This window comes from Anser anser (genome assembly GCF_964211835.1).
Source record: "Anser anser genome assembly, chromosome: 2".
NCBI lineage: Eukaryota > Metazoa > Chordata > Aves > Anseriformes > Anatidae > Anser > Anser anser.
The window spans coordinates 131,597,310-131,874,699 of NC_139721.1; the positions used below are offsets into that span (position 1 = coordinate 131,597,310).

General features: G+C 37.7%; 4 protein-coding genes and 2 long non-coding RNA genes across 21 annotated transcripts; 3 read left to right on the top strand and 3 right to left on the bottom strand.

Moving 5' to 3' along the window:
* Window positions 1-359: 359 nt before the first annotated feature.
* LRRC72 (leucine rich repeat containing 72) lies at window positions 360-37,822 on the bottom strand. 7 transcript variants are annotated; one of them, XM_083822875.1, is made up of 10 exons: window positions 25,506-26,015; window positions 24,676-24,725; window positions 18,390-18,463; window positions 15,050-15,119; window positions 12,665-12,746; window positions 11,081-11,194; window positions 6,690-6,779; window positions 4,398-4,562; window positions 3,361-3,388; window positions 365-1,352 (listed from the first exon to the last, which is right to left on the bottom strand). In XM_083822875.1, exons 1-10 carry the CDS (start codon window positions 25,702-25,704, stop codon window positions 1,187-1,189), a joined length of 1,038 nt encoding a protein of 345 aa, XP_083679001.1. In that variant the 5' UTR covers window positions 25,705-26,015; the 3' UTR covers window positions 365-1,186. The 7 variants fall into 7 exon arrangements, with proteins under 7 accessions (XP_083679003.1, XP_083679001.1, XP_083679002.1 ...); XM_083822879.1 differs by lacking the exon at window positions 24,676-24,725 and adding an exon at window positions 37,236-37,822 and having other exon boundaries at window positions 369-1,352; window positions 25,506-25,602; XM_083822877.1 differs by lacking the exon at window positions 11,081-11,194 and having other exon boundaries at window positions 360-1,352; window positions 25,506-26,019.
* A 14,313-nt stretch (window positions 37,823-52,135) lies between these two features.
* SOSTDC1 (sclerostin domain containing 1) lies at window positions 52,136-56,714 on the top strand. The gene is made up of 2 exons (XM_083822884.1): window positions 52,136-53,439; window positions 55,368-56,714. Exons 1-2 carry the CDS (start codon window positions 53,235-53,237, stop codon window positions 55,781-55,783), a joined length of 621 nt encoding a protein of 206 aa, XP_083679010.1. The 5' UTR covers window positions 52,136-53,234; the 3' UTR covers window positions 55,784-56,714.
* Window positions 56,715-69,782: 13,068 nt separating this feature from the next.
* CRPPA (CDP-L-ribitol pyrophosphorylase A) lies at window positions 69,783-196,555 on the top strand (the record flags this gene model as incomplete). Of its 10 annotated transcripts, none has more annotated exons than XM_083822865.1 (10): window positions 69,783-70,171; window positions 76,937-77,216; window positions 97,224-97,373; window positions 113,847-113,951; window positions 119,059-119,104; window positions 131,408-131,505; window positions 137,487-137,576; window positions 138,202-138,294; window positions 141,203-141,331; window positions 148,090-148,440. In XM_083822865.1, 10 exons carry the CDS (start codon window positions 70,032-70,034, stop codon window positions 148,222-148,224), a joined length of 1,266 nt encoding a protein of 421 aa, XP_083678991.1. In that variant the 3' UTR covers window positions 148,225-148,440. The 10 variants fall into 10 exon arrangements, with proteins under 10 accessions (XP_083678991.1, XP_083678996.1, XP_083678994.1 ...); XM_083822870.1 differs by lacking the exon at window positions 148,090-148,440 and adding an exon at window positions 168,871-169,017 and having other exon boundaries at window positions 69,784-70,171; XM_083822868.1 differs by lacking the exon at window positions 148,090-148,440 and adding an exon at window positions 160,611-168,856 and having other exon boundaries at window positions 69,784-70,171.
* LOC310893635 lies at window positions 131,514-143,223 on the bottom strand. Its single transcript, XR_014579172.1, has 3 exons — window positions 143,156-143,223; window positions 140,472-140,604; window positions 131,514-135,107 (listed from the first exon to the last, which is right to left on the bottom strand). It is a non-coding gene; the product is annotated as an uncharacterized lncRNA (long non-coding RNA).
* Window positions 196,556-224,153: 27,598 nt separating the features above from the next.
* On the bottom strand, window positions 224,154-230,912 carry LOC310893448 (uncharacterized protein). Its single transcript, XM_083822450.1, has 2 exons — window positions 228,715-230,912; window positions 224,154-225,384 (listed from the first exon to the last, which is right to left on the bottom strand). The coding sequence occupies exon 1, from the start codon at window positions 229,403-229,405 to the stop codon at window positions 228,872-228,874; it is 534 nt and encodes a 177-aa protein (XP_083678576.1). The 5' UTR covers window positions 229,406-230,912; the 3' UTR covers window positions 224,154-225,384; window positions 228,715-228,871.
* Window positions 226,569-243,324, top strand: LOC310893449. Its single transcript, XR_014578991.1, has 3 exons — window positions 226,569-227,052; window positions 238,813-238,930; window positions 242,783-243,324. It is a non-coding gene; the product is annotated as an uncharacterized lncRNA (long non-coding RNA).
* Window positions 243,325-277,390: the final 34,066 nt, after the last annotated feature.

Genomic DNA, 277,390 nt, shown 5'->3' on the forward strand with positions numbered 1-277,390 from the left:
TTTACAACACCTAGAGGTAGCTACAGAGATGATGAACTGTCTTGATGGGGATGCACGATGACAGGACAAGAGCCAACAGGCCCACGTTGTTGCAGGCAGAATTCCATCTGGATATGAGAAAGTTGCTTGGGAGCGCAATTAAACACTGCCAGAGGTTGCCAAGAAGTGGTGGTCTCTCCCTCCCTGGAAATACTCGACTTGCCTTGACAGGGTGCTGATAACCTAATGTCAGGCCCTGCTTTCAACAGGGGTTGGACCCACAGATCCCTGCCAACCTAGACTGCTCTGTGACTCAGTGCTAGCTGAGGACAAAAAGAAGCAACTCAGAAGAGAAGCCCTGGGCTGAAGAAGGGCTTTGATATGTCAGATAGCATTGACTGAAACTAAGCCTTTGGCAGAACGGAGAGGGAAAGATGTGAGGAAATGTATTACTTTACATCTACATACACATCGCCTGCTAGCTCCCTTTGTGGTAACTGCCTTGAGAAGCCAAAAGCATCAGGTGTATTGCTACAGCACTGTCAGCAGGCTGGGACCAGTGCTTCATATGATATGCCCCGTCTCCACAAGGACTGGTAAACAGAGGCCTGCATCCTGGGGAAATATGAGCAGACAGAGAGAAGAGCCAGATTTCAGCACTTAAGAGCTCCTGGCTCCACAGCAGTGAGACCCAACACAGCATCCTCATACAGCTAAGAACTTTCAGTGAATTCATGCAGCACAAAAATCAGCAAATTGGAATTTTAACTCCTCTAAGAAATTAGAAAAGCTCAATGAGGTTTATCTGATATCTTTATTTTGACGGAGGAACCCAAATTACTAGTAGTGAACTAATTATACAGTAGAAACTGTAAAGAATAAAATAATTCATCCTTAATTTCTTAAAAAATTAACTTCCATTTTGGCTCTAATAATTTGTAATAACAGAAGCATGGTAAGAATTGCATTTCAAACATCTTTTCTTGTAACATTGCTACTATTTATCATTTGATTTCTTAATTTCTTGATTCTCCACATAATATATTTGATGATAAAAGGAATGTTACACAAATACTTTTTGTTGCTGGAAGTTGATTTAATTGGATGTGGGGTTTAGTGTACTTCTGTTATAGAGATATTAACTTACGTAAGAAGTTTATATGCACTCTCGACAGAGCAGTAATTTTTTTCTTAAGGAAGAAAGCAGTCATCTAAATTGGATTGTAAGCTTCTCAGGGGAATCTTCTGCTTTGTTTTCAAGACGTCTTTCTCGACAGGTGGGTACTTTGTTCCAGTCAAGAGAGGAAAATTCCATTACAGATCTTGTCATTGCCCGTAGTAAAACAGCATCTTCAGGGTTCTCAAATGGAACTCTGCAAAAAGAACAAAGCCAGTGTAAATTATCTGAATGTTTCCAAACTCATTTGGAGCTAACTTACTACGCACACTTTGTGTAGAAAATGAAGTTAGAAATCATGATGATAATAACAGCGAGGATTTGAAAATTTTAATTTTGAAAGGTTTCCTTCTGTTACCAAATTTAAAAAAGCAAAACAAAACTAGAAGAGTTCAGAATCATAGGACTCTAAGGGAAAAAATCCTGCAATAAATTATTTAAAATGCATTTAAAGCAGACTTGAACTTGCTATTTTGTTTTCACTGCTTCTTTTTCATGAAAAGTATAATTGTTGTACATTTTCATGTTTGGATTCTTTAAAGTGGAAATCATAAAACTTTGTGTACTTTATGATTTCATAATGATATGAATCCATTAATGTAAATGCAACATTTATTTCAGCATGGGTCTTTTAAATAGTCACCATGCAAATGAATCCAGAACACTGAATGCAGAACACCGTGAACCTGTGTTGTTCAGGCATCCTGCCACAGCTGCAGTTTGGGAGAGAGAAGTAGCAGACTTGCAACATCAGTTCAGAATTGACAAGGACTTCGAGTTAGACCAAAAACTTTAGACTCGGATACAGTATTAAAAACTGAATTTGTAAGAACTTATTTCACAAATGTGTAGCTGTAGTAACACATACCTATTCCCACTGAGTATAGCTCTTTGTCAAATGCTCAGGTACCTCGTAAAGCCTAAGCATCTACGTAAGTAAGATGGAGAGGAAACTGTACGCTGTATCCATGAGGACAACTAACTCTACTGAAAGAAGGAAACAATTTCTGAACATAAATTAGGCTGATTGTAAAGAGCTGTACTCAAAGTAAATGGTTATATAATATCAAATTGTTAAAGGAAATCATCATACTGTCTAAAGAAGGGAAATCATGTCCAAAGAAGGGCAACAAAGTTGTCGAAGGCTCTAGAAGCTACAAGGCTTATGAAAAGCGGCTGAGGGAACTGGGGTTGTTTAGCCTGCAGAAAAGGAGGCTCAGGGGAAACTTTATCATGCTCTACAATTACCTTAAAGGAGGCTATAGCGAGGTGAGGATTGGGCTCTTCTCCCATGCACCAACTGTTAAGACGAGGGGAAATGGCCTTAAGTTGCACCAGGGGACGTTTAGGTTGGCTATTAAGAGAAATTTCTTCACTGAAAGGGAAGGCTGCCCATGGAAGTAGTTGAGTCACCATCCCTGGAGGTCTTCAAAAAATGCGTAGATGTGGTGGACTTGGCAGTGCTAGGTTAAATGTTGGACTAGACGATCTTAGAGGTCTTTTCCAACCTAAACGATTCTATGAATGCATAAATCTATAAATTCTATGTGTAGGCTTTGTTATTTCCTTTAATACATCTTACAAATATTTTGATGTGTGAAACCAGAAAGTATAAACAAACCTGATATCTTAAGATTGTAAATACGCTGTATAAAGATAGCATCTAAAAATGTCATCGCATTAAAATGCAGCCATTATACTGCCTCAGTCTAGGCGCAGAGATAACAGAAGTGAATTTTACATTTATTTCTATAATGTTGAAATATAATATCAACTATAGACTGAAAAAAAAAAATCCTTCTACAGGTAAATAATATTTTCCAGACAGTGTGTATTACTGAACAGCCAGCCAGGAGAAAGCTGTTAATGTCACAATACAGAACAGCTATTCTGATGCAGTAATGCTTCAAGCATGCTCTTTCTAGCAATCAGTATTTGATCTTATAAAATAAATAGCATTTTTATATACCTGGAATACCTTTCAATATTAAATTTAAAACAGCAGTGAGTAGGTTTCCTTAGCAGAATAATGCAGAGTTACAACTACATTAAACACAAAAGATCAGAAAATTTTTCAAAAGATTATTTCTACTGTTTTTTTCCTCTTGTTAGCATTTATTTTATGTACAGGAAGAAGAAATTAATTAAATGTTTCTGAAATACAAAAGAAAAAGAAACAAAAAAGTACAGAAAAAAATACGTACTTATTTGTGTGATTTCCAAATTCATGATCTGTAAGAAAAAGTTCACATTAAGACATTAATGTCTATACGGCATTTCGATTACCTGAGGATTACCATCCTGATCCTAAAATCCTTTTTAGTTCACATGAACTAAAGTTCAAATGCACTAAAAACCAGCGAAAGACTTGAAATGTGTAATACCATTTTTTATTCTATTACTGTGGAAACAAATACCTAGTTCTTTTTAAGCTTATGTAGTTGTCATATTTTATTTTCCCTAGATAAACATTTCCATGCATTTATTTCTTCTTTCACAGAAGGCAGACAGTATTGTGTGGAAATCCAGGGTTTGTTCTGAATGGTCCCATGATACAAGTCACAAGGTTATGGATGGTACTCTCCTGCTTTCTTGTGCCAGGACCTTACACAGTCTTGCAGCTGTGAATGTTTTCAGGACTCTTTAAAAATTACTTTATATGCTATTACAAGACATCATTAAAATAGTCTTAGCTTGGAAAGCATAAAAAGGATTCTGCTTACAAAACTAGGCAAGATATGCAAAATTTACTTCACTAGGAGGAAGCATGTTCTTCAAGAGATTATTTTATAAAAGCACTAGAGGGCATCAAAACTCTATGATGCTGATCACCAAGACAGCACAGTAGTATACTGAAATGTTTTAACTAAACAAAAGTAAAAAACAAAAGCAAAACCAAAAACAAACAAAAAAGCAACAAAACAAAAGATACATATTGAAAAAACAATGCTGTTTGTTCAGCTATCTTAAAAACAATTTTGTAACGACAGGGAGTGGCAAAAACGTATTTGTCATAATATACACAGGCGAAGGGATCATTCGTTGGCTGTTGCCACCAGTGCTCCTGACTTGAAGCAGTTTGGCTGAGATCCTGATGCATTTATATTTTACTACTAAAGACAACAACTTTTTATCAGATGAATGTAAAGAACTTTAAAGTTGTAAAGAATGAAAATAACTTGTTTTCTTCTAATTCAAATCACTCAAAAGTATATGCTGTCATTTGTGTTATTATAAATACCTGGGGCTATCATCCATCTTCTGGCTGGTTGGGCGCCTCTGCTGCATCCCATGGCAGTCCCTAGTGGTGTGTTTACTCTCTTTCCAAAAGCTATTGACTCCATAACACAAGACCGCTCATGGCTATACAGATGAAATGCTGACTCCCTTTCTCTTTGTGTAACTGCTGTTAAAAGTGATATTAAAAAAAATATTATTTCTATCAACTTAAAAGTCTGGTATCAACTATCTGCATGCAGAAGGCGATTCCCGTTATTTTGTACAGAGTTTTACAACAATTGTGCTGTAACTGCATAATTTCACCATGATTCAGAATGGCACCATGGAGTGATACTTCCTATGGCTTTGCAGTGAAGCCCTGTCAAATAAAATCAAGTATTTTTTTTGGATGCAGTAGGATCAGGAGTTTTAAACCAAGAAACTAGAAGGCAAGTCTCTCATTACCATTTAAATGAGACCTACTGTAGAAGTCAGTAAGGACTTGGAAGTTTCTGTATGAATAGTGAAAACAAATCCTGCTTCAAGATCAGTTCAATTCTCATTGCTCAATTACAGAGAAAACTGTAGGACTGCAACCAAAAGAAAAGCTTCACATTTTCCTGTTTTGCACTTTACTTCAAAAGTAACTTTACATTTTAAAGAAAAAGTTTGAGACTCTAAGTCAAATAGGGGATTTTAACTTCCATGATTTGAACTGCATACTAATCCAGCACTTCAGATAGGAAATAGAAGTGAGCTGAAGGTTTAGAACATAACTCTGGCAGAAGCATTTTGAATTCAGGGGAGTTTTTAAGTCATGGTGTCTGGGGGACTAATTAGAAAGGAACTGCAGTAGCCGTGCCTGGAGGTAACAGAAGTGTCAGCACGTGTCCTGAGTAAAGCAGACAGCCAGGACAGCGCTGTGGGAATGTTCCACGGCCAGAACATTTTCCATTTAACACAAAAAAGGGAACATTTCATTTAACAGTACAGTCTCTGTAACGTTAAAGAAATAGTTCGCTAAATAGAAAGTCCAGGGTACAGTTTGATACAAATTAATGCCTCAAGTCCTGATCCAAGACTAATTACAGTATGGGTGTATTGAAGAGAGAAGTCCGTGAAGTTTTATGGAAATGTTTCTAGAACTGTAAATGCCACATGTATTTTCCAGCAGGTTTCGCTTTAGTCACCCCTCCCTAGCCAAAAATGATCATTAGTAAAATAGTCTGATGGAAGTGCTAAGCACAGGTGTAACACCAGACCAAATATTGAAGAGACTGGAGGTAACGCTTGCCAAAATGAATGTAGGCAAATGGCTGCATGGTCAAATCCAGCAGCCCACTAACCCCTAACAGTGTCCCATCCGCCAGCTATCCTTTATGACGGAGCTATGCAACCTGCCAGCCCATGCAGACATCTTGTGGTTGCCATCTCAAGTCCTGCATCCTGTTTCTCCTAGAGACTGGGAGCAGGTTTTCAAGATGATGTTGTTGTTTCACCTCATTGTTTTTTATGAGGAAGAAGCGGGGTATGAATCAACACCTCTCACAGCGCTTCCCAGTGAATCACACGGCCATCCCAACACCAAAGACAAAATCACAAAGCTAAGTTCCTGGCTCCACTGTCATGTTTATTGATTTATCATCTGGCTATTCTCAAGATCATTATTTTTTCAGTAGCATTTACAGCTGTGAAAGATCTCCTGATTCATGAAGATTTATATTTGACAGCTTGGTCAGCATGGATCTTATCAGGAAATGTGCACATATGCATTTAAACTGTACAGAAACACTTAGACACCTCAGAATATTATCCCCATCTAAGTACACAGTATCATTTGTAAATATATTGGTCTGAATGCACACAGAATTCATATAGAATTATAGAATATCCGGAGTGGGAAGGGACCCACAAGGATCACTGAGTCCAACTCCTGGTAGGTAGGTGTATGTAGGTATACTCATGTACACATACATACACATACAAAATGTAGGTAGATGAGTCTTAACACTGGGTTTTATCTCTTACCCCAAAATATACAGACCAACTACAGGATGAACATACACAATTCAAATAGAAAAAAAGACAGGAATTGAAAATGTTTGACAAAGTAAACTGTTTATGCCATACAACTATTTATGCCAAATGTCTATTTGCATGACAAACCTTGCACAAAATAGGTACCAGTTCATTAGATCTTTTGCTGTATCAACAAGCGCATGTAAAAAACTTGATGAGATTAATTCACCTATTTTTCCAAACGGATTAAAATCAAAAGCAACCATCTCTGTGAAAAGAGAAAAGCAATTCTTACATTTCCTGTCAAGGAGCTGTACCGAAGGAAGGAAGTGTATCACGTAAAGCCGGTAGTCTGGATCATGTGCCAGAGGGTTATGGAATAAGTCTGCAAAATATATACAAAATAAACAACACCAATACCACCAACAAAAGAACAAAAGAAAAACAACAAACTTAGCAAGACAGGAAAATTAAAGAACAATAGTAGCCAAAGAATTTGCACAAAATTCAAATTATTTTTATGCTAGGTAAATAAAGCAGTTTCTTTACACAGACAAAATTACTCAGCTGAGCACAGACTGCAAGAACTGGCTTATTGCACAGGATTCAAAATACCACAGCCAACAACTAAGTAAAGGTGCCATCACGCACTATGAGCCTTTGAAGCTTTTTTTGTGTTTTTTACGACATACAGACAAAACCACTAAGTGCTTGCCTTTGATTTTATTGTGTATTGTTAGGTGATGCCTATTTTAAATTGTAGTAGTCTTTTAGGTGTGATGGCTTAAAGATAAGACCAAATTTGTAAGGGGAAGAGAGTTAATTGCAAAAAGATGAGCTTTCGGACTCCAAAGGTTTTATCAGAGCTGATATAAAGTTTTTAACCCACAGATGCAATATGAAATGTAAATACTCAGTTTTCTGATGTTCCAATGGAAGATGAGTCTTTGAAAACTCAGAAACCTAAAGACTAAAATGTTTAAAAGGGCCTAAGCTCCTGGAACCTGGATGCCACTAACTTTCATTAAGAGGTGAGGCAGTAAGCTTCAAAAGCCCATTGGCAACTTGACTAAGACTCCAACACAGAGGCAGGTATCAGTCCCATGCTGCTGCTTTTTACAGATGTGGAAAATTTGCCTAGCTTACATGCCAGATTTGGTTTGGTTCATGCAAATGATATCTGAGGTTGATTAAAACAGAAATTGGCTCATTCCCAAATCAGAAAACAAAGTTGTGTTTTGTTTTTTTTTTTGTTCAAAATTAAAAACATAATAATGCTGTCTTCTCCTTACACAAATACTGTTCATCTTTGACAGTAAAGTAAAAATAATCAGAAGGTTGCTACCTTAAGATCAGAAAAGGCAAAAAAAAATCTTTTAAAGTTAATAACTTTGACAACTTCTACACTGCTCTGTTTGAGGAGAGGCTGTGGCTAATATTCACTCTAGGGCAAAAAAATCCTCTCGTTTATGTAATCTCTGCACGTAGGGAAAGGTGGTATTACAGACACAAATAAGGGCTCTGATATTTCAGGGATACTAAAAGAAGAAAGAAATTTGGAAATATTCTACACAGATTTGTGAACCGGTTGTCATTTTTTATTCTTCAGGCTGGCTCGATTGCCAAAGAAGGCTCAGTGTTTGATGGTACTGCCCGACTGTTTTGAGGGCTCAGTAAGTCTGGAAAGGGCAAATGACAGCTTTTGTGTCTGTTCATGTATAGAGAGAAGAACTGAAAATTTTTAATTCTTTAATGACTTTTCAACAAAATCACTGTATTCAGAAGTAGTAAGAGAGCCACAAGGTGGCAGCAATAGAAAGTTCCATTTTCATTGAACGCAGTAGTGTACAGCCATTTTTTCTAGGTGGTGTTAATCTGAAATAACATTATGTATATGTCTGATAAGCCTGTTTTTGAGTCAAGACAATATGTGATAGTATTACAGACAAAAATTCAGAAATTTCAGAATTTTCAGAAATTTCTCTAAAAGCTGATAAGTTTTGGTGGTTTTTTTTTTCAAGCAGTACTGGAATGCAATGGCAATTCAAGAGAGATTTTTCCAAGACAAAAAGAGGGGTTGATACTAAGTCCTTCTGAATCTGGATGCTACTTGGAGCACACCCCTCCTCCCCAGTACTGACTGGTGGGGTTTTTTTTAGAGTATACAAATTTTTCTGCTGCTTGTTCTTAAAATAAATCCAGCCATTGTATGGATCAAGATGGTATTATTTTACAAAACATCTGGGATCAATTTTGGGCTGTGCTATCTACTTTCTAGTCAAAGTCATGTAATTTTCATTCTACAAATTGGGGATAATACTTTCTTCCTCCACAGTTTTGTCTGTTTTCTCAATTGAGACTGTAGGAAAACAGTGTGCCTATCCCACATGAGACAGAAAGGAACTATTGTGGTAGAAACACAGTGAAGAACAAAACAAATTTTCTGAGGACTGGCAGCAAGATGTTATCAGTTGTGGATAATAAATCAGCTGAGGCAATTTACAGAGTACATAACAAAAATCTTGGATTCCAAAGGAGAGATGGGAGCACAAGGTGAGCCCATAAAGAATCCCTCTGTATCTCCCAAAAGGCTGCAGTTTTGAAAAACCCATCCAGTAAATCTTTAGAAGCTGACTGTCTTCCCAAACTGTGTTGATGAAGAATGCTGTTATGCTTCAATTCCATTGCAGTGCAGTGGCTAAAAATCATGAGAGCCTTAAGAAAGAGAAATGCAAAATTTTGGTAGCTGAACATTGCTTCTGAAGTGAGCAATAATAGCGTATTAGACTGTCCCATTTTAATAATTCTAATGTCCAACAGTGCTACACAATAATAAAGTATTATTTTTCCAGAAGTTCTATTGAAGGTTTGCAAGCTGTTTTATTTATTTTTTTAATCAGTTTGCCCAGCTAATAACTAACTAACTAAATAAATCTAAAAGATCTACCTCACAACAGTGAGAACCTTCCAATTTCCAAAACAGTTTTTATTGTATAAAGATAAATTATGGGCACAAGCCTTTTGAAAGATACACAGCCCAAATGCGGCACCCATTTCACATTTCTGAACACTGCAGGCAGGCAGATAAATGCTACAGTAATAGGATATGTAGGATATCACTTTTAAAATGTATTTTGTTCATTTATTGCTGTCATTTACTTCAAATATGATAATTTATTTTATTAAACTAATAGAGTACTGTTAATCTGAGAACTCAGTACTATCTAATTTCTTTGAAGCAAAGGCACTGACAAATTTTTGAAAGCTTACCAAGGAATGACTGTAAAGCAGATTATTAAGTTTCTTCCAATGATTTGCATTTACTCTCATATCTTTGAACTGAAGAATTTTTAATCAGGGCAGACCGGCTTACTCTGTGTATTCTGTTTGATAGTACTTTTAAATAATTGCTTTCCTGTAGCAGTGACCAGTCCAATATCCATCCAGTTTTCATGGTGTCTTTGTGACTGCCACTCACAATAACTCAGCAGCACTTTAACTATTTCTCTTTATTTCCCATAGACAACTGCAAAAAGCACAACAAACTTGCTGTGCTTTTTGAAGCACCATATTAATTGGCAGGACTATAACATTAAATTCAACTGACAGCACCATTCATACATAGGATGTCTGTCCAGACTTTGCCTAATCACTTCAAACAACTGCATTCTTACATGGACTATTTTTCAGTCTTGCCCATAACGAAAAAATTATAATGATTTTGCTGGCATGTTGTCTTCCTAAACACTTGATTTCTTTGTGAATTTTAGCCCAACAGCAAGTCCAATTAAAAGTATACTTTTCAAGCCATTTTTTCCTTTCCTGCAGTCAGAAATTCCATTTTTGAATGCATAAAGAGGTATGGTTTGATGACGCTCACCTCCATTAACTGTGATAGTTAAGACATGAAACTAATTTCCTGTTTCCTCAAAGTACTGAGAGTTTGGCATGTCCAATGACAACACTTGTTTAGGAACCATGCAAAAAAACCCTGTTTATATTCACATTTTCAACAGGTTAATAGCATATAATCCTACTTCCCTGAAGGCTACTCCTTACACTGTAACTCAGGAGTGACAGCACTGTCTTGTATAATTTAATTTCAAATTTCAGATCCTATGCGACTTTCATTTCCAATCAGCATACCAAAAATTATACCACTTAGATACTGTTATACTTAATATCTAAAGACTAATATCTTAATCTTAGACTCCAGAAATCCATAGATTCTGTGAAAAATAGGCAAAAAGACAAAAAAGTTATTCAAGCAATGTAATTAACGAGACAGGAATTTGGGTTCTATAACCTTCCTCACACTCTCAACAGCAGTAACATCAGTTTCTCATCTCCTTTCACCTCTGTGAGTAGTGTACTCCCATGTTCCCTTACGAACAGGTAGTAGCAAACTGCTTTGACTGCCTCCACACTACTCATCCCAGAGACTGGCTAGCCAGCAGCCAAAAGCAGTTAACTTTTGAACTCACTGACCAGTTTTTTCCTCAGTAGCAGTACTCTCTGTGGAATTGTCATGCCTTACAGATCACTTTCTTCAGTCACATTTGGTTGAAATTGATAATTAGCTTCAAAAGCTATTGGCAAATGATGTGGAAACAGACAAGAAACATCCTGGGAAGATACACTAAAAAAACACTGCTCGTGTTCTGCAAAATAGAAATAAGGTATTACTTAGGGTCTGCAAGCTTATTATTCCTTTTAATTCCTTCACTGTTTTGCCAAGTTGTTTTAACTGGTTGTTGTGAAGCAACAGAATCTGTAGTGCACACAAGTGTTTCAGAGCACCTGAAATGAAATGAAATGAAATGAAATGAAATGAAATGAAATGAAAAATAAATAAATGATTATTTTCATCATATCTCATTGTATTTATTAAATCATTATTTTATCTTGCACACTAAATTTGACATTCTAGTTGTCCACCTAGGTCTCTATATTTATAACACCTTGCATGAGAATAGTAAAAAGAAAAAAAAACACTATCAGAGATCTCAATATCTCTTTTGTCTTTCTAGTCACATCATTTAAACATGTGCCTCGCTGTTTTTTTGACTCCAGTTCTTTCCATTTGTCTCCATCACTCTTGCCTCAACAAATCAACATCAACTGCCTTCTTCCTCCCTTCCTGTATCCCTTCCTTCCTCCTATGTCCCAGTGATCTTTGATTAATTCATCTTCACTTCCTTTTATCCTTAGCTAATACTGCCTTTGCCTTACAAGCAATGCATAGCATATGCCTTAGAAAATAGTTCAAGTTATTATAAATGAGTTAAATAAGTTATTCCAAACACTGTTGTGGCTGACCCAGACTATGTATTCACATCGTCACACCACAGGTTTAGACACCTCATTTTCCAATTTCTACACAGTTTTTCTCATCCACATTTCTTTGCTGACGACACCTGCCCTTCTGATAACACATATGTTGGTATCTACTTTAATGTCTCTTGTGTCTGAAAGTTTCTTTCAAACATTCACTTTTCTCAAAATCTCACAAGAACTAATCGACATCATTTATCATCTGAACAGTTTATAGGGACTGAGAAGAGTAAAATATTAGCATTTAAAACATCTAAAATACACAGATTTATTAATGTGTTTTGGGCTTTTCATTCAGAAATACACTGGTCTGAAATAGATACTTTAATCTACAAGAGCAAGCAAAATTTAAATGGATGTATAAGATAAAGATTGAATTCTGCAATAAAATGGTTTTGCAGTAACTTTGCAAAACGCTTCTGATCATAAACATAACTGCATCATAAAGAAACTGCAAAACCTTAACAATTACATTAGAAGTGGGACAACTTATTAATTTATTGCTCTTTAATTTTCATGCTAAGTCCGTTAGCACTGCAGTTTTCCATCACGTAAACATAAACGGCTCCCAGAAGGTTCTATCAGCTTATGCAGTGCCTGGTCAGCAAGAGGACTACAAATCACCAGATGTAAAAAGAACTTTGCATATCCATCTTGAATATAAAATATGGTCATGCTAGATCAAAAATATTTTACAGTTGTCTGACATTAAAGTGAATGATATTTCATTCCCTTAGACCAGCATAAACTTGATATTGGCTATCAGTTTACTGCCACTCAAGTACATTGGAAGAAAATAATTAACGTTTACTCATACATGGGAGCTTTCAACCATTAAGTTACTGGCGGTATTCCACTGTTACAAATTTGAATGCCAATACATAGAACTGAAAGTATAGGTTTCTGTCCAATAATTTTACAAGGGAAGATTTGTACCTGATATATCTGTGATCTCATTGTCGTTGAGATATAGTTCAGTCAAACAGTAGTTTTTCTTCAAGAAAGTTAAATCTTGGATCTGAAATTAGAGTTAGGAAAACTGCTATACATCATTCTGATATTAACTTTGGAGAAGTATAAACACGGCTTATTTTAAAACCGGTTTACTATAAGAAATTTTTAATAATCAGTCTTGACTTGACTGCAAGGGAAAGTATATGCAATGGAGTAGCAAGCTGACCATTGTAACAGCTGAGAACTTGGAGCACTACTAATGGTACTCTAGTTTTTTGGGCTTTGTTTTGAAAGACAAGAACAAGAAATAGAATTCTATTCCTGACACTATTTTAATTTCTGTAATGCAAAGTGATTCGTTAGTACAGGAATTATTTCAGTCCTTGAATTGTGCCACTGACTTTACAACAAATGCGCTTTGCTGTGTGTATCAACATTATCTGAAGTTGGAAGGAGGGCAGTAAGACAGAGGTTCTCACATTCCTAAAGCTCTCTTGGAATCCTCTAAGAAAAAATACTTTGAAGTTAAAAGACACTTAAGATACTTTAAGGTTCAGAAAAACCTGGTTGGGTGAAGACAGTAGTAATCTGAAACTAAAATCACATTCTTCACAATGATTATTGTACCTTGTATAGTGTAGGGCCTACACATACCTATCGTATATAGCGGCATTTCTCTATCTTTGAGAAGTTTGTTTTAAGATCATCTTAAGTTTACTTTTTGTGATAAAATTATTGTAATGTGTTCTTAAAGGAAAGAAAAAAGTGTTTAGCTCTTCCAACTTCAGAAAAATACGTTTCCCCTATTAGCTGAAGTCTTCTAAGAACAGCCACTTAGTGGCTTCTCCACACAGTTTATACAGAAAATGATTTTTTTTCCACAAGTTACGTAGAATATTGGATGAATGATTTTTGTTACTGCATAAGTAGGATCTATGCAAAAATCAGATTTATTTATCTTTTACTGATCAACCAGTTCAGCTCTGCTTAGTCATCAGGCCATTTCTCCTTATTCTTTACTGCCCTTTAGAAGTAAAAGGGAAAGCCTTGTACCTGTGGGTTTAGTTCAACCTTTTCACATATCCGTATTTTTGCTTTTTTTGAAAACAGTTGGATAACCACAGGTCTTTCAACCAAGTCTACATAACATGCTATATAATTGATGTTAGCCTGGGGCAGCAGATATACATACACTCCTAAATTACATGGAATGCTTTTTTTTTTCTTTTTTCTTCCTGCTGCTCACAGAGCTGTTTATTTACCTGAGCGAGCACTTCTGGTGTTTTAAGAACTTGCACCCTTTGTAAAAATCATGTAAACTACTGTAAAATAAGAAATTTAAAAGCAGGTTCCAGCCTGTTTTTTCTTTTTGTTGTTGTGTTTGTTTGTTGTTTTTGTTTGTTTGTTTGTTTAAGTACCAGTGGCTAATGGGGAAGGTTGGATTGGATATGTATTTGGAGATTTCTAAAACAGATAATTCTAGACTTGGCTGAAAAATGTAGTGCCTGGAGATTTTTACAGAGCATTATCTTAGAACTCATACAGGATATAGTAAGTGCTATGATCTAGATATGTACAGATGGAGAAAGTATGGCTCATGGTTTGTATAACTGTCTTAGGACCATATAACAATTTACAGTGGTTCATTGTCAAACTCTAGTCATTTGCCTGGAAAAGTCTCTTAATTCAAACATGTTTAGATGACATTATAGCCTGCATAATGACAGAAGATATTGCATCCATCCTAGCATGGCAGTGCTACTCGTGTGCAGACGGGAGCAAACTTGAAAGGGTTTTATGTCACTTGTGTGCGTGACAGCAGAAAGGAGTCTCACCTCAGCTGCCAGCCTGCAATGAAACAACTAGGCATGTCTGGAAGGGCACAATGAAGGAACTATGCATTTCCTGCAGTCCACACCTTTCCTGAAGAACTAGGAAAATCGTAAGTTTCTGTAAGCATACGTTAAAGTCAATCTGTTCCAAAAGCTGCCCACTCTGGTGGTCAGAGTACACTGGCTATGAGCTACACTGGAAAATGCTCTCCTAGGCCTCACGTATCAGTATGGCATCAGGCATTTTTTCCAATAACTTAGTTCTAAGTGTACTTAATCTGTCTTTTTATTGCTAAAACATTAGTACAAAAACTCAGCTCCTTAATTTCACAGAATTTATAAATGAGATCTGTAAAAAAAGTAAACAAAATCAGCTTGTACTCTAATGTAAAACAGTTGTTTCTTCAAAACTGTCATATATAAATCAGTTAAATTTGCTAGAAACTACAGTCATATTTTATGTTAGAAAAATCGTGATGCAATAAACAGGGAGTGTTAATGCATTGTTCTGCTTTTTAAAGGTATACCTTATTACCTTATTGTTGTTAATCCACAAATACCTCAACCTATGAAAGCGTGATAGACTTGGAATGCTTCTTAGTCCTCTGGTGGAACAGAAAACAAATTTGTTAATATTCATGGTGCTTACTGACTTAAAAAACAGATAATTTTTTTAATAAAAAATAGACACACAGAACAAAAGGGAGAGACAATATATGCATTATAAACACCTGAAAGCATAACAAAGCAGCAGGCGGTAAAGAAATTGGAACAAACTCAGTTATAAATTATTTTTCCATAACAGCATTTATTTTCCAGGGAGCATGAGTCTCATCTACTTTGGAGCTTGTTAAAATTCTGCTCAAAACACAGGAGAATTTTTGCATCCTAGAGGGCAAAACGTAAAAAGAGAGCTGTTTTCAGTACAACGCAGATTCTCCAGCCACAGTGCCAGAGATGCAAGAAAGACACTTAGCACATCACTGTACATTTCTTATTTTTCGTATTAATGCACACTGTGAAATCTTTTATCTTTTTTCACCCCTTTCCTCTCCTGTCCTCATACAAACTTTCGTATTTACTCATACTCATTAGCAGTCTTGTTTTACATGAAACTGTACATTCACTGAAGCTGGTACTCTCTGCTTGTAGGGGGTTTTGTTTAATTGTATGTAGCACGTTGAAGCTGAGCTTGCTAGTGTACTATAAGTAATAAATTACCTACTAACCAGAGAATATGGGTGAGCTGCTGAGTAATTTCACTAATTGTTGCTGGGTTTTGTTGTTTTAAATAAATATTCTTGATTTCCTCTCAAATAATTATAGATGACATTTACAATTTTAATTGACATAATAAAACTTTCTGTGTTGATTTGAATATCTTGCAGCACCAGGGCCAGTGTTTCAGAAAGAATTAATAGCATTGGTAAGAATTAACCTTACATTATCAGCCTAACTCAATCTGCTCATGTTCCAGCTATGAAGCCTAGTCTCTTTTCCCATGTTTTTTTTTTCCAGCAAACCCACCAGATACAAAGGAGGAGTGGACACTTTTTCTGATCTTGTTCTTGAAAAAAAAAAGTCAAGAGCGAACCCCACAAAGTCCATGTGCTGTAATTTTATTCTCCTGTATTTCTGAAAATCAGATTACCCCATGCTGCTCCTGTATTTATGTGTTTATTTTATTGTCACAAGTAAATACATTATTGCAAGTACTAAAGATAATCACTTGATGCTGACAGGACATACAGAGCTCTTACAGAACTATTTTCTATTTTCTTCTTTATAGCTTTACCTGTACACCCCTGAACTACTTTTCAGATAGCAAAGCCCAAATCTCCTCATATTCTTTGTCATTGCCATTCTACACTTAGTTTACAGGTTTACATTTTCATAGGCTTTACTCCCTCTCTTTTAACAGTCTCATGTCTACTGTATCCAAGCCTTGATCTGTGTTTCTTTTTCTTTTTTTTTTTTTCCTGGTATTAAGGCATTTAATTTGCCCCAAGTAGAGTTTAATTCCTCCAAAGGAGCCTGTCCCGTTCTGTATGCCTTCCAGACTTTGCATGTCTCTTACAAACTGATACTTTTTGGCCTCCAGCCCTCTACTCCTACCTACTGCTAAGTTAATCAGTTTTCCTAGGATGACAGCTTTCAGTGTTGAAAAGTAAATTTTTTCATGTCCCTTTAATAGCAGTAGTTTAAAAACATAATTTTGTCCCCTCTAATTTGATTGACTTTCATTATTATTTTTTCATTTTCTTCTTACTTTAGCCAACAGAAATATATGTCAAATCAACAGTTAAGGAGGCATGATCTGATACTGAGATTGGCTGAGGTTCAAGGTTTATATAAATTGGTATAGAATAAAAGGAAATAGGTTCTCTCCAATCATCAAAGAAGCCAGCTTGCATCATCTTTCTCAAAATGGTTTAATGGGAAGACAGATCACTTCTGTATCTGCCATCTGGTAATTTCTTTTTATTCATTTTTTTATTCCACACACAAAAAAGTATTTCAAAGCCAGTCAGGGCATATATTTAAGTATTTAATATCAGAAAATGTGCTTCTTAAGATTGTATATATATACAGTCTTAATATTTTACACATATGCATTAGAATATTTTTATCATATTGTTTAAATAATATATAGATGCATCTTGTAACTTTCTATTTAAATTTGTTCCTTACTTGGATTTTCTGTGTTTTATTCTTTCTAAAATAAAGTTAATAAAGCTTATAATAATTTAACAGTAACTATATTCTTCATATTTTCTTTTCACAGAGCATCAAATTCTTTCTTGGTGTAAATCGGGAGATGCGCTAAGGAATTTAGACATACCAGTGGACACATGGAGACTTTCAAGAGCACCTAATTTCCACTAAAATCACTGAAATCCTGTAATACATTTTTTTTTTCATTCATAAAACCTAGAGACTTTTAAAACGTTGTCCCTGAATTATTGAACTACATTAGTTCTTTACATATGATATCAACAGTACAAACACTAGACACAGTTGTGAGGCTGCAGACAGGTATGTAACAGTTGGAATTGTGCCCTGGCCAGAAATTCAAAGTATGCTTTTCAAAAACTTTGAAGTATGTCCTGTCATGTATCCATCTCTCTACAGTAGCCTCTCAGCATGTTCATCCTACAGCATATCACTCTATCAAACTAGATCACCCACAGGTTCATGAAAGCTTTGCCTTCCTTCACTTTGCATGGTTTATTCTCCTCACCTGCCCTATCTCTTAAGCTGCTTCATAAAGCTCACAGAGGAGATCACTTCTCTGATCAGTGCTGTCAGCTCCAAACAAGTGTTCTCGTGCTCACTTCGTGTTGCCCTGCCCTCCCTTCAATTCTTAATGGTAGCAATGCAGGTAATTTCAAAGGTGCTACCAATGAGTTTTGCTATTGCAACAACAGATTTCTTCAGGGAGGTCAGAAATTTGGCAGTTCTCAGACTGGGCAGGTCCCGTGTTTTTGCTTTTGCTTTCTTGATAGTCTTTCATCCAGCCTTACAAGCCAGTTAGAACAGGTAGAGATCAGCCCATTAAGCTTCACGTCTCTGTACCCTGTGGTAGAAGTTCACGCAAACTATGAACTTACCGACTCTCAAGCAATTCTGGGTTGCTAGAGGACTGTGTGTCTAGGGCTGAGGCATTTAACTACTTCATCAGGAGTGCAGTTCTGCAGTCTACATCCATATATATCTCCACCATTTCTTCTTGCACAACATGTATAGACTAGGTATAAATACGATTTACCAAGAATTCACATATAAATGATGTTCAGGGATGGAAAGAGTTATGAAAAGTTACCATTTACCATGTGATTCATTTTTAGTAAAAGCCGAAGAAACATGTTACTTACTGTCCAGCCAGATACAATACTAAGACATCGATATTCCGCTTAAAGCCACAGATCTTCAGCTGTTTTTCTACTGCCTGACAGTACACAGTACATTTGTCAGCAAAAGATACTGCATAATTCATTACATTATAACATATACATATTCAGTGTCTAAATTAATACACATGCCAAAATTAATGTATGAATCACAGCACCTTGCAAACTATAGCATAGTCTAAGACAGATAAAGAGATATCAAATTGGCAGTTCCTATTTTAAATTGATAAAAAATACATCAACAGTTATGTTACTCCAGTTTTCTATAGAGACCCACAGCTCACAGATATATGAAAACAGATTGGCTGGAGAACGGGCTTCTCAGCTCATGTCAGGCAAATCAGTACAGGTGATCAGCATGAAAACGGCTTACCTTGCAATAAGTTTGCAAATTTATTTTACACACATGACTTTTTAAAATTATCTGGGGGGGTTGGAACTAGGTGATCTTTAAGGTCCCTTCCAACCTGAGCCATTATATGATTCTATGCATCCAGAAAACTCTGCATGTATATTTAATTTTGAAGAATGTAGAGACAAATATCATTTTCAGAATATAGTGCTTATGTGCCATAATTTGTAAAAGCAATCCTAGTAACATGAGTATTATGGATCTCAACTTCTAGCAGCTGATAGAAAACAAAACGTCTCATCAGTAAAACAGTAATGGCTTTAGTAAATGCCCCATGCCCTTTAAGATCACTCTTGCTTACAACATGAAACTGCAAATACAAAACTTTGCAAGCTTGGAAGTATTGATGGGTATGCTTAGAGCAGCCTGTATAAGGCACGCAATGAGTTTGTGAAACATGCTCTGGGGTCATTGGGCCGACATAAGGTAACTTTGGGCACACTTGGAAATGGGCTGGAGCTGTGGTGCTTTCCCAGTGGGGCAAGCACAGAGCTAGTGGGGCCCATAGGGCGCTCCAGCCATTTACTCAGCACAGCTGGTGGCTGGACAGTGGCCACTTGTCCAGGAACTTGATACAGCTCCCAGATGCCAGGTGGGGGAAAATCCCGGCCAAATGGCCCACAAAATCCGCAGGCGGAAAAAGAAAAGCTGTCGGGAGAACAGCAGCTGTACGACATCCCCACAGAGTAACGCCTGTCCCTGAGGATTTGCAGCTGGGGCCAGCTGCCAGGCACTGACAGGCACGCAGCCGGGAACCGCGCACCTACTTCAGACCAGAAACCCCAGGTGCTGCCTTCAACCCCCCGCGCACGGAGAAAAAAGGGCAGCGCCCCGCGACTGCCATTCCTCCGGGCCCGGCACTTGCCATTTCCCCACCTCCTCCCCGCCCCGACCTCCCCGTCAGGCGGCCCCGCTGAGGGCGGACAGGGGCTCACCTGCCCGCCGGCGGCCGCCGCCATTTTAGAGCGGCGCTCGTTCCTAGGCGGCCGGGGCGCGGCGGGGCCGGGCGGCCGCGGGGCTGTGAGGCCTGGGGGGCCCTGCTGGAGGCCTCGGGGCCGCGAAGGCTGAGGGGGATCGCGGAGTGCTGCTCTGCCTCCGGGAGATCTCCTCCAGGAGATTTCCTGGGCAGTATTCTCTTATAATCCTGGAAAAAACGGGCTCTTTTCCTAACTCTATTCCTATTTATTTTAAGTGCAGACCCTACATACATATATGTATGTCACCAGGAAAACATTTGTGAGCTTACAACTAATACGCACCGTATGTGTTACCCGTTTGCAACTTTCAAATCACCTTCGTGTCTAAGAAAATGCATTCCATATCCACTCCCATGCCCGCTGCTGCTAAAATGCATTTGATTGAGCTGGATTGTAACGTAACACAAAATGTTTATGACATCCACATGTGCAAGCAACTGTTGCCATGTTATTTTTAAAACCATTTTACTACATAGCACAGGCTGAAGAATAGAAAAAGTCCTTTCCAGGGTGTGTGCATGCACTTATGTGCATATAGGACAATAGAAAATGTTTGATGGATCTACAAGAAAAATAAGTCTGAAAACTTGGAGCTTTATTTAGAATTTAATTTACAGAGTACTCAAGTTAGCAGAAATAGCCATTGTAAATTATGTGCAACTGATATACAAAGAGCAAGAGTTGTGTGTGCGAGTATATGAATAAGCTGTCCCTCATGGAATTAATTATGTGCATGCCTTTGCTTGTTCAGACCACTGAAACTAAATGTAGTGTGTATGATGGAGGAATGGAACTGCAGTACAAGTATTATGTTGCAAATATCTCATTTTCATAGCAAAATTGTGTGGGTGGCTTCCATTTCAGCTAGTTAGCTTTAAACAAGTAGAAACCTCAAATAAGAAAGCCTAGGCATCTTAAAAGTATAAAACTGACAACAGAAGTGTCTTTAATCACTTATTTTAGCTTCTAAAAATACCTCTAGGGTATTAAAAACATAAAAAGAGGAAATGTACTTGAGAAGAAGATCGCAGAAGGTACGCAGATCCGTATTTTTTATTTTATGTTGGAATACTGCATTTTCAATAAACAAGATGAAGGTGCCACTTTAGAATTTCGGAAGGTGAGATGGTTATTAAAGAAAAAGCATTCATAATAAAATCATATTATCAAGTAGTTGGGTCTGAATTTGCTTGTCATATCATGTTTACATGTATGAAGAGAAAGGGAGCCTCTAGAAGGTATTTTGTTTCATTCCATTAGACGTTTGACATACATTGGCTGAGGTGCTGAGGTTTGTTTTGATTTGTTTTGTTGAGATACATCTCTCTCTTAATAATTAATCTATATCTATTGATTTAGTCTAAGTGCCTAAATATATAAAACTAATATGCCTAAATGTATAAAATTGTTTAAAATTAAAGTTAACTTTCTTTTTTTTTTTTAAACTTCTCTTTCTGCAAGTTGACTCCTAAAATCCCCACTAAGGTTAAAGGAAGCTGGGTGGAAAATGAGTATTTCTGTATTCAAACTGCACTATCAGCATACTTTATGTTGCATGTGTGTTGTCCTTTTCCAAAACACATGACGTCTAACATATTTAAACATATTCCTGGATTGCTGTGCATAAATGAATTCTTGCCCTTCAGGATATTCAGAGTAATGACTTAATTACTGTATACATTTTTCCAAAAAGTCCTCATTATATTTCTGTGTTGAAAATGCTATATTTGCTTATATTACGGGTGCACAGTTGTAACAAGACAATGTGATCTTAAATATGTGATAACAGGATATGAAAATAGGGGAAGCACACATCTTACGTTTTTTCTGGCAAATGTTGTAGGCCAGCTCGGGAGATTTTCCATTGTGTAAACCACCAGAATCACAGGTACCTGGAAGAGTTCATGTGATCCACAGTGTTACACCGTTTATTCCCTGAGGTATTTCAGAAGCATTCTTGGGTGTTTGAGTATGTACACTCTTCATCCCCACACCATGGGTAAGGGGGATTATCATTGCATCTCTTTAGAGACCTCATTACAGAAAAATATATTTGCTTTGGATAATAAAGTTCAGGTTAAACCTGGTTTAAAACAAACCCCGTCTCTTTCCACATTGCTGAACCCCTGTATATGGGCTTGGGTGTCCCCTAATCCAGTCCCCCACATTATCAATTGTATCTTGGGAAAATGTGGTGGGGAGAGTTTTATTACAACTTATTAACCGTGTTAAATGATAAAAGGCGTTCGTCCCACGAGCTGGGGAGGAAAAAGAGTTCTTCACAGAGCTGCTCAGCCAGTTTCCAAGCCTACTTCCTTCCTACAGATGCAAACGAGAGCAAGAATTACTTGGAGATCTGTCCCTCCTCTTGAGACAGGCTCCCAAGGCTGCTGAGCTGCTGACAGCGCTGCCGATCAGCTGATAGCCTGGCTCTGGAGTACAGAGAGGGGAGGAGAGGTCTGTACTCAAATTTCAGCCCCAGCTGCAAGTAGATGCTTCTGATTTCCAGTTGAAACCGTTGACTGGCTGTGTATGCACCAGTAATTTCAGTGGGCTTGGGGATGGTCTTGCTGTAACAAAACACAGCCACTTAGCCTAATTAGCCTGCATGACTTACTCTTTTTTGGCCTTATGCTACCTCCCTGGGACACTTACAGTCCAGTGAAAAGTGTTAATATGAACAGCAAAAAATGACAGCCTCTTGTACCAGACACTGATCCTTATTGTCTCTTCTAGAAATAAAATAACAGTCTCTCATTCATGTTGTCATTATGTATTTACTATCATTTCTGTCTCCCATATCCTAAACATTCTTCTTCAGGGTATGATATGCACAGCATAGATGTAAGTTTTTGTCAAGCTTAAGTGTTACCTAAAATCTAGCCAATTACTGTTTTGTGGTGATAGACATTACTTGGATCAAAGAAAGAGTCCTTATGTCTCTGCTTGAGCTTAATTATTCCTCCAAAGTTATGCTGCCATCCTTTTTTCCCCCCCTAAATAATTTGTTTTAATATGCTGTAGTCACTAGAATGGCCTTGTCATATATTTCAGATTTAATTCTTCATGAGGTTAGTCTAGCAAGTGACACTCAACACAATTATTAGGTGATGGGCTAGGTCATTCAACCGTTCGACCATTTTTTATTTAGTTTTTGACTTCCCAGTCAAAATCTAGTACAGTAGGTTTTGAAAGTGTACTGAAAAATTGAAAGCACAATGGATCTTTGTAATTTAAGCTATTATTCAATGGCTGTGAAAGATGCAAAATGCTAAAAACAGTGTAATAAATCATATTTTTAGTTGCCAAAGTTTTAAATCTTCAAAATTCTTTTTTTTTTTTTTCTGTCTACGATATTATTGGAATGATGTTCTGTATTTTTGAGGGCTTATTTTCAATTTCTGTATAATTTCTCAAAGTTACTATTGTCAAGGTCTCCATTTCTATACATTTTATAATAGTAAGATTTTTTACACAATGTTCCAAATATTTTAAATAAAATTTACTTTCATTTTCATACAGATAATTTAAATGATTTGCATGTTAGTCTCAGCTTTGTAGTCTTATTGACCTCTGATTTAATGTTGTGTTTCAATGCATCTCCTTGACGAGGCCTACATTTTTACAACATATTTATCATAAAAATAAAATATTTAACAATGAAAAATAAAATAGTAAGATTGCACTCACTACTTTTTAAAAGAGATCAATAGAATATACATCATATAATACTGTGCTTTCACAATTATTTCCTTTGCTATGTTCTGCAATCAAATCCTTATTATCAAAGGTACTGTCCTGCACGGGATTTTCACAAAAGGTATTTTTAAAAACTGCATCTGCATTTTATAGAATCAGCTAATTTATGTTGGAAGGCATCTTTGGAGTTCATCTTGTCCAACTCCCCAGCCAAAGCAAATCCTACTGCAGAATTATTTTCAATCCCACATTTGTACGGTTCTGCATATTTACAGAACATCCACCAAAAAATAAGAAAATTTTCTGCTATTTAGTAACTGGGACAAATTTTAAATTGCCTGTGTTACGCCAATGCTACACAGAAATTAGTACAATTCACATGCTTTTGAGGTTGTAAATAAATTTGACTGAGAAAGCTGTGAAGTAGATGCAATATATTGTGGATAAATGCATATTTCCTTTTTTTCTTCATGCTACCGGAAATATTTTATCAGTGTTTATCAGGTGAAACCTAGAAGCCTGAGGAAAGATCACTAGGATATCCCACCTGCATTCCAGCTATTGCTCCAGAAGAGCGCAGGTCTGCTGTAGGTCCAGTAGCTGCAAGCCCTGTGCAGATGTTTCAAATACTCCACACTATCTAAACTGCTCAGGCATTTGTGTGATTTGAATCACTTCTCTTGCTCACACTATTAATCTTGCTGATAGTACTGACGACACATCTCAGTGACACTAACAAGTTCAGGAGAAGAATTGTGGGAGGACATTTATTTTTCAATAATCATTACAAACTTGACCCTGTATTTAAAAAGTTCAGGCTATTTTCAGTTTGAAACTAGTGATTAATTTGAATGGTTAAAGCAGTGCCTGTGAAACAAGAAATCCGAATTCTTTATTTTTTTTTTTTCTGGTATTATGTGTAATATAAATTGATACATCTTGCACATTGGTAAGCGTATGGCAAAGTAGTCCCAGTAGACTGCATGGTATGGATGAACTAGCTCACTCAAAGCCAGCTTTAATCTGACTTGACATCTGAATACTACCCCGGAGAATAAAGACCACCACCACAAGTGTGACAGGTCTGATGGAGAAATGTTTGAACAGATATAGTGGCTCAGTATTACTTCTCACCATGTATCACTCATTTCAACATACTCACTTTTAACTTCGTTCTCTGAAAATTTTGCACGTGGAGCTTCCAAGTCTGATCTACAGTCAGAAGTAAAACTCTTGTCTGCTGCAGTTCTTTTATGGATGTGTAAATAACATTATGTCAAAAAATCCTATTCCTCTAGTCTCAGAAGTCTGCATTCTAATATTTCAAAACTTTGTATATACACCCCCACGATGGTTTGTATCTATCCTAACATTTAAAAACAAATCTCTGTTGCTGTGATCACATATGCTTTCCAGAACATGATAGTTAGATTTTTTGGTCCTCTATAATGTACATGCCTGTAATGCTTAAGGCTTCTTGGGAAGATAATCCAACAGAGAAGTAATTATAAAAGTATTGCTGTTAGTCATGTAAGTAAAAATTTCTATACTCACTATGTGAAATCATGTTACTTACTAACATGGTTGGTATTTGTCTTAAAAACATATGCATTTTAAAAACTTTTAATACTACTTCCTAACAAAACTGACCACCTCATCCTTTTAAATAAAAACTGTTTCTTAAAGGATGATATCTTCAGAGCTCTCTAGATGTAGAAGTCAATAGTGTTCTTACTGATGTCAAATAGCAGTTTGCCTATTGATTTAGAGAAATCTTTGTTACTGGAGATCATTTTTTTTGTTTCATTACCTACAAATATTGAAACATCCCCTAACTTCTCATTTTCAAATAAAATCCTAATCATGATGGCTGTAAAAGTAATTTTCAGATATAAAATTCAGGTATTCTGTCTTAGTTTGGCAATCAGACTATTTACATGGTGCAAGACTGTGCCTTGCAGGGATACACCAAAGCAGCTCTAAATGAATTACCTTGGGTATTGCAAGCTCTGTAACCATTGGTGGCCCCTAAATGCTTCCTGAGGAACAACAAGGATTCAGGAAACCTGATCAGACAACATAGGCATTCCTGTAAAATAATAAGAGTAATTTTAAAAGTGTAATAACTTAATTGTGCAATTAATGCTGTGGAGATATAACATGGAAAATGCATGGTCTGTAGTGAATTCATATTGTAATATATGAAATATCTGCAAACGAAACTATGCTGATATTAAATAAAACTGAAGTCTGAAGAAGAGTTTGAGCATATACATATAAAAACTTGAAATGTACATTGACTCAGGGGCGAAGGAGTGCAGTCACAATACCAGAACTCTTAAAATTATTATCTTAATCATATATGAAGACTTAATTTGTATAAATTATGTTTATTGGCTACCTGGCACATTTCTTTGTGCCTTCTGCCCTGGGAAAAACCCTGACTCATCTGTCTCACGTTTTGGGATCCTATAACATCTGTATAGTTTGCCAAATCTATTCTAACCCAAGCTGTGAAAATGAATTACTGATACACTACGTTATTATTTTTATATTCTATTTTATTCTATTCTCTATTCTTATTCTCTGACAATTACCACATACTCAGAACTGTAGCTAAGCTAAAGGCACTAGAGTAGCTAAGGATACTAAAAGAGGATCAAATGACATCTCACCACTGTAGTGCATATCAGAAGTAATGAATGTATTAATTCTCAGTTGTCTCTTGAATCCGTGTACATGGAAAAGGCCACCATTACAATACTGTCCTGCATAGAAAGGACTGGAAGAGACTTTCTAAATCAAGTCCACTATTTTCCTCTTTCACGACTGTTTCTATTTTTAATTTCTTGCCTTCATGCTTGAGAAAAAGGGAGCAGGTAGTGTTGAATGATGAAGTATTCAAGAAGGTGCTTGAAGAACACCTTCGTAAACTGAGACATTTTCACAGACTATATAGCTGTGATTTACTTTAGAGGGTTTTCTACAGCTGGTAGGCATGGTGATTTAACTTATGTAGGAATGGCTTAATAAATTCAAATTAAAGATTTCTTATGATCGTGATGCCATTTCTCATATTATTATCTTGCACTGATATGTAGGGGCATTGTATGTAGAGACAATGTATATAGAGAGGCATTGTATGTAGAGGCATGACATGTATAGTGATATCTACTGGAATTATGTGGGCCCAAGACTAACACGGATATGTGTTCAAGTTCATAAAACTGTTTGAGGGCGAAAAATACTGGAGAATATGTTTGTAAAAGCTGTAGGGAACTCTAACAAGTAACAGTCATTGTAGCAAAGCACAATTTGAATCCAATGTGGATGCTTTGGACTGTTAAGCACAGAGGAAATTCTAACACCACATGAACTATAAAGAGCTTTATGTAACTGCTTGGACGTATAGGCACACTAGTATGCTTGAGAAATTGTCTCTCAGTCTGAGTTTGTGATTTGTCATCTCAGAGAGCTTTTCTTCTACCTTCTTACAGTTTGGTATATAAACACTATTTTCATCCATAATGCATCTTTGTCCTCTTCTAAATATATTTGATAATTGTTCCAACACCACAGTAAGCTAACTTCTGGTGAGTTCTAGGGGGTTTTATTAGCAAAAAGTAGCACTTCATGACTGGACAATTTCTAAGCACCAGCTGAAGTATTTGCAATCCATTTACCGTATTTATATTTCCCCAGGCTCCCACTAGTTTGATTCCTTCTTAGACAAATGTTTCCAGTAGCTGCAGGTGTTAGTGCTACCTGATTGTTTGCCTTGAGGAAACAGAAGATTTGATGTTAGTTAAAGGTTATTGATAGAAGGAAGCTCCCTCTTTTGTGTGTCTGATTATTGATGAGAAGGAAAAGCTTTTTATTAAAAGCTGTATATCAGATGTGATGAAAAAAAAATGCCACACATACATACAAAGGACTGGCTTTTGTTATTTTATCTCATTCAAGGTGATAAGAAGATTTTCACCTAGAAAATACTACTTAAATATATTGTTTTGTTAAAACTAAAACTTTTGGGGGAAGTTCTAGTGATCTGAGAAACTTACATCACTTCAGAATGGAAAGGATAATTGTAAGATCTGAACTTTTTGGTAAAAAATACTACTTTGAAACAAACCATTTAACACAAATATTTTAAAGGTTATGTTCAACAAGGATGTATTTCAGAATTTTGAAGGACTTTCGTGAAATGGAGTGGATGTTTTCTAGTTATTTATGTCTTCACCATCAGTAATAACTAAAGTCTGATCCTGCTTGTCATAATTCTGTTTTCCAAGGCCTCTAGCATTTTGTCAGACAGTTCAGAATACAGTTTGGGTTTATTTACCTTCTAATTATTGTATCTCAAAATTCTCTTTCCTGGTTACAACAAAAATCATAGATTAAATTTAAAGTAGAATGCTGTAAAAATTAGCATTGGTTCAGTTTAACTGGGTAATTTTATATATATATATAAACCCTGGTTAAACTAGTCTGCATAATCAAGAAGAAAGGAATTTATCTAGAAGGATACTCAATTTAATCAATTTTTCCATTTTTTCATCTAAGCAAAGAATATATATTCCATAAAATTCATGTCAAACTATCTGTTCCTATATTTACAAAATTTTGGTTCTCAATCTGATGCATTTTTACTTTTCAGATTCTGGGGAAGTAACAAACATCCATTCTTTGAAAATCCTCTGGCCCATGTTACTTCCTAGTTCATTCTATATATCAAGGAATTTAGTTTTTGCACTATGTTCCAGACTCCTCTATTTGAACTGTGAATATACCTAAGGGTATACCAAGAACCCAGCTCTCCTGACACAGCTGGTGAGCGAGCCAACTAGGGACGGTCACCCACTCGACCGCTTGTTTGTAAATACAGAAGGACTTGTGGGTGATGTGAAGGTTGGAGGCCATCTTGAGCACACTGATCACGAATTAATAGAGTTTTTGATTATTGGAACAGTAAGGAGGGAGGTTAGAAGAACTGCCACCCTGGACTTCCAGAGGGCAGACTTCGGCCTGTTAGACTGGTTGGAGGAGTCCCTTGGGAGGCAGTTCTGAAGGGCAAAGGAGTCCAGGAAGGCTGGGTGCTCTTCAAGAGGGAAATCCTAAAGGCTCAGGAGCAGGCCATCCCCACATGCTGAAAGATAAGCTGGTGTGGAAGAAGACTGGCCTGGCTGAACAGAGCGCTGTAGCTAGAACTCAGGAAGAAAAAGAGGGTTTGTGACCTTAGGAAGAAGGGGGCAGGCCACTCAGGAGGACTACTAAGATGTCATGAGGCTGTGCAGGGGCAAAATTAGAAGAGCCAAAGCCCAACTTGAGCTCAATCTGGTTATTACTCTTAAAGACAATATTTATTTTTATTTTTTTTATAAGTACATAAATAAGAAAAAGAGGACTAAAGAGAATCTCCACCCTTTATTGGATGTAGGGGGAAACAGTGACAAGAGATGAGGAAAAGGCTGAGGTACTTAATGCCTTCTTTGCCTCAGTTTTTAGCAGCAAGACCAGTTGTCCTCCAGGTACTCAGGGCCCTGAGCTGGTAGATAGGGACAGGGAGCAGAAAGAAGCCCTCATAATCCACAAGGAAATGGTTAGTGACCTGCTAAACCACTTAGATGTATGCAAGTCTATGGGGCCAGATATTATCCACCCGAGGGTACTGAGGGAGCTGGCTCAAGTGCTTGCCAAGACACTTTTCATCATTTATCATCAGACCTGGCTATCAGCAGAGGTCCCAGTTGACTGGCAACTAGCAAATGTGATGGCCATCCAAAGGAAGGACCGCAAGGAGGATCCAGGAAACCACAGGCCTGTCAGTCTGACCTTGGCGCCAGGGAAGTGCATGGAGTAGATTATCCTGAGTGCCATCACGTAGCACCTACAGGGCAACCAGGTGATCAGGCCCAGTCAGCATGGGTTTATCAAAGGCAGGTCCTGCTTGACAAACCTGATCTCCTATGACAAGGCGTCGCGCTTAGTGGATGAGGGAAGGGCTGTGGATGTGGTCTCTCTAGAATTCAGTAAAGCTTTTGACCCAGTAAGGCTTCCCACAGCATTCTTCTGAAGAAGCTGGCTGTTCAAGGCCTGTATGGGCATACGCTTCACTGGGCAAAAAACTGTCTGGGTGGCCGGGCCCAAAGAGTCGTGGTGAATGGAGTTAAACCCAGCTGGAGGCAGGTCAGTAGTGGTGTCCCTCAGGGCTTAGTACTGGGGCCAGTTCTCTTCCATATCTTTCCAATGATCTGGACAAGGGGATTGAGCACACCCTCAGTAAGTTTGCAGATGACACCAAGTTGGGTGTGGGTGTTGATCTGCTCAAGTGTAGGAGGGCTCTGCAGAGGGATCTGGATAGGCTGGACCGATGGGCTGAGGCCAATTGTATGAGGTTCAACAAGGCTGAGTACTGGGTTTTGTACTTGGGGCACAACAACCTCACGCAATGCTACAGGCTGGTGAAGAGTGGCTGGAAAGCTGCCTGGCACAAAGGGACCTGGGGGTGTTGGTCCATAGCTGGCTGAATGTGAGCCAGCAGCGTGCTCGGGTGGCCAAGAAGGCCAACAGCATCCTGGCTTGTGTCAGAAATAGTGTGGCTAGCAGGACTAGAGAAGTGATTGTCTCCCTGTACTTTGCTCTGGTGAGACCAAACCTCAAATACTGTGTTCAGTTTTGGGCCCCTCGCTGCAAGGACATTGAGGTGCCAGAGCCAGACCTTACCACTCTCTACAACTACCCCAACAGAGGTCGTAGTGGGATGGAGGTTGATCTCCCAAGCAAGAAGTGATAGGACAAGGGGAAATGGCCTTAAGTTGTGCCAGGGGAGGTTTAGGTTGGATATTAGGAGAAATTTCTTTACTGAAAGGGTTGTGCAGCATTGGAACAGGCTGTCCATAGAAGTGGTTGAGTCACCATCCATGGAGGTCTTCAAGAAACGTGTAGATTTAGAACTTAGCAGGATGGCTTGCTTAGTGGTGGACTTTGGTACTAGGTTAAAGGTTGGACTAGATGATCTTAGAGGTCTTTTCCAACCTGAATGGTCCTATGATTCAACGGACTGTATTAATTCTTTAGCCTCAGTTACTGACATCCCCAAGCTAATACATTTGGGATGAAATTAGGGATCTCTAAGAAAATTCTCCACTATTGCAGTTTACCCTTGGTTCTTTGGGTCATATGCAGTTCCAGCAAATTTTTAAAAATTAATGTTTAGCAATCTAATTGCCTGAGAAAGCTGATTTAACTCTAGACCTATGGATAGCTTTTAAATCTATTTCTTGGTTTCAGCTTGAAAGACAACAAAAAAAATGTACCGTTTCTGAAACTACACTTAATATACATAAATGCCTTAATTACAATATTCTGTATGGTCAGGAATACAATATTGCCCAGTCTGCACTGGGGTAGTTGTCTACAAATTTCCCTGTGTCTGACAGTGCATTGCTCAGAATTTACTGGGGGTGAATCTTCATCTGCAAGGTGTTTATACAGAACCAGCTTATCCTTCAGAATGTTCTAAAACATGTTTTATTTGAACAGTAACAACTACTAGATCTTGTGTTTTAAAATGCTAATGTGAGGTCACTAGTAGGCAATGCTGTAACTCCAGAATGGATGGGCTTGTAGTTAAATACTATTTTCTCCCAAAAAATCACTACTAAAAACAAAACAAACAAACAAGAAAACAATGAAACCACACAAACAATCTAAACTGCTATTCATTGCAAATGGTTTTCTGGTTTTCCTTTGTTTTTTACTCTATTATTGTGCAAACCACATAAAGAGTTTTGGCATAGTATGCGAGGACAAAGAATTAAATAGCACACACTGCACCATTTTCTCTGACCATCTTCCACGCTGCCCAAAAGAAATAGCTGCAACAAACGTAGGAAGCAGTTCTGCAGAATTCTCACAGATCTTCAGAAATAACTCAAATGGCTATTTGGAGCTGGTACCAGAGAGATTCCCCAGTGAATGTCAGAAATTTTGATGCCATTTTGTGTCACAAGAATAGTGGAGGAATGGTAGACAAGAAGGAAGAAAAAATTAAGATGTAGAATCACAGAGATGTAAAGGTAAGAAAAATAATTAGAAATAAATGCCCCCATCTTAACAATCCCATTATGAAATTTAACTGCGTGAAAATGAGAGGGAAGCAATGCTGTGCTTCAGTGGCACCTTCACCCAGGAAAGATTCACTCCTTTTTAGATTCATAGAATCATAAAGCGGTTTGGGTTGGAAGGGCCCTTAAGGATCATCCAGTACCAACCCCCATCTGTGGGCTGGGACACTTTGTGCTAGATCAGGTTGCTCAAAGCCCCATCCAGCCTGACCTTGAGCACTTACAGGGATGGGACATCCACCACTTCTCTGCCCACAGCTTCCAGTAGTTCCTCACCACCCTCATAGTAAAGAATTTCCTCCTTATGTTTAATCTATATCTCCCCATTTTTAGCTTAAAGTCATTACCCTTGCCCTATCCCTACACCCCCGGACAACGAGTCCCTCCCCACCTTTCCTGCAGGCCCCCTTTAGGCACTGGAAGGCCGCTGTAAGGTCTCCCCAGAGCCTTCTCTTCTCCAGGCTGAACAACCCCAACTCTCTCAGCCTGTCTGCATAGGAGAGGTGCTCCAGCCCTCTGATCATCCTTGTGGCCCTCCTCTGGACTTGTTCTAATACTTCCATGTACTTCTTGTGCTGAGGGCCCCAGATCTAGCACTCACAAGTAAAAGACCTTGGGCTAGATTTGAAAGGGAGACATATGAGTCTAAATGGGAGACATGAGTCTGAGACTAAAACTCAGTAATGCTATACCCGACTCCTGGAAACCACTCTCATTTAGAGAAATTCAGAATTTCAAGTGAGTCTGTCATACACAAAGCTTTGGAAAAGTTAGGTATCTAGGAGGTGATTAACTAAAATCAGTTTGCAGGGCATGGTGTAAACTAAGATAGTCAACAGAAAACGCAGTCTGCAGCTGTGACTTCTGTGGGAGTTAGGTGCCCAAACCATCCCAGTGCCTATAAGGAATGAAGGAGAGAATATTTGGAGGTAATACTTGGGCAGGAGCACTGTACTCAGTGGGACTTTTTCTGTCCCGGACACAGCATCAGCACAATGTACCAGTCACATCAATCTTTTTGTCTGCATCTTCTCCTGAGAAGGTCTTCTGTGTCCCAAATCCAATGTGCAGAGGGCTCCAGATAACTCCCCTACCAGATTTGCTGCAAGAATTTCAATCTAAGCCTTGTGTGAGCATAATGTAACTGCAGTGTACTGTACTATAATCTACTGCAATGGTGAGGCTATTCCACTTAACATTTTTTTTTTCCCGGTTTTGTTGACAACAAAACTATTCCCTTGAAAGAGAATTGTGTGTGGCTGGTGGTACCTTTGCCTTGGCCTGGGATAGCCTCTTTGCCTTTCATACAGGTAAAAGCTTGTTACACAGTTCCCTTAAAGAAAGATCAACCATTTTAGGAGAGTAAGTCTCAAAACTGTTCTGGGATATCTAGATACATTGCAGTTGTTTGTTTGTTTGTTTGTTCGTATTGTTGGTGGTGGTGTGTTTTTATTTTTTTATTTTTTTTTTGGTAATCCCAGCAACCAAAATTAATCTCATTACTTCGTTTGAAAAGATAGTTTCATCAATAGATACTGAAGTTTTATATAAATGAAATTATTTTTATCCCTGTTTTATAAAAGCACAGAATTCTAAAAGCACAGAATGGCAGTGACAGAAATAAAATTTAGATCTACTGGCTCTCAAATCTATGCCCAAATAACAAATCTCCTTGCAATTAGAAATAAATAATAATAATAATAATAAAAAGTTGATGTAAAGATATATTAATAATCTGCTTTTAGAAACTTTTAAAAAACTTAACGGCACTCAGTGAAATTTGAGAAGAATTTTTTGAAGAAAATTTTCAGTGCCTGAAAAACGGTCTGTTAAAAGTGATCCTACATTCTTGCTTGACTGGGACACTCACAGAATATATCAACTGTTTCCATGTTCCATAAGAAATTTTAAAAGGCCTTTTTATTCCAAATTTTGGTTCACTGGTTTTCAGAGAGAGAACATACTCTCCCTCAGCTTGTTCTTTGTCAAAGTGAATCTGGTCATTCTTCTTGAAAGATGTCTCTAGGTTTAATACTACCTTTTGAGACAATTTCTAAATGGGAACAGTTCTGTATTTTCTCAGCCTCATAAACTAAAAAGACATTTTTCTTTATTTCCTTTATATCTCATTTTGAGAGGGCAGATAGCTTGCTATAAGAAAATACAAGAAAGTCTTGAAGTTGAATTGAATCCAAGTCCATACTGTAAGAATATATTTTCATATTTATATGACAAAGACACAACTTAGACAAATAAGCAATTTTAATTGAAAAATGCTGACAAGATCCTAACTATTTGGACTGTGCAATCTGTTTTTGATTTTGGACATAAAAGGGTCTTAATTTTATAGAAAAGACATGATGTGACTGTATTATTCAAAGTTCTCAATTGTCAATATAAATATTATGATCTTGTTCAACAGTGAGGGGATTGTATTCGTTTTGGCAATACTCAAAATGCAATCAACCATAGATTATGAGTGCCTTTAGACACTGTGCAATGATGCATAAAACCAATCAATTATCCTTTTTGGCTAGGTTGATCTGGCACTGAGACTGGAAACCTGTTCTATTGTGAATTGTATGCACCTCAAAAATACATACAAACTATTTTGTTGTTTCTGTTTGCTTAATTAATATGCATGACATTCCTAGTTATGCTGGGCATGGGAATCTTTATCACCCAATTTTCACATGTCCTACTTCTATGAAATTTATCTAGGAATGAAATAAACCCAGTTTATTTATCACTCCTTAGAACCTTGTTGTATGTATCCGCTTGTCTCAGCCTCATGTGGTACTACACCAAGTGAATGTGTGCAGCACAGAGCTCACAACTGTACAGCATACCATGAGATTTTTGCAGTGTTTTGAACTCCACATGAAAGTAAAGGACTAAATGTGTTTGTGGTCAGATTCCCTGAAGAATTACTTGAATTATTTTGTCAGTATAGGTCAGTTTGGATCTTTGCCACTGCTGCTATTTGTAATCCTCATCAGAAAAAAAGACAACTGTGCCAAACTCTGCATCCTGTCAATCTGCTTATATGAAATTCAGCAGCATCAAGAAATTTTTTCTATGCTATAGAGTGGCCTCCCACAGAGGAACAAAGGAGTCAGAGAAAGATATCATATTCTTTGAGCTTCCTACACATCACTCTGCTTTATATGAAATGGTCAAAATCCCTCTCTTCTTAGCTAAATTAGCAGGTTCATTTAATTCTTGATTCCAATCAGCAATCCAGTTCATCATTACATTAAAAATGGCACATGCCATTTTATCACAACAGTAGGTCTTAGAAGTTTTCTCCACATTCCTTAGTATGTGTTGCATTTAGAGGATGCTCCCTTCAGTCATACTATTACTATCCTGACAGTCTAGTCATTGTTATTCAGGAGGACTTCTTGATGCTTATCTGCAAGTTGTTCGAACTTGTCAAGAAGATCACATAGCGATGACCTTGAAATCAGAATGAATGAGGCCTTTGTGTTCTATAAATCAAAAACAATCAACACAATGCTTGCATTTTTCTCCTGGGAGAAAAGAAGTTAGCTACCTGTGGCCGTAAGCTTCTGCACTAGTAGATAATATTTGTAATTAATGCAGAACTAAACCCTTAACATATGAGGTGGAAAACACGTGCCTCAAATGAAGGAAAATTTTCAAAACTAGTGTTCAGCAGAAGTTGTTAGAGTGGGAGAAATACTGAGTGTCAGAGAAGGTAGTGAATATATATGATTCAAAGTCTTTGAGGAAAACTTTAAAGACATTCCAGAAGAGCCTAACATAATTTAAAGTTCTGTAGATAGATACATGCATTAAAGGAATAACCAAGTAGCACATTAGAGAAAAGTGCAAGTATTATTGAAACACAGCAAAATATATTTATGCTTAGCTTGTTATAGCAAAAAATATGGTACTTCTCAAAATTTTAAATTTGGAGTTAATGAATAGCATTACATATAAAATAGTAGCTGGAAATTAGAAAGGAAAAAATCAAACTATATTCCCCAGGTATGAATTCTTGTGAACCCTTAGGAATAAGAACGAAAATTATCACCTTGATAATATGGAAACCTTCAGTATTCTTTTCAGCAGTATAACAGTTTGATCCCAGAATACACTGAGAAAAAAAAAAAAAATGTCTTGGCATTCTGCATAACAACATAAAGCTCTATGGGCAACTGAAATGAATTAGGGACTGAGCAGCTACCTTCTGAGGAGAAACTGAAAAAGCTGGGACTCCAGCAGTGAAAGGAGAAGGCTGGGGAGAAAAGTGATGAAAATAGTGGTTAAAGCAGAACCACTAGTTCACTGCATCCCATAATACGAGAAGTTGTTGAAAATAATAGGACAGCAGCTTAAAACATATCAAACGAAGCATTTCTTTAAACACAAGGTAGTGGGCTTCTGGAATTTATTGTCACATGAGACTGTAGAAGCAAACACTGACAGCAGGTTCAAAAAGGGATTAGACAAATAAGGGATATCTCCATAGGGTAGGGATGTGTTTCTCATGTCCATAATACAATAATGGTGTGTCAAGTGAAAGAGGAATGGACCTCTGAAAATGATGGGGCTCTTTACTCACCATGGATAGACTCTCCTATTGCCACTGCTGAAGGCCAAAAACTGAGCTGGAGGGACCTTTGTTTTGACCTAGTCAGGCCTTTCTTACGTTCTTAATGTGAAACTAAGAGCTCTGTTTAAATGCAAGCGTCAATCTGATAGGCATTACTAATCCTAAAAGTGACTATAAAGCTTGAATAGTTAAATTTGTTCTTAATAAATCAGTGTCGCTTATCTTGACCTCATAAATGTCTAAACTGGGTATTCCTAGTAAAAACAATTCCAGTAAATGATGTCCTCTCTTTACAGGAATGTTGCTGCTTTCTGAATTTTAAGAATTTATGTTTATCTTAAATATATGGCTTGTTTATTTTAAGATTCTATATCGTATCACACAAAGTGAAAGTACTACGTGGTTGTATGCATTTACAAATTTACAGCCAGCCTTAACCTATAAACTATCATACATGTATTACAGATCATTAGAACTATAGTTGGTGCCAATAATATTTCCCATCAATAACACTCTGCTTTATTTTTACATTTATGATGTAGAAAGGTCCAGGCTATAAAATTTGTGGGTTATTTGGCATAAAAAAGAGCTGATCGTGTGAGGTTTTGCTGAGGATGAACTTACAAAAGAGCAGTAGATTTTCAGCACATCAGCTATAATTATACACAGATGCAATTCTTTCTCCCTCTGTTATTTTAACTTTTAGAAAAGACACCCTATCTTTTTGTCTGGTTGCTTCAAGAGAAATATAAAAGTAGCAGACAAAATATGTTTTTCAAGCACATGTGTAACATGACTATCAGTAATCTTGTCTTCCAAATACTAAAGAAATTGAGTAAAATAACCCTGCTTCTAGAGAAATCCCTCAAAACATTCATCCTGCCACACCAAGAGAAAACAAAACAAAACAAAACAAAAAAGACAAATGTTCTAAAATGAATCGTTCTGGACTCTGTTTGACTAAAGAGAAAAGGTTTGGTTCAGGACTTTTTACTCAATGACTAAATCACATACCTTTGAGCCATGTAATGAATCTTCAGGTGCAGAGAAGCCTGCCTGATCTCTGTTTCCATTTTGAAGTTCACTTTGTGATGGACTGGTTTCCAGTAAGATTCACAAAGCCCACCTAGGCTGTGCTCTGCAGCGAGGTCCAAGCGAGTCACATGAAGTCTACATTCATAAGTAGTGCAGGCTAATAAGAAAGGATTTGAAGTGTTTGTGTTGAGAGCTCAACATCCACAACACATATATCAGGCAAGTTTAGTATTTCTAACCTGGTCCTGTAGATGGAGAGCGTTAGGTGTGCTTTTGGAGCGTATCTTCTGGTTTAATCTCACCCAAAAAGAATCTCATCCCTGTGCTTTGAGACTGCTTTATGATGTGAATGAAAGCATGGTAAGTTCCACAGAAGCACATGCTAAAATGCTAATGCTGAAATGCACCCATGGGAATCATCAACATTCAACATGAGTTAGAATTCAGTACTTTCGGCACAAAGGTCTTACATGGTATGCGTTACTTTCTAAAGAGTAAGTAGGTCATGTTGGGGAGGGATTTGCATCTGAATAGTTCTTTAACCTTCCCTTATTACAAGACCGGTTAAGGCTAGGGAAACTGTTGGGTATCTGAGCAAATATGAACTTCAAGGAACAAAAAAAAACTTGTTTGCAAATATAAATATTTGCTTTAACTACAGTTATCCACCAGATGGTGTCCCACAACATACCGTTCAGGAACTGCCTGAAAGAATGAGGAATGGTTCTACATCTATATTTCACAGTTACCAACACTGGAGTTTTGAAACTCATAAATATTTTTCAATACTTGAACATTCAAGGGCAAATATAAAATTTTATCAAAATGCCATATCTGGAAAAATCATGGTGAAAGGTGCTTTTTATTGGTGCAGTACCTTGTGCCCATTTTTTTGTCTTTCAATGAGCCATGGAGGCAGGAAGCTGTCAAGTGTCCATATTTTTTTTAAGTGTAGGAAAACTACGTGGTGTAGAGATTATTGACACTAAGCTAATCTATTCAAGCTGATTTAGTAGGAGAAGGTCGGGCATATATAAATAATAAATAAATAATCAACAGTCTAGTCAATGACAGAATTTTGAAAAAGGGTGAAATAGATCCTTTTGATTACTGACTCAGCAGTTGAAAAATGTTGCCCATACCCATCCGTGTTCCAGACAAACTGAAAGAAATGGTTTATCTCTTTTCAGGACAAAAGTCAGCACAAAAGAAAGATCTTACAATGGAGAACTCTGGTGTATTTTCACTTATAGTATCCCACTGAATCTGTAGTAACAACAGGGAAAAGAAATGTGACAGACTAAGAAAAATCTCATGGAAAGGCACAAAATGAAAACTATATGTATCCTTAGGTGGCTTAAAATGTCATCATTTTACTGCTTTTGTTCATTGGTATGCACCTGGACCATAGCATTTTGCTGGCTTGTGGGACATCCACGTAATTGCTAAGGCCTTCTGGAGATTCAAGAGTTCGCCCTGATGGAATACAGAAGGAATATACCCCTAGAATATGGAAATTTTGGTCTGTACCTGCAGTACTCTCCCAAACATGTAACCTTGCCCCCAGTTCATGTCAAATGACACCAGCCTTCAAGGAACACATTAGTTGCATGTCCATGAAAGCACCAACCTCCTGATTTATGTCTAGTTTTAGACTCATTTTTTTAAAGATTCCTAAGAATCAAAGACAACATCATTATTAGTTATTCATAAACCAGCACCTTCCAATGAAATCAATGCAATGATTCTGGAATTTCTACTGTAAGATGTTTCTAGAGAGAATGCATAAATGGATTACGTGGAGATAAAAATGGCCAGCATCCAATGAAAAATCATCAAACAACCTGAAAAGGGCACATTTCTTGTTATATATTCGTTATTGTAGATAAAAACAGAAAAAAAAAGAAAAGACGATAAAAACATGTCAAAAAACAGGAGTGAAGGAGGTGGGGTGCCTCTCTCCCTCTCCCCCGATAAGTAATTTTCTAGCAGAAGCTATTTGCATTATAAAAGAAACCTTGTAAAAGGTGTGAGCACATACAACTGTTTTTATCAAGGAATTATTCACTTTATTCACTTTGATACTGCTGAGAATTTGACAGCACTATTCTTAAATTAGATTTTTGTCATGAATACCTCGATGTTTTGTACTCTGTGTACAGTAGGCCTCATACCATATTCTAAAAGACAAAAATAATTCTTTTGTTTTCAGCTGAGTAGCTTGGTAGGACTTTGATAGACTGAATAGTGATGAGGGAGACATAAATAAATAAATAAATAAATAAAGACTTAGAGATTACTAAAATCTAGCATGCCTGTACCTTACAAGGGAAAATACGGGGTGGTAGTATAGGGAAGAAATCTTTCTGGGACCAAATGAAAGCTCCATACAAAAGTACCTGCTTGTGTTTCATATAATTGTCTAACAATCTTCTCTGACCTTCAAATATTTAAAAAATCATAGGGAAATACAATAAAATTGGATCCATGTTCTGTTTATTCTTCTATTAAAAAAAGAGTAACAAATAACATTTAAAATACTTCTAGCGTGTACATAGTTTTGCTACACCTGTAGCCTTCAGAATGAATAACTTGCATATTTTTGTGTGGCTTACATAGCCTTACTGGGATCTAACGAGGAATAGTGTCTTGCTTTAGTGGCTGTCATTTTCAGACAAATGTAAGGCTGGTAGAAATGAAATCCTCTTGGTGAACCAACTTGTGTGGTCAGATGACTTCCTTTAGCTGTTTTAAAGACTTAGCCAAAATCAGTTTTTCATTTTTTATGCTTCTCCTCCAATATAACCCCAGGAACAAGAAAAGTTTGCATTCTATCCACATAAAAAGAAATAGAGTGCTTTCCTTCTGTTCTTCTAAACACTTATGCTTGAGACAAAGAAATGCTATATAAAAAATTGTACAGCCTGTGGCACAGAACAATACACAGCTTGGCCAGTAGGCCTTGTGTGGAAGAGAAAAAAAAAAAAAAATCATGAACAACAGATCCCAAGAAAGAACATCAGATGTTATTATGACTTTCTTTTAAAATTAAAATGGTCCTGTTTTAAGAGAATTCTTCCAAAACTTCATACATGAAAACAAAAAAAAAAAAGGGGGAAAGATTGTGGATTATAGTTGACTATTAGAAAGAAAAATGGAAAATGTACATTTAAAAATGATTTATATTATTTTTATGTATAAATTATCTGTACCATATGAGTTGTGTTTCATACATAAATGTTCTATTGATAATTTATTTTAAATATTTGGATAAGGATTTACCCTTTGTCAAGAGTGAGGCAGCATGGAGAACATAAACCAAGAATCAGTGTAATCTATTTCTTCTAGTGAAAAATATTTTTATTTGTTGAGATTTCTTTCTCAATGTACTAAATGCAGTTTTGATTAGATTTAATATTTCTAATTCCACATACTAAGTCCATTCTTTTCCAGACTTAAATAACTGCTTTTCAATGAATGGTGCAGCTACTCTTCAGCATGCTAGATCCTGCCTCACTTATGCACAGTTTCAGCTGAACTCTGTGAGAGCTCTTTCTTCTAAAGAAGTAGACATCTGAGTTCTAACTTGTATGGAGCATTTTTGGATTTTTCAACATGCTTGATGCCAAAACATAATGCTGTATGACAGTATTGTAAGCTAACAAAATGAGCATTCACTGTATCCTCCATTTTCTTTCCACTGCAATGGAAAAGCCCATGATGTTAACCATTTGCCGAATACTATTGCTTGCATTAATTCCTTACATGCAGTACGTCTTTTCTTTCTAAATTACTGCTATGTGCAGTATTTTCTATTTTAAAGGAGCATGGCAGCCTGGCAAACAGTTGCTAGTAATGTTCAGTTTGACACCCTCTTGCAGGGAAGTGCTTTTACTCATCTGCAGCCTCACTGAGGCTTTGTGCCCAACAACTGTCTTATCCGTGTGCAACAACGTACAGAGCTGGATATCCAGATCTATCTCGCAGGTAACCTTAATACTCTAAGCATTAGTGGTAAGACACCTTGGCTATAATTATTCCAGTCCCAACCAAACCATTTCAACACTTCTACCTACCCAAGTGTTTAGTGGACTGGTAAAATTTACAACTAAGTGATTTGAAAAAGCCAGGGTCCTGCCCATTTTAAGCAGATGAAAAGGTGTAATTCTTTCAACAGTGACAGGATTTTAGTTCAGTGTTTTCATCCAAAACTTCCATGGCCCCAGGTATGTGATGTACCTCCGTGTCTGCTTGTTGCTCCCGACGCAGTTCAGTCACATTTAGGTGACTGTGAATGAGTGCAGTCTGCAAAGCCTGTTGGGGTTTTTCAGGCTGAAAACCGCTTTATAAATGTAAAATATTGTATTATTACAGCTGCCTCCAAGAGAGAAGTTGTGTTTAGCAGAACATTCAGAAAGAAAATTTACAGAAATTTATTACAAGCTTAATTTTGTTTCCAAACCACAGTCACTAGAGATTCAGACTGTTTATCTTGAATGGTACCTGCCAAATTTTGATGAGATGAAATTCCCCCCTCCCCATTTAAAAGAGCAGGATTGACCACAGTCATACTTCAGACTTTAAAGTAACCTGCATTATTCGGTTTTCTTCACATTCCAACCCATCTGCCTTAGGGTATTAAACCTTACTTTCATCTCTTTGAGGTTCAGCATTTCCAAATCCAAGCCATAAGGCCATGTCTAGACTACAAACTGAAAAGTGGGTTTGAGTGCAGACATGCGCACACTCAGCCACATGTCCCACAATTTTCCATCTATACTTTTGTACGTAGCCCGCTTACAGCTTGGTTTTAAATAATCTATGCTGTTGTAAGGAAAAACAACCTCCCAGTACTTGCTGATGAACCATTACTGTGATTGATTTTGCCTGGGTGCAGTCCAGGCAGCTTGCCTGAACAAAAGCTTGGCCCACACAAAACCACCGAGTATAATCAGTGTTTCTGAGTATAGTAAGTGTTTTTCCACCTCCTGGCACTTATGCTAAAATAATGCCTTGCTATTAGTTTAAGGGTTTGTGGTGTGAATTATGGGAGAGTTAGGTCTTGAGAATATTCTGAGATCCACACATGCTTGACAGTACAGATGCAAATCCTAGACCTTGTAATGGCCCCAAAGTCACAAGATTAGATTAATGAGATATTTTCAAGTACACCGCCAACTTTTGATGCTGGAGCCCAAACCAATTAGGGTTCGGGATACGGCCTGAACTTTTACCATGCAAAGATTATGTGTGCCACAAAGCTGAAGGCTAGATTTGGAAAGCAAACAGTGCTGCTGCTTCTCAGATGTTTTGCTGAAGGTAATAAGGCAAACAATGAGTGACTTCAATCCTCTGCAAAATCCCTAGCCAAAAAGGACTTTAATAACCAAGAGTAATCCTGAAATATGATTACCTTTAGCAGCCTCTGTATTTCTGGGACTGTCTTCCTTCCTTTAATCTTTGTGTGTGGGATAATTAAGATATTTTGAAGTTCTTTCAGGTATTGTAGTTTCACAAAGTGGTGTTTAGTCTTATGTGGTGATGTGGTATTAAGTCGCTGCTACACTATCTATTGTATCAAAACGAAGAATGGTTAGTGATACAAAGAGGAGTCAAATAGAACTGGAGGATTCCCAAGACTGCCTTTCAAGGAAGACCCCAGATTTTTTACACTGGTATAACTGCATGTGGCATGAGTATGAAGCCAGAGACTCGGTGTGGAATGCCCTTAGGAAGCAGTGTGTGTTGGAGGGGAAGGGGACTTCGAGGGAATGAGGGACTGCATTCGCTAATGACTTCTAAGCAGACTAACCTTTTAGTCAGGAGGAATGAGAAAAAGTCATGAATAGAATAGAATAGAATAGAATAGAATAGAATAGAATAGAATAGAATAGAATAGAATAGAATAGAATAGAATAGAATAGAATAGAATAGAATAGAATAGAATAGAATGAATATTCCAAGTTGGAAGGGACCCACAAAGATCATCGAGTCCAAGTCCTGGCTCCACAACAGGACCACCCAAAAATCAGACCACATGTCTGAGAGTGTTGTCCAAACGCTTCTTGAACTCTGACAAGCTCGGTGCCGTGACCACTGCCTTGGAGAGCCTGTCTCAGTCCTCCCTCAGATGTTTGGAAAAAGGTCTGGGAAGGACCGCCACCATATTATAAGCATAAGTGTGCTGACATGAGTGATAAACATTAAGTAATGGAGAAACTGAAAAATACAGACTATTTGTAACAAGATGGATAAATCAAGTATTTTATAACTGCTATTCAATGAATATGAGTTCTGTTTAACATGGAAATGTGAATCTAATAATACAAATTAAATAAAAGTGAATAAAAAGACCACATTGGTTTCTGCGTGTAGACTCTTATAGTTCATATTGGCCTTTTAGATGTATCTGATGAAATACCATTTTCCTGTGTTGGTGATGACATGCCATTGCTTTGTTACGTTTCAGACTATGAGATCTCACATGCCACCTACTGGACAGATGTTTTAAATTAATTTAACGTGCACACTGAACACAGATTATAGGCACACTGCCAATAAATCTCTTTGTGATTTTACTGCATGGAGACTCAAAACACAATTCCTTTTAAGACAATTGAAAGATTTCCATTGACTTCAATGAGGTTTGAATTGGACCCTTAGAAAAACTTAATGCTGTAGCAAAAGCATGCATTGTTCTTCCTTACTATTTATAAAAAAGATCTATCTTAAGCAGTTTATTGCCAAACACATAACATTCTTGACAGCACGTGTTTCCTAGAATGAAAAATGAAACAAAGTGTTTGATGGCCATATATACCACTGCCCTTTGTAACATCATATTCATTCATTTTTGTTTATACTTGTTGACTAAATGAATAGTAATAAAATAACCACTTTCCTCACTTCATTTAAAAACAGAGAAAGTCATTAAAGTCTTACTGAGTAAATTAGTTCCAGTAGTTCAGTTTTAGTGCTTTTTTAAAAGACCTTATAATGATACCGAGTGTTGACAAAAATTATGTTTTGGGCTGCCCAGAACAAGTATCTTGTTCTGAGTAAGATACCCTTCTTTAATGTTGTCCATATTATTTTTTAGAAGGAGCACAAAATATGTATTCTTTGCAAAATATGTAACATGCTACATATGTAAATGCTGTACAGTTCAGGTAGGAAGCAGGTGTAAAACTGGATAACTGGATGTAGGACAGAGTGGACTCAACCTTAAAGTTCACATAAGCATTTAAGATAAGCATTTCAGCATTTACTGACATTTTCTACAACTATAAAACAGGAATTATGCTAGAACTTCTTGAATTCCTAGAAGTAGAAATAATTTAAGTATTCTTTAAAAGAAGAAAACTCTCAGATATGGTTCCGTAGTATTTTAAGGAGTTTTACAGCAACACCTAATTTGCATGTCATAGAAACCAGTAAAATTCTTTTCCACTCATTTTTTACATAAATGGATGCAAAATGCATTGCTACCTACTAGTTACCAGAATCTGAGAATGCTAATCTTATGAAATCTGTCCCCAAATTGCCTCCTGGACCTGCCTGACTTACTAGCTCCTTATAGCATTGTGCAAGTTCATGGCCTTGGTAAGAACCTCAAACACTTTTCCTCTCTTGAAATAACATCCTGTTGCAAGCTGAAAAAAAAAAAAATATATATATATATATATACACATATATATATATAGAAAGATACCTTCACAACCCCATATCTCCTCTGTTTGTTGCTAAAGGTGCTTCTTGTGCAGAGGAGCCAGGTGGATAGAAATGGAAACGCCAGGCAGTCGTCACACCTCTGGCACTCGATAGCTTGCCAGAGTTTGCTATGGAGAAAGGAGGGAGTCAGTATGGGATACTATACAACAGGTGGGTGGAAGTGAGCACCTGGGATGCGAAAGTCTGAAGGGAAGCTGGAAGGTAGGATTTTGTGATGCTACCCACCCAGCCACACGCAGCAGGTATAAAGTCAAGAGGAAAATAAAGATTGTGCAGGTCGGAGGCAGATACCAAAGCACCGTCTCTTCCTGGCTGTTCAATACAAAGCCGGCTTGCTACATCCAGCCTTCAGGAGGAAACGTGCATCTCCTGGACTTAAAGGGGGCAAAGCTGGTACCCACCAAGGAAGAATCACGCCAGGGATTTCCACCTGTAGGATTTTCCATCTACAGCAAAAACTGTTGTGTTGGCCTGATCAAGCAGGCATGAGTGTGTGAGATGAGAGCTACATATTAGATGAAAACTACCAGAAGGGAGGATGCTACTCTGTTTTTCCTCAGAGTGAAAATTTACTGGAAATATTCCTCCTGGAAAACAAATTCAGATGTTGACAGTTATGAAAGCTTTATTTGTACAATGTCTCCATGCGAGGATACATTTTAGAAAAGCAACCCTGTGAAAAGCTTTGAAGAATTGCAGAAAGGCCGAGCGAACAAACAGACCGTTGTGACATTTCCCTGCTTGACTAATGGCAGCACGTCGCTTACACCAGTTTCTAACTCCAAATGGACTTAAGACTGAAATCCCCAAACAAATCTCCCTCACAACAACCGTGCTTTGCATTGGAAAATTAATGTCTTCGTTGCCTTAAGATTACAGATGTGAAGAGTGATGAGATTTTGGGTAGGGGGTAAGAGGCCTAACACATGGTGAGGAGCCCGCTCAGTTTCCTGCCACTGCTGGCGCGGATGCATCGTCCTGCTGGTCAGTATGGACAGAGCTGAATCTCCGGAGAAGTAGTCATTTTAAGTTCATCATCGCTGATCATCTCTGCTGACAGCAACCTCATTGTTAAGTTGTTTTGTAACCATATCGCTTTAACTACATTTTAATTCAAAATGCTAATCTGTTGTGATCATACAGATACGTAGAGCACCAGCTGAAGACTGAACCCCCAGTGCACTTCAGGCTAGAGGACAGTTTTGCTTAAAACTCTGTGATTAAGCAAGCACAGCTAATATCTGTTTATTACTGTAAAGATATACCAAGAGACTTCTAGGCTCAGATAAGATAAGATAAATAATCCTTTAAAACCTGATGTCATGCTTAAGGCAGGGATTATCTTGCTGCTGTTAAACCGCCATTATGTTAAAATCAAAAAGTCAAGATTAATCAAAGGAAAAATCAAAACTGAGCAATAACATCTGGTAATATTTTATTGTTTGACTAAAATTTCTTCAGCAAGGAAGCACAGAAAGATAAGGTTATTATTATTTTAGTTTTTTTCTGGCTTGGATCGAAAAAAAGATTTTGAAATCTTGACACCTACTGCTGCAAAGAATTTCCATTCTTTGTTCTTCCCTGAAGTGTTTTGATACTAAGTTTTATCTGCAACATAGAGAATGGGTGGAATGTATTGAATATTCATTCCCATCTCTCAACCTCATGGCAATAGCATTTTTTAGACTCCTATCCAAATTGAGTGCGCATGTGTTCCTGTACATTATATATGTGTACACGAGTCAACAGCAACAACAAAATGTTCTTGCTGTAAAAAAGCCTAAAAACTGTTAAGGACTTAGCCCTAAGATTTTGGAAACTTGACTCTCAGTGAGAATTTTGCCAATTCCTTAGCTAGGGCTGTAGGGTGGTCATATTTCTGTTCAGTAGAAATGTAATTTTGTTGCTTTAAGACAGATTCTAGAGCATTTCAGTGACCGGACCTTCCTCTGGCAGGGTGCTATTAGCTACTTCTGTTACATTTTCTTTTACTTGTGAATTCAAGGCAAATAAAATTGCTGGAAAGGAAATCTGGAATGGGTTGTAGTGTCTGCGTAGGCAGGTGGTACTCAGTTCTGTATCTTATTTTCATTTAACCTGACTCACTCACTCATTGCACGAAACAGTTTGGGACTTAAAAAGAACAAGGTGGCTAAAACTAACTTCAGGTAGGAGGAAAGTATTAATAATTGAGACTAAAAACCAATGTGTTGAAATGATATTCCTATGGATCCTTTGAGAGAGGGACACAGCTAAGCCCTTAGTTAAGTCCACTTTAACTGAGGTTCCCAATGTTTGAAACTGTTTGGGGTGATAACAGGGAAACATTCCCTGGACTGTAGAAGTTCCTATATGTGCAATGAATAGAGATTTTCAATACTGCATAAATGCACTGTAATACTTTATGTGTTTGTTTTAACAAAGTAAGCTGTATATGCTTTGTTCAATTATGTTCTGGTTTGTGTGTTATGAATGAAACCCAGATACCAAATGCATGGTAAGTCTGTGAATTCGTTGTGCAAGATGGGCCATTTCTGTCTCTTGGCAGGGAAGGGATTACACAATATTACAATTATTAAAATTCTAATTTGGGGCCAGGTTTTACCCTCAGGTACTTCCTTAATTTCAGTAGGAGTTGTGCATATTTATCTGATTGAAGAATTTGGACATTAACATTCTTGGTGAAGGTAACTTTTTTCTTTAACAAGAACGTGCACCAGCCAAATCTAGGATCTGAATATAGCAGGGATAGGTTTCTTACCAGGAGACAAATGTCAGTAACTGTTCTGTTTTGATAAGGGAAAGTGATTTCCTTGTAAGGGAGTGGGAGATGGAGAAGAAGGAAGGAAAGAAGGATCTTCTTCCAGATACCTTGTAGGCTTGTTTTTAAATTATGACTTCGGATCTAACAACAGGTTTGGCAAGTGTTTGCTTAGTAAATCCTGAACCTATGCCAGATTTTCTTAGCTGGTTTGTTGTAGAGTGTGCATTTTTTAAATACACTGTAATCATTTCAGACCACGTAATTAGAAACACAAAGCAGTTTACTGAAACATAGTGATATATTAAGAGTTCAGTTAATTACATGTAAAGAAACAGGACAGACTTCAAAACCCTTACTCAGTTGCTATTTTATTTGCAACTGGGGCATGTTGATGGGACTTTGCCTGCTTAACATTGAGTAGGAGTTTCAGAATTTTAACCTGAGGGTAAAATTTTCAAAAGCATTTAAGTGACTGACTCACTGAAAATCAATAGGACTTTTACTCCTTAGGGCAACATTTTAGAAAGTATGTAGATACTGAAGTCCAGTTGACTTCTGTGTCTATGCATATTAAAAAATCCTGCTTTATTGCCTCAAATCCCTTAAAAAAAAAAAAAGAAAAAAGTGTTACATTTCACTGCCACCTAAGAGCTTCCCAGAAATGTTACCCCAAATAGACAAGCCGTTGTCCCTATAGTTTTATGCTTCTAAAACCCTGTTTTATTTCTTCTGTTTTCAGAAAATCATAAAACATACTTTGGGTGATAGTAAGCCACATTGTCTTCAGTCAGGTCTTAAAATCTTACTACAAATGCTCAAGAAGAGGTGGCGATGATAATTAGTGCAGGCAGTTCTTCACTCTGCTGTAAATTTGCCTTGAATTTCAAAATAAACTTAAATATTTTCCTTTTTTTCAGTCTATATTTAAAGTCTTTTTTTTTTTTGATAGAAGTGATGAATTGCTTCCTTTGAAGGCAAAGCCTGACCTAAATTATTCTGTCTACATTATGTATAAGAGAAAGTAGAAAAAAAAATAAAACTGCAGTACAAAATCTTAGGGAGAGGAAGAAGACATAAATCAGACCTAATTAACCGTGCCCATTAATGAGAATATATGTTGTGTCTTCTGTTGGATCACTCAAGTGTAATTTAATGAGAAAATTTAAAATGGACACTTAATTTAAAAAAAAAACACAAAACGGTATTTAAAAACTTTGGTTTGGGAATTTGCGGGTGGGGGTATCTCGCTAAGGTTTTCTGTGTGAGTTTTAGAAGTATGCTAACTTGTTGCACAACAGCTTACAAGTTCTCAACAGTTACATTTATTACAATTTTACCTCACTTTCAGACAAGTTCTCTTATCATGCTCCAAATCACATTTTATGCTGCTTTGAAGTACATTACTAATATGCTTATTGCTTAACAGAAAATAGCCTGACAGTCATTTCTGTTTTAAGGTGCAAAGTAATAAACGTCAGTCTCTTTTTTTTGCAGTCATTTATCTGAGCCTGTACTTTGGAAACAAGTCAGAAGTGCAGTGCTCTAATGGTCTTCTCTTTGGGTCTAACAATAAAATACAAAAATTAATTTTACTCCTTTCTTTCCACGTAGCCATCGTTCTCATCCAGGCCCTTTCCTGTCATTATTTAAAATGGGCAGGTCCATATATAGGAAAAATTGGAAAATCCTTCTTATTTTGTGCGTGTTCAGCAATCACATGGATTGCAAGGACGAGGCTCTCTGGCAGTCATTTGTACTTGTCCATGCATACCCTTCTGTTCCCTGTGGCTGTTCTGTGCTGCTCGACAGGTGTGTGCACTCTGCACAAAACCTTGCCCTTCGGACATCATTATAGTGCTTCAGAAACAAGGAGGGTGGGATCCTGACAGGCTTAAGAATGACCATGGAGTCACCTATGAAGAAGGGAATTCTCTTTTGGGACCTTTACAGAGCATACGTATTGCACGCAATGTATTCTGCATACAGGGAGAGAAGTGTGTGTTTCTGCATCACAGAACATGACAAAAGCACAACTGAAGGTGCGGATACCTCTGGATACCATTCCCTGTGAAGAGTGATGGATGGCTTTACCACTATATCTAGGTCCATCAGAAGCAAGGCTGTTAAGATACAAGAAGCAGTTAAGCAGAAAAAAACAAAACAAAACAAAACAAAACAGAACAAACAAACAAAAAAAACGTAGTTAAAATGTACCACCTCATCCCTGGGTACATGCACAAACATTCAAATGAATCTGGTTAACAGGTTTCTCCCCTGAGCTTTCCTGACAGCCATTTTTCAAGGATCTGAATACACGGGGGGCTGTGGGCAGCCACACCAAGCAGCAGGACGGGCTCAGGGATCTCTCAGGGATCTCTCAGGGATCGTTGAGAGCAGTGAAATCCAGCCACTGTGCCCTCCACTCTGAGCACTCAACCGTCCTGACGCAGATACAGTCAGTGTGTCCTGGCTGATCTTAAGTGTCATAATGGCAGATAAAGGAAAGAGAATTTATTGCCTACGACTCAAAGCATATAGGGTTTTATAGATCAATAAGAACATCCTGAGTTATGCCCAGAGGCAAAAAGGAAGCCAGTACAGACTTCAAAGACCTTGTGTAATATATTCCTTATGGCCAATATTACAGATTAAGCACAGAGCAATGTTCCACACAATCCATTGAATCTGACTAGAATAAGGACTGACTATGCATTCATTGTATTAGTCTGTTTTTGAGGCCATGAAAGCATAGGCAACTTACAGCCTTCACCTCTGAGAACTCATCATAACCATCTGAGTAAAGGTAGCAGAAATCACTTTAAATCTAGGAACCCGTTCTGAGCTGAGCTTTAGGAATCACCTTTTGATTGTGAGGTTTTCTCAGGAAGAATAACAAAATCTGATCAACCAGCATCCCTTTCCCTCATGTGACTCCTAATCTCTTTCAAGAAAACTCAGCCAAAGTGAAAGACTGCAAACGTTTGGCAAGAGAAAGGATAAAGTCAATTGACTGAGAAACTCCTCAGAAGCCTGCTTACCTCTCAAAGCAAGGAGGCTGACAGCGCTGCCAGAGGTACTGAAATCATGAGATTTTCATACAATATTTGTAATAAGTGGAAATTGCAAATGAAATTAAAATGTCTACAACCTACTAGTGCACAGAAAAACAAGGTAACAAGGTGTTATCTGTGTTAACTTTCTTATGAAAAATTCAGGACTAAATTTTTCTTTTACAAAGCCTTTAAGAGGATTGTCCTGAGGTCTTCCTTCTCTGAGTGATGAGACCAAGAGAAGCATGTGACAAACTTAATGGTTTCCTATAGCCCAAATTTGAAAGGATGAATTTTAGCTTTCACTGAAAACTGAGAAGGTTAAGGCTTAGCAAGCTCCTTGCAGGCTCAGTCCTACAAGCAATCCAAGTTCCCATACATTTTTCTTGTGAGAAGGTTGTGTGCCATTTTTCAAAGGAAACACCTCCCAAGGAAATCTCTGACTTTCCCAAGTCTTGTGTAATGTGGGAAAATCTAACTAGGAAGAGGTCCCCTGACTAATATCCACAGGTACTGTGGAGAACTGGAAAATGAGTTCCAGGTTTTTAATTATATTGAACCAGTTCAGCTCAGAGACTATCCTACAGGGAAGGTGAGATGTGTGAAGCTCTGTGAATATGAGAAAAAATGAGGTAGAACTTGAACACAGGCAAAGTAGACCTTCGGTTAGCTGCTGCTGAAGGAGAATAATGGTCAAATATTAATGGTTCTGTAACGTACATATCTTCTTTGACAATTTGCTTAAAGAAACTTTCATTTTCTACTTTATTTTACAGGGAAGGTAAAATGTACACCCTCACTTCTGTGGTTAAATAAGACGTTCCACGAGAGTGGAGCTCGGAGCTTTGTCAGGGGTTAGCGCTGATCCCACTCCTCCGTGCACTGCCCCGCTGAAAGATCTCACTCTGCCTTGCAACATTCTTGTTATTCCAGAACTGGGTTGGGCTACTCATAATAGATGCAGACAATCAACTCACTTCCCCACACACAGCTCCACCAGAAAAACTCACTTCACCTTGCACCACTCCTGTTTTTCCTGTGTCTTTTAAGCAGAGGCTATCAGTTTGGTACTGGCTGCGGATCTGTCCTTCCTCCAGCTGAAGCCCACAGTAACTTGCTCAGCGGCACAGGAGGGAAACGGTGCTGATACAGACGAATGTCTGCTTGTGACTAGGATGAAACAAACCTGCCTTCTCTCAATTTCTGGGGTTTTGACCTTGTCAGCAGAGGTAACTGATCTGTATTCCAGCTTTGCTTTCATTACAGCAAATAAAATCCAGCGTGACTCTATAGATATCAACTCAGTTACAAAGGCTGTGGGACTAGAGGCTAATCTTTACATGATGTCACCTCCTGCGTGGCTGTACTTTCTCCCGAGGAAAACGTTTCCTTTTAATCGGAACACTATAGCTTTCAGTGTTGATCACAGTTGTTTTATTTATAATGAAAATCTACAGAGCGTTCACCGCCGATGCAAACAAGCATTGGCCTACTGACAGCATCTCAATTTACACTAGTGTTTGGATTTGGGCCATGTAATTTTATGGAAAATCAAGTAAGTGTGTGACACAATAAAAGCACATGCCAAAATAAGGACTATTCTTCCCTCTTTGTTTTCTTTATTACATGAAATAATACATTTAAAATACAAAAATGCTCTAGGCAATGTGCAAAACTAAAAAAGACGAGTTTGGTGAATGAGCATAGTGAGAGGCTATGAATATGGACATTTTGTGCTAAGGAGCCTAGAGGAGATGCTTTTATGCATGGTGATCCAGAAATACATACTTGTAGCTGTGCACACCAGGGAGAGAATATTCCCCTAAAACAAGTAGTTTCTCCAGCAGTGCTCCACACAGTTGATCAAAGCTGCATAATTTAAAACATCTAGAGGCAACTTTAAATTATTCACTATAATTTTTTTTAAGCCATCTTGGCATATAGCAGACAGCCTTTGTGTTACTAGGGGTTTCCTGCAAGATCCGCAAACTTCTGCATCCTCACGGAACGGGCAAGTTTTTCTGAGGGGCGCCCTGGCAAGGAGGGGAAGGGACTTCGCGTGGCAGGAGCCACAGAGGCTCCTTCTGCCCCTTAGTGCCAGGGACACGAGGCCGAAGTGCCCATCGTGGTTCCCGGGCTTTGGGATGCCCTCAGAGCCCGAGGAGGGCTCCCAGCACCCAGCACCCAGCACCCAGCATCCAGCCCCTCCTCTGCTCGCTGCCCGCTCCCATTGGGAAGAGGTCTTCGCAGGCTGCTGTAGGGATCCCGCCCCTTTTGTGGCTTTTCATTCTGAAGCTCTCCACAACTTTACACCTGAACGGATGCCAAGCCTCTCTGAATATATAAGGGAAACGTCCAAGAGCGACTGCAGAGTTGCCGAGAAGCAGCAGCAGAGAAACCTTTCACCGGGCTCCCTCGGAGACCGCCCCAGCCATGCTGCTCCCTGCCGTTCACTTCTCCGCCTTGCTCCTCGCTTGCATCTTCGCCAAAAGCTTCTCGGCTTTCAAGAACGATGCCACCGAGATCCTTTACTCGCACGTCGTCAAACCCGCTCCGGCGAGCCCCGGCAGCAACAGCACGCTGAACCAGGCCCGGAACGGCGGCCGGCACTACGCGGGCACGGCGCCCGAGCGCGGCAGTGAGTATCCGTCCGTCCGTCCGTCCGTCCGCCCGCCCGCCGACCCCTCTCCTGCGGGGTGCTGCCGGGGGGAGAGGTGCCGGGGGTGAAGGACGGTGCCGGGGGGACGCTGCCGGCTGTCCCCCGGGGGTTGCTGCCGGCTCTCCTCCTCCCCCCGGCTGTCCCGGGGGAAGGAGGGGATGGGAAGCGCCCCCCGGCCCGGCTCGCCCTCCCTCAGCGGGCTGTCGGGGCTGCTCTCAGGCGCAGGACGGCCAAACCTCCCGTTTCTCTTCCCGCTCTTTGGTTTTGCTTCCTGCTGGAGCGCCTACCTGCTTTACACCTCCAGCGGGAGTAAACAAATGAGCTCGGCATTTACCTGGGAGCCCTGCTCCGACTTGCCTCCCGTAGTTTCCTCCTGGGTTTTATGTACGTGTGTCAGATGCGCGGGGAGCTGGGAACCTCCCGCTGACTTTATCTGCTCCTTCCCTGACCGCCTCCCTAAAATGAAAGAAATCCAAACAGACACCCGACCCACCCACAGCGAGACGATAAAAATAGAGCCGGCCCTGGAAAGGGAGGGCACGAAGCGGCCCCCACAGCGCGGAGCCGCGCCAGGTGCCGAGGGAAGGGCCCCACGCGTCCCCTCACGGCCAGGGGGCCGGGGCGGCCAGCAGCTATTCCCCGTCACCGAGCTGTCACTGGAGAAAAGCTGAGCCAGGAAAGACGTAAAAACAGGGGAGACAAACTCGGATCCGCCACCGGCTGCTCCCAGGTACATTCCTGAGCGCAGCTGCAGGAAGGGAAACTTGAATTTCATCCGCAAGTCAGGCGGGACCAGCCCCTCAGGTCGCCCCGCAGATCTGCCCACCCCGAGGCGCAGGGGACAGGCGAGTGGCCTTAACTCCATGTCCCCGTTCCCAACTGGCTTCCCAAAAGTCAACAGAAGCAGCCCGCAGCTGTGATATGTAGATGGACCTTCAAAGCCTCTCATGATTCACTCTGAAATGTTTCTGGTAATTACTTGTATTTTAAAGGCGTTAGTTAATTGCATTGTGTGTAGAATCTGCGTCGTAATTGTCCTGCAGAAAGAGGGAGAGCATAGCCAGTAAAGATTGCTTATTAAAATTAAGCGCGCTGTGGGCGTTTATTTCAAAGTGTAATTACTGAAATAAACAGTTGTGTTTATTGCAGGGTGCAGAGCTGCACATACAGACGGGTACAAACATGCCTGTATTAGAAGCTCTGCATTTTCATTCTATGTCAGTTGCCCGAGAGAATTTGCAGGATCCTCTATGTTACACATAGCGTAGAGATTACTACAACCAGACAGATGCCTTCTGCTCTGAAGGCACAACAGCCACTCAGAAATTGCTACTGCTGGTCATTCAAACTGTATGCAGAACACCATTCCCTGGCAACTTGAGCTGTTATCACTTCCACGGTGTCTGTGTTCAGAGCATCAGTGATCATGGGAGACTCAGTCCGCTGTAACCGCGGAAGGACAAGAAACATACTATTTAAAATTAATTTAAAGGCATATAAACAGTTTCCAAAGCACTGTTTTCCCCCTTGCTAATGATCCAACGTAATTGTTGTAAACATCACAGAGCAAGTTCCCTAGACTGAGAACAAGCAGGAAACATTTCTTCCCTTGGGGCATTTTTTCTCTTCTGAAAGGTATGTCCTTGTGAAGAAGGATAGAGAATAAAAGTGCCTCTTCTCCCACAACTGCTGAAGCGCGTATCCTTACGATTCCTTTATGCTGTACCCAGAGATACCATCAGTGCTTGAGGCCCTTGTGTTGGGGGACACAACAGTAAAAAGATGTCCCGTAAAGATTACAGCCTCCTTTAACTCCTGCAAAATGCAGCTTGTTAATGTGAAAATGTCTGGTTAAGGAGATGTTTGCATTCCGAATCTCAGTGTCTGTTATTCTGTGCACTCTGCAGATCGGGTTCAAGTTGGCTGCCGGGAGCTGAGATCCACCAAGTACATTTCAGACGGCCAGTGCACCAGCATCAACCCCCTGAAGGAGCTGGTGTGTGCTGGTGAATGCCTCCCTTTGCCGCTGCTCCCCAACTGGATTGGAGGAGGGTACGGAACCAAGTACTGGAGCAGGCGGAGCTCACAGGAGTGGAGATGCGTCAACGACAAAACTCGCACCCAGAGGATCCAGCTGCAGTGCCAGGATGGAAGTATAAGAACCTACAAAATAACTGTGGTCACGGCCTGCAAGTGCAAGCGCTACACCAGGCAGCACAATGAGTCCAGCCACAACTTTGAGGGAACCTCTCAAGCAAAGCCCATCCAGCATCACAAAGAGAGAAAAAGAGCCAGTAAATCCAGCAAACACAGTACAAGTTAGAAGTCAGACATTCTCTCCTTTCTCATCTCCTGCTCCTCCTGCCAAAACTGAACTCACCTGTAACCATTTGCTTTACAGTTCTGACTGCTTAAAGACAAGTCTGCCATTGCTGTGCTCTCAGCTGACGCTGCACGCTTATTGCTTTGACCAAAACCAAAAGGGGCATTCTCAGTATATGGACGATTTGGGTGATTTTCCAAGTGCTCAAGATGGGGAATAATACAAGCCTTCCAAACCCACACTTTAAACTTTGACATTTTCTCCCGCCATGGAGGCAAAGAAAAGTTGCCACGAATATTCACTGAAGTCTATTTTGTAAAAAGATGCTTTGTTGTGTGTTTTCATGAGAACAGTTCATTATCACGTCTGTTGCCTTCTCTATCATGTTTTATGAACTTCTGACAACAGCTTAAAATACAACACCTAGTATCTGCTTTCAGATTCATTCTAAAAAAAATGCCTTGCATGCTCATCTTTCTTTTATCTCAGTATACCAAAAATTAAAATATGCATGGCAGCAATCAAAAAGTAAAGCTGAACAAACTATTTATTTGTTGTTGTAATTATTTAATGAGCTTTTATGTGTGTTATTTCCTTCCAAAATGTTCCTATGTTTATAGCTTTTCTCATGTATCAAAGTATTTTCCTATGATTTGTGGCTGGATTAGAACATACATTTTGTAGATAATGTAAAATAGACGTTTTAGCATTCTTGGTTTATATATTTTCATTTTGAACATTCATAGACTTAGATGTTATTTTGAAATAGCAAATTAAAAATTGTTTGTTTTTGTTTGTTTTTTTTTCATTCTCCACTCTGTATTATTTTTGTTTAAAAGTGTGCAATCAAAAGACAGATATGACTTCCTTTCAAATTAATTGGTTTCTTTTTTTTTTTTTGTACAAAAATAAATACTGCTAAGAAACTGTATTGTCTGGCTGTATGTATGAAAATATACACATTTTAATCAGTCACAACATTTAATCTTAAAAAGTGGGAGAACATCTGCTCAAAAAAAATCTATTCATGACATTTAATATAAAAATAATATTTCTGTAGATTCTTTTTGGATGTAAAAATCGTTCACAACTGAACAGATGGTGCTTATTAACAGTCCAAACTAGGTTCATATTTAACAATTCTCAAGTTGTACACTGCAGAAGAAATGTGTATTTGGGAAGTTTTACAAGCTAGTAAAACACCACATTTTTTTACACTAAGGATGATGATCAAGTCAAAGACAAATGGTAAAAATAACAGTCAGAAAAAAATCTTTCCCATGCAGCCAATACAGTCTTGCACATTGTCCACAGATCATTACAGGACATGTCAGGAAATATATAGAAAACAACCTACTTTTCAACACATAGTCCGTGAATCATCTGGTCTTAATCTTTCAAACTATATTGAGGTAATACGGGCAAGATTTCATCACAGGACACTGCTGTTCATAAATGATTAACTTTTACACCCTGTTTGCACCCAAAGATAAGACGACAACAGAGAGTAATGAAAAGTCTTGCCTAATAATAAGGTGTCACATGAGCTCCCTTTAACCTTCTCGTTGTTTTCTCATTCAGTCTTGCATTTTAATTTCAAAGGATTCATCATGAAGTTCTTAGCTCAGATCTTCCTTGGTTGTAAATAGAAACTGTTTGAAAATCATTGCTGCTGCTTGACTTATTGGATCCTGACTTTTAACGACAAAATTTAATGACTTTTCCTCAAAGCTACTTTAAAGAATTCTCTTAAAAATCTGCTACTTGTGCAAAGATACAAACTTTTTTTCATTTAAAGGTATATACAGGGTGGTACGATTAAAAAAATGCATCAATGACCTAGTTGATTCAAGTTTTGTTCTATGATCGTGAAACTATAAGAGCGATGAGATCAGAGACCATTTATAAATAAAATCTCTGATCTTAAAGGATTCTTCTTTTAAGCCTAAGATGATAGAAGATGAATAAATGAATTAGCAGGGAGAGAGGTGATGTGACATTGCAAATTAAGCCAGCAGACCTACAGAGTCCAAAGCTTTTGATTTTAACAGACATTATAGTCTCATTCAATCTCTTTTACAAGGGAAGGACTATTCCCAAATACCAAAAATTACATCAATTTTTAAATCCTCTGGCTAATTCTTCAAGATGATATAGCAAAAAAGACTGAGATAATAGACCAAAAATTTACCATAATTCTTTTAAAAGACAATGAATGGTCACTGCATCAGTAAGGTTGCCCTGCCTGTTTTGTGTTTGACTGCTAGAAGAATAGTGAAAACAGGCACACATCTTGCTCATGACCCTTCTATAGTCAGTGAAGTTTGACCGTAGGAACAACGTGCATATTTAATAAGAGATTGCACTTAGCAATAGAGATAGTAACTCTTTCCTAGTTTGTCTTTGCACACAGGAACACCTGAAGGGGAATAAACTGACACACTTCCATTAAGATGACTTCATGGAAATTTGCTGAAGATGCAACAGAAAGACCATAGGGCCCATCTCAAGACTGTTATATTTGAATAAACAAGAGAAGCCAGTAGAAGCTTTATCCATCAGCAGTGACTTAACTTTGAAGTGCCACCTGAGGTAGCTAGGGTCTCGTCTTTGGGCAGGACTTCAGCTTTTTGCAAGAGAGATCGGCAGGAAAGCAGTGTTAGAAAGAGGCTCATCCTGACGAATTTTCATAAGGTATCTTGCCATTCATATCCTAGCTCTGAATGCTTCCACCTGGCCTATACAACCTGCTTTCTATTTCACCCTGTTACTTGCAAGACTCACAGGGGTCTGTCCAAGGATCCAGACAAAAGGCCTTATACAAGTACATCCAGCTAGCTTTTTCTATATGGAGAGTCCCCGAACGTAAAGTTGTTGTGGGTAGGATATGGGCCATCGTTCTTGTATCTACAGCAAAGGATACTGACAAAGCTTTAATGAAAAAAATAGTACTGTTTAAACTGAAATAATTTAACATATGGTACATCTAATGCTTGTTTCAGTGTTAACAAGGAAAGACATATATGCTATAATTTTCTTAGTTTTCACCTGAAATATTAAGCCAAATAGCTGCAATAAGCATGTGAATATTTTGAAAAAGTACAACGTAGAGGCTGATAAGTAGTTTTTACAGATATTAGATCACCAAATAGTCTAGATTTATTACAATAAGAGTATAGAGACTTTCTCAGTAATATCCTAACTTATAAACAGACACTAAGTCCAGGGGATTCTTAAAAAAGCATTTCCTTATAGTCGCAGATTGAGCTCAATTTCATTGCCTCATTTTCAACAAGGAAATAAATACCTGTGTCACCCTTCTTGGTAGCTGGACAATCAGTCAAAATGAAGGAAGATAATCGCCACTTGCACAAAATGTCACTTTTCTGCAATTCAAGATTTGAGAAAAGAAACAGATTTTTTATATATTTAAACATCTTAAAAAGAACCTAATAATTTTATAAGTTGTTGCACTTGCTTCAGAAAACTACAAGTGAATAAATTAGAAATAATTTGTTAATCTGCCATCATTATTTCATTACTTTCCAGTTGATGAAAACTGCCCCCAGCTAAAGGGTAAATTGTTTCATAATGAATGGAAGTCAATTTTCCTTAGACACCACTAGATAGAAACTTGGCCAGATGCTGATTGTTTTGATAGCATGGTAGCATTCAGAGGCACACTGCATGGAGGCAGTCAGTAGTAGATAGCACGAGTCATTAAGGCTTTATCAACTGCGGAAGTCAGAAGGGCCTGACACTAGCAGTCTAGACAAGAAAGGCCCTTTGAGAAGTTTATTTATTCATTTTTTTTTAGCAACAGTAACAAATCTGTTGCTCCCTCCTTTCTAGCAGCCTTGGAATCGAAAATGCCCAGTCCAAGTTCAGTCATTTGGACATAAAGCAGACATTTGAATAACATCTTTCAAAACACCCAACAGATTTCTGCTAGTAAATCACTGCAGTCCTCCTAACCTTGACCTTTATATCCTTCCTGGAGAAGTCTAGCATTAATCAAGAATGGGCTGTTCAACACATTCCACTGTGGGAGTCTTGTTGCTACAGTATTAACCTGGAGGTGTTCAGTGGAAAATTATAAGGAATCCTTAGTGTTGGAAGGTATCCTATTCTCATGATGCGTTTCCTTTCCCTTAGGCCAGGCAAGGGGCTTTGATTTTAACTTCATTGACACACATATAAACATATCTCTGGGCTAAAACTGAAATTTCTCTAGAGATTTATGAGTTAAGCAGACATTCTGTCACTGGATTTGTTAATTTTGCCTGAACGCTTCCCCCACCCCAACAGAAAGCCTGTCCATGCATCTTTCTGAAAGGCACCCAGACTTTCAGCTCACTTGTCAAATGAGTTATGTGGACTGAAACACCAGAAAAATGTGATTTACGGGTAACTTGCCTACCACCCAGTTAATATTCAAACACCCACCTTCCTCAGTACTTCAGCGACACGTAAATACTCTTAACTCTTAATGCTACTCAAACTAGATGCCATAACAATAACTAGTCTCTACTCATCAGTGAAAAAATATTTACAAACATTGGATTATAACTCCATTTTGGGGGTTGTTTTTTCCTAACTCGCTTAGGTTTGACGACATATTACAGTGAACGAGGTAATACTACGTTACTTAGCTGGGATTCAGGCTGTCTTAATGCCTCTACAGAAAACAAAGAAATACAGAGGACCTCTTAATATAAATGGAAACCAGGGCTTTACTATAGCTAGTTGTGGAATAGGGTACTTCATGAACATAAAGGAAAACAAACAAAAAAAATCAGATCTCTGGAAAAAAGGCCTAAATCAGAATATACTGTAAAAATAATATGGTTCTGTTTACTAGACCTCAAAGATGACACTTGTTGAAAAGTGGTATTTGTTACCATCTACTTAATATTAAGTAAAAAAATAATAAATCACTTAAAAATGTTTTGTTGAATATTTTATTTCTTGTCCCCTGCTCTGTTTTAGGAGTTGTATAATAATGTAGTAATGTCTTGTTGTTTAAATCCATAGCTGTTTTGAACTACATTTGTCACAACACACTTGTATTTTGATATAGAAATATTTTAAATCTCATTTTGGAATGACTGGATGCATTATTTTTTAATTTTGACTACTCAGAGGAAAAGTCATGCTACGACTTGACCTAGGAGTTCCACACTTGATTTGTTTTGTTAGCCTTGGTGAGAAGTTACTTAGTAAGGAAAAGAAACATAGTAAAAGCATAATCCAGCCTGTGAAATGTGATGCTTTAGTGGGCTAAGGAAGAGCCAACCAGGCACATTCATTACAGTTCTTTTATATAAAATAGTGGAGAGTTGAGGGAGGGCCTAAGGAGAAATGGAAGTACAAGTCTAGCCCTACCACATGAACGGGCACTGAGAAGTGGTGGGGCTATGTAGAGCTTTAACACAGACTCTGTAGCACAAAGACTGTTTTAATTGCAGCTGAAGCAAGTTTAAACATCTGTTGCTTGTTAGATTATTACTTTATTTATTTACTTATTTATTTATTCATTTATTTTTGGGATGGGTTGAAGAAAGCTCTTTTAGACTCCCTATGGCCATTAAGCTGGGATGAAGAACAGAGGTCTGACTGTTTCTAAAATGTAAAGCTGCAAAAAAATTTGCCTGCTGAAGCCTTTGCTTTTGTACATCTTTATTGCAGTTTTTAGGATGGTAGCCAGGGCAGATTGTATGGAACAGGCTGTGCCCCTGCACTGCAAATTTTGTTTTCAGATACTGAAATGTCTGAATCTGGGTGTGTTTAGAAGAGGTGAAAGGAGAGAAAATGGTTCAAAGATGGAACAAAATTATGTGGAGGACAATATGTGTTGCATGTCTTTCCTTTTCTTCTGCTCATTGCAACTTTTCAGGAGACTACAAAAGAATTTTGTCTGCAGATTGCCAAGCTCAACATTAGCCAATGCACAACCTACTGTTGGGATTTAATAGACTGCCAAGCCTAAATTCACATGACTGTCCCTGTGTCTTCTCCTATCATGCAAAGGAAAGACACCTCACTGCATTGGTCATACCTTCTAGAGTGTGACTACAGCCTCCTCTTTCTACTGCCTAAATTACCTACTTTATACTTCTTAGAAAGTTATCAGTCTGCCACACAACTGAACTCCTTGCTGAGAAATTTTGATCAAAATCCTGTTCACAACATAGATAAAGTCTACCAGTAAAAGCATTTTCTCTTGGTGTTACCATGATACTGTTACAGGAACCTGATTTTATGAATAAGACTGTCCCTGCCCATGGCAGCAGGGGAGTGGAATTAGATGATCTTTAAGGTCCCTTCCAGCCCAAGACGTTCTGTGATTCTAAGATTAAAGGTAGTGAGTTACCCCTTAAACCTCTTTTAGGTGTTCTGAAACTAATGTCCCCTTACTTGCTCTTGAGCTTTTTGTAATCAGTTATGAATCTTGAAACTTCTGCAAAAGGAAAATGTTTGCAATATCCTTTAACAAGAATAAAGTAAATATTAATATAGGTTTTCATTTTTTACTTCCTTAATTAAATACTTTTCTGTATACTTTTATATAGACGTCTTCATCAGACAGACCACTCAAGGTGCTGTCTGAATCTTAACTTAAGAATGTAGTACATTGTGGTACTCTTTATTCAAATACTGGAGCCCCTTACAAATCTTCCTGCTACTGCCCTCTACTTTGAAATTTCTAGCTATAGTAAAAATCTAAGTTCTCTTTCTCATGTAGTCTCAATGACCAAACTACTCTTTCCAGTAGTTAGGTTACCTATTCCACAATTCTACTCTGATAAAGGAAAAAAAAAAAAAAAAGAAAAAAAGGATTAATTAGGACCACCTTTTCTATCTTTTTGGCTCAGTGGCCATCCTATTAATGTGTAGATATACCTGAAGGAAGGTTGCAAAGAGCCAGGCTCATTTCAGTGGTGCCCAGTGCCAGAACAAGAGGCAATGGGCACAAACTGAAACACAGGAGGTTTTCTCTGAGTATCAGGAAGTGCTTCTTTATTGTGAGATTGACTGAGTGTTCTGGTTTTGACTGGAATAACTTTCTTCACAGTAGCTGGTATGATGCCGTGTTCTCGATTTTTGGACTTTTATCTTTTCCCCCCTTTCTTATAAAACTGTCTTTATCTTGTTCTTGCACTTTCATCCTTTTCAATCCACTTCCCCCTCTCACTGGGGAGCAGTGAGTGGCTGTGTGGTACATAGCTGCCTGCTGGGTTAAACCACAACACTGAGCACTGGCACAAGCTGCCCTGAGAGGTTGTGGAGTTTCCCTCTTTGGGATATTCAAAAGCCACCTGGACGTGGTCCTGGGCAGCCTGCTGTGGGTGGCCCTGCTTGAGCAGGGGCTTGGACAAGGTGACCTCAGGAGGTCCCTTCCAACCTCAACCATTCTGTGATTCTGTGATCTAAGCAACCGTTCTGCAGTGACTTAGTCCATTTCCTTAAGTTTTCATTGTTGAAGAGAAGTGAATGCATGTGGAAACAATTGTACAGGTACAGGTAACTGTCAAGAAGAATTTTTAAAAGTAAAATGAGTAGGACTGGATTACTCAGAAAAGCTGACAGTATACATAGCATTCTTCATTAAATAACTGGTTTGCACCCAGCTAGATTAGCATGCTGGAAAATGGTTAACCTTTGATGGTTGCTCAGCGGTGTATGTTAAACAGGTTCAGTCTATGTAACTGCTGGATGACAGATAGACACATTGCTGCAGCTGGGAAAATTCTGAAACCTTGATCTTTCTAAAAAAACGGCAAGGATCTAAGTGTTGCCCCTTTCCAATCTGCCATTTTCGTGCTAGAACTGGACAAGCCAGCAAAGGATGAGGAAAAGGATTAGGACAGGACTACTGTTAATACTGCATTTTTCAGTTCTTAGGGACTACCATCCTGCAGTTTTTGCTCACTATAAAATAACTGTTTAAAAGGAGAAAAATGATTCACTCACCTTTCCACAAGGCAGGCTGTAATTTAAGGCACTTCCCTTAAAACATGCCAAAGAGGTTGGAACATAACCCTAAAAAGTCAAAAGGAGAAAAATGAAAAAGCTCCACATGACTGCTTTGCCTAACGTGTACAATACAAACCCACTACCAGGGCAAAGTCCGTTTTTTGTGTTATGTAGTATCTTGTCTTTCCTGCTGGAATTTCAGTCCCTGACAGTACAGCTAGGACCAAACACTCCATGGAGATAACATAGAACACTGTAAAGCAATAAAATGCAGCGTGACACACCGAAATTCAAACAAAGACTTAGAGCAATGAAAATCCCAGCTCTCAAGTATTCTCTAATGTTCCTCTACATCATCCTTGATCACTGGCATTTGTGGCGTAATACCACGTACTTAACCAGGTACATAGACTCTCTCTGCTGTGAATTGATTTGGGAAAAGGAAACTGCCATTTGTGTTTGCTCAGAGGTAACTGTTTCTCTACTCATGACTGAAAGAAAGACTGTCAAAAAAAAAACAAAAACAAAAAAGCCACGACTGGTTTTAGTGAGATGATAAGGCACTGTCCTAATAACTTGTGCCTGTTCTTGAATCAAAGTGACAGTGGAAAACAATTTGAGGGATTTCTGTCCCTCAACTTGCACATCTTCACCTTTTTTAGGGTCACCATACAATGCACTCAGACAGTCTAATGCCCTAATACATAATTCCTATAAATTATTACAAGAAATGCTAACTTTGAAGCTGAGCAGATAGGCCTCCCCAACCTTGGTATTATTTGACATCTGACCAAAGTACCTGGAAGCCATGGAGATGCTCCTGGAGCAAACATTTCTAACGAAAAATTATGAGGCTTCACCTCATCATCTGCTTGCCACAGCACTCCCCAAAGCAGTAGACTTTCTTGAAGTCCTTTAATTGTTCTGAATTTCACAAAAACTGTTGCAGTCAGAGACTCTCACTCTCACGAATTATTGGATTAGATACTATGGGGGTAATTCGCTTCTGTTTAAATTTTTTTACTTTGCATACACAAAGTACTTATTAGCTCTTGAACTGACTTGCCATATCCCAAAGAAATAGCCTAAAGGATTACTGAGTAGAGAAGGGATAAACACTCTGGTGAAAATATAAAATTTTATGCTGAAGCTTTAAAATGTGTCTAACATCAAATAAAATTTATGCCTTTTTTTTTCTAGCACAAGTAATACAAAGGTGGAACTCGATATATGCTTTTCAACAGTTACCTACAATGAAATGCAAATATGGAAACACTCTGTTGTGTGCAGAGATCACGTTTTCTTTACATTTATAACATTTATGTTTTCTATTTATGCTTCAGTGATTAATAAACTCAAAATCATGGAGCACTTCTACCTCATCAACTAAAATTTAGAGCTCGTTACACCATTTTGTCAAAAATCAAAAGCATGTATCAAAAATACTTTGCAAACTGGGGTATGAAAGCAACAACATTTATAACTCCCGTTAGGGATCTGGCCTATAGGTGATTCTATGTACACTACATATTAGGCCTGTAAGCACGCTTTGATATTTGATAGTCAACTATTTGCATCATCTAAGTAACACACGTGCATAACTCCCTTGCTGAATAGATGATGTTTTGATCTCAATTCCACATAGCAATAGGAGCAAATCAAAAGAACTACAGTTTATGTAAATATTCTGTCTATCTACAGTTTCCTTCGTCAAAGAATCTCAAAGCAAGAAATAACCCTTTAAAATCATATTTTGCAATCATATTTATAAAAACACATACGTAGGAATATGCTAATAAGGTAAGATTTCCCCAAAGCTGTTAATTATGATTTGTAGGGAAAATAGTTTTGTTTTTTTCAACATTTGACTGTCTATTGTACTGCCCAAAGCTGTATGTTCCCATATGACATTTTACAGACTTGGGAACCACTGTCACCACAGAGCAAGTATTCAGACAGCTGCTGTGAAACGAAGACTGGAACAGTGAAGGAGCAAGTCAATCCAAATGTACTACCTGGAAGGTTGACTGCAACAATCAAAAGATTGCGAAGAGCATAAAAGACAACTTTTACCTTGTTTTTTTATTTTTTCTAGTGATCAATCAGAACTGAAATGAAATATCTGGAAACAAAACGACTGTCCAGACTCTCTACTTTCCTTTTTTTTTTCTTTTTTTCATATACAGATGTAGAAATGATGATGAAGCCACAACCCTTTAAGATCTAGTGTAAAGTGCTACAGATAGCAATAGACATGCATGATAAAACCAGACACACTGTCATTTCTTTCTAATCTCTCTCTAATCTCTTCAGATATGCAAAGTACATGTGTTTTTCTCTGTCAACAGTGTACACAGTCACGGACAGTTACTGGTAACTTAAAGAAAGCTAAGACTGCTATCTTATTTGAACAGAAGAGCTCTCCAGAGAGAACTGACGTTCCACTTGCTTACAGTTCTGAATTTGAATTTTATGGCACGCCACCACTAAGGTAATAACTGTTACATATCTGGATAAAATCAGTGAAATACAATTGGGCAAACACAAAGTTCTGGCTAAAATCCTGCATCACTCACTGCTCAGAATGCTGCAGATATCACATTAGCTGCAAGAATGGGTCTCAGAATTTAAGTATTTTTAGTTTTATGATGTCTTTTATAAATATTGCACTTCCATAGTAGTTTTATGATTTTGTATTTTTTTAATAATTTTGCCTTTACAATTCACTTTAATCTGCCAAACATCCCATGACTGCATGCCCTTCCCTTGAAACACAGAATAGTGAACCTTGGTGCAACTGAAAGTGAGTTCATCTTAGCTTGCCTGTGTTAAAAACAAAATACTTCAAGAGCTTAGAAATGACTTTGAAAAAGAGAGAGATGATTTCTCAGTTAATTTATACCACATCTACAGAGGACTCAACTGCAATTTTTATTTAAGAACTTGAACTCCTTTACTCATTTTTTACAAAAAGCCCTTTCAGTATGAATCATAGAATCATAGAATGGCCTGGCTTAAAAGGGACCTCAAAGATGATCTACTTCCAATGCCCCTGCCATAGGAAGAGATGCCACCTGCTAGATCAGGTTGCCCAGGACCTCATCTTACTTGGTCTCGAACACCTCCAGGGACGGGGCATTCACAACTTCTCTGGGCAACCTGTTTCAGTGCCTCACCAGCCCCTGAGTGAAATGTTTCCCCCTAAATCATTTCTATCACTTCAGTAACTGAACTTAATTAATTCCCCAACATTTATGTTTTCAAGTGAACTTGACTTCTGTAATTAGATTGCTTCTTCTTTCTTCAATAAAAAGGGGGGAAAAAAAACTTTTATTTTTAAGTACATGATTGGCATATTTACTGCATAATTGCAAACTACCACTGTGTTTTCAGATGTTATACCCCTGCATAGAAATGATGGATTAACTTGCTCTTTACTTGCTTTGAGGCAAAAATGTTGCCTTCATTCCTCTTTATCCAATAAAAGACACGTAAAATTGTTCTCTCAATATCCATGAATTTACTTTTTATCCCACTTCAAATACTTATATATGAGCCTGCATTGGACACAGTAACCAAATGATTAGAATAATTCAACAAAAATGTAAAATGGAATGGAACAGAAGCAAATTATGTAATCACAAAATGCCTTTGTGTTCCACAGCATGTTACTATCAAACGAATATTAAAAAGATGTAAAAACTAAAATCCTAATTTTCTTAACTCGTGCTAAGATACAGCATGAATTGATAAGAATATTAAACGAACTCTTCCTTCTTAGTCACTGCCTACGAGAACAGAAAATTAAAGGTGAAATAGCAGTAACCAAGACCACGGGAATCTACACTGAAGGGCTTCTTGAAGAACTGATAGGTGCTGCCAGCTCAAGACTACAGATATCTCAAGAGTACAGATATCTGATCACAAACTGATCTGGGGTACCTTTCAGACCAAAACTTGCAAACCATCATCCAATCCACTAGTATATTTAGCACTTCATTCTCCTTCACTTTACACATTACACCTAATGGACCCCAAATATCTGTCACAACTATTCCTGAGCCACCGCAGATAAATAAGGGTGGCTTGTTACTATTAGACTAGTTCCATTGTGTGAAAATTTGAAAAGTAGAAGCAGAGGGGTTTCAAACTTAACAAGCTACCTAAGAAAATAGTTTAAAAATATACGTTTAAAAATGCACACATAAACCCTTGCCCTGTGCGAAATTCCTGTATAATGTCAGGCAAATCAGCTATTCACGGACCTACAGGAGTAGATTTCCTGCCCTTCTATAACTATATAGGAGTTCAGTACTTAAAAGCCATAGAAAATTTCACTTAGCATTTCTAGGCTCTTCTTTACACCTCACAGAGAGGTACAAACAAACGTTTTTTGACTTCATAAGGACTTTGAAAAGCATGAAAACTTCTGAAGCATCTGAAGCCCACGTACATCCAAAAGCAGCTTCAAAGTGCTGCTTGGCTGGATCACCAAATCTTTTTCTTTAATATACAACATATTTGATGGCAATGAGGTGTGTGACTATCAAAGTTATTATCAAATATAGTTTCTTCAGGACAGATCAAGCCTCATCCACTTAACATAATAAGAAAAATGGGCTTCAGAACAAAAACAGAACCATTTTTTCCATGTGATCCTCTTTCCTGAATTTCTCTTAACTTTTTAACCTTCATAGAAGAAATTAATATGCATGAAAGAAACAAAGTGGGGAAACACTACGTGGGCAAGGGAAGGTACAACAGACTGTTGGAATAGAGGAAGAAATGCAAAATCATGTCAAGAAGGGAAGTTTTTCTGAAGGGACTCTGTGTTTGGGAAAGCCTTACTCCTCACAGTGGGAGGAGTCACAGGAAAAAAACAGACCATATTTTGCTGCTTATAATAATGCAAACAAGAAGAAAAGTCTGGAAAATGGGCTAGGCTTGACTAGATTAATGACTGTGCTCTTCATGAATTGAATTATGAAGACCTGAATCAGGAATTCAGAATATCTATCTAATGAAAAAAAGGAAAAAGTGAATTTTGCAGAACAACCTGCCATGGATGTATTTGTATGGAACAGCTGCAAGGAAATAAGTCAAAATAATATAACGTATGTGATCCAAGATCAGCATAAATGCTGGAGGAGCCTACCTTAAGAAGAAAATTTCATTTTGGGCATCTGATAACAAAGAAGTGACAGTGAATGCACAGCAATCTGCACAGAGGAAAGAGTCAAGGCAAATTTGGAAGTCCTGGAAAGAGACGACAGACAAACCTTATGTCATCACTCAGGAATTAGCTGTAGAGAATGACACTTTCAAAGAAGGGAAAATGTAAGACTCACTGAAAACGAAAAGAAACAGGTGAACATGTTCCTTAGCCAACAGATCTTCTAAAAAAAAATCCCATGATTAGCAGTCCCGAAGACAACGAGACCAAAACTCGTCAGGAAGGCAGTTCAACCGCCAGCTAGCACTTTTAGTGATGAAGGGGCTCTTCATCCATTCCAGTTCTCCAGCCATCTGCATGGCTTCTGTCCTTTCCCTGCTTTACACACCCATTTCCCTTCCCACCAGCCCGTCTCCAGTCCCACTGCGTGGTACTAGCTGGTGCGATTTCAGCCCCCTGCATGCAACGTGTGCGTGTCTCCACCGCACTGTGCAGTATTTCAGTACGGAAGGTCTGTGAGTTCTGCTTTTGGCAGGAGGATCGCCTCGCTTCCATCGAGTAACTGCTAACTATGGTGCCTCTGTGCTCCCACATGGTCGTTTCACGCCCTAACACTGGCATAAACTTCCTTCTGTGCTGCTTTTGGGGTCCGACTGACTTCTCAGAGAAGTCTCCGTGTGGGTTCTACTCCGTTTATTCTTAACAGGACTAGGAGACACCCGCGGGCTGTCTCCCCACGCACTGACAGGGGCCCTGCAGGGGGAGAAGAACGGGCCCCTCTCCACATCCCCCGCCTCAGCCCCTGCCCCGCTCCCCCCCGCCCGCCGCAGGTGGGAACAGCCCTGCCGCGACTGCGCATGCGCCGGGCGCTTAAAGGGCCCGCAGTGGCCTCCCGCTGCCCCAGGGCCCGCGCGCCCCTCCCGCCCCGCCCCCGGGGGCTGCCCGGTCCGCGCGTCTCTGCCGGTGGGGGGGGAGAGGGCGGGCGCGCGCAGTGGATTCTTTGGTTTGCGGACGCAGCGGGCGATTAAGTCAGGCGGGCGGGCGGCTGCGCGGTGCCGGCCGGGCCGTGGAGCGGTGCCGTGTCCGGGCCCCGCAGCGATGGAGCCGGTGTCGGCGGCGGTGTCGGCCGTGCTGCCGGCGGGCGGCAGCGGGGAGCGGCTGGGCGGCGCCACCCCCAAGCAATTCTGCGGCCTGCAGGGGCGGCCGCTCGTCAGCTACGCGGTGCGGGCGATGGAGAGGTAACGAGGCCGCGCCGCCACGCTCCCCCCGGCCCCGCTCCCCCCGGCCCCGCCGCGGCCTTCTTGTGGTGACAGGGGAGCGAGGGATTCCAGCGAGGCGGTGTCTGAGCAGCCAGGGATCTTATAGGGCTGTTGGAAGTCACAAAAAGGCTGTTCTGGGCGTGTGAGGGACCCTTAATGCAGTGTTGTCAAGTGTTAACGTAAGCCGTGTACCCGGTGTCACCTCAGGTAGGAGCGGGGTGTCAGCTGCACCGGCATGGCTGCAGTGACTTTCAGGAAAAAAACATCAAACTTTAGGGTTTCAGGGAGGATAAATGGGGAGGAGAGCAAGGTGGTGAAAAGAAACGGTGTTGCCAACGTCTCCCAAAGATCTTAACTCGTGGAAACTTGCAGAACATCAAAAAGTGGGCCTCTTTTTTTTATTTTTTTTTTCCATTCCCACCCAGAGAGGCTTCCCTCAGGTCACTTGTGACTTTGTGAAAGAAATAGTGCTTATTTTCTTCATTTAATTTTTCAACAGCAGCCAGTCACAAAGCTGAGCGCATCAGAAAGCAAAGCTTCCAATCCAGAGCTTGTCAAAGCAGTAGCTTCTGCCAAAATGTCATGGAAATCTACAGAGAAGGAGAATAATATCCTCGCTCAGCGTATTGGAGACCTGGAAAAGAGAACAGTGAGGTTTGGGAAGGAAATGATATTCGTAGGAAAATAAAACATTCATTAAAAACCTCATTTTTTTGCTGCCACTAAGCTCTGGGAAAATAGCAGTTCTTTGAGCAACGCTATTATATTTATGTCCTAAAGCTGCAAAAAATTAAAAGGTTGAATTCAAACTGTACAGGCCAATCAGACGCGTGATCCAAACTTCATTGCGAGAGTAACAACCTAGTGCTTTCTCCTGGCTTGAGAAGTGTCATAACCAGTCCAGTTAATGACTGGAGCGTGATAACCAGTGCCAGTCCTCTCACAGGCAGAGCTTTCCACCATCTCTGTCCTGATTTAGTGTTGACTGGGATGTATGTGTATGGGGAGCTGTGAACAGATGTAATCTAACGCCTGGAGTGACTCATTTTCAACTTAAATCCTCAGACTCTGAAACTGCAAAGGAGGTACCTTTTCCTTACTCTGGGAACATGAGCACAGGAGCTGCACTTTGTCACCCATCTGTTACCCAGAAGTGACATTTTCCGCGCTTAGCTTGATACCTACTATCTTACGTCTGTTGTCTACCGGCTGTAATTTAATAAATCATTGACTTGTTAACCTGTAACAACTCCTATTGAGCTTCTGGTTATCTCAGCTATTGCAGCTATTTTTATTGTTTTGTTTTTTTTTAATCTGAAAAAACATAGCAATGTACGGACAAATACATGAGCAAATCAAGAATTTGTAGCTGATTTTCATGTGTCTTTTAAAAACAGGAAAATATTTTTACACTGTTCTGCTGAAAGGAGAAAGAACCTTAAATATTGGTGTAGAAAAAAGTGGTAGACAAGACAAGAGCAGACATGAATGAATAAGCATTGCATCCTGTTGCATAGGATGACAGAATGTAAAAGGTTGGCCTGCCAATAATAATCAAAGACAATGCCCTTAGGAAGAGAAGGTGAGAAAAAATAGCGTAAGGAAGAAGGATTGTTTTTTACTACCACTACAATGGCACTGATAGGAAGGTCAGGTCCTACCCTGGGGATAAAAATAAAGTGTATTAGTGAACTTAGATATTTGTCTTTTCCATTGGTTTTGTTTCTGCTGTTGTTGAACTATGTGAGGCTTTTGTGTCAATTCCAGCAGATCTACAATGGCATTCCTCTTTTTTGCTTTTGCATAGACTAGTGGGATTCTTCCTTCATTTTAATTCTCTTGTGTATGTTTATTTAAAGTAGAACATTTCTGGTTCCTTTCCTGAGGCAGGCAGGAATCAGCTGTATGTGTGCAGCATTGAATAATTTTGCTAACACTATAGAGAGGAGAAAGGGCTAAGGTAAAGGTTGATTTAAAATTGTGGGACAATAGTAATTAAGCTGCTCTTATGCTTGTGGTACTCATATTTCACCAGTCACTGAAAGTACAGTGAGATGTTATGAAAGAGGAAAGCAGAGTTAACGTGTTTACTGGCAGAATAGAATTTTTCCATGAGGGTTTCAGACAGCTTTGTTTATTGTAATGTAGTCTCATAAAACAGGTGGCCTGGTGTCAAAAAAAACATTACCTGGGGGAAGCTTCCAAATAATCGCCTCTTCAGAACTGTCTTCTATGGTTTATTTGCCAAGTATTTTTTCCTCTTTGGCTGATACATGCTCTCCAGGTCACACAATTACATTTTTGTAAGTGTATCTATCATGATAACTCTGTTTGTCCAACTTACTCTTTAAATTGCTTATGAGCTAAAGATATGATAGCAAATAATCCAGTTGTCTTAACTTTATGAAGGTATCTTCATTATTTTTTGTGACTAATAAGGAATGCCAGTTTAGTCTTTCAGGAAGAATGGATATCATCTGTACATCGGATGCTCAGGACTTCCTTCATGTACCTGTGAAACTTCTCAGTTTTAAAAGCTCCTGCTTCCATATTTGTACTGTAAAAACACGTACATATTCACATATTTTTCATATATCAGCAAAGTTATAATGTTATAGGGTTATAAAGTTATGAACTGTTATAGGGCAGAAAAAAAGGGAGGGAGCAAAAGAAGTAATGTTTGCATTCTGTATCTGCATTTTTTTTGAAAGTTCTTTTTCTCATTTGGTGCTTGAATAGTAAAATCAGGAAAAATAATGTAATGATTCTTCTTGTGCTTCTGAAGAGTTTCTGTGATGGTGAAAGACCATATCTTACGCTAACTGCTAAACCCATCTCAGCAGTGACTGCCAGGTTCTGGCCTGCTTTGCTAACACAACTGCCGATGTCAGTGGGTTATGTATAAGTGGGTTGCTACTATCTGGGTAAGAGCAGCAGAAACTAGTTTTGAGGATTTAAGGCCCAGTTTTGATTTACATGTGAGTAAACTAATAGGGGGTTAAACCTGAAAGTCACATTTGTACCTGAGCCTCCTGTTTGCAGAGTTAACTCATTGGTTATTTCTATTGCAGATTGTATTGTGAAGCTATGTAATGGCTGTTGCTGAGTTAATGAGCTCCTTTACTTTGAGTTCTAGGTCAGCTAATATAAATGCATGTTCTTTTCTTTGAAGTTTAATGCAACAATACTGTTTTCCACTAGGCAGCTGGTCTGGCTGGTCTTTTAGATGTCAGTAAGTGGTGACCAGAAGGACAGTCTCAGGAAACAAACATAAATCCTTGTTTGCTCCACTGTTGTTTTTATTTTTTCTTGTAATGTCGATGGAGGCACTAGAGTTCTGTATTTATTACTTGTTAAAGCACATCAGGGTACCTTACTCTGTTCTCATCCATGCCTTGTGCTGATTCTTTTCAAAGCTTGCATTATTAAGCTGCAGATTTTTTCTTGCTCTTATATTACAGTTATAAAACAGAAAAGGTATTTACTAACTTTTTAAACTTTTTTTTTTTTCCAGCAGGTCCTGAGCTTGTTATCTTAGTATGAAATCTTTCTAAGGAAAATGACTTGACAAATTGAGGGGAAGAAAATTTTTTGCTGTCAGATTGACCGTGTAATGTTGTCTTTCTACTTCATTAAACATTTGCAACATTTCCATAAGCATATTATTAAAAATATAAACTCCTGTGGTGATACACAGTTCTCATTCATGTGAAATTTGTAGGATATTTTACTGAATTAGTATGTTGCATGGATTTTGTAAATTGATTTTGATGGGATACTTTATGCTTTAAAGCATAAACTGTTCTTCTGCCTAGTCAATCAAGAGAGTACCTTATAGGAATAGGTTGCATCTCTAAATCCCAGCTCTAAATATAGAACATCAGTCCGGAATGAATTTAAGGCCATACTTAGGTTTATAAATGTGTTTATCCAGACACAGGGTGGAGCTGTGACCGCATCCTGTCACTTCTCAGTGTATTGTACCACTGGAGGCCTTGAGCCATTCCAGCCCCTCTGTGCACAGATTTATCGTAGGCTGGCCAATACTTCCCTGGTTCTCAGAAGATGCTGTGTGTACGACGCTGTTGCATCATGATCTGTTTTATTTGGCTCCGGAATGGGAAATATCAGTGCTCTTCTTACACAGTCACTAGTGAATGTGTAGACTGCCTGCTCTGAGAACTGTGCAGCTCTACAGCCCTTCTGCAAAGAGCAGTGCAGAGCTCTTGGTTTTGGTTAGCGTTACATAGCTCTTCTTGAGTTTTGCTTTATTTTAATGCCTGATTCTCAATATTCAAAAGAAGAACTGAGATGAATCCAATTAGTTTGCCCTAGTTCCGAGTTGAAGTCATGCAGAAGTGTTAAGTTTTGTGGCTAAGTGTAGGATTGTGCCAGGACTCATTTAAGAGATTTGCAAACCTTTTGATGAACCTGTGATGAGTGACAAGTTGAAATGAAACTTGAAACCATATGACTTCATATTGTACATTTGCACAACTTCAGTACTTAAGAAATGCTGAGAATATGTTGGTTTGGCTGTATTTTCTGCCTTTGTTAATAATAAAATGAACATAAGTGTGTTTTTTTTTATTTTTTTTTAATGCTAATAGCACTTCCATTTATTTTATTTTTGGTAGTTATTTAAAATTCATTAAAATATTTTTCCATGGCGTTCTATTAGTCACTAAACAAACAAAACGTAAAGAAGGTAGAAGATGCTCTGTAGTTTCACATTGTTCTAGGGAAATGGTTTGCATTACAGATGACTTTGCTTTTTGGGTAAGGATAGTTCCTAGGCAATTTCTTCCTGTGTGTTATTGAAGAGGACAATAGCTTGAGCATTTCACAGAATCACAGAATTGTAGAGGTTGGAAGGGACCTCGAGAGATCATCAGGTCCAACCCCCCTGCTAAAGCAGGTTCCCTAGAGCAAATTGCACAGGTAGGCATCCAGAGTCTTTTTCAGGTATTGCATTTATGCTTAAATTTGTATTTGGAATATGAAACTTTTTATGCATTCAGAGTGTTTTATATAAATGCAGCAGGTCTTGATATTTTTCCAAGTGTGATTTCAAAGGGACTTTGTAAATGTTACAAACACTTAATTGGAAGATCAAGCAATAGGGTGATTTTGTCTAGATCATAAGTATTTTTATTCTAAGAAATATACAACTGTAAACACATTCTTGTCAGGAAAAAAAAATACAAAATAGATAAAGCAAAATAACCTAAATATCAAAGGCAGTAGACTTTCATAGCCTCTGCCACAAAATACTGAAATTGACAACTGAATGTAAAGAATCGTGCAGAAAAGAATCATTTGATTCTTGCATTCTTTTGGCTCATCAGCTACTGCAATTTAGAGAAGCAAATTACAGGCCCTTGCAAGATGAGGGCTTCTAAAGTGCTCAGTGACTCAGGAACCAATTTGTTGCTCCTCTTTGATAAGAGTTGGCCATCTGACTCTGCCAGATGATGACCAAGAGTCAGACTAACTGCTTAAGTATGAACTGCTCCTGGAACCGTAAGTTTTTCACTGTTGTTTTTTAACTGCAAGTATTTAGTACTTTGGTCCATCTTGTGTCTGCAAAATTAGTTTCAATAGCTTTGCTAGCTTTAGTTGTAAGAATATGCCATAGCTGTTTCTCTTCCTTCATAGCTATATGTGTAGGCTCCACATGAGTATAGTAAGTAGTAAACTGGTTTTGAAATCATTCTTAACCTGATGAGTTTCTTGTCAGTCATGTTAAAACAACAAACAAACATCCTTTTGTCTGTGGAGACACAGAAAAGGAATAATTATAAATCCATTTTTGATGCTCCATACATAGTATTTAGGATATGTAACAGCTGCATTTGAATGGTGATACTTGCATTATTTTGATGTACAGTTGATGCATGTGACTATAGTATGTTTTCTTAGGTACTTTGATGCAAGTATAGTTTCAACCTCACTTCAGTTATGGCTGTTTTTAATCTTGTGGGTTCTCCTCCCCTCACCCCTTTTTAGAGCTAGGCTGATACTGTCATTAAAGGCTTGAAGTTCTTTAAAACATGCTTTTCATATTATGGTAGTAGTATCTAACATAACTGTGTTTTCACATTTTGCTAGCTTCCTAGAGCAGAAACCTGCACAAAATGTATGTTTTTTCCAAACTACCAGTATGTTTTCTGCTGATACTCAAGTGTCATAGTTTTGACACTGCATCTGTCAGTTCCTGGTCATACCTGACTTGATAGCAATCTTTATTTCAGGTTATTCCTTGATCCTCTTGTGGCCTTCCTCTTATTTAATTGTACCTTGCGTGCTCCACAGTAGAACTCAGAATATTCCACGTGCCAGGATTTACCAATTGATTGGAGACTCCGTTTTAGAGGAAACTAAAATAATAGACTGTAGGTGATTGATTTAGAAGTTACACTTGAAGATGTGAATGAGGTTTGAGTAAGAACTGTTTCAAAGGGTTATCCGAAGCTTTTATTTCTGCAAACTGCTTGTTAGGAGCAAGTCCCTTACCAGAATTCCAGTTACTATGGTTGACATCCATGTATCAGTAGAGATCCTGTCATGTAGCTCTCTCTTTAGGGGTAGTGGGCTAATATACAGAAAATACATAAGAATATTGAGAGATGCTTTATTTAGCCAGCTTCAGTTTTTGAAATAAATTTCTTTGTATTGTGGATATGTTTGTAGCTTTATTTAGTCATTCATGTTTACTCTCTGTTTTTGTACTGTTTCTTCTAGGGTAAGCTGGATATCTGACATTATTGTGGTGGTCTCCCCTGAAAATATTGAAACAATGAAGTCTATCGTTGAAAAATACGGCCACAAAAGAGTTACGGTAGTGAAAGGTGGAATAACGCGTCACCGATCAATTTTCAATGGACTGAAAGTGTTTGCAGAGAATCAATCTTCCAACCGTCTGCTGCAGAAACCAGAAGTAGTGATTATCCACGATGCTGTGAGGCCATTTATTGAAGAAGATATTCTTTTAAAAGTGGTTATGGCTGCTAAAGAGCATGGGGTATGTACTAGCTATGTCTGTGCTATTCTGCAAGGCTCTTATGTACTGTACAGCATAAAATCATGATAACGAGGATTTTTCTAGGAATTGCATTAATGTATTATGTTGTTTTGTTTTTTTTTTTAATAACAGATTCAGAATCCTTGTTATGCAGAAAAGTGAGAGGGGAGATGTCTTTTAAATGCCACAGGCATTACTTGTTACAGAAAAATAATGATTGCCGTAGAGACTGTCAGTAAGATACTGAATTAATCAGCAATTTGTTAGTTGAAAGGTGGATTACATAATTCTAGTCTACCTTCTTTTCCATGCAGAATTCTCACCTAATGCTAGAGTAGTTCAGTGAACAATTACTAATAATATCCAAAGAAGATAATATTTTATTAGTTGACTCACAAACATTGTGTTTTCATTTATATGCAAATCCTGAATAAATATGTGGCAAGACAACTCCGTTAACCGCTAAACATGGTTTAGTGGGTGACATTAGTAGTAGGGGGATGGCTGGACCAGATGATTTTGGAGGTCTTTACAGCCTTAATGATTCTATGATTAATGCTAGATTTTTCTAAAATCTGTAGGTGGTGCAGACTGCTAGTAAACATGGGAAGTCAGAAGCCTCCAACTGTAGATTGGAGATCCTCCTGGTCTTCATTGCATTTGAGGGCTGTGTACTTTCTTAGGAATATTCACAGGAACCAAAAAGATGTCCAGGAAAGTAAGTGCTATGTGAAGAGGAGTTGGTACAAGTAGTTACGCAAGTAGAATGGTGAAGTTGTTAAAGGCATTACCAAGCTAAAGGCACTACCAAACAAGAGGAGGTGGTGGAGGACTGGAAGATTAGAATAGATAGATAAAAGAACTAATGACTTACCAAATTGTACAAACAATCCTGTGGGTATTTTTACCTTGTACTTCAGTTCATCGTTAATAACATAGCTGAATGCTTTCCTACTTCAAGGAGATGATTTGAGGTAAAAATTATTAATGACAGCAGATTGTTTGGATATTAGAAAGGTAGGAAAATCCACCATTGCTTGCCTCTTTGAGGAAATGAGGTAAAAGATAAACTAGTTGACAGATGATTTGCAACATTGACAGTGAAGTTTTTTGAAAGCTCATAGTGTAGAAGGGGAATGTACCACTTGTTAAAATATTTATTATGAAAATTAAATTATGTAAGCTCTCTCAGAACTTTGTTAGAAATCTGAATATATTGAGCTTGTTACCAGTTGGTCTGTACTCTGGTAAGTTGGCTTCATTAGAAATGACAATAAAATTGAAACTCCACTTCATAGTTTTCAGTGGCATAGAACATAAGTTTCCAGTCATTAAAACTTTAAGTCTGTTAGAATCTTAATGAGGTTTTTGACCTTTCTCATTTAGCACAAAGTATCTTTCCAGAATTAATTCTGTCAAAGACTTTTAAATGGATCCCCCTTGTAAATCTGTTTTAAATGAGATTATTTGAGAGTAGTAGAAGAATGGGGTTAATTTTACTCATGTTGAGTTGAAATGAGTAACTATTTTCTGAACGTGTATGTGTTTATGTGTCTTTATGTATGTGTGGTATATCGTATCTCTTTCAGCTTTGTGTTTTTTGTTTTCAGTGGGAGCCATGAAAATGTACTTGTTCACTTTCTCTTGAACCTGCTGTGATTTTAATGTAATACTTTTTCCCTATTTTTAATTGGGTATAAAATGTTTTCAGTAAAAAAGTAGAGAACTGAGGCAATCTCCACTTGACCTTCTCAAGGCAATGTACTTTAGTTCATCTGAACTTCTGACTAGTAAATATTTTTTCACCTAGATTGCCAAAATATCATTTGATCTTTTAGAGATGATCTTACACATCTGTTATAGTCTTTTCCACTGTATATTGTCTGTTTGAAATGTGTGTGGTATTTATTGGCCCTACCATGGCTTCCTGTGTTGGTTTAGGGCCACTGAATTCAGTGAAGCTAGGCCATCAGAGAACTGGACTACAAAATCTGTTAGCTGCTGATGCTACCCAACAGAGTAATTGAATTGAGGACAGGAGGAGAACTTCATCATATGTAACAAACTGGCAGATCGTCCCGCCAGAGAGTGCTGTGGTTATCTTCACTTGACAACTACAGAATTTTGAAGAACTAAATGACCAGAAGACTCTTACTCAGAACTGCCACGCAGGGTTTTGAATATCAGAAAGATTTTGATGAAGAGAAGCAATCATCTTTAGTTCTTCCTATAGTCAAATTCTTTGCATGTCTAGAAGAGGGTCAGTTCTTCAATCTTTCAGTACAAAAAGTAATTACTTCCTTTTGCATTATGTAGAAAGGTACAAAACCTGGCAGAAACATCATATTAAATCACTAATGTAATAGGGATAATGCTGTATTGTTGTTCATCTGCATACCATATAGATAACATAATTATGAGAAGCTTTAATGTTCTTTAAAATGGCAATTGATCAAATAAATTATTGCACTTCTAGCTGCCAATTGTCAGACAAATAAATTGCTTTATTGCACTTACTAATCAGTTTGTTATTTGCCTGTAGGAATTAAAATGTGCAACCTATCCAGAACTAATAAATTATGCCTTAAATCCCTTAAACAATCCCTTGATTATGTGAAAATATTACTTTGTAACCAATTAAATTCCATTTATGTTTTTGGGGTAATTTTGTAATTAAAACTACATGTTTCTAGAAACAAATTCTTTATTGCTAGTAAAAGTTGGGAAAAGTGGAAGCTGCAGAAGGCATCAGTCCAAAGCCTCCAGCAATATCTTATTGCCAACATTGCATTTTAAACAACATAACTAAAAAAAGTGCTTACAAGGAAAAAAAAATCAGGAAGGCAGGGGGGAACTTGTCAGTTCTGCTATTGAGAGTTTTTTTAAAAAAAAAAGAAGAAAGGCACATTACAGTCAAAGACTGTATTTAAGAAACTAGATTTGAAGGTATAGTTTGATTCTTTGAGTAAAGAGAATGAATCAAAACTGCATTCTTAAAAGCTGGATTCTGGAAACTGTTGAACATCATTACTTTATTCTCGGATTTAGCAGGGACCTGAACAAAGCATAATGCCCATACAAGTGTACAGTGTTGATCAGTCTCCTTGGCTGTCATTCACATACACAATCAGGTAAAATAACATCACCAGACAGAAAACACCACACATTGTGTTCAATCTCTTCTCGTCTCTGAGTTTGCTCACAATCAGTTCTGTACTTGTCACTTGTGATGTATTGGGAAGCTGGAGCAGAAAATGTACATGCATACGCATGCTGTTCTTTTACCCACTTAGCAAAATAAAATGCATTACGTATGATTATTGAATTGGGTTAGCAAAATATGGTGAAAGGCAAACCAAAAAATGCTGTTTTTTTCCACTGAAGATGGAGGAGGACGTGGATGGAAAAGTAGTGAGGCAGATCTGGTCTGGTATACGTATGTGGGGAAGGCAATGTTGGAGCAGTTCTGCTCTCTGTTTTTTTTATCATTCTTTTAAAAGCAATGATTTTTTTTTATTATATCCTCAGTTTTTACCGTATATGGAATATTTTACACATGATCTTTGTCCTGTCTTCTTGTAATCAAAGACTACTTTTAGCCAGCTGTAAAGGCTACATCAATAACAGACTCTATTTGAATCATACACTGGGTCATCTGAAGTCATCGTGTGCCTGTGTTCTCAGGGTTTCTGCTTTCATTGTATGCTTTGTACTTTTGGGGGCTCATGTTGTCCTGACAGACATTTGTGCAAAAGCAGGATCAAGATCTGATGACTTCATACTACCATCTTGAGGTGGTGGAGTGAGTTCTGTAGTTTAGGAATCACTGACTTATGTAAATGCAAAAATATGTATTAATGAGTTTTAGGTGTGTTATATAGCTATTTTAGAAGAAAATATTTGAAGAGCTAGTTTATTTTAAAGACCAAGGTATGTTCAGTAGCCCTGAAACTTTTCTGAATGTATGAAGAAATCAAGGCTTAGTCTACTGACACTTGTAAAGTTGTTAGGCTTGACAGATTCAGTTGCTTTCATCTGTCTTTATTTCTCTCAGTTCAGTGAGTTTTGGAAATCCCTTAGTGGAGGGAATTGTGATTTTTTTTTAATACATTTGAGACACATGAATTAACACCGTGCAATAAAGGTCTTGTATTCAGTCTTCTGCACTGGTGGCCTTGTATCTTACTCGTCATACAGTTCAACCGTCCCAGATGATCCAAAGTACTGCATAATTTTCAATATATTTTTATACTATAAATTATTGTTCTCAATACACATTTTTCCTTTCCTGTCTGGTTTTGTTAGTGGTTGAGAGCAGTTTAGTAAGTTTATCTCCTCATCCTTGGACATACTCAGAAATCATCTGGACATGGTCCTGGGCAACCTGCTGTAGGGAGTCCTGCTACAACGAGGGAGTTGGACCAGGTGATCTCCAGAGGTCCCTTCCAACATCAACCATTCTGTGTTTCTGCTCAGTATAGTTATACTTTGTGGTGCCAAGAAACTAGCATTGGAACCTGATTCCTCTGCACAGACAGAAAAAAGGGACAACCACATTGATTAATTGTCAAGACCTTTAAGGTAATACAAGGACATGGGGCAGACGCTGTTTTTAAAGATGTAAATTTCTGCCATGTCAGATGTATAATTAAGTTGTTAGAAGCTGCAGTTTATCATCTGAAAAGGTACTTTATTTAAATATACTTTATTTGTTGGTAATCTGTGCTTTCGAAATAAATTCATAGTATTCTCTGTACATAAAGACTTGAAGTTGTTCTCCAAATCAGGTGTGTAGCAGGTCTCTTGAATATATCCAAGTCTGTTTATTCAAGAACTTTCCTGCTGAGAGATTAGTAGATATAATCAATATGATTAAAATCAATGCGTTCTAAGCAGTTGAATAAGTATTTGATTATAAAATAAATGGCTTTTTCCAAATATAAGACTCTTAAGTATGTACTGAATCTGTGTGCAAAGTTCCCTCATACAAATAATCACAAAACATGCCTGAACAGATATCCCTGTCTGTTGAAATCAAAATGGGTAGTCAGGTGTTTGAGAGCATCTCTATAATACTGAATAAAATTCTATTTTTTCCCCCTATTTTTTTTTTATATTAGAGCTACTAGTGTGACCACATAATTAGTCATAAATTCTTTGTAGCTTACTTATCAGTTTCAAACTTTAGCATATACAGGATCAGAATAGTCTAGTTTTAAGACAATGTAGTTGAAGAAAAGTAAGTAAGACAAGCTAACAAACAAACAACCCCTTTGGTATAGGTAAAATGTTTTTCAAAGTACTTCCAGCATATGTGAAAAGAATAGAATTAGTCTTGAATACTTGCAACTTTTTCAAAACAGGACAATTGAAACAGCATCTTCAACTTAAAAATAGCATGGCAATTCTCATTTATTGTACAAAAATAATAAAAGATATTGAGATACAACTGCAGAGTATGAAGGAAGCCCTTCAGAGGAGACACACCTAATTATTTTATCAAAAAAACTTTCTTTGAACGTGAACCTCAAGATTAACTAATGACATTTATCACATTTTTCTGTATCGTGTAGTGAATGAGCTCAACAGCTATTTGGAAACCCATGTGTTCTTTAAGAATTAACGGAAAAGGAGAATGAAATATTTCTTACGGTTTAAAGGGATGAATATTAGGAGTCAGAAGTGTTTCTGGGATTGGGTGGCTTATTTTAGGTTAGTGTTTATACATACTTAACTGCACAATGCTGTACTGAGGGAGGAGGGGCAGGCGGGTACGTCTAGCTGGCGGAAATCAATTGGTTCTGAGTTTTCTGCCCTTTTGAATCTTTAATCCTGACACCACACACCAGAGTTTCTGGCTTGTACTGGTTATAGATATGTTCTGACACATAGGAAACCTAGTTCAGTTATTAAAATATATGCCGGGATTTTTCATATGTCATTTTTGTCAATTCATATGTGACGTACATGTCCGTTCTTTCCTGTTTTTGCTGGCTGCAACATTGTCTTAATCGATTAGCAGTTTAATTTCAATTAGTTACTGTGGTTCATCAGTCAAGTCATTGACAAACTAGTGTCTTTGCATACTTGTGGTGGTACTTTGGTCATGGTGACTACACAGTTTTGAGCCTGTTTTTGTGTAGGAAAATTACATGAGGCCAGTGTCGGTTGCATGCAAATTTTTCATGGAATCACAGAATGGTGGAGGTTTTAAGGGAGCTCTGGAGGTTATTCTGCTCGATCCCCTGCTGAAGCAGTGTCTCCCAGAGCAGGTTGCACAGGCCCATGTAGACACAGTTTTTGAAGATCTTTAAGGGGGGAGACTCCACAACTACTCTGGGCAACTTGTGCCAGTGCTCAGTCACACTGACAATAAAGAAGTGCTTCCTGATGGATGTTCAGGGGGAACCTCCTGATGTTCGTCCTGATGTTTCAGTTTGTGCCCGTTGCCTCTTCTCCTGGTACTGGGCACCACTGAAAAGAGCCTGGCTTCGTCTTCTTTATATCCACCATTCTGGTATTTATTTACATTAATAAGATCTCCCTTGAGCCTTCTCTTCTCTAGGCAGGTGCAGCTCTTTCAGCTTTTCCTCATAGGAGAGATGCTCCAGTCCCTCGATCATCACGGTGGCTCTTCCCTGGACTCTTCCCATAATGTCCAGGTCTCTCTGGTGCTGGAGCCCAGAGCTGGACTCAGCCCCCCAGGTGTGGACTTACCCATGCTGAATAGAGGGGAAGGATCACCTCCCTTGACCTGTGGGCAGTACTCCTCCTAATGCAGCCCAGGATCCATTAGCCTTCTTTGCTGTAAGGGCATGCTACTGGTGTATGTCCAACTTGGTGTCCACCAGGACCCTCAGGTCCTTTTCTGCAGAGCTGCTTTTGTGCTGGGTGGCCCTCAGCTCATCACGGTACATGGGCTTGTTTCTCCCCAGGTGCAGGACTTTTCCCCTTATTGAACTGGAGTGTTTCCTCAGCAAGTGTGCAGGTGGCACAAATTTAACTTTGTTAAAAGACAAAACACATAGATCCCAGTATCCTGCATGGAAATGATGCAGTGCTCTGGAGCCACAAGCTTGCAGGTAGCCTTTGTAAACTCACAGCAGTCTCATGAAGTTAATGTCTTCTTCTTTTGCTTCGAACCATGACAGAGTGTTTAACCATTTGGATTATTTCTTATTTTTTTTCAGCTATTCTTAATGTGGTTTTGCTGCTGTATGGAAAATGGTTTTACAATGGATTCTTTATTTTTAAGCCTGTAGTAATGGATACCTATCAGAAACATACTGATGTTTCCCATTGCTTATGGCATTATTGGTCCCATAGAAAGTTATAATCTTCTCAGCCAAGTCTTTATTTGTTTTCTCTGTTGAACGGAGAGCTAATGTTTTGTTAGCAAATACTTGAAGTCTTTGTCCTAACGAGCTGTAGTGTTTGGTGGTGGGAAAGCACTGGTAAAGAGAGAAGCAACCCTGTTATTTTCTGGTCTCAATCTCAGTGACTTAGTTGAGTCATTGCATTCATTAGGAGGGATGCAACTCAATCGACTGAAATACATAAATCTCAGAAACATAAATTATAATCTCCCTTTCTTTGCAGCCAGAATAACTGTGGCTAATATTTAATCCTTTTTAAAAGGTGGTTTAATCCCCCATTTTTTAGCTTCTGGAAGGCTACAGTAATTTTAACCTGACTTCCTTTTAGGTAGGATTAATTTAGCCTGGAAATAAATTTCAAGTGTGGCTTCCTCTGCATGGATGGTTGCTGAGATCACTGTCATGTAACATCTACAAGATGCACCCCCTTTATATTTAGAAACACTGTGTATGACAATGGCGTTGATCTGAGACGAATGAAAAGCCCTGAGAGGAGAATGGGCCACAGGTATGTATAGAGCCGGAGGGGCGAAGCTCAGCTGGTCAGATATGTGTGAGGAGCTGAATGAAGGCCTCCTCTGTGCCCCACTCCCCTCCTTTAGTGGTGCTGTGCACCCAAGGAGGAGGGATGCAGGGGCTGTATTTTTGGTTAGTGAGCTGGCATATGAGAAGGGAGCCAGGATGTTTTGTGGTTGCAGAAAAAAATCAAGACTGGAGCATATGACAATTAATTGTAGTTAATTGTAGATTAGTTGATATTTCTCTTTCTTAGTAGCTTTTATAATTTTTCTGTTCAATTGACTGTAATATATTACAAAAATCTGCTAGTGGTGAGTTGCAGTTACAGCTTCGAATCCCTTTATGGTTCACTTCAAAATGCAAAGTGCATTTCTGTAAAACTGAACAGAGCAGAAGTTGGAACGTACGCTACCTGTTTTCTTCACGAAAAGCAGCGTAGTCTGATTGAGGTATATATATAAGATGAAATGGGGGAGGAGAAAGTGAAAAAGTAATAAATGTTTCTGTATTCTTGCTTATTGCTTTTGATGAAACAGTTGCAGGAGGAATTGATTATGTAGAACCTTACTCCTTGTTGAGGAGACTGGGGTGTCCTCGGTGCAGGGGAAAATAATCTGAAATCTAGGGATCTGTATAGTGGAATCTTTAACTACGGGTTTGCCATTCAGGTGCAAGATGAAAATTATGATAACTTAGAAGGCATAAGCTTCTTAATCTACCAATGTAGTTTTCAGTAAAAATATCCAATGGTGCCCATGCCAACTTGTTTGCTTCAAGAGCCATCTCATTTAAGAAGTTGGTAGAAGATTAAAAACTGGAAGAAAAAAAAAAAAAAAACCAACAACTAACAAATTTTAATTGTCCAACAATGGATAAAGAGTAAATAGCAAAGGATTACATCTGTTTTCATCAGAATCTTTGAGTTTAGGTTAAGTGGAAATAATAATTTCATACTTTTGTTTAGGTCTTTTTAAATGCAAGATGATTTCATAAAGGTATCTAGTTTATTTTACATCATTTTTCTTTTATAACTTGTAAATATTGGTTCATTTTTACTGAAACAGCTTGAGACAACTCTATCTTTCAATTTTAAAGTTGTATATATTTTATATATGTATTATGTGTATTTATGTATAAATTGCTTTCACCAATATTGAAAATGGAGAATGTGAGTATATCTTGTGGCAGGATTATTTAAATACATAGTTGTCATATCCTTCTGATTAGCAAAAGGAAATGCCAGTTTTAGTGTAAAACTAGCAAACTCCTTATAAAATGTCAGTCTTAAAACAGATAGTTAAATAATGCTGCTATTATTTGAGGTGTTTCTGTTGATATATATAGTAATTAAAATTAGTGCTCTAAATCATTTTTACTTTTATCATTCATTCTGCATAAACCAGATTAATGGGTAGGATGTTGTCAGGTATTTATTTTACAATGTTTTTGGGGTGTTGTGAAAGATTTTAATTGGAGCTTCTTTTTTATCAGCATACCAACTTACCAATCTCTTTGCATCTGTCTTGCCTAAATGATCTGTAATTGCCCTCTTTATGTCATAAAAATACACACTTGAAACTGGATCATTCTAGCCACTTGTACATGGCAGAATATGGAAAAGATCCTCAGCCTTATTTCTCTTGCTGAGTATTATGTATATACACATCTCCATCTTTTTCCCTTTTTCACCAAATACCGCACTAAAAAGAAATCTGAATTTTTATCCGAGTGCACAACACCTGCCCTGTAGGTTAAGTGAAGCTTCTCAAAGTCAAGTTGACCTGCCTAATGTGTTGTAATAGTTTGCTGGGATCATTCTGTGCTTATCCTCCTCTTGCCAAGAAGGTAAGTGGATTGCATTACAGATAAAACCAAAACTGCCTTAAAGAGCATTGGAGCATGTGGGAGTGAATTCAGGAGGTATCACGTTCATACATGGAAGTATTAGCGCCGCTATTTGAACCAAATTGGTGTGATGAATAAGAATCTATTTTACAAGGCCCTTGATAACAGAGAAGGTCTAAGATGAAACTTGCAAAAGAGGCAACTTGAAATTTTGAATTTAATGTGTTGTAGAAAAAAGAAGTGTGGGTGCAAGACTTCCTGCAAGGAGAGGACCAGGCAGGTCTGAGGGAAACAGTCGAGTGAATTCAGAAGGCAAAAGCACTTGATAAACAGGCCCAGAGTTGCTTAGGGAACTGCATGACCACAGAGCATAGTGCCTGTGTTTTTGATTGCTCAGGACTCTGTGTGTAAGGTGGAGAGTTATTAATTAAAAACTGTTGCTTTGCCTTTGGTTGATGGTGCACTAGTCCTATAAGCCCTCCAGATTTTTTCTTCTTCATAGTATGTAAATCCAGCATTTTACAGTGTGCAGTGGATCAGTATCTATTGCATCATGATATTGTTGATTTTATAATGGTGCTGACTTTTTGGAAGTAAAATATATCTTAACTGTAATTGTAACTGCTTTGGCAGTAGCTTCAAGATTTCTACTGTGCTGAACACAAGTATTAACTCCTCTTTATATTGATTTACAATTTGCAAAGTCCTTTTTGGGACACTGTGGACAGTTGCTGCCTGTGATATGCTTATTTTGCTTTCTTTCTCCACCCCATACATATAATTTCAGTTGCATATTCCCATCATTCTGTCTTTTTGAAGGGAATCTTTTTGATTTTCTTTGAGAAATCTTACTTTTTCCACAGAATAATATTTAGAATTTGGTATGTTGTTGATTGGATCAAAGCAATATTTACTGATATTTGTAGAGGTAAATGTTTTAAATACAAAAGAACAGAAATTATGTAAAGTAAATATATATATATATATATATATGCAGTCTTAATTTTTGAGGAAGTTTCAGCTATCAGTAACCTTGAGTTTGCCATAGCTAATTGAGGCTCTGACATGTCGTGATGTACATGTACTATCCCCAGTTACTCAGATAATATGTTCTGATAAAGGTGACCTCATTAGAAGAAATGTTTTCTTTTTCTTAAACAGTGTCATAAATATACATTACATTTGTTTAAGGAATCTTGTCTCTTTGAAGTTGGTTCAACGTACAACATAGCGTCAGCTCATTAACATTGGATCAAAGTGTATATTAAATTTCTGATTAAACATCCCGTCTTTTGCAGCTAGGAATAAACACAATTATAATTTCTTCCTTCCTGGTGTTGGTTTAAGATTAACATGTGTCCAATTTTAGTGAGTTCTGCTGTTGTTCCTAGCCAGCTGGGTAAACAGACTTTAAGGAAATTAGGTGAAGTTTAGCATACAAGCCTATTTCGTAGTGTTCAACACACATGTTCTAATTAACCTTCTTTTTGTCTGAGTGATGATTAAGTTTCGTATCTGTGTTACACCAAGCTTGTTTAACATTTCAACCAATACTGTCCTTGAGCAATTAGAGGCTGCCAGTACAAATATATCAAGACAACTGGAATTGGACGGGTTGTTGATGCTACCTACACTGAAGGAACTTCAGCACATCTCTCACCAAGAAGAATTACCAAGATGGTGTGCCCACAGAGATTATTAATTTTAATATTTTTTTCAACAAAATTCTAAGTAAGGTAATTAAGATGTTTAGAAAAACAGCAAGACTTGATCTGTAATGGGTATGCAGCCCAGGTTAGGTATTGTGCTTGTTGGTAGAAGCAATCCTGTCCCCCCCCAAGAACTGCCACTCAAGTTATGTCTGTGCTACACAGTGAAGTCTGGGTTATGAGCATTCGTATAAGTACTGGACTCGTATACTGGATTCGTATAATGCTCTGGACTCGAAGTTGTGTTTCTTAACACAGTAATGAGATTACTTCTATGTTTATTGTGGCCTCTCACTCTTTACTGAGTCATCCTGGTTGTCCTATAGTCTTGTCTTCTTGCCACATCTAGCACTTCAAGGGAAAAGCGTGCAGCTGAGGCAATGCTTTGCAGGGGCCTTTTGAATGTGGCATTAACAGAAGGAGTTTTGAGGGCAGGGGGTGACAGGTTTGAGTCTAATCAACGTAACCAGGCTGCTGCCTTGCCTTGCAGCACAGCAAGTAGGTGGCTGCTGGGTGCAGAATGAGGTTCAGAGAGCTGTACTGGTTCACTCTGAAAGTTGGGCTAGCTTGGGCTTGAACGTGGGTTCACACCCAAGTTTAGAAAACTGTACAGGTATAGCCAAACCATCGTTAGCAGCTACTCCTCTGTATAGGAGTGGTAGCTTATAGTCTGTGTTGTTACTTTGTCCAGTCTTTTCCATCCAGATACAATTGTTGTGCCAGGTAATTGTTTTCCATAAGTTGGCGAGGTGGGACTGATTTGAGGAGACACTTGGTCTTCCATCCCTGCAGTGGAATCAAAAGATTGCTCATAGATTACAGCTTTCAGTTATAGAGAAGCTAAAGTGTAGTCCTATGCAGTAGCTGTATGCCAAATGCAGAAAAGGAAAAGAAAAAAGAAACATAAGAAACATTTTGAAATTCTGTCAACTGCCTTGAATGGACCTTGAAAAAGTTTAGACGTTTGCATGACTGTTTTATTAGATATTCTTTGCTTTACAATATTAGATATTATTTTTATTAGATTAGATATTTTTAGATATTCTAAAGATAGATATCTTAGATTTAGATATCTATATAGATATAATTAGATATTCTTTGATTTACAATACAAAAAATGGGAAAAGAACATTCTCTTAAAAATGTGAAATATTTTGATCTTATAACTGAGTTTTTTGAAATTTTCTTTGAAGGTTTTGGTTGAGAAATTTGAAATAAGAAATCTTTCAGTAAAGATAGTTCTGCTAACTTCAATGGTAATTACTGAGGGTGGCTCATGTTCACTGCTATAGGTACAATTAGCTCGACTGCAGATGTCTGAATAGGAACGCATGTTTCTACCTGTTTCATGCATCACAGGTACTGTGTTTATTTCTGAATCTTTCATTCTGTAGAGGGCTGTGAATGCCCTTCATGGCAAGTAGTTAGATTTGTGTAAAAGAATACTTACCCTGTAGTAACATGTGGAAACGGTTTGACGGAATAAAATGAGAGGAAATTAATCATGGTTATTCTGAGCTTCTTTTGCTGGTTCATAGCCAGACCTAATTTAAACTGAAATTCTTAGGAGATGGTAGTGTTTGGTAACATATAAATAATCTTTCACCTAATAAAAAACATTCCAGGACATATTTGTAAACTATTAAATACCTAGCTTGTCTAAATTAACATACATTGTTCTTCATGGTTGTTATTATGTAGTTGAACAGTGTCCTAATGTAATCCTCGTCTTCATGGAAGAGCAAGATAAAATTGTTTGTGTATTTACCAAATTCACCTCTACAAAATTGACTTTAATTGAGTTCCAGAAAAGATGTATTTGTCTTGCAAAGTGTGACTGACCCCACAATCTCCAGCATACAGTTTCAAAGAAATCAGCTGCTTTGAAGTGATGAACATGTATTTCTAAGTCCAGTGTATCTATGCAAGACACGTTTATTTTTAGTAAGGCAGGGTGACTAAATCATTTGAGAGTTTGGTTCAGTGCTATTTTGTTTGTAAGAGCGGAAAACAAGTCTGATTAAAGAATTAGAATTAATAAATATGAATGTTGAGAAAACATGTAAAAACATCAGAATTGGGCTATTCTTCTGAAGATGACACTCAAAAGCTTTGGATGTGTTTGACATCAGACCTATTTCTAAGTAATTTTAAAACATTGACTGTAATGCTATTAGGATGTTTGAAATATAAAATATACAATTGCTTTACATTACTAGACAGCTGAGGAGGTAGAAAGCATAGGTAAAATGAACTTCAGTGGAGATGAAAGCTCTGAATGGAGAATAAAAGTCTTTCTGGCATAATTCAATAGTAGAAGGGAATCATACTAGAGGAGTGGGAGAGTCTGATCATTTAGGATTAGCTTCTGTAAAGTTTTAGGCTGTGATTCCTCCTTACTTAAAGTTCAGGGTTGCAAATTGGCCATCGAAGTGAACTTTGTGGGTCTGCATTAATACTTGGGGGTCTACTGGGGCAAGGGTGTCCCAACGTGTGTGTGTGTATATATATAAATATAAATATATATATAGATGTATATATATTAGTATATCAGCCTGCAGGACCTCTGGTTACCTGACATTGTTACCCCCTTGCTACTGTTGTAAAATGAACTGAATTCCAGTTGTGGTATTTTTTTGTACAGATTTTGTGCCACTGTTTTTTTTTTTTTTTTTTTTTTTTTTTTAACCTTCCTGGTCCATATCATTCACCTTGCTGAGCGTTGCAGTTACTTGATTGTGTTCTGTTTCGTCCCTGGCTACCAAAAAGAAACATAACGGTGACGCAGGTGTGTTGTTTTCCATGCTGTTTTGGAGCTTCTGGCTGTTCTCGTTCTTGGCAAGTTGTATTCTGGACGTGGAGCGTTGGTCTCAGCTGAATGCACTGTGTGTCAGGGATATTTGTTACCTGGGTAATTCCTTGCTTGTCATATAAGCTTCACCTGCCCCACCCCACACAGATTATTGTGAAGTTTTAGTGAGTTCTGATTTTTTTTTAAGCAACATGAGAATTTTTGATTATTAAATAAAAATAAATCACGCTGCATTGCATTACCCAAATTTGTATTTTTGTATTTGTATTCATTGAATACATCCCTCTAAATCACTTCTGTTCAGAATAAAAGTATGATAAAATAAGAAAAATAAGGTGTTACTGTTAAATGGAAAGGTAGACTAGTATTATGCATATGCCTTGGGTGGTGAGGCACTGGCACAGGTTGCCCAGAGAAGCTGTGGATGCCCCATCCCTGGAGGTGTTCAAGGTCAGGTTGGATGGGGCTTTGGGCAACCTGATCTAGTGGGAGGTGTCCCTGCCTATGGCAGGGGGGTTGGAACTGGGTGATCTTTAAGGTCCCTTCCAACCCAAGTCATTCTATAATCACAGAATTGAATCTATGAATCTATTGAAAATATTTATTACCTCTGTGAGGCCCCTCATTCTATACCTCTTTTCCAGTCACCATCTTTAAATCTTGACTGTATGCTGTGCTGTACGCAGTTATGCAAAAAGCTGAATAGAAAACTGAGAACCTGTTAGTAAATGTTTTTTATTTGTGCTGTTCATGGGTTATAAGAGACCTACTGTATCTAAAGGCTGGTTCAGTGTTCAGCATATGCATTGAAGGAGCTTGCTTCTGTGAGATATTAGTCTATCATTTTCACTGAAGTTGATAGAATTGTATGTTCTTGTGACACTTTAAGATTGTTTTGAGGAAATTATTGATAGAGATTAAATGGATGTGGATTTGTTTTTTTCCCCAGTATTTTGTCTACAAGAAAATTAACCAGTAGCAGTATATGTCTGTTATGCTCAGAAAACCCAACCCCAACCAAAAAAAAACAACTTTAAGAGCTTGCCCACAGTTATTTTACTGCTTTAACGAATCTATTTATCAAAATATATAAAAACAGGGGAAGGAAGAACTATATGCATTTCCTGTTCATGCCAGATGAATCGAAACTAGTGCTTGACTGTCTTTGAAGTGGAGTGGCTTGAAGGTCGTAAAGTGGACATTTAAAGAAAATGTTTAACAGTCCACTATCGGCATAACATTGAGGAACTGTGTATGATACATTTTGTGTGTGATTTTGAAAAAGAATCCACTTGAGATCTGGGTCAAAATGATTAGGAATTGGAAAATGGGAACTCTGTATCGGGTAAGGTTAGTATAAGACATAAACACTTCCTTTAGGCTCCTAAGAGTTTGTGGTAGGCTAATTCAAAGTATAAAAAAGATCTGTAAAACTATCCTGTCATGTTAACCAGTACTTATAATTTTAAACAAGGATACATTTTCTTTGTTTCATTCATTTTTTAAAAATTCATGTCTTAACCTCTTACCCGAGAGCTGGGCCAAGTACCTGTACATTCCTGACATAGATAGCAAGTCAAAGCTTCTCCAATTAGAACAAACAGAACTCACATACCTAAGATTCAGTGTAAATACTCTCTTTACCAAAAAAGAGAGAGGTCTGTTGTTACGGATCTATAACCGAAAAACCAACATGGAAAATCCTCATAAAGAATAAAATATTTGGTGTTGTAACTGAATGGGCATAGGCTGGCTGGATGATTGTGTTCTTCACTTGCACCCCACAGCCATAAGGGGCGTGAGGTTTAGATTTCTGAACTGAAAAATGTTTTCTATAGGCCTGTCTTCAGTACCTAAATCCTCTGTTTCATTCATTTTAAGACTGCTATGAGTGGAAACCAGGAAAGGCTTTGTGCTGAGTAGGGCGGATACCTGAGCTGACCGGAAGGAAATACACCATATATCTTAGACCGTGTCCCTCTTTGGCCTGTGTGTAAGAACAAAATTCACAACTCAATTCTTCTGCTTTTACATGCCAAATATTATGTTTGCACCATGAATGAAGATACCCATGGGCCAATTTTGGAACCAGAAGCATGTGGGGTGAGCTCTGTGTAAGCCATTGTGGGTTTGGCAGCTGTGTCAGCATATGCCAACTAGCAAATATTGCCAGAAGTCTTGCAGATGCAGGATTTCCTGTGCTAGGGGCTCAACCCTCTTGTCCCATACGAAAATAATGCAGAGCATACACAGGCCAAGTTTTCCTTTACTTGATATCTGTTTCTCGCAGTCTGACAGTGGCCTTAGGACCATGCACGGTTCTTGTTTCACCAAGATGGTGAGCTCGGCCCTGCCTAGGGTCACAGCATCTGGTTGAGATGTGTGCATATGTGCCAAGACAGAAAGGACCCGCAGGTAGGTGAGCCAGTACTGAGGAAAACAAACAGACCAGCTGCTGTGTCTTGTCTCTTAGGATTTTCAACTCAATGCTGCACCGTAGCAAGTATGCTCTAGCTCATGACTTCACAGCTTTTGGACCTCAGCTGCTCATTTTCTGTAAGTAGAAACTTAACTGGCATTAAATACAACAGTTTTTAGAGTATGTTCTGCTTTTATGGCATAGAGCAGTTATGGATTGAGTTGTCCTTTTTTGGAATAAAAATTGATTTTTTTAATCAAATGACTGCTTATTATCCTGTTGCTGAATACATAGTTAGAATTTCAGTTGCATGATCTAGGCTGAAGTCATGAAATCTTATTCTTTGTATTAAACTTGATGTTTTCAGTCAGTGTCAAGTATAGTTTGAGAAGCACATCTTACTGTGCTCAGGTTGTGATTTCTCATTGAAACTGGTGGAAAGCAGGTGAAAAACCCTCAGCCTGCCACAATGGACTCAGTTCTGAAGTGATGTAAAGCAAAATTGTAATTGTTAAAAAATGCCATTTGTTAAAATTTAGGCGCCATGAAATTCTCAGGTACTCGAGAAGTTAATTGGGGGCTTTAAAAATGACATGTTTGAATTTATAAGAAATCAGATCTTCCTGAATTTTCTGGAAGAGCTAGGCCTAAGCAAAGCAGGAGACGTGGTTCATTGTTGTCACAAAGATACAGATACAGACATTCATGAATTTTTATTGTGCAATAAACCAGATGTCAAGAAAACAATGTGTTTCAGAGCTCTTTTAAGAATGTCGTTTTGAGTATTTCAATTTTATTTAGAATTGAAGTTTGTTTTTTTGTTTCTCAGAGTGCATGTTTCACTTGTGAGATCTGGTTACGCAAGTCACATTGTATTCCGTTGGCCTGTTTTATGCTTAAAATGTAACATGACATGATTGTTAAAAACTGCAATAAAATATTGGATCAGCCTAAGAAATCCTCCTTTTCTAACTGGTTTTCTGGAATGGTAACTGTTCCAGAAAAAAAAAAAAAGTTAAATAGACTTAACTAATTACAGAAAAACTGTGGCTAGCAGGCTGCTCTGTCTCTTTTCCCATGACCTTCTAATTTTATAACTTTTTTGTGTGTGTGACCAATTAAAATATGACGGCAGAGCAAAATAACATAATCCAAATGCCCAGCAGCTGTGATGTGGAGGTAATAATCCATGTCCTGGAATCACAGAAAATAGAGAGGGTACAAGTTGCAGATAATTTAGTTTTTCTACTTGTGCTTGTGCACAGATTTTCCTTAAAGTACATCTGTTAAGTTTTATTCCTCATTCAAAATGTTGATGTATTACTAAAATTGTAATGGTATTTATTTATTTTGTCAGTTTGCTTCTTCTATGACAGAAGTAAAAATGATCTTGCCTAGGTCAGAAGGATGGACTAGATGACCTTTAGAGATCCATTAGAGACAGCTTTTCTGAATTTCATAATTCTTGCTGATCTTTCTGTACCATGTTTTGCCGCTGGATTACAGAAGATAGTATTTTGCTCCATACAGTGTCTATACAGATATCTACTAATGTTTATTAGAAAGAAAAAGTACTTTAAAATTTCGAGATTGGTTCAGGTACAAACTGACACACAGGAAATTCCATCAGAATGTGAGGAAGAACGTCTTTGCTGTGAGGGTGACCGAGCACTGGCACAGGCTGCCCAGAGAGGCTGTGGAGTCTCCTTCTCTGGAGATACTCAAAACCCACCTGGATGTGATCCTGTGCAACGTGCTGTGGGTGACCTTTCTTGAGCAAGCAGAGTTGGACTAGATGATCTCCAGAGCTCCCCCCCAACCACAACCATTCTGTGATTCTGTGATTCAGGTATCTCTGTCATATGAATCTTTTGAATCTTTTCTATTGCTTCTCCCTGCCCCATGCCCAGGTAGCTCATGCATACCACAGCTCTTTGGGCATGGGATGTTGATTAACATCTCTGTCCTCATTATGTAAAACAATGAACTAAGAAGCTGTATTTTAGACCTCATAAAGTGCTCAACACACTGACTGCAGTCCCCTGTTTTATTGTTCAGTAGTGCGAAAGGGGGAGGGAAGACAACTGTAGTTCTTAGCAGAGGAAGAACACTTAGGGCTCTTTTTGCCACTGTATGGTTATTTGAGGTCAAAAAAATACTGTAAAAAAGGACAAGACTCACATGTCCAAGACTCTCATTGGCACGATTTGCCAATAAAAAAAAAATATGAAATCAGTGACTGTGCTCTTATTTTCTGTCATGAGGTACCCAATGCATTCTGTAGCAAAGTTCTCTAGAAGATCTTTGGTGGCTGCAGTTGAAAGTGTCAGAATTCACCACTGGAAGTTGTTTTCTAGGCATACTCCTTTAAGATGCTGGGTAATTCCAAGTATTTTGGAACAAAAACATTTTTAAAAATTATTACTCAAAATAATGAACAGTATAGTATGTGCGCATCATTCTCAATGATTAGCATTGTTAAAGAGCATGCTTTTCTCTCTGTGGCTTGATAAGCAGTGTTCTCCAGCTGCATCCTTCTCTTGTTGAACAAATTGTATGGATGCCTCATGTTCCAATTATGTAAGTGACTGATGAAGCATAGGTAGATTTTTGGTTACAGAACTGCAAGGAGAGCTCTGTTTCAGAAATGCTATCGATCTTTAATACTCTATTGATAAAAAGATCAAGGAAGTGTGTGTGCTTAATTGCTTTCAGATCTAAGCAAGACCAAAACTGAAATATAATCCTATCAATATCTGTTCTGGGGCACAGTGCTGCTGGATACTGAGTACTTTCTGAGTATACTGTATTCCCAGTGACAGGTAAGTGTGGATGCTCAGTATTTCACAGGATGAATTCAGCAAGGAGGAACAAGCTCAATTTTAAATTTTTGTTCTTGTTGCTTATTTCTGAGCAGTTTAGCCAAATGGAAATCCATGAAAGCAATAGGTGCTGTGGATTGTCAAGACCTACCAGCTGTGTCTCCTGCAGTTTTATATCTAAACAGGTCTATGCTCACAGAAACCACCTAATATGTATGTAGAAGGAAGTCTGATAATGAACATTTCAGGTCTGTATGTGTGTTTACAGTAGATGTTTATAAAGGACTTAGAATTTTTTTTGTGCATCTAAATTGGCTCTCAGTGTGTACTTGTACGGTCTTCTATGGCTATATTGATATGAAAAGTGTCATATGGAGAGATATATAAAAGAGAAATAGACAACTTATTTTAAAGCCCTGATTTTTTTTTTATTTTTTTTTGACTGCAGCTATCTGATATACATTTGTATTAACATTTAGGCCTCTTTTTATGTTTTGTTTCACAGGCAGCAGGAGCAATTCGTCCTTTAGTTTCTACTGTTATTGCCTCTGGTGAAGATGGCTGTTTAGACCACTCATTGGAACGTGCCAGGTACAGAGCAAGTGAAATGCCTCAGGCTTTCTTATTTGATATAATCTATCAAGCATACCAACAGGTAAGACTTTGAGTTTTCTTATAGGACTGTTTTGCCTTTAGTGTGTAAAAACAAACAAACAAACAAAAAACCTCTCATAAATAGGGGTTCAGATCACATCAAATTGGACATCTCATTTCTCTGTGATATTTTGATGACAGTGCTTTATCATTCTCATCTATTCAAATATTTCTGGTATCAAATTGCCAAATACAAGGTGTGTCTGGGGGTAAGGGGTCTAAACTATTGGAAACTATTGATTTGCTTTGAGTTTTATTGTATATGAAATAGATTATTTATATGAGTGGGCTAATGTGCTTAAAGTTAGGTATGTATTCTGTATGTGTTGTTGATAGAGTATCAAACAGAGTTCTGCATACACAGTGTAGTAATGGCATTATATAATAATATGATGAGATCCAGGCTGTTTTAAAACACTTGGATAATATTACCTTGATACATCTAGAGAAATGTTTAAAGTGTTTCATACTGCATGTGTTATAATAAATGATCATATTGTACAGACTTTGATTACTGGCTGAAAATATTCTACATAGTGTCTTGTAATTATTTTTTTTCTAATGCATCATGTTAACTTCATCTTTATTTAAGAAAAACAAAAACTGTGGGTAGTATAATAAACCCTGACTTTTTTGCCTTTATCCCTCTTGAAGATTGCTTTCATTTGCCCCACCCTGCATTCACAGTTTACTGGAAACACTCCAGGCTTTCGTCTCGGCATTCTACTTCCTTTTCATTCATCACCTTGTGGAAATTGCCTGTCCTCCAGGTATCTTCTAGATTGACTGGAAGCAGAGCATTTCTTCATTTGTCACTTGGAAAGAATTATTTTTCACTCCACTAATGCTGACAGTCATGCTTCCCATCAGTCTTTCATTTCTAGAGTAAACAAGACAAAATTACTGATAGTGCAGAGCTTTGAAGTCACCAACAACAGAACAAATGCGTGGACAGGCAATGAAGAGTACTTTGAAATGCTGGCAAAAATTCCATACCCTTTATGCATGATACCTGAAGCTATTCCTAGGTGCTGAAGATGAAGGGTTGTCCAAGATGAAGAACTACTACAGTGACTGTACTAGCTCCAGCCATTTTACTTCTGATGGTAGGCAGGTGGAAGTTCTTGATGTATACAGCTGATATGTCAAAATGAAAGTCTCTAGCTTGAATGTAGTGGGCATACCTGTGATAAAGGCAGTGTATACATGCACGGAACACATCTCAAGAGACAACAGCTACTGTTGCAACCATTTCTTTCTTGTTGGTGTGTATCTGTTTTGGCAAATTGCATGTTTATGTGTTTTCTCAAAAACAAAACAAAACCCCTCTATTTTTTCCTACTGTTTGCTCTTATTTTGCAGATACAGTAGGGCTGGCAAATACATAAAAAAAGTTTTTGCCCCTTATTGCCTTGCTCAAAAGGCAACTATATTTGCAATCCCTATGTTCCTCTGAATAGTGTTGTCTTCTCACATATGCATTCCATCAGTTTTCTTTTTTATATCCCTGCTCTTTCAAGAACAAGCCACCAAAGTTGTTAGCAAACAACCAAGGCTATGGTTCCTTGTCCCCAGTTCCCTTTGCATTGGCTAAATTCTGGTCATTTAAATGCTCTGTGCCTTGGAGCTCTGAGAAGGATAACACTTCTCTAAATCTCTCAACTCATATTGTTTGCTAATTATTTATGTTTCAATGGTGCCTAGCTGTCCAAGTCAAGGATTAAGACCCTATTGTTCTGGGAACTGTACAAACAAATAAAAAAAGATAGATAATCACTGTCCTGAAGTTAGAATTTAGTAAAGCTACTGTAGGGCAGATTTTTGTAGGAATAGATGCAGCTTATGGTACTTCACAGATGCCCATCAGTGGTCCCCACAACACGGTAAAGTAGGTAAGTATCATTGTACAGGTGAACAAACAGATAAAAATCATGTTGTTATTCATGTTGGAAGACACTTGCAGTTCTGGGAGTTGAACAATTCAGTTCAGCTGACTTGGCTTGTGATTATGATCCCACTTTTGTGCGGTTTATGCAGTTGTGACCTTTATGCAAAAACAGTGTGGGGAAAAACAGCAGTCAAACATGCATTCCTTAGAAAGAAGTAGCCCATTTGAAATTTGCTTCAAATAACATTGGGTAATGTGGAATACTGCTCTTAAACTCTTTCTATTTAAATGCATCATCTGCTGTGAGTAGGTAGAGAGTTATCTTCCAGATTTGTTCTTTTCCATAAATGTATGATCTCTGGGTATCTTAACTACTAAGTTACACCTTTCAATTAAATATCAGTTCTCTTATTCTTACAAGCTACACATCAACAGCCCTTTTTGCTTTTCTTGCCTGGCACAGGTTTGAGCAGAGCAAACTAGTTTTCTCATTTACTTTTGTATGCTCTTTTTCTTTCTCAAATTAAAAAGCATTTCTTCAGAAACCTTTTTCTATTTCTTGCTTGATTAAAAAAGGACAATGGTAGTTTGGGGAACAATACATGCCTTGTACATAAAATTATTGAAGTAGATATAAACAATGTCAGATTGATTTGCAATATTATCTTAAAATATATGTATATTACAGTGAATCCCTTTGCCAGTGGTGCCAAAAATCAATGTATTTGAGGACATTCAGACAGATTATTTGCATGCATTTCTTTGTGTTGCATCTCAGTTTTTATGCTGGATCTCAGCATAGTTTTCACTCTTATCTCTTGTCTGTGACCTTAAAACATACGTTTTCCGAACAGGTATTTTGTGTTCAGGTCCTAATGTAAGTCTGACCATGTCAAGACTTCTGTCATCATAAATAGTAACTTCTCAGCTTATAGTAGTGCTGTTGGAACCTTTTAACTTTTGTTGCTCAAAAATTGCATGTACTTCCATTGTCCTTTAATGACTGAGAGGAATGTAAAACATACATTCCTCATTGCTCACATATCTGATATTTAAGTGGTGCACTAAAAACATTTAAAGTCTGTATTGAAATTAAGCAGAACCCACAATAGAGAGCAGAGCTAAAATGATGTCTTGATCTTAAAAGGCCTCATTACTCTGGCTTGTGTGTCATTAGATAGAGTACTTAGAATAAATTGCTGTGGTTTAATGTGGCAGGCAGCTATTTATTTACTCCCCTCCAGTGAGGTGGGGGAGAGAATCAAATTGGGGAAAAAAGGTAAAACTCTTAGGTTGAGATGAAGACAGTTTAATAGGACAAAAAAGGAAGGGATGTTAATAACAATCTATATAGAAAACAAGTGATGCACGATGCAGTTGCTCACCACCTGTCAACTAATGCCCAGCCAGTACCCGAGCAGCAGCCAACTCCCTCAGTTTTACTGTTCAGCATGACACCACGTGGTGTGGAATATCCCTTTAGCCAGTTTGGTCACCTGTGCTGGCCGTGTCCCCTCCCAGCCTCTTGTGCACCCCCAATTTACTTGCTGGCAGGGCAGCTTGAAAAGCCAAAAGTCCTTGACTCACTGTAAGCACTGCTCAGCAACAACTAAAGCATGGGTGTGTTACCAACACTATTTTTCTCCTAAATCCAACACACGGCAACATGCCAGCCACTATGAAGAAAACTAACTCTATCTCAGCTGAAACCAGGGCATAAAAGAATAGGCGTGAGTTTTGGCAGATATGGGCACCTACTCCTATATTTAATGCTGCCTACCGCTTTCTGTTGCATATCTTTGTTCTGTTGGTTATACGATGCATGGGAAAACAGCTGTTTATAATACTTCACTTCTGGTACAGTGAAGTATTCTGATGCCCCTGCTTTGTAATAGGACTTTAGACTTGGGCATTGGAATCACTCTGAAGAGAGAAATGGATGAATTCTGCAGGCCTCCTTACATGCCTCTGAGTGTTACCATGTCACATATAACGTATATGCTTCCTCACCTCATATCCCTATAAAATACAGCACTACTTATGTGCTCTTCAGTTTAAGTACAGGTTTTATTTGGTATGATAAGTACTTGACGCAAGGTGGGCAAGTGACAGACACAAAGAACTGCAAGAGGAGTGAGAACTTTATTTAAAATGTATCTTGTATCTCATAGGCAGGAATATGAGGCTTTACTTTAACCAGGGTTTTTTTTCCTGGTGACGTTGGGTAAATGGCCATGTAAATGTGTTAAGGGGAAAAACCTGTTGTTATAGCAGTGGTCCTAGTTCTGGTATATCCCAGTTAATGAATTCGTTTCACGCAAAATGTAATGAACTGTACCAAAACCTGTAAATATTAGCAGTGAATTAGTTAAACTATTTTAAATCAAAAATGCAAATCTCTAACGACTAGTGAAACCTGTGGAAAGGTTGTACAATCACAGAGCTCATTACTTGCTTCTATTCTAACCTACCTGGGACAAATACAGCCAACAATTATTACTATTTTTTTAAATAAGAAATTAATTCCTGATCTTTGGAAACACTTTTTTTCCTCCTATTCTTATCAGCCCCTAGGAAAATCAGAAAAGTTTAAGTGCTAACTGAAAATCCACACTTTCCAAAGACAGCAAATAAAGGATGAATTCCTTAGAACAGACTTGTTCATTTTTGCTTAAGGTAGTTTCATATTTCTGTTCAGCCTTTTATATTAAATAGGAACAAATGCAAAGTATGATCCTGTAAGCCTGGGAGGAGGGTGTGGGGGTGAAACTTCACTTACTAGAAGTCAAGTGTTCCCCTGGAGCAGTATCTTATAAGGAATTAGAGTATCAGGAAGTCAGGTAGACTACTTTTTTTCTTTAATCAGAGTAGGCTAAGACTGGTTTCTCTGATACCTCGTTATGACATATTGTGGAATGCACAGAGATCCGTTGTCTTTTATACAAAACATCTTGTTATGTCATGTCACAGTGACAATACAGAATGGCTGAAGTACTCAACAAATCATTATGTATTTTAAATCTATCTACCAAAGTAAGGAAGGTAGCAGGAACAATTAAACAACTTTGCCTTTCCTGATCTGTCAGAGAAACAACTGAAAATGCAAGCAGGAGAGTGGTATGCAGAAGATCCTCAATAGCTTCTGTGTTGGAGATGTAAACCAAAAGCCTAGGGAGGAGGGTATGATTGTTAAAGAAACGTCAGATTATGCCATGGATGGAATAGAGTTGCTCACCATTTCAACCAGTGTGGTGAAGTTAAGGGCATGGCAAGAGCTACGCATAGCTGAAGAAGAGGCGGGACATTTTAGAAGGCTATTAGGCAGGATTTTGTCACATATAGATGACACTGCAAAGTCTGATCACTATTTAAAGACAGTGATAGCTTTATACCAATCTTTTGTACATTGTTTTAGAGGTAGATCTTCTGTACCTGGGATAATTTACCACAAAAGCTGTAAGATATTTTTCGGTGTTTGTATTGCATTTTTGTTCATCTGTTGATAGTAGACCTTTTGTAGGTTCTGGAAGTTTATATTTAGCTAATCAGAACAATGAAGCTGAAAAAAAAAAAAGGTACAGGAAGCAGGAATATCCATTAAAGGAGGCTAAACTTCAGCATGTTTAGAGATGCTTCTCTGCTGCCTACCTTACAAAGACCCCCAAGAAACAGACAAACCTTAGGGGATCTATCTCATCTGTAAAGACTAGGTAGAGGCTAGTATTTTGGGGGGCTACACTACATTAGTGCGTCTGTTCATAGCCAACATTACCCACTTTTTGGATAATAAGCAATCACATTTGCTTATGGGAGGCTCCAGCATCTGCCTGCATAGGAGAGAGCTGCTATATATATGCATAGTAATGACAAGACACAAAATAATAGTGTGTCAGGGAGAATCATGCAAATACTTTGATGCTAAATTCTGGGAGACAGATGTTCTTCCACTCCCAAAAAATCATTACAAGATGTCCCCAGATGAAGTTGAGATGGGGAGAAGAGAGATTCTGCAAACTGTGCAACCAGATCCTCAGCAGAAGAAAAGGAAGAATTTTTTAAAGTCATGAAATCCCAAATTTTTTCTTGTCTACCAAACCCCTGAGAACGTTCAAGGAAGATTTTTTCAGAGTAAGAAAGGAAGTTGGCTATTGTTAGGCCCATTGTAGAAGTATTTGCTCAAAGTATTGTCTTTTCTGTATGTAAATAATAGGGAGTGTATTCCATGTGGATTTTGTAAACTTCTAAAGTGCTTTTTGAAAGGGCACATTACTGGGATTCTTCTTCAAACATGTGTGAAACATTTTAGTATCCTCTGTAGCAGGGGAAGTGGAGTCAGCTGTAGCAGTTTAGTAATATTTTGGCATAGGTCAGGCAAGTCCTTCGAGGCAAAATGTCTAGACTGATTTGGGGATTTTCCTGTGGGTTAGTTCTTTGTTAAAGAAATCAATGTCTGTCAAATTAACATTGCCAGAAGCACCAGGCGATTAAATGAACAGTAGCGGACAAATTGTTGACTAAAACCTTGGTAACTTTGGGAGCAAGGGTCAGACTCAGAAACAGGACCAAAGGGTCAAAATGCAAATGAGGCAGAATTTGGACACTTCAGTCCAACACTGGAATCCTTAAAAGAACAATAAAACAGACAACACTGTTCACCTCCCTCCTAAGGCTAAAGGTACCTGAATCTTCAAGGCACCTGAACTTTTAAAACATTCAATATACATTAAACTTTGTTTATGCCAAGGCATCAAAGTTGTGGCTGGGCTGAACAGCTTAATATTCACTAGAGGAAAAAAAAAGGATATGTAAATCTTTGCCTGATGCCGTTCAATCACAAATTGATGCTATGGGTCAGAGCCATTTTGGTTTTGTAGTATAAAGACATTGAAAATGTTATCACCACTATTTTTAACAGATGTCAAAAAGTAGGTAAGACAAGTAGATTTTATCATAACCTGTAATGTATTGTTTCTTGGCCTTCATCTTTTTTTTGAAAAAGAGGCAGCTATCTTTTATTAAGTGTATTTTGTTGTGAAGATAAGTTTACCTCATTCTTCAAATGCATCTTGTGATTTATATATATAGTTTGTGTGTGTGCATGGACATCCACTTCATTTTCTCCCACCCCCCAGCTTTGATCACCCACAGTGCTTAACTCTATTTTGTTTTTTAATTATATGGACAGGTCTTCTACATACATGCCCTATAGCATTGTATTGTTCTGTTCTTCCTAACTCTGCATTTCAGTTTGTTTCTATAGGTTTTCTTCTTTCTGATCAACTGCATTCTGAAATACTGAAGCAAAAAGTGATACATGAAGTAGATGAGCTAGCTAAAATAAGCAATAGTACTCTACTACCTGTGAGTTGTATGAGGACAATATTACAAGCAAAAGCCCTTCTTCATATGGAGTCCTGAAAATAACATACTTGCATCTACCTATAAAATGAAATAGTAGTTTTAATATAATTGCTTACTTGGTTGGTCCTAGGCAACGTACTTGGCTGAAGTAGCATGGATTATTTCAGCTTGTTAAAATTCCCATTCCAGTTCCTTTGATGGTATAATAATATAGATTTTAATGAGCTATATAGTAATATCAAGATGGGGAGTATCTACATTTTTCATTGTGCTTGTGAAATAACTAAAGGAGCCTTTCTGCTGATTTGTCCATGGATCATTAAGGTTTTAGATCCAATTGTTTGACAAGAAAATATGCGTAGGTCCTAAATGACTAATGATAACTTAGTATCTCATTTCTCCTTACATAAGAATTTTTGACTTTGTTAACAGCTTCCCCTGCTGTGTGGTCCATTTCTGCTTGGATTTTGTCTCTGGTTTTAGTCCCATTTGAAAAAAAGACTTTGAACTTCAGCAGAACCTGAGTTCTGTTCCATTTAATTCCTGCTGAAAACCGGTACTTTTTTGGTTTTGATGCAAAATTATAATGCAGTTAATTTGTAATAATTTAGTTTTGCAGAAAATTTTGATTTGTTTTTCTCCATTCGGGCTGATGCACACAGACTATTGCTTAAGTAGATGGTTGTCATCCTCATCTAAATGAGCATTAGGTTGTAGTTCTGAGTATTTTTCCAACATTATATAGTTACTTCATCTGGCATATTCTTACCCCAATAGCTTGGTTGTAAAATTTATAGGATTGAGTATTTTCTTTTTTCCCCCTTCCCTATGCTTAAAAACTACCCAATTTTACAGACTTATTTTCAGGTTAAATATATTTAATGAATTTTGTTCAGCAGGGCTCCTTTTGTTCTGTTTATTCAGAACCTGCAGCTAGATTGGTGGTCTGTTGAGAAAACTATGCTAGCTTAGATAGCTCTGTACTTGATTAGTTCTTTGGCACAATGGTAGAGCCAGGATATTGTATGAATCCCCACCTTGCCCTAATTAATTTCCGCCACAAGAATGTTTGGAGAAATTCTAATGCCTTGCATAAGAAAAAAATAAAAGTTTTTTTTTGCTAATGGGATAATTACTTCCATTTTATTGCACTCCTCATCCTGTAGGATCTCAGAGCACTTTGTGAATTTACATATAAACTCTTGGAACTGTTTGATGCAGCAGTGCAAAGCTACCACACCCTGGGTGAAATCAGGCATCTCTGTGGTAGTGAAAGATATAATTTGGTGGGGATACCTTAGGGAGATGTACTGCCATTATTAAAGCTGGAAATTAGACTGGATTATGAGTGTTCTTGCACGTGTTACTGGATTTACCCTGATAAAAGTAAGGTATCCACAAGGATAACCCATTTGGCGCAGACTCAAAAAGTGCTAAATACTGAGTGAGAATCACTGTATCCAGCTGACAGAAGACCACCCATCTAAACTGTAGTCTGCTCCATATTTTGAGAGAGCTAAGAATAACACAAGGTAGTGGTGCTAGAGATTTTCACCTCAGTTACCTACAGTTTAGTGCATCCAAAGGAAAAGAAAAAGACCACTTATGATCTTGCATAATTTCAAGAAGTGGTCCTCTACATAAGTTCCAAGCGTGAATAATGTCAGTTAAAAAAAAAATAAATTACAAAATGGAACATTCACTTTAGCTTAGCCTGAGTTGGACTCACATTGGCTTCTAAGCCTGATCAAATTGTGTTGTTGATGGCTTGATTTTAGAGCTTGGTATATTTAGAAATCTCCTTACTTGAAAGGTAGTGAATCATAACTTATTTACATTTTCTTCAAATAACCTAAGTAATCTGTAGCTTTCTACACTGAGAAAAAGTTTTTCATTTTGTCTTTGTCTTGTTCATGTAACTCTTCTCCAAATATTTTTACAATTTAAAGGATATTTTTTGAAGTGTAAACAATGAATCCTAATACACTATTTTGACTACTACTGTTGCTACATAGAATATTAACATTAGTTCTTTCTTCTTGCTGTTGTAAGTGGAACATGACCTTTTAAAAAGCTGAAATTGCATATGTGGTCTGAAATTCCATGTTCAGCTGGTTGCTCAAAATGACTCCTGTGTCCTTTTCTGATACCAGAAAAGTCAATACTGCCTTATAGTTACTCTGGACCTTGTTTTATGAGGTCAATCTGATTAATAACTAGCTCTTAGTTGCATAAGGTATTTCATCGTCATGTTAATATCTACTGTTCATTCTCACCTAGTTTGTATTCTCACTTTTATTGTGCTAGTTTGTGTGGGCTTTGTTGCAGTGACATTGGGAATATATCCACTGGTGTGGCGCAAAGAAAGGCTGAGGTTTGATTTTTGGTGATTTGTTATTGTTTCATGATTGTATGTCACCGTGGGGACATTACTAACAATGAAATTTGTCCCAGTTGTCAATCATGTGCACACAATGCATGCCTAGAGTACTGTCTGCTGTCACAGCAAATAATGTGCTTTAGCTAGTGCTCTTTCGTGTGTCTTTCACCTTGATTCCAGCGGAAGGGAAATGACTTTAAGCTCTCCAGCTGCACTGTTGGGTGCATTCTGTATGAATCTAAGTACAGAGGCAGGAAATTCTTGCACCAAAAAGAAACGCCTCTTGTGCACTAAACCGGTAATGTACCTACAACCCTTAACTTCCTGTCTGTGCTTACGGGTACCCTTGTTTCGTTGGTAAAGCACCTCCAGTTATTCTGTATTAATTTATTTTTTTTAATAGCAAAGTTGCACTTTTTGCCCTCTTTCTACAGGTTGATTGTGATTTGTTTAGCAGAACACAGCAGACCTCTTTCTCTGGACGGATTCAGTCATGAGTTACTCTGGGTCTGTGGGCATTAGGGCTCTCCATCTAGTCAACAAAAGAACTAGGGATTTTCAAAATAATACTACTAGTGTTTTTATGATTTGGGGGTAAAGTCGAGCCCATGTACTTTCTCTCTATGGGATGATTGCTTTGTTTGGACTTCCATGTGTGCCTACCACTCCTACTGTCTAGCAGCTAGTTGTGTACAGTTAATAGCAATCATCAGTCCCAACAGAGAGAGATTACAAACTGCTTTCAAAGAGGACTAATAGGAAGAAATGGCATAACTGGCTTTACTTGGGAGCTGATATGCCCACCTACAGCAGCAGTATGGAATGTGGCTGCAGGTGATGGCAGTGTGGGCTGCATTCATTAACCTGGGAAGTTTATTCCAGAAAAAGAAGAAAAAAACTACTCTTTCATGGAAGTGTTACTTGTTTTTAACCCTTGTCTCTAATTTTAATCAAAATTGACAGAGGCGTAGTTTTTGAAACTATGGGTTTTGAAAAATCAGTGAGTGTGAGGAGGATGTAAACCAACTTCACTGATAGGAGCCTAAATTAGAGCCCTCAGCTCTGTGGCTGGAATGTGAAGCCAGCAGTTATGTTCTGTTTTTCTTTGTCACAAACCTTTTAGCATACGGGATCTGGGAACCAACCAATGCATAGGTTCTTGAACAGGTATTCAGTGGACTTAGAAGCAAACTGAGTACTGAAATGTTGCAATGGGTGGTATTCAGGAGATGTAAAGGTAGAGTGCACGGAAATCATGGTGTGTTTTGATAGGGTACTTGTGGTTACTGCAGTGAGAGGCATTGGGATATAGGTTGCAGATCTGCAGGAAAACAATCTTGCGTAATTCTGTTATGGAGTTAATTACTGTATCTTTATTCTTGTCACTGTGAACCACTGCTGCATCTGGATGTGTGTAGCAGCAATTTTAATAATTAACTTCAGTAGAAAATGTTTCAGTGATGAGTTTGTTTGAACTTGCGTTTGTCTCACTTCTTTTTCTCATTTACCTGTTTCATCCTTTTGTTTGCTGCTTCCATTACTTCTTATTTAGTTGTTGTGAACTGTATATGTAGACTGAGTATACGCATATGCAGGCTGAATGCTTGCAGCAGATCCACGGTTACAGCTGTCTTAAATTCAGCACTTTCTGGATTCAATGGTAGTGAACATGGCAAAAAATAAAAATAAAAAAAAAATCCTTAAATATATGATGACAAAAAAGACATTTAGATTCAGCAAGTGTGTCTACTTATTCAACTTAGTAAAACGTTCTTGATGCTGCATAATGGTCTGTTTATGATGTACTCTGGCACTTCAGCAGCGGAAACTTTTGAGTGGAGAGGAACTGGAAAAAATCATAAAGATCTGCGATTGTTAATTAGTTATGCATTTTAATTGCAAGTCTTCTGGTATTGTTGTAGAATGGGTTTACATGGGAGAGTAAAACTGGGGTGCTAACTGCTGGTAACAAGGGAAAAAGTGCTAAAGATGACATAGCCAGTACTTAGAGAAGTAAGACCAATTCTACACAGGCTTTAAAAATTCATATGTAAAGGAGCAAGTGTGAAGACTTTCTTTCAATTAATAAGTAAAGATTATTATTTTTGTTCCCTTATTTTGTAAGCATAACAATTCAGGAATGATGAAACAATAAGAAAATGTCAGTACTTTAATGAAAATTCATATTGTATCTGTATTAGTTCTGCTTTTATCAGATCCTGGAAATCAGATCAGGTAATGAGATCCCACGTATCTGTTCAAGGTTTTTTTATCAATTAAAGATGCAGTAAAATGATGCATATCAAGAGTTAAATCATTTTTTATTGTTAAATGCTACTACTTTAATACTTCAAACAGTTGAAATGCTATATTGGAAACAAGTTAGCTTATGGACTTCTGGTAAGTCCCATGAGATGCTGTCTGCATTGCTGCTCTTTTCTCTAAGCCTTTGTTCTATGCCAACCATAGGATAGCTTGCTTCTTAGGAAGTAATACTGTTTATCGAAATATTTTGGAACTACTCCGGGGGGTGGAAGAAGAAAAATCGGTGTAATGCTAAAATCTGGATCTCACTCCACCCATAGTACTTTACTCAAACATCCACTCTTGGAAAACAAGCAAAAAAAAGTACCCACAAAAAAAACAATCCCCAAAACTACCTATTAGAATGCCTTTGAATATTCAACAGATCAAAAGCATTTTTAAATAATGTGTTTCCTTCTGTGTCATTTAAAGAGCTAAACAAATCTGTGGTTTTTTTTTTGTTTGTTTTTTTGTTTTTTTTCCTTTTGTGGATATGTTTTGTGCCAATATTTCCAGCTGTTTCCACCATTTCAAATCTGTGGTCTGAAGCTTAAACTATGTCTATTGTTTCACAGAGCTGTGTGTGCATGACAAGGATGGTTAACTGCATTGTGTCAAACTTTGTTAAAAAGTTTTTCAGTCAAAAAGAGAATTTAGAAATAGTAAGATTTTGAAAGAGATGGTCGTAATGTAAATTAGCTCTGAATGTACAATGAAGTAAATGTAGAAGATTTAGGATAGGATGCTAATTTTTACATGCCTGGGTCAGTAAGAATTTTCCTCTATTCCTCTGTTCTACCATTTTTTATTATAGGCACTCCCTGACAATGCTTGAATTCAGTAACAGAATTTCTTAGAGCAGTGCAGAAGCTTTCAAATTGTACATCTTAAATACAGATTTAAATTTCATGTGTGGAGCTGTTTAGTTTGTGAATAATATATAAACTTAACTGGTCTTGAGCTGATGCTTCCATTTCATTGTTCTCTGACATGAGTATATTAGACGTGCAGGAGAGTACACTGTGACAATATGTTTAGGTTTAAACAATTACAGATAATTAGAGTGGTAAATGTCATGATGTACAAGTGTTAGTGAAATATGTTTTTAATTATTACTTTGCTTTGTGTCTTATTTCTGCCCTTGAAGTCAGCAATACCCTCAAGATGCTTTATCCCATTTATGGAACTGCTCCACTCGCTACTAATTATGTATAATTAATACCTTGCTAAAAAGTTGGAATTGCTTAGTCTTGTCCTAATATCATTTGTTACTCATATATTTTAAAAAAAGCTTAAATTTAATTAACACTAAATTATTTCAGAGAGAAACTTTTCCGAAAGTCTCTTCAATTCTGAGGCAAAAGAAAAATAAATGCTCTTCAATCTGTATGTTGTGCACGTTAGTAGATAATATTTTGCATACTACCTTAAAATTTTCCTTAAAACAAAACAAAACAAAAAACATTTTGGTAATAAATATTTGGAATCCGAAGTTAATGGGTAATTTATCTCTGGACTTCTGTATGCAAGAGAACACTCAGTTTTACCTATTTTGGAGCTTGCGTTCCCTATTCCTTTACATTTTATGTTGACCTTTTTTATTTCTTGAATATTTAAAGAATAGAAATCATTTCTGCATTATTTAAAAATATTCCAAAGTGTCTTTTTGTTGCCCTTTTTTTCTTTACTATCCTGAAAGTGGTTTCCTTTCTTTTCAAGTTACTTTATCTTCTTGTTTTTTCTCTTTCTTTTTTTTTTTTGGTACTCAAATCTGTTAAAAACTGCTATAGAGAAGTAGAACAGTTAAATAACTTTTATTTCTAAGTGGAATTTAGAAAATGATCCTCTTTTGATTGCAGTCATGATAATGATCTAAAACGACAGAAATTACTAACTTAATATAAAAGTGACAACTGTTTGACTGTCTGACTTCTCTGTATATTAGTAATATGATTCACACGTGTAATGCTGATTATTTCCTTGAAAATCACTGATGCATTATAAAACAAGAGTAGAAACTAAAAATTTCCATCCTGCTTTTTAATGAAATTTCTTGAGCAAATAATAAAAAAAGTGAGTTGTCTTTCAGCACTCTCCTTTGGATCTTCCTTAACCCACTTTAGCATTCTTGACGATCTTGAATGCTGGAGGAGACTATGAATTATTGAGCACATTTGGACTGCCACATTCTATTCTAAACACTGGAATTGTTTTCATACGTGGTTAAATTCACACACTGGAAGGGTTATTTCAGCTCTTGTAAAGGAAAACTTGTGCATTGCAGAGTTAATTGTTGGTCTTTCTGGAGTCAACCAGCACGTTGTTTGAGGTTGCTGAAGCTGACAACAGCCTGCTTTTTTATTAGGATGTTTTACCAAGGGCTTGCTAAGGAAACTGAACAGATTTGGAATAAGAGGGAAGACTTAGTGTAATTCTTAGTTAAAAGATAAGAAAGAAGAGTACATAGGTTTTCATAGCAAGAAATCACCAGTATAGTTTTGTGAACATGTGCTGGGATCTGTGCATTTCATTTATAAAAAATTTGGAACAGGAAGTGATGATACCCATTTTTTCCTAGGTAGTAGAGATGTGAAGAGTTGAGAACTAAGAAGAGTTATAGACTGTGCATTTAAAAGGAAAGATAAGATTAATAGGCAAATGTAGATAAAGTTGTATACACAGAGAGGGATAATTGTCATGCAGCTCATGAAATGGTTAAGGAAGGAATGGAAACTGGCAGGAGAACCATTATCATAGAATCACAGAATGGCTCAGGTTGGAAGAGACCTTAAAGATCACCCAATTCCAACCCCCCTGCCATGGGCAAGGACACCTCCCACTGGACGAGGTTGCTCAAAGCCCCATGCAGCCTGGCCTTGAACACCTCCAGGATGGGGCATCCACAGCTTCTCTGGGCAACCTGTTCCAGTGCCTCACCACCCTCTGAGTGAATTTCATCCTAACATCTAATATAAATTTCCCCTAAATCATGCCATTTTAAGTCTTGTTTCTCAGATGTTACATACAGTTCTAATGTTTCTACCACAGGAGGGTTGTATTAGAGCTGGGATTGTTTTACAGAAGGGCAAAAGCATTGATCAGAGTTGTGAAGTAGCTTCCATACATGGAGTGACTGAATTAACATCAAACTCTCTATCCATGGAAAGAGATAACTGCGAAGAGATGTGATGGAGCACTTTGGAGGGCATGGAAGGTGGTTTGGCACTTCCTGTTCTGCCAAAACAACAGAGCATGAGATGAAAAGAGCTGAAACAAAGACAAGAACAGATGTCTTGTATTGCAGTGTGTGGCTTAAAGTGTGATGCTCCCTGATGCAGGTGCTAAAAGCACACTGCTGTTCAAAAATAATTGGGTAAATTCAGGATTTGTTTAACTCAATGAGGACTGTTAAGGCAGTTGCTTCTGGTTCAACATATCCCTCAGGGACTTTTTTTTTTTTTTTTAGTTTAGGAATTTCCTAAGCCAAGGTAGTAGATTTATATGAGGCCAACAAAGTATACTGTAAACGTAACAAGATAGGATTGTCTTATTTCTATATGATGGTCAGCCTCTATTAGATGCTGGATACTGTCTGGGCTAGCTAGCCTGTGGCTAACTTAACAAATACATCCATTCTTGTGGAAGACCATCTTAAATGGTCCTTCATCTTAAATTGGTCTTTGTTATATGTACTTCATCTTTCTCGATGGACTGATAATTTAGCAATATGAAAGTAGATTAGAACTTGATTTATCTTAATCAGTCCAAAGTGTCTTGAAGTAGTCATCTCAGATAAGCCCACGGGTCCTGCTTTTGGTACTGTTTTGGCTTAAGTGAGATTCTGTTCCCCACTGAGTTTTCTGGTAATAAAATTCATATAACCACTAACTATAGGAAGCCGAACTGCTTGGGGTATGTGTGTTTTTTAAGAGAGCAATGAGTTCTCTAGGTGGCTAAAGAGTGGACAAATGTGTGTTTTGGAAAGCTAACGGAACAGTTGTTTTGTGTGAAAATAACTGTAGAAAAATACAGAAGAGAACATGTAAGGAATATGGAGGTTCTTGGTTACTACAGTGCTTTTTTGATCTTAGACAAAAACAGAACACACTTCGCATTTGAAGAAAATCCCATCCTTATTTAGCTTTTGTACTTGTTCTTATACCTCAAAGTACCTTGTTCTTATACCTCACTACAAGGTTGATGATTTCTTTTGGTGAGGCCTCAACTCCATCAAGTTTTTATACATGTAACTTATTGATTTAGCCAATTATATAAAGATGTAGCAAGATATTTGCAGCACCTGATTAAATTCTTTTGTGGTTATAAAGTGTTTATGTAATTCTGTAGCGATTGGCTGAATATCTAGAATTAGGCATAAGCTTGGAAAGGTTTTACTTCTAATCCATCCTAAACATATAGCACATGTTACTGTGGACTGGACTATTGAAATGAAAGGTCTAATTACCAAAAGAAAACATTTTATTACTTAAAAGTATGATTTTGTTAAGACTAATAAAAATGTTCTTTTTTAATTTCAACAGTGTACAGACCATGACCTGGATTACGGAACTGAATGTTTGCATCTGGCTCTGAAATACTGTAAAACAAATGCGAAACTTGTTGAAGGAACAGCTGACCTCTGGAAGGTAAATACAGTAATAATTTCTATTTTGTTATACATCTGTTTATGTTACAAAAATCAACATTTCAGCAAAATTTCATATAACTGTAAAAGTTCAAATGTGTTTTAAAGTGTAATAGTTAGGCTTATCTCTTCCAAATTTCAGAATTATAGAAATATGCAAATGTCATGTAACAATTAAGAGGCCAACTTTCTTTGTCTAAATACTCAAAGAAATAAAACTTGTACTTTCAGGAGCTTGAGAAAGTGAAGGTTCTTCCCATACCACCCACTGATCATCATTCTTCATGCAGATCGGTAGTAGCCCTTATGTCTTGAAGTAGGAAAATCATTGAAAAAGATCAGAGCGTGGGTTAAGGTTCTCAACCTTTGCAGCATTCATATTGCTAGACAAGGTAATAAGAAAGATAACAGGGTCTATGATAATAGTAGCTACTTTTTGGAAAGCTATTTTCAAGTAGAAATAGGGAGCTTAGTCTGAAATTTAATTTAAATTGAGAGAGTAACTGATTTGGTAATGGCTGTGGAATTAATATTCACTTAAATCCATCATTGTGGTTGGAGACCATGTCACAAGTGTAAATTGCTAAAAGCATGGATTAAGTTTCTGATAACTGTTCTGCATGTTTACTTGGGTTTGAGAAAGCAAAATGCAAAACAAAGGACATTTGTCCTAAACTCTAATACTGTATTCTGGCTTCTGGAAAGAAAAACAGCCAGCTTTACAAAACATTTTACAAAAATGAACTCTATTGCTTTACTTAGTCCTCTGACCTTGAGTTGGATTATGTTACTGCCTCTACCATTACCTATTAGATGAATTTGGTTGGGTTGTTTTACCTCTTTAACCTCCCATTGTCTCTTTAGTCATAAAATAATCACCATAAAATAATCACCACTAAGTTACACTTCAATGAAAAAAGTAAGCATTAGTAGGTATTAATATTATTAAAATTTCTGATACTTGTCAATAAAATATTATTATTCATGTTAATTGTCATATCTCCTATTTTTGTATAACATAGGCTTCCAGTGTTTGCTAAAATTCAACAAATATTGCATATTTTATAGTTAAGGTTGTGCTAATGATAACTTTGAAATTCCTAAGTTCATTTTCTTTTTGGATTATTATGAGCTGTTTTGAGCTCATTGTTATAGACTTGAGCAGATGTTACATGAGATAATAGTCTGAGAATCTGTAAAACTGTGTATGTATATCTATAAAACTAAGAATATTCTTTTATGAAATTAGCTTTCTCCTGCTTCCTCTAAATCCTTTGCTTTTTTTCATCTACTTTTTCTGTGAAGGCATCACATTTTCTCTGATGACAAATACCATTCTAGCAACACTTTTAGTACAGTTCATTACACTCAGTAAGACTGGAAATTTTAGATCTCATCAAACAAGCTTTTAAATTTTTTGTTAACATCATTGTCTGATAATCGATAGGTTCCTAACAACTGACAAAACAGGTATGTATTCAGGTGGCAAATGACATGTCCCTGCTGTTTTAAAATATCTCACTTCATTGTTTTGGATTGTGGAACATTATTCTTTCCCAGTAGCTGTTGTGTCATGCGATTTTTAAGTATTCCCTTTTTTTTGTATTCATAAGTTGAAGGATCTGGAAGCAACTCAAATCACTCCATCTGTCTCTGACAGTGAATTTCCTCCAATGGGACATGATTTCTAATAATATGACAATAAATCTTACACAGAAAAGTAATTTCCTGAATCTGCAGTGCAAATTTCCTGTGCAATTTAGCAGCAAAATTTAGTTACGCATTGGTTGCACAGTACTTCTTTCAGTATCTTTTTGGAGAGATAATATTTCTGAAACAGATTATTGTCTGCTTTCCTGTTTGGTCTTCTAAGGGACATATTTTGTTATGCATATTTGTATTAAATTTTTGGAGGGTTTTTGTATTACTTTTTGAAGGGTTGCATTGTTTTTGTTGCAGAACATTGTGCTTACCTGAAAGATGACAAAATACACCTATAATGTTCAGTTTGTTTTTTATGTTTATATAGTTCTTTGCTATCTGTAAATACTACTGGTGCCCATCAGGTAGTCCTTTATCTTAGAATGACAAAATAATTCAGATTGAAAGGAACAACTGGATGCCCTCTGGTCCAACATGGTACTAAAAGTGGGGCCAGGTTAGTTAGATTAGGCTGTGCATGGCTTTGTCCAGCTGGGTTTCTAGTTCATTCAAAAATGGAAATTCCATATAGTCTCTAGGAAAACAATTCCAATGCTTATCCAAACTTATAAGATACGCTTTTTAAATATAAGATCTGATCAGCATCTCCCTTGCTGCCTCTTGCATTGGGAAAGGATGAGAGGCCGGCAGCAAATGCCTGAAAGAAAAGTCTAGTTTACTCTTCTCTATAACAAGTAATATGACCTGTTCCCACCCTTAGTCTTCTATTATTCGGGCTGAACAAGCCAAGTTCTCTCACACCATCTTAACAGTCCTCTGCTGGACTTAACTCTAGTTTGCCAATTTGCCAGTGCTTTATACTGGAGAGCCCCAAACTGGAAGCAGTACTCAGGTGTGTTCTCAAAAGTGACAAGTACAGGGGAATAACCACTTCTATAGACTTGCTGTCTCCTTTCTTATAGCCCAGTTGGTTGGACTCTTCACCAAGGCTCCACACAGTTATCAGGCAGAGAAGTTTGTTATCTGGTGACATCCTGGAGAATATTTTGCCTAATGCAGCCAAGAATACCATTAGCCTTCTTAGCAGCAGGGGCACATTGCTGACTCTTGCAGACTAGAGTCTACTAATAGTGCATAGAAAATTAGTATTTCCAAGTCATTTATTGTTCGAAGTAAAGAACACAAGAGATAGTTTGTTTACTTTCTGGTAACAAATTACAAAATTAAAATAATTTTTGGTAGTGACCACAACCAAGCAGGAACAGTTTAATGTATTCAGTGTTATAAATATTTATAAGTTCTATTATAAATGTAGTTACATGATTGTAACTATGCATAACATATTTAGGATCAGGATGGAAAAAAAAAAAGAAAAAAGAATGACACCATCAGCACAAAATTTTCAGTTTGTCTGCACTTGACACCTTTGAAACAAAATGCCCTTAAATATTCTGGGGCAATATTGACTTAAAGTTTGAAATCATGTAATAGAATGTAATTGTTGGAGCCACGTGTGTGTAAAATGCAGATGAAAATATAATTGTAACAACACTTTAAAAAGATCCATATACATATAAAGTTTTATGCTGATGGTGTGAAAATCATCACCATTTCTAGAAAGATTATTTTCTAATCCTACAAAAATATCCCATACAAGGCAGATCTGTGTGATACCTTAGTATAACAGAAGGAAATACATCACTAAACTAAAATGCAGCACATTTTGTATGTGTGATCATACCTTCACTATATTTGTTTGGTAAAGAATTATGTATTGCATTTAAAATACTGTTTTGTAAGCCCAAAACACTTATCCAACTAAGTCAGTTTGAGGAAGACTTTTAAACATTAAGAGAGAACAGTTTTGGGGAATTTTTAAAGAACATCTTCCTAGCTAGTCAAAAGTTGCAGCCTGACAATTGAGAATGAAGGTCACACTGCAAAATAAAACAACAAAATCCCCAAATCAACAAAACAAACAAAACTTGGCCAACAATTTTGATTTTTTTCTAATATAGAATGTATTGACGGATTCCCTATAACATAATACCTTTACAAGATAGATACAGTATAGTTTGTTTATAATACAGAAAAGCAGAGAGATGTTTACTAATTTAGACTATTCTGCCTTTGGGGAATAAGCAGCTGATGGTTTCATATTCTTCAATAGTAAGGTATTTGTGTTTATATAACATGTGACACAGCAATTTTCTGGATTAATGTTCAATAATGTTCAAAAAGTCTTGGAACACTGGATGCTCAAGAGGACCAAATGAAAATTAATGTTATCACAAATAATGTAAAATCTGAGTAATTAGAGATTTGAATGAATTAGACTGTGAGTTTGATACTGGTCAACAAAATAAGGGGTACACTGCAGAACTTGATTATTAAAGAGTTAATGGACTAATGTAATTAATGTCAACCAACTTTACTTATTTTGTGAAATTTATTCCAAACCTGTCTTACAAGATTATAGTCTTGGCTCATAAAGATGGTAGTGCTAATGTAATGCTCAGTTGGCAGAAGTTCGACTTGTTGCTACATGGCATCTTAATTAAAAATAGGATGACTGTAATTGTTCTAGTCATTAAATAGATTTAAAATTGGATAACTGATACATTTCAAAAGATAATTCTTACCATTTGCATTTCCACATTAGCTGCTATAGTCTCTGTTTAACATAGGTCTGATACACTTTTACTGATAAAGCTTGGAGAGGACACAAAGTTTTAAGGAGATATAAGTAAAAAGATAATTGATAAAAAGTAAACTAAGGATTGCTTGGTAAACTAATATACGAAAAAGGTATGTTTACCATTGCAGCCAAATATAAAGAAGTATGATTAAAAGCAAAAAACACATAGGCCTTATCTGGAGAATTGTTCTAGTCAGGCAGTGCCTTTGGAAAGTGCGGTAGGGATAACAGAGTATAGCAAGTTTGCACTGCGAGCAAAATACCTTGTGTCAGCCATGGATATGGAAACAAGACTCTTGTTAACCATAATAGTCTTACACTACTGAGAAATAACTAGGCTTCTCCCTGGCTGTTTTTTATGATCACAAGTCCTTTCAAAATGAATCTGTTTCATGATAAAATTGTAGAATAGAAATACAGTTTTTTAAGGGATTGTGGAAAAGGATACATGAAAATAGGTGCCATATCATAATGTCATGATTCTTTAGAGGTTAAAACATAGGTGTAGGTTTTGAGTGAATTCTAAGCAGATCTAATTATTTTAAAAAATGTTTCTCTCAAGTCTCCAATAATTTCTGCAACTACTATTCTTATGACTTGCTAGTGATATTTTACCATAATTAAGAAATTGACAATATCATTTCTTTATGGTATTTCAAATTTAAAGTATTGCCTTCAGGGCATTGTTTTATTGGTTTTACATTCCTTCCTGCTGTGTTAAATCTAATGAGGCTTGTCTGTCCTTTAGGTGACCTACAAGCGGGATCTGTATGCAGCTGAATCGATTATTAAGGGTATGTGTTTGTCCTTGTGGCTGTCAGTTTGCATATTCCTGGGTTTAATTTAGAATTTCGTATGCTGTTGTTTTAAATGTCCTTAAGAAAAGTTTTATGATGAATAAAATGTGCTTAGGCAAGTTGTTTTAGCTAGTTCTCTGGGATACTTATTTTATATTATGCATTATTTACCTTGATTCTTTACTTTACTACTCTTAGAATAGAGAACCATATGAAAAGCTGTGTACATAGCAGAGTCAAATAAAGATTAATTTTGAATGGCTTATAAGCAATAAACAAATATGTTTGGTTTTGAGTTCCATTTCAATTCTGAATATGTTCCATCTTTCTAATCTAAGTAGTAGACTGAAAACATACATTAACTCTTTAGGGCTCTTCACTCTCTTCCATACAATGACTTATTATATAAATTGATATAACAATGATATGATATTGAAAGAGGTAAATTAATGGAGTATAGTTTGTTGGACTGGATTTTAACCTTTTCCTGTGCTGATACAGTGGTTTAATAGTGCAAAGGCTACGTTTAATAGCAGTCTAAGGACTAGATTTAACACAATCTAGAAAGGAAGTCTTAAGCACTTCATAGTGAACACACTGATGGTTATTGTAGACTGATAGATGCTGATCCAGGTGACTCTGCTTGAGTCCTTGTTGAAAACTGAGGGATAAAAGCGCAGAAATTGATTAAGAGAGAGGGACTTCAGATTAAAAGTGTCTTTCTAGAGAACAGATTGTGGTTACTGTTGAAGAAAAGAGGGCAAAACCTGTTAGGTCATGGCGAGTCACTCCGGTGGCTCGTGTTGTTACAAGAGCCACTATAAGTTTAGCTTCTGGGTTGAGTAAATTAGTCCATTCTGAGTGCAACTCTGTCACTGTAGATGAGCTAGAAAGCTTAAACGTAGCTCAGATGTTGCTATGATGTTCTGCACGCTGCTTCTCTTGACCTCCAAGAATGCAACAAATTTGAAATTTCTGGTTATTATGGTAAACAAATGCTGCATATTCTAATAAATGCATTGCTAGAACTACTGTACTGATTTTTTCAGGAATGTGTCATGGAGACAGGATCCTGAAAACCTCAGTTCTGGTTTTGACAGGGACTTGGCTCATGTCTTCGTAGCTGCCAGCCTGGAATTTTGGAAAAACCTTACTTTGAGTAGGATTCTCAGAGGTTCCAGACTATTCTAGCTTTCAAGTTTAAGATTTCCAAGCATATTAAAGACAAGAAGGTGACTGGAGTTGTCAGCATGAATTTACAAAGGGAAAATTATGCCTAACTGATAGTCATTTCATCATAGAAGGCTATATTTGTTGATGAGAGGAGAGCAGTGACTGCTGTTTATCTTGTTTTCAGCAAGAATTTTGATACTCTCTCTAATGTCCTCATTGTCAAACTGGTGAAGTACAGACCAGAAAAGTAGACAACAACTTGGGGTTCCCAGAGAACAACAAATTGAACAGCAGCCAGCAATGCACCTTTGTAGCAAAGACAGTCTGACAGCCCCCTGGAGTGCATTGGGCAGGGTATTGCCAGCAGGACAAGGGAGGTGATTATTCCCCTCTCCTCAGCCTTGGTGAGACACGTTTGGAGTGTTGGGTCCAGTTTTGAGCTCCCCAGTGCAGGAAAGATATAGACATACTGGAACAAGGCCATGAAGGCGATGAAGGTAGTGGAGCATCTTTCATGCCATTTTCATCAGCTGTTCTTGAGTTACTGAAATTGCTTGAGCTAATATTTTCAAAACAGTATTTTTAAACATTTTGAGCTTACGGGAAGTTTTGAAAATGCAGATGTGGTCTGATTTAAACTGGAAAAACATTTTCCAAATATGCATTTTCTCCAATTTGTCCACTTATTTTGATATAGCTACAGACCTTATTAGACATTTACAAACTTTATGTGAACAGAATTCTTTCTGCCAATAAGAGGTTTTTGCAAATAAAATCTAGGTAAGTTCTTGAGTTGACCAAGTGATTTTCAAAGCATTTTTTAATGTTCTGAAATTAGTGTGCTCTTTGAAAATTAGTAGTAGTTTTCACTTAATTTTAAGTGATCTTTCCTTGGATAAAACAATTCAATTTGAATATAAATTTTAAAAGCTCGCATACTGTTACTGTGCTTATCATGTAAGTGAAATGACTCACAAGAGAACAACAGGTAATAGAACAAAACAGTGTGCAAAGCAAGGATTTTAGGGTAGAGTACGATACAAAATCAAGCAATGATTTTTATCTCTATGAATAGGGATCAGAAGTAATAATTTACCTTTAATGACAGTTTAATGGAACCAAGGGAGGCTCCCAATCTTTGAAGAGTGCAAAAGTAATTATATTTTTAAAATTATTTTTTTCCCAGTCTAAATATAGATCCCATTCCACTAGTCATTATGCTTGTCCATAACTAACTAATGATCTGACTTGTCCCAGTGAGCTAACTTCAGTTAAATCATAAGTTTTTGTAGAGTCAGTACCAAACTAGAATAGTAGTTAAACATGAAGGAAAAAAAATAATTTCCAAGACTCTATTTGCACCACTGGCATCCAGGTTATTTAATCTAGTAAGGTGCAAATTTCTCTACACCTGCATGATAGTTTTTGATGAGTTTCTAATTCAGATATTTTGTGCATGCTTTTGTAGTACAGACTTCTTTTAAATTCGAAATATTACCTGTATTTGTAAGTATTATCTATGGAGAAGAGAGTTGCAAAGAACAATTCTCTCTGATTGCAATGTTAATAAGGAAATGTAGAATCTGGTGCAGTTGCTTAGATGTGCTGTTTTGTTACAATGTTGGGAAATATTTGCTGTAGAGAGAATTATACTTCCGTGCTTCAAGCATGTTGAAGCCAGTCGTGTCAGCATAAAATGCTGTAAATACAATGAATCAGCTGAATGCATGTAATAAGTTGATCATGTCTTGGCAAAAGGTTCAATATTCAACTTGGAAAAAATCTCCAAATTTCACAGCAAATTCATAGTTTTATGTTAATCTCATTTTTCTTTTTCCTGCATATTTTCATATGTACTTAGCATGAATATCCTCAATATTCAATGGCAATTTATCAGTTATTACTGGATCAGGTAGATCCATCTTCATTTCTGCTTTCCTCAAACTTAACTGTAATACAAAAGGCAATTTATTGAGTGGTATCATTCATCATTATTTGAATATTTAAGAGCTATTTAGTTGAGAGGACCTTCAGGATGTCCTGAGGATGTATAAACTTGAAAAGAAAATCAAAATCTGCGCTGACATATTTTTTAAAAGTTCTTGTTCATCATCTTGCAGTTTATTTGATCCTTTACTAGATACATTCTTTTGTAGTGGGCAAGGAGAAAACCAGATGGGCACCTTATGTAAAGTGTTGCTTTATGTAGCTGGAGGGGAAGAGAGCACCCTGCTCCCTTCCTTCTGCTGTTCAGTTTGGTTGTGCCTCCATCTGTGCATAATCCCCTTTGCAATGCCCTTCACAGGGCAGCTCCTGTGAAGGTGGAACTGAATCATCATGCTTCTTCTAGAGAAACTAGAGACAAGTGTAATATGAAAAAATGGCTTCTGCGATCTCCCTTTGATGTCCTCTCATCCGCATGATGGTGGCTGCATGTAGTCTTTGCACTGCTTCGCAGAGTATTTTGAAGTGCCAGTATGTTTATAATCTTTTTAAACATTGTCCTTAAAGATGTTTTAATAATATTTTGTTTGTTTTTACTGTTAATTTTATGTAACATGTACACACTGTATTATTTCACACATAAAAATGTTGCTACTGCAACCTTCAGGTAAATTAATTTCCATGTATATAGGGACTTCATTAATCTCATCAGAGAAGATGTGTTTCAATTTTAAAATAAAGTCCCTACAAAACAGCTTTCTCTGAACTTGCCAGCCCAGAAATTAAGGGTGTAGTTTATTCAAGTGAAAGGCACATTTGCAAAGTTTAACTATTCTATTTCTGTTCTCTTCTACTTATCACTGGAACACAAATGCTGTAAGTGACCACTCATTCTCTTCATGTTGTTCATAGATACATATTTTACACGTGTGTTTCATTATGTTATCACAGTTGGTACAATCTTTTCCAGCTGTTGGTTGTGACAAAAGATTTACGTAGCTTAAAGTAGAAATGAAGACCTGCGTGGTGGTAAATCAGGCTAATCCCTTACTTGATCTTTACTTATATAGTGTTTTGTTACTGTGGAAGCATGCAATAAATCTGGTTAAGTAACCACAATAGTCTTTTATTATACCTGTATGGAAAAAGTAAGTTCCTTGAAGTTTAAATATGCTTTTTGCTGTGCTGCATGAGTTCAGGAAGGGGAAACCTTACATGTTCTTTACTCTTTATGCAAAAAAGCATAATAAGAGTCCTCCTTAGCTAATGAGGACACTCCACAACAGATTTATCTTACATAAAACCTCATTAAAGATAATTGAGTAGACAGTTAGCACCTGAGTCTGCAGTTTGACAGTTGTGCCTTATCTTTTCTGTTCCATCAAAAGGCTTCAAATACCAGATCTTCAGCTGATATGACTTATTTTTATAGGAGACAGTTGAGCCGTGTAGATTAAAATTAGGTATGTATTTTATTGACTATTCATGCAAAACTTTAAGCATATTTAAGGAGAGATTTTATATTTTGACATAGTGAGCAGCATCCTATTGTTCCTCCATGTTGCATCATTCAGTCATGTGTTAACAACAATCATGAGTTTAATGAAGAAGCCTTAGTTTTATGGAAGAAATGTTTTTAGCTATGTTTTACTATGTTGTACTGCACCTGTGGGAAACCCATCCTGTAGGAACGGCAGCCATCCTATAAGCCAAGGCGTGCTATTAGGCCTTTCCTACTAGCTGAATAGTTGATTTTATAACTGTGTCTGCTTTTCACAGGACTGCAGAACCCACTACTTCATACTACTGTATGAAGCGCTCTGACTTCTTGTTTCCCCTCTGCATTTTCTCCCACAACTTTCTGCTGTGTGGTAGCTACTCAGTGCTGTTCGAGCCTCAGTGTTAGAGACCTGCTAGTGTCATGGAAGCGTCACGGAGACTGGTGGAGAAGTGACCACAGCAAGAAAGTGGCAGTTACTGTGCAGTGTTTTTTCTGAGGGTTTCAATACGGTCCCTGGAGAGAGGGAGGAATTCCTGATTGCTGATTTTGATTGAACTAGAGATATAAGCTTGGCTAGTAGGAGTCCCCGATATACTAGTGGTCCAGCAAGAGACCCACGTGCTTGTGGTTTTCAGATACTGTTCCCCCTTAGAGATATCCTCAGGGCTGGGTTTTCTGGATATGTTCTTCCTCTTTTCCCTTTTCCCTTCTTTGGGATGATGAGGAAATGTTAGTAACTTCCAGGAAGAATATTTATGGCAGGAACATCCACCTTCCCATGTGGAGTTTATTATCTTTTGCCTTGCTAAAAGCCCTTTTGTTGACATTGGCCACTAGTGTGTCTGTAACCTTGCTGCGCAGAGGTGCCAGCAATCTTTGTACAGGTGCGCGGTGTGGCAGGCCTCAGCAATGCTGTACTGCTGGGACTTTCCTACCTGGATGGAGAAGAGGGTGCCAGTTCCTGACACTATATATGACTTTGGGTGTAGTCTGTGTTACCTGTAGGATGGTGGTCTACATGACGGGGATTCTTTGTGTCGTTTTTGAAGATGACACAGGACTGAGATGCAGCGTTGTACACTATAAAGTACAGTCCTGTATCACATACTTGGGTGAATTCAGACTCCAGGTTCAAGCCTTGCAGAATGCCTGAAGGCACAGTCCTGTATGATGCTGTGAGGCTGGGTTGCAAGGGATCAGCTCTCAGCGTGCCACCTGGCATGCTGTCAGGGTCCTCTGGAGGAGTCCCAAGAGCTAAATGTGTGGGCTAGCAGGGTGCTACGGACTAAGCACTGGCTCCCCATTACCAGGGAGTCTTCTTTATTTATTAATAAGTGATCCAGCTTACTGGATGCACATTGTATCACTGGATGAATTTAGGAATGGAGAGTGTTTGTGTATACACATTTAATTTTGTGGTTAGTGTTCTGAATTTCATAATCATCTACATTTGTGTATATTTGTGGGATGATACATTTCGTATCATCTACTAGTGACTGAAAGTTTGGTTTCCTTCACCTTCAGAGAATGCCAATTATCTTTTCTGTTAACCTGTTTTTTTTTATTTAGAAAATCCATTTAAGCTCTGTTAACAGTACTTGTTTAAATGAGAATTATTCAGCCAACTGTTCACTTTCTGGTTTTCAGTAGTGACTTGGTTGCGAATTATGAGCTTAGTTCAAATGATCTTTAAATGCTTAAGTTTTTATGCTAGAATATTAAGGTTACTTTAGTGCCTGTGGACAGTTTTGCTAAGAAACATGTTCCTCGTGCTTCCATGTGACATGTTATTTTGCTATCCTGTTTACTTTTGAGGTACTCTTGCATTTCTTCGTCCATATATAAAATTATAATTATGTAACTATGCAAACAAACAAAAATGATTATGGTAATAAATGCCTGGCAATTAGATGTCTGAAGAAAATACAATTAATCATTTGATTATAATTATGAGACTGTTTCTTTAGTCAGCTGTATTATAAATGTAATTCTACCTAAGCAACAAGACCCAAATGTTTCATAGAAGCACAGTTAGATTTTTAACTGCTGGCCTAAGGAGATGTAATAATAATGGACAAATTTCAGCTTTCTAAACTTGACTCAGGTAGAGATAAGAAAAACATACATGCATCCACACATTCTTGTACTTCATAAATTTATAGGTACGTACATCATTCATATTCAAGGCAATACAAAGAAAGACTTTACTAATGCAAATAGATTGTTATTTATCTTCTGAGACTTTTCTTAAAATGTCTTATTAATTTTCCTTATTTCCTCAAGTTTCTTTTACAACTGCATTATGAAAATCTAAAAGTCCTACCATTTGTTTTATAAACATTAAATTTAGCACTTTTCTTTAGTTAAGCAGGTATGAACTTGTAGAGAATGCAGACAAGGTGGCACACGCCTGTTTTTAATAGTCTTAAAGTAAGAAAACATCGTCTTACAATAAGGGTGACTCATCTAGAAATGTAGTTAAGATCAGGCTAATACAAAACATCCTAAAAAAATTTCCATTAGGACTACTGCCCTCAGGGTAAGTATCTTTGAACTCTAGTTCCAACATGTAAACTTTAAATGTTGCTTCTAATTTGGAGTTTGACTCTCTCCTCCTTGTTTTTCTTTTCTTAAGGGCCCTTCTTCTGCAATGACTTTTTCACAGATGTGTGCTTGCAGATTGGGTATTTCACCCTCATATTTGGTTGTATAAATATCTGCTCGTATGAATGTATGCACAATTAAGTTTTGCAATTACAAAGAAAAATATCAAAATATATGTGAACTTTTTTAAGCTGCTGGGAATTACTTAGTATATCTTGTGTTATATGAAGAACCCACATGATTTTTTTTTTTTTTAATCAAAGAACTGATCTTGCTAGAGTTAGGCTGCTGTTTCATGGGCACACTGTAGTGTCCATTAACTGGTGGCTGTTCTTCACTGTGAGACAAAAAATAAACTGGCAGGTGGGGAGGTACTTCTCGGAACAGTTACTGTTGGATGAAAACAACCCTCTTCCTTGTCTTCTACCACAAAATATTCCTCTTTTTTTGTATGTTAATAGTGGTAGAGGCAGTGCCAAGTTTGGCTTTTGTTTTTTTTTTTTGTGGCTACAAAGAAATGTGAAATGGGTAAACAAAAATCATTAGATATTTTTGGTTACCTGTGTTGTACGAATAACAGTTTCAACTCATGCTGTTAAGCATGAATGAACTAGATACTTGGCAATACTTATTTCATTTTTCTTATGATTACAGTAGTAGAAACAACTCCATTATGAGATACTGGAAATGCCAGGGGGAACCATACTGAATTTCCAGAGCAGTCAAGCCATTGCTGTGTAGAAAATGAAAATGGGGTTCTGATAAACTGATTTCTTATTTTGAGTTCACTGCAAAGTTTAAAACTATTTGATGAATAGGGTATGCTTCCAAAACAGTAGGAACTGTAATGACAGACCAAGAATGGGATGATATGTAAATATAGTGTATGTATACACATATATGTGCAATTAAAAGAAAAAAAATATGTCTGTAGGCCAAAACCTACCCATTTGCCATTCAGATGTATTTTTATTCTTATGGTATTAATTCTGTAGGATGCGATATTTATGATCTGTATTCAAACAGCGGTATTATAATTGCTTGTTGTTTGTGCCGTGCTTTTCAGGGTAAAACTTTAAGTAGTTTGTGAAAGCACACAATATATTTTCAAACTAAGGTAGTTCTGTTAACCTGTACACTTTTTAATTTTATAATTTTGGGTGAGATCCTAGGATAAAGACTATAACAGGTGTTACTGAATAATAATGTGACCTAAAACAGTTTTGTGTTGTAATGTTTTCAGGATACCAAAGCAGGGCATAGAACAATTGAAAATTAATTTCAGTTTTAACCTAGATTCTTTTTGGTTTAAGATATTTTTGTCTTGAAAGTTAAAATACACATTTAAGCTAAAGGTGTATTTTCTCCATTTTAATTTCCAAGAGCTTCAAATATTTACATCTCAGCTGAAATTCTCATATTTATTATGAAATTCTGAATATTTTAGAAAACACTTTTTCAAGGTATATTGTTTATAGTTTTGCTGTTAGCAAAAATAGAGATTATATAGATATTTTTATGACACTTTAAAAATGAATCTGCTGAAATCTACCATAACTTATTGGGCTGGAATAATCTTAAATGCCTAACATGCTGTATTATGTAGTCTTCTACTACAGATTTTCTTAGTGCAGTGTATCTGTGGCAGAGAAACCAGGAGGGCTGTATCTCAGCTGAATATTTAGGTAATACAAGCAAAACCCCTGATTAATGAATGACCTTTTAATAGCATTTTTGCAGGGTTGTTATAAAAGGGTTATTTTTAATATATGTATGTAAATAATTTAATTATGTATCAGTATATTGAGTATTATTTAAATAGTTAATGTTGCTATATAAATACAGATGTATGCATATGAATTCTTGTTTTTCTGTCAGTGGGAATTGAAAAGTGGGAATTGAATGGGCATTTTTTGCATGGTAATGACAATTTTACTAAAGTAATGACCACCAAATTCAATTAATTTATAAATTCATTCAGGTGTATTATAATGTTACAAAAATAGCTTAATGTGAAAATACATCAATACATGATAATGTTCTAGAAGCTAATGTCAGGAAATCTTTCATTATAGCCAGGTATGCGTTGTCCAAGAAAAAATACCAGAAAGTTGTTTTTTTGTGTTTTTTTTTTTTTTTAATGGAAGAAATTCACATGTACCAATATGGAGAGGAGGGGAATGACACGTGTAGAAGGTGCTCAGTGAGGTATAAGGGATAAAGAACAGTAACATTGGCATGTAACTGCCAAAAGTCTGCAGACAGAAAATATTAAGGGAAGATTTTGTGAAGTTGGGATTCATGTAACTAAATGTAGTTATTTTTGACATCAAGTATTCATATCTTAAATTAGTAACCGATAACTGCCATTACAGCTGGTGGTGATCTAGTCTGTGTCATCTAGGGAACGATTAATCTTATTTGAAAGTGAACAACTGAAACGTGGCAGATAAATTGCTTCCTAGAAGTACCTCTTTGTTGCGAGTACAAGGTGCTCGGTGTGAGTAGTTTAGGTGCAGGTGTCTGCACCAGGGATGCCTGAAGTAGGGAAGGAAAAATACCACTAAAAAACCTTTGCTTTGTTGCCTGATGCAACATTAAGGATTTCACTGTAGAGAAAGAGACATTTAATGGAATGAATTCCAAAATTCTGATTTATCTTTAATGAAAATCCTACCACTTCCTGATGGAAAAATTTAATGTTTAATTGATCAGAATTTGGCAGCGTAAAGGAGTTTTAACTATTTTTAATTTCATGCCAAAATATGCTCTGAATTCATGTTAAATGTGTTGTGGTGTTGGGAGGATTACTGCTTAATCAGGTGCAGCTGGGAAGAAGTCAAGAGTAAATGGGAGTCAGGTGTTGGGAAGAGGAGGTTTCCAGGGAAATAAGTTTAAGATAAGTAGAGGAAGAGGAAGCCAAAGCAAGAGAGATTTTGATTAGGTAATATAATAAGAGGGGGGAGGGGAAGAATTAAAAAAATAATACTTGGGTAGATGAGAAGGAAGGTAGATCATGAAAGAGGAGAAGAGAAATAGAACGGTGGTGTATGGTGAGAGGGAAAGAAGTAACGAAAAAAATTGGAACAAGGGAGGTTACAGCTCACTAAAAGGCAAAACTTTCACCATGAGAACAATGGAGCATTGAACATGTTCCCTTGAAAGGTTGTGCAGGCTCCATCCTCAAAGGTTTTCAAGATCTAGGGGGTTAGGGAGCTGAGCAACCAGGCCTGGCCTCATAAGTGATGCTGCTTTGAGCAGGAGTTTGGAGAGCTACTCAGGTCCCTTCCAGTCTGAATTATCAAGTGGTCTGATGAAAAACAAAATCTTGTTAGCTGATAATTAATATGGTTCATGACGTGGCTGTGACATGGCTTTCCAGACTGTCTGTTTGATTCACCCAGACACAGACTCCTGAAAACCAGGAGTGTAATGCTGCATGTAGCCAGCAGACTTGAGGAAGTCAGAAGGAGCTGGGAGCCAGCATCCAGCTGCCTTCTCTGCATTCCTGGTGGCTATGCTGAGTGACAGCTCGATGGATCAGCTTCTCAGAGGTGGGACACAGGCAGTCTTGAAGAGGGAGGCTATACTTAGCTTTCCTTCCCATAATACAGCAAAGGAGTAGACCATCTAAACTAACGTAAGGATTTTATCGGCCCTTGATAGTGTTGATATTTAAATTGGAAGTGAGTTTTAAACCTCAGCTAGAGCAGAACTATTGCTTTGTTATAATGATTTTATAAACAATGATTTCCCAGATTTCCTTTGTACATTTTTCTTGATCATTTAAAAGCATGCAGTATTTTTCCAATGTGTACGTTATCAGTACTTTCATTTTTTCATATTTCAGCATTGCATTACTCCTCCAATGTTTTCACTTTTCATCACTTTCTTATTAAATTCATCCTGCAACTCTTAGTCACCTTTTTTGGAGTCTTCTCTCCTTTCTTGTGTACATTACAGGAAGTCAGAGGTTTAAGGAGAATGGGAGAGGAGTGAGGTGGGTTTCTATAGTTAGAATCTTTCAGCAGCCTCTTGTGAGGTTACATTTGACACTGCTTGTTGAAAACTGACTTATTTTTAAAAAGAACTGTTGAAGTTGTGGTGCCCTTTTGGATTCCACAGCCTTCCACATGTAGATTTTTGTAATAGCTCCAATCTGACCTTCTTAGCTAAATTACCTAGTTCCACAGAATCTGAGTTCTTGAAATCAGATACGCCAGTCTATTTTATTATGTACATCTATCTTGTATCAGTAGGGTATCTGCATTCCTTGTATAGTACTAAATTCATGTGGCTCTTGCACTCTGATTTCAATCTACTGGTTGCTTTCTGCTGATAAGAAATTAATTCAATATGGTTTTCCCATTGACCCATTCTTTTAGACTGTAAAGTTACTCTATAGTAAGTAGAAGCCAACTTTGATGCATGTTCAGGATATTTTTGCCCAGTGAATCTATGGGAAGACAATTTCTCCCACAGTTGTGATATTCTGTGATTTCCAGTCCTGTGAGAACTGGCCATGCATTTTTTTTATTCTCACTTTCATCTGGTTGTGATGGTTTATAAGCAGGTATTTATTGTTCTGTCTTCTATCTCCACCCCACCCCATTCTTGCTAACTTAATATCAAGAGAGTTGCTACCATGATTTTTGTAGTCATGCAATGTATATTGGCCATAATAAGTGTCCTTGATTCATAGAATCATTTTGGGGATCCTCAGTGGTTAATTCACTGTTGCCACTCACAAGAATTGTTTTAAATACAGAAGTCACTTTCCAATAATACTAACTCTACATCAGTTTTAAAATTCTTTTTTTGAAACAAGTCTTCGAGTTTACAATAGAAAGTGAGATGTTTACTTAAATAATCTTAAATGCGTCTGATTGAATTTATGTGGTGTGTAATTATGTATAAAAGCAAACAGACAAAAAAAAACTTTCCACATGCAAAAAATGTGTATCTTTTATGGAGGCTTGTTTAAAGAGAAGTCAAAAGACATCAGTATATGAATTGAACATTATATTTAGCAGATAAGTAATTATATATTTTTTTTTGCATTTTTTTCTTGATAACAGACAGCCTATCACAACAAATTTGTATTATTACTGATGTGAAGGAAGCTGTTGTACAAGCAGGTTTTCTCCTTCATGAATCTCTGAAAAACCAAGTAAAAGTAAGTACAACTCTGTGATTGTAAACTGTGTGATTAATTTAAAATTTTATGTTGTCACAACTCGTAAGAAATGGTATAAATTCCGAATACAGAAACTGAGACCTTCTGTGTCACTTGAGTATTTATTAAAAAGGATTAACACCAGGTGTAGAAGTTACCAAGAAAGAAGCATCTTCTGCTTAATTATGCTATAGAGAGGGATCATACAGATGCTCTTTAAAATGTTTATATTAGATTAGAGGAGAAATTGGATCCAGAAAAGAGAGAGGTCATTTTCTTTAGCTTTTATGAATTCAGTAAGCCTGAATTGTTACAAATATGTTACAGAGGAAATGCTTTTGTTACTTTGAAGTCTGAATTAAAGTCCAAATGAATTAAAGAGTAAGTTGTGTTCTTGCACAATTGTGAATGCAAAGTTAATCAGCCTTTTTGTAGAGAGATATGGAAGTACACTTACGCATACTGAATGCTTCTTGAAGCATTGCTGTAGAATATTGATGGAATTTTCCACTGGCATTTAATTATCTTTTCCTTTTTCATTATTCCTAATAATGGGACTATCACATATTTGCATTTTCCCAAAGATGATTAACATTTAGTAATAAGACAAATCTTGAGCGTTATCGGAGTAATTCTTAATTATGTCTTATGTAATGAGATAACATCTTTCCCAGAGAAATAGAGCAGAATTAACTGTTCAAAAATATAGGTTTCCCAATTTGCATAGCTTTACTTTTATAATAGCTTTTGTTCATGTCTATTGATCTGTTTTCTGTGTTCAGTTCATATGGGATGTTCTTGTATAGCAAACTTGCTGTTTTACATCTGGAAATGTAACTTGATATTGTACTTTCAGTTCTTATTTGGAAATAGTTGTATTTAGTAGGGAAAATCATGGGTTTTATCTATTACATGTCTACATTTTAAAGTACAAAATATTGGCAGAGTTGAATAAGATTTTCTTGTTGTCTGAATAGCTGTATGATGGAGCAGAAGTCTTCTTCCACTTTACTGATACTAGATCTGTTACTAGTTTTACTTTTTTCTCTCTTTAAGCTATTCTGGTACTGCTAGGAAGATATTTTTCCCATATTGGGGAAAAAAACAAACTTCTTTAAACATTGACTTACACACTCCTATGTATCTCTATTACATTTACATATAACCACATTAATAATACCATGAGAAACACTTCCAATCCAGTAAGAAAAAACAAAGAATTTATGTTCTAACAACCAGCTTTATGAAACCCGAACTTAAAAGTCAGCCTGGTGCCAAAACCAATTAAAATCTGCAACATCCTTGGAGCTTTTCATTGTAGAAGCAATTAGCTGTTCGGTTGGTCAGGCATCTGAACCTATGATGCATTTGAATAAACTACAGATAAAATGACCACAAACAAGGTAATGAGGGAGTAAAGTGAAAGGATTCCTCCTGATATGGGACTGATTTTTTTTGATCACTCTATTAAATCAGCTTAACTGATGACTTCTAGCACCATTCTTCTCTTCTCTTGATCCGTGTTTTGTTTCCTCATAGTCAAGTTTTGTTAAATTTCTACTCAGTACTTCTAAAACATTCCTGCAAGGTGACATTTGAGAAAGAACTCCATCAAGATCCCTGTATTGTATTGTTCCCTGAAACATCCTTAATCATGTGAGATAATTTTCAAGGTTAGCATTATATGGTACTTCCCAAATTTGAAAGACCTTAGAAAGAAGGTGTTTCTCAAGTGAAGTGTAGTATCCTTGTGAGAGATTTGATTCTGTACAACATGTTAATTACCTTAACTATATTAAACTTACTGAACTGAAATCTGGGTTATTCAAAAGGGCTAATTAGAGGGTAATCAGTCTAGTTAAGACACTGATTAAGAAGCATATGGTAGGGTATGTATAATCTGAAATTTGAACTCTCTAAGTATGGTCAATAGTTTAGCATTTCTGATAGTTTTGATACTAGTGCATACTAGCCACCATATTTACTTTTAATATGTTTGTCAGCTTCTAAGTAAGAATCTTTAAAGAAGAATCCAAAAGACATTTTGTTAGGGAGGTTTCTGAGAGAGACTGCAATAACATTATCATGAATCTGTAACACCAATAACATGAAAAAAAGACATGAACTGATGAGATAAAGTGAAGGAAGTTATTGCTTGCAAAATACTTTCTGAATCGGTATTTTAAAAGTGTTACTGTAAATCGTGTATCTAATAAATGAATACTTTTGCTGAAAATATCTTACTATGGAAGGCATAAGTTGTCTTTCCTTGAATTTCTTATTTACCTCTTTCTTTGGAAGTAATCAGACTTAAATGGGGGCTGAAGCTGTTTTCTTCCATACCTGAGAATTAGCTACTCCTGCTTATTCAATGACAAATTCCTCCTGTGTATGAAACGTGATTAGACAAAGTTGTATGTTATTTTTGTGACTGGATAAGTATCCACAAGCAGTATATCAAAATATTTGGTCCTATTCAGTTAGGAATGGACTAAAGTTTCACTAATTAGTCTTTCAGTGAGAAAGAGATAATTTCTTAATCATTGAATTGTCCATCTGCTAGACTGGTATTGATTGTGACTTTGAATTCTGATACACTTTAACTTTTACAAATTGCTAATGTCCTGGTGTTATTGATTGATTTTATGAAAAATTGATGTTAAATAAAATTGAAACTTTACCGCAGGTTGTCTGACAAGTAGAGAAACATTAAGGAAAACATTTTTATTATTCTTAGCTCCATGTTGAAAACAAAAACAAACAAAAAGAAACCCTCACCACCTCTGCCTCTTTATACTACCTGAATATTGATTCCTAAACCAACCAGAAGTAATTAGGCAAATCCCCGTACTTTTGTTCTGTTTAACCCCTGAACATGACACTTTTTACTGAGGTGGAATTTTAGGTAATTTCTGTTATCTCAAGTAGTATTGTAATTACGTGGTAACTTTCATAAATAATTTAAAGAAATACTTTTGCTGCTAACTATACAAATAGAAGAAGAATTAATTTTAGTTAATTGACAATTTATTGAAGTTTTCAGTTTGGTAGCAAGAATTGTTATTCACCTGTCTTCTTTCTCATGGGTAATCTGCTATTGAATTGCTGCTTCCTGAATCGTGTTTCCTAGATACGTGTTGAAAGCCTCTGAGACCAGCTGAACTATTTTGTCATGGGTCAGATCATAGATTGGTTTGGATTGGAAGGGCCCTTAAAGATCACCCTGTTACACCCCCCCCGCCATGGGCAGGGACACCTCCCACCAGACCAGGTTGCTCAAAGCCCCATCCCGCCTGGTCTTGAACACTGCCAGGGTTGGGGCAGCCACAGCTTCTCTGGGCAGCCTGTTCCAGTGCCTCACCTCCCCCATTGTAAAGAATTTCTTCCAATTTTCCTCTAATCTAAATCTACCCTCTTTCAGTTCAAAGCCATTATTCCTTGTCCTATCACTACACTCCATGACAGAGTCCCTCTCTTAAGATCATTGCTTAAGGGTACTTACATCCGTATTTGAATGAGATGAAAATTAAAACATGGGTTATCATCGATGATAATGTGTCTTCTATGGCTTGAAAACATTAGACAAGAAACCTGGGATAAAACTAAGAGACAGAGATGATCAGTGTATCTTTCAAAATACTGCACAAAAAATACTGATTCTACACGTCATTAGAAACAGAAATAAAAAGCACGCCATGACTGGGAGATTGCCTGAGAAATAAAAATAGTAACACATATGTTATGGTCATTTGCTTTTTCAGAACTTTGGAATAGGCACTGCGTAGAAAGGTTTTTGGATGATCTGCCCCAGTTGCCCTGGAATCTGCCTTTTAACAAATAAATTGACAAGTAACTCCACTAAGAGCCTTTTCAGAGACATGCTTTCATAATTAAAAAAAAAAAAAAAATCTATTTCTGCTGAGTTCACTGTAAGAATTCCTGTTTAAGAATTACTTTTCATTTGTTTGCAGAAAAGTGTATTCAAGTCAGCGGATTTTTTTTTTTAGTATTCCAATTGAAGTCAAAACTGATGATATAAGGAAACATTGGATGTACATGGAAGCTAAATTGGCTAGTTTGGAATTTGCTAGTCAACTTTACAAACAAAAAATTACAGATGTGCAGACATAGCTTTCTCATGTTCATGTTTTCATGATGCTATTAGAGGAGTCTGTGTGCTGTGTGAGTCTGTGCTTGTTTGGAAGCCTAATTTCACTGAAGTCGTGAAAGGAAAGGGGCATAATTTGGCATCTCATGTAGAGGAAGGGTTCTTTTGGAAGCTAAGAGATATTTTACATTTGTAAAGATTTGAGAAGTGAGCTCTTAAGTTGAACAACGCAGCAACAGAGGTGTGTATGTGTATACCACTCAGATGTTTGTCTTGGTAACATATTACTTGTGTTCCACCCCTTACAGAATATAGTCCTACCCATGCTTTTTCAAGAGACAAATCTTATTTCATTTTTACTGAATAATATGTCTGTAAAACAAAATCTCAATATACTGCTCTATCAAATTGTTCAATTTAAATAAAAATTGATACACTTAATTAATCTTTATATATTCTGGAATACTTAAGCATCATGTATGCTGGTGTCTCAAAGAAAAGAAAAAGAAGGGCTTTGGGTCACGTTCTATTTACCTTCTGAAAAGTCTTGCATGCTTTCATGCTTGTTGCACTACGTTGCAATAGGTCATGAAGGCATTGAGGATTTCTGATTTTACTTCAGCAGAAGTTCAAGCTGGAGCAGCACTGGAGTACTGCATTTCTTAAAGTAGTTTTAGTAATTCTTGCCTTCTGCATCTTTTTTAAACTCTTTAAATATCAACTATTTAGGGCTGCATTATCAAATTTTCAGCCCCAAAGTTTCTAAAATCTTTAATACATAGATCTCAGCTTTGGGTTTTCAAACCATCTTTCTTTGCAAACAAGTTAGCTGCCCAACTATTTCAAAAATAAACAAATACAACTTTAGATAACAATAGCTGTTTTAAAAATGTGGTATTTGGTACTTCTGTTGGATTGTGGATTCAGTGACATTTTGAGGGAGCACAGCAGTGGATCAATTCTGTTGTTTGCAGCTAGCATACACTCTGTTCTGGGCAGAAATAAAGCACGTGAGTAGTGGCACGGTGAGATTTGCTGGTGTAATAGAAGCCACATGAAGGTTTTTGGCTTTTTTTAAACAAACAAACAAAAAAAACCTTTTTTTACTGGCTTCAAAATGTTATCTTCTCTTAAGGAAAAAAATTCCCTTGTGAAACTTGGATTGCTATTTTCCTTAAGGCAAGCCTGAAGCTGGTGATGTAGTGGAATCTACTTTTTATTTTAATTAGGATAAGATCATTTCTTAGCTGATGTTATAGCTAAAGGTTACAAAATAAATATGTTTGTGATTAAGAAGGTATTCTAAAGTATTCATCATGGAAATGCTTTTCAGGAGAAATTCTAAGTGATTCTTGTCATAACAGAATCCTGGAATACCTGTGCATCTGGTCCTTCATACCTGGCCCTTCATTTATTTTATTTTAGTTATATGAAGACAATATATATTTGTTGAACGTGATTGAAATCATGTGTATTTGTTGAACTTTATGAAGAGTTGCTTAGAATCAGAGATCTAAAGTCAATAAGTTGTCTTGATCTTATTAATAGTCTTTCATCTCTGGGAGGAGTTGAACATCCTACCCCAGGCTGTAACTCTAGTGTCTGATGATACTTCCAGGGCTGATTTTGGAATGGCTCCCTCTAGCAGTACGCTTCAGCAAATACTTGCAGAAAACGGTGGAGTTCTGGACTCCATGCTTCACTGTTGAGTGACCTGAAAGTCTGAGCAGATTTTAGCTCTTTTATTGGAAATACAAACTGCCAGTTTTATGCCATTTGAATTAACAATCTCTGTGATAATTGTGTAAGCTTTAGCAGATGGTTAAGTCTGAAGTTGAATTTGTGAAGAAGTAATATATTTTTTTCTGATCAGGTTGAAGCTATATCGATATCTCTAAGCAAAAATGATAGCCATCTACAAAACATCTTCTCAGGAGAGTGCTACAATTTTCTTTGCATCAATGTAAGTTGAAAAGAAGCATGCTTTTAGTTTTGCACTTAAACTTATTAGTAATAGTAGATAATTACATATTTGAATAACAAATGGTTTGTATCCATTCCATTGTTTGGTGTTTCTGATATGCACCAAAGTGGACCGTTGACATATTGGTCCATTCTTTTACTCCTGATTTTGCAATTCCTTCAGTATGTTGTTAAACCACTCATGAATTCTTGAACAAGAGGGATGCAATATGAAGAGGTATACCACGTATAGTTATCTGTGCATTGCTTTTGTGGTCTTCATTAGTGCTTCCCATTTTGGACACATGCATGCTTTGCAATCTATATTTGGCTCCTTGTATGCGAACAGGAAGATTTTTGTTGAACTTCGTCCGAGATCAAACAAGACCCTTAAGGTTGTTATATATATTTCTTAAGGGTAATATTCTTAATCTCAATTTTGTTTCAAACAACCATAATTTACCTGGCAAAAGCATTACAAATATAAAACCAACCAAACACCCCTCCACCCCCGCCCCCAAGAGTTACGTATCTTTTTTGGTAAGTGATAGATGTTTGAATACCATTTTTATGAAATAATTTTTTTGATATTTTCAGTAATTCTAAACATTTTTTTTTTCATTTAGGATAAAGAGTATGCTACTGAAGAAATCCAGCAACTAGTGGATATGTTAGAAAAATCAAATGTTCCTCTCTTATATCCAGTGGTTCTTATTTTGGTAGGTAACTCTTAAAAATTCCTTGTAGAAAGTATCTGTAAATAACTGCTAATAATAAAGTGTTACACCAGATTTAGACTATTTCAAGAGACACTGATATCTCTGAATATAATTGAAACTTTGAACTGTGAATTAGACTGTAAAATGTGTCATTTGCGCATCAGCAAATGTACTCCATACTGTCAGGAATAAACCAATAGTAGCAAAATGCCGATTATTAGTTATGTAGATCTGTAAAAGATTTATTTTGGCTATTCATACTGAGTTGTTAACTCCTGCTTTATTGTTGTGCTCCATCTCGTACTGGGTGACTGCAAATGGTGTACTCTGCTGGAATACTCAGCTGAAAGAAAATTAAGTGGCTTTATATTTTTTCTGTGTTTTGTGTTTTATTTAAAGTTTTAAAAATTATTATTGCTTTTCTGGTTCAAATATTAAAAAAGAACTGAGAAGTACTTTGCAAAATAAAACATCAAGATGTTATAACACTGAAATATATGTTCTGGTACTTGGCAAAATTTTTGAACTACATTTTTGGCTAAAATTCTCATTAGAATATTGTTGCCAAAATAATTTTAATGTTTCATGTGGATGACAGCTGAAGGTGTACATGACTTTTATTTTACTCAATCTGTTAAAAAGGAGAAAATATGAGATTTGAAAGTCTCTGTGTAGTATAACCAGATACAATTCTGTTGTTATATTGTCTGACTTTATACATAGGGATGAGAAGTATTGGGTTGAATGAGCATCATTAATGCCATATCTCACCAAAGTGTGTGTCTCTGGTCTATATTATATTATCCATTAATAATGCATAATAATCTGTTGTGATTTCATAATCTAATTCCTTATAGGAAGCCACTGAAAAACAAATATTTATTTTACCTAGAGCCTGAATAGTTTCCGAAGCGTGTAGTCATGTAGTCTAGTGATCTGGAGGTAAAACTGAGAGTTTACTTCTCAAGTTAAGTTTAATCTGAGGTTAAAGTTATGAAATGTTATTATTGTTTTTAACAAATAAATGAGATATCATGAAGGTAAGTAGTATTTTACAAAACCTGATATACTCAGTAACTGTATGTTGTTGTCTTATAGACTGAGATACTCTAATTCCATGGAAAGATTTATAACTTTATTTCTAGACTCTTTTTTTCTGATGCTATTTCTGAGGAAGTTCAGGGTGGAGCTTTAATTTTACTGAATTTTGAAACCAAGGTAAATTCTTTCTGCCTTTAATCATAGTAGTGATACACCTCCAAATCTTTTGCCCATTTACAGGTATAGTGGATATGCAGGATGTATTTTTCTGGACTGAGAATGTTTTCATTAACCCTTTATCAAGAATTTTAGAAAACATTTCTTTCTGTTAAGTTTTGGGGATGTGTAATTAACTTAGAATTGTTAATCAATTAGAACAATAGGATGGTTTCGGTTAGAAGGGACCTTAAAGATTATCTTGGCCAACCTGATCTAGTGGGTGGCATCCCTGCCTATGGCAGGGGGCTTGGAACTAAGGGCCTTCCAACCCAAGCCATTCTATGATCTAATTCCAACCCCAACTTCCACCAGACCAAGTTGCCCAAAGCCCCATCCAGCCTGGCCTTGAACACTTCCAGGGATGGTGCATCCACAGCTTCTCCACGCAGCCTGTTCCAGTGCCTCACCACACTCATTGTAAAGAATTTCTTCCAAATATCTAAGCTAAATTTACCCTTTTTTAGTTTCAAACCATTAACCCTTGTCGTTTCACACACCCTGGTAAAGGGGCTCTCCCCAGCTTTCCTGTAGACCCCCTTTAGGTACTGGAAGGCCGCTATGAGGTCACCCCAGAGCCTTGTCTTCTCCAGGCTGAACAACCCCAGCTCTCTCAGTCTGTCTTCATAAGAGAGGTGCTCCAGCCCCTTGATCATCCTTGTGTCTCTCCTCTGCGTCTGCTCTAATAGGTCCATTCATAAGTCACTCACAAATGAGTAATGCTACAGTGTTAAAAACACTGCCAGCCTCCTAGCTGGCATCAGCTCCTACCCTGGATTTGAATGAAGGTCTTTTTTTTTTTTTTCCTGTAACACATGGAATGTGAGAGCTTTGTTTAAATGATTGCGGCTATAAATATTCTGGACTTAATATTCCCAGAGAAGTATGTATAGATGCAAACAATAGTAACACATACTCACTGTGAAACTGAGGTTTTGCCCCTAAGATAGTAGATCTCAAAGTCCTTGTAGCATCCAGCACCATTGTTAATGAAAGTGTATTTGCTTGAGCGGCCTACTGCATGTGCATTTAGGTGAACACCTTTGAAGATAGCTTTAAGAAAAAATGATACATTTCATTATTTTATGGTAGTTCAGATGATATAATTCATCCATCAGTTGTTCCTAACAAGTACCTAAAACTAGACAGTGGGAGGAAAATCTTATAATTAGGTAGAATAAGTGTTTTGTTGAATCTAATTTAGGCTATTAATATTCTACACTGAGAAGGTAGTAAATTGAAAATAAAGCTTTAAAGAATGCAGTTCCATTTTGAAAACCTTTAACATGCTTAAGAAAAACATCTGTATTTCTCTATTATCCTGATAGTAAAAATCTGTGAAAGTTAGGTTAGAGCTTAGGAAAGAATGTTGTTTGTTTTCTGATTTAATGAAATATTTTTAATACACAGTTACAACATTGTGTTCTGCTTTGTTCTGGCATATTGGTCTCACTGTTCTTTGAAAAGAAATAATTGTCATGTCACTAAATATATAAGTGATGGAATTCAATGTGAGTAGAAAATAAGAAAAACCTTTATTAGCCTGTGTTCTTGTGTGTTCTTAACAATGGTATGAGCTATTAAAAACTGGCAGTCTAAAATAACATGCTTTGAAAAAGTAGATTTTTTTTGCATATCTGTTCCTTTGCAGGTGCACTTGAATATTTCAGAAAATATTTCTTTCAGCATTGGGTTGGAAGAACTAACTAAGATCAAGAAATTTGCAAGGGAAGTGAAAAAGAAAAATATTTTGGTTTATGGTCTCCTTATCCAATATAAGGTATGTAATTCTTTCTACCTGCAAAGTATCTACTTTTGTGATTTATATGATTAATGATAGAATCTTCATCTAAAACAAAATCCAAGGGGAATAAATATGACATGAAAAACATTTATTGGAAAGATTCTTGCCTGTTCTTGTTTAAAATTCAGAAGAGCCTGTAGTTATAGGCAAAAATGTAAGCATTTTGATTAGAGAGGAATAAATGGCAAACAGTTTTTAAAAGCATGTGAAAACATCACAGTCCTTTTTTCTGTTTCCTCTTTCCTTTTCTGCTTTCTTCAGGATTTAAAAAGTAAAAAATAGTGAAAGTATTTTTAATTAGTGCTTTTTCAGAGTGTTATGCTTCACATTGAAACAGTGTTTGGTATTCAGGTGACTGAAAGGACATGGCATATAGGTGGTGATACAAACACTCCAATAAAAGCCAATTTTTGCCTCAGCTGGAGGCAAAAAGACTTATCACTCCAGCATCCTTTGTACTCACAGAAGCTATCTAAAGTAAATAATTTTGTCTGGGAAATGTGTTCTGCCAACCGGAAAACTTGACTGCCTTGCATCCAGTGTAAATACGGTTATTGCTGCTTGTGTGGACAGCTTTATAACTCAATCAGCAGTGAACAAGTAAATAAGTTAGATATTCAATGGAAATTTTAATATAGAAGGATAAATGTAATCTTGACTTTTTTTTTTAAATTGAGTGGTGTTAGAGTTTATATATATATTTTTTTTAAACTGTCCATCCATAGGTTATTTTTCTTGTATACCAAATATTTGATTTCCCCCAAAATTCTATTGGCTTTATTAAGAGCTATGAGTATCAATACCTATTAGTTAATGCCTATAGAAACTTGTAATACCTGCATAACTATTTCATGTGGGAATTATGTTATTACATGACATTAATTTCTTTCTTGTTCGTACAACATACAATGGCATACATATATTTTTGTAGTCTTCTTTCTGGTGCTATAAAATATATTTTTAGTCTTCTTTCTAGTACTATCAAAACCCATTTTTTCCAGGGTGAATTCTGTTTTCCTGTGGTAAAGGTAATTTGAATAACTGTTGAAATATAGCTTTAAGACTTCATACAAGCACTTTATCATGGTAATAATGTAACATTACAAATAGACCTTTAGTGTAAGTACAATTTTTTCTCAAAAAATTAATTATATATATGTATATTGTATATATGGCTCAGCATTACCAATAGGACTTCTAGTGTAAGTACATCTTTTTCTCACAAGATTCATTGTATATATAGTTTTATGTGCAGATGGATCAAATGTTACATATGCTGATAACAGCAGTTAATAAAGATGATTGGAAGGAAAACCTTTTATAATTTTCAATGGACTTCTGTGAAATCTGTCTATATATGTCTGTAAAAATACTTGACATGAATCTAGAAATGACAACCATTTATTGCTAATGTGGACGAGAAAGAGAAGGTTTCTGTTTTGTATTGGCTGTGTTTTTCTGTGTTATTTTCTGTTTTGTGTTTTTTTTTCTTCAGAGGATGTTTCGAGTCACCAAGGTATTTGACTTCAAGTACAACATATTAGCTAATAATGTGAATCCTCTCTTTGTCTACTGAAGTGAAAGTACAAGCATGTCAACTTTTTAATCAAGAGTCTGATACTCCAGCAAACTCTTGTAATTGCAAACATTGATGCTTTTAGATATGGTTTTGGTTCACAGCTTGCAGTTCTCCAGAGTGGCTGCTGTCACCCTTACAGAAGTTGCATGCTTTAGAAAGGATTGGTGAATTTAATACTGGCATGTTGGGGGGTCCAGAGGAAGCGGAAACACAAAAAATACCTGCTGTTGTAATGCAGGATGCTCAGCCTCTTGTTGCAACAGCTTCTGTCAGTATTCTTCATGATGACAAATTACTTCATGGAGGTTCCCTCTAGCTGACAGGTTATATCATCACTATCAAACATACATGGTTGATATACACACTTCTACTAATCCTTGAATAGGGATAAAACGTAATAGACAAAGAAATTATTGAGACGTGACTATGAAAATATTGAGGTGAAATCATTTTACCTATACAAAAGTCAAAGGGGGGAAGAAAGAGTATTCAGAAGATTCCAGAGTCTGAACTTGTGGAGTTAGATTTTGTGTTTTTTCAGATGAGTTGAAGGAAATAGCTTATAAACAAGCTGACTTGGAAATAGGAAAAAAAAATCCAGTTTTAATGGAAGATGTAACTGGCACATGATGGTGTTGGGCAAAAAAAATTGGGCAACACTATAATGTTAGTGAAGTTCCAGCTATGTTGATTTAGTGCTGTACCCTGAAAATAACAATTTGTATATCAGAACAGTTTTTTCTTTTTTAAGTAGTAGTTAGTCTAATAGGGTATAATACAGAACAGTTTATTCTGCAGACTAGGAGTAAAACCTATAAAAAGGCCAAGTTAGTCCCGAGTAAACCAATAAAAAAAAGTAAACCTAAAAGAATTGCTAACAAACCAGATAATACAATAGGTAATGACAAGATACTATATCCATGCCTGGTTGGAAATATATTAATTTTAACAGCATTGGTTTGTCATTCAAACTGCAAGATTTGGAAGAGAATTTCAATTGCATGTGATGGTTACTTGTTCATCTGAGCAGTGGAATAATACTGAACTTGAGCCTTGATATCACAAACACTTAAGTTCATTACTATCTGTAAACATTAAATGTATACTATGTAGTTTTTTTATTCAAATATACTAGTTAAGTTTTATAAAATACTAGTTTGTCCATATACTACTATTCTGCTTACTAAAGTAATAACTTCTGATGAATGAATTACAGAAAATTGTCAACACAGATCTTTGTGTCCAAAAAAAAAAAAAAACACCAAAAGGCAAGATTTCCAGATATGGAAATAGAAATGCAGAAGGCTGTAAAGGTTGCAATATTATAATTTTGGTCTAGAAGTTTCAGTAATAATTGCTACTTTTCACACAGAATAAAAAGGAAGAATTATCATCTGGAATAAAATACATATGGATGGATACAGGAAGCCACAGAAAACTTTAAAATATGAAAGTAATATTAAAATATGTTGGTTATAGAACTATATTTTAAGTAATCCTACCTCCGAGATGCACTGACAGAATATCCTGGCAGCACAGCAGTTATGTGCAGAGGCTTGCCTGGGATTAGGTGGCCTCAAATACTTTTGTCTCTGAAAGAGCTATCTGATTAAGGCAGACAAACTATTTACTGAAATAGCCAGAAAAAGCACAGTCTGTACTCTAAGAAAAGACAAATGATGCAATAGAATAGTTGTTATGAAGCTGTTTGAAACTAAACTAAACTGAAGAGAGTGATTTCTTATGTACACTGCTGCACATTTATTGTAGTTTTTAAGACTTTTGAAGACAAGATGCTCATCCACAGTGCTCGGTGATTGAGGACGTTACTTAAACTGCTAAATTTGTTTTCTGTCTGGTTTGGTAAAATCAAAAAGGCATATGTTTACTTTTTTTTTCATCAAAGATCCCTTAAAAGCAGGGCAGGCTTTAAGACAGTGTTTCCCAAAACAGGAATCACAAAACAGAATGGGATCATTCAAATGGCAAAGCAAAAGGCAGTTTGCCAACTGGAAATGAATTTATGCATAGGTACTCTTATATTTACTTGCACAGTTTCTCTTTCTCCCTTTCTTTCTCTGTCATTCTCTCACTCTCCTTTCCTTGTTTCCCCTCAGGTCTTCCTCCTCCCCTAGCAAAAACAGGTAATAAATTCATCGATTTATTACAACTGTGAAAATTTATTAAAGATGCTCTAATTAAGCATTCCCACAAGCTAACTTTGCAGTGCAGCACCAAATTCTCCATCTGAGAAAGATGAGCTTTTTAGAAAAACAATTGGTAACCTTTTGGATTTTCATTAAATAACTACAGGTTTTTACCAGGGAAAGGTCGGAAAGTTGATCAATTTGTCTATGATGTTACAGCTTCTAGGAGTTTAACAAGCTGCACTGAAAATAAGATTAATAGTTAATGCCTTTTAAACATGACCTTTTTAGACTTATTTCAGCTATTGAACTTTTAATGGGACGAATCAGAGTTCTCCCACCACCACATCAGCCAAAATGATTAAGGCAGTTTGTGGTGGTTTTACCCTGCTGGGCAGCTTAGGTCCACCACAACCATTCCCTGACTCCCCCCCCTCAAAAGAGGAGGGGGAGAACAAAGTACGATGGACAGAAAAAGGCTCATGGGTTGAGATAATTTAATTAAAGGTAAAAGAAAGAGGGGAAAATAATCAAAGGCTGTGTGGAAGCAAAGAGAAAACAAAACAATTATTCTCTGCTTTCCATCAAAAAGCTGTTTTTGGCCACATGCTGGGAAGCACGACTTCAATATGCATAGCAGTTGTGCGTGGAGGACAGGTGTCTTTGTAACAAGAACCCCCCCCTCTCCTTCCCCTTTCCCAGCTTTTATTGCTGAGTGTGACATCATATGGCATGGAATATCCCTTTGGTCAGCTGTGGTGCTCTTACCCAGCTGGGCAGCTGAACTCCACCACAGCTGCTCTCTCACTCCCTCCCCTCACAGGAAGAGGGGGGGAAAATACAATGGCAAAGGCTCAAGGGTTGAGATAAGGATGGGGAGATGACTCAACGATTATGGTCACAGGCAAAACAGGCTCATAGAGAGATTAATGTAATTTAATGTAATTTATTGCCTATATCACTAGCAGATTAGAGCACTGAGAAACTAAAAGCAAACTAAAGACACCTTACTCCCATCTACCCCCTCCTTCCCCTGAGTGGGCTGTGGTCAGTCTGGAGTTTCATCTCCACCGCTGCTTCACGGTCACTCCCTGCCCCTGCTCCACGTGGGGTCCCTCCCACGGGATGCCGTCCTTCCCGAACTGAGCCTCCGTGGGCTGCCCACAGGCAGAAGCTCTTCAAGAACTGCTCCCACACTGCTCCGTACCATGGGGTCCATCCCCCAGGAGCAAACTGCTCCAGCACGGGTCCCCCACGGGCGGCAGCTCCCCCCAGACCCCCTGCTCCTGCGTGGGCTCCTCTCCACGGGCTGCAGCTCCGGCCCGGGGCCTGCTCCTGCGGGGGCTCTCCATGGGCCGCAGCCTCCTCCAGGCCACATCCACCTGCTCCACCGGGGGCTCCTCCACGGGCTGCAGCGTGGAGATCTGCTCCGTGTGGGACCCGTGGGCTGCAGGGGGACAGCCTGCTCCACCAGGGGCCTCTCCACAGGCCGCAGGGGAACTGCTGCTGCCTGCCTGGAGCACCTCCTGCCCTCCTGCTGCACTGAGCTGGGGGGCTGCAGGGCTGGTTCTCAATCTTCACCATCCCAGCTGCTGTTGCACTGCAGATTTTTTTTCTCTTTCTTAAATATGCTATCACAGAGGTGCAAAAAGCCTTGGTTATTGGCTCAGCTCTGGCCAGTGGCGGGTCCCCTTGGAGCTGGCTGGAGCTGGCTCTGACCTGATATGGGGCAGCTGCTGGGCTCTGCAGATCTGGCAGATGCCACCCCTGCAGTCCCCCTGCTGCCAAGCCTTTGCCACATAAACACAATACATCGGTTTAGGTCAGCTGCCTTGGTGATGTCCTCTCCCAACCTCCTGGCCACCTCAAGCCTGCTGGCTCTGGGGCACGGGGAGAGAGTCGTGGTGCTGTGACCAGCACTGATTAGCAATAGACAAAACATTGGTGAGAGATCAATGCTGTTCTAGCTACATGTATAGAGCACAACACTAATGTGGACCATTGCAGGGAAAGCTAACTCCATCCCAGCCAGACCTAGCACACACTTAGACTTATCCTAAAAGACTTGTGTTCATAAAATTGTCTTTAAACTTCCTTGCTTTCATAGCCCAGTTAAGGCATTCTGTCAATGTTAGTCAATAATGGCTTGTGATTGTTTCTCTTTGTGGATATTTCAATTTTATAAAATAATATTGCTCTAAAATAGTTTGATAGCATGGAGTAAAATTTTGGGGGACAAATGGGTTTGTAAGGTGAAATGCCAAGTTCTCTAGAGGGAAGGAAAATAACAAGTTTGAAAAGTGTGTATGTTTTAATTACGCTAGATACTTCAATGTGATAGAGAATAAACATTGAATTGGAACCGTTTGCAAAACAAATATTATTATGAATATCAAATCTGAGTTTGATCTTCCAATCTGTTATTAGTTACTCTGACATTTTTTCCCTATTATGAAAGCTTTGATGTTGACCTGCTATCTCTTACTGGAAACATAAACATTTAGAATGAAAGGATATTGACATAAAATTTTGTTTGCAAACAAACTGCTTTTAACTTATTTTTTCCATTGCTAACTTGCCTAATAAAAACCTGTGAAGTCCATTGTATTTGTTTATGGACAGTTTCACTTTTGGATTGTTAGTACTGCAATTCTTGGCTTAAAGCAATGCTTAAAGTCTGAGTAAGCTGGGCATCAGACCAGGAGCATCAAAAATTAGTCCTCTCACCTTGCTTACATGCTATCCCCAAAAGGCATCATTTAGCAGGTACCCAAAATACTAACCTGTAGCAATGAGGGTATGTGTTTTTTCTGGCTTTAGCTCTCAATACATAAAACAGCAACAAAAAAGAAGCTTATCAAAATCATTGGGTATGCTTAAGAGGCATTTTGAAAATGTTACCTGCCTCATGCTTTGATAGTTTCCTAATGATCTTTTGTACCTTGGCATACTTTTCTAAGGAAAAGGCAGAAATTTCTCAGATAACTTTTTTTTTTTTTCTCTAATAGAATGAAAAAATGTATAATAGAATGGCTTGGGCTGGAAGGGACCTTAAAGATCACCCTGTTCCAACCTTCCTGCTGTGGGCAAGGCCACCTCCCACCAGACCAGGTTGCCCAAAGCCCTATCCAGCCTGGCTTTGAACACCTCCAGGGATGGGGCATCTACAGCTTCTCTGGGCAACCTGTTCCAGTGCCTCACCACCCTCTGAGTGAAGAATTTCCTCCAAACTTCTAATTTAAATCTCCCCTCTTTTAGTTTAATACTGTTAACCCTTGTAATGGCTTTCTCTTACACCCTGGTAAAGGGTCCCTCCCCATCTTTCTTGTAAAGCCCCCTTTAGGTATAAGAACACTGCTACGAGGTCTCCCCAGAGACCTTATTATTTCAATGCAGAGTTTGTTTTTCTAGCTGAAGTATAAAATTACTCTGAAAAAAGGATTTTATAGAATTAATGCTAGCTTTGCTAGTAATGTTAATACTGTTTCAATATTTTACTGTAGAGTGGTCTTCTCGGAAAGAAGTGTTCCTTACAGGTTTTGTATTTATCTTTTATTTGTATTTAATGTATTTTATGTTTGTACAGGCAAAGACGTGTAACATATTTATGGAACTTTGGGTTTCTACAGAGAAATATCTGTAATTTTCACTCGTTTCATTTACTTGTATCCAATGACAGCTATCAGTTGTGCTTTAATTTTAATTTTTTACTGTGCCTTGTAAAATTCTCCCCTCTACCATATAACTTCCTCATTGTAATGGGTCTGGCTGGGATGGAGTTAAGTTTCTTCATAGCAACTCACAGAGTGCTGTGTTTTAGATTTGTGACCAAAACAATGTTGATAATACACCCATGTTTTAGCTATTGCTGAACAGTGTTTGCACAGTGTCAAGGCCTTTTCTGTTTCTCACACTGTCCTGCCAGCAAGTTAGCTGGGGGGAAGATTCTGGGAGGGGACACGGCCAGGACAGCTGACCCCAGCTAACCAAAGAGATATTGCATGCCATATAATGCTATGCTCAGCAATAAAAAGGGAGAGAAGGGAGTTTAGGGAGGTTAGCCATCTTTCTCTTGGGAACTGGCTGGGCATTTACCCATGGGAGGTGGTGAGTGATTGCCTTTGCATCACTTCTTTTGTTTTCTTTCTTTTTTCTTCAACTTCTTCTTTGCTTTTTAAACATTTTTTTATCTCAACCAACAACTTTTCTTGCTGTTACTCGTCCTCTCCTCTTTCCCTGTCGCACAGAGATGGGTCCTGGGTGGGAGTGAGTGAGTGACTATGTGGTGCCTAGCTGTTTTCCAGGGTTAATTCACAACACAGTTCATAGCATAACTGTTTTTATTACTATGTTTGACCAGGAAAGCTTTTGAAGTTCTACATCCATTTAAACACAAAAAGAAATCCACATCATGCTGTACATTGCTGGTAACTGAAGTCATTCTGTTGCATTTGCTGCAGTCTTCAAAGTATGATAGCTCTTAAAATTTGTGCAGTGGAGGCATTGGCTATCAAGTCTACATTTCAGTGTTAATTTCCACTTTCATCCTCTCCCTCTAATTACAAGTAGAAATAAAGTCAGCCCCAGGCTGACTTGTGTGTGTTTCTTTACAAGGGTTGGAAGCAGCACTTAAGGTTTCTATATGTATTTGTGTTACTAAGCCTCAAATCATATTTGTTGCTTAAATTGGAGTGATCATATGAAAGTCATCCATTATGGAACGTACCAGATACTGAAGTGTATAAAAATAATGTGATACTACACTTGATGGCAAAAGCCCTGTAATGTCAAGAATGAAAAATGCATTTTACTCCCCAACCTGTGCACAGCCCTTAGGTCTCAATAAAATTTTTAATATTATTTGGGAAGATGGAAATAAAACATACTGATATGTTGGAATGAAAGTATCAGAAAACCAGTAACTTCCACAGTTATTTTAAATAAAAATTATTTTGTCATCATAACTGATAAAAACAGTAGAAAATTCTGAACTTGCTTGTGCTACTCTTTAGACCTTTCCCACCACCTATTTTCTATTGTCTTCAAATGAAACTGCTGCTCTTTTTGAGACTGAGTGATAGGAAATTTAAATTATCCAGCCGTGATTTACTTTCTTATAGTAGAGCTGTGTTTCTTGTGTGCAGTGGAATGTTTCTTTGAATGAAGGAAAAGCAATGAATTCTTATGTAGTAGGATGAGCTAGAGCTTTTCACTTTCTTATTTCTGCAGCTAGTTAAGATTACTTCTTTTAGTTAAGCTAACAACACTCACATAACCTTTATTACATTCAAAAACGCCACTAAAGCTAGAGCAGTAAGAAAACAGTTGGAAGGGAGTTTTTCACACCGAGCTGAGTCCCACGCTGCCTAGTTTTGTGTTCATTCCATTAACTAATCAAGTGCTTATCCAAAGAGAGTTAGGCTTTTCTACATCCCGTATTCTTACTGAAGGATGATTTTGTGTATTTCCCTGCTGCATTCATAGTGCAGTCATATCCTTCTCAGAATTATTGTATAGGATGAAGAACTGAAGCCCTTCCATCCTCCCTTTGTGTCATAGTTTGTCTGTCCTAGAAGTTCTGTTGTGCATTTGAGCCTTCTCGAGATGTGTACAAACATACCACTTACCTGTCTCATTTGGAAGTATCTGCCCTGATATACCCCGAGTTTACATTTCTTTGTCGGGTGGGCTGATTTATGCTACAGTATATCACCTAACATGGTTATAATGCATCAAACATTTATTAGGCCATTATCGTGTGTCTAACAACATTTATAAGGAAATGCCTAGGAAAGAATCAGATCAGGGCAAGCATACATGACACCCCTAATTCTCTCCCCCTACTCAGTTATTGTTAATTTAAGTACTTCCTGAGCCAGAGCTGTTTTCTGTGGAATTACTAGCCTTTAATAGATTGATTCTTCATGGTCTTCTCTAGGGTCCTGAAGCCCATGTAGACTGTTAGCATCCACTGCATCCTGTAACAAACAGCTACATGGACTGGAAAAGAGAGAGAGATGGTTCTTCACAAAATAGTGTCCTAATCCCAATGTCTTGTTTCCAAGTAGTAACAGTCTGCTGAGATCACATCATTTTATATGTGAATTACACATGCAGTGTTTTACGTTTGTCTATATTAAAATTCATTTGTCATTTTTACTGCCTAGTTACTCAGTTTATAATGGTCTTTCTACATTTCATTTGTCAGTTATACCCTAATAAACTTTGTGTCATTAGCAAACTCATATTATTGCTTACTCATTTCTTCCAGTTCGTTTATGGATATGTTGAACAGCGTAGGTTCTGTAACAGATCCCACCTGATCTGTCTGAATGCTGGTCTGAGAACTCACCATTTACTTCTGCCCTCTCTTTCTGTGTTTTCAGCAAGTCAGAATTCATGTCAGGAATTCTGTCTTATATCGTGACACCTCAGTTTTCTTAAAAAATATTTGGAAAGGAATTTTGTTGAAAGTCTTGAAAATCCCAGTGAATTTCTGGCATCAGCAGTCCACCCACACTTTCAAATAGTTCCAACAAGTTCCCGCTTGGAAAGTTCCCTGTACAAAAGAAAGATTCATTGATTCTACCATCATCGTTAATCTGATGTCCACCATTACTATCCACTATTTCATTTTTTGTTACATTGCCTGATATAGGCTAAAGACTTAGTATTTTGTAGAGTAATAAATCCATCCAGACTTTTCTTGGTTTAAATTGAATGATGATTGACTGTGAGTCAGCAGTGTGCCCAGGTGGCCAAGAAGGCCAACAGCATCCTGGCTTGTATCAGGAATAGTGTAGCCAGCAGGAGCAGGGAGGCGATCGTCCTTCTGTACTCAGCTCTGGTGAGGCTGCACCTCAAGCACTGTGTTCCACTTTGGGCCCCTCAGTACAAGAAGGACATCGAGGCCCTGGAGCATGTCCAGAGCAGAGTCCTGTGAGGAGCGGCTGAGGGAACTGCGGTTGTGTAGTCTGAAGAAAAGGAGGCTCAGGGGAGACTTTATCACAGTCTTCAATTACCTTAAAGGAGGCTATAGCGGGAAAAATACAAGGGGAAATTTCTTCACTGAAAGGGTTGTGAAGTATTGGAACAGGCTGCCCAGCAAAGTAGTTGAGTCACCATCCCTGGAGGTCTTCAAAAAACCTGTAGATGTAGTGGACTTGGCAGTGCTAGGTTAAAGGTTGGATCTTAGAGATCTTTTCCAACGTAAATGATTCTGTGATTCGGTGATTGCTGTCATCCAGTTGTGACTACTAAGGCAATTGTTGAACTAGAGATTATGCACCCCCATTAGGAGCTGAGATTCAGGACTGCTGGGTGAATATCGTATAGTCCTGAGGATTTGCTACGTTCCTCCCTTTAATTTCTTCCATACCTCTTCCATAGTAACTGCAGGTTTACAGGTTCTTTGATTGGTCATTAACAAGGAGGAGATCCATCATGTAAATTTCCCCACACCGATTCAGCAAATTAATTTCCTCTTCAATAGCTGCATCTTTTCTGAGCCTTTACTGTACACATTTAACATCAGTTGGTCCTACAACCTGGCAGACTTCCTTCTTTTGATGTGTCTTAGGAAAAATATTATTGTTGGTTTTGATTCTTTTTGCTAGCAGTTCCTTATTTATTTATTTTTTTTTACTGTATTTTTGTATTTATTATGCCTTAATTTATGATTCTATTTCCTCCATTTGGGCATGTTTGCAGCTTTTTGAAAGATGCCTTCTTGTTCTTACAACCTCCGTTATCCTGCTGTTTCAGTGTACCACCCTCTTGCTGCCCTCCCTCAAGCCTTCCACTCTCCCCCATGACCCCAGCACTGGCTTGTGCTTTCAATATCGTTACCCACAGTAGCTTCCACATCGCCTGTGAGGATTTAATTCTTGTAGCTGCTCATTTACATTCTTTTTAACTTTTTAAGGACGCTTTCATTATGTGTTTTTATTTTCTGTCCCTTTGTCATTTTACAGTGAGTTTTTGTAATCTAGGCTCATTTCCTTAGCTTTGAGACATTCTGTGATGATTGTTTTCTACATTCAAAATACAACACAAAATATGGTTTCTTCTGCTGGGGGTTGGAACTGGATGATCTTTAAGGTCCCTTCCAACCTAAGCCATTCTATGATTCTTTTGTTGATTTCACTGTCTTGCTCTCTCATCTCCCTCCCTGCCACTCTTTAATTTCTTCTTTCTCCCTCTGTCTGCGGTATTGCCGTACTCTTTCTTGGCTTTTAATCCTGGCTCTTTCAGAAGTCCAGATCTTCACTCTTCTTATAGGTCTAGCTGCATTACCTGGTTCCTGTAGCAAGATTTCTTATATTTTGGCCCATTTCATTTCTACTTATTGGGTCAGGAAACCTGTCCTTCAGTTCTGCCTTCCATTACCTTTTTTCTTTCTTTCTTTGCTCTGTATTTATCACACTGTCTCAGCATCATCTGGCTCCTCTTCTGGCCTGTCACCCTGGAGTTGTTTTTCAGCAGGTATCTGCAAATTTTGTCTTGTCTGGACAGGCTTTCTTCAGCCTCATGCCCTAGCCGAATCTCACCTTCTCAGTTTTCTAGCGCCACATACTTCCTGCATGCTGACCATCTTTCTGGATCTGTATTTGTTTCTCTTTGCTACATGAGTATTACTTTCATCTCCTGCATATCTCTGTCTTTGTAGAGAAAGGACAAAGGAAAATTCTCATGGAAGCTCCCCTGATGTTTATGAATGGCTCTTAGCATACTCATATGCCCTTTTCAGTTATGATTTCTCATTTAGCTATTTGCCTTGTGTTGTCTGTTCATTTACTGTGTTCAAAGGTGCAAATATGCCCTTGCTCCTTCGGCGTTGCTTATCCACACACACCAAGAAGCTCACAGATCTTGCTGTAGCATCCAAACCAGCCAGCCACCAAGAGACAAGCAAACGAATTTGCTTACAGCCAATAAATACGTGTTGTTTCTCTTCACCGAGGATAAGGGCCAAAACAATCTGAGTGCGTTCTGCTGCTGGCTTCTGGTTGCTGAGAGCTATTTACTTTTCAACATTTAGAGATAACAGAAGCAAATCTTGCGGCATCTTCATCTCACTAATATGAAGTCTCTAAACATTTCTGGCTTTCATCTATATCGGTTTTGGAACATCTGGGTCTGAAGATATGTTCATATCTCAAGACAGTCTGAGATGCATAGCGTTTGAAGTTAGATTAAACTCTACTCTGAAAATTCTCTTAAGACATGGAAGTGCAAGAATTTTGGTAGGGTTAACAAAGGTAGAATGAGGTATTGTTGTATTTCATTAAAAATAACTGTCATTCAGAGAAAGACGTTTAGATCATAGAGAATATCCATGGGTATTGATTTTTGTCTGAATGTTGTCATGAAATGTTTTCTGAAAGTTTTCCTATCGTATGCATGAATTAAAAAAAGTTAGAAAATGTCACAGTTACATATAATTTCAAGCATCTGCAGTCTGAGCTAATTATGTTTGACTTTAAAACATTCTTTGAGCTGTTATTTTCCGAAGCCAATTTTTATTCATCCTTCTAAATAATATTTTAATTATATTCCAAACCTTACAGTGTAATTTCCCACCATTTCAGAGAAGTGATACTTTCTATTGAGAGTCAGAGACATTCACAATGTGCTAAATAAAATCCCCTTGATTTATAACTGTTTTGATCTCTGAAGTTTCCACCAAGTAGAATCTTTTAAAAAATAGGACTGTTTACATTTGGGTTTGATTCAACCTGTGTGGTACTGGCAGCAGTGTGAATGCTCATTTTTGGCAGAGCCTCTGCTTTCAGCTTTTTCACTGACTCGGTTTTTCCATTCCAACAGAGATATGTGTTTAAGTATTTCTGACTTGTGTAGTTAATTCCAGTGTTCAGCGCTTACATTTATCAGTCCAGGTGTTAAGCTGTTTAGGCAAAATTTTTAGCAAAACATCTGAGAGGTAAAAATAATGTGATCTCTACATAAAAGACAGCAGTAAAATGAGGTACACTTTTTGAGCCTGACTGCACTAAAACTTTTATGTCCACTCGTTCCCCAAGCTGTGCAATCTTAAAAGTTTCTTTCTGTAGTGTGAGATTTTTCATTATACAAAATGAGGCTTCAGAGGTAGGTCAGATACTACTAGTGCCATAGTTCAGTTTTTGATTTTTGTCCTCAAAGCATGCTTTGTGCTTGCAATGTTTGAAGCACAAAGATTAGTCTGTGAAATTACGGCATGACTGTCATTACAAGCTCATGGAGTTCATGAGTTAAAATTATTGCTCTTGTCAAAAGGGACAGCGTTTGCCTTTTTCCCCTGAGGTTTTGAGTAACCATCCTCCCTCTTTTGATTCTGCTGTTGGAAGGAAAGGAGATGCTAGTTCCTTCTGTATAAGGTGAATTATTTCTTTTAAGGACCACCCTGTCAGGGTGCGGGAAGCTCCTGTTCTTGTGCACATTTTTCTTATTCTGCTGATAAGAAATTTTAATGGAAGGCTTTTCCCTCTTCCACTACCAGATATATATGTTGCATAGTGACTTAACTTTTGGAGGTTTAACATATTGTTATGTAAGATATGGGATGGCTGGGCAAAACATGATACAGTAACCCAGAGCAGAGGTGAAGAATCCTGAATCTGTTTCTAAAAATAGATACAGAGTAGGCTGTCATTTTTGGGCAAAAGTAAAACTGAAGCAAATGTATGATATTTCAGAGTTTGTATTTATTTATTGAATTTTTAAAACCATCCATAAAACGCTCCAGATGTCTGTATTAGGCAGGAATTTAACTCTTTTGTTAATTCTTGAAAAGTAGCTGGCATACTGCAATGATTAGGGTCTAAAATAATCACATTCAATGAGATTGAAATATTGACATTCAGATAAATGCATACAACTGCAAATAAACCTTGATGATTTTGCTATTTCAAAACCTGTTTGACAGTAGATGGTATGGTCTAATTATCTGAAAAATTGAATGGAAACAGTTTCCACTGAAAAGTTTAAATTCAAACTATTTTAAAATTATGTAAGCCTATCATACTGTATTTCTCCTAGATAAAATATTTTATGGTGAGAACATTATTTAATCATTTCTTAGATCGGTGAGCATTACATCATCCATCAGGAAAGTTTCTTATTATTGTTAGAATCCCACTATGGAATAGAAGCCTAGGAGGGAAGATGGTTTAGGAAAGGATTTTGTTGCACGTCTTCTCCCAAACTGCTTGTTTGCTTTGTTACACTTCCTTGCAAGCACAGTTTTAGGAGAAGTTGAGTGTACTAGATGATACTTTATCATGTGCACATTTTAAAGAACACAAATTTAGATAAGGCAGATTCTTAATGCTCTATGTATATTCTGGTAAATTTGTACTTAGCTGTTTGATCCCACAGGAGAGCCTGGATTAAATGCAGCTCTAAACAGTGCATGGTTTTAGGTCAGTCTCTGTGGGAGGCTGTGGGTCACTTTCAAGTTTCCATGCTTCATCTCTGGCAGGGAGGGTTTGGTCTGATAGAAACCATGCCTTCCCCTGTGTGCATAAAATAAGTAGATTGGTTGTAATTACTCTGATACTGTGATAGGTGTGCAGTTCAAAAGCTCCTTACTTTTAGGGAGCAGAGTTCAAGTTTCAGTGAAAATCATCGCTTTGTAACTAATGGATATGCTCAGAAGGTTGCAGTCTAGACTAAGTGATGGTTCCTTCGTATTGAACTGAGAATAAATATTCAACAGATTTAAAATTGCTTTAGAACAGTAAAACAAAATATGTTAAATTGTTATGAAGAGTTTACTGATGGAAAGTTACTTCTGATCAATAAACTCTGCTTGGTACAAATTACATGCCTAGATTAAGGGAGAACTTTGTCAGTGCCTTGCATATCTGACTCAGGCATTATAAAGGTAGTATGCCTTGACATGGCTCGTGATAACAACGCATCTCAAGAGTAAATTTTAAGTCCCTTCTCATAAGGCCACACCAAGTCCTTATTTAAAAGTTATGCTGGTATGATTTCTTTTGTCAGCAGCTCCTTATTACTGTCTAAGAGCTTGAAACTGGTCTGTTCCTAAAAGAGATGGACTCAATAGCTCAGTAGTGGACAACTGGCAGTGCTAATCCTGTGCCCTCTATAGTCTTCCTGTGAAAATAATTTTAACTGGGATATTTCTAGAAGAAATAGCACAGAATTACTATTTTTATGGAATAATGGAAAATTTATTCTCTGTTTCTTGTTTCTAATTTTTTTGGAGAGGTGATTAATCAGATTTGTTTATAAACCTTCAAACTGCTTTGGAATGATTTACATTGCTCTTTGGGGACTTCTGGAGTTCCAGTAAACAGGTTTGGTTTTATGTCAGAGTTCAACTTACTAAAATTTACTCCAAAACCAATTTTAAGTAGTTACCCATGCTACTAAATAACAGCTAATCATGCATTTATTAATCCTGTTGGTGTCAGGTTTTGCTGATTAGCATGGTAGTAACTCTTAATTGGTGCGTTACAGGAAGAGAAGGCAAACATCACAATAGTTTTGCAATTTTTGCATGAATTTTTCAAAAGATATGATATTTGGAAAAAAAATACAATTATAGTTGTATATAAGCACAGCTTCTTAGCTTTTTAAGGTTTTATTGAAATCTTAGATTATTTCATGTTTATGTCTTTTTTTTTTAACCTGACAATTGAGAACAGTGCATTTCACTACCTAGAATCATCCAACAAATGTAAAATTTTATTTATTTATTTATTTATTTTTGTGGAGATTATTGAACAACTGGTCTGGTGTACTCAGATATATTTTCTCACTTTCCTTAATTCTATCTCTGACCAGTCAATTTTTTGCTTCCAGATATCTTGTCATCCCACCTTTGAAGACAAATTGGAAAAAAACACATGACTTTCTGTCACTTGAATAAACCCATTTTCCCAAACAATATAATCTCTTTGCTGAAATAGTTCATCCCAGGAAGGAGAGTGTGGGTAAAATTCATTGACATAGGAAAGTAGCTGCCAGAAGTTCCTAATTATTCTAATGGAGCTTTTCACATGTTGTGTGAGAAACAAAAATAGCAAAGGTGTGCCTGCTTTATCTAGGCACTAGTTCTGTCAGGTGTAGTGATACTTCTGTTGTTAACAGGGCTTGTGCATGTAGTGAAGAGAGGGTATGATTTCATGGCCGACAACTCCTTATTACTCTCTTATTGCTGTCTGTGAGAGCTTGAAAGTATTCTAAAAGAGATGGATTTGAACAAAATCAGTGGCTAACATACACAGAACCTTAGAAATTAGAGTAAGAAAAATGTAATTGATCATCCAGCCTCTTCCACTCTACTACTAAGATTATTCTTTTAAGTGAACATTGTCTTTGCCTTCCTTCTGTGTTGGTTTTAGTACTCTTGCCCATCTTGAATAGGTGACTTGGTAACGGCTTGTCTGAACTATATATTTGCTTTGTATAACCGTCTATTTCTTATTTTCTTTCTTTGGCAAAGACATTTTGTGTAATTAACTCTGCATATTTTTACTCATCTAATTCTTTCTGTTATGAACTAGGCCATTCTCCCCTTCTATTCAGCAAGTCCATATATTTTGTACTAATTAATATTCCAGAGTTAAGAGGAACCGCTTGGAGGCTCACTGGCTCAGGCCTAATTATCGCCTACATATTCCTGGTTAAGTGGGACATGAGCGATATCTTTTCAAATACAGAGACATGCAGAAATGTTCAGGGTTATTATTAAAAAGCAACCCTTTTTTCCCCTCTGGTTGTTTGTCTGAATCGCACTAATGTTCAATTACGTCTTATTTTATAATTCAAGGTCTTCCTTCATGTTGCCTTTTGGAAACGATGTTCACTCTTGCTTCAGGTCAAAGTCCATCACAACACAGCAGACATAAGACAGCTTTCTCTTCACAGAAAAAAATGAAGATGACATTTATGTTAAAATAGTTTTTTCCTAAACAATTGTAGTAGCACTGGTGAAGCCATCAAAGTGGTGTGACCGCAGGTGTAACAATCAAAAGGGGTAACCCACATGGTGCAGGTATGTAAGAGCTGCAAGTAAGAATTGTTTTCCAGAAGCAGAGTAGCTGTGTTTAAGATAGTACTTGCCAGCATAATTACGGATATGAAAGATCAGATTCACCCAGGGTAGGAACGTTGGGCAAAATAGCTCAGAGAGTGCTAATTTACAGCATGAGCTTTATCGCTGAGTACTTTGGTGTTAATTAGTTTTGGCTAGTACAGTCGTATGATGTTGGTCCAATATGCTCTTTTTGTTACTATGATTTTATCATTGGTAGCAGCATGTTTATTGTTTCTGCAAGCTTTAGAGTGCACAGTAAGCAAGTCGATATCCTTACACTTGTGTTCAGTCCAAGTTTGTCATCTCTGGGATTCAACTTTATTTGGTACCAAAGCTGAGTAGAAGATACATGTAAAACTGACCAAAAGTCTCAATTAAATGTAGAATGGTTTTGTTGGATAAGATTAGGAAAAACTCCCTTAGGTCAGAATAACCACCTCTTTTTAAAGTGCAGGTCTATAGGTGTGAATGAGTATTTACATTATCTGTTAAGTGGGTAATTGGAAAAGAGGTAATTAGGACTGCATTATGGATGTCCTTAACTACACTGTTGGACACCTCTTGGTGACACTGTTGAGATACAGCCTCAAGCTTAAAGAAATAAATGCCTTGCTACTAATAACTTCTTGTTAGTTTAACTCAATAATGAATTTAGACGTGACTTGGGAAAACATTATTTTTCCTAGCATTCTCTCTCTCTCTCTGTAAAATTTGAAACTACTTTTTTCAAAGTAATCTTTTTGGTTATCTGTAGTCTAACTGAAAATGAATGCTGTTAGACCTGTGATCAGGAATGCCCTACGTACAGGAAATTGTATGCGGTATTATGTGATTGTCATGGCTCTGGTTAATTTGACAATCTCTACCAACAGTGGCAGGTATGTTCCAAAAACTGTGTGAAACAGGAGACCGAAAGTTTAAATGGACTTGACAGTATGTATTCTAAAACTGCTTTCTAGCTGAACAAAGAACTTAGACAATTAACTACAACCTTAGAAGATGTGAACTCAATTCTCTCTTCTAACTCAGACTTGAATTTGCATTTTCCTCACCAAAGTTGAAGCCAAGGGATTCTTCTTGACAAAAAGAGTATATATATATTAAAAAAAAAAAAAAAAGGAGAAAATTGTAGGACACCCAGATGCAAAAGATACTCAGCTTCAGTCATGAATTTCAAAATGGAATTGATTACCTGATAAGTTTTGAGGAGAAACGTTTAAGTCCTACCCTGTCTTTGGCCTTTTAGTGACTTGCTTTGGTGCCTTGTTGTTTAGAGAGCTATGCTTTGAATTCCAGCCCAGCTGCCTCATTCTCAACAGACATTTTAACTGAACCTTAATGATTTTGCTACTGATGGTAGTACTTACTCTATATGCTTGCTTTCTTAGCTATGGTTCACTGCAGGATGTTAGAGGGACCAGCGTGGCCATTTCTGTTTTTTGTTGTTGTTTTTTATAGGAAGTTAAGCAGGAAAGTTCTGAGACTGTGAAGATATTTTGTCTCCTGAGTAAACCTTTGAGGATCCCAGCAGAAACTTGTTAAAATTGTAACTGACCACAACGGATTAATTAACTATCGCTTTTGGAAGTTATTCAAGCTATACATAAAGATAGTTCTCCAGTGAAGAAACAAATGTTTTTATTTACATAGTTCTCATAGCAGATGGAAGTAGATTTGCAATATATACAGCCTGTTTTCAGCTGTGTGGTTTGTTCACTGACTTAGCAAATGCTTGTAACCTGCCCTAACATTGTGTTTTATGGAAAGTGAACAAAATCCCAGTTTTACATTCATTAAGTGTTCTTTCTTGTGTGTAGATTAGCACTGCCTCTTTTGCAGCCACTCTGAAGTACCCCAGCTTCCTAGCTTCTGTCCTTTTGTAGGGCTCCTTAACAGAGTCCATGCCCTCCAGTCTGAGCCATGAGCTGGAAGGGGGACTGGAAGATAGAATAAATGCAGTAAATTTTATTTTAAATTATTTCCCCACACTTTTTAAAAATATATATATATATTGAAGGTAAACTGCATCCTGGCAGGGGGATTACAAGCCAGGTGATATCAGGGACATCTTTTCCTGTAGACATTAGTCCAGGTTTATCCAAATGATGAAGCTATATAAGCATTCTTTTGTACATACACTGTTGATGCTAATGAAAACTACAGCCCCCAGGTTTTCAGACATTCCTGTGCACTGGTCATGCTTACCTGATCCTAGTTTCCAGCTTTCCCTGTGGCTGTCACTTCCACACAGACTTTAAACAGACCCCACCCAGGCTATTTTTTTTTTAATATATATTCCAGGGAACACAATTTCAGCTTATTCCACCCATTTGGTGTTGTTGTACATTGTGTAAATAGTTGAGAGGAGGCAGAATGATTTTCCTGTGCTCACAATCCACCTGAGCTTGCACATCTGGTGTCAAGAAGGGAGGATAAGAGAGAAACAGATATTTTAATTGGAAGGGGGGAGAATAAAGGCAAGGCAAGACTGAATGTTTTAAGAGATACCACGACATAAGTGTGGGAGCAGAACAGCAGCAATGAACTTTACTGTTTATGGGTCTGGCACAGGTGGGGATCATGGGGTCCACAATCATTTTACAAGCCCTAGTGGCATGCAGTACTAGACAAGCAGTCCAATTAGTCAGTGCTGTTCCCAATGGGTCCTGTGGGGTGAAAAAGTGAGTCATCATATGGTATTCAGCCACTTTATGCAGAAGGCACCTCAAATAGGGTCCACAAGGGAGCCTTAATTATTGGAGTTCTGACACTTGGGTGAAGTATTTGGATTTTTAAATAGAAATTTCATATAGCAAACTATATTTCATCCCTATTTTCTTGAAAAGTGATCTAATGTAAAATTAATCATGAGATGGCTCAATTAAATGTAGACTACTGCCCACAGCTTTTGCATTTAGAATAGGACAGATATTGTAATATCCACATAATCTCTGAATGTGAGAGGGCACTTCTACCCCTACTGAGAGAATTCGGAAACTCTGTCAAGAAGTACTTCATAAATATAGCTGAAAACACTAGTCATATTTTTAATCTTTCTGAAAGATCTAAAGCATTTAAATTTAAATTTGCAGTTCAGATGATGTATCCCCACTCGGCAATTGTAAAATAGGCCTTCTTTTTAATATTCACTCCAGGTATATAGTGAGCAAAATAAGATTAAAGATGTGGTTTTAAAATAAGATAGGAGGTTTTTGAGGGCTGTGCTTTGTAGACGTGTTTAGAAATATTTGCTCTAATCTACTGAGAGAATTTTTTACTACATACAAAGTATATTTTAAAGATGTGATTTAGAACAACGAACATGCATTTTATATAAACATGTTTTATCCAGGAAAGATCAAGTATTATCTTGAATTGATGAATTTATTATCATGACAATAGCATAAGGTGTAGTAAAGAGGTAAGACAGGAAGAAGAAAGTCTGAAGCATTAATCACTGCAGTTCAGAGGTGAATTGTTTTATGTAACAGTGAAGTTTTATAATGAAGATTGAATTTTTTTAACTGGCTGAGTATAAAAAAAGTGTTGATTTGCAATCCCTGCAGCATAAATAGTACATTTCTTCATCAGTCAGCAATATTTTTATTACTATAATTATACTCAGAGGCAGTAGGATTTTAGGCATCTGATATTATCCAGATGATAATTACATATTTATTACCCAAGTTCCTAATGTTTATTTTGAAACAAGACATTCCTACGCATGCTCGTGCATGCAGGCACATTCAAGGCCTACCAGGAGCTAGAAGTGCATACTATAGCAAGGAAACATGGTGTGTTGTTATTATTTTTTAAATGGATCAAGCATCTCACTTTTCAACTACGGTTATTTCCTAGATGGGTGAAATATTTTATTATTGTTAAGAGTGACTGTTCTTCATGACATATTGAAGGGTAAAGTGGGAGCAAATGCAAAACTATTCTTTTTCGCTCAAACTGGCAGATATAAATAGAAGTATCAGTGATGTGGATTATGTTGTAGTTATGCTATCTTTCCCACTAGCTGGAGATTATTGGCATCTTTCAGTAGAGAATAAACTAGGATGCAACATTTTTAGTATAATCAAATAGTTATAGGATGCGATATTTTAAGTATTACCAAATAGCCAGAAACAGCTCTATTAAAAATTCATGTAGCAGAAAGGAGTTATAAAAGTCAGAAAAAAGAAATGTTTTCTCTTTAAAATTCTTGTGAAATTTGCCTCCTGTGATCCTTAATTTCTAGTCTTTTCCCCACCCTGGAATCAACATTAGTATCAAGTCAGCAAATATTAGTGGCTTCAGCTGAACCCCCCTACCCCTTTTTTTCTTTTTTTGACTGTCCTCATTGAAAACAAGATAAAATGATGAATAGCAGTTTTTGAAACTCAAGTGAATTTGTAAATCTCTACACAGACACACTCTTTCAGAAATATAGTAGCCCAAGGCAAGTATCTGCAGGAGTGGAATGCATATGGATTCACAGCTTTAGTTCATAAGATCTTAGTGTGATTCTGCATTTTTCTCCAACAGTGTTTTATAGCTTTTATTTTGCCTGTCTACTAATTTAATCCCTCTCAAAGGCTTTAACTGTTCATTCTACTAGATTTTCCTACCCATACCCTGGGATAGGTAAATAGCTTTCTATGTAGCTTTTTATATATACTATTGGAATTATTAATGCTTTCATTGTAAGTCAATGATATTTATGAGATACTTGTAGAGTGATTTATCTCTTTTCAAGTATCAACAAGCTACCAGGTTTAGAAAGTATTTATATTCCTTTCTCTGCATTTGTGATTGATGACAGGACCACTGATGCTGTGCTCTGTGTGGGGGAACACTGTGTCTGGCCAGATCTGGAGATACAGATCTCAGTCTCTGTCATCTTTTGTGAGAAGATTTGGGAGGAGTGAACGCACATGATCAGATTTGAAAGAAAGAAGTAGTGGGGAATTCTTCTTCTAAAGCTTGAAACACAGGAAAGGTTCTAGCTCATGGTGAACTTTTAGGCTGACTACGTTTGTGGTTTTTTGTTTGTTTTTAAACATTGTATTAGTTGGAAGACTTCTATCCTTTTGCTATTCCACAACCAATCTCTAAAGAAAACACTTATTTAAAAATATATTCTATTCTGTGGCATGCAGAGTAATTCTACTGTTTCAGATTTTCTATTTATTTATTTATTTAAGTATGTATGAGAGTTTTTTGAGCAAGTTCGCAGATGATACCAAATTGGGTGTAGCTTTTGACTCTGTCAAGAGTGGTGAGGCCTTGCAGAGAGATTTGGACAAATTAGGGAGCCGGGCAATCACCAACAATATGAAGTTCAACAAGAGCAAGTGCCAGATTCTGCACCTGAAAAGGGGCAACCCTGCTCATACGTACAGACTATGGGAAGAGATGCTGGAGGGCAGCCCTGGAGAAAGGGATCTGGGGGGTTTTGGTCGACAGCAAGCTGAGCATGAGTCAGCAGTGTGCCCTGGCAGCCAGCAGGACCAACTGTACCCTGGGGTGCATCAAGCACAGCATTGCTAGCCAGTCAAGGGAAGGGATTGTCCTGCTCTGCTCTGTGCTGGTGCGACCTCGCCTCAAGTGCTGTGTGCAGTTTTGGGCACCTCAGTATAAGAAAGATATAAAACTGTTAGAGAGTGTCCAAAGAAGGGCAACAAAGATGGTAAAGAGTCTAGAGGGGAAGACATATGAGGAGTGTCTGAAGTCCCTTGGTTTGTTCAGCCCAGAGCAGAGCAGGCTGAGGGGAGGCCTCATGGCGGCCTGCAGCTCCCTCACGAGGGGAGCGGAGGGGCAGGCGCTGAGCTCTGCTCTCTGGGGACAGCGACAGGACCCGAGGGGACGGCATGGAGCTGGGACAGGGGAGGGTCAGGCTGGGGGTTAGGGAAAGGTTCTGCACCCAGGGGGTGGTCGGGCACTGGGACAGGTTCCCCAGGGCAGTGTCACAGCACCGAGCTGCTGGAGTTCAAGAAGCTTTTGGACAGCGCTCTCAGACACACGATCTGATTTTTTTTCTTTTTTAATCTTTTTTGGGTGGTCCTTATGGGTCCCTTCCAACCTGGATATTCTATGATTCTACGGCATATAAAATACGTGATTTCTGGTTAATTATATTGAAAGCTGAGTTTAAACTAGACTGAGTAGGAGCCTGGAATTTAGAAGAGTGCAGGGTTTGTCTTTGTGTCTGGCTGGGAGGAACAGTGTGTTTAGTTAGGGTTAAGATACATATTACCATAGTAAGTGTACTTCAATATTTCAGCAAGATTATCTGTGGATAGCTATGGCAAAGCTATGCTATGGTACAGCCTGTTTTAAGGAGTTTGATTCATTTAACAAAGAAAAAACAAAGGCTAAGAGCAAAAATAATGACTTTTGAAAATAAAAGTATGGGTAAATGAGGGAAAAGAACTGCTTAAAGTTTCTAAATTCAGTGCTATACCAAAAAGTAAGTGTAACAGGTACTGAACAAACCTGTGGTTTCATTTTCACTCTTACAATGACAGGCTTGATATTCTGAAACATTCTGCCAATTGGAAGGTGAAAGGAAGAAATTCAATTAATATTTTAAATGTTTCATCAGTTTGTGAATGACAGAGATTGTTGTCATTACCTTTCTTTCAGCAGCAAGAGTTTGGACTAGAGGACCATGGAGATTTCATCCAGCTTTATGCTTCTATTTAAGAAAATGAATTCCTAACAGCTACTCAGTTATGAAAATGACTGTGCCAGACTGCTCATAATATTTCAGAGTATGCATGTTAAAAAGTGTTTCTCAATGACTGATGAAGATGTTCAGTGGAGACCTAATTATTATCTGAGATGTTGAGGGAAAATAATTCAGTGTCAATTAACTGAGTTCCGCAGTGATGCTGGTATATACTATTCAAAAGGAAAAACTTGCTGTGCTTGTAAACCGGTTGATAATGCTGTAAAAATTTAGATCAGCAAAGTAAAGCTCTTAACTTTAAAGACAGTAGAGAGTTCATTATTAATGGTAACAACATTTTAATGCAATGTTATGAAGGTGCAACTAAAACTAAAGTGCAATAAAATATGTAGGTTTGCTAAAAAGTACAAGAAGCAGCAGCTTCTCTCTTAACAATTCTGTATGATATTTCCTAGGCTTTTTTACTGCAAAATTCTTGTTTTATACTATGATACACCAGAACAGGTCTTGGAAATGCTTGTTAGTTATTCACTGCTGCTTTAGGCTGGCAAAATATAAATGTAGGCCACTTCCACACTTGAACAGAACAGAGGGAGCAGCCCAGGGTGCTGCAGGTCTTCCCCAAATAATCAGTTGGTATTTGCATTATTGTGTATTAGCGTACTTGACAAATGTTAAGTATGTTAATAGTATTTTGCCTATTTTTGGCTTTTATAATTTTTAATATTAGTATACCAAGTGAAACCATTGTGGAATAAGATGTACTGTTGCATATGGAATATAGTGCCAAGATGTTCTGCTTGTAACTTGTAGACTAATAAAACCTCATAGTTTTAGCTGTAGTTCAATGCTAGTGATCACTATCCCTCACATATAAATTTCACTGCAGGTTTCACGTGTATTGTGAAAGCCTCCAGTTTCAAGACTTGATCAGATCATATTACTTCATGTAAGAAAAGGATATGCCACATATAGAGGATGTATACTTACAGTATTTATGGCTTTATGCTTCTATTGTCATTACTCCATTTTAATAACAATAATGCAATTAAAAATGGAATTAAATAGAGGATTCTGTAAGTCCCTAATAGTGTCATTTGCTAATGAACTCAGACTTTATGCATATTCATACATAGATATTTTACAAATGTATATATTTAGGCTTCTCTTTTATATGAGAATTCATATTTAGAATTATGAGTTGTTATATAGCTTGTGCTATGCTTTTTAGTAGGAAACTGTGTACACACTCAAAATAATTGAATATTAGAAATACTTATAACTTGTTATTAATATTTCAGCTATTTACCTGGAAATTTGAGTTAATGTATTTTAAAAGCTACATTGGATTTCTTTACCTGGGTTTGCACAACAAATTAACATTGTCTTCCTGAATCATTTTTTACCATTCTTTGAAAATTTGAATTTAATGATGAAATGCACAGTACATATGAGCAGAAGAGGCACTCTCATATCTCAGGAATCCGTCTTTCTTTCCGTAGTCTGTAAACTAATGAAGTATGCAATGTTTGTTTTGTTTTGTGTTTTTTTTTCTTTTTTCTTTTTTTCTTAAACCAAGATTCCTACCAGTTTTACAGCAAAATTGAACTTGTTTAGAACATTTTATTGAAGTGAAACAGATACCAGTCTTCAACATTCATATGGTTGTGCTTTCCTTTTCCCTTCTCTGTTTTTGTTTTGTTTTGCTTTTTAATATTGGTCTTCATTTAAATATCAGAAAATTCTGCTTTTTTGGTGCCATATTTTTCATAGTCTCAAGGGCTATTAAGAACTGATGTCCTTTAGCACTTTTAAGAGTTAGGTCTGCAGAGCTTTGGTGTAAGTTTTATATCAGATTTTCTATCTGTCAAATTTTCTATGCTAGTGGAATACCAAAGCTCTAGAGAGTTGGGCACACCACTGCCAAGGCCTCCAGCATGTACTCTGTTCATTCACCAACAGAAGACTTGCTCATCTGACACTCTGCAGTGCTGGACATGGAATGCAGAGCCATGATCTTCCATACTGCTGTTAACCGCCTGCCCTTAACTCTTTGCAAATTATTCTTTAGTCCTTCATGCTTAACTGATACCTCTAATTGTTCTCCTGATACTGGCTGAGGGATGCATGTACTATATCTGCCTCCTCAGCCTGATATGCCTCTAAGAGGTCTGAAGTCAGTCCCTCTGGGGTATCCTCATGGAGTTACTACTGTGGCTGGAGAAGTAAGGCCACATTTCCTTCCATATTGGCCACTGGCGAAATAGTGGTGCATAGAGACTGTGATCCCTGAAAGCAGTACGGTGGCACTTGGTGCAAGCAAGGACAGAATGATGCAGGGCAGAAATAGGAAGAGAAACAGAAATAAGGCTTGACTCCATATATGAGGCTTATAAGGGAGATGCATGTCACTGCCCCTGCTTCTTAACGTTATCATATGTGACAGACAAAAGGATGATGTAGTGCTTCCCGGAATATCCAGCTGAAATATATGCTGTCCGCAAATCAGAGTTTTATGGCATAGCTTTCCTTTGAACTGCTGTAGTAAGAATGCATGATCTGGGGCTCAGATTTGAAGTAGTCTGAATTATAATCCCCAAAACATGTACTGTGTAATTTGAAGGTCATCAGAAGCAACTGTATCATTCTGTTGATCTGCTCCTATTGTGCTGACAAACTTGGTGAAGAAGTCTGACTTCATCAAACCCCAGGAGCTATTATTTTCCTGTTAAAATATTAACTCAAGCCTTCCTATTCATGGGCTTCATACACTCATGGGTTGTCCCACACTGAAAAGTAGCAGGCAACTCTCACCTCTTCCTACAACAGCTGCCACCCTTTCTTCCTTGCCAAGGAACATTCCCCTATCCTTTCCTCATTTCAGCACACGTCTTTTCCTTACCTTCACCTGCAGCAGCAGCATCCCTCTTGTAAGCAAACAGTCCCTTCTCATTGCTCCATTCAGCAGTGGAACTACCTGTTGCCTGTATTATTCACTCTAAATAATCCTCATTTCCTTTTCTCTCCTATCCCTAACAGAAGTTCCCACTGAACTGCTATGCCTCTGGGCTACCGATACTGAGCAGAGGGGGTCTGGAATGGGTGCTGTTTAGTTAAGTGAAACCTAAAAAGCTTGGATCCTGCTAGCCTGGAGGCTGCTCTTGGGAGAAGACATCTTCCAGTCCAGTAAGCCCCCCATCTGGTTGTTCTTTTACCCTCCATGCCCCTCACAGATGTAGTCTCTCTCCCTCGACAGCATTTGGTGCTTTAACAGTTGTTCTGTGGCTCTTCCAAGAGATGCTGTGCCAGATGGAAGGATTTGAGAAATGGATCATTCTCACTCTTGCTACTCTTTTTTGGACTGGAATGCAAAACATACTGTAAATGAAAACAGTATTAAACACTTTGCATAGTGTACCTTTTAGGTAATTCATCTTTTGCTAATTGGATGAACTCTTTGGATCAAGTTTTTTAATGTAAGTAATAACTGCCAGCTCTTATTTTTATTGCTTTTCATTGCTTCAGGCAAATATATTATTTTGATATTTAAATAATTGGCAACAGAAAGTTGCCAGTTACTAGAAAAATTACAACAGTGAATCATCAAGTCAGACAATCATTTTTAAAAGGGTTGGGGGGAGAGATTTGTTACAGATCTCCAGATGTTATTTTGTTCATGTCCCAAAAGAAAATATCAGCAGTGCTAAATCCTGAGCAGGCTGGCCTGAACAGGTAATATTGCTCATATATTGATAATTAGAAATACTTCCTGATGTTTCCCAAAGTGCAGTAAGCCCTCTCCACTGAATCCATGTGGTAATTGGAGCCATTCTGCAGGGTACCCAAGAGTAGTGTGATTCAAAACAGAGCTGGTGGCTCTGTGTTAGCACTGCTCAGATTTTTGTACACTGGGACATGCAGCCTACACCGACCCATGTTGTCTGCTGGGTATCTGTGGTTGTGCTCACCAGTGCAGTTACAGGGAGGGCAACCCTGCAGGTAGTAAAGGTATCGTGTGCCTGAAGTTGAGTAAAAAACAAACTGCGATGGGAAGTGCTTCACAAAGATCAATTCATTTAAAAATTGTGTGTAGATAAAGATCTTCCCATGGCAGGGACAGACATTGTCGCCTGATTGTTTTTTCACGGCAATTTATTTTGATAGACTGAAGATTACAAGAATGTGGAAACAATAGGCATTATAATTGCTAAGTAGTATTTTGGTTATTAAATGGATATTTTTTTATAGTTGAAGGTGATGGAAATATACTTAACAAAAAAGCACATTTTATCACAGTAAGCATTGAAAGTTAAAGCCAAGTAGTATAATGTAGCAATTATGTATAGTTTTATAGTGTCTGTTTTTGATTCTAATGCTCAGACATAATATGCTTTTCTTTTAATTTTAAATACCTACCTCACAATATATACACACCAAGTGATTGATGCCTTTTTTATTTTAATGAGCATTTATAAGCCTCATCTGTGAACAATCTGATCTATCAAGCATTTGCTAAACAACTTCTCAATAAAAGCCTTCTAAACTTTGTTTTAGTGTATCACGTTGAAAGTATAGCAAAACCTCGTCATGGTGGGGACTGCACTCCATGGGCAAGGCTATACCAGACGTATATCAATATCTGCATTAACTTCACCACTGAGGTTGAACATTACATGTGCCATCGTTTGGAGAGCACAGCTCAGAGTTCTAAAATGCGTCAAGTTGTAGAAGTAAACGTGAGGCCATGGGCTTGATTCCACTCTTGCAGCAATGTGTGATCAATTGAAAAACTGTTACAGTGATATAACTGGTTTAAAATCTAGCCAGAACAAGATTGAACATCTGGAATGTTAAGTTAGTGCTGCACTATTGTATGCAAATACCTTACAGACTATTACTGGGCGCAGGTTAAGCACACTACCAACAACTATTTCAGGAAGGCTAACATTTCATTTTTGTGTAGAAAATCAACTTGCAGTGAAAGCTGATAGTTCCAAAACCTTTGGTGTTCATAGCTCCACCCCAGCAGTATCTGAAACACTGTTATTGGGAATATGGAATGCTTACATGATTGCAGACAACAAAGCTAATTGGGTAATTAAACTAATATTTAAACAATAAACCAATATTTAAAAAATAAACTAATGTTAAACTAATAACATTAACATCTTTGTGTGGTACTATAGGATGAGATTACCAAAGGATGATTGTTCAGTGATGCACAACATCTCCACTGATAGCCAGATTTGCACTGCAAATACCACGTTTAAAAAACAGGTAGGCCCCAACTTAAACAGGCAGGACTGTGTGTGATACGAAATGGCAGTTAACATCAGTATGAAAACAGTGTTCAAAAATTAAAAGAGGGGCAAAAACTGCAAGATGTCTGTTCAGAGAACGTTGAGGATATGCATGTGGTGATTTCACTAGTGCACTGAGATGTACGATACAGCTGAGAGTGATACATCTTAGGAAGTATAATAAGGTTCAGTGTATTGTGTACTGGCTTTTTGCCCTCAGTTCTGCTCCATATTCTGGTAAATACCTTCACGTTGATGGCCTGGAACGAATGCCTATTAGGAGTGATCTTTCTGCAGTGCCAAGTCTCAGAATCACAGAGTCGTTCAGGTGGGAGGGACCTCTTTTGGTCACCTAGCCTAACCTCCCTGTGTGAACAGATCAGCTACAGTGTGCTGCCAAAGGCCATCTCCAGTTGGGTTTTGAGTGTCTCCAAGGATGGAGACTTCACAGCTTGTTCCAGTGTTGGATGACCTTCACAGTAAAGAAGTGTTTTATTGTGTTCAGATTGAGTTTTCTGTTTCATTGGTGGTGGGTTTTTGCTTGTTTTGATTTTTAAATTTGTGCCCCTTGTCTCTTATCCTTTCAGTGGTCACTACTGAAAAGAGTCTGACTCCCCCTTCTTCATTCCCATCCATCATATATTTCCACACTTAGATCCCTTTGAGCCTTTTTTTCTTCAGGCTGAAGAGTCCCAGCATTCCCAGTCTCTCCTCCTATGTGACATGCTCCAGTCCGTTAACCATCTTTGTATCCCTAAGCTGTACTCATTCCAGTAAATTTGTGTCTATCTTGTGCTGGTGAGCCTAGAACTGGACACAGTGCTCCAGATGTGGCCTCTCTGGTGCTGAGCAGCAGGGAAGATTCACCACCCTTGACCTGATGGAGATGCTCTGCCTAATGTAGCCCATGTAGCCCATGCAGCTCCTTCTTTGCTGTGAGGACACGTTGACTCCTGTTCAACTTGCAAGGTCCTTCTCTGCAAATCTGCATTCAAACCAGCCTGCAGCATGTGCTGTTTTATGGGGTTATCCCTCCCTAGGGGCAGGACTTTGCATTTCCCCCTGGTGAATTTGATGAGATTCCTCTCAGCCCTATTGTCTACCTTGTCCTGCTGCCTCCAAATGGCAGCACAGACAGGCAAGTCCCACTGTGTGCTAAGTGAATCATAGGAACGGTTAGGATAGAGAGTTATTTTCAAAAGGTGCTTTTAAAATAAGTTCCACAATCAAAACCATAGAGTGAAAACGCACAAGAAGCTCTTGGGTATGGTGAAAGAGAGAAGTGCAGGTTCTCATCCCACCATTTGAACATACTAGAGAAAATTGAAGACATCATAGGTCTTTAAGAAAATATTACTTATTTGTAGCACTTTTGCCCTAAGTAAAAGTAAGTGAGTAAAGACACTATGTGAAAGTAAATTGAAAACACACCTGCAAGACAAGAAGCATGTGGAGGGAGATACAGAAAAGACAGACTTCTCTGTGTGAGAAGCTATTATAGCAGTTAAGAAGTAAAATCAAAAAAACTCTTTTTAGATATCATTTATAACAATTTAAATCTATCAAGTTATATTATAATTTTCTCTGCATGGGAGATAATGAATACAGAATTGCATACAGTTTTATAATGCAATAATATTTTTGATATGCATTGTTTTTAGTGACTATTCAAGTAATTTCAGGTTAGGTGCTGTTTTTATGAAAAATTAAAGTCCATGGGACTTGGTTTAGCATTTTGCTGCTTATATATCAAATCAAGTTGTGTTCTCCTTCAGAACAGATTTTTTTAAATCCTTCGCTCCCACACAAGAATTTTTCTTAGATAAATGAGCTTCTGCAACAAATAGAAGATGTTGTATGGAGTATGAAAAAACAAACAAACAAACAAACATTCCTTTCTATATTACATTTACTTGTTTTGGACATCCAACTATAATACGCAACCAAGTTGTAGGCTTCGATCTGAAGGGAGTGAAGGAGAAACAGGCTTCTTGATTTAGTTATCCATTTTTTTGCATGTAGTGTTGGGTAGAGTAAGCCAGACAACTTAGAGAAAGTGTATAGAGATTTAGCAAGTTTTAGACCTAGATAATCTGCTTTTTAGCAGTTTGGTGCCTAAACAGAGTATCTGAGGAGCATGGTGTCAAAAGCATGCATCACTTGTGGGTGTCTTTAGATTTTGAAAGTTACACTTCTGGACTGTAGCACTGTTTTCCTGTCCAACACTGACTGAAAGTCATCAAGCCCTTCTACAAATCTGTGTCCAAATCTCATATGTTTTTGAAACCTGCCATCTGATTTAAGAGTGAATTTTAGTATCTACTTCATGAGCTGTTCTCTCATTGCCTGGTTTTGCAGTTCTTAATTTCCTGTGGATTGTGTCAATCTGGTTGTCTATATTTTAATGCATACCAGGATGTGCATTTCTCTGTATACAGCTTGTTGTGATAGAAAAACTGAGGATGCATTTCATCTTTCATAATACAATTAGATAGAAATTAGCCTTTATTTAAAAGTACTTAATTGAATTAGCCATCAAAAAAAGCCATCTGTGTTAGAACAGAGACAAATAAACATCAGAAAAGGAAAGCTGGAAGCTGAAGAAATGAGCAACTGGATACTAACAGAACATGGTTAGCAGCCAGAAGGCTTGTTTACTGATTGCTCTGTTTTCCTCTCATACCTTACCATTTATTCAGCTAGAAGGTTGGTTACTTCACAGACCTTCATTGTAAATGGTTAAAATTCAGCCTCAGAGCCAAAATTTCAAAAATATACCAGCTAATAGGATTTTATGCTCTGCTCTGTCTTACATGATTAAGCCAGGAATGGAATCCAAATGGAATCAAAATCACCCATTAATCTTCTTCTCAAGTTGGGATTTTCTTAGAATCACCTGAAATCTCATTTTTGCCATCTATTTGCTTCTCCTAACTCAATAGCAAAGAGAGAACACATCCTTGTCCTCCCTGACTACTCCTTTGCCATTTCTGTTCCAAAGGAATTGTTGACAGCTGGCACAGATTGGAAATACACAATTGTAAACTAGATTGAAGCAAAAATGAAATACTCATGAATTTTGCTGGTTCTTAGCTGTCTTTTCTTCTACTTTCTCTTGCACTGAGTCTTTGTGATGTTGCTTATCCCACACGAGGGAAGCCAGTGAGCTCTATGCAAGTGGTAAGAATTTATGGAAGTGAAGCAATTTATGTGCTGCAGGGGAAGTGGAATTAAAGGTATGCTACCACTTCCTTGAAATTCCACTTTGTCTTAATAATGGGAGAAAAGCATTTAAATGCTAATAAAATCCTGACGCACTGTTCAGAAAACATTCAAGCCTAAAAGCAGTAAGTGATTGCCGGCTTTTATAGTTTAGAGAACCAGATTGTTAGAAGGAAAACAAAAACGACAAAAAACTTTTAGTTATTTATATCTGCAAATATCCGTATTTTCTATGTCTAGTGCCAGACACTTCTTAAACATTATTTAGCTGTTAGCTCCTTAAATAGTTTCAGGAATATTAGCTCAAGTATATTTACTTTGTTGAATTAGGTGTTTCAGTTACACAACTAGAATAGCCTATGCAGCTAGTAGAGTTTTTTTGAAAACGAAACGAAACAAAACAAAAGACATTAAAAAGAAAAGCAAGCTAAAAAACTATTGCTTCAGAGAATGAAAAGAAATTAATGTGACACAGCCTTTGTAAAATCATCTATTATGATGGAATCTAATATATGATCGGATATGATTGGATAATATATAATTATATAAAATATAAAATATATAATATGAATATGATTGGATAATATATGATGGAATCATCTAATATGATGGACTTTTTGTATACTAAAAAATGGACTAATTCAGAAATCCACTGAAATAGTATTATTATTTTTTTTCGGCTTGGTAATAAAGTGTAGTCTTCAGGTTCATCTGACTCTTCATGCTTTGCCTGTACCTGAATAAGTAAAGCATACAAAATTAATGTTACAACACTCTCTTGCTATTTCTTTATTTTGCTATTGTTATTTTTAATTTTTTTTTTTAATTTTTTTTTGGTAGCGTTGTATTTCTTTCATCACACTAGACTCTGGGGATCCCTTATAGTATACAGAAAGATATTTAAAGATATATATATTTAAAATAATTTTCCTGAATATGTCAAATCAAATTACTCCATAGGGTTTGGTAGGGATAATCTCTGAGTTTGTATCAATTTACTGTGGTAGTCCTTTATCTGTAAAAGTGCAGTTGTTTACCTTCTTCCCTCAAATACTATCAAAAAGTTATGTTTTTGGACATAGGAAAAATATTAACAAGAAAATCCTTATGAAATAGTTTAAGTCCTGTATTCAAAAGTTGTTATTATTCTTACTATAAATAAATTAATCTATTAACCTATTTAAGTATAAGCACATACACATGGTTGGATATATTATCCTTATCAGTAAATTCCACTGCCATTCAATCATCATTTATACATGTACCCCAGGAAGCTGTAGGTCATTGCTACTTTCAACTCCTTTCAGGTTAAATAAAATATGAAAGAGTACCTCTGACTGGTGTACAGGCCAGATTTCTCACTTTTTATGTTGCCTTTGGAATCTGATTCCTACTTTTATTTATGTAATTGGATTATACAGTTCAACTGTTTAAACTGCATGGTACCGTCTTACCTTCTGTTTTTCATTCATTACTTTTCATGTGATGTCTCAAGCCACAGTTGCAAAGCAGAATTTATAAAAGAAAGTTAAGCTTTGAGAGACCAGTAGACAATTAGCAGCAGTAGTGAACAAAATGTATTTTTGGTAAACACATCATTCATGCTAATGTCCCCCATTTGATGAACTAACATTCAAAGATGCATAAGCAATTTTTATAGTAGGAGCAAAGGTATGCGTTTTACATGTTTTATCAAGACCAGTTCAAAATATTTTTGAAGTACAGATACTGATCAATAATGCTCTCTATAAAGATAAAGCCAGTAATAGATTTAGATTCCTAGCTTAAGTATAGTATGGACATGTTTGTGATAAATGAGGAACTCATATCAGAAGTATTTATACTTTTCCAAGATAGCTGACGTTTATGGTATACTGTCAGTCTTGCAATGCATTTGCCAGAAGCCATCCTCAGTTATTACACCTGAAGTACATGACTGCAACCCTCATTTGTGTGACTTTACAGAGTATATATCTACCTACTGTAAGGGTGATTGACTTAAAATTTTGCTGAATTTTGAATGTGTATCTCTACATAGGGTGGGACTCACAGCCATAACTAATCTGTTTTGGTGACTTCTGATGCTTTTTATGTTTATACATTTCTTGCAAAAGAAGGAACTGTTTCCAAAATAAATTTTAGAATAATTCACAAGTAACAAACCTTAACTGCAATTGCAAAATAGATAGCAGTTTGTACTACCCAGTAAAGTCTTACTCAGATACAAGGATTCACGCACTAGCTTTGTAATGAATCCGTGTTGAATTTTGACCATTTGGTCAGGAATTTGCACTGTTTTGTGATTTTGAACTTTTTGAAATGTTTTCAGATTGTAAGTTAACAAGTCAGATCGTATTAGTGCATGATCTCTAAACAGTGGGTGCTGGCAGAACCTCACAATCATGCAGTACTTTTGCATTGCAATGTTTATGAGAATCTGTTCTAGTTTTTGTCTGAACAATATTTTTGTTTGTCTAATAGGTTAAGAAATTGAAAGCGAACTGATAGCAATTGCCATTACAAATAGCTTCAGGGTTCCTGGTAAAATTAGTATTCTGGAGCTGGTGTGCAATGAGATCATTCACAAATAAATAATGTAGCCTTGTTTTCTTTTATTTCTAAATTTTCAATTTTATATCAGTAATATAATCCAGGCATTTTTGTCCAAAACAGTACTTCTTGTGTGGTAAAACTCAATAGGTATTTAGTCTCATGCCTACTAGAGGCAAATTATAATTGTCTTGAAATACAATGCCTGTCATAACCTATTAAAGTTTATGTATTGTCTATTGTGTAAATACAGTATTGGCTCCTTTAAACACATACTAAAGTCACACTAGAAAGTAACATCACTGTGGTCAACACTAGGACTTAGAAAATTGTATGGTCCATGGCAGCTTTCTCAGAAAATTATCAGTTAAGCACATTAAAGGATTGCTTCTATTGACTGATTTGGCTTTAGAGCTCTTGGTGTTTGCTGACTGCAGAATATGAATTACACAATCATTTCGGTTGCCACATACATTTCCTCAATAGGAAAATAGCTGAAGAAGCAATGATTCTTATACAGAGCTTTTTAAATTCATTACTTCCCTAAAAGAATCCTAATGACACAGAGTGAGTCTAGAAATGTTTTTGGAAAGGTGGTTTTGGCCTGATTGCATTTTATATTATGAGTAGCTCTGCATTTTAAAATATGTTGTTTCCAATAACTGGATCAAATTTTAGAGAGAAAAAACTCCCTGATTAATCATTTTAAATGATACTGCAAAATTATTAGTATTGCCCCTAATTGATATTTGTGTTACATTAATGGAAACCACAGATCTTTTTACCATCTTATATAACTGCATTTGTTCTTTTAAGTTTGATTGAACAAATTAATTCTAGTGTATGTTCATAAGGCTATTAGATCGAGCATGAACAAAGATGCAAAACTTAAAATTGACACTTGAAATTTGTATCCTACTAATAGAAACCAATAAATTGTATTGAAAATGTTTGGAAAAAAAATAATAGTAAAGAAGTCAGATGTTCTAGTGTCAGTCAGAAAAATACTCTTGATATGTTGTGTAAGCATTACCATGAAAGATTTCACTTCTGGCTTTAGACCTAATGATTCTCTATTAAAAAAAATAATAAATAAATCTGTATCTTGAAAAGACAGGTTTTGGATTCTTGGGAAAAACTGAACTAGTCCTTTGTATAGTCCAGTATATTGGTAAGAAGAGCAAAGGTTTGAAAATTATTTCAAAACATTAAGAGGATTGGAAGACAGAAAGATTTTTTTCTAATACAAGTTTCCATTGTAGTTTATGTAAAAATACATGGTGCAGCATCAAGATTATAAGAAAAGGAAAATAAGTGAGGCATGCTGACAAGAATATTTTTCTGATGAAGATTAGGGTAAAAAAAAAATCAGGAAATCCTTTCTGCTAGTTATAGGAAAGGATATGTGGAAACCAGTGGGAATTAATCAGAAAGCAGTAACAGAAAACGAGGATTTTTAAGTCCCAGCATTGCACTGGAGTTAGTCCATAGACAGTCCCAAGTAAAAGAGAGCTTGTGTTTTGTTAATGGACTTTGAAGAGAACTTGTAGTTCTGTTAGATTTGTTTGACTGGAACCCCATTTGAGCCTGTGAAAGGGTACTTAGTAGCAAAAGTTAATGCAAAAGTTCCTAAAGGGTGAACTTCAAGAAAATAATAGAAAGTTAATCTCCGTAGTTAATGTGAAGGAGACATTGTGACTGGGGACATGAGGAGTGCTAAGAGATGAGGCTGTAGCACGAACATACTGCTGCAGACATAGCTGTGCATACTGAATAGACAGCAGATTTATGGAACTAGAGCATACAGGATAAAAGCTGAGGCCAAGAGTAGGCACAAGGGAATACAGTTTGTTGAAGACAAAAGAGATGTTGAGTCAAGAGAGGAATTAGTGGAAATGGAGTTTGAGATTGCTTCTTTTGTCCAGAGGAAACTTTTAAAGCATGGCCGTAAAAAGCCAAACCACACATTCATCTAATCAATACAGGCTGAGGAGATGAACAATGTGAAATCATTGCCCATGTAAAAAGATACATGCACTTAAAAATGCAGCTGTGAAATTGGAAGTGAATACTGAAGCTGGGAGGAAAAAAAGTGTGTAAAAGAGAAAAAGTAAAAGTTGTGCTTTCTAGTTGAAGCACCAGGAGATTTGTTCTTAGCTAACACCTAACTTATTTGAGCAGTTAAATGAGTTTTATATCTGGACAAGGCTTAAACAGAGCTCCATTCCTTTTCTTTTTAACCAAACAAAGCTATAGCATCGCAATTCTACAGCCTACAAGAGCTGAGCTCACACGGTGCTTGTTCAGGATCATATTATGGAGGCTGTGTCGGCCAGTGTTCTCACCTGAGTAACTCTACCACTTCATAAGGGTTATTTCCTCTGTAGCTATAAGTATCAGGAGACTCCAACAAAAATTAATGACCAAATCAATCACTACTAAGACTCCCTTAAACATAAATGGTATTACAATACAATTTTTACAGAAGTACTGGCTTGTAAAAATCAATTTAAAACTCCTCTGTAGTCTTGAAACTTACATCCAGGATCTATAATGATTAACTTCTGTCAAAATTACTAGCAGGATGAAAACTAGTGTTCTGCTTGCTTTCATTTTTGATGGTTATATTTAGAAAATAATCCAACAAATTTGTTAAGCCCTCTAAACTATTCCTGAGACTGTTTTAAGTATTATTACCAGTTGACATTTTAAAAATGCTTTAGAGATCCTGGAAGTGAATTATACAGATATATACTTAGTGTCCAACATGGTGATTCTTGCATCACTTCCAGATATTGGCAATAGTTGTATCTAGCTGAATATTTATCTTTTAAGGAAAGATAAAAAATATTAACAACACCACATGCAGGCAGTCTACAAGACACTGATATTGCCTCTTTTCCCTTTCTGTCTTGAAGAATGGATCTTTTTTTTAATGAGAATGACTAATACCCATCACCATGGAGATAACACTGGTCACTTTTTCTCAGCCCTTTGATTTCAGTTAGCTTTGCATGATCCAAATTATAAAGTGAGGAGTAAGTGATGTGGTGAACTCTTACACATCGTGTTTAGTCGTGAACTTAGAGACTTTAATAAATAGTCTGTTAATCAAATGCCTATTATGACAGAATATAAGGGAGAACTGAACTTATCTTTGCAGTCAGTCACAGACATACCTGAAGTTGCAAGTACGCACAAGATGGTTTCAGGTTGTTTTGAAAGGAAGCTTTGGTAACCATTTATTTGAAAGTCTTAAAAGTGGTGGAACATAGACTTCGGTTATGCAACTTGAGATACAACATACCTGAGTGCTATTCTCATAAAAAGAGATGTGTTCATAGCTAACAGAACATTTCATCTGTTTTATTTCTAATAAAACATCTTAATTACAGAGTACAATTAATCCATCTGCCAAAGCAAAACTGGTCGTGTTCCTTTATTTCTTTCAGCAAGAGATAGGGAAATGAGGGGCTAGTTTTAAAATAGCCTTTTTTTTTTCTAAAAGCACAGGAACAAATTTTTGATATTTCACAAGAGTTTTATCACTTGGATATATTTTCATTTTGAGTGCCTTTGTTTACATATAGACAGGCTATTGTGTTACATGGTTTGTGCTGTTATTAACTGGCAGAAAGAAAGAAGCCTGTCTTGGCAAACCCTGATTTTTATATAAGAGAACATCTGTGAGATCTATCTTTGTGGTGTAGCTGGACTCTTGTAGCTTAAAAGAAAATGAGAATCTAAAATAAGCACATCTGTCTTAAAATTGGGAGGTATATACATTTCCTAGTGAACCCTAAGGAATGGTACTAACTGCTTTGTCTGTTTGTTGTGTTTTAGCTAAAAGGCAAGTTATGGGCCCTCTTCTGCCTTCCTGTTGCTGGGCTTATACTCAAAAGAATGTTTCTTCTGGAAATTTGGTATTCGCCCCTCCAGCTATGTGACCATTTAATGCAGCACCATTTAATCGGACTCCTCCATGCTGTTCAAGCTATGGAGGCATGGTCAGGTTGGGGCCCAGACTCAGAACAGCCATTGCAACTTGGGCTGCCTATGAAAAACACCCGAGAAAAGTGAGGAAGTGCATGTGATTAGTCCGTGTTGGCATTTTGTGCTGTTGCAGTCAGACTGCTAGCAAGTTAGCTGGCTTGAGGACACTTCAGTTTTATCTTTAAGAGTTGCACTATGCCCCTAAGCCCTGTCCATCCTTTGTTACCATTCATTCTTCCATGAAAAGGCACTGGGCCCATGTTCTGGGCTCTCCATTCCTCCCAGCATGCAGGAGCACTTTTGCCACAGTGTTTTCCCAGTGCGCTTTTATAATTCTTCTCTGACCCATCTGTTGGAGTTGACACTGGGTGTTTGCTGCTGCTTCCTGATCACAGTGCCTCTGCTCACACCAGACTTCAAGTACCATCTTTACTCTAGGATTAATTTTTCAAAATGTACATGCTTTCTACATTGCTAAACTGAAAATTTTAACACAGGCAAGTGCTCTATTTGTTGTGGCTTTAGGCCATGAATTAAGGAGGACAGACAAAGAACTAGAGAATGGAAAAATTGAGAGTTTGGAACAGGTAACTTATTTTAGAAATCATTATTATTTCCAGATAGGGATTCAGTTCATATCCCTAGATTGTAGTACCTCAGTAGTAGCCTGGAAGAGAAGTCAGGGATGGGGCATAAACTGTATCTAAAGGTCACCTGAATATTGTCAAAGAAGTAGAATTTGAGTGATGAGATGAAATATATAGGAAGGATATTAAATGTCAGGTGCTAAGGTATAATTCAAGAATGTTTTCAAATTTCAGTGTGTAACTTAAAGATAAGTATTTAAGTTTTATTCTGTAGTCAGACTCATGAAATGATGAAGTGATGCAACTCAAGAGCCATTTGCAAACAACTTGCTATATTCAATGAAGAACATCAGATTAGGGAAATCTGCAATCAAATCCTTAACAATGAGCTTCTAGACAGCCGCTCCTTCTCACCGTGTCTCACTATCCAAAACACTGACATTTAAGTTACTTTAAAGCTTCTTTTGAAGGTTTGAGAGATCAGTTTAAAAGCAATTACATATTAGGTCATGCATAGCAAACTGTAGAGTTTGAAGTTGAATTTCAGTCTCCGTAATTGCAAAGTGACTGGGCTGGTAATACTGTAGTTACTTTGGTTTATATTTCTGTAACCAAGAAATGGAATGTGGCCTTTACCCCACTGCACTGATATTATCATCTGAAAAGTTTGGAAGCCACAAGACTGGGATGTGAACAATAGCACAGCACATGTGTACACATACTTTGTCCCTCAGAATCTCTTGGTTTTTGTTTATTTCTTTCCCCAAAGGAGAAGTTTTAATTTTGTTTTTTAATAGACTATAGAGTTTTTCTTGTGAACCATCTCAAATAAATTATCTGTAATCAAGAGGAATGTTTCCAATCAATTAGTTACTGCAGCCGTGTGCTTGTATTTCAGATTATTCACAGTCTGTAGGAGTTGTATAATGAAGATTTTAATGACTGAACAGAACACTTATATTGAAATGGATGCAAACATGCCTCTGCTTCTTTTGGAGGGCCGGATATCTCTTATGCATAATTTTCTGCATGAAGTTAGCACCTAGAGGAGGGAAGAAAAATGTGCTTTACACTGAGATAATGTAAAAAAAATGCTCACATTTCCTCTGCACTGATTTTCAGCATTCCACTGCAGATTCAAATGCATTGCTCCTTCTTTCTGAGGACTTTCCCATTTTGTTATAGTCACAGTAATTCAAAGTCTCCCAGTCTTTCTTTATATCACTGGAAACCACAGTCATGAATTGTATGTCAAAATTATGCCACAAATTATGTAAAACCCCTCCTGCATATATGTATGCAGAATTCTGTAATCTGTGATAGCTAAGGCATTTCATGCATTGTTCTGCATATTAGCAACTTAGAGGTTTGCAAATCATTGTGTTCATTTTTCTTCTTGAAATATGCAACAGCTAATCTATGTTTTCAATATTATATGGAACAGAAAGGAAAAACCTATAATTTTGAAATATATATTGTTAAGTTTACTGTAAGATAGGTACTTTTGCTCTTACTGAAAATTTCTTTGAAGAAGCACTGTATTGCCTTCTCTCTCCTCATTAGGTGGTTTTTGTAAGATCAGAAGTAAGAAGGATGGATTGTGCTCTAACAGTAAAGAGATGCATTCGGATATGTGATGCTTACCTACTTATAATTTTATGATTACACTGATGACCTCAGATCTCACTGAGTAGAAATGTGCTACTAGGTCTTTGAATTTTTTTATTTTTTTTACTTGCAGTATATGACACAATTTTCCTATCAGATAGAGCCTCTGGCAATGATAGTAATCTCTCCTGATCTTTAGCAATGGCATGTCTTTTTATATTTTGAGGAATGAGATAGTTGGGTACTTAATTTGAGGGAACTGGTACACAGTGTTTGTATGAAATTTACAGGTTTTGGAAGGATTTACAGGTTTTAGGAAGGTTTTGACCTCCTTTTAGGAAGGTTTTGACCTTCCTAAAAGGAGGTCAAAGACAAGAAGCAGGGGTCTCTGACCTTCATTCCTATACAAGTGAGACTCATCTGAAATTAGAATTCATCTCGAGGAATTTTCTGTCATTGTAATATTGTAAGGTACTTTTTATTACTGTATTGATATCTGTTTCTTTTCTCTTAGTGGCAGCATAAATGTTGAGGAAAAGGTAAAGAATGGTGATTATGCAACTGAATCATAGATGAGAAAATGTCTGATGGTTAGTGTGGTAGCCTGGAACATTTTTGTAGTTTAATTCAAGTAAAATTATATCTTTCTGTGCGTTCAGAAATGCATAGGAAAGGAAGATCTTTCCACTGAATTGCCTTAAGTAAGTTGGAAGAAAGGGAAAAATATTTTAACATGAACTACTGAATGAACAAAATAGAAGCATTGCTCAACTTATTGGAAAAACTCTCTGAGGAATTCAGTGTGACCCTCACTTTCACCCCTGCTGCTTCTTCTTTTCCGCTTTCTCCTAGCATGTTCCCCCATCACTTTTCTCGGTCTTCTCTACAACAACGTTTTTGCCTTCCTACATACTGCTGGCTTCCTGTAATTTACCTACGGCTAGTCATCAAGTGGCACTGAGCTTCAAGGTGCTATATTTTTCAGCTTATAAGTAATAGGAGAAAAACGGCTTAAAGTCTGCTATATGGATTTTGCTCTGCTACTACTCCCCTGTGTGAAATGCATTCATACATGATCCAGAGTTACTGGTTGGTGCCTAGTGTACTACAACAGTCTGCAAGCAATTTGCATGACTGGGTGTTATGTTTTGCAGGAGGCCAGCACTGCTTTACCCGTTTTTTTTTATGTGTGTGTGTGGTGGGTCTGCTATGTATTCCTGGCTGCTTGCAAAGCTGATCACCACAGCCCATCAAAGTGTTTATAGACTCTTGCAGTGCAACAGGCAGCAGAAGATCCACCATGCATACACACAGAGGGAAACGCTATCATATGCTGCTGCTGTGTGGAGGAAGACTTACATCCCACTCCCACATGAATTTGTCCGTGCCATTGGATTGATCCAGAGCTTACTGAAACCAGAGGAAAGACTTGGCCACGGCTTCAGTCAACTTCAGCCTAATCTCAGCTTTTCAGCAGTTTTCAGTGGTGATTCTCAGAGAAAGCTGGTCTTCTGTGCCTCAGGAGCATTTCATTTTTCCTATGTTGATAGTAAGAAGCAATTATTTCTTCCTGCTAAAAACTCTTATGGTGTGTTTTACAAGGTTACCAGAGTGGTATCTCATAGGACCTGTTAGGTAGAACAGCAACATTCATTAACATTAATACATTTCATAGTATAGTCTTATTTGGTATCATACTGCATTAAGAGACCACCTCTAAGAAACCTCAAACACATAATATACTTCCAAGTTTGCAGACTACCACATCTGCTAAATGGCTTATTTCTAGACCAGTCACATGCAGGTGGCAGAATTGGCTGCTAGCTCAAGCATTAGGTAGCTTTCTTGAACAACTTAGGGGGAAAGTGGTTGACAGATGCTTGTGCTGTCACTGCTGGCATACTCACCATTGCCAAGAGCTTAGATCAGATGGTGGTAAGCGCTAAATTAAAAATTTTGCATAAGCTGCGATGACTGAATATTCAGAAAGTGCTCTTTACGACAACTTTTTCAGAGGTTTTTTTTTGGCCAAGATTTTTTTATTGATTATTTAGTATGATCATGCTAACAATTTTTCTTACAGGAAGAAAAAACAAAAAAGCCCTTGGAGAGGACAAGAACAAGGAAATACAATGCCTAGGTCTGCAAATGACAGAGGCATTGGCTCTGTCTGCTCCAAAGACTGTCCATTTCTTTTACATCAAAAGAATAAAAAAAATCCAGGTTTTAGACCAAAGGTTAGAAGGCAGCTCTGACTTGCTCCCCAGGCACCTGGAGTGGCCTCTAGGCTGGAATCTTGTCATTGCTCTCTTGTGATACATTCTGCCCCTGTAGAGTGGGTCTCTCTCGACAGGAATTTAATCTCGATCCCCAAAATGTGGGTCATGGGGCAGCGGACTATTAATCACCTCACACAAAGAGGGGAACTGAACCCTGGTAACCTACATTTTGCAGAACATAAAAACTTGAGCTGTTTCAAAACTGCCAATTTAGGAGAATACTGTCCATTCTATTCATACTAGAGAAAGTAATGAATCCTATTTGTTTTGTTTTGTGTGTTTGTGTTGTGGTTTTTGTTTGTTTCTTTGTTTTAAACAAAAGAATGACATTTACCTTCAGTTTTAAATCTGAATTTTAGGTGAAAAAATATATGCAATGGCATTGGGGACATAATCTTTACAGACTCCAGGAAATGTAAAATACTTGTCTATCATCAGTGTATCTATACTGTCATTTTATGCGTTGATGGCTTTCCATTTTCTTGTGATAAAATATAAGGATCCTGCACTTTGACCACAACAACCCCGTGCAACACTACAGGCTTGGGGCAGAGTGGCTGGAAAGCTGCGCAGAGGAAAAGGATCTGGGGGTGTTGGCTAATGCTCACCTGAAAATGAGCCAGCAGTGTGCCCGGGTGGCCAACAAGGCCAACATCGTCCTGGCTTGTGTCAGGAATAGTGCAACCAGCAGGACCAGGGAGGTGATCGTCCCCCTGTACTCAGCTCTGGTGAGGCTGCACCTCAAGTACTGTGTTCAGCTTTGGGCCCCTCACTACAAGAAGGACATCGAGGCCCTGGAGCATGTCCAGAGAAGGACTACAAAGCTGGTGAAGGGCCTGGAACACAAGTCCTGTGAGGAGCAGCTGAGGGAACTGGGGGTGTTTAGTCTGGGGAAGAGGAGGCTCAGGGGAGACGTTATTGCTCTCTACAGGCACCTGAAAGGAAGGTGTGGGGAGCTGGGGGTCGGCCTCTTTTCACAGATAACTAGCGACAGGACTAGAGGGAATGGCCTCAAGTTGCGCCAGGGGAGGTTTAGGTTGGAAATTAGGAGACATTTCTTCTCAGAAAGAGTAGTCAGGCATTGGAACGGGTTGCCCAGGGAATCCCCAGGGAGTCACCATCCCTGGGGCTGTTTAAGGAAAGGTTGGGCATGATGCTTAGGGACATGGTTTAGTGGGTGATATCAGTGGTAGGGAGATGGTTGGACCAGATGATCCTGGAGGTCTTTTCCAACCTTAATGATTCTATGATTCTATGATAAGAGTCATGATTGATGAATAGTGCAGGAGGGTGTGGGAGATGCAGTACAGTCTCACATATTTATTCACAACTTACCTGGGTTTGGGTAGACTGTAGTATGGATGTACAGCTGTTTAATTGCAGGAACTAACCCAGATATATCAGAGTTTATACTAATAGGTGCATAATTAACTAGGCTCCATTAACACAGTGATGATGTGGTTCTTCCAGTGCCACTCACATCTCTTCTTAATTTTCCATTTGCATCCAGAGCATCTAAATCTCTAAATTATTTTTGTTTCTATCCACTGATGAACTGATTGCATTTTCTTAGTTCAGAAAGGAAGCAAGGCTGTGTATACAAAGGTTGAGTTGTGAACCTGCTGCAGTGATACTGAATGCAGCTACCTATCTGAACTCAAATGCTACCTTATTTATGTATTACTTGAAAGGAAAGCTAAAAATATTCAGAGAAATATCTTTCTTATCTTTTAGAATGATCTGCATAGCTGTCTTCTTATTGAGGTAAATTGTTGCATTGATATTATGTATGAGATATGACTTATCAATAGATCCTTTGGCACATGGATTAAAAATCTCATGTGGAAACATTCTAAGAAGAAAGGAGATTAATTTGTAGCGTTACACAAATGGAAGTTGCTTTAATATGTAGATGCATGCCACTACATATCTTGAGTGGAAAAAAATGCTCCTTCATGAATCTATGGTAAAGTTTGAATAAGCACCAAACAATTTTATATTGTTGATTTCTAATAGTTAAAGACCATTAATCTTCCCAGATCATATTTTAGATAAAAAAAATGAAGAAGAAATTTTCAAATGTTGAGGTTTTTGAGGAGAGATTCTCTACTCGGTTTGTCGGCATGTAAAACGCAGTCAGCCTGTGGCATGAGGTGAGTTTTGGACACACCTGGTTTAGCCTTAGCATAACTTGCAGCATCCGGTGGAGTTTTGAATTAATAGCAGCTCCTCTTGTCCTGCCAATGCAGTGTTTTGCAATGTGCTTGCCAGAACACAGACTCTTGCAGCCATTTTCTCTTCCACTCATGCCCTGTGGCATGCCTGGTGTACACACAGGCTCACCCTGCAAAAGAGAGAAGTGGGCATGCTTCATCAAGCCATCCTCCTGCTGGTTCCCAGCTTTTTCCATGGGATGGCAGGAATCTGAGATACAGCACGAGTGCCATCTTGCACTGTGGTTCATCTCCATCTCTTTCACTTTGTCATGCTGAAGTGGTTTAAAGGGAAAGGTTTCCATAGAACAGTAATTTTTTTATTTGTTTTAACTGACTGTGTTTTTGTGGTAGCTATGTGGTGTCTGCGCCACGTTCTGGGGGGTATATTTGTAGGTCTATGTATTTTTGATGTGTTTGAGTAGAGAGAGAAAGGCACAACTGTCACTTCACAGTGATGCTCAGGCTACATCTATAATGGCAAGTAAAACAGGCCAGGGATGGTTCTCGCATCCTAAGGCTAAAAGACACAGCATGTCTCATGTCCATATGGCTAAGTTCTCTTTTTCCCAAAAGAGGGTGGCCTCATTCAGACTGTCTCCTGGGAGCAGTCCCTGGCCTGTGCTGTCCCCTGAACCATGCCCAGCCATTGTCTGGGAACATGTTAGCTGGCAGGAGCCAAAACTATGCCAGGGAGGTAGTGTACAATAGAGCAGCAAGGGTGAGGGCACGCCAGTGCTCCAGCACATGCCCTGGCCTCTCGCCTTTCCTGGTACAAATGCAGCTGTATGGATGTTCCCTAGGTTTAGCCCTGTCTTTATATCACGTTTTCAGGTTTTCTCTCTGCCATGTGATCAGGGCTAGCATCGCAGTCCTATTCATGTGTAAAAACTGTATTAACAGGCAAGTCAAACAATATTACAGCAAAACAGAATGCAAATAATGGAACATGGCTGTCTTATGCTTTTGGAGTGATGCAGTAAAAGGCAGTGGTAATACCTACAGAGGTCTTTTTTGAGCTACAAAGGGGAGTATGTGTTTTTCCGGCTATACTTAGATTGAACTAGTACATATGTAAATTGAAATGCATGTATCTGAAGTTCCAGCTGGAAAAAAATATCCTAAACAGACTGAAGCAAAGAAATGAATCGTTAGGGGAATGTCAATAAATATTCAGATACCCTCACAGTTTCTTAAATAAATGCACATTTGTAAAATATCACATTGCATGTTCCAAACACAATTTTGACTCTGTCCCTGTATGCATTTCCAGTCTTATTCTGCAGACCAGAAAACCCCTACAGTCAGTAACTCTACATCAAATAAATTCTGAATATGAGTTATAACCATCATACAATATGGTTATGTTGGAATATTTTTACTATTTAATAACAGACAAAGTGGATATTTTATTTTGGAATCAAAGTGCTGTTATGTGGATTTATGGTTTATAAGGTTGGCAGTGTTTCTGAGTACTTTCTTTTCCAAAGTACATAAATATAAAGTGGTAAAAGTTTTGTTTTTAGCTTATAAATGTAGTTAATCATCTGTTCAAACAATAAAAAAAAATTCTCTTTATTAATGGCCAAGAAATGTTAGGGGGTTTTGGTTTTTCTTTCTTACAAGAGACTCATTTAAGTCAACTGGATGAAATGAATAGAGAGTGAATATCACAATGGTTTAGGGGGGATCATAGCACATCAGTTGATCATGTGGAACCTCAGTCATTAAAGCCATTAAAATTGTTGCTGCCTCTGAGTCTGATTTAAAGGTCACGGTCTTTTTTTAAAGATTTCGTTGATGAGTGAAAGAACTATTCGTGTTTGATCCATCCAGTGCATGCACGGATATGCATTCACTGACTAGTGCACTGAAGTATGTTCTCTTTTTGGAATTCGCCGAGCTGAGCAGTGGGTGGGCAATGATGTGGGAGCGCTCTTGTGGGCTACATGAGGATTTGTATTGCTCCTTCTTTTCTGACATCCTGCTTTTTATCATGGTTACAATATATCCGAACATGTCAGACAATTAGACATGTGAAGACCTGGTTCTGCTTGATTATTTGACTTCCTGCAACTAATAATGAGGTTTTTGAAAGATTTATTACTATGCCATTGAATATAAAAGAAGTTTGGAGGCCTGTATGTGCAATGGAGTTAGGTGTGGTAGATTAAATTTGTCCTGGCATCCTTATTGAAGCCTCCCTGTAGGCACTATCAGCTGTAACCAGCACTGTTGCCAGAAATAACATTGCAGTGTCAGAAACATGGGTGTTTTAAGGGTATAGCCAGGAGACTTGTTCACTTATTTGTTTAACCATAAATTAATAAAGATCCACAAGATTCATTTTCTTTCCTGGGCTGTTGTCTAATTCTGTCATCTGAACTCTTTTTATATTCTTCATAAACACTTCTAAATTGCCTACATAGGAAAAAGTGGAGCATCATTGTGTATATTGAAAATATCTGCTTAAATGCTCAGTAATGGCCTAAAAATTAAATAATTTCTTAGCAGGATTCAGAAGAGGGGAAAGAATACTGAAGATACAACTTAACCATTGCATCAGTCAACATTTTCCCTATACTTTGAACAAAGCCTTCTCCTTCAGTTGCAAATATTTCTTTTTCTGTTTGCTTATTGGTGATAGTAAGCACTAGAAATACTCGTCAAAAGATAAATAGCAATGCACAGGCCGTGACAAATAGAAGCTACAGTAGTGGTTCCTAGGATGAGAGCATGTTTTGATTCTCAGAAGGATACAGGATATACAATGATTTAGGAATTCCTGGAAGAGTCCACCTCTGTGTGCTATTTACTACCTCTTTCCAGTAACGCTGTGACTGTGGGAATAAAGCAAGTTCAAGTCAGCACATGCTTAACCTTTGCGTGACCTATTTCTCTTCCACGCCGAGACCTGGGGCCGGGAGGCCCAGGGGCCGAACCCTGCTCAGCGCGCGGGTGACCCTGGGGTCGGGCTGGGACAGTGTTGCCGGGAAGGGGTGACAGCGCAGATCTAAAAGGAGTGACCCCTATCACAAACGCTTGCACTTTTGAGAGCTGCAGTACATTCTTCGTTATAAAATGTAACCACATAATTGCAAAATGTTAAGAATATACTTCCTGTTATATTTGTTATCTTAAATAGGATAAAGTATATTTGCTTAAAGGATTTAGCTCTGGCTATTTCTAAAGACAGACTTCCAGGGACAAATCCTGTACAGGGACCAATCCTGTATGATAGTTCATTGTTCCTGCCATGGTATAGACTGATTCTAACAAAGACAAGAATTAGTAAGTTTTCTAAGTAGCGATAATAATAGTAGTTATAATCAAAGTATTAAAAATGGGGTAATGGGGCTGCAAATGGATTTTTATTTCTGCCAGTTTCTTAAAAAAAAAAAAAATCATTTAGGTTTATGTACATTTCTTCTTCACGCATGTTTCTGTACACATTACTGTGCCACATTGCCTGGGTTGCTAATATTATTCATATTTTTTTACGTCTTTCCTTCAGAACATGAAAATTAGCGCTAAAGCCTTAGTTTTAGGCTTAGGTTTATAAAAAGCTTTTTTCAGTTTACAGGAATCTTATGGTGTCACTTTCAATCTCTCCTGTGAAAGCTAAATTTCTTTCTCTTGCTTCCTTTTATGTTCAAAAACTTAAATAATTTATTACTGCAAAGGAATGTGTACTGAATCCAGTAACCAACAGAGGATGTGGAAAGATTTATTGGGAGAAACATTAAGAGCATTCCTGGCCAGGTGCATTTTTTTCTTTTTTGTTAAATGGGAAAAAAAATACACACCTCCAGCCAACTTCAGATATGGCTGGAAGCCCATTTGGAATTCCTAGTGTCTGTAGTTGTGAAGTGCTTCTCAAGACAAACTGAACAAAAAGTGATGAGGGGTGCAAAGAGGCTGGCGCTGCTGGAGATCAAGAAATGTGCTGCAAGATCTTGACAGTGATTGCAGTGTTTGCTGTCTGAATGGGTGCGTGCACATGACTTCCACTCTCCTTGTACATTATACAGTGATTTATAGCCATGGGAAATGAGGATGTGAAACCCCTACCAAATTTGAGTAGTGGGTTTGGAGTTCCTCTTTGCACCTTCAGTCCGTGACAAAAGATCCTGGGCAGGCAGGACCTCTGAGTACACTTCTGCACTCCTTGCTGAACTGAGTTCCCCTGCATTGCATAGCTTGATGGAGAGCATCGCTCAGTACACAGCAGACACTATTTTAGACCAGTAGTAAATAATTTTACTGTATGTTAAACAAAATTGTGAGGAGTGTAATCTTTTATAAGGGAATTTTACAAATTGGACCGGCTTACTTATTTGATGATTTTTAAGATAAAAATCTAGTCAAATGCAAATATCATTTTTCTAGCAATGATAAAAGAATCAGGTATAAACTATTTCTCATTCTACCTATTTACCTTTCTGGCATGTTTACTGTCTTTTACGCAAAGTACATAGTTAATAAGAAGGTGATAATATATGATTCGACAAAATGTGGAGTGTTCCAGAGATATCTTTCCTCTATGAGTTTTTCCTTCAACCCCAGCTTCTAAGCCTGCAGCTCCCCTTTGTACTAGATGAATAGGTAGGTCCCTCTGGCCTTATTCCTTAATGTCCTGGTTTCGGCTAGGATGGAGTTAATTTAAAAATTAAAAAACAGTCATTAACATTATGTTTTTGTATAAGTTATTGAAGCCATTTCCCCTTTCTCCATTAATCCAAGTTTCTTAAACATGTCACCTACAAGTACTTCCTTGATATAGCATCTTAGAAAATTAGTGGTGAAAAGATTTGGAATCAAACCGTTCCATCTTCCACCCTAGACAGAAAACTGTACCTGCTCTACATGTATCCAGGGTGTTTTACAAGACCCTAATGATGAAGTTCTTAATTTGTTCAGTAACCTGTTCCTTTGTATTACTTTCCTGACTAATTTATTTGGCAGTTTAAGTCCCTTAAGCCTATTGCTTCCAATCTTATCTACTATGGATATGAATAACAGCCCTTGCTTTCTCTTTGTGGTTCACTTTCTGTATTTGAAACTTCCAGATTCTCCCAAGAGTTTCATAGACCTTTCTTTTTCTCTGTTGCTTCACACAAATTGCTCCCTCCTATTCCTCTCTCCAGGGATGCGTCTGCACCTGACTGCACCTATTGATATTTTCCCAGTGAGCAAATGAAAAGGATGCTGGTTGCAAGAGGCCAACCTTTTGTAGTCAACGTAATTAAGAAAACTTGGCAATTTGACAAAGGGCTTTTTCAAACGGGAGCTGGAGTGCTCAGTTAGAAGCATGTTATCAAAGTTTCTACCTGTGTTGGTCTCTATAGTCGCCTATCAAAACCAGGACACTTAAAGTTATGTGACACAAAGTTCAGCCTAACCTCCTGAAGTCTCAGTGCTTAAACACCTTTGAGTTTGTGAGCTTAAGTAGCTTGTAGGATAGAGATGGGATTCAGTATGTACTGAAGATATCGGTCTTTCAGTATGCTACTTAATTCAATCCTGCATTCATCTTCAATGTTTTAAAACCCAAAATTTTGACTACCTTTTAGATTTTAAAAATCAGTTAGGAAGGAAAGGATAGAATCAAGCTTCCATTTTGCTTATCTCTGGGTAGATCGCATTAATTCCAGCAACTACAATACATTGCCTTTTTAAAAATAACTTAACTTTTTAGGTTGTTGTGGAGACTGGAAAACTGATATTGCTACAAAACTCTGTTTCTTTAGAAAAATAAGTTTTTTAAGTTTTTCTCCTAATAAGTGCAAATAAATGTTTAGATTTTTTTTTTCAACAATCATATGGTAATTTTGTATACTTGAAAATTGATGTTAAATATTTACTTTTTCCAGTTTTGTTAATGTGTTGCTTTCCCTGCTCCTTTTTTATTTTTATTTTTTGCAGGATCATTTCCCACTTCAGGAGACAGTAAATTCTGCTGCGGCTCTGACCATGGCATTAATAAAGGACAGAAATCCTGAGCTGATTGGACAGCTGTTGGTAGCATAAGACCATAAATCATTTGTAGCTTTTGGAAATGTTTCTTTTTCATCATGCATTCACCAAAGGTCTTGAATCATTTTACCCTTTGATGAAAACTCTGGATTTATGACGTTTACTATTAAGATCTTTTAACAAAATATTTTTGATACTTTAAATACAAGTCTGATATTACGTATAAAGTGCACAAATCATTCTGAAATACACTTTTTTTGTGAAGTACTGATCATTTAAATAGGTGCACAGAGGACACCAAAATGTTCAGTCTTCACGCAGAATTGTCTTTAACGCATGCATGTATGTTGTACTCTAGGACTGCATTAAATGAATTAATCCTAAAACACAGCTCTTGTTCTTTATGTGAAATTATTTTAATATTGCTGCTATACATATTAATGAGTGTGGAGTTTATTATATGGTATAGCCTTACTGATGTCAGTGGAAATGCACATTGCAAGCAGTGTTTGGTCAGGTCCCTGTCCTCCATGGAGTGAAGGGTAACAAAACAAAGGATGTGCATGGGGACATCAAAGTGCTATAGCCCAGTTTTACAGATAAGGAATGCTCTGGCTGTAGCACTCCTTAGTGCTAGTACTACTTCCAGTACCCATGTGCGATCATTCAGAAGTAGCTCCAATTGCTTTGCTGAGTACTGTATTACACAAACTCTATATGTGCATATGCATGTGCATGCATGTGCATATCCATGCTACAAAGAAACGGGATAAGACTGAAAAAACGTTATTCAACTCAGTTGGTAGGTAATGGAGAAACAGGAGGAATCTGTTAGTTCATCTACAAGATTATAATTTTAATCTCTTGCTGTTTACAACATGTATGTATTAAATTGTCGTGAAAAGAACTGAGTGTCATGGGTTCAAATGTAGGCTACATTGATATTCAAGTGTGGAAAGTTGGGACAGAAGGGTAAAATGGTGAATGGCTGCTACGTTAACTATCTCCAGGCATCACAACCACTGAGAGCAGTGTGAGAAAAGGACAGTCCCTGAAAGCACCTGTCCCTCTCTATGCATCAGACTCAGGAGGAATTACAGCATTCCTTCAGCTTGTGGAGGACCTGGGTTAATGTCTTCCATACCTGCAGTGACTGGAACAGGGTCTTAATGAATCAACCCCACCAGGTGTTCAGTGAGCCTCCCCTTCTGTCTGTGCTGAGTTCCTCAAGTTTCCCTCTGAAATCAAAAGTATCAGCTACTTGACTACTGCTGTGCTTTCCTGAGGACAGTCACTCATATCTGGGCATGAGGGACTTGTAGAGAATTCACAAAATCCTTATAGATCCCAGATGTAGAAAGTAATTTAGCCAGGAAAATTTAGCCTGGTCTTAGCCAGTACAATGAAATAGGCAGGTCAAGTAAAGTGCAGAATGTCAGTCTTGGCATTCAGGATGGATCCTTCTCCACGCTAGATAAACCTTTCAAAACCCGTCTCGAATAAGGCTTCTGATTTTGACTCAGAAATTTGTCTCTCCATTATCCAATGGGTGTGGGAAGTTCTTTCCTGCAGCTCAGCTCTTCAAACAGGCAGAGGGAGAAAAGCTCTGACTGTTGTGGTTCAACAACAGAGGGTGACAATGCCAGTGCTGGCTGAAGGAGTTCCCCATCTCCCTTCCACTGCTCCCCCAAGATTCCGCTCCCTGTGGTACACAGAGAAAGCTTTGTGAGGGTGTTAAGGTTGGATTCCATCCCCTGTCCCCTTCTCCTTCCCCCTGCTCCTTAAAAAAATGCCTGAGAACGGCTTAATAACTTCTGCTGAGACACTGTCTGTGTATACGTCCATTTTAAATCCCTTTCAGAAGCTGACGTTGATCCCAGACTTCCTTCATTACACATGTTGTTAGCTAACTGTTCTGGATCCAAAGCACACATTTTCTTCCATACAGAAATCATCCCAACACAACTAACAAAGGTCTCATGCATCATCTGCTTCCTTCTTTGTTTCTCTCTCCTCTCTAATTTGATTAATAATTTGTCCTTTGCTGGCATTGTACAACATAAGCATTCATATTAGCTGTGTATGGCTATACAACGGGCATATTTTATTCATATATGTATATTTATGTCTGTTCATATGCAGAGTAGTCAAATAAATGAAGAAACAAAGGATTTATTATTGGTATTCATAATTTGACAGGACAGCTTTCAAAAAATAAGTTTTCTGAATTCACTTTTACATTAATAAATTTGATGAAGAAATTCATCTCACAGGCTTCCAAAAGACACAATGAAAGATATTTCCTTGACTCTATTTTTTTATTATTTCCTTGAAGACTAAAGTACAATCTGTGATGTATTTTCCCTGCATAATAATAAGCAAGTGAATTTAGAAAATCCTTTCTGTTTTCCATCCACGCTAATGTATACATTGTGATACAGTCTTAGCACTGGATTGTGTGTAGCTTGTCATTTGCTTAAACAGAACCTTTTACTTTGTTGTGTTTTACTTAACTCATTGTCTTAAAAGGATTTAAATCCAATTTAAACTGTTACTACAATGAACTGCTGTAAAGAAAAATGATATCATGGTTGTTTATGAGCTTATTTTGAAAAGAGAAAAAAAAAGCACAGCAAAAAAGTAAGTTTCAAGTCATCAAACTTATTTAATACTAACCTTAAATAAAATATAATGAGATTAATATACTGTTATTCATAATATTATGGATTTTTTGTTGTTGTTTTTAACAATCTTTTAAATAATCTACAAACACTGAAACATCTATTTTACAGGAAGCAAATACACCACCAGCAGAACTACTAAAACAGATCATGAAATAGTAGAACTGCTTTAAAAAAATAAAAGAAAGAAAAAGAAAAGAAACTGGACTGTGATTAATGCTATTGTGTATCCAAACCAAAGTTAAATGGTCTTTTGGATGATTGTTAATACTTACAATGGGAATAAAGATATAAAATGAAATTAAGAAACTGATTGATTGTTTTTTGTCTGCGCATAGCTTCTCACAAATAGCTATATACATGAGAAACTTGGCAGCCTTTTGTACACACATGCTGTTTTGAATTTAACTAGTGAATCAGCCACCACCCATCTTGCTTTGAACATTTGGACAGAGATAACACAGAGTAAATAAAAGCTCAGACTCTGCCAGCCTTGCTTACCTTACTCCACAAGCACTCTCATTAATATTCCGTGGGTAAAGTGTTCACTAGGAAAGAGAATACAGGATCTGGCCCTAAGAATGTTTTTTGTAGCTGCAAAGTTAAGTGAGTTATATTTGTATATTGAAGCCAACCCACTTCATGCAGTAACTGAAATTAAATTACTTCATTTCTCTTAGATTAGTTAATAGAAGAAAGTCTAGCTACAATCTATTTTTCTTCAGTTTTCCAGGTGACCTAGCTTGAAAAAGATGGTTGGATGGTTCACTAAAAAAGACTGAAAGAACAGAAGACAGTGGAATTGCAAACAAACAAACAACAACAAAGAGAAACAAAGTGAAATGTGACCCTATTGTAATCAGTGGAATAAGTCATGTTGACTTCAAAATATCACAATGAAGCCTTCAGCTTATCTTGGTAACAGGCTGCAGAACAAAAAAAGTATCTGGAGACCTTAAAGCCTTTGGTGCATTCAGATTTGCATTTCTACACAACACCAGGGTCTCATCATCTCCACAGTGCTCTTCTAGGTGCCATCCAAACAGAAGCTTCCAAAGAAATGTCAGGTTCCCAGTGGCTGCTTATGCTTTCCAACGGTATGGTAATTTCTGTCTGTAGGTCACTGCAAGCTAGGAAGTACACCAGAGAAAGGTTGTAGCTTGTTTGCTCTGTTCAACCTGTTTTAGGTACCTAGTGTACTGGACACAGGTTTGTGTTCAGGTTTTATTTAAGAAGAGAAGTATATTTACTTCCAGATACACAAAAGCACTTATCACATTTCTCCTTCCTTTTCATCCACAACTTTCTGAGGTGCTGGTTCATCTTATCATGCTCCCACAAGGATGTGCAGACAATGCATGTTTATGTGGCCATTGGCAGGGACAAGGTAACCCTGGTACTCCATTTTTGTTTTGTTTTTGCCATCCCTGCTTTCCCCTGGTTCCTGTTAAGGAGAGGTCTAGGGTTCAGAAGTGGCTCCTGTTAACCCTGTTTCTGTAGGAGCCAAGGTTCTGGGCTGGAGCTACCTCTGACCTGGCCCAGTGCCACTGCTCTGATGATTGGGCCATAATAAATGGCTGGTAGTTGTGAAAACAGTGTGTTACTGGATGAACGTAGCCCTTCAGAGTATTAGTATTACCCTGACCTTACGTTTTATAATATTTCTGATTACTCTCTCTGCTCCATAACATAGATACTCTATTCTTAGTCCTGTCTGGCTGAAAAACAAATCAAAACAAAAACAAAAACAAAACAAAACAAAAAAAGCAAACAACAACTACAAAATGCAAACCTTTAAGTTATTAGATTAGTGAATTCAGATGTATTGTTTAATAGGTGGTAGATTTTTTCTCTTTGTGTAGGTAGTGAAGGAATGCTATTGAGAGGAATTTCCTCTTTTTTGTTTCAAAGATTACTTACTAAAACCACAACTAATTCTCACTGAAAGGGGGAGAGATGTTGAGAACTGTAAAGAGAATAGTATCTTTAAGGGCTCCCATTAGGAAAATGTCATGAAATACTAAGATACAAATATCTATCTCATCTGTGTCTTATATAAATATATAATTGTAAATAAAATGTTGAAGTATAAATACATTATTTAAAAGCAATCTTGAAGAATTGAATTCTGAGCAACTAAGAAAAAATGTGACCCTGCTTTCTTTATTCCTGCCCAACTCATTCAATCAATCCAATCTTCTGCACCTGGTTTCTAATAATTCATAATTGCACCCAGTTGGATGATTAATGCCCTGCTCTGGATGCCTACAGTAAGATACCTATGCAAAGTATCCAAATGAGTTCATTTTTTTGTGCCCATAGTGCCTGCCCTTTCAACTTCAGACTGGTAGGTTTTTATGATTTCTGCCTTCCTCAGCCCATTCCTCAGTCCAGTTGTTTATCACAGTTCTGTTTGTCTTGTGTTTCTGGCAAGCACCAAGGGAAAGAAACAGCCACTGACACCACATTTTTCCCAGTGCAAGTTGATTTTGATTGACAGGGCTTTAAAGCACTTGTCTAATATACATTTTCCTTGGTTATTTCTTCCAGGAATATACAATTAGTTTTGAGATCTGAAAAACACTATTTCAAGGCCTGCACTGAGGAATGAGTCCCAACTGTTAAAATACTTTTATGATAGAATATACTTGGCTTGTGCACACCAACCTGAGAAGGAAAGTGGCATTTCCTAATATATTTATTCCCAGGTTAATGTAAGTATGCTTTCAATCTTTAGATTAAATCAGTTCTTGTCCCTCATCCTTCACATATTCCTGTCTGAAAAAAAAAAAGATTTTTTTTTCATTTTTTCAATTCAGTTAAAATCCCACAACACTGTGTTGTAACACAGTTACAAAGATAAATGAGAGAAAAGAGACTTGGACAAGCAAGAGGTTATGTGATTTTAAATATGATGGAGAAGCAAGGAGGCAAGGGGGAATATGCCAAAGCTCCTCCAGATGGCAAAATCTGCCAGGGAGACCCTTGAATGGCACAATACATGAAGAGCTGTGGGCAGAAAAGCCTTCCAGGCTCGGTAGTGCTCGGGACTGGAGCTCAACAAAGTGTTTCCCTGTTCAGCAGTCTTTTCAGACAATTGCTTCTCATGGATAATTATTTGTTGCTACTTCTGCACCTCTTTCTTTTTCATTACGCTGCCTCCTTCCTTTTGTTTCCTTGCCTCAGACTAGCCCTGTCACTTCAAATTTCATGTTTCCTTTCCATTTGGGCCATTCTGCTGTCCTCTCCTGCGTCGTCCTCCCATCCTTTCCCCTACTTCTGTTACTTGTTCTTGCTCTCCCTATTTGTCACTCCCTTTCCATTCCTCCCAGCCCACCATCGTCGAAGGAGACGATCCCCCTCCCTTCCTCCCCTGAAAGCCAGGCCGTGGTCTGGCATCAGAAACCCTTCCTCGCTCCTGGATCGAGAACTGAAGCGTTTGGGCTTTGGCACCTCCGTGCTGCTCACAGCTGGGACCGAGAACAGATGTCATTTCCGCTGCCAGCTGCAGGCAGATGAGCAGCAGCTGCCCGGAGGGACAGACCTCCTGCATGGCAGCTGCTGGGCTGACACCCAGCGCCGCTCAGCAACCGGAGTCGGGCTGCCAGCAGCGCTGTCCCACCGAAGGGGAAGCGATCTGCTCCGGGGTCAGAGCCCACGCCGCCTCAAGGAGCCTAGCTTGGGTTTGTAAAGTCAGCAGCGAGCTAAGGAGCCAGATGTGAAAATCTGTCCGAATCTCAGCAACAGCGAAAAGCAAAAGAAAAGTCAAATTCAGGTAGAGCTCGCAGCCCTGGTGACTGGAAAAAGTGTGTTTTTACTTACTAACCAGTGGCTTTGCCAGGAGTTGCTCAGAGACAAAAACCGAGGCACCCCACGATGCTGTGTTAAGCAGTTCCTTTCCACAGCAGAAACACAGCCTGACTGAAAACCCATTGAAGTCAATGGGACTGCAAGTTCCTCCCAGTGCTCCCAAGAATGTGTGGCATCTCCTCCCTCCGGCCATCTCCAGCTAACTTCGCACATAACCATGCTGGTTATGCTGGTTTCTTTTTTATTATTATTTTTATTGTGCTGCAGTTTAAAGTGTGTATTTATGCTGTGTTCAACTCCCTCACCATTTGGTGAGGGAACAATATGGTTTCGATTAATCCCAACTATGTTTTGGAGTTCAGTTGTGACTCCAGCCTGAGCAGCCACCAGCCTGTGGTAAGTGGGTGACAGGCGCACTTCGAAGGGGCATCTGGGAGTTTAAAATCTATCTTTGAGGACTCGCTCTGAATCCAGAGACAACACAGTGAGCCTAAAAGGATGATTTTATGCTTGGTTTAAGCTAGTCTGCAAGGCTAGGAAAAGTCCTGGCCTCTTCTGGACACTGTTTTGTCCCTCTTTCCTTACCCTAGCACTGAGGTTTATTCTGCTGTGCAGCAAGTCAGTAGAGGACAATGAAAAACTGTGTTTTCTGACTGGAAACTAACCCTGAGAGAAGTGATTAGCTTTCCCCAGAGTTACCAGGTGGGATGGCTTTAGGGGGAGAAGGGATGCCATGATTCCTGCTGGGAAGGGCTGGGTTGGGGGCATGCAGAGCCTGGCATGCCTGACAGACTGGCACAGACCAGCCTAAACTGCCACCGCGCTGCACCCTTGGGGCACTGGTTTCTTAGCTTTGCAGTCTCGGGCCCTGCTCATGTTCAGGGCGAGGTGATTATTTGTTATTCTGACACTGTTATGCCCCTTCCGCAGACAGTAGGTGAAGTATGGGAGGTTCAGGCACAGTGTGCAGCTCCTCTCTTTGCCTGTCATGTGCAGGCTTTGTAAGTAGTGAAGTCAGCCCTGGCTGTGTGTTGTGACATGCAAGCCTCTCTGAAAATGATACATCTGAAAATGCTCAGAGGTGAACTGCATTCCAGAACGGTAGGTCAGGGTAAGAAAAGGAAGGAAGGAAACGAAGTGTCTCTCACCCCTTCTGGGAGTGGCTGCTAGAAGCAGATCAAAGAGGCTCTGCTATGATGGATATTTCAAGAAAAGCTGCAAAACGCCTTGAGTGCACAGCACAAATGGCATATTACTTCTCTCTCTCTCTCCTTTTATTTTTTTTCTTTAACACAACTGACTTCCGTATTTAATCCTGCTTGCCATTGTACACCTTTGTGTAGGCAACTCCACATAAACAGAAGGTACAGGATTTGTCCAAAGCTTTGTAACAACATCTCATGGTAACGGTGTAAGAATGAAAATTACAGTGGCAGCAATGCACCCTCTGGTGGTGTCTATAAATATTTTATCAAGAATCTTCCCCAAGTTAACAGGAAGACAGCATCTGGTAGAGGAAGGATTTTTCTCTCCACTTTCACTGATTTCCAGAAGTGACAACCTGGGGTACTGAGGTGGGCTGAAAAACTACTGAGCATGGTGGGCTCTGCAGCCATCAGCCCCAATGACTGCCAACTGGGTAACAAGGACGCAGTTAGCTTAAACAAGAGGCTGGAAGCCACATTCGGCATGTGGGTTGATGAAAAATGGGGATTCATGCTAATCTGGGTGGGTGAAGGATGGTAAAGCATTTCTTATATGCTGGGACTGCTCATGTCAACATGTACCTGCCTTAGGCTGGATTCTTGGTAGCTCACAGCGGTTTTTGCAGACCTTTCTCATTCCTCTCAAAACACACCTTGAGTAGCATTTGTTTCTGATTTCAGGAAAAGCCTAAAATACTGCCTAAATGGGCAAGTTCTGGACAAATCTGTGTTGAAATTATGAATCTTCAAGTGCTTTATTGAATAAACAATTATACTGTAATGAAAATCTCAACTCTTATTTTGTATTTATTTAGTCATTTTTAATCTTAAGCCCAATTTGATGAAAAGTTTATAAGCTTCAGAAGTTTTGAAAAATAGCTACACTGCACTATGCTGGATGTGGCCAGTGACTTGAGTGAGCATCAGTGAAAAGCTAAAAGAAACTGGGGATTTTCAACTTCCCATTAAATGGGAAACTGGTAACTGTCAGCCCATGCTACATTAGGAGCCTTGTACGGAAGTTAATAGGAAAAAAAAAAAAGTTATTTTGAGCAGGAAGTAAAATGAAAAGTAAAATTTCAGTAAGAAGTAATATCCATTAGATTCAGTGAGGATGAGAGAATGAATTGTAGTCTGTGATTATCATAAAGAAATATCCTGCAGAATGCATCTGATAATTCTTGCTCTTTAGGTTTGTATTTTTCCCCAAGAAAGCAAGAATTGGACCAGATGGATCCATAGAGGATCTTTCAGGACTAAAATGCGGTATGTTATGTAGTATGAATGCAATATTCAGTGTAGAAGAGATCAAACTTACTGTAGAAACTTATACTGCAAAAAATAATGCCTTTTAAGTAAAACACCACATTGTTCAGTAGCTCTTTTGTGCCCTCTGCAGTTAAAACACTGTTATGTAGCTGTGCACTCAATTTGCATTCGTCCTCGGTTTGAAATGTAATACCTAGGGTTAATGAAAAACAGCAACGCAGTAAATACTGCTGGATTTTTTTGGGGTTGCCTGTAGGCTAGGTTGTGGTTTTTATTATTCACTCACAATTAGCAAGTAATACCGTAAAGCAGATGACCCTACGTGTTCACAGTTTTACCACTTATAGCAATAGTTCAAAGCACAGAAATATACAGAACTGCTCCCCAGTATAAGATCTCTGCTGGTGCACATTAAGTTTCACTACATGCGCACAACCATATATATGCAGGTGCTGAGAGGATGATCTATCCTTTAAAGCATCAAAATATGTGGATTTTTCTACCAATGACTTTTTTTTTTTTTTTTGAGATTTTTGAAGAGTGACATCTAGGTACTGATACTGGGATGGACTTCCAGCATGTACTAGAATGGGTTATTTCTGGTCTGTGCCCTCAGGTTCTCTGCAAATATATATCTAATTGGAACAAAAATACTTCCTGTAAACTCTGTGGGCTATAGTTATCACTGTTGTGTATGTTCATTGCTAGGTACAACACTTGGACTTGAATGCTCCTCTCATGAAAGTATTTTCTGAAGTAACTAATACATCACTACAAATTGAATTCATCATTTTGGGCACATGATTTTGACTGAGACATTAATGTGCCAGCCTGTTTCGAAAAAATGCATCCACTTCTAGGAACAATATAGCCTAAATAAACAACACAACATGTGAGGCCAGACAGAGAAGCTAGGAGACTGGAGAAGGCCAAGACCCCAGTGGCTGCTAGACATAAGGTCCTGGGACAGCAAAACCAGTGGAAGGTCCCAGAGACCTCCGAGGCCCCCACTGGTCTATTTTCTCTCCACAAAAGAGCAAAATGCACATAGTGCACATGGTCCAAAGTTTAAATTACAGACTGAAGAGTCAGGAAAGATGAGCATTAGTTCCACTTAAAGAAAGACAAGTATTGGCAGGTTGGTAAACACCTCTGTGCTTTAGTGTCTCTCTCTGTGGAATATGAGTAATGCTATTTCCCAGCAGTATTTGTTGTAGTGATTGTATTTATACTTACAAAGTTCTTTGTAAATGGAAAACTTTACAAGTGTCTTGTAAAAACTGTTACTGTTGAGATGGTACTTTATTTCTGAAAACAACTCTGTGTATCATGGAATACTTGATTAACCAGTTGAACCATGGAAATATCTTTTTATCTGCATTAATTCTTTCAGTGACTCTAGAGATAATAGGTAATTAGTAATGTACCTGAAATACAAGCAGGGACCATGAATTGCAGAATTTATCAACATATAAAAATTATCCAGCCACATTTCTCATATGACTCATTTGATTTTGTGCAATAGATTTATGAATGCTCATCCCTGTTTATGTTCTGTATTAGCAATATGAATTGAGATGAAGTCACTTGGATAGACCTAGAATTATCACTCATACTTGTGATGGCTAATTCCTGTGGCTAGGAATTGTTTTTTTGTTTTGTTTTGTTCTGTTTTGGAAAGCATTTGGTAGAGGAACTGGACTCCCAGCTTGTGTTGTGTCAAAGTTTCCCTATAATTGTTTGGCTTGAACAGGATGTGTGAAAATGGAATGGATCAAAGGATTGCATCATAAGGTAGTCTAGGATGTTGGGTTTGATGATGGTGAATATATTACACAACTGGATACGTTGTTCAGGCTAGTTCTTGGTGCTCTCAGATACAGGACTCTCAGAAAGAAGCAACGGAGAAACTGCAAGGGAGTAGAGATAGGCCTCACAATCACTTCATTGACAGTGTTGAATTTGGAATTCAGCTCAAAATATCTGTTTAATTGCTTACTTTCCCCCACCCATCAGTGCTGGTGCAGCAAGCCTGCTCAGTGTTTGCATAACCCTACCAGGCCCAAAGCACGTCCCTCTTGCCAGAGGCTAGGGCCCACTGGAGGCCAGGTCTCCCCCTGTGTGAGGACAGCACTGAGGGATGTTCTCCCTGCTTTGCCTGGGAGCCATGCTCCCTCCTGATCCACACATGAGCATCAGGTGCCTTCTACCCACGGCCCTGCCCAGCCATGCTGAAGCCTGAGCCCGAGCCTGACCACCACCTGCAGGATAATCTCCTGACCTCTCCCACCAACTGCTCTGCTCCTGGCTGGGGTTGTGGGGCCTATGCTGGCTCCAGTTATGGCTCTGCCTCCCCAGGGGTGCCCAGGCCACAGACGGTGGCTGGTGGGCTTGCCCCAGCCTGGCTGATAAACTGCTGTTTCAGACAGTGGCTGGACTCAGGATCATAGTGCCAGAGGCGACACTTCTTTGTGCTCCCCAAATGATCCATAGCCAGCAGCTCCTCTTCAGCTACCCTCTGACAGAGGGGGAGAGGGTGGGGTTGGCTGGGTCAAGGACAAGGAAATGCCTGGGAGTCTTCCACCTGAATGAAATTTGGGGAAGAAAGCACAGCGTGTACAAAGTGGCAATTACCCGTGGAACCAAATTGGAGTAGTTTGTATTTTTTTAACTGGCATAAAACACATGGACTCAAATCAATTCACCAAAACCACTGCCTGACATTTCTTCATTGCTGTGCTGACTTCAGAGGAGGGTGGTTTGGGCCCTCATTCCTGTTCTGGGGCTGTTCTCTGGCCAGACTCTCTGCACGATGACATCGTCCACCATGCAGTGCATGTTTTCCTCCAACTAATCTAGGAGGGAAGTATTGAAGTCACACAACTCTTCATGAAAGACATTCAGCCAGTAAGGCAACTTCCATGGGGACCGATGTGGCTTTAAATGTCCAAATATTCCTTATGTAAGGCAATACACTGGTATAGGAAAATGCAATTTAATACCAATTTAAGACAAAGCATTTGAAACCAGCTGCATAAGTGAAAACAATGCTTTGAGATGCTGAACTGTGTTTCACTTTGATCAAAAATACTTAAACAGATGTTTCAAAATTTCCTTTCCGTATTCATACCAAGGGGAAAAAAATGTAAATGTCACTTTTTGGCTTTGATTTAGGCTGAAATTAATCAAATGCCAGAATTCACAGAGGGATAAGAAAAGACCCTGCATGTCCCTGATCTCCTACCACAGAGCTGTAGTGAGACAGCACAAAGGAGATGTGCACAGGGGGACAGGGGCTCAGGAGCAGGAGGAAAAACAGGGCATGCAGAAAACAGGATCCATAGAAGCCCTGAGATCTGTGAAGAGGTAGGTTGAACCTCCAAAATACTGAGAGAGAAAATAAGTAATAGAGCGATTAAGTTTGTTGCTGTGGTAAATGGAGTTTTATTTGTTCTTTAACAGCCTTCTCTGTGGGATACTCCTCTGAGTAACATGCCTGTGGATGCATTAGATAACTGCAGGGTACAGAAAGTGAATTTCCCTGGAAGAAAGAGAGGAGCAGGAGAGGGAGAGGAGGAGGAAGAGGCCTGGGTAGGCTGCAGGGCTGCTGTGCCGGGGCCGACCCCGCTGCTGCTGCTGGCCCTGCAGGGGGAGTATAACACCAGAAATGGGGCTCCTGCAAGCCCTTCTGGACAGCGTGCTCCTCTGATCTGGCACTTCCATTTGCAAAGCACGCATTTTCCTTTGTGAGCTACTTAGACACTTAACTCTATTAGGGGTGAAATATATGCCGTGCATGATAAAGGTTAGTTAATGGGTTTAGCTAACGAAATGCAGTTTGTGGTGTTCTGAAGTGAATGTGTAGGAGGGGGAAAAAATAAGGCCTCCTGGTATGTGCCAAGGTTAAATTCGTGGACTTCCAGCTGAGGAACACAAGCCTAAGATCTCCACCTGCTGAGGTAATCAGTCAGTCCCAGGCTCACAGGTAGCTGCATAAAGTTTAAAGTGTGGAAAAACAAGTGAGTATGTTCTTCAGCCAATCTGGCACCGAACTTTTAAAATAAAATTTATTGTAACAAATTATCATAAAGACATAGGGTAATGTTAATAGCAAGGGAGAGAGCCGGCAAGGATTTCTAACACATATTTGTTTGAAACTAAAGTACTTTTTGTACTTTTTTTTTTTCCCTCCTCTTTTTGACAGCAGAAGATGTGGGCTCTTCCCAAGTGGGTGCAGAATAGTGTTGTGGATGACAGACCAGAGCCAAGGGAGCTGCACCTGGTGCATGATTTTGGGAAAACAGTGACCAGCCCCTCCACTGCCAGGGCCAACCAGAGAATGAGGCTGGCACCAACAGTGGAACAGCTCTCTGCAAGTGCCATCTGGCTGATACCAAATGTGTGGGCATTCATGAACAGAGGCGCGTTCAGAATTGCATCTGCATGCACATTCATCTATACGTTGCTGTGTTTAAGCTTGTGAGGCATGCACAGAGCCAGTCAGTGTTATTCTCAGTTGTCACCAACTTCTTAATTTTATTGTGCTGTTTGCTGCACCCACTTGCCTCTTGTTTTAAGCCCTAGTACTAGCAGTGTGGGTAACAAGTTCCTCAGGCTAATCCAGAGAAGATTCGTAACTCACAACAAAGTGACTGGACTCTTTTGGTAATGCTAAAGTTGTCTAAAGACCACTGACATATAATATGTTTGAATATTATTTAGATACTGGATCCTTTTTGATACTGCATCCAGTTTAAGTGCTGCCTGTTATCACTGCAACATACACAGAAAATATTCTGGCTTGCTATGTTCTTGTTCTGTCGTATTAAATTGAATACAAGTGCTGATAAATGAAAAAGACTAATTTCTCCACCCATTTGTGAGAACACATTACACTCTTCAGAGAGGCTTTTTTTTCAGATTTCACACATTTTACCCAGACAGTCAGCTCTTTCCAATTATTCTGACCTTTTTGAGACATAGAGATGAAATTTTCCATTAGTTATTGTTAGCATTGGCTTAAACAAGTACATTATAAAACATTTAATTATTGTGGCTCATGCAAAACACTTTGCATGCAAAGGTCCCCAAATACTTTATAAACATTCATTAAAGGTGACAGCAAGCAATGTATCGTAGCTAGGGAGAGCTGTTCCCGTTCTGCAGATATGTCATTTCTTAGTTTCCATTTATCCACAGCCTTGACAGGGAGTTAACACAATTACACCTCTCCTGCAGGACAGAAGCAAACACTCAAGAATTGCTACTGCCTCTGCCCCCACTTTTCCTTCCTTACAGCTTGTTCCTGTGAGCCCCCTCTCAGTGAGCCCTGTCCAAGTAACGTTTGTATCCATCAGTAGCTCATTGGCTACTTTATAGAGAAGACTGTGACAGTCCAGCTGGTTTAAGGATTTGGCTAGGTGCAGTATTAGGAAAAAAAAAATCATTGGTAAGTTTGGATCCCAGGTACTCCAACTGAAATCCAGCATTAAAGGTCAGAAAGCAGCTCCAGATTTAACTGATAAAGCAGTGCATGGTATACCTATATCTTTGCATTTACTATTCATAAGAAAGAGAAAACAACTGCTGAAGCTGCTGCTTCTTCTGGTACTTCAGTTACTGGCAGTCCAGTAAAGCTCCCCTGAGTTGGGCAGGTTTGACCACCTGGTTTCAAATAAAAAAGCCTCTTTCATGTAGTGTCACTGGTTTCCACACTAGTACGAGGACATATTGAGAGCAACTGAAGAATCTCAGCTCTTTGGAGGAAGGGATGAAAAGGTTATTCCTTGAATTGATGATTGCATGAACAAGAGAAATATATGGAAGCAAAAAGAAGACATATCTAGATAACCCCAAGCTAACAGTAACCCAGGGTGGTCCAGCCGTACTGTTCAAGGTGTTGTCTTCTGGAGATAGTAAAAGATATCCTCCAAACGACTCAGCTTCCTGCATATTGTACTGGGACTGCATTTATAAGCCCTACCTTCTGCAAATCTTATTAACTCATGTGCAATGCTATCTGACATGACTGTGTTAGTTTGATTCGTCTATTAGACCAGTTTCTACTATTTGTGATCCCTCTGCAACATATTCCTTTGGGTGGCATAGAAGGAAAAGGAGCAGAAAACTAAAAATATACTTGAACAAACAGCTGGCTTCACAACCCTGAAAAGTACTTGAGAGAGTACTCATGGGGAGGTAACTTAGAAGGACATTGATGTGGTGAATAACTGTGGTTTTTCTCCTCAGGAAAAGAGGGTCAATCCACTCCTTGTAAATGTACAAAATCATTTGAAAGAAGTATTGATTCATACACCAGTTTCTCCTCCCCTTTGAAGTAATCCCAGCACCCTGAACTTTGATCAGTTTTTCAAGTCCAAAAGGATAACAAGAGAAGAATTTTTGACCAATAGTCCAAGATACTTTATAAGATTTCTCCTGAGGGTTGGAAACCAAGAAATTATATAGCTCAGTAGCAGCTAGTAGACATGTTGCACTTTCGTCTTCTGAAATAGAAAATGATTGAAGTCTCACATATAACCCATGGCAACCTCCAAGTAGGTCAGTATAAGAAAAGCAAAGTATCTTAAGATGAAGGCTTGTGGTTTGTTTTGATTGACCTGCCATATTCTAGGGGTTCACATTACTCTAGAGATTTGAGCACACTTCAGGGAGGAAAATTAACAGTAGATTTTGGGGTACTTATCAATGAGGGAGAGAACAGAAAACCCACTGGCAGCACTTACCTCCACACATACTTCTCAGATGGTAAAAGCCTTTGACACTCCTGGTCAGCTACTCCCATTTCCCATTCGTGTCTCAGCCTCATCTGTGTGTCCTGCAGGCCAAATTCCCTTCTGCTACAGCATCTGCAAAGTTCCTCTTCATAGGCAGGATGTCACCAGCTGCAAATCCATCCTCTCCAGATCCATTTTTTCATGAGCTTCAGGTGTGCTTTTCCCATTCTAGGAATCTTTCCTACCCCTGATTAAGTTTTTCTGATCTTCTTTGTGTTGAGCAGCTCATTGGCCCCAGTTTCCAAATGAGACAAGAAACCTCTAGAAACTCTCTTCTATTTTCTAGAGAAATGCTGTTTCCTAGAGAAATGCCTTATGCAGCCTTTGCTCTATAAAATCAGAGGCAAATCTTTTTTCTTTTCTTTTCTTTTCTTTTCTTTTCTTTTCTTTTCTTTTCTTTTCTTTTCTTTTCTTTTCTTTTCTTTTCTTTTCTTTTCTTTTCTTTTCTTTTCGTTTCGTTTCTTTTCGTTTCTTTTCGTTTCTTTTCTTTTCTTTTCTTTTCTTTTCTTTTCTTTTCTTTTCTTTTCTTTTCTTTTCTTTTCTTTTCTTTTCTTTTCTTTTCTTTTCTTTTCTTTTCTTTTCTTTTCTTTTCTTTTCTTTTCTTTTCTTTTCTTTTCTTTTCTTTTTTCTTTTCTTTCTTTTCTTTCTTTTCTTTTCTTTTCTTTTCTTTTCTTTTCTTTTCTTTTCTTTTCTTTTCTTTTCTTTTCTTTTCTTTTCTTTTCTTTTCTTTTCTTTTCTTTTCTTTTCTTTTCTTTTCTTTTCTTTTCTTTTCTTTTCTTTTCTTTTCTTTTCTTTTCTTTTCTTTTCTTTTCTTTTCTTTTCTTTTCTTTTCTTTTCTTTCTTTTCTTTTCTTTTCTTTTCTTTTCTTTTCTTTTCTTTTCTTTTCTTTTCTTTTCTTTTCTTTTCTTTTCTTTTCTTTTCTTTTCTTTTCTTTTCTTTTCTTTTCTTTTCTTTTCTTTTCTTTTCTTTTCTTTTCTTTTCTTTTCTTTTCTTTTCTTTTCTTTTCTTTTCTTTTCTTTTCTTTTCATATATAATTCTCTCCTGCCTGGTACAGCTTACTTAAGTAAACTTACCTGAGCCTCTGGGCTGTTTTACTGTCGACACAGGTACATTTGGATTGTTAAGTGAAATTATGGATGCATTAATGGGTGTTGTTTTAATTTAAATGTATAGATTGTATATAGATTGCATAGTATGCAATCTATGTGTACATATAATGTAAGTTGTGTGGATGTAAATATACACATTTATGTATATTTGTTTGCATTTTAATATCTATATTATATGACTAGGAGAAACATGTGTAAACACTATGCAGTTTGGAGAATAAGAACAAAACCTATCAATGTTTAAGATGTTAACATTTAAAACCAGACTTCAGGTGAGTAATAAAAGAGGCACCTTCATCAAACGTGTTCACAAATACAATGATAACCTAAGTCTGATTAAGCCAGATGTCGAACATGAAAGAGCAGGCAGCAAGGTTCAGGAGGCTGAGAACAAACATGAAGAGATGAGGATCTGAAAGGCCATGAAGAGTGAACTATCTTGAAAATGAGACAGTTAAACCCGTGTTACGCTGAGTAAGTTCCAGTTTCTTATTTTAATGCTTTGTGGGTGGATCAACACAAAATGTTTACTCTCTAGTCTTGGCAGGCTGTTATCTTTCACCTAATGATAACTTGCTGAGGCAATTAAAAGCTGTATTGACAACACTGAACAAAGTCAGCAAACATTTCCACCCCCCCACCCCCACCCCCACCCCATAGTAATATTTTTTCTCTAACTAACCCATAATGCCATCATAGCATTTGTGGAGTGAGGAGATATGTGGTATGACACAATACTGTAGTATTGAATCCTTTTCTTAAGCTCAATGAAACATAGAAAGCCACATCCCAGGTAGACTAGAAGATAGCTGTCAAGGCTTATTGAATAACTCTGAACAACTCTGTCTTTGTACCACTGTGTTTGCTAAAATAGCCTATTTGTCATGAAGGACACTATGCCCTGCACTGTCTCTTCCTTTGTGTCTCTATCCCTTTCTTTATATGACCCTATAAAATAGCTAAGATTTGATCTACTATTAGATGTGTTATAGTAGAAATGAAGAGTACAGAATAGTTCAATTTGTTGAAGCTTTATTTGCTTTGTTAGAGGCATTTTAATGTAACGGTATAGGGGATTTGATCCAACAGGAAAAATCTTCAGGTCTTCAAAGGGCAGCAGGCAGCAGGTCAGTTCCCAAAGTAGGTGTGATGATCAGCCTCAGATTCAGTCTTTTTGTATAGGCAAGCAGTCACTGGTTTTCGGTTCTTTTGTGTTGAGGTGAGATAAAGTATTGCAGGACAAAGTGCCTTGCTCAGCTGATAAGAAAAGTCTCAAAGAAGGAATTTACTCTGTTCAAACCAACCCTGTATTTCTCATGTACACTTCCAAACATCCAAAAATTCTTTGTCCCTGCCCTTCAAAACAGACAGTACTGCAGATCCCTGATAGCACGGGTGGTGTAAGCTGGTCTGCCCAGCCTGGCTGCAGCGGGAGCTGTGTCACTGCCACATGATACCATGGTCACTAGTAGGGTGCTGCACTGCTGAGAGATGTGAGCTCATGAGGAACAGAGGAGAGGGCAGAGCAATGGCTGGGGCCCAGAAAAGCAAGAAGAAAAGCACAAAGTACTGAAAACCTTGAAATGAATATAACCAAACTTCAGAATCGGTTCATTTCAAGTGTTACCCTCTGAGAGTCATCTAGTTCATCACCTAAATGGCTTCACCTACTTACTAACCTGTCACAGTGATTTAGATAATGACTGAAAGTATTTTATTGACTGTTGTTCTGTCCTGTTTTAACTAGCTATTTACAAGGTCATCTTTTTGTGCACAGTGATTTATCAAGATAGGATCAGTATTTGAAACCAGGGGAGAGGTTTTTATATTGCTCGGATTGTTATTTTGCAAGTATGGTCTCTTTAGATGGACCCTCTCACTTTGAACCTAATCTACATTGTGGCTAAAGATGTTTAATCCTGTTCCTTAGCCATCTCCAGTTCCAAAACTGAAAAACCTTCACTCAGTGTTACGATTTCAGCTTTTTAATTATTATTTTTAATTTATTATTAATTTATTTATTTATTTATTTAATTAATTAATCACAGTAATTAGTTAATAAACAGCTCTATTTATTGATTTCTTTTCTGTCCTATGTTTCTTCCACTAATTTGCATCAGAAATTATCTAATGGAATGGTCTGTCAGAAACTGCTCATGGAAGAAAGCTGGTTCACTGATCCCAAAATGCTGAACACAGAACTTTGCACTTCTCAAACCCCAAGCAGTGGAAAGTCAAGTTTGCCAGGGAATGGGTCTAGAGGTCTCGGGAGGGAGCCACTGGCTTTGCAGGTTTGGGCATCAGGGCTTACTCCCAGCTTGCTGGAAGCCCTTGAGTCCTGGCCCCAGCTCCTGCCCTTTGCACCTGGCACCTCCGGGGCTGGTGCTTGGAGCCTAGAAGCTCTGGGTTCAGACAAAGCCCTCCCTGGGACTGGAAGCTGGATGTTTCAGGGATTTCTGCCAGATTGCAGCTTCATGCGGGGAAGCCCAGAAAATACCAGTTAAACAAGAGACTTTCCTTAGAATACCTGGTCTGAGACCCAAATGAGCCAGCACAGCTGTTAGTGAAACTGATATTTTTCTCAGTTTTCATAGTTGCTAAAATAGCAGCTACAGGAGCCAAAGAACAGTCATTTCTTTAAGATACACCCTATGTCTTTGTTTCTAAAGCAATTTTTTTGCATGTCTGGCTCAAGATAAATTTGAAAAATAATAATAATTCATTTGTATTTGAGCTGAATCCAAGTTCTTGAAAAGTCCTGCAAAGGCAGAATCCTGTCTTTTGGCCATTTCTTTGTTGGGTGGTAAGCAATAATCAAATTAATGATTTCAAATTACTTAAAAATTGTCTTGAAGCCAGTACAATTACAAGCAGATGGATAAACAGGAACAATGGGAGCTCACATTATAACCAACAGCAGTAGCTATTTTAAAACACCTCTGGAAAAAAAAAAGAGAGAGAGAGAGAAAAGAAAAAACAAAACAAAACAAAACAAAATACTTTTAGGGTGGTTTCACAGGGGTAGAGTGATTGCATTAGCAAGAGGCAGTGAGACCCACCCCATCACTAACACCACTGCTAGGGCTCAGTCATCCAACAGCTTCCAGGGCAGTCACAGAAACAAAACCCTGTCAAGAGGTAGCTGCAGAAATAAGTCCTGAAAATAACTCCAGAGTTTTATAACTTGGGCTTGTTTACAAAGAAAATGGTCTCCCCAGGCAGAAAAAACCTTCTACCTCAAAAAGTGGTAGACTCGGCCCTTGCTTAAAATAACGTCTCTCTGGCAGTAGCTGTCCAGGGCTATGGATGGGCAGCTGAGACATTCTCAGAATGTTCCCAGGAACCAAGGCCAACAAGCAAAGAGCAGTCTGCTCAGCTCCAGTAAACACTCTTAACCTTCAAAACTGGTGGCTGCTTGCAAATTGCCTATTGGGAACGGTTCTGGAAATCCCCTGCTTCTGATTTGTGCCTGGGAGTGGTTTGGGGGTAGTTGGCAACAGCCCTGTGGGTGCTAGGGACTTGCCTGACTGTGTAACACCATAGATGATCATAATCCAGTGCCCAGGAATGTTCCCAGGCCCTGTCTAATTCAACAGGATAGATGTAGACTGAGAAGAAAATGAAAAATTTTGTTTGTTGAGCATGGAACTGTCATGTTTCCTGCTTTGCAGGACGTCCATGACAGGGATGGATGTAACCAGCAAGATAACATTTGTTTGTCTCGTTGCAGACCTAACTGCTAAACATGCAGAGGGATCCTTTTAGCAGCACTGGTAGTACTTCAGAAAGCCAATTTATATGTGGGATAGCTGCAGTATTGTGCAGTTGCAACCTTAATTTTGCCAACACAAGGAAAGAACCAAATTCATCTGCAGCAGACTCTTTAATGTGACCTATGGACCGTATGAGTTGGGTTTCATTGGTGATAATGGCCAAAACTGGGAAGCATCTGTTAATTTCTCCTCTAACTTTGTACATCTGTTATCAGCCCCTGGTGTGATTTGATTTTTGGAAGCTGGATTTCCTTGCACACATACTATGAGGCTCACTTCAATCTCGTTCATACAATTTACTATGAAATCCTTGATTAATGCACCAAGGGCCAAATCTGAAGAGAAACAATCTGTCCAGACTGCTGCTGGTTTACACCAGCTGAAAACAAAGCCATTAGGCGATATATAAAAAGTCAAAGCCTCAGACAGCTATTTTAAAGAGTAGCTGTCAGCTTCAGCAACAAAAAGTACAATCACCTCCACAGACCTCTTGTGTAATTTTGTCTGGGTGGGTGAAAGGGAACGAGATCACAATTGTTTCACCTCTCCTGATTCTTAATGATCCTGCCTTCCCCCAGCCGACCTACGCAGAGACATTTACAGCCATCAAACATATAGACTGCCAGACCTAGGTGTGTTGGACTGCGCCTCCAGGGATCCTAACCAGATGGTATTTTAGGAGAGGACACAGTTCATTTCAGAGCAATCCGAATGAGCAGCTTTCTTTTCTTTATTACACCATTGCATTTGGCGGCAATCCACCAGAGGCAGATTCTCTGCTCTCTAAGGAATGATCTGCCCACTCTGTCCATTTAACAGGACGTTCAGCTCAGAAAATCCAGTTGCTGATCACACATGTGGAGCAGATGTGCGAGCATGCGTAGCAAAATAAAAAATAAAAAATCCCAGCAGTGTACTGGGAGAAATGTAGCATAACTACTGAAAAACAGTGACACAAAAGCTCTGATTCTGAAACAGTGGTTATTGTTGTTGTAAGGAGGATTTTTCTTATTACTCTTTCTTATGGAGAAAAAAAAGTGTAATAAATCCTTTATTATTTTTCTCTTTGGAGGTCAGGGAGGATTATTCATGTTATACTTATGTGGCTTCTTTGTTCATTTTCACAGACTTCTCCTTACAAAGATATGATTCTAACTATTTTGACCAGACTGTCTTGGGGCCCTACCTCTCAGGAACTTAGTGCTGGAAAATTTCCACTGGAAAAAAAAAAAATCCAAAAAAACACACCCCTTTAAAAAAGAGGATATCAGAAGTATACATCTTTTATCCATGCCCCACACGCTTGCATGTAAAGGGAGAGCACCAGCTGTTTTTCTCATGGTGAATAAGGGTTACTTGGGGAAATCTGACTTCCTGTTTTTACATGGACAGCTACGTTGTTGCATAGCCAGTTAATTTTGGTTAGGTCAATAGAGCAAGTTTAATTATTGGAACTTTCCTTATTCACTCAAGCTTCATACTGTACAGAAGAAAGAGGGATTACTAGGAAGTCCAAACTGTGTACAGAAGTTGAAAAGCTCATCTTTATTAATTACACAGCCCTTCTTAAACACAGAAAACATTTTTTTTTGGGGGGGGGGGGGGCAGGGGGGGTGAGTTGGGATTTACTGAGTTTTGAACTGGTGACTAAATGTCTAAATGTATTTCACAGTTTAAAATGCAATGAATAAAAATCATATGGAGTTTTTCTTCTTTCTTTCTTTTTTTTTTTTTTTTCCAAAGAATAAAACGCAGCAATGAAAAATACATATTTAAGGCACTGGGAGCTGCATAGCTACTCCTACAGATGTGGTGGGAAAATGGTCTATTTTTTCCATGACAGCACAACTCAAAACAACAAAACTCTGAGCAGTTGCAAATACAGAGAACGATCTGGTTTTATTACAGAGGGCACTATGAAAAACATACCTCTCAGGTTGTGACTCACAACCGGGACAACTGGTGATGGTGATACTAAATAGCAAATAATCACAGGTAAGATCTGGTAAGAAACCAAGAACATTTCTTGCACTCTATGACGTTCATTTCTAATTTACTTTAACTAGAACACTTAGATTTTATTTTGTTATTTAATTCAGTGACTGGCTAAACCCCTTCCTCCATTTCATATGGTGTTACAAGTTATGGTGAATTTCTAAATCTTGGTCTTGGTTAATGCATCAAAGGACATATGGGCTGATTTCCTTCAGTTTCTCATAATATACATGTAGCCAGCTGTATGTTATTACATAACTTTAGACTTAAAGCAACCAGATCATCCTAGATACCATGATCTATTTCTGTGTTTTTGATACATTAATATTACAGCGGGAGAAACTCACCAGCACTGTTATAAGGAAAGTTACTTGTTTCTTTTTCTTTTTTTTTATTTTTTCTTTTTTAATTCATATCCTTGTTCTTAATAAACATCCCAAAGAAAAATATTCAACAGCAGCAGGCAGTAATAAAGAGGCAGAAAATGGCAAAACCACAGCACTGAGGAAACCTATGTGAAAACACTGGTTGTGTCTTCCTGGTTACAGAAAACAAATAGAACTGTTCAAAGCACTTGCCAATAAGGGCCTGCCAAATAAAATATTGTTTTATGAAGTCAGGAAAAAACTAATTTTAAAGGTTATTGTAGGTTATTTGTGGTCACGTCTTGTGTTCATAAAACATGATGTCATCTTGAACCCTTCACTATTTTTATTTCAGTCCTATAGGTTTTTGTCTGAGACACGATCTCAGCAATTGTAGAAATTTAAAAGTTATTGGGAAATACTTGCAAGAGTCTGCTCTACAAATTGAATAGGAATAAAATATAATAGATTCAAGCCAACAGAATGCAAGAACCCATCAACGCAGCTGTGTTTTAGGAGAGTTTATTTACCTAATCTAGTAATTTGGAATAATGAGATCACACCAGCAACAGTAAATTTGAAATCAGAAGGTTGTAGAATCACTCTTTGTACTTATTTTTGTTTGTAGTTTTCAAATGTTACTAACACCACAAAACTGCCCTTCATAGCATGCAATTCTCTACCCTGCCTCTGCAATGCTGTAGGAATTCTTGTGGCCAGTAAGGCAAACATTTTATTTGCCACCTTCTGCGTTTTTGGTGGAAAGAGCTTACTCACCTCATTGAGCGTGTCATTCCACCAGCTAATCTAATGTATCTAGATGAGCTGCAACCCAGCAGAGAATAAAAATGTTAAGAAGAAGGCAATAAGGAGTTAAAGTCTTTTCCTGGCCACCATTAAAGCTTTTGCCTCACTTTTTTCTTTCTTTTCTTCTATCTAACATTCACTGGCCTGTCATAATGCCAGATGGAGATGGAGTACATGGGATTTTATTATTTTTATTTTTTCAGAATCGGGGCTTTCTATAAATGGTTTCTCCCATCTGAAGCTATCTAATTAACAGCTGACTCAGACCTGAATACTTCCTTGAATGCTGTGGCTACTTTAGGGATTTTTCCTTTTTAGCCACTGATGGTCTCTTCTCTGGTGCTTTCACTGTTAAAACAGTTTGTCAGAGCAAAGAAATGCTTCCCATGTGCCCCTCTAGGCTTATGTGCCTACTAATTTTTTCATTAGAATAAGAATATAGTTCTATTTCTCCATCTCTTTGTTCCAGTTAGGGTTTGTTTTATGATCATGGGAAATGACTTGACATGAACAAATTCTTAAAATATGAGACTTTAAGGTAGCGGATAAATTATTCCTTTTCTTCCTGTGGCTGCCTTTAAAGCCCATGACAGTGTGTTGTCCAAATGATGGCTGAAGCACCCTGCACGTGGAAGGAGCTGTGTGCTGGGGCTTGGCCGATCAGTAATTCCTTATGGTTTTCAAGGATACAAGGAGTTGCACAGTGGGCACTACAATGTTCCTGTGTGATACCAGAGAGGGTTTCCACCAGTCTTCAGCAGTGCAACTTCTGGCTTTATGATTCTCACTTATTTTGTCACTTTTTATTTATTATTTATTTTCAGAAGAGTGCCTGTCCTTAAAGGCAACTCTTTGTCCGTCTTGGTGTCAGTGAGAGAAGCTAAAGGGTGACAGCCTGGACCACTCGCCAAAGAGAGCAGAACTCCTACCCCCATGGGATGGAGAGTGAAGGCAGTTTTAGACAACTGCTCTACCATCCCTAGCCCAGGCTGCTGCAAGCATCAAGGATTTTTACAGAATTTACATAGCCCAGAGGCCTTGTGTGCTCTGTTGATGACAGCATTGCTCAACATGTCTGAAATACATGTGGTTTGGCTCTGTGGCCCCCCGCCTCCACTGGGGGCCTATTTAATGCCTGGGGTCGCTGGTGACTTTTAGAGGGACAGCCAAAAGCCTTCTTTGCAGTTGCTGGAGGAAATCCTCCTTCAGTTGCATCTGGAGCTTTCAGAGGCTCTTTTAACAACTTGGGCCTTTGCTTTGCATAAAAGAGCTGCAGTCACAGGACAAATCTCACCTAATATATCTTACCTGAAAATGGCATTTTTTCTCCCAGATCAGTTTCTAATACCCCACTGATGTTTGTTTTTCTGTTTTGCTGCCAGTTGGCATTGCTGATGCTATTTCCTTACTGTACTATCATACTCATGGAATGAATCTCAAGAGCATACTTTCTATTAATGGCTTATCGTTTGTACTTTCTGGGTAAGCTTTTCCCTCTAACTATGGCTGAGTCAGACCTCTATTCCCACTATCAATTTCATTCCATCCAGGTGTCTCCTACCTCCCAGCTTGTAAATATTTTTCTTTAGACTAAACTGTGTGGAATTCATGTTTGGGAAATTAAGAAAGGCTTTCAGACAATTTGGGCTGGTACTCAAAGATTCTTCTGTTCCTGTGGTTAATACTTGAGTGTGAAAGAGCGAAACACACTTAGGCAGTGGTTAACATTTGTCATGAAACAAACATTATTTTCTGGTGGTGAAATTGCTTATTTTGCTAGATTCCCCAAAATAGCAGTATCCAAAATAGGCCAAAAATGTGGCATGCTGAGACACCATATTTATATGTCTTTTACAAGAAACTTGAAGGGTCTATAGTTACTGTTTGGCTTCATCATCTGAACTTTTTGATCTGTATCTTACAACATTCCAGCCTATCATATGTAAAGTACAGTTCCTAAAGACAACAATAATATAACACAGTTCTGATTCAGCTACCCTTCAGTATCCTCCTCCTTATGCTGTCCCGAAAGAAATTCGAAATAAATCTACAATTATTTTTTTTTCCTGTCTGTCTGCTCATAAGCTAAAAGAGATGTTCTGTCCTGTTTTTAAAACAGGAAAAATAAACCCATTGTCGGAGATCCCAGGGTTCGATAAAGTTACACTGTGTGCATAAGGTAGGAATAAGATGGGGAAGGGAAATGGTTCAACTGTATAACCATCTCTCTGTTGTGACTGGAAGCATATATTGTATAATACTAGAAGGAAAGGGAGCTATAGGTCTTCCCTTTTAATGTACATTCATGTCATAGTTAATCAAAATAAATAACATTGTTTATTATATGAAATTACCAATCACTGTTGTGGTGTGCCTCATAAGGTCTGCTCTTGATTCCTGTGATGGGTACAAGAATCCAATGCTGCAGAGCTCAAAGAGAAAACCTGTCATAGACCAGGACACTAGGCCAGCCACTTCTGAGCTGAATTATGAGAACCCATCTTTCTATATCCTTACTTTTTTGGGCCTGCAGGGGCTCCTGAAGGTATAGTATATGGCAAATATTTGTTGACAAGAGAGCTAGTAATACTCAGTGCCATTCTTTAGAGAAAGTATATATTCTTTGTAGAAAGGTCCGTTTGATCTTGACAGGGACTGGCCTCCCTGACCCCAGCCCATGAGAATTTTTCAGGATGAGTACTATCTTTACCATGTGAAGTGCTACACAGCAGCACAAAGCCCTGTACCTTTATATTCAAGAAGGGAGTTTGTCCAAGTCTGCCATAAACAACTATTTCACAATGATGTTGTGAGGGCTGATGTGTACAAATTGCTCTGAAGACAGAAATTTTATTGACAAATGTTATTATTACTAGTGAGTAATAGATTCAAAATTACACAGCATTTATTATGAAATCCCTAAGAAAATTTCTTAAGTAACCAAAAGGGGACAAAGGCACCGAATGTAATTCAGTTAATTTCATTTCAGTAACACAAAGAGGAGTTTAATTCAAGTATATGTATATATGTGTGTGTCAGATCAATGGCAGCCTTAAAATATTCAGCAATGTAAGGAATTCTGTCACTGCTGTTTGACTAATGTAACCACTGATTTTTATACAGATGGGTATATTATTGCATTTCTACATGCTTACTCTATGTTGAAAGTTCTATTGATACACACTTTCCTTCCTTTAGTGGGATTTGCATGTGTAGCAAAAAGTAGGAATACTTGGTGTAGGGATATTTAACAATTTTGCCACTTCATCACCATTTTTCCTTTCATATGGCATTACTTTAGAATTGTTCCACTACCCTAGTCTCACAAACACTTGGCATAATATAAGGTTTCAACAGGCTTCAAGATAGTCTCAGTAAAATGCCTCAGGAAGTAAGACGTTCAATTTACTTCCATGTATTGCATCTTTGTTTCTCAACACATGCTGCTTGGTCTTAAGAGGACTGATTTGAAGACGTATGTGTGTATATATATATGCACATAACATTACTGTTGTTGCTTTGAAAGTAAGTGGTGTTAATCTCTAGCAGGTAATATCCGGTACAAGTAGTTTTGTAGGATTTCTGTATCTCCTTTCTTTCTCTTTAAGTTGACAGAGAGTCATGACACAAAGTAGGCAAATGAGGTTTGCCATATTTGTAATGCAAGAAATACCAGGGGATTTGTAAGATTTAAGAGAATATCTACTAGTAAGAATCACATTTTTAAGTTGTCCAAAGTATATCTGTTTTGTTCCATTTATTATACAGTCGTATATTTAGCCTGTGGACAGATGTTCAATTTGCAGACAGCTGTGTTAGTTTAAGATGTTACTATCCCCAGCTGTTTGTTACCAGCACATTATTGAAGGCTCTTGTCCTCATAGTTTTGCAAGGCTTCAGTTGGGATTCTTAGTCTAGCTGGGGCAAAGTTATTTGAGCTGGTTCAAATAATCAGCATTGGTTGTTGCTATTAAGATGTGCTCGAGGACATGATATGTTATTATTGAGGTATCTTCTGATGGAGACCCAGGAGTGGCAGCTTCACGGTGGTGATCCCCATGCCTTCTGTGAGCATCTTTTTCTGGCAGAGCTAAATCACCCCAGAAAGGCATCCATCCTCAGACTCCTACACAATACTAATTAAAAACAGAATGTGGATAATCATCTCTATCATGGATCCTCAGTAGGGATCAGACCTTTGGTATATACAAAGCAATTCAGGTACCTAAACAAAAGCATCTAATGCCATTTCAGCTATGTAGGTTGTTGCAGTGTGGACGTCTTTGATATCTTAGGGTTAAACTGTCGATAGACACCCATATTTAGTAAGCAAGCTCTTTACCCTCAGTGTAGCTCTCAACAACAGAAGGTAATTTTTATGCTTGGAGAGCCACTAGGAAGTTTTATATAGCACAGCCTGAACCTTGTGAGCGACAAATTCAAGGATTACTTTAATGATGCTTAATTCATTTGAAAATCTGTATTCTTTGTGAGAAAGATTCTTAAGAGAGAACATTATAAAAATAATGTCTTCATAGATGAAATGAAATATTTCATTATTCAAGTCTTCTCCTAGAGGAAGTGAAAACTCCCTCAGTATTCCTTGGTTAGAGTGCTGGAGATCTGTTTCTTATAATGTGATATTTAGGAACAGTTCTGAAATGTCACTATTAATGCTTGTATCATTGTCATTTTACAGAAAAAGAAAAAAAAAAAAGAAGAAAAAAAAACACCACAAAAACTACTTCTTTTTTTTTTCTTTTCTTGGTGTCTCCTGCTTAACCGGTAAAGTTATGTTCCTGAAATCACTGTGAAACAGAAGAGCGTAATCACAACAGAAGATTCTTGAGATTGTTACATAAACACTAATGGCCCCTAAGTTACTGTTTTACACTTTTCTCATGAGAGAGGGATCATTTTTTTCAGCAAAATTCTTTGCTTCTGGACAGAGTACTTGTTATCTTTACTCCTAAGTCTCTGGTCTGGATGTGTAATGGTGGAATCCTCTTGTTGCACTGGAGTGGTAGGCATACATGTAAAAACTGATGAAAGAAGAGATGTAAATTTTGTCTGTTTATTGACTGCTGCTTTCTTTATACATGCTTTTGCTACTTGAATATAATTCAGAAAGCTGGGGAATAGAGCATTTCAGGCAAATGACTGAGTCTCAAGTAAGTGATTCCACATGCTGGTTGAGAAACTATCTTTATATTAGCCCTTCATTGTGCTAAACCTACAAATCATTCTCGTAAGACCTTTTCTTTCTGTTGTTGACCTATCACTTCAAATTCAATGTATCTATTTTAGCTGCAATTTAAAACAAGTTGTCCCACAGTCTGATGAAGACTACTTACTTTCAGTGCCAGAAAAGGGCATGTGTCACAACAGCAGTCTGCACACGTACTTCACTGTAACTTATTTGACAGATGACCTTGATGTGAATCTCCACTGGGGGTTGAGGCTGCTTATGTCCATGTTTGGTTCAGGTTGTCTTGTTGCTATTTTCTTCAACTGGGGCAAAGGTACAAAGATTTTCTAATTTTTGTCTCAATGCTTCTCATCATTATCCAAAAGGAACAATTTAGCTCGTTAAGGAAAGAATTTGAGGCCAGAACTCTCGCTTACTGTACATTCATTTTCAATGTTTTACAAACACCCAACATCCAGATACCCTAAGCTGTACTAAAGCAGAATGACAATGATGAGGTACATAGGGAATGAGGACGCTACTGTATCTGGCCCATAGCTGGCTACCTCTCTAAAATACCAGCAAGAAAAAAGTTGAATTAATATGCATACAATCTTTGCATCCCACATGTTTCTCACTTCAAAGCAGAACCATGAAATAATTACTCTAATAAATGATAGTTATACAGCCCACCACAGAGAAGTGGGACAACTCTTTAAGACATATGTTCCAGCATCCTCTTCTGCTTTAGGCACCACAGGACACTGAGGAATTGAATAATTAAGTTCAACAGAAACATGGGGGGGTACAAATGTGCTATTATGGGGTCACAGATTATGGCTGTGGACCAAGAAGAAGATAATTGAGTTTTCAAAATCAAGCAACTGCAACTGTTTCATAGAACGCTGTGTATTCTCCTTCCTTCTTCCTGTCCCTCTCTCCTCCCTGGCTACAGACTGTCAGCACCTAAGAATAAGTGCAAAATAATTTTTGAATATTTATGTGGATATTGAAAACTATAGGACTTAAAGTTAATTTTAAAATGACTCACCCAATAGCTAAGACATTTTTATTTTGAAAGTATGAACAATATAAATAATAGAGAAAGGCAGCTCTTAATTCATTGTTTCATGTCATGAATGTTTTATCTTTTGTATACCTATGACACCTATAAACTGAAGCTTGAGGGCAGCCAAATTAACAATGGTGTTTCATTCCAAAGTAAGTTAAAGTACTTTGGAGGAAAAAAATATTCTTTTCAATATGATAAGCTTTTCTGTTTGTTTGCTTTTAAAATAATTGTAATAAAAGATACGGTACTTAAACTCTCAGGAAGCTTGAGTTATGTTTTTTTTTTTTTCTTATTTTTTTAAGTAAATTCTTATTCCCTGCAATCATTTATTTATTTATTTATTTGTTTATTAAGATATTGTGTGGATGGTGTTACATACCATGATGACAATACTAGAAACACATTTAATGGCTGCTTAAAACTTCATCCAGACAGCAGCTGCAAATGACACATTTCACACTATTGCGAAAGGAATTATGGAATCAGAGTGGGCTTCATAGAGGGCCACTAACTGGACTAAACGACCTCTTAAAAAACTGCCTTCAGAGCAAGAATCTGTAGCACCTTTTAAGGCTTTGTATGTTGTTGCTAAGGTTTTATTAGAGGTAGAAATTCATGCAGTTCTCTTTGTTTCTTAGTGTTTACTCTGTTTCCATTTTGTTGCATACTTGTGTCATGACTCAACTGCTAGAAATAGCCGTATTCTTCTGGGCTTCTAATGCTCTAACATCTTGGCTCTCACAGCAAACAAACTTATTTAGCACCAAGTTGCCCTGCCTACAAAAAACCATTTCTGAATGTTTTGTGAGTTGGAGTTGCATTAATCTGAATGATAAACTCTCCTCAGCCTGTTTAGCATTATACCTCATTCAATAGACAGTTTAATGGATGATCCACAGCAGTACATTACATTTTTTGAGCTCTGGGAATTACTCTGCACAGCCCAAGATTGGGGACTGGATTTGGTGGCTGAAATCCAAAAGCTTTTTCCTTTTTTTAAGTACCAAACATTGCCTCTTGCCAAGTGGGATCATTTTCCCATCTGTTGAAGGGTTTTCTGCCCTTGGTAACAATATTCAGTTTCTTTGGCTCTTTTAGGCTCACACTAGTATAAAATAGAAGTAACAGAAGTTAGCAGTAATGGCAGTAAGCAACTGAAGTCAAAGGCATCAGAGAATTAGACTTCTAGGTGTGAAGCACCAGGAGAAGGCCTGTTTGCGTCTGGAGTGGTTTAATATAAGCTCCATTGTCTCCATCTCCTTTCAGTAAGTGATTTCTCATTTAAAGCAAGTGGAAGATCTTTTGCTTTGATGCTTTCTTGACTAACATGCCAGCTGCCTTTGAAAACTTGGGAGAGGAATCTGCCATGATGGTAGCCTTTGAAAGCAGTGTTTATTTCATATCCCTAAGGACTTTTGAGTGAAAATCCCTAGTATTCAACGTGGAGTGTGCCAGGAACAGAGAATTTTATGTCCATTAATATTGCCTAGAGGCACTGCTGTGGCTTGATAGGCCTTGACCTTTCCAGAGTGACAATGTGAGTGAAAGGAGAACTGCCTGCTGGGCTGGGCTGGTGACAGCTGAGCTCAGCCAGACGCAGCTGGCTGCTCTGGAGGTGGATCAGGATGGGACACCGGCACACTGGTGACATGATGGCATTTGTTGAGCTGCTGAGCTGAGTGTGGAACTTGCCACAGTGCACTCCTGAGAAGATTACTTTGTCTTGAGTTCATGGAGTCTGAATTTTCACAAAGCTAGAATATAAATAAAAAAGGGCTAATATCTATAAATACAGATATACCTAAATGTAATAAATATATGTTAGTATGTGAAATGTATTGGTCCCAACGAAATTACTCCAGCAGTTATTCCCTGATAACTGGAAAGTGTATTAGAAATATTTTGTGTGGATATTTTTGTCACAATACATTTCAGTACAGCTGTCATAACACTGAGATTTTACTTCCAAAAATACATTAGAAAAATCCCCTTCATCAGGCAGTGAATGACTTAAAACCAGAAACGACAGTGCATGGAGTAATATTCCAAAGGCGCATGATATAAAAAATGTTTGGTTATTACTAAGCTAATCAGCACTGTTCTGGAAAGTACCAAAAATTGCATATAACTGTTTCAAAAATCATGGGGATATTTTGAACATTTCCACTGGGTCAAAGCAAAAATAACTATACATCCTTTTTAGGTGATTATATTCAGGACAGTGGTCTTGCTAGAGTGACTTAACACATCCATTATTGCAATTATAATTTAGTGATAATTACTCTGTAGAATTCCAGTATTCTATTATTTCAAGTGAAAGCCCAAGGAGAAAGTCAGCTTACAGCATCTCTAGGGCCTATGAACTAGGAATGAGTGCCTGTGATTTTATAATTTCCAGACTCGTTACACGTAGTTTGGGATAGGTTATACCCGCATCATGTAGGTTAAAGGGCCATCTCTTTGCTGGTTAAAATGAAGAACTGTCATTGACATATCAGACCCAATACATCTAATTAACATGTTAAATATGTTTGACCCGCACTGGTTAAGATAGATGACTTCCTTACACAAGTTATAAACAGTTGTAGGCATTATGCCAAAACTTAAAAGCAATTTGTGTTTTATGGAAGTCTATTTAAGGTTCCCTTTCAAATTAAAGGAAAACAACAACAACAACAACAAAATAAGCAACCCTCTAATATGATGCATGTCTTCTGAATCAGAATATCAACCTTGTGCAATCAGTGTGTTAACAAATCCATTTTTGCAAACAGTATTCCTTCATAAAGCATGATGACTGTACTTAAAGATAAGGTCTAAACTTCTGTTTACAAAATTGCACAACAGCATAAAAGGCAAATACCCTTTAATTTCCCAATACTAGTTTATTTTCTGGTTTCTAGTTTTCGAATTTGGCCCTATATAGGAAGCAGGGAGACAAATATTAACCACCTAGAAAATGAAAGTAATAATGACTAATGGAGAAAACAAGCGGAGAAGAGCTAAAGCTCTCATGGATCAACATGAGGGCCAAAACTGCTTAACATTAATGAAAAACTCTTAGTATAATTCAAAGGGCTTTCAGTTCTAGACAACATCTCCTATATTATTTCACAGTATAATATTTTATTTTAGTTTAATTTAGTGGAGAAAAATAAATAAATTACTGTCACGCTGTGCACTACCTAAGCCGAGTGGTAGTGCAGGTCCTTGACACTGTTTTTTGGTTGGTGTGGGGGGATCATTAAAATAGGTTACCAGGAGAAATCTCTGAATGCTATTAATGGATCACAGCTGAGAGATACTTATCCCCCTGCAGCACTCAGCTGCTGACATATTACTTTGAGGCTATAGCTATCTGTGCTACAGAGACCACAACAGACCTGTACCTCTTTTTAGGACTGAGAAGATACAGGCATGAGGTAACAAAACCTTCCTTCTTTCTTTATCTTGTTCTCTGAGTGTAATCATCCAGCCAGGAGAAGCCTTACAATTGTCCATTGAGAGGACAAAAAGCATGTGTTCTGTAGGGGTGTAGTACTTTAAGATGTCTTTCTGACTCTGACATTAACCAATTTTTGAGCCAAGAAAACAACAACAACAAAAACTCACAAATGACTGTAATTGTCATCACAATGAGAAATCAGCCTAATACTTAACATTCATTTCCTTTGTTTTTCCTTATTTTTTTTTTTTGTGAAGAGCAAGGACCAAGCTAAATAGCTTCACTTCCCACCTTGCGAGTCCAAGAAAGTCTGGTGAGGAAGACAGGCTTTTCAGCCTATTACTCTATTTGTGGTCTTTTGTCCATACTTAATGTGTCAAAGACAATGGCAAAGATAGCAAGCTCTCCACTATAAGGTCCACAATTTTCCTGTAAACCTACCCTGGTCCTAGTCTCCATCACTTCCCTCCCTTTGTTTTCCCAGAGAGAGACCACAAGAAAATAGACAACAGCAGGAGGAAGAGGAATGACCCTTCCTATTGTGGGAGTGGGGTAGAGGAATACCATACCCTAAATAAAAAAGAGGGGTAGAAAGAGAAAGAAAAGAGCTATGCCTTCAGTGATAGTCACCCCAAATCTGACTCTTTTCATTATGCACTCACCTTTACCTTGTAGGAGGATCTGTTTTGTTATCTTTGAAAACTGCATTTGGCCACCCCAAGAGTGATGTTGATATTCTTGTTGTGGCAAAATACAGCCTTGTCTACACGGATACAGAGATCTAAGACAGCTCTGCAATAGATCTTGATTTCCAAAAAATATTGAGCTACAACACTTAGAGGGCCTTTAGGTTATCCAAAAATAACTAATCATTTTTTTTTATATTTATTTTTTAATGTTGATGTGCCTTTGTTCAATGACAGATTTCTGGAGATGAATGCTACAGAATATACTAATGAGACATTTCTTGCAACACTTTCAGTTTGGGTTCAAACCGGAAAGCACAGATCCAAGTTCTGCTGCCTTGGGGATTTTTTTCAATGTGAGGTTTGGATCCATCCCACTATAAAGAGCCACTATACATGCAAAATTTTGAGATTGCTGTAGGTTTGGCCTCTATCCACTGTCAAAGTTCAGAAGGTTTTGTCTGAGTATTTTGACGTAGGCCTATCTCCGTTTTAGTTTTGGAAACAAAAAATACACTAACGAAAGAAAATCCCCTTGCAAATATGTAATTTACCTATCATGTGCAGAAGCAATTTCAGGACTCTCAGCCCTCCAGGTAGTTACTCATGCACTGACACCCATTGTTTTCAGTGGGCTCCGTGTGTGAATAATTATGCACCTGGGAACAACCATTTGCAGGATCAGGCTGTTGCAAAATAATCCACTGATGAAAACTTAAAAGGTAACTGTAACACTTGATTGTATTGGTGTAGACTGTTAACAAACAGGCTGTCTGGATGCAAGCTATTGTCACCTTCATTTTAAGATACATTTTTAAGCAGTTATATTTCTCTGTCTTTGGTTTCCAGGGCATCTCCTGCACCCCACTTCTAGGAGACACTTTGCAAATGCATGTTAACAAATTCAAATGCTGCAAATCAATTTTACAGTCCTCAGTGCTGGCTATTCTCACCTCATGAATCCAGAAGTGTCTATGAATTTGAAGGATTGTTTGGGGGGGGGATGATCTCATCTCCCAGCTTTACATATTCTCTAGTTTCACTTTCCCCTGCAACTCATTCCATGCACTCAGAGTCAGCAAGCCAGACTTTCCAGAAAGGGACAAGCTACTATAGCTTTTCTTTTTCTTTTTCTTTTTCTTTTTCTTTTTCTTTTTCTTTTTCTTTTTCTTTTTCTTTTTCTTTTTCTTTTTCTTTTTCTTTTTCTTTTTCTTTTTCTTTTTCTTTTTCTTTTTCTTTTTCTTTTTCTTTTTCTTTTTCTTTTTCTTTTTCTTTTTCTTTTTCTTTTCTTTTCTTTTTCTTTTCTTTTTCTTTTCTTTTTCTTTTCTTTTTCTTTTCTTTTTCTTTTCTTTTTCTTTTCTTTTTCTTTTCTTTTTCTTTTCTTTTTCTTTTCTTTTTCTTTTCTTTTTCTTTTCTTTTTCTTTTCTTTTTCTTTTCTTTTTCTTTTCTTTTTCTTTTCTTTTTCTTTTCTTTTTCTTTTTCTTTTTCTTTTTCTTTTTCTTTTTCTTTTTCTTTTTCTTTTTCTTTTTCTTTTTCTTTTTCTTTTTCTTTTTCTTTTTCTTTTTCTTTTTCTTTTTCTTTTTCTTTTTCTTTTTCTTTTTCTTTTTCTTTTTCTTTTTCTTTTCTACTGGTTGTGTTCATCATGAACAACAGTTTTCATCCGAGGATAGTAGTTGTTTCTCATGTTTTTAATATTTGGTGTACTTTTTATATGCTCAAACGCAGAATTTTACAATTCCACAGATCGAATAAATCCCAGGCTTTCTAAAATGATACAATAGAAGCTTCAGCTTCACCAGCAGAGCTGTAAATGAAGCTTTAATTGCCATTTTAGGAAAAGGGCTGAAAGTGTCTAGCCAGTGAAAAAGCAGTAAATTTGAGAGGTCAGAGCAATAGAGCGCATGCCCATCTTCCATCGGGTATGACATCTAATGGTAAGAAACATTCCCATGAAACATATTGTATGCGAAGTGTGACCAAACGTGTTTCCACTTTCATTGTAGAGATAATGAAAAGTGAAATAATACTTCTTCTAACTTCTTCTAACAAAAGGTTGTTATTAAATACTGTGTGGGTTAGTGTTTTATATTTTCAGACTCTTTAGTTTTGTATATTTTTTTGTTTTCCAAAAGTGATGGGAGATTTTATTTTCTTGAAATGGCTTGTGTTTTTTTCAAACATTTTTTACTTGTGAGAAGCTCAAAAAACTTTTTAGGTGTCAGGAACTGAATCTGAAAGTTCAAAACTGTTGCTGGATAAAAGACCTTGATGACAGATGCATTAAAACCTCCTCAAACTTCCCTATAACCCAAATTTCATATTCCTACTTCAGAGCATGATTGTCAGAGAGATTTTTAATAGGAGTTCATCAATCCTTATTTCATAGGAACAAAACAACTTCTTTCCTCCGAAGAGTTTTTCTTGAAAAGAAACTCAATATTTTATCAGTCAAAAAAAAAAAAAGTATGTTATAGAAAAACAGAAAAAACCAAAACAAAACAAAAAAAATTACAGCCTAAAATGGTTAAAGATTTACAAGCCTAAAAGCAGCTGGCAAGAGGGTCAGATACTGGGGTAGGCTATTACAGTTTAAATAATAGGTATTATTATTAGCTCAGGCTGTAACTGTTATTCTTATGGGATGTCAAATATGGGAATATGGGATGTTACGGAAATTTTTCATTATAAAATAAATGGGCTTCTCTGAACGAAATCTCTCAACTTTTTGTGACTGACTCATCAGTTGTTTCTGAAACATTGTGTCTGACGTTGCTACAGAGACTGCCAAAAGCTGGACTGACCAGTGCCAGCTGTTACGGTATTTGTGATATGAATGTATTCCCAAAGGGTATTTGTTTTATTTTAATTTTCACTATACCCCAGTTACGTATTCATTCAGGTAGTCTGTTTTGTGCACTTAAGGGCAATGCAGTTCAGTAGGATTTTGAAAAGAAGTGTCTCAAAAGTCAAGATAAATAATTCAATTAAGAAAACATTAGCTGGAATTTTTGCTGTGGCTTGTTACCTACATTTAAGCATGATCCAACCCTCTCCCCCCCAAACAAAAGCAAAACCCACAACCCAACAACTAAACAAAAAAACCCAACCACGGTAACAACAGTTTTATTTAGTGTTAAGACAGTAAAGATGAAAAAAATATTTAAATGCTCATTTTACAACTAATAGAGTATATATTCATAGTCTGTATTCTGCTACATTATGAAAAGCTTATTTGATGGTTTTCTCACTCAGTTCAAAATTGTTTGGAAAAGAATAGGAGAAATAGAAATCAGAAAGCCTGTATTACTTCTGAGTGTCCTACTGAAATCTGTCAACATGTAACTCAAACTATCTCGGAGGCCAATGAGCGGGCACTATCTTCTAATGACTGTCAGCTGAAGAAGGCAGAGTAAGGGACATAACATTCTGACTGTTTTGGATCAGTGAAAAAAATAACACTTTATTTCACCATCAGTCTGTGAGATTCATTGTTGCAGAATGCCAAAACTCTACACAGGTTCAGAGAGAGTTGTTAATTCAGGGAAGATGAGTCTAGCAAGGGCTATGACACAGAAGGATATTCATTCTACCTCAATGACCTCCTTAAAAACATCATCCAAGAGGGCTGTCTTACAGGAAGCAACCCAATATGCTTCTCTTGTTCTTATACTCCCTTCCTACACATATTAAGGACAAGATACCTAGTTGTACAAACTTTTAGTCAGACACAGTAAAACAATCTGCTCTTTCATTATGGTGACATACTATCTCTGGAAATCATCAGGAGAGGAAAGAGTGTTCTTTTTCCCAGCACTACTGATGTGGGCTCATGTGTGACAGTCCTTAAGTACCAAAGAGACTCAACAGCACATATTTGGGCTAGTGTGAACAGAAGAGAAAGGTAAATCATCACATGTAGGCACTTTCTGATTGGTAGCTCAAAAATAAGGTCCTTGATGTATTTGCTGTTTGTTCTCCCAGCCTATGTTCCTAGATAAGGTATACCAAGGCCTCTTTACCTTTTAGTCAGTCACTCCGTCTGAGCAGCCAGTCCAAACAGTGTACTGATGAAAAAGATTTCATTTACCTCCTTTCAGCTTGTGAACCATATGTACCAGTACTATCTTGTTACAGTTGCTGGACCTATCTCTGTTGGTGTTTTATTACTAGCTAGGCTTCTGCAGCAGGGAATATACATAGACCACATCAAAGAACAAAATGTTACTTACAAGTGGGAGCTACTACTCTAGCAGTAGTGACTACTTCTTTAACATCTGCTATTTTCAAAGCATGCTCTGCATTTTTTATGCTACCTATCTGTGAGCAGAAGTTGACTTTCCTGGAAATTCCTGCATCTCAGCAAAGCCAGGAATGGTGGCAAGTTGTAAGCTAAACCATGCAAAGGGAAAATGTGAGGAGATTGCTACTGTAGATACGTCTGCATCCAATCAACAACTAGAGAGCCAATCAGCAACATTCATTCTACATGCTTCCTCATTGGCCATGTCTTTAGTGAAAATAACTAATTCTGTTTTTCTGAGAGAAGTTATTTTCAGTAATAATTATTTCATTTGTCTGGCACCTGGGCAATAGGGATTGACATGACTTACTTCTCTGGAAACAAGTAGTGGTTGATAAGCAAAGGAAAGACCTGAGGATATTGTTTAAAATTTCAAATCCTGTTCCAAAACTTTATTACTGTTACACTCTTGGTGTCATGTATGGCCTCCTCCCACTCAAGAAATTCTGTTGCTTTTTTATTTTATTTATTTTTTGACTGAGTGCTGCCATTCACTGCTGGAAGTTAGTAACAGGAATTGTGCATTCCTTTAAAAAAAAAAAAAAAAAAAGAAACTTCCCCAAAGACTTATTTCAAGTTCTGTTTCAAATTTAAAGTCAAAGTTTAAAATCTGATTATTGAGTCTTCTTTTTAAACGTGCTTTTAAGTCTGTTCACATGTGGAAAATATTTTCAGTTAGGAAAAACATAGTTTAAATATTTATTCCTACAAACTGAATATGTGACATGAGGTACAAGAAACCTTTCATATATATAGGAAAGCAATCCATGTGAATTTTATTGCTCCTGCTGTTCCTTATGTGAGTCTTTGCTGCCAATATGGCTAAATAGAATTTGGCCCATCACTATACAACAGACAAGGATTTATGAACAAATATCTCTTCCTACAGGCTCATAGAAGACCCTTTCTTTAACTACCAAGGACACTAAGGACCATGTTTATTTGCTCTGGGTCCTCTTGTTAAAAAGCCTGTTTCTGTACATGATATGGGCCAAATTCTTACCTCATTCTAGAAACAGTAAACTTGGTTTAATTCCTTGGAAGTATACGGAGTTGCTTCAAATTTATGGTGGTAAGAAGGAACACGAGAATTCTGTCTTCCATGCTCACCTGTTTTGCACAAGTTCCTTTAACTTGAAGAGAAAGAGCCTTAGATGAACTTTCAGGTAACTTAATACTATTGATCCTTGTTAAGAAACCCTGATTATTATTATTGTTCGTTTGCATTTGAGTAAACAGAGTTAAGCTGAGGAGAACATGGCCATATGCCCTTTTTGTCCATGGGCTTCAGAAAAACTAAGAAGTGGATTATGACAGAGTAAGCAAGGGGAGTGCAAGGGCAGGGGGAAGTCAGGGTCAGGTCTGTTTTGATGAGTTCATCTTCAGTCTCTTCACTGTGGGTGGTAACTCTATGAGTTCCCCCAGAAGTATTTACAGTTGAAGTCATCTTTAGACAGGTGGACTTATTTTGATCCTGCCAATTTTATATTTATTTTCCTTGAATTCCAGCATAGTCCACATTTTCCTGTTATTCCTTCATGTAGATAGATGCTTACAAGAAACCTCCCTTTCCAGTATTTGTTTTTTAGATTTCCTACACTTAAGTATTGTTGTTGTTGTTGATTTATAGAGGGTTTGTTCAAAAAAAAAATGTATAGGGTAGCACTCATATAAGGAACTGAATCTCAAAGAAGATGAACAGTCGCTGTCTGGATGGCGACCGTAGTCTGCATTGCAAGGTGCTTTGTAATATATCTTCAGCTCGATCAGGTGGGACTTCCCAAACTGCAAGGACTGTAGTCTGACATGACCACTCCAGCACATGCGTGATCCATTGGTATTGATTATCTTAAACTACTTACAAAATATCTCCTTACTACTTTATCTGTGTACAGAAGACTACCTATGAGAGCATTTCTGCAGTGGCAGTTTCTACTGACTACTGATATTTATGTTTTCTGTGTGCATTCTGGTCACTTCCGTTGCAGGAATTGCCTGATCAAACATCCTTAGTGACCAGATTCTCCACCCATCAACCATTAAATGAACTACTAAAGCACACAAGTAGTGCTTATCAATTGGTCTATAGGCACAGTGGATGCTTCTCTGGGGGATCTCAGGACTCCCTTAGATTCAGTCCTGGAGAAGTCCTGGAAGTTCTTGGTCACGAAGGTGTCTAGGAGGGGGTTTAGTCAGCCACCATCTCTCCAGGCTGTCCATGATCTTCCATCAGCCCATTGCTCTCCCTTCTGCTGGGTAAGCCCAAACAATTACTGCCTAAGTTTACTGGAGAAGCATACAGACACAACCCTAATACCCAGCTACACCACATATATAGGGCAAACAAATTTCATCCTTCTGTCACATTTATAATTTAAATTTCAAAGCCCTTGCCACAGTAGAATGAAAGCGCTTATTACAGAATCACTGGCGGTTTCCTAGGGCTGCTTTATGGCTCCTCTGAAAAGAATTGAGTAGACAAAGGAAATGCTGAGTAGCTCTGCAAGGGACTGTTTTGACGTGGATTAGAATTTCAGCTGCTTTTGTATGGAAATTTGGAGATGTCTACTACACATTCTCCTCACTGTCCAGAAGTTAAGCAAAGAAGAGAAGGGCAGTCAAGCTTAACAATGAGTAAAGATAATAAAAATAGGCAGAGTTTAGAAAGTAACAGAAACATCATTTGAGAGAAAATGAAAACAGTTACTACAAAACTTGAAGGGATTTCAGCTCTTCAATTGGTTGCATTCATAGGCAGCTTTGACACAAATATTTCATGTTTAGATTTATAACAAATGTTACCCACAACGGTGGCATGCATTACTCTAGACTCAGGCATTGAGATAACCAAGCCAAAATAGCAGAAATACAAGGCATTCTGGAAACACATAAGTAGTACATGTGCCCATATTTCCATTTATAAACAAACACATATAATTCAGATGTGTGTGTCCTGGGATCTTTCCCAAGCTCCCTACAGCTTACACGATATATACATATATATGTAGGTATGAATATATATATATATGGGTACTTATGCATTGACTGTACAGATATATTCACATGGTCTATGGCTGGCACTTGATATACTTTCCAAAACATCTCCATCTTGGTCTTATATCTTCTCTCTTTTGGGGGCAGGGATAGAAATAACTACCAGCATCCAGCCACAGCTATCTGCACATAATGTTCTTTTCCACCAAACAGTACCTGGGGTAGACCATGTTGGTACAATTTTCTGTCTTTATATATTTACAGAAAAAACTACTTTATGTATATGTTGAGGATGGGTCTACTTGAGAGGCATCAGCTGAGAAATACTGAATAGCATTTATGATTTCATAAAATTTAAAAAAATCAACCCCCCAAAACATGCGGGATGGAAAGTGACTGTATGTGTTGGATGCATATGTGATATATGGCTTCCAAAGTATAAGAACCTGTGTGTCTGCAGGATAAGGAGCACTTGGAAAAGCTTGTGTTGAGTTGGATGTGAGCCAGGCACCCAGTGCCTCTGCTGCTGTGTGGGGGAAAGTTTGCGCATAGGGGTTTGGCACAGCCCCACAGAGAGAGCCGTGCCAGAGGGAAAGCACAAGTCCAAGATCAGCTGCCCCAAATGCTGAGCTATACAAATTGGGAGCTTTGTTTCAGGGCAGCCCCCCATAATGATGGGAGGCTTATCTGCTGCGGTTTATATGTTTTGCTATAACACAAAAAAGGTTTGGTAATTCTGTAGATTATTTCCATTTCTCTTTTTATCCTGGACTTTTTTTTTCTCCTTTCTCCTTTCTCCTTTCTCTCTCTTTTCTCTTTTCTCTTTTCTCTTTTCCGTTTCCTTTTCCGTTTCCTTTTCCTTTTTTTAATTTATTAATTAATTTATTACTTTTTTATTTTCTCTTTGTCCTTTGCATTGCTACTGTAAGGGTTCAAATGAGTGCGACTCTTAATGCTTAAAACTTAAATTTGTGCTCACTTAGTAAAATTTTTACTGGGCATCAGAGTCTGTTTAAAATGTCCTCCATCATGACAAGATCTTAAAGCACAGAGATTGGTATGCAATTTATTAAACTCACTCTTGCAAAATTTAAAATCAATATAAACAATACTCATCTAAAACCTATATTTAATCACTAATTTATTCCATGAAAAATTACCTTAAATAAAGTTGGGTTAGCTTCATCTCATGTAACTTAAAACATTGACATTGTATATGTTTACCCCCTGCTTGTCACCATTGCCTCCTTTTATAGTTAACAGATTGAAATAGGCACATTCTTCTTGAGATTTATTTGGCAACTTTTAGACTAAGAAATTACACCCTAGAATATCTGGTCTAGTGCAGACGACTCTCGCTTCTAAATACTACAGCTGCACAAAACAAATTGAAGGACATCAATATTTGTAAATCTGATCCTTGAGAGTCATAAAATAAAAATTAAGGAGTTGCTTTGATTTGATTGCCATCATGTAGTTAGATTGTTTAACACTTGATGACAATAATTTCTGCATTGACATTTTGAGCTCCAATATCAGCCACAGAAAGATATCATTTATCTTTCTCTTAACTATTTCTAGTGGTAAAGAAACGTACTTGGGTCCATTATGTTCACTCAAGGAAAACTTTCAAGCATCAGTTTTCTGTCAACAAGATCTACTTTAAAATCTTATTTGAATACTTTTTTACTTTAATTTATCTCATGTTTGTAGACCTTCATGTACCTAACTTTTAACTCTGCCTAATAGAAAAAGCTCCTGAAGTGTCTCATGGAAAACAAGGTAGATTACATAGTGTGATCATCAACAGAGGTTTCTAGACAGTGGTTTAATTGACAGATGTCAGAAATCACTAATGCGTGACAGTGATTCTGTGTTTTGTTGAATATTCTTGTTCTTTTCCTGAATGTTTTCTTGATCAGAATTTTGTTATGAATAAAATCCATACCTTTTTGTCAAGTTTTGCTTCCACCCCCTAAAAAGACATTAGAGTCAACTAAATAACTCACCAAAGGGAAAAAAAAAAAGAAATACTTACATGTTCCAACATACTTATGTGCATAAGACAAACCTTGGTCATGACTGGTGCTGAAAATGATTCTATGGGGTTTCTGTGGTAGTTTAAAGACATTAAGCTATCTTACTGGCATTTTCAAGGTATTTCACAAGTGGACTTTGATACAGCCCTGTAAGTGGCCACAACAAATTCATAGTGCCTGCCCTTCAACCATTTTGATCAAGCTGTAACAATAGAGTAAGAATATGCTGTTGTATGGTGGTACCTCACAAGTGCCCTGCCAGCCTCATTTGAGAACCACTCGCCCACTGTTGCAGACAGCTCGGGTGAAGAGCATCGCTTCTGTGTAGGATGAAGGCAAGGAGAGAATTTGGCTGACTGTTTCTCAGATGGAAGTTTAATGTCCCTCTGCTCCACCTCTGTGTGAGATCTTAAAGATACCCTGCTTATTAGAGCTGGTTGAAAATTTTCCAGTGGAACACTTCTCTGTTGGAAAATGCTGATTTTACAGAATTGAAACATTTCACAGGAACATGTTGATTCCATTGAAAGTTTCAACAGAAAGCAGGCAGGCTGTCCAGGAAGCCTGCAGTTCTGGTTGCGTGCCAGCCGGGGCTCCCCTGGCTCCCCTCTCCCCAGGCAGCTGCTCCTCCAGCTTCCTGACACCCCAACCAGGACTCTGGAGTGGGGCAGCTGTGGGGAGGGAAACATGAAACAGGAGGGCACTTGCAGTAGCATTTCTTTGGAAGTTTTCCTTTCTTTACAAAAATATGAATTCTTCAGGAAAAAATACAAAACATTCCTTTTCACAGGATAGGAATTATATTTTCTAGGCTGATCAGTGTGGTCATATTGCCAAACTTTGCTCTGCATTTGATTGTACATCACATATTTACAACTATTATCTTAGGTGGAAAATATCAAGTATATTCACACTGAAATAGTGACAACTCTAAATTTCTGAAGTGTTTATTTTCTATGATAGTCACAAAAAAGGACATATTCACTGTGTAGACTGTCATCATGTTGAAACGAATTCACAATTTTATCTGTGAGCAAACTCAGAGTTGTTCCAACAGAAACACACTGAATAAAAGAGAGATTTGTCAAATTGTGTGTGTGTGTATGTCTATGCTAATATATACCATTAGAATTTCTATGCCCAACTGAAAAAAAAATAGTTGTCTGGTTTGGTCAATAACTCTGTTGAGCTTTGTTGTTATGGTCATGACTTGAGCTTAGACTCAGTTTTGTTCCTGGGCACGTGTAGGCACCTGTAGACATCAATTGTCTCATCGTTGCTTATATATGCCTTGAACTATGTCTTCATGTTGGTGCTATTGGCATGTGCATTGTCTCATTAAATGTATACAATCAGTAAGACTAGCAACCTGTAACTAATTGTAAAGTATTTGGGGTGATTAGAAGTAAAAAAAAAAAAGGAGGCCATATAAACCCAGCATTTGGGATTTTACCACCTGTGGAGAAACGCACAAGCTACAAGTGTTTATGTGCACATGCTTACAAGTTTTGACTTGCACTTAGGTGTCACACTGCTGATCATTTCTGTGCTATTTCCTCAAGTTTGGTAGGTGGCATTCTTACAGTACATCCAATCAGTGAATCAATAAATAACAAAGTCTGTATATTAAGAAAAGTTTAAAAAATAAGTTCTCATAATGAAAGTCAGTGTTGTATTTTTGTTTTCTCTTTTCTTTATTTTTTTTTCTTTCCCCCCAGAGTTTCACTGGCAGCCTTGCTTTTGATCTGGGAGCTGTTAGAAGCCATTGCGCCACAGATGAAAGGAGTTAGAAAATTCCATATCATAATGCAGTTAGATCAGTAATTCATGGAGCAGGTAATCCACAATGACTTGCCAGTCCTTTGATTGCACACGGTTTATGACTATTAGCAGTTTCCCCTTTCAAATTTGTATGCTTCCATACTTCCTTTCTGACCTCTTTTTCATCATTTATAGTCCAATTTGGTAGTGAAAAAACATAACTGGTGCTCAAGTGCATGGCTGTCATTCAAACCCCAATGCGTTACTGAAAAGTTTGACATTTGTGACTACCAAAAAAAAAAAAAAAAAAAAACCACCACCCTTCAAAAAAACACCCTAAAAAAAAAATTAAGCAGGTGTACAGAACACTAACCAGGTCCCTTGAACAATGCTTTATGGAATTCACAAGTTGCCTCTAGGCTATAAACCTGATTCAGTCTGAGTTTTCAAGGTAGATTTAATCTGGATATTTACACTCCTGAATGTATCTTGCATTAGAATGTAATTGCCATATAAATGACACAAACACATTTCAAAGGGAAGGTCATAGGAAGAGAAGCGTTACTGTAATTGCTTATCAACAAGATGTGTTCTTTGAGGTTTAACAATTATCTGTGCTCACTTTCTAAAATCAAGGTTCTGCATCCTAAGCTTCAGTAAATTGGTTTGCTCAGAGAGGTCCTGGCTCTAACGTTTTCATAGCAGAAGTATAAGTGAGTAAGCTTCAAATTAAAAGAAACTGAAAGAAATGCTGTTTAATCACTTTTAATGTAGTCATCTGCTATACAGGTGTGCACATATCACATTTTATTTTAGTTATACTTACCAGGTTTCTGTGAACTGATGTTGCAGCTTTACGAAGGTAGAGTACCTTCTACAAGTTGGATGAATAACATCAGGTAAATCTGTTAAAAGGAGTTACTGCTTTGTCTCTAAAGGACTTATATAATATTCAAGTTGCTGAAAAATGGGCCCTAAAAAGAGCATTGTGAACATTTAAGTGTCCAAGTAGGATTAGGAACAGAGCCTGAGTACTAAATTCTCTAAGGTGCTCAATTAAAATAATCTTTTTCTGTATATGAACATAAAAACTATGTGCAAAGCTCTTCCACGGTATCTGTCCCAACTTCCAGTAGTCAGTGGGATAGGGACTTCCTTCACCAGAGGTGTATCTGGATCATTGTGCATAATCACCATTGATAGACATATCCTTCATGAATTAGTCTAATCTCCTTTTGAACCCTGTTATACTTTTGGCTTATGCAGCATCCTGTGGTAATGAGTTCCATAATTTAATTGTGCATTGTAATGAAAAGTGCTTCCTTTTGTTTGCCTGAAAATTGCTGCTTAAAGATGTTAGTGACGGTGCTTGCTCACTCTACCCATTTGATCTTGTTTGTTCTTTTCATAGTCTTTCTTAAGTAAGTTTTGTTGTTTTTTTTTTGTTTGTTTGTTTGTTTTTCTTATAATGGCATAATCTATAGCCAATAGGAGGTAGAAAATAACTTTTTGAATTTGTTTCAGTATTGATGCATTTAGCATGTGAATAGCAGAATATACAGGTATATAATATAATACAGAATATAGTGAATAACAAAGCAGTAGTGCCACAGGAAAACTCCAATAAATGTTTTTAACACATACACACTTGCAAATACACGTGTATATATATGATCAGACTCCATTTCTAAAGCGATGTGTGCTCATGACCTTCATGTAGCACTTTCTGTAGAGAAATACAGTGAAGATTTTGTGGGCATAATGTGGCAAGTGCATGGAAAGTGTGGAAAAGACCACAGAAAATAAGTGAGCATTGGCAGCCGCTTATGAGCAAAAGCAGAAAGAAGAAAGTGGAGGTATGACTCCTTCTTGCCTGCTTTTCTCCTCTTCTGCTTTGAATGGGGTCACCAGGCAGTGTTCATGCCCCTCATGAAATGGCAGGTTTATGGACAATCCTACACCATCAGCGGAAAATGTAAGACAAGCTATGCATTTTGCATCATCTCAAGTCATATGAATTTTGCCATTTTTTCATGTTTTCCAGGAGACAAAATGTTTTTTTAACTTTATGGGGAAAAAGTGTGTTGTTTGCTGAATATAGGATATTTTTTAGTTTCAGATGAAGTCCTCCATGCCACTTCAGAGCGTTTACCATTTTATTCCTATGTCTGTTCACTTGGAAAATGTGAGAAAGAAGCAGAAATTTAAAACAAACAAACAAACAAGAAACCCTCAGATTTGAAATTCAAAGGAATAGAATGTATAAAATATTCTTTTTTTTTTTTCCTATCATCTGTTTCAAATAAAGCACCAGGCCTTAATGAAATGACATTTTGATATCTTTTAGATAAAATTATCACACAGAATAGATGTCTTTTTTTTTCTTAGTATGCCATTTTCAAAATGTAAATGATTTAATCAGAAGAACTTTTACTGAAGATTTCTTCCTTTTTTATCCAACTACAACTTCTTTTTTTTTTCTTCTTGTTTTTATGCTCCCTGCTTTATTTTATTCTTTCCTTTTTCCCTAGTATCACTCATTTTTGCTTACAGGCCTACCAAAAATTCAGCTTTGACACTTTATCTGTCCATGTTAAAGCCTTGTTGAACAAGCTGGATGGAGCTCATCAGATATAGATGAAAACAAGCCCCACTTTTTTTCCTAGCTTGAGAGGGAAAATTTATTTATTTATTTATTTGTTTGTTTGTTTGTTCTTTTTTGTTTTCTTACTTAATTTCCTGTTTAGGAGAGTGTAAGCTCACTGAATGCTGTTGTTAGAAAACCTTACATTTATCTGATTTTCAAAGCAAGTGATACTCCTTTTCACAGAATCGCAGAATTGAAGGGGTTGGAAGGGACCTCGAAAGATCATTGGGTCCAACCCCCCTGCCAAAGCAGGTTCCTTAGAGCAGGCTGCCCAGGTAGGCGTCCAGACGGGCCTTGAATATCTCCAGAGAAGGAGACTCCACAACCTCCCTAGGCAGCCTGTTCCAGTGCTCTGTCACCCTCACCGCGAAGAAGTGCTTTTGTATGTTGGTGCGGAACTTCCTGTGCTCCATTTTGTGGCCATTGCCCCTTGTCCTATCCCCACAAACCACTGAGAAGTGGTTGGCCAAATCCCTCTGTCTCCCATGCCTCAGGTATTTATACACATTGATAAGATCCCCTCTCAGTCTTCTCTTCTCCAGGCTGAACAGACCCAGGTCTCAGTCTTTCCTCATAGGGAAGATGCTCCAGGCCCCGTATGATCTTTGTGGCCCTCCGCTGGACTCTTTCCAGAAGTTCCCTGTCTTTTTTGTACCGGGATTTTCTTTTTTGTACCATTTTCTTAATGTTCATGTTTCTCCTAGCATAGCTCTTCAAGGAAATTCCACAGAGTAAGAAGAAAAGTAATTCCGGGGAGACCATCGTGCTATAGACCACACTGTACTCCACAAAACTGTTTTTTTTTTTTTTTTTTTTTTTTTTTCCTGAGGGTGGTGGAACAGTTGAGTAAGGAGCTGTAAAAAGAACTTGTTAGTCCTGTACCTATTCTGCTTTGATGAACAGAACTGTCCAAAACTAACTTTTTCAGACAGTGAAGTGTCTGATAAAACCCAATTGCCTTGTTCTTATGAGAATACCTTTGGGTTATTGCCATAGAATGAAAATTTTGATTCTGGATAAGAAAGAGATCATCTTCAGGACATAAACCAGTGGCATTCTATTAAAACTATTTACTATTTACTATTTACATAAATTTAGTGGATATTTTCAGGATTGTCTTCTAACAGAAAGGAAAGTTGGGGTTTTAAATTAATTATAGTAAGTTAAAACTAAACTGTTATAGCCTAACTGTCTGAAAAAGGATACAACAAAAGAAGAGCTTCTGCAATATTCTTCTTTTTTAAGTCTAGTATATCCTCCAAATTTGTCTTATCTTGCAGATTTGTGTTGATGAACATCTCTGATTCTGAATCTACAGTTCTAGATCTGAAACAGAGCAGAATCTTCTCAAAATTAAACAAAACATCCAGGAGACTAAATTAAGACTTTAACTTAAAACAATCTCAGTATTTCAGCAAAACATATGATTTGAGGTTTTAAAGAAGGCTAACAAGACTAATTCTGTTATAACATGAGAATTGAAATGAAAGGTAAGCACTGTCTTTTTTCCAAAGTGTAGAAATATGTTTACTTGGTTTAACAGAGCAACTGTGTACTCTTGCGGAGGAAAAAAATAATTGCTTTTGTTCATATGTGTAGCCTAGAAAGTCTAATTAAAATATTTCCTAAGCCTCAAATTTAATGCTTTTGTTTTGTTTTTAAGAAAAAAAAATAAACCAAACAAAAAACACAGGACTAGTCTCTTGTTCAACGTATTTGGCTGCTCCTTGCAGGTGTTTGGATTTTAAAATGTTTGGGCAGAACACCAGTAATTTGGTTTAAAGATTATAGAGTTGTCCAGTTCCTGAACATTATTGCAATGTGGAACAATGACATTACAACAATCCATATCTACTATTAACTTTTTTTTTTCTTTTTGTCTTTTTAGACCGTGTATCTCTTTGCAAAAATGTCTTGGCCAGTTACCTCAGCTGTTTACCTAAGTAGATACAGGACATCTGTTTCAAGATAGGTTGCAGGCACATTACATTTCACCTTCCTGAAGAGGACAGGAAACTTAATTTTGAAGTTCAGTATTGGCAAAGCTTTCCAATTTTCATAAAGATGCCAGACAGTGACATCATATCTACCGTGTGTCCCTTTGCTTTATGGCTGGAATTTCATTGCATGGTGGAAATGTTGCAGGAGAACGATTGATCTTGACTATCACCAGTGCTGTACTAAGCAAAAGTAACAAATGGTGTCATTGCTGAAGCCTGTGAAAAAATATTTGTAGTCATGGTTGTAGCTGGAGCCAAAGTCAGAAGCACTGAACCAGAACCTACATAGAACCCAAACTTTTCCAAGGTCACACATTATTTTATTTATTTGTTTTAACTTGACTAAGTACGTTTTTGATCATTTAACCGTGGTCTCTGTTCACAACAGTCCTGTGGGTTTGTGAGAAAACAGCTCTTCAGTGTTTTTAAATACGATTTCAATTAAATATAATTATTCAGAACAAATGTTTTCACCTACCACATCATGTATCTGTAATCTGTGCTTCTGCTTTCAAGTCTGTTATAGTGAACATAGGTTAAATGACTGCACAAAATAATTAACAGTGGCCTTGTGTAAAAACAAACACTCAGAAAAAAGACTGAAAACCCCCAATCCCTAGTGTGTGTAACCAAAGCTGCATATTGCTGACCAAATGCTAAAATACTGGCATTTCAGCCAAAGCTCTCACAAGCTTCCCTAGAATTGAATGCAGTCCACTTGCTGCAGGGATGCATTCTCATCTAAATGGTGTGTGTTGGAAGCAATTATTAGTAAGTTTAATTATATCATGGCAAGTACTGTAGCAACTAGATGCATTCTTCTTTTTTTTTTTTTTTCTTTTTTTTTTTTTTTTTCCCAGTTCCTCTTCTCAGCTACTCAGTCTGTTTAAAACTTTGGCTGTGTTCTGCTCAACACCTGACACATGATTCTCTGAAATGGCTCCATGTCAAAGTTAAGTGAAGTGATCCCTGCACAGAAGGCTTAATTTATACAATTACTGAACCCTCAGGTTTCTGACTGAAGTCAAGGCAAGCCACTGCTTAAAATCCATTCCTAGATATTTCTGTCTTGTGGTGATGATTCTTTAGGCAGAAAAGGGCTACATGTGACATACATGTTATCACATTTTTATTCTTCATTCTAAATCACAGTGAAACTCCTAATGAAAAAAAGAACAAGGAATAGTGCAACTTGTAAAATAAAGCTTTCGCTAAGTACTGTAAGTCTTCCCAGCTTTACAAGAGAAGCTGCCATGAGACATCTTTTTAATAACTTTAGGAAATATTATGTTACAAATGTTACAAACATATATAAAGGCACACTAAATGGTATGTCAAAGTTAAGGGTCTGACTTTTTAAACTCAAAAGTAAAGACGCTTAAACCAACCTGCATCCATAAAAGAAATGTTGATAGACCCTTAACTCTTGTGAAGAAAATGATTGCTGGCATAAAAAAAAAAATAACACATTCTGAAATATGTTACAATAAAGCTACATACCACGTAGTTTATAGATTTATAAGATTTAGATTAAACCAGAATCTTTTCCTGTGTTTATCAACAGCATTAAAAAAAAAAAAAACAGTAAGCGAACCTGGAATACCACAAACCAATCAATAAAGTTTAAAAGCTCCAGTGAATCTAACCTATAACAGGTCCTTGTTTGGAGAACATGCTCAAGAAACACATGTGCCTTTAAGAGGTCTTGAAAGAATTTACACCCATGGACCATTACCATTTCCAAACACCCTGCAGCTTTACCAGCCCAACATGTGCTGACTGTATATCACCATGACCCTTTCACTAAAGCTCTTTTGACTGGAGTGCTTTTAATACCCACTTTCTCAGCTGAGCTCAGGAGTGATTTGTTTTACATGCCACATTAATCCTTTCCACATTTTCTGGATGAGGCAACCACAATTCCACTTGTGAGGTGTTTCTAAAACATAGTTATAGGAATAAAGCAGCAGGGTCCCAGACTTGACAACTTCCCTTCGGGCAGCTGACAAAGTGGGCTATCGTGGCTGGTGTTGGAGCTAGCAGTCGTGCCCAGCAGCGAGGGTGGGCTGCTCTCCGTGGTTAGTAAGAGGCCCAATTATTGTTGGCAATTCAGCCACAATTAAAACCCTGTAGGGATCTTCATAGATTTAATGTCCAATGAATACTGATGCAGATTAATAAAATCCAGCTCTTCTTTTATAAGCTTAAGATGAAATGCAGTAGAGAGAAACAGGACTGAAAGTATAAATTGCAGCGCTGTAAATCCCAAGAAGTTTATGCCTCACACCTATGTGATTGGAGGGAAAGAGCTTTTTATAAATGGGCAATTAGTGTTCAGCATACTGGCTTTTATTATGTGGTAATTTTACAGTTTTCACTTTAAAGACACCCCCCAAAAAATCAAAGGCCAAATGAATTTCTGTTGTATGCATTTATGAGCTTTCTGCATTTATAATGTTAGCTCAATGTTACCAACATAGGGTTTTGAAAATTTAGTGTTGTCAACAAGGCTAACAGAGTGGACCAACCAATTATAAAACTGTTTTTACATGTCAGCGCTGTGCACATTTTATTAACAAGTTAGTATTATACTCAATTTTTTATGTGCTAAATCGAACTGTACAAGTAACTGGAGGACTAAAATTATGTTTCTATCCAATTTAATTTATTGCTCTTCCCCCATAAATTTTACTTGCAAGTTCAATGGTCTGAGCTGAACTATAAATTAGAGTGAGGTGAGTCTCATATACAACTTGATTTACTCTGGTAATTTCTGAATGAAGTATCTGAATCCACACACCTATCTACAATTGTCCTTAAAGCAAGCTACCACAACAGAATGGGGAAAAAAAAAAGCATTGGCTAATTAAGATAATTAAGATTTTTCTCTTAAAATATTTTATGGTCATACACCAGGCTGCTCAACAAAACTTCAAACAACAAAAGTAACTTTATGTGTGCTAACATGCAACCATTCATACTGTGTGGTAGGTGTCACCAGGTGGTGCCATTTCAGTCTTCCAGACTTGTTATTTTATTTTTATTTTTTATTTTTAATTTAAACATGCAGATAAATATTAATTAATGGGAAGACATACTATTTTTTCTTTTTTTTTAATTTGGTTTATACACAGTTGTGTGGAGAGGGAGCTGCGTTATCAGAAGGCAAGTCTGCTATTAGTCTATATCTCATATTAAAATCTGCTCTTCAGGTGGAATTGTTTCTTGTAATTCTGGTGTTAGTGATGAGCTGAGATTCCTGAACAAGGGAATTGCTAGCATGTTGTTTGATTATCTCTGTTCCAAGATTTATTTGTTTGTGTATGCAAAACATGTTATACTTAGCATATAACCAGAGGCCGCATATCTGATTTCTCCTGATCTGCCAAGACATCTGCAACTGGTCTGCAGGGGGACAACAGTGATGTCTACACAAATACCCTTTCTTTAAATTGCAGTAAGACATATTTATTGATCTGACTTTTCAGATATGCTAATTACCTGCAGCTGGGAGCCATGGGCACCCAGCTTTTTTACACATCTCAGTTGTGCGGCCTGATTGTTGTCCTGGGCATCACATAGGACTTCTCTGCCAGTCTGTATTTTTTTTCTTTTTTTCGGCATTCTTTCCCTATCTGGCTGTATGCTGGTGGAGAGTTCAAGAGCATAAAACATCAGTATGTCTTCTTCACACTTTCTTCTTGAGAGAGAGAAGATTGTGGTCCTGTAAAGGAAGAGGAAAAGCTCTTAGAAGAAATGTCAAAAGTCCCTGCTTTTGTATATATTCTAGATATAATTCAGTACTACGGGTACAGGAGCTCTGTCCCTGATCTTACTCTTCCCACTTTCACTGACTGGCCAGTTCAAATCTTTCTTGAAGCATGTGGGCAAGAAATAGGTATGGCTGAGCCACTGTTACCAGCAGCTACTAGTACTGCTGAGCTACAGAGTAGCTACTAATTCCTCACTGATGCAGAGGGCAGTGTGAGGAATCCAAGAAATAGCTTTTTTTTACTGTCATTAAAGAGGTATTAGATCTAGCAAAGAAGAAAGACAAGAACACCACTTATAGCACTTCCTACCAGCACATGGACCATATTCCAGTATGATATGTGCCCTGGGCATTCTTTCTGTCAGAGGAAAGCTTACATGAGCCAAAAGCCCATGAACTCTCTGAGTCATTCTAGCTAAGCTCAGGTTGTCGGAAGGTCTGCATTTGAGGAAGAGTACAAATGTGACAGCAGATGCTGTCCCAGAAGGAAAAGGACCACTTTTCATGGAATAACCAGCCAGCCGAATTTTGTCAGCCATGTAATGTAATCATTTCCCGAAGAGTACCCTATATGGTACTCTCTAAAGACTTAATTCTTCTCAAATAGAAAACCAGAGGTTTCAGCAATGATTCCTGTGGGAGCAGGATAGACCATCTGGCCCTGGTTCACCATGCTGCTTACAGATGTAGATGCTCTGCATTGTTCAGGGTCTTTGCACTGGGACTTTCTCAGGCAGGATCTAGGCAAGCTGGCGGGACAGTGGCACTGTCCAAAGATACTTATGTGAAACAGTGGAGCTCTGGCCATATGGCACTGTGTCCACCCTGAATGAACCTAGAGTATCACATTGACACAGCAAGTCTATCTGCTCTGGAGCTGGCTAGTTCAACACATGCTTGGCTTTTTGTACTGGTTACTCCTTCAAGAGTACAGGCATTTCACGTAGCGCTATGCGGTTGATGTGCACTGGTTTGTTCCCTATATCTGTTCACACATCCATATCTTCTTTGGCTTTGTAATAATTTAATTCCCTGAGTTTCCACTGATTCTGCTTCTTTTTTTCCCAGGTTTTCCCCAGAAAAGGGACTCCATAGACACAGAAGGAAAAACAAAAAAAAAACAACAAACAAACAATAAAAAAGTAAAAAAAAAAAAGTCCAACCTGTTAAAATGATTTATAGCCAACTATATTGGGCTAACATCTTTTACTGTATATCATAGAAAATGGGTCACAGAAAACACAGAAAACACTGGGCTGTAAATACTGTCCAGACAAATGGCTTTTCAAGGTGGTGGTCTAGATTGTGTGATACAAATGAAAGCTGTGATTCCTTTAGCAAGACAACTTCCTGCAGCTATGAGTGTGTGCAGTGTTTTGTTTTTTTGTTTTTTTTTTGTTTTTAATATATATATATCTACCCAAAATGGGAACATTTTAGTAAACAACTTGTTTTGTAGACCAAACAGAAACATACTTTCATCTGCTCTTCTTTGGAAATTATTACTTATGGGTTGAGATTTTTATTGTTTTCAGTAGCCAGTTAACAAGGGCTTTCTAATTGTGTGTACCTCAGGATTTTGATTGTGAGAAGACAACAGGAAAAACAACAACAACAAAAAAAAAACAACCCTTGAGCCTTTTAAAATCCTCATATATCTTTTGATCACTTTTAAGATCCCATACTTGCAAAAATCTTTTATATGCCAGTGCAAAAATCAACTCAGCTGTATTTTGTGCTAGTATATAGTCTGAGCCACAAAAAATTGCCTAGTTCTCCTTTGCCTTTGGGCAGTTTTTCAATCTTAACTAAACCAAGTCCATAATGTAGGCCTGCTGGCCAACATTCCAGGTAAATGAATAGCTTTTAAGGAAAAATGATGCTGTTTTTCAAAAGCTTGACATTTTTAAAATACAAGTCCAGAATTGAAACCTTCAATAATTTTTCCATGCCTATATGTTGCAAGCAGCAAAATGTTACACAAATGAATACATCTGGGATTATTTTCAAGCTGTTATTTCCCACTAGGGAAAATATTTAGAAATAAGGCTCAATTTTTGTGCTAAAACTACAAAGAGGCCAGCCATCTTGATGCTTTTCCAGATTTTTTTAATGGTTTTCCTGATATTGTATAGTGACTTTACTGCCCTGTTTTGTATGCCCTTATATTCACCAATAGTAAGCATTTATGTTGGGTTTATTCCAGTTTTTAAATCTGTTTTGTGGCATTTATGGCCTAAAGCTAATAAGGACATTCAGTATTTTCTTGTAAAGTATTGAAAATACCTTTTACCATGAAACTAAAGGGGAAATGTTTTTAAAATTAAAAAAAAAAAAAAAAGTGGCCTAGCCTAAGGCAGGAACCACCCTTATTTTAAACTCAGGCAGGCTCTTCCATAGTGGTATGTTACTGTTTCCTAGGGATCAGACAGAAACTCATAGAGCCAAAAAGAACCTCCTACTTGACCTCAGCTCACTGAGTAAAGCTCAGCAGAGGTTTGGCAGTGCCCAGGTGCAAAGTAGTACTACTGGATCCAGACAGGTAGAAAACCTTTAATGAAGTGGATCTTTGTAGAAATGCCAGTTTGTTGAAAATGAAACTTCCCACAGAAAAGGGTTGGGGTGCATTTTTTTTTTACATGAAAACTCTGGAAGAATTTGTCATTGACCAAAACTCTCTATTTCTGTTCTCTTTAAAATAGAGTATCCTGTCCTGGTTCTCTGGCTTGGAATTACTTCATATTTTGGAAAACAAACCAACAGAAGCATAAAAAAATGTAAATAGTCTCTCACATGAAATCTTTCAAGATGAGATAAGTACAATGCTGCTTCTCAGAAGACTTTTAGTTACAGAAATATTTCAGGATTTCAAGTTTTTTTTTTTTTTTTTTTTTTTCTTCCCTCATAATTGTGCAGATGCAGAAATCTGCTTCCAGCTCAGTGTATGCTTTCAAATCATGTAGGCATCATTTAAAGTCCATGTATTTAGGGCATGATTGTTACACCCGTTTTACAGACTGGGAACCAAAGTATTTAGCTGCCTTGCTAAAGGTTAACCACATCAGCAGCAGAATTGTTGTGCCTGAGCCCCATTTTAAAATGAAAATTTTGGCCAGTGCTGTCCCAGTCTAGTGCAGGGCCTGTCCTGTTTGCTACTGCACAAATTCAAGAGGCGATGCATGTGGCATCTTAGCTTATATTTTCTCTGTTTAAGAGGGGGTTAATTTAAATAAATGCCTTATTTACATTCATGGCTGTAAAAAATTGCCTACCAAGACCCTAGATGCCCCAGCATGCCACTTGGTGAAATCAGGGTAACATTGAAATAATTATTCTGACAGGAACCCAGCCAGCCAGATGCCTACAGGAGCGCTTTTCCTCTCCTCCACTTGGGGAAGCACGGCCCACAGCCCTCTGCAGAAAGCTCTCCAGCTCCATTCATTTATTTATTTGCTGTATCACCAGGTCACTAAATTCTGGTTTCTGCAGCCTGGGGTAGGGGGAGTGAGCTGCTGGGCCAGCACAGCGGCAGGGAGGCCTTGCCAGCCGCCCCCTCCTGCCGAGCCAGCCGGGGGGGAGGCAGCTGCAGCTGAGGCTGAGGTGGCTCCCCTGGGAAGGGGGGCCATCACCACGCATCCCACACCACCAGTGCTTCCTGGCAAGTCACCCCAGCCCGGTGTTTGCAAGCGATTGCAGGCATTTTATAGCAAAACGGGACAGCGCTGGTCTGGCTCTGCTCAGGTCTGCTCCTGTGCTTCATGTGGGATGTGTAGAATAGGGGCATTTTTTTAATTTAAAGGGTCATAGCGCTGCAAAATGGGAAAAGGAAGGAGAAAAATATGTCTACAATGAACGTTTCTCTGAGAGTCACATAATCTATAAGGCATCGCTAGCCAGTAGCTAATTATTACCCAGCTCTCCTCCCACTCCTACTTATTAGGAAAGTTTAGATATTAGTTCCCGTTTGCTGTTCAGAATAGCACAGATGGAAGGAAATGAATATGCCATTTGCTTTTGTGACCTCAGGGGAGCGGAGCAAAAAATGGATGTGAAAACATTGCCAGAACCCTGAAAGTTATATTCTCTTATTCATTAGTTTTCCTGCTTCTCTATTCCATATGCCCTCCTTTCCTTCAGCTCAATGGAAAAGTACTGATGAGCCAAATGAGTAATAAAATTAGAGGTTATGTATGACCTGAGTGGCATATGTGGCTTGACTGGCCTGTTAGCCAGGGTTACTGCCATGCTACCACAACCACTGAGAACAGCATAGGCTATGGACACAAAAGTCCAAAACTTTCTTACTCTCTGAAACTTCTTTTGGCATTGTATTTGTGGATTAGTGCATGTGAATGGTTCAATATAGCAAGAAGTCACAATACACAAACAGAAGGGACCAGATTCTTCATAAGGATGCACACATGGTTCTCATTTTAAGGCCTGAACCAATCCACTTAAATTAATGTAAATCCTTCTTTTGACTTCAATGGCAATCCAGGCTTTCTGGCTAGCTCCAGTAAAGGACTTAGGCACCTAAGGCAGGATGTAGGTGGAACAGTCTCCAAAAGTGCTCTCCAGAAACCCATGCTTGGCTGCTGCCTAATCCTGGAGGCGCCTAGTCTTGCAAGGCACCTCCCTTTTCAATTTTTAAGTTCTGTAGGTGACAATAGTTGTCCAAATCGTGTCCAGATCAGCCTGGTCTGAGCAGCTCATCAGTTATGTCTTTCCTCAGACTGGTCTAAAGCCAGGAACTAAGCAGAAGACGCCTGGGACTTTTGAGGACCACATCTGGTAGATGTTTTTAGAGCATCCTCGCACACACTGACGGATCAAATGTTCTTCATATCACTATCTTTTAATAGTAAAATGCCTAGAGGCATTGCTTCCAAAACAAATCAGAGAAGAACAAAAGAAAGCCTTTTTTTTTTTTTTTTAATTATTAATGAAGGCCAAAGAGAGATTCAATCTAAATTGCAAATACATTTAATTTTTCAAGGTATCTTCACATGCCTCTTTTTCTCTCTTATGCCCACATTCCCTCCATCACTTTGAATGGAATCTGTGTCAAATGACTAAATCTGGATTTTTTTTTTCCTCCATAAAAGTTCAGAAAGAAAACCTTCAGTCTATATTAAGATTGAAACTTATTAACAAAAAGGAACACTATTTGCAAAAGTAGGCTGTACTTTTATAGAGGTAGAACACAGTACATTCAAGGCACAGACAAATGCTGTTCATTGTATGAACACTGCAAGGTGGAAGCATTAACTCTGTGTCAGACATTTGGCAAAATAGGCATATAGCAACAGAAATAGAAGATTTTCAACACATCCTGCTTTGAAAATAAAATGACTTGGCTTCTTAGTGGTATTTTTTCATTAAAATAGGGGCTTTGCTGAGGCATTTATGTGTCAGGAGGAGCCTATTAGTCTATGATGATATTCTTTTTCCATTGACATTATCTTTTAATTATATCATTCTGAGCCACGTCGCTAGTGGAGGATCGATTTTTACAGCCCAGTTTACATATCGCTTCAGCATCTAATCCTGAGGAGGTGTTACACACTTTGAGGTTTCTGCTTCCCTTTTTTAAAATAATTTGGAACTCATGACTGCTTAAAAAGGCATCAACAAAGGTGCCTGTCTTTCCTTTGAAGTCATTTTTTGCGGAAATCACAGTCACTGACCAAAAGGTTTCAAAAGATTAAATTGTGCTTATTTTACGACATTTTAAAACAGCAGGGTTAAATGCTGGGCCAGCTGCCAGGCAGTCAGCAGCACCCATACTTTCATGTTCAGCAGCCAGACACATCTACAGCAGTTATTTTTGAGTAGTTATTCCTGAAATATGTCACTCAGAACAGCAGAGGGGTTTTAAGATTTGTGTGCTTTGATGACGGGCTAATGAAAGTGTATTTTATATATATACCAGGGGTGTAATGAATTTCAGATTAAAAAAAAGAGACTGTAGTGCGCAAATTATATATTTGTAATTCTTTTTGCCAACACTGGCTTCTCCCTATTGTCAGGATCAACTTTGAAAGCACCAGAATCATGAATATTGGTTACTCATGTCCCATAGTGCATTATTCACACGTGGCAAAATACTTCTCTTTGCTGCTCTCTCCTTTGTACAGGGTCTGTAACAGACTGAGATCTGGGAGTTTAAACTCCCAGAACTGTTCAGAAAAGGAGACATGAATCTTGACATCGTCTTTGGCGAGGAACCAGAGCAGAGAGAGGACACTCATGCATTCCATGCTCTGTCCTGGTCAGCACCACTGAGGGCTTCATTGGTCTTTTGAAGCTTAGCTCTGTTGCAGTCAGGAAGTGATCTGCTCCATTTTATATATATACATATATAATCTTTTTTTTTAATATTTATTATTTTTTTTTCTGGTCTTTTCTTTCTAATCCTCCTGTTCTGCCTGTTTTCCCTTGCTTTCTTTTCTTTTTTTTTTTCTATCATCTGCCTTTTTCCATTTCAAGGGCTCGTGGGCCAGGCTCTCTCCACTGGTTTCTGTCACTTTGTATTGTGCAGGTGGTGCAGAGCACTGGCTTAAATGGCCCCAGGGCTTTCTCCCTTTGTAGGGAGACTTCCAGCCCTTGGAAGGCGGCATAAAAAGCTCTTGTGCCAATTCTTCTCCCTCTGCTGGCACAGGGAGTGATGGAGAGATCCACAGAAGCAGAACAGAGCAGTTTTGGTTCTTAACGGGCACATCTTGGGGACTGAAATAAACTGGGACTAGTTAGGATGTACTTGAACTGCATAAGCTTATCTAAGTTCTGCTGTGTCTCAGGCTGACACAGGAGCAGCCACCGAGTTTTGTGACCATAACCGGCTCCCCATCTCCTGCTCTGAGTGGATCTTGGCACAGGCAGAATATGGGCCTTTTATTCTTGTCCTGCTGCCTGGATGAAACCCCACTGTCTACAGATCAAAGGGGTTTGATGGACTGCCAAAAATAGTAACCTATACGTAAAACATGTGCTCCATTTATAGCGATCATTTGGAAAGTTTCCTGCTACTGCAGAAATGCAGATTACATTGATTTACTGTCCAGTACTGCAAGATTCTGAGAGGCTTTTCAATGACTTCTATTGTATGCATTTGCAGAAAGACTGGGGAGATTTCTTCTTCCTTCCTTCCTTCCTTCCTTTCTTTCCTCTTTGGTGTATAATACATAATCATATGAAGTACATCTTTCTGCGTTTTTGCATAGCTTTAGTGAAGTGGGTTAATAACTACACTTTGAAAGTTGTAGTCACCTGCACTGATGTCTTAGCCTTTGAAAAATGAAATTCTTCTTTTGATGTAAAGGACATCTCTCCAGCATTTGTGGAATCATTTTATTTTACCTCTCAGTCTACAACCTTTGTATTAGCCATGGAACATGTCCTGTCTGTTGTTTTCTGATACCTCTGTGGTTTTTTTTTGTTTGTAGGAATAGACCATTGAATGCATAACATAGCAGTTAAACAGGAAGGTAGACAAGAGCACAGACTCCTTGTGGTTTGAGCCTATCTGTGGTGTGGACGACATACTCTTTCCAACCCTCATCTATTTCTATTTGACAAAAAAGCTACTTTGAGTCCTTCCTAGAGAGGTCTTAATACCACACAAAAGACACAAAGGCTTTTACAAACAGCCTGAGTTCAGGTTGTTGTTATTAACAAGGAAGACATGCTACATTGAGCAGTGTGATCTGATGCGTACACTTAGAAGTGAATCAGGGAGTATAAAAGTGCTAAGACCAACTGACCAACTTTCACAGATCTAGTCTATGTGTTAACAAAATAGAACCTGATATCAAGTTAAAAAAGAAAGCTGGAAAGCAAGGTGAGCATCTGTAGCACTCATAACTCATAGGAAGTCTTGTTATCCCATGCACTAATGTGTATATTGTGAAATCAGTAAATTGACTGAAAAGCTTACCAGTGTAAGAGGGGTATAAAAGCTTAGAAAAGAACAATGACAGTAACTAGTGGCCTGCAACCTTTCATCCAATTTGCAAACAGTTATCGTCTTTGGTGGATGATAAAGAAGACAAACTTGGCCTTCATTACATGACTCATATTAAGGAAGGATGTCATTGTTTTTTCTCCAGTAACTTATGTACCTAAGAATACTCTAAAATGCCTCTTCTCCTTTCCTGGTTTTATTTTTCTAAATCTTTTCCTCTGGACCCTAGCTGCTAACTAATAGGCACCAGAAGAGTTAATTATTCTATCTCTGGATACTATTAAATTCACCCCATTTCACTCCTCTGCTTCCCGTCTGTTAACGTCCTAAGGATCAAAGCTCAATATAACTATTTTAGGCCAAGAGTTCAAAATGCTACCATTCATATTATAACTTAACAGGAAAGCATAAGTTGCTTTTACTCCTAATAAATCATAACTTTTTGAATTATGTTATTATTAATATTATTATTTTACTGAAGAATTAATTCAGTTTTTCCTATTTTATAGCCCTAGGATCCTAATCTCAAAGATTACATCAATCTGTTTTTTATGTATTCATTGTGTCAATTATTTGAAGCAGAAGAAATATAACTCTAATCTAAAACTATTGGATAAGAAAAGATAGACACATTTTAGAAAGAAACATGGGTTTATAATGGAAGGAAAAATAAGGTCTTTCCTCAGCTATTTTTTCCTTACTTGTGAATTACAAATACATTTTTCCTTTATATCTCTGCTGAATTCCTAGCAAGTGTTCCTAATAGCTACTCCATTTGCAACCTGAAGATTTTGCATGGAAGGGGTTGTTTTAATTAGCTTTTAAATGTGATATCCTCAGCAATGGCTTTCATAAGTTTCAAAAGTTTCTGCATTCTCATCCAAAACGTGTTGGCTGAGTGTTGGATTTTATCCTGAAATCATTTCGATTTAAATGGCAACCAATCTGTCCTCCACATTGAGATTTACTAACACTTTCCATATTGTATTTACTGCAGGACTGTCCATTAAAAAGAAAAAAAATCAGTTTCTGTGTTCTCTACATGGTAGCGTTTGCCCCATGTGCACTTGGCACTTGTAATACATTGCAGTTGCAATGCATCCCGAAGGTGATAATCGCATCTCCCTCTAGTGGCTCTCCACAGCCGGGACAACAGCTGCCTACTGATAGACAATATAATAACTCATTTAAATCTCTATTTACTGGTTTCGGTTAAGTTTCTTCAGAGATTCCTAGCTCAGTTTGGCCAAGAGCTAGCACACATCTGCTTTTGTGAGTGATGGTCTGTTTCTTCCCTAAGCAGCAATGAAGAAATGTTGAGGGTTTGAATGATGCTACGTTGCTTCAGCCTGTTAAAGATGACAGGGAAGAAAAGAGGAGTTCTATAAGGGTGAGCATGCCAGCAATCCTGGTGACGGTATCATTGGAGTAGCCCCTATAGATGGTGAGGGTAAAAGAACTAGAAGGTTTAGTCTAAGCAACAGTCCCAAAGTACTTATTTTAATCTTTACAGTCTATAAATCATATTAAAAGCCTGGGCTCTGTGATTGCATGTCTGTAATACTCCAACGTTTGTATCGGTGTTGTGATACTTCCTCAGAAACAGGGCATTGGAGTATAGATGTAAGCTGAGAGATTGCAAATTCCTAACTAATAATTCTATTTATCCATGTCAAATACTTACCTAAGTTACTCTGTTTATAAAAGGACTTAGGATAGTTTTCCTCTCAGCTCATACAAAATGCCCTCAGATGGAAGTTAAACACTTTACAGAAATAAACATGCACTCTTGAGGTAGTGCTGTTTAAACCATGTAGCGTGACTGGCATTGGCTCCAGCTCAAAGACTGAAACATCCCCCTCCACAGCCTGACACACCAAGCTCTCTCCCCTCCCAGTTCCACCCAGAGCACCAGCCCTTGCCTTTCCTCCTTTTAAGTTGATGCCATGGACTTTTTTATTAGCCTGATAGTCCCACTCAGCTGTACAACAAGAAGAATGTATGTTGTTCCTTCCCTGTAGTGTTGTCTTCATCAGTAAAATTTAGCTGAAGCTTTATGTTCAGAGGGGTGAAGAGAGGATGGGAAAGGGGAGTGACCCAGGCCAGCTGTGTGTACTCTGACTGCTCATTTAAGTACAAGCAAGCAAAAGCATTCTGGCTGCAAAAAGTAAAATATTACAGGCTATATCATAAGGTTTGGATGTGAACATAGGTACACAATGCTTCTTTCACAGATTCCTGCTGTAAACTTTGTCCTTTACTGGGTGATTCAATCCTCTGTAATGAAAAAGTTGCCCTACTCTGAACTTTCTTTTTCTTTCTGAAGAATAGTAATAACAGAGACCAAAACAAAAGACAGAAGAAAATATACTCCAGCCTGTGTTAAAAGAATTCTCTTGGAAAATGAAAAGCCATGGTACCACTGGGATCGGCTATTCAAAGGATCTAAAACCTTGCCATAGCCTCCACAGCTGCTACAGAAATTCATTTGATACAGCTCTGCATTCCCTGTATGGTTAATTCACACTTATCTGGTAGGTGACCTATCCAGCTTGTAGACAGACGGGGCAGTAAGTATGAAGACACCTAAATTCAGAAGCAGTACAGCTTGTACTGTCTGTATTTCCTAGTTCTGTTTCCGTATTAAAGCACCAGTTATTTTACCTCTTGGTTTGATCTGATCTTGTGAATTGCTGTAATGTAAGTGTTGCATTATCCATGTTTTTGGCTGGCCAGGGTACCCCACTCACTCACTTACATAGCCCTGGATTACAGAAAACTGTAGACACCATGCATCCATGGAAATACAAGGTGATTTCCCTTAATCTTGCTGACATTATGTTTCTATATTTGCTACTTTTCTCGGATATTATTTATTTTCTCTGTGCAAATCTCCTTCTATAAGCATGTCTGCTGACTTTTGTTTGTATGTATGCATGAATTAATATGGGTATGCATACAAATTTCTCCCTAAATTCTTAACTAGTTTAGGACATTTCATATTCGGATGAGATCCTGACTATGTCAGATATGCACACAAATTCCTAGAAATGTGCTAGTCCTTATTTTAATGTTGAATATCATCATATGCCTTGACATACATCTACTTTCTGAATAAAATGGTTATATCTTACACACACATACCTAGGAGACTAAATCAAGTCCGTGTGCTTCCAGTGATATAACCAGAGGGACACTACCTGAAACCTAACAAACTGGAAAGTATTCAATCAATATATCAATATATCACTAAAGCAAGTTCATATGCCATCTGAGAGAATATAAAATCAAGATACCAATAAACCACAGACTTTTATTAACAGAGTGCTTTAAATTTCAACGACTTGCAAAGTCTTTGTGAAAAAAAAAGGGATTATTTCACTTTTGGAAACTGAATGTTATTAGCGTGTGATGGGTATTAATTATTCAGTCCAGTAAACACAAAATTGACAGATGTACACAAGTATGGCATATTCTAAAAATATAGGTGATGCACAAATAGCCCAGAACACTTATTCTTCAAGTATACTGTATTTTGTATGTCATATGATAGTTAGGGATGCTTGAAGAATTACTTCATAATTGCATTCTCACAGGATGTCCTTTTGTTTTTCCAAGGAATATTCCCCAGTGTTTCTCTTTTCCATCAGATGCCTCCAGCACGATCACAGGAAGACATTATTTCCCCCTTACTATACAGGAATATGTATCAACACAGGATCCATGCCATGCTGTTAAATTAACAATTGTTCAGTAATTTATTTCTCTCTTGCTTCTCTCCTTCCAGTGGAAATACTTGATCCAAATCTGACCGAAATGACTGCAGATGCATTTGTTGACTTTATGGGCCTTTCTGACTCTGTGATACAGGAGAATCAGCCATGCAGGACAGGGGTGTAATTCCATCAAGGACTTATGGTGACCTCGTAAACCATGAGAGCTGGCATTGACTTTAATGGGCACCACGTGGTTAAATTCCCATGCATCAATTTGAAAATGTAGGGCTTCATTTGATATTGCAGAAGGATACCAGACCTGCCGTGTCAAATTGTTTCTCTTTCTTCTAAAGGAGCTACTAGCTTTATGTTACAGTCAGTCCTCTTTGGTAGCAAATGAAATATACCATTTTGGAAAATGAGTATTTTCTCTGGCAAAACGAGCTTGAAAAGTACATTTCATAGAAAAGCACATATTTGGGTTATATTCTTTTAAATAAACTTTTTATAAAGATGGCAATAACTTCAAGGAAAGGTGTGGTTTGTATAGCACTGGCTTGCCTGCAAAGTTTTAAGTATGAGACATTTCAAAAATTAATTTGTACATCAATTAGAAAATATAGGAATGGAATTATTTTAGATCAATTGAAAAACTAGACTATATTAAACCTATTTGAAGTTAAAGTAGGTAAGGTGTCTCAAATTGCTAATGTTGAATGACCACAGTTAAAAGTTACTCTAACAAAAGTAATTGTATTCAATACACCAGTTTTAGTGATGTGTGTTTTAGGAATGTAGTCCCAAAGCTGGGAAAAAACAAACAAACAAGAAAAAAAAAAAAAAAAAGAAAACCTTGAGGAAAATAGGGAGGCCCTACGGACAACAGGAATTTCCAAGTGTACAGTATGATTGACTTGAATTTTCACTTCTGTGAAATTTGTTCAGTCACCTTGGTAGGTCACTTGTAGATTTTCCATTGCATTTTCTCAAACTATATTTTGTCTTTTAAAAATAGTGTACAGCCATTGTACATACCTATAAAATGCTGCCTATGATCAGCCCTAAACGAAGATCTGACAGTATGGTTATGATTCAGGCAAATGTGGTAATAAAGACATAACCTAAATTTGTCATCTTAGCTTTTTTATCCTATATGATATCAGTATACAGTAAAGAGTAAATTGCCTATAGTGATGAGTGTATACCAGGAAATGGTCTATCCTAAATTCTGAGAGTACAGATCAGCGAACTGCCTAATCTCTATTTTCCCCTCCACATTATAAGTAATTTTATGGCTTGCTTGGTTCATAAATATAAAAATATTTGTGGGATGGCAAGATAATGTTCCCGCATTAAATACACACTAGGATATGCTATTTTTTATTTAGCTTTAGGTCACAAATCACCTTGAAATTGAAGGGGGAAAGAGGATACCTTCCAGACAGATTATTCAAAAACTGCTTACTGTGGGCTTTCTACTGCCTTAATGTGAAGTCCCTGGTATTTGTCATTCTCTGGGATACCTTTTGAACTTTATGTGTCACTGTTCCCTATGGTATATTGCACTGAAAAGTACATGTTTTTCACCAGGTGCATGGATCAACTGTAGGGTAGAGCATTTTCTGTATCCCATGCCACATAACCAGGCAGAATAATTGTGTATCCTAAATTTAGTTCAAATGACTTAAAGAATTGCAGATGTGTGAATTGCAGACTATATGGGATAAGGTTGGTTTTCCCATTTTACTGTCATAATACAGTTAAATAGACTTTATACAACAAGCTCTTTCTTAACAGCACTCAGAATTATTCCAGTTGTAATCTCATAACTGAGATAGTTAATAAATTACAGGCATATGGAAGGCTGTAATAGCCTTGGGATGCAAGTTGTATTGTAGTAGGTTAGATAGTTTGTACAGGAGGAGGATCCCTAAGGCTTGTTGAATAAATAGATGGATCTTCTCTGTGCTCCATGGAAAATGATGTATGTTTTTGGTTTGTTTGTACTACTTTCTCCACATGAAACGTGTGTTTGGTCCAACAATTCTGTGGTTTCCTCACTTTGTGATAATAATTAACACCCTCACTGAAGTCTAAGCAGTGATGACATTTGTTTAGGGGTATGATTCTGATTTTTGTTGCTATTTTGCCTCATGTTATTTTCAATATGCAATTGAAACCATTTTGGAAAATCTAAAGTCTTAGGGATTTTTTTATTTTTTATTTATTTATTTATTTATTTTGGTATTACTGACCATTTAGAAACTCTTTCAGGCAACACATCCTTTGTCCTTCGAAGTGCACTCTTATGGGGTGACAGCAGCAAGCTGAAACTAAATCCAGCTATGCATAGCTCTAAATGCAAAAGGCTGGGAAAGATTTCCTTTCCTTTTTTTTTTTTCTTTTTTTTCCTGAAGAAACAGATATAATTAATACAAAAGTCAATCCATAATAAAGTAACTATTTTTAGGAGGTAAATGGGTTAGGGGAGAAAAAAGAAAGAATATCTTAAACCTTACTTTAAGAATTCCTGAAGCTTTGGGGAAAATTTATTTTAGGAAAGATGACAATGGTTTTCTACTCCCCTCAATAATCTTGTAAAAAAGATTAATAGCTTTGGAGTAGATGTACATATTTTGAACTTCCTTTCTGGACAGAGCACAAAGAAAAACTGGCTTGTTTGTGGTTGTAGAAGAATCATAGGTGGCTTTGTATAAGAAAGGCAGGTAGCTGCCAGGGACATACAAGTCTCCTTCCCTTTTCTTTTTCTTTTTTTCCATAATAACTTTTTTCAATATGTTGTCATTTTTCCCCCCATTTTTCCTAAATAAAGTGAAATGTCAAATCAGCAGAGAATTAAAATGTATTTATAAAAAAACAACCAAAAGGGCATCTGATGTTTTACAGACATTCCAACACCTTCAGGAAATTTGAACTCACACCAAAGGGTCTGATATTCATTTGAATCTCCATCTGTGCTGAAGCACATGTGTGCGCACAACACACATTGAACCACTACAGTGGAAAAAAAATCCCTGCTCTTAAATTATAGCAGCTCTCTACAATTCTTCTGTAACCACAAAGGCTTTGGTAGTTTTGAGACATTGCAGTGGCTTCGGGTGATCTGATCACAGAGCTTGGTTTTGTTAAAGAAATCCCTTTGCTGAAAGGTATGGAAAAGCTGTAGGAGAAACACAGGGAGCTGCAAGCTCACAGCATGAGGGCAGTTTAGAGTAAAGGGGAAGGGTTCAAGAAGCTGATGTGACAGCAGACACCCTACAGCCAGAGTTAACGCTGGAAACATTGCAGTTTTAGTTCCCTCACAAGAAATCCCAATGCTTGCAGGAAGGGATATAGTCATTAGTCCTCAATGGGAATATGACCTTTCCCTTTAAGTATCTGTGTGATGCTTTTGATCCTTTCGACTTTCTCTAAGGGATAGATTAAATATGTGGCACAATGTCTACTCCTGAGTGAGGATTAAGCCTGGCTTTTGGAAGCTGAACTATATTGCCTAACCCATCATCATTTATCATGTTCTCTGGGGACCTATTCTCCATTTTTCTCCCCCTCCCCCAGGCTTTTAGAAAATCCCTTTCTCTGGGGTTTAATATTGATCTCAGCTGCATTGACCTTGGCTTCAGTATAGTTACTTCTGATTTTACACTTAAACAGGTCTTATGTCTCAGATATCTTGTTAAACAAAGTGCTATTCTGAGGCTCAGCTCTCATGCAACCTGCACTTCCCTTAGCGCATTTTTGTTCATGCATTTTAATGCTAAATATCCTTAAAGTGATTTATAGGTTTATAACACCCTGGAATTCCTTGAGGATAAACCTTGCCCTATAATATTTGTATTCTGATTTAACAAAGCAATGAAGCATATGATTACCTTTAGGACCCACGTAAATCACATTAACTTCAATTAAACCCAAGGACATACTTTAGTGCTTCACTAAACAGGGATGCTTATGGCTAACATGCACATAAATGTTTTTGCTGAATCAAGTCTTAGTGTTCTTTCCATTTTTGTTCCCATTTCTCTTCTACTTTGTTTGATGATACAAGTATTTTGGTCTTGTACACTGCTTCCAAGTTAGAAGCTACAGTGGGACTGAAGGTCTCATTCAGGGGAGGATAAAATTAATCCGTTCTGCAGCTGTGAACCAGAGAAGTCCCAGCAAGCTTCCCAGTAAAATGAAAAAGTGATGGTATGCCACACTGGCTCATAAAAATGTAATTTAAGCACTGCCCTCTCAATAAAAATATCACATTTAGGACACAGTAATCCCCTTCTGAACCTTATCTTACTTTTCAACAGCTCTTTGGACTCTTACAATTGATGCACTTTGAATTTCCTGTTGGTCAGGTAGCATGACTTTCTGTACCTCCCTCCCACAACCACAGCTTTGCGCTTCACTCTGAGCAGGCAATATCCAGACATAGGCAGAAAACTGAATCCATGGTCTAAAATTTTGTAAGTTCAGGAGCTTTTAGATTCCTAGTTGGCAGACTTCAGAACTACTACTGCTCAGAGCTCTGGCCTTTACACATATTGCACCAAAATGAATGAAACTTCAAAAATGCTTTTTCAATTGTTTTCTCAAGACTCCTGCCAGAATTTTTGCCTTCTTTTCATATTTTTTTTTCTTTTTAATGAGCTCCTGATTTATGACAAGAAATCACCAGACACCTAGGTTCCCTGGGCTTATTAAAATAGACAAATTCTTTGGTGTTAGAAAATCATCATAAGAACATATATTTTTTCCATACTAGATTGAATCATTGTAGGCAAGTCCACCAGTCCTCCTCCCAGCTATGGTCTGGAGGCTATATTTCAGCACAGGGCAAAAATAACCCTTTCCAGTACCTGCCTCAATTAAGCCTTTTTTAAATTTTTTTTTTTTTCAGTGGGGGCAGAAGGGTGATTCCTTTCTTGTCCCAACAGCATTCTGTATTTTATTGATATCAAAAGATTTTTTTTTTCTCTGCCTTAGCATGTGCAGTGTAGTTAATCTTCAAAATAGACATCATCTTTTTAGCTTCCATGTCTGAAGTGCACTGGTGATTTATATGCTCACAGTCTGTTTTCACGATGTCTTTCCTGGCCGTCTTGTATCTCTCCCCTGTGGAGCACTGGGCCTTAAAATCATTGCAGTAAGGACAGGCAATCTGTCTTCTTTAGATACGTATTGGATTTTCCCGGTGCCTGAGCATATGGAACGTGCCAATGTCTTTTGTGGTTCTGGCAGGCAAACCTCAGGAAAGTGTGGAGTTTTGGATTGGATAACAGAGGAGCTGGTTGGGAATTTTAAAGCAAAGTGTTCTTTTTTATTATTCTTTTCATCAGATAATGCTGGGAATATATGAACAAGTTTCAGAAGGAGTGTTGCAACTCCAGGATGGTGTTTCTGCTCAAAATCACAGAGCCATATGTTAGCTTAGGGTTCACTGTTTGGAAGCAGCCTCATTGCAAAGTGAAAATTCCAGCTCTGCTTCATCCAGATGAGGAACTTCAGAGTATAAGAATGACCACACAAAACCGGAGTTCTCTCCAGGCCAGTAACCTCTGTCTGAGAGCAGTCAATAGAGGATGCTTAAGGATTTTTTTTGTAGAAGGGCAAACTTTAACCAAAATTTTCTGTCCCAATACAAACTGTGATCAGTTATGTGCCACATAACTGTAATTAATAGTCCTTGATAATTGTTCCAGGAATATTTCTAATCACTTTTCACATAACATAAAATCTTATCGCCTGCAACACCTTTTAAAAAGGATTCACACAGCTTGCATATGCCTTGCATGAAGTGTCTTACATGAAGGATCTCTTCCTTTACTGTACTTCAGTCTTGCCAAACACTACTTTTATTTGATAATTCTTGCACTGGAAAAATCCACGAACTGTTATTCCTATCTACTTTCTTGTCATTCAGTGTTTTTATAAACCTTTATTACAGTTTCTGTGGTCTGTTATCCAAGCAGAACAGCCCTGGTCTGCCCAACCTTCTTCACAGAGAAAATATTCCACACCTTTCTCCTTCACTGAAATTTATCTTCTGAAAAAATTCCATGTCAGTATCTTGTATATTAGATGTACAGGTTATTTTTTTAAGTCTTTTTTTTTTTTTTTATGCTTCATTTCCTTCATTCTGTTTTTCATTGTCTGTGCACAACAGATTTATTTCAATTTAATAAAATGTAGTTTAAGTCAGGTACCAAAGTACCACAGGCACTTTGGTACAGTTCTGCTTATTTGTGAAGGATGTGCACAGTCAAAACAACCAATAATTTTTTTCTTATCTACAATACTGATCCAAAGATTCTTTCAGCTCTCAGGTCCATGTTTGCCAGAACCATTCTCCACATTTCTTCTCATGGCTAGACTTTTGGCTGTTTTCTTTAAAGATTTCTGGCTTCGTATCTCTTTTGGTGTTGCTAAGGTGTACCGCTTATCACTGAGTCAGCCCTGTGTTCAATTCGAGGCATATCTAGGCCCATTTGACATTGCCTAGGACTAGACTTTCCTATGCCCTTGGGCCTCATTTTCTGCTATTTCCAAGTATCTTCCTATATTTCCCATTTTCCACTTAACTTGCTGAATCCAGAGTCTTTACTCAGATCAGTGACAGACTGTTGGTAAGTCTTGAAAGCCTCCTGTTTTTTAGGATTTAACAAGAAATTCAGAGATTACTGAAGTAGAGATTACAAGGAATTATTGACTGCAACCGCACACATGCAAAGAGTATGTAAGCAAACCCGTAGATTCTGTGTTCACTTAATTCCTTGTAAGTTTTTGAGAGGAACTTTTATAGACTTACACATCTTATAACAGACGGAAGTAGAGACAACTCAATTTGTATAAACGTCATTTCTGGCAGATCTATTTTTGAGTCTCACAATTCACAATACAGAAGAAATAACCGAATTTCTGATCTTGACACTGCTCTTAGCTTATCTTTATTCTTTGTTGAGTGCAGGTTGTTATAATATGGTGGTATTCAATTTATTATGCTCACTTTGCCATAATTCAAAGTAGAATTTGCTTCTTAAAAACCTTAAATCCTTCATCTCTGTGGCTAATAATTACTAATTTGTCGTCTTTGCTAGAACAGGACTTAGAGTAGTATAGAATTACACTAGAAGAGAGTGATAGAACAAAAGAGAAATCCGAACAATTGTGAATCCAACATCAGGTGACAGCTTACTAGCACTTATTGTGCATCACAATGAACTCTGCATTCATTCATGCATTGAATGGATGTGTTGAGGATCTGAATGTCTAGTCCTTGGAGATTCAAACACAATACAATTAGATGCCAGGGAGAATAACTACTTCTCCAGTGCTTCTGTACTCTTAAAGAGAGCATCTGTTATAATTCTGGGGACTCATCTTGAAGGTCCTGTACCAGCTGGCTTATGAACATCATGAGATTTAGGCATACCTGTGTGATGTATCTGTTGCACATCTGTGTGACAGAGTGCAGCTAACAGAGGCAGTCAGCAGATGCAGCAGTCCATCAGTCTGGGCAGAAGTATATACAGAAGGAGGCTGGAAAATGTTGAGGACAATGTACATGTACTGAGCAATGGTGGTGACCTGCCACAGGGCAACAACTCAAGCAACCTCCTCTGGCATCAACCTAAACTGAACTCCAGAGGGAAGATGAAATTCAGCAGGTTCAGGGTTGCAGGGATGTCTCAATGAGGCTGGGGGAGATGTTATCCTTTGCTGCAGTAGGTATGTAAAGATGGAAGATGTGTGTTAACAAGTTAAATTGGTTCAGGAGGAGGTCTACAGCCTACATAGCATCAGAGACGACAAAAAACAATTTGACCTCATGGGAAGGATATGAACTACCTTATATCTGCTTGAGGGACAGCATAGTAGGGCAAAATCAACCAAGGAGGTTGCCAAAGTGTGTTGAGGATAACTTCTAGACACAGGTGACAGAGGAGCCAATGAGGGGAGATGAGCCTGATACTTAAAAACAGTAAAGCTACTCCTGACTATCTTTGAATGATCAAGATGATCAGAACAGGATCCCGAGGACAGCATCACTCCTAGCTTCAAGAAAATCTTGAGAACTACAGGCTGGTCAACCTCACCTCAAACACTTGGAGGGAGATGCAGCAAATAATTCTGAAATCATTTCCAAACATATGAACGACAAGAAGACTATTTTTACAAGGAATAGTCACCATGAATTTATGAAGGGGAAAGTCGTGAATGACCAACCTGATAGCCTTCTACAATGAAGACCAGTGCAGTGGGTGAAGGGAGAGCAGAGATCTTTATCTCATTTTCATCAAGGCTTTCAACTTTTTCTCCCATAATGTTTTCATAGCAAAACAGATGAAGTATAGACTAGAAAAGTAGAGCAAGGTGAACAGAAAACTAACTGAATTGCTGCCCTTAAAATGTTGTGATCAGCAGCATACAGTCCAGCTGGAGTCAGTGGAGGTGCACTCCAGGCCTTAATACTAGTGTCAATACACTTAATCTTTATTAATGACCTGGATGATGGGGCAGAACGCGCCCTCAGCAAGTCCGTGGATGATACAAAATTGGAAGGAGAGTTTGATACACCAGATGGCTGTCCTGTCATTCAGAGGTACCTTGACAGACTGGGGAAATGGGCCAACATGAATGTCATGAAGTTCAATGAGGGAAAAGGCAAAGTCCTGCATCTGGGGAGGAATAAGCCTGTACACCAGTACATGCTGAAGCCTATTCATCTGGAAAGCAGCTTTGCAGAAAAGGACACAGGGTCCTGGTGGACAAGAAGTTCAGTGGAAGCCAACAATACACCCTTGTGGCAAAGAAGGCCAATAGCATCCTAGGTTGCATTAGGCAGAGCACTGCCAGCAGGTCAAGAGGTGATCCTTCCCTTTTATTCAGGACTGGTGAGACACATTTGGAATGCTGGGTCCAGTTCTGAGCTCCCCAGTGCAGAAGAGACATAGACATACTGGAGTGAGTCCAGTGAAAGGCCATGATGATGATTAAGTGATTGGAGCATCTGTCATTTGAGGAGAGGCTGAGAGAGCTCACACTCAGCCTTGAGAAAAGACTCAGGGGGATCCTATAAATATGTAACATATATACATGATGTGGGTGGAGTAAAGAAGATGGAGCCAGATTCTTCCTCAGTGGTGCTCAACAAAAGGACAAAAGGCAATTAACAAATTAAAATAGAAGAGATTCCTTTTAAAAGTAAGAAAAAAATATTTCACTGTGGTCAGTGTGGTCAAATACTAGTTCGGGTTGTCCAGAAAGGTGGTGTAGTCTCTATATCTGCAGATATTTCAAAACACAGCTGGACATGATTCTGAGCAACCTGCTGTAGTTAACCTTTCTTTGAGCAGACAAATCAGACTAAATGATTTTCAGAGGCTCCTTCCAACCTCAGTGATTCTTTTCTAATTTGACGTAGTGGAAGATCATGAAGACATATCAAAACAGGATAAATTAATCAGTCAAGAGTGAAACATGAGCTTCTGGTACCCAGCCTAGTTCATTAAGAGCTAGTTGAGGTATGTGTGGCTTGTGTATTGTTGCTGTGTAGGCATATTCATATGTGAAAAGCGTCTAATTTTTGTATCCAGATAAGGCATAAGGAAAGGACATTTGGGCAGGACATTTCTAGCATGAACAGATGTGGGATTCAATAAACGCATTTGAATACCGAACAATAAAGAACCTAAGGATTTAGGCACCACTTGAGTTTGGTGTAAATTAGGCCTTTTTGTATGAGTTTTTCTAATTAAGGCTCCTGAATTTTCTATGGATATGCACTTTAAGTGTCCACAGTGTTCATTGTTTTCCGTCTTCAGATTTAACCATGCCAAACCAAGAGAGGAGTGAAAATGTCCGCAGCCATCTCCAAATATGAAAAGGAAAAGATATTTTTGTCCATCTTTCTACACATTCCTATCTTTGAGGACACATCATAGATGTTGCTCTGCACCAGTAGCACTGCATTCTTAATTTGAATATGTATGTAAAATGGATGACCCTCACCTTTCCACAGCTGTGCAACCATTATAACCTTAGTACTTCAAATAATGTTTTACAGCTGGGGCACAGGGCTGAAACAATGCATGTGGTTACTTACTTCTTTATGTATGGTATCCTTCACTTCCAGTATGTGTCTGCTGTTCCTCAGTAGGGCAAATATTGACATACAGTGTTTTGCTCCCCTTTAGCTCTTACACTTTCCTTTTAACCAGATGTAACAAACTCTTTCCTAGTCTATTCTGTCTCTACTGCTATATATGTTGACACCAATGGACTTGTGAGTGAGTAGGCCTGTCAGCAGTGGATATTTTTCTCCTCCATTGTCATTGGAATAATGACATCTCTTACTTTATATGGTTTTGTGTCCTACAACTCAATAATCCAGAGCAGACCTCAGTGTCTGACTGCAAAACACCAATCTGTAATTTGCTTAATAGGCCTAAACAAAGGAAATCCTTGACTTTAAGACATGAATGCGTTCTGCGTTCTTAGTATTCTGCAGACTACAGAGCAAAATTGCTATCCCCCTTCATTTCTCTTTAAAGTCAAATCATTCCTCATACCTGCATGATCAGATCCCTTTGAACCACAACAAGAAACATGATATATAATTATTTTATAACAGTGAGATTTTACTTGCTATTTTAAATGTTTTCATTTTGTTTGTTTGTTTGTTTGCTTGTTGGTTTTAAGACAAGCATATAAATCTTCTAGAACAAAATGTGCTTGGGATGGCTTTCAGCTGCCGTGTTTTTAGCTAAAGCCAAGAGCCTTGGAAGTGCAGGTATGTTTACATCTGGGTTTTATTTCTGGCCCATCTTTAATAAAGATGCAACAACAATAAAGCAAAACACAACACAACATGATAATATATGGCACATAATAAAGAACTGCCATAAGTACACAAGGGGCTCAATTTTGCTTTCACTCTATCTCTGTGAAACTCCATTGTTCAAGGCTAAACCTTTTCAATTGTCAGATTTCCTTGTGGTTCAAAAGGAGACATTTTCCAGAATAATGAGGTCACTGGTTCCCGTTTGCCATTCCACAATATTCTGTTTATTCCTAGAATCCCTGTTCTTTCAGCAACAGCCAATGCTCTCTATAGCTGTTAGTCCCGCAGGAATTGAGACTTTAAACATTCATTAAAAAGTGAATTGTTATTGTTGACAAAATACAGATGGCCAAGCCTGAACTAGTGACACTTAGGAGTACACTTCCAGTGCAGTACATGGTGCTTTGGCCATATAAATGATCTGGTTGCTTATACCAAACCAGTGTGTTCTTTGTTACCAGACTGGCCCTGGTCCATTCTCATATTCCTTTGCCTAAATATGCCACAAGCTGCTAAGGTAATCTCTTTAAAAAATGAACTGAACTTATTTCTGCTTTTGAGAGTGCGAAAAGATGTGCTCTTTCATAGCAAAACTATTAGCAGACAGCATTCACAAAACTTTCAACTCACAAAATAATTATCCCTAGTCAAAGCTGTGCTTCAGGCTGTTGCAAACGTAATGCAAGATTGCTCCCAGAGGCTCTGTCTGAACTGTGGGGTGTGCGCCATGGCTGTGTCCCCGATCATCCAGGGGGGAACCTGGCTGGGCCGGAAAGTGGGGTGTGGGGGTGGAGGGAGGAAGGGAGTTAATGGGGAACCAAGCTGCAGCTGGGGCATGGGCACACAAACACACATGCACATGGCTGGGAAGCATGCCTGGATTCCACAGGTTAGACTTAGCCATAGCTTTAAATCAGCCACATATGTAAATATCCTATTAAGCTGCAGCTGACAGACCAGTCTCTGTAGACCACAGTTAGATGTTACAGCACGGTGTAGCACGCAGAATTGCACTTGCATAATGGTATGTGTTGCACTCCAGGTTCACATGTGAAAAAACCTGTGGGAAGACTCCAGCATTCAAAATTTTCAACATTGGGAATACTGTATAATAAACAAAAACTACTCTTATGTTAACAAAAAATAATTGAAAAAGATAAAACTTTTCTTATTTTCCTTTGTATCTTTTGTTTATTTTCTAGAGATAAACATTTTGGACAGATGGGTAGAAATTGCAGCAGCTACATTGAGCTTTGATTTATTTGGGGCTTTTTTTTTTTTTATTTTTTTCTGTTTCTACATTTTCAATTTTTCTGCAGCTATATTTAAACTCTTCTGGTTTTTCCTACTTTTTTTTTTTTTTTTTTTTAAGTATTTTGGTCCTGCTTTCTCCCTGATACTCTGTTTTTTGTCATTCTTTATTTCATTCCCTTCTTTTCTAGGTGTGGAAAATTGTAGTTTGTCTTTGTTTCTTTCCAAATGGTTGAGGCACTTCCCATGCTATTCTGTGAGCATGCATGTGTCTATTTGTGTGTGTAAAAGGGAGAGAGTAGAGGAGATACTGTGAAGCTGCCAGCAAAAATCAAAATTGGAGGAGACAGGAGAGCAGAGGGAGTAAGAGACTGTCTTATTGAACTTGGAGAGGAATGAGGCCCACCTGGGGCTGAACCAGCCATTGGGAAGATTAAGGAAATAAAATAATTATGGAAAGTTAGTGCTGGAATTGTGAATGGGCCTGAGAGACCTGGCTGGGGCTCAGGAACTGGGAGTGGTGGCTGCCTGAGCTGAATCAAATACTCAGTCACTCAAAAATGGAACAACTAAGGACAGAGCAGACACGTTGAGAAATTGTACTTTTATACTTTGACTTGACTTTTTTAGCCTTATGAATTGAAAGAATATGACACTTTCCTTTTCTAAAGAATGGAATTTGAAAATTGTAAACCCAGGTCTATTTGGTGAACGTTTAAACAGAACAATGATCAAATAACCAGAAACAAGAAAACTGCAATGAGTAGATCCTCAAATCTCTGACCTTTCAAATCAGTGCAAAGCTCTCAGCACTTATGTGCTGAAACACAAATGGGATCGGCACAGTTAAAACAGACAGAGCTGTGAGTTTAAGGTTCATATTTCTACCTGTTTTTTATAAGACTTAAGGTAATCTCTTTCTAACCGGGTGGGTAGTGTCTGCTTCTGAAATGCCTAATCCTGAAACTAATGTTAAAATGTAAAGAACAGGACAAATTGTAGTAGCTTGAAAAAAAAATATATATATATTTTTCAGAACCGTCCAAATGACTCTAGTACACACCACGATGAGATTTTAATGATCTATTCTTAACTCTGTGGTTTTTGTGTTGTTATGTCTTTGAACTTTAAAAAGTTCCCAGAAAAAACATATTGTAATAAATAAAAATATCTTCCACCACACACCTTTCTTTTCAAACAACAACAACAACAAACAAAAAATAAAACACTTTTATTTAATTTAGTTTCCCAATACATTTTTCATAATATCGGATAAACTTATGTGGTAGTATATGTATTCTTTGACCTTAATTGAGGTGTGGCTAGAAGTTTACAGCCAGATCCTCTAATGGCGTAAATTATTGCAATCATTAAGGTAATTTAAGTTCTAACTATAGGTGTAGTAGAAATAGCTCTTCTTTAAAGGTGCAAAATGTCAGTGGACAAAATGCAAATGAGATGATCAGTGAAGGTTTCATTACCAACTATGTAGTCTGTGATATCATTTTGATTACACACACATGCTACATATACTGTGTTTTTCATATTTCTTTTTCAATATTACTTATTAGCTACTATTAAAAGAATGACTGGGCTTATGTTATGTTGCTGCATAAGTATTTTTTTTTTAAATCTTATATAGAAAGTTTGTACATACAGCAATATGTAAAATCTGGTCTCGGAAAATATACAACATTATAAATAGGTAGGGTGAGACTTTTTTTATGAAAGGGTAACGGGTTTAATTCTGTGATAAGTGGAATGAAAAATCCCATTCCTGTATTCTAAATCTTGAAGAACATCATCAACATTTTATTACTGAGGGCTTTGAGGAAGGATGGTGTAAAGATAGCAAGGGTCTGAATAAGATTTTTATTTTTCAAAGAAAAAGGAAAAAAAACTCAAAAAGCAAAATATTTCTTAATTGCTATATGTTACTCTTTTGTTTGTTTGTCTTGCTTTTTGTTTTCCTGATCACAACTTGCATCACTAATATAGTAAATAGAACTGACAGGAGAACACATCATTATGAGATGGCACAACTCATGCTACCAATTTTTATAGGTCATATGGTTCTTACCGGACCGCTGCAAAAAGTATATACTATTTTGAAATGCTTGGAGGGGCCCACCAGATATTAACTTAAGAATTATTGGTTGTGGGTAGAAATAGGCTGAAGGCATTTCCTGCTGTGAACGACACTTGGAAGTTCTCTTTTTGCAGTACTGTAGAAAACAACGGCAGAATTTATGCAGCATTCATAGACAGCAGATTTCCCCAGACGCTTCAGAAATGCTGTCAAATTAAAACTGCTCTTCAGTAGGGCTTCATATTTTGTTTTTGTTGGCTGCTTAACAATAACTCAAGTGTGAATGTAAAATGAATCTTATTTACTTGCTGGTGGAAGTGTGGATATTGTGGGACACTGGAGTGATTTTTTTTATATTTATTTCTGTTCTGGTGGAGGTGGTACAGACTTTCCAAATGATAGCTGCTGGAAACACTCTTAATCAGGAACTATGGACACTAACCTAATGAGATCACAAGCAAGCCTCCATCTCTCTCTGACATGACTCATGACCAGAAGCTTTGAAGCCTATATGTTTTCTTTCTCTCATGTATTCAGTTTTATAAATCTTGTCAAACACGTCTATAACCAGGAGATGCAATATAAAAATCTCAGGTTGTATATTCAAGAAGAACTTTTTCTTTTGACTTGTACTTGTGCTGATGACTACACAGAACAGAATATGGATCCAGCTCCTATTTTTACTTACTGAGGTACCTTTCATGTACATAGGCCCATAGGCTCTTAAGGGAGTTTGATGCTACCTGTTCCTAATGGCATTTACACAGCGAGAGAAAAATACTGAGGCTTTCTCAACATCCATGCAAGTCCAGGCAATAGCAGGTGAGAATGACCTAGGTGCCCACTTTCCTTTTTTCTCTGTCAGTTTGTGGCAGGTGTTGGATTATAGCAGTAGGAGGTGAGCAAGGATTTCAGTGAACAACCATAGTGACCAGCTGCTGTAAATGAGCTCACACAAAGGTGTCTGTGTTAACTGTTCTGGGAGGAGCAGACTAATTGCTCTTGAAGGAGGTAGAAAAATGTTTTGAGTCCTGCTCTCTTTTCTTGGCCATCTTTCAGGTAGAGCTTCTATGAGGTGCCTCACTTGCAGGCATCTTATAGTGACACAGGCTTTGTCCTCTCAGATGTTATTCATATTTTCCTTTAAGAGCTCAGAACTGATTGCTTGAAAGCTTTTGAATGTTTGGATCTGAATGTATGTAAGACTGAAAATGGGACTGCATTCTTGTCAAAGGGTGCTGGGAAATGCTAAGTTTTATTAATTAAGCTAACCCTGAATCTAAAATAATTGTTGTAGACTTCTAAATTATTTTTCATTATGGTAAGATATGGGATCAACTAGCCTCACAAGAGAATGGGTACTGTATGGCTGGCTGGCTGCAGAAAAAAACAGAAGGGGCTGCAAAAATCTGAAAGATTGATTTAATGATGTAGCAATTGCTTGAAGAACAAGCAAGTCAGTCTCCAAAATCCTTTTCCTTCTGTTTGAAGACTGAGAAAAGGAGGGATTGTCCTCTTTCTGTATGTCCAAACATTTTAATGTACATGAGATAACAAATTCTACCTCATAACTTTTAACTGTAGCTGAAAGTGTAACTTCATCTGGCTTATGTTAATGAGAATGGTGTATTATATATATATTATATAATATATATATAATATATATATTATGTTAATGAGAATGGTGTATTGGGTTTGGCAGAATCCACATCTATCCCCATCAGAGTACAAAGCTCCACTAAAGACTGACTTGCTTTTTCACTAAGCCTAAGAAATATATGAATATTTTATTAATCTTAAAGCATTCAGTGTATGCAAGGAATAAGATGCTTAACATAATTCAAGTTGGGTGTACTACTGATTTTTGGTATACTAGCTGATTTGCACAGGGAAATCAAGCCCACTTTCATTGGTCTGTATCAATTTGCATCACACTAAGCAGAGGAAGAAAGTCATTGGTAACATTAGTACGACTTCTAAGAAATTGTTAGAATTTACTTGACTTTAGGGATTAGCATGGATTTAGATTTGGTTGCTCCTAAACTTGGAAATAACAGAACCTTTCTTTTTCAAAGTACAGAGAGGAAAAAAAAATACTTCCTAAGCTCTACCATAACACTGAAAAAGATATTCGTGATTAAGAAATGCACATCAACACCTTGTGTAGAAGCTGTATTGATTTTAACCGAATGGGAAAATGTTTCTTTTATTACACAGAAGTATTACATTTATAGAAGAGAGGGGGAGAGGGGATGATTGACTGACAATAGGCAAATTTAGCTTCTGTCTCTGGTTGTAAGTAGGACATAATAATTCTTTAAGTTATGGAGCAGCTGGAGAGTATTTCACTGGAAGCTATTCTAACCAGTGACCAGAATGGTCTGCATGGGCCCCTTATCTGTCCCAAATCTCAACATGTGATCAAGCCCACTCAATAAAGTGTTCAGATGTATTGGAGTTTGCTTGACCACAAGCCTCACTAGGAAAGCAAAAGGATTCCTTTGTTTTTTTGGAGTCTTTTTATCAGGACCTTACAGAACCTCAAGCAGGATCTACTATAGTATTTGCAAATGTGGAAGGGAATGAAGCCTGATGTGCTGCATATTTTTAAAGAGTTAACAAACTGACATATGTTTATACTTACTACTGATAATCTTTCTTTGGAAAACGTGTCTAGCTTCTTAAATGTAAAAAATTGGCATCCTATATGACATAAATTGAATTTGAAAATGGCATTTGATAAATATAAATATATGTATATATATATCCTACTGGTTGTATATGATCGCTTTATTATGTTTGATAAGAATGAAAAGCCCAAAGATTTGACAGTCCCAGAGCCTGGCATGTAAAAATGAAATTCCTGAATGTAAATTAGACAGATTAAACTATCCTTTAAAAGACCCTTGAAGGAGAAAAGTATGTATTTAAAATCCAATAAAATTCAGACCTCCTTCAAATGGCTTAAAATGAGGTCCAGAATGCTTACTAAGTAGGAAATCTACTGTTTTTGATTTAATAAAAAATGTTATAGTCTAATGTAAAAAAAATCCTGTCACTGTATTCACCTTGCAGAAAAAATATGAAACCATATGGAGAAGCATATTTCCACAAATGTATTCCAATTCAGGACAAAGTAACTGTAAGTTCTATTTAGTAATCAGACAATGGCAAATTGCTTGAATTTCTCTATAAGTATTAAAAGAAAATAATTTCAAATAGTGTATGATACCTCCTAAGCAATGCATTGAAAATAATGTGCTTTTGGTAGAAATTCTGAATGGATGTCTTAATAATTTTGTATAAGGTAGAGGTGTCATAAGTAGAGATGAAGTATTTTTATGTTATTAAGTTGCATATATTATTGGCTCTGTGGGTTAAAAAAAAAAAGGCACAAAAGAGCCTTTGTTATACTCTCTGTAGAGCTATTTATACATTGTGACTTACTGTGTCCAAGGACTGCTTCCTGCTTCCGTTAAAAAGTAGTCCCTCCAAATAAAATAAAAGCCATAAACCCTGGCATTACTCAAGTCCTGTCTATTGAAACAACAACAAAAAATCACACATGATTTTGCATTGCCTATATAGAATATGCTCTCTTGAGTTTACTTAAATACAGTTCCAGATGAAGCATACTGTGAAAGTGATGCCTTCCATACCTAAAGCAGCAGAAAGACTTTTTTGTTGTTGTTACTTTAAAAATAATGATGGGCCAAGCCATCAGGTGCATCTACAGGGTATAGCTGAAGCTGGGGAGGAATGCAGCAGTTCCAGTCACTGTATAGACCATAAGGTCTCTAGGCAGCTACTACTCTTTTTTTTCCTGGGCTTGAACTTTTCTTGGGGTGAGACTTGACGCATGCTTTGGTTTTACTAAAGGACTAATGCAATAGTACAGTATTAATGATATCTGTCTCTGCACATCTGTTGTCCTTCTCCCCATCCCCATGATCAATCAAAGCAGCTTAGGTAGGTGGTGCAATTTAAAACAATACTTGTCCTCTAAAATTGTGCAACCAATTCTCGCTGCCTAATACTTGTTCTGTCAGACCACTTCTGTTTTCTCCTCTGTGCCTTCAATATCTTTCAGTCTGACATGTGACAGTTTTTCCATGTGCCTGACAAAGTACTTGAAAGGTACTTTGTGAAAGGAGGAAATTGTGTCCCAGACGGGCAGACCTAGTGGAGGCTAAGTTGTAGCTGGGGGTTTTCATTTACTGGGCTTAGGGCATGGTGTGGAGC

What these genes read in the sequence shown, in the direction of transcription:
- SOSTDC1 (XM_083822884.1), top strand. Translation starts at nt 53,235, where the DNA reads ATGCTGCTCCCTGCCGTTCACTTCTCCGCCTTGCTCCTCGCTTGCATC. An exon ending in CACGGCGCCCGAGCGCGGCA is followed by an intron (nt 53,440 to 55,367) that starts GTGAGTATCCGT and finishes TGCACTCTGCAG; the next exon opens with ATCGGGTTCAAGTTGGCTGC.
- LOC310893448 (XM_083822450.1), bottom strand. Translation starts at nt 229,405, where the DNA reads ATGATGAACACAACCAGTAGAAAAGAAAAAGAAAAAGAAAAAGAAAAA.
- LRRC72 (XM_083822875.1), bottom strand. Translation starts at nt 25,704, where the DNA reads ATGAATTCACTACAGACCATGCATTTTCCATGTTATATCTCCACAGCA. An exon ending in GTATTGTATCTGGCTGGACA is followed by an intron (nt 15,120 to 18,389) that starts GTAAGTAACATG and finishes CTGTTCCACCAG; the next exon opens with AGGACTAAGAAGCATTCCAA. An exon ending in TGAGATCACAGATATATCAG is followed by an intron (nt 11,195 to 12,664) that starts GTACAAATCTTC and finishes ATTTCATTTCAG; the next exon opens with GTGCTCTGAAACACTTGTGT.